The following is a 288,358-nucleotide window of genomic DNA, read 5'->3' on the forward strand; positions in this document are numbered from 1 at the left end:
GATTTTAGTGTGATAAAATCACCTAATAACCTTTTCTGTGTAAAATGATATCCGATTTTACCACTTTGTTGCCATGATGTTGTAATGTCAACAAACCCTAAAACCCTAAAATGACAAAAAATTACTATTTAAACAACTATACAGCTCAAAATATACATGAGTTTTAACAGAAGAATGAATTTTCTATCGTGAAGACACGCAGGCTTGAGTGAGGTTTAAGATGCCATTTATTTGATGAATATAAAATAGAAATGTAATGTCTCTCTCTGCCCCATAAGACAGTCCGAGGGAGTTGTACTCGGAACCGTCATATCCTGCTGGAGATAGGAGGCAGGGGCGAGGAGCCTACCCCCTTGCGGGACGGGGCTCAACTGGTGGTGGTGGGGTGGTGGAGGTTGCCATGTTAGCACATTGAAACAGCAATGTGATAGATTGTGAGCAGAATTATAAAGCAATGGCTTACATGCGATTGGCTAGGAATTACCCAGCTAGTGGTGTGATGATGTACAGCTGCTAGTCTTCCCGCTAGAACTACGCTGTGCTTACATTTCTGTAAGTGCTTTTTTAAATTATAAGCTTCACATATCTGCATTTAAACCCTCCAAAATTTGGCCCCATTCACTTCCATTGTAAGTGCCTCACTGTAACCTCGATTTTAGCTGATACTGTACATTCATCTAATGTTTAACCTACATTTCTTTTATAATATCCTCATGTCACATAACAGTATAAAAGATCAAATCTACTGTAGGTTTTTGTCAACTACCCCATTTTAGCTGGCTTCATTAACAATAGATGTCAATGGCAAGTCTCAATTTAGAAAAGCTAAGTAAACATGTGTAATAGTGTATGTGTATGTCTATGTGGTGTGTGTGTACCTTAACATTTTCAAGGTTGTATTTTATTGCATGCATGGCGTTGTTTCATGGCCTGAATTTTAAGTGGCCATTGGTGTTGAAGCCTTTGATGTAAATGATTTATGCTTTTGAATGGCTAGGCACTTCATTGCAGGGTGATTATTTAAAGCTAATCCTTGAACAGAGTGCCAGCTCCGACCTTGCAATATTTTATGGTAGGGCCTTGCAGGCAAAAAGACCTCTAACACCAAAAATATGAAAGAAAAATGGTGTTCAAGTAAATTGTGAAATGGCAAATAAACAATTGCATTAATAACAAAACAAACGTTCACTTGTCTATTAACCTTTACTTCCAACCAAATTAATCCCGGAGAGGCTTAAATTAGCAATCAAACCTCATAAATCTTCTCAACCAAACTCTTCTCTAGAATAGGTTTATGCATTTTGTTTGTTATACCAATAAATATCTGACAATTATGTGAATGTAATGAATTCGATAGCATGTTTAAACCTTTGGTGTCTTTAAAAATCTATTTTATGTAGGCTATAATAATTTCCCTTTTAAAACAAAGGCATATTCTATGGAAACCACGCTGTGTTCCTTTGTTTGTCATGCCACTATTCATCTGTCACAAAGCTTGATGTGTTATGTAAGTGCATCTCTGCACTTATATTAGCTGGAATACACCTGAGGGAGATTGCAGTGTTTATTAAAAGTTATTGTAAATAAAAATTGCTATTGTGAGCTACGTATTCACTTAAGTCTTTGACTAATTAAAATAGTGGCTTGGTTCTTATGAATAATGTATCACCCTTGTCAACCTTCTAAATTATCTAGATTATCTATACTCTCTAAATGGAGGGACAGTTGATACTATTTAAGTGTCTGCAGCCCACAACCTCTTCATTTTTGTATAAAGAATCACTTAGTAAAAAATGTAAAAGCTACTAAATGCAAACCCAACTGAGTAAGATGATTTGGCACAGGAATCAAGCTAGTCTCTAGCATCTGTTTGCGCCCTCTGGTGGACTCTCAGAGAACTGCTCGTCCAGCACACGCCAGAGGCCATTTTGAACATTCCTGCACATCGTAATAGACTGTGGTGTTGATATCACGCGTTCGGTCAGATGAGCTGTTTATATATTTATTAATTTACTGCAAATAAATGAAATGACTTGTTAAATATAGTTTTCTTTCAAGTGATGACATATTTCCTATTGAAAGTTAAGGTGGGACACTCAAAAGCTAGGCTAATATCCATTTGTTCAAGTCACAGACATGAACTATAATTTGCTACTTGCTATTGCTAGTCAGCTATTGCTAGATGGTGCCGTTTAGGGGGAGGGGCATTCCCATTCTAGCATTTGATTAGACAAATACTTGTATAGGCCCCTAAGTGCAAGATGAGTCATCAATACTTTTGGTCTGTTTTGGCCCAATACACATGGACTAAAACCCACTAAACTTTTATTTTGATTTCACAGGGTCTTAAAAGAAATTATTTTAATTAATGATAAAAAAAAAAATATTACTTCGTAATGAAAAAGGAAACATCACAATTTCTGGTATAAATTTAAAAAATCCATGGTAATCATAGTTTCTGCCAGAATAATCGCTATAGTTATTGTATCTACTGTAAAAACATAATAAATGACTATTGCATTTCCTCCAAACAGTGTAAAATCTTTCATAATCTTTATTCTATTAAATAGCACAAGTAGTATGACTGATAGACTACTGTCAAGCCAATAAACCGATATTTGGGCATTTTGACATGATCAAAATCGGCTTATACCCTGCTGGCTGATTAACAGAAGTGCATATCGTGTGTGTGTGTGTGTGTAATATTTTGTAAAAATAAATGCTCATTTAAAATTATTTTTGTACACCTCAGTTGCATTGTTAAATGTATTTATTTATTTCATTGATTTTATTTAATGTACAAGCATTAAAAAGCCAGATACCGTCATCAGCCATTGGAAAACCCAATTTTTTTCCCTTTTATTTTTTATTTTTTTGTAGCTTTCAAAGTAAATGTTCAACTTCAATTTTGTGATTTTATGAACACCATTTGACATCATTAAATATATTTATTTAATTGATTTTGACACAGCGCCCTGCACTCTAGATATCGGCATCAGCAATTTAAAACCTAATTTTCACAATTTTCTTGTACTCCTCAATTGGCATCATTAAATATATTTATTTATTTATCAAATTGATTTAATTTAAAGCCATTGAAAAAAAACCCATTATTTTTTCTTTGTCTAATTAGGCTAATATTATGTAAAAATAATTGTTCATTTAAATAAGATAATTTTTGTGCACATCAATTCACATCATTAAATGTATGTATTTATTTAACTGATTTACTGAATATATCGGAATTATAGGGCCACACTGCACTCTACATATCGGCATCGGCCAATAAATAAATCCATATCGGTTATCATGGCACGTTTTTCAAACGTTTTATTTTTTTAAAGAAAGACACGAAATAACAACGATATAAAATAAGTAAAAACAATCAGTACCCAAGGGCATTCCTAAAGTTTTTCTAAACCGTCCACGGCGCAACTCTTTTGGACTAATTACAACAGTCCCAAACTTTCCCTAATGAGCGGCTGCCCGAGCCCCGCTCAGTGTGTGTGAGTGCCTGTCGGGTCTTTGCTCGTGTTGGCATCCAATCCGGTGTCACATCTGTCCGAGATGTCGGTCAATCGTACAGATGTTAAGGTGTTCTTCGGATCCCCCACCCACTTCCATCTCCTTGTGTTTTATGTCTGCGTCACAACAAGTCGGAGGAGCGAGAGTGAGAGAGGCAAAGATGATGGCGTCTCTCCCGGGCTAATTCTCACGGCGGTTCCCTGACAAACACGCTTTTATTAACATGAACAAAGGCGACCGAAAAATGATGGGAACATGACAGACACAGAGAGACAGACGGACGGACAGACGGTTGCGCACTGACGCGCGTTTGATCCAGCGCGCACCAAATTATTCGGGACACCAGTGATTGAGACGCAGAAAGAAAAAAGAAAAAAAAAAAACACACCGGGCATCAGACATTTCATGTGCAGCTGAAATCTCTTCCTAGCCTCTGTGACCCCAACAGAGCAAAACACTTTAACACAGGTATTCAGCGCGCTCTCCTATTCATACATGCTTTACCATGCCTATTAATTGATGTGTGCATGTGCATGCCATCAAATAGGATGAGTTATGTGCGTGTATTTGGCATGTAATCAATTATTCAGTCTTGTTAGTAATAGTTGACAATCATGCATTGTTGTATCATCTGCATATATTATGGTCTGTTGCATAAGGCAGCCAGTGTTTTTGATCATGTGTGGCACTGCAATGTGCTCTGACTCTTCATCATTTATCCTATTGTACTGTGTACTGTCGCTATGCACACAGTTTAACCCTTTAGGCTACTATTTGCTTGTGTGGAGACAAACACATTGTATTTGCACACTAATTCTGACACTAATTCTGAGATTTTTCCCACACTCTTCAGGATGGGGGGAGTCAGTGAAGGAGAGGATGTTTTAGCCAGATGGAGTGACGGTCTTTTGTACCTTGGCAATGTCAAACGAGTAAGTTTGCTGTTTGGTAGAGAGAACAAGAGAGGGAAAGAGCAAGTTCTGAAAAGTTTTATACCATGAGACTTGTAACTAGTATTTGTGATATTTAATTGTTCACGGTTCAAAGTGCCTTTATCTTGCAGGTCGACAGCGTCAAGCAGTGCTGTTTGGTCCGATTCGAGGATAATTCTGAATTCTGGGTGCTCAGGAAAGATATCCACTCATGTAAGTGAACTCAAACTCTAACTTTACATTTCAAGTAAGTACATACGTTTAAACGCAGCACACAACATCTGAATTAGAATGTATCTAACTACAATGAAAGCAGAAAGTATTGATAAAAACGTATACATCTCTTCAGGTTTGTTATGACAAAGATTTTTAAATGCATTTGACCTGTTTTTTTATGCTTAAGTTGCATATTTATAAACTTAAAATGAGAGAGTGAGAATGAAAATAAAACTTAATTGATCTTAATTGAGATAAGGAACAAAATAGTCCCAATATTGCCACTTTAAGATGACTTCTAGAAATTCGTTCTTAAGGAATTGTTCACCCAAACATGAAAATTCTGTCATCAATTACTCACCCTCATGCTCTTCTAAACCCGTATGACTTTCTTCCATGTAAGGAGAAGTTAGGCAGAATGTTAGCCTCAGTCACCATTCGCTTTTAATGAGTGGAAAAGATGCTATGAAAGTGAACGCTGACTGAGACTAACCTTCCGCTTATTTACCTTTAATTAATTCTATTCTCTCTTTATTAAAATTTGTAAACAATGTACTTCTGAACATGTTTAACAAACTATCCCAAATATAATTCCTTAGGATATAAGCTGTTATTTGTGCACTTTTGTATGCTGTTTTGTCCCAGTACTCAAGAATCAATGTGCACCAATATTTTGTTAGTTAATTACAAGTCTAAAGTGTAGAAGCACATTTGATTTAAAGTTTGACTGACTGTAGTGTTGTTTGTTGTTGTCAGTCTCTTCTGGAGTAGAGGAGGTGTGCTGTATCTGTGATGCTCCACCTCTTAAAGAACCTCTCGTAAACTGCCTCAAATGTCGCCATGGTAATGAAAATGAAATACCTTGGATTTGACATATTTCTCTTGGGTTTGATTTTATTTGTGATCTTTTTATTTTTAAGATATGTCTAGAAAGTAGGGCTGCAACGAACAATTATTTTGATAATTGACTAATCTAACGATTATTCGACTATTCGGACGATCATTGCAACGATTAATCATAAGCTCTTAACCGATTATTCAGCTTGTTCCCAAAGATAAAAGGTTGTATTAAATGTGGTTACTAACAATAAAGAGGAAAAAATTATCTTCTAAATGACATTCACTGAATTAAAGCGGGAAAAATACTTTTATCAAGTTAAATTCAGTAAAAAAATCACTGCAAAAAAATCCTATTTGTCTTGCTTTTCATTTAAAATAGTCTACAAATCCTTAAAACAAGTTATATTTACCCGAGAAGCAATTTATAATATATTTAGACTTGCTCTCAGAGAATGTATTTTGAATATAAGTGTATTTTGCATGTAAGTGTATTTTTTCACTTGGTTATACTTCTGCCAATGCAGTAAAGACAAAATATACTTATATTCAAGATATATTCTCTTTTTTTCGGAGTTTGTACATGACCTGCTTCCTTATTATTTTAACTTTAATAAAAGATGCATTAAAGATACAGTATAACACCGGGTCGTTTCCTTTAAAGATGTGAGCATGCATTTTTTGCTTAAGCGGTATGGCACCATGGCTCTGCTTTACATTTACATTTACATTTAAGCATTTGGCAGATGCATTTATGCAATAATCGACTTACAGTGCACTTATTACACTGTAATTGTCCCGGAGCAACCTAGAGTTAAGTGCCTTGCTCAAGGACACAATTGCGGTGGCTGTGGGGATCGAACCAGCAACCTTCTGATTACCAGTTATGCACTTTAGCCCACTACGCCACCACCACTCCACTTTATTTCACAACGAGAGTGCTTCTGTATTTACTTATTTACGGAGTTCGTCTGGACTGTGAGCTGCGTCTTCTTCCCCTCCTCAATCTGGCACAAGCTGCGGTGCTGCTCTCGCACTCATCATTAGACTTTCATATGATCTTGTGTTATGTTAAATGAGATAAAATGATTGTTCGACAGCAAAAAATTTTGTCGACAAATTTTTTATGTTGCCGATGCCGATAATGTTGATTAATCGTTTCAGCCCAACTAGAAAGTAATATATTACTCAGATTGCATATACAAGAACAAATGTACAAACGTTTTGTTTTTTATTGTTTGTTTGTTTTGACATTACAGGTTATCATCCAGAGTGCCATACCCCATCCATTGAACCTGAGGTTGACCCCAGCAGCTGGATATGTCGCCAATGTGTCTTTGCAGTAGCAACAAAGGTTTTACTTTACCCTAATGACAAAATGTTATATTTAGAAACGTGGAGAATGTTGGCATTCACAATCTATTTCAATTACACATAACCTAACACAAGGCTTTAAAGGGACAGTTCACCCAAAAATAAAAATAGTGTAATTACTTACTTACCCCATGTTGTTCCAAACCTTCATGCTCTTATACGATTTGATAGCTTTATGTGAGAAAAAGACCAGAAAGAAGTCACTGTAATCTAGCTTTCTGCCATAGCTCTCAAATTGTATTTGCAAATTTCAGCAAGCCAGATTTAATATTATTTACGCATAATGCAAGTTGACACCAGTTTGAAAACGCTGAATGGAGAATGACATTTCAAAGCAGAAACTGAGGGGAAGAAACAAAAAATTCTGGTCTGTTCCTCTCACAAATCTATTGTATGGCCTCAAAATAATGTATGTTGAATAAGTCAGATGGTCTATGTTTAAGGTGCTTTTAATTCATGTGCTTACTATGAAATTTTGTTATATGGAAAAGTTTCTTCAAATGTCTCCTTTTGTGTTCCACTGGAAAAATAACAGCATGCAGGTTTGGAATGACATGAGAGTGAATAAATAAGGACACATTTGTCATTTTTGCGTGAACTATTCCTTCAATTTTCCTTGTACTTGGATGTAAAGGCTGTCCATGGTTTACTGCACTTGACTGCGTATTTATTACATTGCAGTACTCTGCAGGTGATGGCTGTGTGTGAGCTGTGTTAAATGGGCCTGTGCTTTAATCCGTCTGTAAGCATGCTCATTTCACTTGCCTGACATGCCGATTTGAAGATAACATTTTATCCCCCGTCCCACCCAGAAGAAATATTAATGACTTTCCCTCAGCTGCTTGTGTCCAAATGCAATCTTCAGATTAAACATTGTAATGACAAGCTTTGTTCTGCCCTAGAGAGGGGGAGCTTTAAAAAGAGGACGTTTCGCACGACTCATGCAGATCATGAAAGTGAGGCTGCCCTATCAGCTGTCATCTTTAGACTGGGATGCGCAACATTTGACCAACCAGCAACAATGTTACTGCTATTGTGCTGGACCAGGAGAGTGAGTGGCATGATTCTGACATGACTGTGGCTTTGTTTGGAATGGAATACTAGTCAAGTAAATTTGATTTGGGTCACTTAAGTCACTTTTCAAAATACAAATGGTTTCAAATCAGCTTTACAGAAAATCATTATTTAAAGGACTGCTCTGGGAAAATATCTCTCATCATTTTTACACACCTTTGTGCCATCCCAGATGTGTATGACTTTCTTTCTTCTGCAGAACACAAACAAATGATTTGAAGAATATCTCAGCTCTGTAGATCCATACAATGCAAGTGAATGGTGACCAAAACCTTGAAGCCTCAAAAAGCACATAAAGGCAGCATAAAAGTATTGTTAAGGGATCCATTCTGTTTTGGGTGAGAACAGACCAAAATGTAACTCTTTTTCACTATAAATCTTGACATCAACATTCTCCTTGTCAATCATGATTTCAAGCTTGATTATACTTACTAGCGCTATCTATTGCTCTGTGCATTCGTCAAGCACTAGGAAATGTAATCAAGCTTGAAATCATGATCGTGCCTAGAAACTGCTATGGCAAGATGTACTGTGAATAATGTTGTTATATTTTGGTCCGTTTTCACCCAAAACCAATTGGAGTCATATGGATTACTTTTATGCTGCCTTTATGTGCTTTTTGGCTCTTCAAAGTTTTGGTGTCCATCCGCTTGCATTGTACGGATCTACAGAGCTGAGATATTTTACTAAATTTCTTGGTTTGTGTTCTGCAGAAGAAAGAAAGTCATAAACAACTGAGATGGCATGAGAGTGAGTTAATTATGAATCGATTTTTGGCTAAACTATTCCTTTAAGCTCAATTGATAGTATGACATACCTCGTTTACAAAACTTACAGTGGAAGTGAATGGGATGCTCACCAGTCCATTAGCATCAGTCCGATGCTTTACTATCCCAGACTATTTTTATTTCTCTTTTCAGAATATTGTGTATCTAAACTCAAGTATGTTGTTTCGTGTTAGGTGGAATCTGAAGATGTTGCAGTGTGGGAGTTGTGGTCAGTGGTTCCATGAAGCGTGCACTCAGTGCCTGACCAAACCTCTTCTCTATGGAGACCGGTGAGGCTGGTGCCGTCGTTAAGCACATGCTGTTGCTAAGTTAATTCTGTCTAAACCTTTTTATGTGCCACTCTTCACCTCTCAGCTTTTATCAGTTCCAGTGCTCAGTGTGCACAAACGGTCCAGAGACCATCCAGAGGCTTCCAATGACCTGGTGAGATGCTTTCATTACTGTTACTTAACGATAAAAACCTACCACAAAACTGATCCCAAGTGTAATTTCTGAATCTGATGATACTCATTTGGTTGTACTGCAGGGTAGATTTGGCCCATTTGGTGCTGTATCATCTCTCCCTTTGCTGTAAGAGGAAATATTTTGATTTCGATCATGAAATCATGTCCTTTGCAAATGAGAACTGGGATTCTTTGCTTCTTGGCACGGTATGAAAATATCTTGGTTAATCGCGCCGTTATATTTAAATTTAAAGTCAGCATGAAATGGCATTTGCAACTGATTTTACTTGTTATTGTATTTTGATGAAATATCATCAAAATGAGATTTTACACTAAGTAAAAACGTTCTTTTTATTTTATAACACTATTCACCGATAAATCACACAGATAGTAAGATCAAGAAATTAGTATTAGGAAAGTAAATTGGTCACTTGTTCTGAACTCATGTTGACTTTAAAGTGATTGACCACCCAAAATGAAAACAATGTCATAATTTACTCACCCTCTTGTTATTCCAAACCCATTTTACTTTCTTTCTTCTGTGTAACACAAAAGGAGATGTTAAGTAGAATGTCCGAGCTGCTCTTTTTAATACAGTGGAAGTGGATGGGGACTAGGGGTTGTCAAGCTCCAAAAGGACATAAAACAAAAAAATATCAAATCATCCTAAAAGTAATCTATATGACTTGTGCACTATATTTCAAGACTGCTGATGCCATATGATAGCTTTGTGCGAGGAACAGGCTGAAATTTAAGTCATTATTCAGTGAAAATCATGCTAGACACCCTTGGTCACCATTCACTTTCATTGTATGGAAAAAAAGCAGCTTGGAGATTCTGCTATTAATAACTTTTGTTGCGTTCCTCAGAAGACAGAGTCATGCGACTTTTGAACAACAAATGGTGGATAACTGATGACAGAATTTTCATTTATCTGGGTGAACTATTCCTTTAATGACTGTAGTTTTGAATTGTCTCTGTTGTTGTTTGTGGTCGAACCTTTTCAAATGCATTTGTTATACACTGCATTTTAGTCGGCTCTATATTTTGGTCTCTCAGCTGTCAGACACACCGAGGCAAGACCGTTGCCAAAACCTGCTCAATGCTTTAAATTCCCACAAAGACAGGTAAGAAACCGATTATTTTGGATCTGAAAACTGCTGTTCTGCTTGATTTCCATGTGCCAGCCCATAGGGGTATATCACATATTTGCTATAACATTTCCAAAAGCATTACTTTAATAGTTTTACCTTATAAGTGGCTTCACATGTGTGAATTCACTCTCTACAAATAGTATTTTGATAGATTAATAAGGCTCTCCCTTTCAAAATAAGTCAATTTTAATTTCCATGCTGTCAAGGTTTATGGTTGATGCCACTCATACATTAGCACTTATGTAACTGAATCGGGTGTTTTAGTTGCCAAGTACAGTATGAGACATCCAGGAACCAAATACAAATGTGTTGCAGATCTCTCAGAAACAGCATTAGAATACCACTGTGTATCACAGCCTGCTCCCATAGAATCACATTACTGATATTTTTGCTTAATGATTTTTACCTGTCTATATGTACGTATCGCAGCAGTTTGCTTGGGAATTGAACACTAGAGATGCTACAACAAAGACTTGTATTAACTTTCACACAAATCACAAGTAAAACACCAGATTATTAGTTCATAAGCACTTTCGCCTTCTCCCTCACACAATGCTGTCTTATGACACTTAGGCTACGTCTACATTAATCCGGATACATTTGAAACCGGCGTTTTCATTTCAAAATGTTCTCCGTCCACACTAACATATTCAAGCATTTTCCAAAAGATGCTCTTCCACACTGAAACGCAATTGTCCTTGTGTTCCGTCGCCGGACACCAATTCCCTTTGAAGGAATGCAATGTGAAGGTTGTACAAAGTGACATTTATTTTTTTAACAGCGCTATCAAATTGATTATCAGGCACAACAGCGCCGTTATAACACAGGCTGCCATCTTGATTGTTTTGGTTGGATAGATCACATGACTAAAAATGCGTCATCGTTTTCCAATGCATCCGTTTTCACAGTCCACACTTCAACGCGAAAACGGCGTTTTCCAATTTATCCACTTTGGAGTGCGTTTTCAAAAAGCTCAATTTTCACGGACAAAAACGCCGTCTCAGTGTGGACGGAAGGCCAAAACGGAGAGTAAAAGATGCATTTTCAAACGAAAACGTATTGGTGTGGATTAGGCCTTAAACACTTTTACTTTAGTGCATTACTTGTAAGGCGATACATTTTAATGTCTGCAATAAATAACCATCTACATTTACAAGCTTGTTCCAGCATGATCAAATTGCACGGTAGCTCAACTGATCGAGTGTTGCACTTGCTATGCAAAGGACCGGGATACGAGTCCTGAAGAGCATGCAAGTCAAAACAAGAGCCAAAAGTGTCATAGAAGCACCACAAAATGAAGTGGTTGCTATGCTAATTGTGTTTTTCATCCCACATTTCCTTTTCGTGACACTATCGTTAGGTTTAGATTCAAGGTTTAGGGTAAGGAGGTAGGTTTTGTTCATTTCAAACTTGATAAAGCATTAACCTTAAAAACCTCATCTGTTTGGGAGATTGAGAGAACTTGCTTTTTGCACCACACAGTGGAAATTTCACCTTGGAACTGCGCACCTTGGAATATGTGCGATGAACCATTAGGTTGGTGTATTTGCAATCCTTGTGAGATTTTCATCTGTCATGTAGGTTTGTCTCGGGGAAGGAAATAAAGAAAAAGAAGTGTCTCTTTGGCCTTCAAGTTCGGGCTCCTCCCCCTCTGTTATCTGACACATCCCCTTTCATCGCTGAACAGCCAATCAGCATCGCCCACAGGAGAAGGTGAGAGAAAAGACCATACCAAAGACCAAAATAATATATTAAAAGTGCACTCAGTAACGTTTTGTTTGTGTTATCTTGGACTTACAGTGACACCTAGTGGTGTGGATGCAGCATCATTCAAAATCAATAGGTTTTAGTTACAGACGCCATTGTAGAAATTCACTATTCACAATCAGCCATGATTAATTTAATCCAAGAGTAAAAAGTGTCCAATAACAAAATGGTTACTGAGATTAAATGAGTTCTATTCAGCTGGTCATGTGATTCTAAAATGGCAACCCCCATGAGTGCGCCCCTGCCCCATGTAGAATAAAACAGCTTTTACCTACCTTTTTCCTGGGGGTCTTACTGAGGAAACAAATGTGGATGTGACTTCTGCCTGATGTCATTCTATAACATTCCCTAACTCTGGCTGCAGTCAATTTAGACCCTGTTTACAGTTGGTAATAAGATGCATTTCAGATGATCCGATCACAAATGGTCAGCGCTAAATATAGTTGTAATATAGTGATTGGATTCCAAAAACCACATCACATTTGAGGTTTAAAATGACGTCCTGATATTTCCCAGATGGCAGTGCAGCACCCCCACTCACCTGTCAAACCCCCAGCTAACAAAAGTTTAAACTTATGTGCAGATTTAAAAGGAAATAAATGTCCAATCGGACAATTTTAAAAAGTTATTACATACCCATGGATGAGAACTGCTCTTCATCCGTGTGTCTGTCTGGTTTGAACATGCAGGGTGACAAAGATGACTAGCACACACATTTGAAGCTGAGCTAACACAGGTACTCTGATAATTTGATAATTTGCAAATCAACAAATGTTGCATTTGCGCTTAGATTAAATGTCAACTGCATCTGGACGAAACAGTGTGTGGGTTTTGTTCGCACCTCCTTTGTCTTACTTTCTTTTTTGCAGTTTATATTCATTCAGTAACACACTGATATAGAGACCGATATATGTCCTCACTAAATCATACACGCTCTTCTCAAATTCCCAACACCGCAATGAATGAATGAATGGACGTACGCCGCAACAACAGCTTTATTTACTTAACAACCGAAGTAACTCACATATCGCTAAGCTTTACAGGATGTTGGAAAAAGGTGGATATGGTTACTGATATGACTAGAGTCCTCATCTCATGTGAGTGTTCACGATTTTATACATGTGTTTCAAAATGAAAATTCATTTCTTTAGGAGAACAACTTTTTTAATGGGGAAAGAATTACTAAAAATAAAGACATTAGTGCACATTTAGGACAAATGTCAGAGCTGCTCTTTTTCAAAGAAGGAAAGTGGATGGTGATTTATTCTGCCAAGCTCTAAAATGGACCATAAATATAAGATAAAATTAATCCATATGAATTGTCGCTATATTCCTAGTCATCTGAAGCCTTATGATAGCTTTGTTTGAGAAACAGAGCAAATCTTCCCCTCTGCCAGAGCTTTTTGTGTGTATGTTAAATTTAATAGTGGCGCATTTGGAAGCAAATTTCAATCATGTGTCACTTGACCATTTTTGATGCAACAAGAGAGTTTTTGAGATTTGAAGATCTACAGTGGAGGGGAAGATTATCAGAGAATAACAACTTCAGTTTTGGTCTGTTCCTCAAACAAAGCTACTGTATGGCTTCAGAAGAGTGCACGAGGCAAACTGACTATATTGATGGTGCTTTTTTTTTGTGTCCTTTTTGGAGCTTGACATCATAAATCTCCATCCACTTTCCTTTTATGGAAAACAGAAGCTTGGACTTTCTGCCTAAGATCTCCTTTTGTATTTCACAGAAGAAAGGATATAATATGAGGTTGAATCAACATGTAGTAAGTAAACTATGACAAAACCTTCATTTTTGGGTGAACTATCCTTTAGTTTAGAACAGGGCTGAACACACAGTTATATCATATTGTATTTGACATTGAAATTAATCATTGTCTTTGCTCCAGCCCGACATCACTGGCCTGTCAGCGGAGAGCTGTAGGTCCAGAGGCCCGTAAATCAAAGCGTCGGGTCATCGAGACACAGGTCAGTGCATCTGCCTTTAACAACAGCAATCAAAAGATGTCTGGCAGAGGCCAAGCCCCCTGCATCAGTAATGAGTCTCATACATTCATGAAAGAGTCCTGTCGTCACCTTTTTAGTTTGTTTTTCTCTTCATGTGCATTAAACTTGTGTTTTGCAGCAGTATACAACACATTTCACTAGAATGCTATTCCGAACATAGCCATAACGATTTCAAGATTGCATGCTTTCTATTAGACAAGGAATAGGAGTGGGAAGGTTTGGACTTTCTTTCATTTGGAATTTCAGTTTGGACTTTCTTTCATTTGTTTAGATGCACTTTGCAAGTGCAGATTAATTAGAGTTTTGAATTCCAAGTGGCTTTGGCACATATACAGTCCAGCATGCAAAACAGCTTTTAGATTTAAAAGGTCGCGGCACCAGAAAAGCATGTCAAGATGAATAATGCCCTTCTGGCTCACTGCATCACATACTTCTCAAAATAACAGGATGCAGAGTTGCATCAAAAAATCTTAACACTTTTTCCAAAGGCTTCATTTTGATGTTGCCCATATATCATCAGGACTGCAAGGTTTTGAGGTGCTATATCACGCTGTTATTGTCAATTGACTTTGGTAGTAATGAAATGTGCCACAGAGTAATGCTGTCATTTAGATTCAGTGTGTGTACTGGCACTCTAATGCAGCGCTTTCTCATACTGGTGTTATACACGCCACTGAGGCTTCTCTCCCACTGTGTGCTGTATTATACAGCTAACACAGCCACGAATCTAAAGATTATTTTGGGGCAGAAATCACCTAAAATCATTTGAAAGTCAAATTTTTCTGTGCACTTTTCAACACTTATGAGCAAGCAACCATCCGGCTTGAAAGACGTATTGGTTTAAAATAATTGTCAGGAGGCCACAGGCAAAGAGACAGCATGAATAAATAAAATAAAATAAAATAAATAAATAAATCTATCTATCTATCTATCTATCTATCTATCTATCTATCTATCTATCTATCTATCTATCTATCTATCTATCTATCTATCTATCTATCTATCTATCTATCTATCTTCTAAACTGTCTGTCCATCTATCCATATGTCTACCTGTCTGTCTGTCCATCTACCTATATTTCTGTATGTCCGTCCGTCCATCTGTATGTCTGTCGTTCTATTTGTCTGTCTGTCTATCTATCTATCTATCTATCTATGTCTGTCTGTCTATGTCTGTCCGTCTACCTGTCCATCTATCTATCTGCCTATCCATCTGTCTATGTGTCTGTCTATCTATCTATCTATCTATCTATCTATCTATCTATCTATCTATCTGGCTGTCTGTCTGTCGGTCTGTCCATCTATCCAGCCACCTGCCTGTCTGTCTGTCTATCTATCTATCTTTCATTATCTCTGTCTATCCGTTTATCCATCTGTCAGTCTGTCTGTCTGTCTATCTATCTATCTATCTATCTATCTATCTATCGTTTAAACTGTCTGTCCATCTATCCATATGTCTACCTGTCTGTCTGTCTGTCTATCTACCTATATTTCTGTATGTCCGTCCGTCCATCTGTATGTCCGTCCGTCCATCTGTATGTCTGTCATTCTATTTGTCTGTCTGTCTGTCTATCTATCTATCTATCTATCTATCTATCTATCTATCTGCATGACTGTCTGTCAATCTATCCATCCATCTGTCTGTCTGTTATCACATCATGCCATGTTAGGAAATGGTGGTCATTTCAATAAATCATCTGAGTGGACTGGGAAGGGAGCTTTGTGTTGTTAACATTATAGTATGTCTACATACATAGTACATCAAACATGTTTTATTTCTAAAGAACAAGGAATATCTTGTTTTCTATATCATATCCCCTTACAACTGATAATATTAATTATTTAGAATACTTGATCATATCTTTTTAGACTTGTCCACAGGGAGTTGCATCAAACTCTATTGACCTGGTGCCATGTTGCCATGGTTATGTAGATGGGACAAGCCTGTACAACCACAGAAAACCTGAGGAAGAGATGAGCTTGGGGTCAGTAGCATGTTAATATGAGAAACAGCACATGTAAATTTGTCTGAGCTTCAGCATTGAACTCTACTTAAAACTTTATTTCAGATTTCAGCATGGATGTCTTTATTATTCTATTCGCCCTACATGTGTATTCCCACTGTAAAAAAAAGAAGTGCAATGGACTAAAAGATCATTGGTAACACTTTACAATAAGGTACCATTCGTTAACATTAGTTAATGCATTAAGTATCATGAACTAACAATTTGCAATATATTTGTAACACAATTTATTATTCTTTGTTCATGCTAGTTAATAAAAATACAGTTGTTCTTTGTTAGTTCATGTTATTTCATGGTACATTTACTAATCCATCCAGCCATCTTCAACCGCTTATCCGAGGTCGGGTCGCAGGGGCAGCTGCTCCAGCAGGGGGCCCCAAACCTCCCTATCCCGAGCCACATTAACCAGCTCTGACTGGGGGACCCCTATGCGTTCCCAGGCCAGTGTGGAGATGTAATCTCTCCACCTAATCCTGGGTCTTCCCCGAGGCCTTCTCCTAGCTGGACGTGCCTGAAACACCTCCCTAGGGAGACGGCCAGGGGGCATCCTTAACAGATGCCCAAACCACCTCAACTGACTCCTTTTGACGCAAAGGAACAGCGGCTCTACTCCGAGCTCCTCACGGATGACTGAGCTGCTCACCCTATCTCTAAGGGAGAAGCCCGCCACCCTTCTGAGGAAGCCCATTTCGGCCACTTGTACTTGCGACCTAGTTCTTTCGGTTATGACCCAGCCTTCATGACCATAGGTGAAGGTAGGAACAAAAATTGACCAGTAGATTGAGAGCTTGCCTTCCGGCTCAGCTCTCTTTTCGTGACAACGGTGCGATAGAGCGAGTGCAATACCGCCCCCGCTGCCCCGATTCTCCGGCCAACCTCCCGCTCCATTGTCCCCTCACTCGTGAACAAGACCCCAAGGTACTTGAACTCCTTCACTTGGGGCAATACCTCCTTCCCTACCTGGAGTACGCACTCCATCGGTTTCCTGCTGAGAACCATGGCCTCAGATTTAGAGGTGCTAATCCTCATCCCAGCCGCTTCACACTCGACTGCCAAGCGATCCAGTGAGAGCTGAAGGTCACGGACCGATGATGACATGAAGACAACATCATCTGCAAAAAGCAGCGATGAGATCCCCAGCCCACCGAACCACACACCTTCCCCACCCCGACTACACCTCGATATCCTGTCCATGAATATCACAAACAGGATTGGTGACAAAGCGCAGCCTTGGCGGAGACCAACCCCCACATGGAATGAACTTGACTTTACTAATTTACTCGCATTTACTAATGTTAACTTTAAATTACTAAATGTAATAAAATGTATTATGTGTTGAAATTAACATAAACTAAGATTTATAAATGCTTAATAAGTATTGTTTATTGTTAGTTCATGTTATCTAATGTTGTTAACTAATGTTAACAAATGGGACCTTATTGTAAAGTGTTACCAGAATATTTATGTATTACAGTTCACCTCCCAAGAGAATGTTTGCTCTCTATCACCCTTCATACAATGGATCTCAGGACCTGTCTAGAACTCTGCACCATTACAGGTATGTGAAGACAATATGCATTGAAATCAAATTGATATATCCTTAAAGGGATAGTTCACCCAAAAATAAAAAGTATTTCATAATTTACTCACCCTCATGTTTTTCTAAACATGTATGACTTTCTGCTATAGAACACAAATGGAGATGTTAGGCAGAATATTAGCCTCAGTCACCATTCACATTCAATGCATCTTTTTTCATACAATGAAAGTGAATGGTGACAGAGGCTAACATTCTGCATAACATTTCCTTTTGAGTTCCATGGAAGAAAGAAAGTCATACAGTTATCTAGTGTATGTTATCTATTCCTTTAAGTAGTAACATGTACGGTATGTTTACTTTTTATGTGTTTTTGTGTTTGTTCGATTCAGTGCCGAGGACCCTTGTCGACTTCCAGCCCCCTGCCTTCCGTTCTCTCTCTCCTCGGCTCATCCTCCAGGGCAGCGGTTTGAAAACTGCCCCTCTCTCTTCCTGCGTGACGTACCACCCTACTCCAGCACAGTAGGCATGGGGGACCCCACAGCTCACAGGGGGGGAGGGGAAGCTGTCAGGATCCTGGCCAGACGTATAACGGCCGATGGAAAAGTCCAGTATCTAGTGGAGTGGGGAAATGTGTACTAAGAGAGAGGAGCGGAGAATATTTGTGAAAGAGGTTTACGTACAAAGAGGAAAGGGCCAGAGACATCAGGATGCATCATTAGGGTGTGCATGGTTACGAGCAGAGGTGTGAAAGCATCGCTGAGCAGGTGTGGGTGTTCTGCGGTCGTTTCAAGAGCAACAGCAGAAGGAAACGACATGACTCTGAGATTACACTGTTATAAAACTCCTTTCTTGTTACAGTGTCTCCTATATTTTGAATACTGTTAGAGAAAGCCTTTAGAATGCCTTGAACTTTATGATCATGATTTGTAATGCATAAGCTATTCATTGCAATCACATGTTGTTCATGTACTCATACACTACAAAAAAATTTATTCACTGCAAAAAAGTATAATTTTTTTGTCTCATTTTCCAGTAAAAACCTTTAAACATCATACAAAACATATTTACTTGAGAAGCAAAATCACATATTAAGCCTTGTTTGCTTCTAAAGTAAATGTATCTTGTTTTAAGGATGTTTAGATATTTTACTTGAAGACCAGACAAAATTACTGAGAGAAAAGTATTTTTGCATTGTAATTTTCTTTCTCAATATTTTGCCTTGTTTTCCAGTAAAAACCTTTTTTGAAATTAGCCTAAACACAAGTACTTTTGTGTAATATCGGAGAATATACTGTATCTTAAATCAAGTTATTTTTCTTACCTAAACTGAAAACCTCACTGATTTTTGTTAGATTTATTATTAAAACAAGGAGAGAGAGAGAGAGAGACAGACAGAGACAGACAGAGGCAGAGAGAGCGAGAGAGAGCGAGAGAGAGAAAGAGAGAGAGAAAACAACTTGCTAATGTGATAAGAAAAATCACTTTTCAAGATTCAAGATATATTCTGTCAACACTGAGGACTTATCTCATTTATTTTATGCAATTATAGATATCTAAATATATCTTGTTTTAATGAGCGTTTTTAGATATTTTTACAGGAAGACAATACAAAATGCTGATTAAGAAAATGCAACTATCCAAAATGTACGAAAATGTAAGGGAAGCTTTATCATGTGGTCATGCCAATAATTGTAATATTTTAACAACAGGGAAAGTAAGTGCCCATCTAAAAATCTTCATGAAGTCACTAATAGTCAAATTATCCTTCAAATTTCTCATGATGGATGGCAAAAAATAAATCTAAATTAAAGCATTTAATAAAACTATTTCAGATAACACAGTTTTTCAAACTTAAAGAGATCATTTTCACTGAATTACAAATGACATGAATTATAGTGTTTGATAGCATATGATATTCAGAAAGTGAATTTAAATTAATTTAGACCTAGTGATTGTGATCTCAAAACCTCCTTAACTGTGGTAAAATCACAGTAATGTACTTTTGCTTGCATCTAACGGAAATATCATCAAACGCACAAATTGTCAATAAATAGTTATATTATCATTAATAATCGGAATAAACAATTCTTTTACCAAGTTATATAGTTAATTAGCCTAACTGTAGGCTGTATATGATTGCCAAGCAACAGCAACTTTGTGCATTAATTTAGAATGTTCAGACACAGGTGTGATTTATTTATTTAAGACGGCTCATCCAATGAGAATTCGGAGATGGAACATTGATAAGGATGAATTTTAAGGAATATTCCGGGTTCAATACAAGTTAAGCTCAATCGACAGCATTTTTGGCATAATGTTGATTACCACAAAAATACATTTTGACTCATCCCTCTTTTTCCTTTAAGAAAAAAAAGCAAAAGTCGATGTAACAGTGAGGCACTTACAATGGAATTGAATGTGGCCAATTTTTGAAGGGTTTAAAAGGAGAAATGTGAAGCTTTTAATTTGATAAATCACTTACTTTAATTCTTCTTTTAAAACTTGTGCATTATTTGAACTGTAAAGTTGTTTAAATTGTTGTTTTTACAGCCACATTAGTCTTGAGTATTTTAAATTTATAAATTGGCCACATTCACTTCCATTGTAAGTGCCACACTGTAACCCAGATTTCTGCTGGGTTTAACCCAGAATTTTTTATTGATTTATTTTTGAGAAAAGTTTGGGCAGGAAATAAAATGTATTTTTGTGGTAATCAACATTATGTCACAAATGCCGTCGATTGTAATGTACTGAACCTGGAATATTGCTTTAGCACCCTAAATTGTTGCAGTTCATTCTGAAAATACACAGACCATAATCAATATACACACCTTTAAAATTGTGGATTATTAGTCAATGAAAAAGAACTGCTTTTAAAGGTGCTTAAATCTAAGAACTACTTAAACTTTATGCCCTGCATTAGTAGCTAAAGGTGTTCGGTCTTGAAATTTAAGACTTGAAGCTCCAAGTGATATTGACATATTTGGACTCAATTGTGTAAATGCCAATGAAAACAGCACGCAATCATGAACATTTATCAGTTCCAAAACAGATTAAATGAAGATCATTTTACCTGGGGCAGTTGGTCCTTATATGAAGCTCATTACATCAGTGAGTGATAATGAATGTAATGTGTGTTCTTTTCGTCCATGTTCTTGTTACAATAGGTCATAGTTGGACTAATTTGTCAGGGTGACACATAAATTAGCAGACTGTAGTCTTTTTTTATAGTCAAGTTTAATTTGATGTATTCTTTGGCATTTCTGTCAGGTTATGTTTTTACTGTTATATAGATTGATGCCTAAAATGTTAACAAAAAATAAAATAGATCATTATGTTGTATAATATTTGACCATGTCAACTTTGTTCCACTTTATGTGTAAAATAATGGCCAAATATTTGACTGATAATATACAGTGGGTACGGAAAGTATTCAGACCCCCTTAAATTTTTCACTCTTTGTTATATTGCAGCCATTTGCTTATATCACAGAATTGTTGACATTTTTGCACATTTATTAAAAAAGAAAAACTGAAATATCACATGGTCCTAAGTATTCAGACCCTTTGTTCAGTATTTAGTAGAAGCACCCTTTTGATCTAATACAGCCATGAGTCTTTTTGGGAAAGATGCAACAAGTTTTTCACATCTGGATTTGGGTATCCTCTGCCATTCCTCCTTGCAGATCCTCTCCAGTTCTGTCAGGTTGGATGGTAAACGTTGGTGGACAGCCATTTTCAGGTCTCTCCAGAGATGCTCAATTGGGTTTAAGTCAGGGCTCTGGCTGGGCCATTCAAGAACAGTCACGGAGTTGTTGTGAAGCCACTCCTTCGTTATTTTAGCGGTGTACTTAGGGTCATTGTCTTGTTGGAAGGTGAACCTTCGGCCCAGTCTGAGGTCCAGAGCACTCTGGAGAAGGTTTTAATCCAGGATATCCCTGTACTTGGCCGCATTCATCTTTCCCTCGATTGCAACCAGTCGTCCTGTCCCTGCAGCTGAAAAACACCCCCACAGCATGATGCTGCCACCACCATGCTTCACTGTTGAGACTGTATTGGACAGTTGATGAGCAGTGCCTGGTTTTCTCCACACATACCACTTAGAATTAAGGCCAAAAAGTTCTATCTTGGTCTCATCAGACCAGAGAATCTTATTTATCACCATCTTGGAGTCCTTCAGGTGTTTTTTAGCAACTCCATGTGGGCTTTCATGTGTCTTGCACTGAGGAGAGGCTTCCGTCGGGCCACTCTGCCATAAAGCCCGACTGGTGGATGGCTGCAGTGATGGTTGACTTACTACAACTTTCTCCCATCTCCCGACTGCATCTCTGGAGCTCAGCCACAGTGATCTTTGGGTTCTTCTTTACCTCTCTCACCAAGGCTCTTCTCCCCCGATAGCTCAGTTTGGCCGGACGGCCAGCTCTAGGAAGGGTTCTGGTCGTCCCAAATGTCTTCCATTTAAGGATTATGGAGGCCACTGTGCTCTTATAAACCTTAAGGGTAGCAGACATTTTTTTTGTAACCTTGGCCAGATCTGTGCCTTGCCACAATTCTGTCTCTGAGCACTTCAGGTAGTTCCTTTGACCTCATGATTCTCATTTGCTCTGACATGCACTGTGAGCTGTAAGGTCTTATATAGACAGGTGTGTGGCTTTCCTAATCAAGTCCAATCAGTATAATCAAACACAGCTGGACTCAATTGAAGGTGTAGAACCATCTCAAGGATGATCAGAAGAAATGGACAGCACCTGAGTTAAATATATGAGTCTCACAGCAAAGGGTCTGAATACTTAGGACCATGTGATATTTCAGTTTTTCTTTTTTAATAAATGAGCAAAAATGTCAACAATTCTGTGTTTTTCTGTCAATATGGGGTGCTGTGTGTACAATAATGAGGAAAATTATATTTGTTACTTTGGGTTCAAACTCTCATATGAACATACCCAATCTGAAGTTCCTTAATTCTGATGCTAGTTGAGCTTGAGGAATATTTTATAGAGCATCAGTGCTAAACTACACATTGTAAAATGTAAAGAGAGCCACCAAACTCATTTAAAGCATTGTGTAACTCATAATGTTGCATGAAAATGGGAAAACTGTCCATAGGGACAAGAGGAAAAGGGATAGTTGATGCAAAAGTATTGCTAAATACTTAATGTAGTTTACATTATTTTCTATAGATCTGATTGACTGAAAAAAATATTACGAATACTGAGGTGCATCATAAAACCATTTAAACTATTTTTTATTCAGAATTTCTGGTTCAAAAGGGACCAGCACTTTATAGCAGTTGTTATGAATAGGCCAATAGCTCTAGTCTACTTTTGTCTCACAGTCATGTGACTTTTTTTGTTTTGTTTTGTTGAGATTTCAAAAGAAGTGTGTGAGATTTTATGACGAGAGTTCTGACCACCAAGGGGCAGCAGTGTACGAGCATTCACCACAACTTCCTTTCACAGTGAGCCCAGGTCAAATAAAACTTAAGGGAATTGTAAAGCTTTTCGGAGGTCGATGCCCCCTTATTATGTGTATTACATTGTACTGATTGTAAGCTGCTTATAAGAAATAGGACTGAAAAGAGATTAGAGAAAAGAAAGGAAGAACAGTGGCCTCTCAGACAGCAATAGCCTAGACCTTATTCACACTAGCGCCATCTTTGCTTTTTTTTTTTTATGTAAATGACAACGAAGCTGTGAGGGATGGACTCTTCAATGGAACAGTATGCTGTATAAAGCTCCTAGATTACATCTGATTTTCTACAACTCATGTTGTCTGTATTGTATACTGAATGTTCTTGGACATATATTTTATCAATGTTTTGTCCACGGAACGATCCAAAAACACTTTAAACTGCAGTACAGCCCATTGAAGAGACAATAAGTCTATCCCTCACAGCCTCGTTGTCATTCCCATTACAAATCAAAGATGGCGCTAGCATGAATAGCCTATGTCAGGGGTCGGCAACTGCACTGGCACGCCAGCATCGGCGAGAGAGGAGCAGACTATTTTATTTCCATGAAATGTTTCACCTGCATTTCTAACGTCATCTTGATGTAATCCTTCCTCGTGATCATGCAGCGTGTTTTCATGAGCTGAATTAGAGGCTAAAGAAAAAGTTCAAATGTGACCAGGCTGCAAGTATACCCAACAGACATGTGCAGCACGAGCCTGCAGCGCTTCACTTTCGGTTAATCACGTGAGTAAACGCACCCGTTTGCTTCGGTCAGTCTGCGTGGATGACAGCATACATTCCATGTTTCTTTTTGCTTTCCAACACAGCATACAGGTACACTCTCCTTAAACTATTGTCACAGTCAAAATTACATTAAAAGAGAAAACATAAATCCACCTCGTGGGGTTCAAAATCTATTTCAATTCTACTCAAAATATAAATAAAACCTGGAAATAAAGTTTTAGGATTTTGCAGGTTCGTTTCCCCGAAAATGGCTGAATAGTTGATCCGGCTTGTGATGCGCAAATGGCTTGCACATGCAGTGTGAGTCTCATCACACTTTAATAGTATTTAGCCTCCCATTCAGCTCATGAGAACACACTGTATGATCATGAGGAAGGATTACATCATGATGTAGATTGGAATGAGGGTGCGAAAAAATTATAAATAAAATAGACATCTCTCGCTGTTGCTTGTGTGCTGGTGATTACGCAGCTGTGAGATTCCACACAATTTTGTGATCGGGAATCAAATAAGCAAATTTGTGACGTTAACTGTGTTAACTAATTTTGTCCAAAAGGACATGTTTTCTTTTATTAAACACTTTCACAATATGCTCTGTGAAAATTCACATGCATAATCATCGGGTTTTGCACACATTTTTCACTTAAACTGTTATGCTGATAATATCATTTGTAAATAAAATAAACTATTATATTGACCAGGAAAATCAAATATGGCGCTCTCCACGTCAAAATGCCGACCGCTGGCCGGAGTGCTTTGAGAGCCATTTTGGCTCCTGTTGTCTTGGAAGCATGTCTCAGTTTCCCACTTTCGGAAGAATATTTTGGGCAAAATAACAGACCTTTGGTTTTCCTGTGGGCCGGGGATTTTTATATATATATATATATATATATATATGAGTTTTTTTCTGTATTTATTTTCAATATTTTTTAAAGAATTTACAGGGAACAACTGGCTAGTTGTCACAGTTTTTACTCCAGTGATTCGGAAGGTTGTAAATCAGTGGTGTAGCCATAAACAAAACTTTGGGTGTGCAAAGAGAAAACTTGGTGTGCGAGAACTAAAACACAATTAAGTTAACTATAATAAAATGACCATTAACAACCATTGCATCAATTTATTTTTGGCTATAATTTTGTTTAACTCTTTAGGAGGTGGTGGCGTAGTGGCTAAAGCACAGGGCTGTTAATCAGAAGGTTGCTGGTTCTAACCCCATGGCCACCACCATTGTGTCCTTGAGCAAGGCACTTAACTCCAGGTTGTTCCGGGGGGATTGTCCCTGTAATAATTGCACTGTAAGTCGCTTTGGATAAAAGCGTCTGCCAAATGCATAAATGTAAATGTAAATGGATTAGGTAGGCCAGTTAATTTATCAAAATATATTAAGATATAAAATATCTTAATTACGGAAGCCATGAACCACAAGGTGAAAAAGCCTCCTGAGCCTAACCATGCGTTCAGACAAGAGGCGGCGAGCACGTCAAAATTCACTCTGGCTGCCCTGCCAACAACGCTATCAAAGATTCGTGGACTCTCTGACGTAGTTGAAATAGGCGGCAACATTCGTTCAGAATGCTTGGATTTGTGAATATATATTTAAAGGGGCCACAAAACATCCAGACCTGTCGACCGGTATTTTTTGCCAGCATATCACAAGTAGTGTTTATCCTCATGAAATCTTTTAGTATATTATCATATAATATTATATAAACCATAATATCCACTTCATCAACACACTTGGCACACCAACAATTTCAGACACCTTTGTCCACACATGTTTTTAAGTTTTTTTTTTAAATTTATATCCCTGTAAGCAAACAGGGGCGGATCATATATTATGGGAAAACCCACCACGGCAATAATCAGTTTCTCCTCCATTTTATCTTCGGAACTAATGTTCGGTGGGAACCAAAGTTTACGCTGTTGTGTTCTCTAGACTTAACGTGTCAAAGCTCATTACTATAATGTTGCCTGTACTTGAACTTTCCTCTGCGCCACGCCACTTCTCGCCGCTGAGAGACGCTGGCTGCCATAGAAAATGAATGACTTCCGGTCGATTTGACGCTCTCAAGGCCTCTTGTCTGAATGCACCATAAGTCTTACATTTTTTCCTCTCTTAAATTTTGTTTTTTTCTCTTCTAATTTTTTTTTTTCTCTCTTCCAATTTTTTTTTTTCTCTCTTCAAAAAAAGAATGCGGTACCAGCCTTGGCCACCAGGTGCCACTATCATTAGACATGTAATCTTATGCTTTTAATGCTTTCTCTTAATTATTTTACCTTAAACATTTAATTTTGATAAACTGGGTGGAAAATGTGTTAATGTGATACAATTATATTTAAAAACATATTTTCTTAAAAGTCTCTTTCAATCTCTGAAAGTATCTCCCGTTATATCTCCATAGCAATCGTCTGGTTGAAGGTGCGTTTAGTCTACTGACTCATGCATTAACATTAATTAACATTACCATGAACCCCTAACACCTGAGAATGAATCAAGTTGCTAAACTACTAATAATTAAAACCATTAGATGTAAAATTAGACCATAATGTTATAAAATCTATATTTTAATAAAAATCTTCCCTCCGTTAACAGGTAACAGTTAACTGTTGAGGCTGCTACTATATTAGTTCTGTCAAGTGGAAGCTTTGATAGATTTCCAAGTTTACAACATGAAATTACATGCTTTACTAAGACGTGAACACTTTTTACAAGTTGGAATCTTGTAATTACGGTAATTCCGACATGATGCACATGGCGTATAATTCTGATAACACATGAAGGCAGCATAAAAACCCAAGTAGGTATAGCTGAAGCACAGAGATCTCCAAATGGGGTTTAATCTCCAAAAGAGGCCAGAGGTAAATCCTGAAGGGGAAGGGGTTACTCCAGAAGGGGGTTGGGCAAATTCCAAAAGGGGACGAACTGCCACACACGTTTAGGGTTAAGGAAAGGGTTAGTTTAGGGCTTCTGTATACCTTTGCTAGCAGTTTGGAGCTCCCAACCCTTTTTGGAGCTCGGCCTGCAGCTATATCCTTCTGAACATAGCAAAATATGCATATAAATATTATACGTAGGGCTGGGCGATATGGCCAAAATTATTATCACGATAATCTTTTTCATATTGTTCGATATCGATATTTATCACGATATACATTTACACATTGCACTTTCTTTTGTTTTTTTTTTAAGTTGATGGAAGAAAAGAAGAGAAAATACATTCTATAAATAGTCTCTACAAAACTGCACAGGGGGTCCAGAGACAGCCAAAGCAGTGGGGTCTGCGGGATATTTTACCAATTTTACCATCTTTTACCGTTTATCAATTGAAAATGAATGTTAAAAGATCATCTGTTTGTTCTGAAACATAGTGACAGCAGTCCAGTATTTGTTGGAATATTTTTACATAAAGATTACATATTTTTTATAATTCTTTAGATTCAGATACCCAAGTATGGGGCATAGAAGCTCTTGTGACTGTGGAATGATGCTGAATGTGGGTTCAGGGGTGTCCCGAGAGAAAATTTTGAAAACGTTTGTATATTTTCATTAAAGTGAGAGACTAGTCTACCAACTAGTAATTTTAGTCTTTCCTTATCCATTCCAGACATCTAATTAATTTTCACAAAATTAGAACAGAAATTGATTTGTTTATTCATTTACATTTATGCATTTGGCAGACGCTTTTATCCAAAGCGAATTACAGTGGACTTATTACAGGGATCTCCCCCGGAGAAACCTGGAGTTAAGTGCCTTGCTCAAGGACACAATGGTGGTGGCTGTGGGGATCGAACCAGTGACCTTCTGATTAACAGTTATGTGCTTTAGCCCACTACATCAACACCACTCCAAAACAAATTATTCTATTTGTTTATTATTAAAGGCTCGTAACATGCTGATTAATAAAGATACATTTAGAAGGGAAAAACGTTATGGTCTAAAAGGTGCTTTGAAACCACATTAACTCATGTGGCGCTTCATGTCTACACACATGCAGGGAAAAGAGGCAACGCGTGCGGAGCGGGAGGAGGGCAGAAATGATGCTTGTTTGGTGCTAGAGAACAATATTCAAGATTACAGCACAGAAAGATCAGAGCTGTTGTCCACATCACTATTGTTCTGTCGCGCTCTTCACTAGAGACGATGAGAGGGCGCAACCGTTGTCATGAAGTCTTGCGGTGCAGATGGAATCAATCCGGTGTCCGACGTAACCTAATTGTTAGCAAGGAAGCTAGCATTAGCAAGTTCATCCAGTCTGACCCTACGTTACCACTGGCGCATTGTGAAATTGTCAATCCCTATGAAAGCAGAGCGTCATGCTCGCAAGGTGGATCATAGGATTGGCAGCGGTGCGGAGCAAGCTCTCTCCTAGCGCTGTGAGTGCCTTTGAGCAGATTTTGTGGAAACGCAGCCTGAGAAAGCCGAACTGCTTGTGTTTTAGCGACACGCAGTAAATATCGAAAATTTCTCAAAAGCTTATTGTGGATTTTCTTTATCGTGATATATATCGATATTGTTTTATAGCCCTACTTATACGTGATATTTAAAATTGTTTTGTTTTTTCATCGTTTTTTACATAAACAGATATGCACACAAGACATGCACACACTGGATAGGCCAGAATGCTGGGAAAGGTGTTTCATTACAAGTGAAACAAATCTAAGTGCTGATCTATTTTTGCTTAAAAAGGTTTGTTTATGTGACTTTATGCATTTTCTGGTTATTACGCATTATCTGTGTAAAATCGTTCATGTAAACGCATTCCACAGTACAACCCTAATTCCGATAAAGTTGGAACAGTATGAAAAATGCTAATAAAAGCAAAAAGTTATTTGTAAATTATATTCACCCATTGCTATATTAAAAGCATGACAACTACACATTATAGGATGTTTTACCTTGTGAATTTCATTGTTTTTTGAATTTTTTTGAAATGTACAGTAATTTCAAATCAGATGATTGCAACACGCTCCAAAAAAATTGGGACAGTCGAGTTTTACCACTGTGAAACATCACCATTTCTTCATTTAGGCATTTAAGACACAAGTTTGTTAAGATTAAAAGTTGAATTTCCCCCCATTCATACATTGTTCAGGTCTTCGGCTGCACAATTGTATGGGGTCATCATTGCCGTATTGTGCGCTTCATAATGCACCACACTTTCTCAATTGGAGATGGTCAGGACTGCAGGCAGGCCAATCTAGCACCCATATGTTCTGATTATTCGGCCAGTATGTGTCTGAAGTTGTCCTGCTGAAAATGCTGGGACGTCCCTGGAAAAATGTGTACATAAATGTCTGCATAAATAGTGCCCTCATAGATGTGCCAGTTACCCATGCCATGGGCACTGACACACCCTTGGCCCATACAGACACTGGCTTTTGGACCTGACACTTATACCTGCTTGGATAGTCCTTTTGAAGAATGCTTGGAGAACACGACAGCTGTGTTTTTCAAAAACTATTTGAAATGTGGACTCATCGGACCATAAACACAGTTCGACTGTTCTATTTTCCATCTAAAATGAGACAGCGCTTCTGGACAGTGTTGATGTATGGCTTCTGCTTTGCAGAGTAAAGACTTAACTTGCATCTGTGAATGCAGCAGCGAGTGGTGTTGACTAACAAAGGTTTACTAAAGTTATCCCAAGACCATGTTCATGAAATCCATTACAGATGCATGATGTTTTTTAAGTCAGTGATGTCTGAGGGATCAGAGATCACACACATTCAGAAGTGGTTTTCATCTTGCCCTTTACGCACCGAGATTTGACCAGATTCCTTGAATCTTTTAACTATATTGTGCACTGTAGAGACTGAAATGCCCCAAGTCCTTCCAATTTGGAGCTTGTTGCAATCATCTGATTTGAAATGACTGTACATAAATAAATAAATAATAATAATAATAAAAAACAATGAAATTCACAAGGCAAAACTTAATATCATGTTTAGTTGTAGTGTTTTCAATTTTGCAAAGATTGAATATAATTTACAAATCCCAATTTTTTTGTTTTTATTAGCCTTTTTCATACGGTCCCAACTTTTTGGGAATTGGGGTTGTACTTCAGTACCCAAGTTTGGTGGAGGTACCACTGCACAGTGATTGTGGTTATAATAGGGGTAAAAATACATGGTAAAAGAATAGTATACCATTTATATACCATGGTATTTACAATAGGCTACATGACTCAAGGTAGGCTACTTCGAAGAATATATTTGTATTGGTAAAGTACCATTGTACTTTGTAGTTATTTTTTATTTTTGTAAATACTGTGTATATAAAGGCATAGATGTGCATGTGAGAGATGCGTGTAAATTAATATGTGATTCTATGAGGTGTGTGTAACTCTGAAATGATGTGTGTGCGCGTCGGGATTATAAGAGTGCATCTCAATTACAAGTACTCACAGTGCATTTAGAATGAACTACTCTTGAAAACGCGCGCGCACACGCACTTCAACGCCCCCTCTCTCTCTCTCTCTCTCTCTCTCTCTCTCTCTCCGTTATCCACTTCTCCATTACTCTTGTTTTCCGCGCGTGTGTGATAAATGATGTGAACACAATTTCACGCGCTTAGCTCCAATCATTCCAATGGCTCTTGTCGATCACGGACGCTGATTTTTCATGATCTTCCATTCGCATAACGGGAATATCGCTCCAGCGTCGACGCAGTCCATGAGCAAACGGGATTTTTTTCCACCTCGATTGACTACTCAAGGATATTTTCGCATGCCGAGAAAGTGAAGAGACAAGAAGAGCACGTTCAATGCCGTTGGAACATGTCACATGTTCCCTATCAAGGTAAGAAGACTGCTGGATTTCTGCTGCATCCCCCGTGTTCCTCCCTCCGCATCCTCTTTCGCTTGTGATGTTCTCTCCCTCTCTGGGTGATGCAGGTGCTGTCATTTTATCATTTGAATACGCTCAGTTCAGGCAGTTTATGTGTGTTTAAAAGGGATAGACAACCCTCTGCCCTCTTATGTCATTTTACAATCTGCTTGCTAATACATCCCACAGTTTAGAAGCTCGCTGGCCAGATAAATCATCTTGAATTATGAGCAAGAATTGGCTCAGCCACTGGCTAACAAGTATTGGGGGGGCAAGAAAAAAAAACCCTAACACGAGAATACTTTTGGTTTCTTTGTTGATGTACTCTTGCTGTTTTGTAAAGAAAAAAATTGACTGGAAGATGTCACTGCATGCTTTGGGGGAGGAATGAGCTTCGAGCCATTTCTATCTTATTGCAACAACATCTGTGACCAATCCTCAATGCAGACACTTTAATGCAATAAACAGTCATTAAATAGTTTGTTTCTAAAATTGCTGTTTTATACTCGGCAATAGCAAAAGTGCTGACTATTTATACATATTTTTGTATGTGATTCACTGCAATGGTCTGTATGCTAATTTGTTTTGTAGTTTGGTTTCTTTTGATGGGAGAAAATCATCAGTTTCATCACATTTAGCTAATTTCTTCCTTCAAATGTGAAGGACTAATATCTGTAAGACACTAGGAGGAAAGGCATCACAGCGTACAAGCTCTTGTCTTTGAGCACAGTTGGTCCACACAGAAAGGCGAAGCTTATTTTATAATAGCACTTACTGTACATTAATCTTTCTGTTAAAACTTGAGTATTATTTGAGGTATAAAATTGTTTAAATCGTAATTTTAGTGTTTACATTGTAAGTTGTAAAGCTGGATATTACTTTAGACAGAAAAAATTAGTATGCGATTTTATTACCCTAAAATCATGTTAACACACATTGTTTATGTCATGTGGCTATACTTTTGAAACAGTGTGTATTTCAACATTTACGGATTAGCCCCATTCATTTCCATTGTACATAAGTGCTTTTTAAAGGCACATTTAAAAAGAAATTATTTGTTGTAATCAACATTATGCCACAAATGCTGTCGATTGAGCTTAACTTGTATTAAACTCGAAATATTCCTTTAAATTGCATGGGTTGCTCGCTACATGCAAGGTTGAAATATGGACAAGATTACTGTAAAGCTTATGCCCATTTGTGAAAAGATCCAAATAACCATGGACTCTCTAAATAACAAGCGTTTCACACAAGCTGGTTCAAGTGTAATCAAACTGCACAGTAGCTCAACTGATAGAGCATTGCACTTGTTATGCAAAGGATCGGGGTAGGAGTCATAAAGAGTACGTGAGTCTACACATGCACCACAAAATAGCATGGTTGCTTCAGCAATCACGTTTTTCAATTTTTAATTGGTTTTTGTGACACTATTGGTTAGGGTTAGGTTTAGGTCTAAGGTGTAGGGCAGAGAGGTAGGTTCAGGAGAAAATGTTTAGTGCCAAACAGTGGTCATCTCACATTCTGACTGCCACAAAGGAACCACATTAGGGCTGAACGATTAACTGAAATAAAATCGAAATCACGATATGACCCAGTGCAATTTTCAAACTGAGAGGGTTGCGATTTAATTAAATAAATAAATAGTCTCAATGCACTGCCGGCTGTGATGCGCCTATGTGCACGGCTGTTTTGTCTATAGCGTGTAGTGCTTTCTTAAGTACATGTAAGCAGGATCAGTGTATTACTCATGTGGTTTCAGAGTGGTTCTGTGCTCCATACTCACAAATTCTACCTATCTGCTTCCATGAGTGACTTGTGTGCTCTGTGTTCGGTTTGGTGCTAACAAGCGTTGAGTGCATTATTTGAAGCGCATTTGCGTAATTTTACATACTTCTATGTTTGGCTGCTACAATTTACTATATACATTTAACATACATGTTGACAACAAGGCAGATGAAAGCATTTCACTGCATAAAATGCTGTTTTCAACTCAACTACAAACAACAGAAACTTCCATCCCTTCAGTTTCGATAATAAAAGCTTCCGCTGAAATAAAGGCTTGAGGGTTTACCGGGACTGCATAGTAAATTAAAAAATTACTATTAAATATTAATTATAAATGATTATAAGTAATAATGATCATTATTATTATTATACAATAGTATATTTCAATAATAATTTCTTAACTTTACATTATTAATATTGCAATAATATAATATTTAAGTTGACTGGGTTTCAAAATTCAAAAATGGTTCTCAGCAGGAAACCGATGGAGTGCGTACTCCAGGTAGGGAAGGAGGTATTGCCCCAAGTGAAGGAGTTCAAGTACCTCGGGGTCTTGTTCACGAGTGAGGAGACAATGGAGCGGGAGGTTGGCCGGAGAATCGGGGCAGCGGGGGCGGTATTGCACTCGCTCTATCGCACTGTTGTCACGAAAAGAGAGCTGAGCCGAAAAGCAAAGCTCTCGATCTACCGGTCAATTTTTGTTCCTACCCTCACCTATGGTCATGAAGGTTGGGTCATGACCGAAAGAACTAGGTCGCGAGTACAAGCGTCCGAAATGGGCTTCCTCAGAAGGGTGGCGGGCTTCTCCCTTAGAGATAGGGTGAGGAGCTCAGTCATCCGTGAGGAGCTCGGAGTAGAGCCGCTGCTCCTTTGCGTCGAAAGGAGTCAGTTGAGGTGGTTTGGGCATCTGGTAAGGATGCCACCTGGCCGCCTCCCTAGGGAGGTGTTTCAGGCACGTCCAGCTGGGAGGAGGCCTCGGGGAAGACCCAGGATTAGGTGGAGAGATTACATCTCCAAACTGGCCTGGGAACGCCTCGGGGTCCCGCAGTCAGAGCTGGTTAATGTGGCTCGGGATAGGGAAGTTTGGGGCCCCCTGCTGGAGCAGCTGCCCCTGCGACCCGACTTCGGATAAGCGGTTGAAGATGGATGGATGGATGGATGGATGGATGGATGGATGGATGGATGGGTTTCAAAAAAATTATGTTGAAAAGTGAACTGACCCCCCCTCCAAAACAGTATTACCAGTTGGCAGTAAAGCATGGGCAAAACATGGTTTAATTTAGGTTAAAAGGAATCACACATACAGTATGTTTTGTAATATGTTTAACATATCACAGTTCAAATCGCAATTGTTTCAAAATTATTGCAATCCGATGTTTGTCCAAATCGTTCATCCCTAAACCACGTAATATAATTTTGCAAAACAAAATTAGAAAAAAAAACAGATCAGGCTGGTTTTCTCTTCAGTCCACAACATTTTCAAAGTTCAACTGCCTTATAATTGTTTATTTACATTCTCATAGCATATGCTCATAGCTTAAACATTACAGGCTTTACAAAAAGACTCAACAAAGTACATCTAATGCCCAGTAACAGCTGTTTTCCCTTCCAAGTCAAAATGACCTCTCCTCGGGGTGGGTAGAAAGATCCAGTCTCTTTAAGAATACTAAAGTAGTAAGTATAGTCACTGAGATTTATTTTTCTCTAGCTCTATTACAAAACATAGTGAGCTGCCTTGCTTTCTTCTGCCTAAATGGGCAAAAATATTTTAAAACAGCATCCTAGCTCAAATGTAACCTCATAAGTGAATCACTTGGAATGCAACTTTGTGAGCCACAGGAAAAGCGCCTCTTAAACTAAGCGAATGGGAGACCCTACTCGCAAATTGATCCCAATAGAGTATCATGTTGTTAAGCAAACAAGCTAATACGTGTAAAAATACTCAGCACACTCAAACATTGTATAAAATAGTAAATTATTAAAGGGATAATTCACCAAATCTTTTTTAATTATCTAATAATTTGCTCACCCTCATGCCATCCCAGCTGTGGTTGACTTTCTTTCTTCTGCTGAACACAAACAAAGATTTTTAGAGGAATATCTCAGCTCTGTAGGTCCATACAACGTGAAAGTGAATGGTGAATGGTGACCAAATCTTTGTAGCTCCAAACATCCCATAAAGAAAACAATGAAGTAATCCATAAGACTCCAGTGGTTAAATCCATGTCTTCAGAAGCAATATAATACGTGTGGGTGAGAAACAGATACATATTTAAGTCCTTTTTTACTCTAAATCTCCATTTTAACTTTTACATCTGAAAGTCACATGTGGTGCCTGTTTAGTTTCACTTTCACATCTGAAATTGAAAGTTAAAGTGAATATTTACAGTAAAAAAAGGCCTTCATTGTTTCCTTTATGTGATGTTTGGAGCTACAACGATTTGGTCACCATTCACTTGCATTGAATGGACCTACAGAGCTGAGATATTTCTCTAAAATTCTTTGTTTGTGTTCAGCAGAAGAAAAAAAGTCATGCACATCTGGGATGGCATGAGGGTGAGCAAATGATGAGAGAATTAAAATTTTTGGGTGAGCTATCCCTTTAATTAGATTGATCTTTTTAACTATTAAATGAACAAAATATTTAGAAACAATATTTCCCTTGACTTGTCTCTTGAACAAGGTTTTTAACTGGGATTGCTTCCTTTCAAATGATTTGTAAGATGCTGGCTTACATTTTTGTGAAAATCTATCCTAGATGGTAACATACTAATAATGCTGCCTACATTTTTGAACAGCCTTCACATTGGAAGCACACCTATAAAATCATAAAATGCTGTCTCACTAGGTTTTGAACAGAGAGTCTAGCATCGACCCCAGCAATGAAGAATAAATTAAGCTCACTCTGCTCTGGGGATTCAATGTTCACACCAGGACCACAAAAGAAGCCTGCAAGAATAAAGCAGATGTTCACTTATTATAAAGTTGACTGTATAGTAATTAAATTATGCTCAAAGAACATTTAGCCTACAGCTTGACTTAATGGTCCACTGTAGTAAAGATGATCTCACCATTTTGATTGGTTTTAACTATTCATGCTCGCCAGAAGGTAATTTAGGAGGCAAAAGAAAGTTAATGCCTGATTCACCCCTAAGCCAGAATAAGGTCTTGATAATAAAACTAATAAAATTGCATCAGTCTGTCATTTCAGTATTAAAAATTAGAAAGGTTTATATGAAACGCAAGAGCCTACATCTATAAACAGTAACTGCAGTTTGTGCTAAATTATTTTATTGTAAGTATTAAACTTTAACTTGTAACTTTTCCGGTGCCGTTTGTGCTACGATCATGAATTAAGCTATTGTGTGATTGTTGGGGAGAGGTGTGCTATTTGCCTTTAAATTTATACTCCACAGCAGGGACCTATACCATATCTATGGACCAGAATATCATGACTTAAATGTGGGCTTTCATTACTTGGGCCACATCACCCCAGCAACCATATAGCAACACACTAAAAGCCACACACAGCAATGGTGTGGCAACCACCCACAACACCCTACCATCGTTTTGTTGACTTTTTGCCCAGGCAAGCACCAAGCATTTTCTTTAGAATATGTACAAATCTAGTGTGTGGCATTGATTCAAAATACTTTGAATGAAACAATTGTATTCCATCAGTGGATTTGATATCATTGTATTATGCTGAATGTGCCATTTTGATCTGTTAGAACGCTTTTTCCTTCTTGACACAATGTAGGACTACTTTTTACATTGTTCATTAAAAAGAGTTACCAAGAGTTGTGTAACTTTTTTTAGACCATGTCCATTAGTTTTGAGGCCATCTATATACTCCATAAAGTTGAATAAAGGAAATTTTAGCAGATATATGCGTTAAATAAAACATTTCTGTTGCGGGAAAACGGTCCAAACGGCTTTCTAGAATGAGCAAGCAAATGTACTAAATGATTCATGGCTGTGATGTAATGGTGTATTTAAGTAACATGGATTTAATTTAAACTAGTTTTAGAAGCCAGTGGGTGAGAGTCTATGGACCATGTTGGAGTTCTCACTCAAGACACCGATCAAAATCTTATGGCCTGATATAAGTAATTTTATATCACGATACAGCACATACTTTCTGAAAAATAAATAAAAATGGGTTTATATATTAAATAACCATATTGTAGGCTAAAGGCACATTTTTTTTTCATCATACTTTTGAACGGCAAAATTCCGCGGGCGAAGAACGCATTGGTGGATGTTTAGGGCGTGTGAAATAAGCAACAAAATAAGTGCCAAGCAGCCTCTTTTTATGCTGCACTTTATACTCTGGGAGAGTGAAGTTAAAAAGAAACTCACTTAAATGATTTCCTTGTCCATTGTGAATATTCAGTGTAGTTGTGTACAAAGCTCCACCCACACAGAGGTCACCGCTAAACAAACAATTTCCTATTGGTCAACACTGCGATTTCACCTGTCAAAGATTACTAAACTTGAACTCCACGCAAAATCCTCAAGGGTAAATTCTTCACCATCGGAAGTCCATCGTGCTAAATTAACGATCACGCAGATTCCCATTGAGACTGTAATTCGCCGATGGAATTTCGCAGTGCAAAGGTCTTTGTGAGAGCGCCTTCATGCCTCTTTTTGAATAATCTCAAGATCTATTCAGTGGGCCATGAAAGTCATCCAGTGTCAATTGTTTAGATACACTACAAAACATGAAAAAAAATCTACTGAATTTAGCGTTTCACTTTTTTTTTTTTAGGAAACTCTAGTGGGCTTCCAAAACAATTTGGACACTTAAGCCACACTTAAACATTTATAAATGTCATTGTATTAGTCAACAACATATCAAACCTAGTGGCAAGTACAGACAAGCACACTTTCTGGTTGTCAATTGTTAGTGGAACATGTTCATAGCTTGGCCGGAAGCATACTGTACTTTACGCAAATACTGCATTCAATAGCAGATGCGAAGGTTTGGCCAATGCATCGAAAGCGAACATTCACTGCCATTAACTCAGATGTGTTGTTCTTTTGCATGCTAAATATCTCATTTGCGCAGCAAGATTCTGCTCAAACTGTTGCTCTGCCATGAAAGAGAAAACTGAACATGGAAGCGGAGATATTTACTTTGTATTATTATTAATTAATGCATAATTTAGTTGTGTAATGAATTGAGAATGCATATTTGCGTTGCTTTATGAATTTAGAAAGCATATTTACTCTGTGTTCTGAATTGTCAATGCACATTTTCTTTGCATTATGAATTGACAATGCATACTTGCACTGCGTTATGAATTCAAAATTTATATTTTCCTTGCGTTATGAATTGAGAACATATATTTGCACTGCGTTATGAATTGAGAATGCATATTTGCATTGCATTATGATTTTAGAACGGATATTTGCATTGCGTTATGAATTGAGAACACATATTTGCTTTGCATCATGAATTAAACATTCATATTTTAGTTGTTATGAATTGAGAATGCATATTTGCTTTGCATCATGAATTAAACATTCATATTTTTGTTCCATTATGAAATGAGAACGCATATTTGCATTGCATTTTGAATTGAGAATGCATATTTGCGTTGTGTTATGATTTAAGAATGCATATTTGCATTGAATTATGAATTGAGAATGCATATTTGTGTTGCATTATGAAACGGGAATGCATATTTGCATTGCATTTTGAATTGAGAATGCATATTTGAGTTATGTTATGAATTGAGAATGCATATTTGCATTGCATTATGATTTTAGAATGGATATTTGCATTGCGTTATGAATTGAGAACGCATATTTGCTTTGCGTCATGAATTGAGCTTGCGTATTTGTGTTGCACTATGAAATGAGAATGCATATTTGAATTGCCTTTTGAATTAAGAACAAATTGTTCTGTTACATAAAAAATTGGTGCACATTGACACAAATTTATGCATATTTGCATTACGTTATGAATTGAGAATTAATATTTGCTTGATGCTGCATTATCAAGTGAAAATGTGTAACGAGCGATAGCGAGACAAACAGACTCAAAAGCAGAGGAACAGTTCAAAGGAATTATTCACAAAATATAAATAGTCTCTGAGCTGAAGAATGTCAAGGATCACAGCACTGGCTTCAGCAGTGGGAGTCAATCTCCGAGAAGCATGCGTGCCATGGCCATGCAAGGGGCAATCTGTGTGTTCATAGAATGAGTGGCTCATGTTGCTTCGGACAGTGGCTCATGATGGATCCCATGTCTTTGAGTTTGCATCAATTCATCCTCTGTGAAGGCTGGCACAACTGCAGTTGGTCATCATCACTCAGTGACATGGATCTGGCAGGCTCTGGTATAATCCAGAGGTTTAGACAGGGAAAGAAATAGAATAAAATTAGCATAGATGCCATTCATTTTAAAGCAGGGATAACGATAAAGAGAAGTGTTTCTGATTCCGGCAGACCTAACTAAAGCAGCACAACTATGAATTGAGGGATAAATTAGGTGCATTCCTGGCAGAATAGATAAGTCTTTAGTCTAGAATTAAACTGAGAGACTGTGTCTGAGTTCTGAACACTGCTAGGAAGACTATTTCTTTGCTTAGGAGCCAAATATGAAAATGATATCCCTCCTTTTGTGGATTTTGATATTCTCTGTATTGTTAACCGACCAGAGTTTTGTGATCATAGTGAACGCGATGGATTATAGCTTGATATAAGGTCACTTAAGTACTTTGGATCTACACCATTCATAGCTTTGTAAGTAATTAACTGAATTGTAAAATTAATATGAAAATTAACAGGTAGCTAATGTAAAGCAATGTAACTTTTTAATGTAAAGTAATTTTAAATTGCTCATAGGGAATCATTTTATTCTTCTGGGGTGCTGTGGCAAATGGATGCGTAATTCCAATTTGTTTCTGATGATTTTGTTTTTATCAGTAAAGAAATTCTTAAAGTCATTACTACTATGCTGCGATGGAAAATCTGGTTCAATCGAAGTTTTATTCCTAACCAATTTAGCCACATTACTGAATAAAGACCTAGGATTGTTGTGGTTATTTTCTATGAGTTTGCTCAAATATGCAGACCTGGCAGTTAATACATCTAATTTTATATTCTTCCACTTATGCTCCATTTTCCGAGCTGCTCTCTTGAGAGTATGAGTGGGAACATTGTACCATGGTGATATATTATCAACATCAATTCTGTATGACAAAATTAGATCTAGCGTATGATTTGCCGATGTGTTGGACCTGTCATATTTTGTCTAAACCCAACAGAGTTGAGAATATCGATAAATGCTAATCCCAGTGTATTTTTGTTATCTATTTGGATGTTGATGTCACCAACGATTAAAGCTCTATCCACAGCAACTACTAGATCTGACAGAAAATCTGCAAATTCTAGAAGGAATTCAGAATATGTCCCTGGTGGTCTACTGTATATATTATTGCAAGTTATTGTTGCATATATTGTATATATTTATAGCTGATGATGTCACATTAAGCATTATCAGTTTAAAATAATTAAACTTATATCCAGACCTTTGAATAACACTAAAAATATCACTGTAAATTGTAGCTACACCTCCTTCTCTTCAGATGAGGCTTATGTTTATAACAATAACTAGAGTAGACTCATTTAAACTAATATATTCATCGTTTTAATTCATGTTTCAGTAAAAAAAGTGCGAATCCAAACTATGATCTGTAATAATTTCATTTACGATTAGTGATTTGGATGAAAGTGATATAATGTGTAGTAGCCCTATCTTTATATGATGTTTAGCTTCAGTTTTTTTGTTTGTTGTTATTTTCAAGTTTGACATCAATAAATATTTTCAAAATGACTTGATGAGGGTTTTGTGTTTAGTAGTTCTGGGAACAGACACAGTCTCTATATGATATATTCTGTAGGTGATTCATTCTCTATGTGTTGTAGTATATGTGACCTGTGAGAGCTAGCTGATGTTGGGATTAGCCAGTTTGTCTGCTTCCTGACCTGGGCCCCTGTTAGTCATATACAATCACAGTTAAGTCTATGAGCCATATTACCAGACAAGAGAGTGGCACCTTCCCTAGAGGGAGTCAGTCTCTATTTAGCAGGTCAGGTCTTTCCCAAAAACTCTTCCAATTGTCTATGAATCCTATGCTATTCTCTGGACACCACTCAGACATCCAGCTATTCAGTGACACTAATTTACTATAAACCTCACCACCAGGATGAGCAGGGAGGGGGCCAGAGCATATTACAGTGTCTGACACAATTTTTGCAAGTTCACACACCTCTTTAACATTATCTTTAGTGATCTCTAACTGGCAAAGCAGGACATAGTTAGTGCTGAGATAAATAACAATCTTAGAAAATCTACGTTTAGCATTAGCCAGCACTTGTAAATTTGATCTGATGTCTGATTTCTCTGGTACCTGAAATGCATTTAACAATAGTGGCTGGAGTCTCTATTTACACATTCCTTACAATAGAGCCACCAATAACAAAGGCGCTTTCAACATGATTCTCAGTGGGTGCATCACTGAGTGGGGAGAATCGATTGGAAATCCTAACAGGAATGAGAGAATGATCTCGCTTTGCCCTACGAGTATGCTGCCGAGATGTCACCCAAACGCCCTGCTGCAGGGACTCTACAGCTGGAACCAAAGTGTGTGTGTTTCTTGCTGTACTACCTGCATCCAAAACCGTATCTACCAGCTTCTCTTTCTCACTGACCTTCACAAGCGTTCAGATGCGTGTCTTTAACTCATTTATCTTCTTCGTCAGCTTGACTAATTCTTTACCTTTAGCAAATCCCTCACGGCTGACAGATGAAGCTATAGTAAACATGTGATATGTGGTTCAATTAGCAATAACGTGAGGTGATTCCATGAGTTACCGCAATTGTTTGTTGTGGTTTTTGATTAGCGGGGTTTGAGATCAATGTGAATCCCTCATGTAATTTTTGTTGTGGTGCTGGTTCCTGATCACCAACGGCTTGAGATCGATGCAATGATCCACGTAAAAATGCGTGCGGTATAGCACGCAGTTTAATCATGATAAAAGTAGAAGGCAGGTGTGGGTTTTAAAATGCACGTTGTTGTATTGCGTTAAAAAGTATAAAAGCGAGAGTAAAAAAAATTAGAGAGATTAAAGATTAAACGCTAAAAATAGAAAGAAGCAATTTTAAGCTGGCTAGCAGGCTACAAACACAGATTCGAGCTAAAGCACTAACAGCAACTGGAACAGGAACAGGAAACAGCGACACCACAATGTTTCAGTATGAAGACACTTTTCGCACTACTTATACTGCAAAATGGCATACAATAGAGCTGAAGAATGCAATGTGGGATGTAGCTTTAGTCTGAAGAAGAGGTTCTGCACTACTGGTTTGCAGACGCCATTTATGTTGATATTTTGTTATGCAATGCAATGACATTTATAAATTGTTAAGTGTGCAAGTGTCCAAATACTTTTTGGGGCCACTGAGTTTGCACCCAAATGATTTTAGAGCACCTAGTACTGTGAATATCATAAATTTTTTGCAGTCTTAGTTCCACCAGTGAAAAGTATTACCACACTCAGTGAGACAGATGCAGTAAGTAGGTGGAGTGTGGCAGACTGCCTGTTTCAGGACTGCGTGGCTCACGCTCTTGCTCACTGATGCAGTGATAAACAATGGAACTAACTGTAATTGACTGTAATCAACTCTACACATACACACACAGGCAGGGCAATGGAGACAATGGACCCTGTCTTAGAAGCACACAATATAGGAATTTAATTACAACAACACTGATGGACTGTTTTGTGTGAGTGCATTCCTTCATAATAAATGTAAAAGACCCTTTTCGAAGTTAGTAGCAACATGAAAACACTTTACTGTGTCACTGCCGGTTATTTTAATGTGCTTTGGCTTAACAAAGACTTGAGAGATTTAAGTCGAATTGATGCGGTGAATGAACTTTATACAGGTTTTGATGCAAAATAATTTCAGTCTGTTTCCAAAGGTAGCGCATGACCAATCCTATCACTGCCTTCAACCATTTATGTGCTGTTTGTGTATAATGATTTTATGGGAAGTTTAGAGGTTGCTTGTTCTAATGGAGGTTTGCCTGGAATTTATCTGCTAAATAAAAACCGAAAGTCTGATTGATTAGAAAGTGATATAAGAGGTATCATTCATGTCTGATACATTCAAGTTAGGCTTAGGAGTTTGTTTGAATCCCTCCCTATCCAACACTTGAGCTTGACTTGGAGTAATCTTGAAGACTAAAATCTTGTGTCTTCTGGAGATCACACAGATCAGAAAGCACATGAGAATTACATGGATAAATATAACAGGGTTACATTAGTGCTGAGGTAGAACACTATATTTTCTGAGGTGAATTTCTTTTATAGGCTAATATAGCCATAATTCATGTAAAACTTTCTATAGTTTCCTTAAAATACTCTGGTGCTTTGAGGAGAAAGATTAAAAACATTCATCATCCTTTGAATATTATGCAAAGGAATTAATCAAATCTGTAGCCTAAAGTGTTTTTTATTTTCCTTTTTTTTTCCACAGACAAAATGTACAAGTCAAACTTGTTGTTTTGCAGTATTATTGTGATTAGTTAATTCTATTCTTATAGTATTAAACTCATTTACATTGATTTGTTTATTTGTGTCTTAATCACAATGTAGCAAGTTTGAATTTGTTTCAATACAGCTGCATGGACGTTCAAAAAAAAAAAAGGCTAATGTGATGCCTTTATTTAGTTCAGAAATAATAAAAAGCATAAAAAATCAGTAAAACACTAGAGCTTCTTTAACAGACTGTTTTAAAGCTTGTCTGCAGCTCTGCATGCATGAGATTGAGGATCTCCACTTAGGCGCTGCGTTCATATCTGATTTTTATTCATGTTTTCAGCTTCATGATATTTCTGCGATTCACTGGAAAACTCAAACCGATTACTCTTCACATAGCACTTTGAATTTTCTTGCCCAAATACCCCTTGTAAAGGGATCGATGGAAAGGAGGAGGCGAGAACCGGCTTTTCAATATAAATAATGGTTTAATATAAAACTTAAACAAAAGACAAACACACACATGGTGGACATGTCCGTAAACTATCTCTCTCTCCTCGCACCACCGTCTGTCATCGGCCTTTATCCCTCTCGGAGGCTTAATTTGCCTGATAAGGGACCGGGTGTGTATGATCACGACCCGGCCCCGCCCTCTACCCTGCCACACCCCTCAATTTTATTTTTATTTTTTAAATAAGCGAATAGCGAATGTAGTTTTAAAGCCTGGCATTTTAAATGAATAGTTTGAAAATGTAAATTCTCTCACTATTTACACAATCGCATGTTGTTCCAAACCTGCATTTTGTTCATTCGTTTTCCGTGGAACACAAAACATGAATTTATAGATCACGTCTGCTAAGCTCCAAAAAGCCCCATAAAAGTAGTTCATTTGACTTGTATGCTATTGTAACATGTCCTGTTGTGTCCGTCTTTGGACTTTTATTTAGAAATGTAGTTTTGGTCTTTTGTCATAGTTCTGTTCTTTGTTCTTTCCCTGATTGCATCCCAGCTGTGTCTTGTTACCTTGTTAGCTCTTGTGTACTCAAGCCCTCTTGTTTGCTGTGTCCCTTTTCGAGTTTTGTGTTTGTAACATCACTTCCTGGTCTATCTGTATTCTTTAGTCGAGCCTAGTTTTAGTTATAGTCATGTCTTTTATTCTAGGTTATATTTCTGTTTTGTTTTCACTTTGGATGTCTATATAAAGCTGCACTTGGGTTCTTTATCTCATTGTTTGCTCATATCTTCAGCCTGCCTGAAACAGGGCTGGGTGATATGGATACAAAAAGAATATCTCGCAATTTTTTTAGCCTATTGACATTTACATTTACATTTATGCATTTGGCAGACGCTTTTTATCCAAAGTGACTTACAGTGCATTTATTACAGGGACAATCCCCCGGAGCAAGTGCCTTGCTCAAGGACACAATGGTGGTGGCCGTGGGGATCGAACCAGCGACCTTCTGATTAACAGTTATGTGCTTTAGCCCACTACACCACCACCATTGGAAAAGTTATTTTTGTATATTCAATATTTTACAGTCATTGAATACAAATCTATTTAAAGATAAAGAAGGCATGTATCCAAGTGCTTTTACTAAATGAACAGAAGGGAGAATATGATTTCATCTTTTCCATTATATGCACTTTTATATTTCTATTTTATTTACATAAATGTATTATTGCATAGTAGTAAAAAAAAAAATACATTATTTACCTTTATATATATATTACCATATATCTTTACTGAAACATTGTGTGTGAATGAACAAGGTGTGCAAAAACAACGTATTTTTTTGGAACCCAGTTGAATATTGCTTAAGACTAATTTATTACTGTGGGACCCAGTCAAGTTTATTAATATAATACTGAATTAGCATGATAGTTTTAAGGATCAAATTTGTTTTATTTGCATGTAATATATTTATGTCTGATTAATTTCACCTTTACCTGGAGCTTTTATTTTGACACTGAAATTGTAGTGTGTATTTAACAGTTTTCAAGTCAGTGAAACACTGTCATCTCCTCCTTCTCTGTAAAACTATGCCATGTTAGTAGATGTGCATAATAACTTGTAGTGGTAACTAAGGTTTGTAATTGCATGAATGCTTGAACCTGGAGTACTTTTCTTTCACAAGAAAGAAGTTGTAGTTTAATAATCACATATGACCAAATGACATTTTTTATGTTATTTTGATTCATTGTGCAGCCCTGAATGATCGTGAAATTGGTCTACTGATGCAATCTTTATGAAATTTTATTACCAAATAAAAAGCACATTAAAATAATCGTAATATTCACAAAATTGCTTAACTTTATATCCTCACCAAAATTATTAAAACCATATTGTGAATATTTTATATATCGCCCGGCCCTCGTGCTATCTTCCAAGACCTCAGAAGCCACTTGCTAGGTTTTTTTTTGACAGACAAACTGTTTAATCGTTATGCATGAACATCTTACCTTCCACTGTAGCTCTTAAATCTCTAGCCACCTCCACACTAGTCTGTTTTCATTTGAAAACATTAATTTCACTACATTTACACCTCTCATCAACACTAGAATGCCGTTTTCCTAGACTCGAAAAAGAGAATTTTTGAAAACACTCTTCATTACTTCAAAACAAAAAAGTTAGGAAACTGAAAACAGGGTTTTCAAAGAAAATAATTGACTGTGGATGTACTGTATGTGGTCTCTGTTCCAAAAAATAACAGTATATGGGTTTGGAACAACATGAGGGAGAGCAAATAATGACGGAACTTACATTTTTTAGGGAACTGTAATTTTAATTTTAGTTTGAGATCATTTATGAAGAAACAGCTTCTGGCAGCAGAGCTTATTACTATTTAGCAGTCTTCTGTTAGATGCTGTAGGTCTGTGATTGAAGTGAAATGCAGTGGAGGGCCTCTGTGTACTCCAGTTAGTGCAACTCAACATGGGAGTTACCCATGAGGTTGTGTTTCTGCCAATACTTTTCATGTCACATGATGACATCACTCCTTGGAGTGTTACTATAATGTGCTCACAAACACACAGACACGAGGTTATGGGTTCAAAAGCATTGCTACTTTGCCCTCTGCTGAGTACCTGCAAAGCCATTTATGAGAAAAGTGCTTTATGAAGGTGTAGACTCTCCCTTATTTTTTTCCAAACCTGTATGTTGTTTAATTTTCTGTGGAAATAGAGATTTTAGGTCAAAAAATATTGATCTGTTTCTCACTCACACCTATCATGTTGCTTCAGAAGACATTGATTAAACCCCTGATTAAACCCCTGAAGTCTTATGGATTACTTTTTGCCTTTATGTGCTTTTTCGACCTTCTGAGGTCTGGTCACCACCATTCACTTGCATTGTGACGACCTGCAGAGCTAAAATATTCTTATCATTTGAATTCTGCGGAAGAAAGAAAGTCGTACACATCTGGGATGGCATGAGGGTGAGTAAATAGTGAGAGAACTTTTTTGGGGGATTCGTATCTCTTGAACGCAGCTCTTTTCCATGAAACATCTTGGTTAATTTTGTAACCTCCATTCCCTGATGGAGGAAACGAGACGAGACGAAATGCGTCGGGGAAGGCAATCTTTTCCGTTCCTATTCTTTTCAAGGGGAAAAGACCCTGCGGAGACCACATCCTGCCCAGACTGGGGGGAGGTGACATGTGGCTAATACGTCACATGAGTTGTCAAGCCACACGTGGAAGTGGCACGGTGGCAGGTCCTACCTGGTGAGGGAGGAGCTCTACAAACAGCGACCGGGGGAAGAGGGACTGCCCAAGGGAGATGCGGGTCGGCCGACAGGGGGACCGTACCGCGGAAAATACATCACAGGGAGTTGCCTGAAGAGGGAATTAGGCCTGTGGACCCTAACTCAGTACAGAGCACTTGAGGCTTATAGTGGGTCTGGTTGCAAATTCCTCCGCTGAATTCGCAGGTCAGAAGGCTAGGGAGGAAGAACATCCAGGAAGCTAGAGAGAGCGCACTGGATCACTTGGATGAAGGGTGCTAACTGCAAGCGGAACACCCGGTCGTCTGTTCCGTATTACCAAGTTCTACCGGCTCGGACCTGACAAAACATGGGACGAGACTGACTCAAACCTGAGATTGTAGAATCTCTCAAAGGTATTGGGTGTTGCCCAGCCTGCTGCTCTGCAGATGTTTGCTTAGGGAGGTGCCGTTGGCCAGTGCCCATGACGATGCCACACTTCTCGTCGAGTCAGGTTCACGACCTGGTCCCTGAAGGGGTTCTTAGGAACCTTGGGCATGTTGCCCGGTTGCGGTCTTAGGATGACTTGAGTATCTGCCGGACCGAACTCCAGGCAAGTTTCGCTGACAGAGAACGCTTGAAGGTCCCCAACCCTCTTGATGGAAGCTAGTGCTATCAGGAGGGCCGTCTTCAAGGAGAGGGCCTTGAGCTCAACTGAGTCAAGTGGCTCAAAGCGGGGTCTCTGAAGGCCCGAGAGGACCACTGAGAGATCCCAGGAGGGGAACAGACTTGGCCGGGGAGGATTCAGCCTCCGGGCACCTCAAAGGAACCTGATAATCAAGTCGTGATTACCCAAGGACCTGCTGTCCACTGCGTTTTGGTGGGCCATAATAGCGACTACATACACCTTCAAGGTGGAGGGGGACAGCCTTCCCTCCAACCTCTCTTGCAGGAATGAAAGCACTGACCAAACTGCGCATCTCTGCAGGTCTTCAGACCAGGAAGAACTCCAATTTCATCTCGGGACTCGAGTCTGGAGCCAGTGCTGAAGCGGTCTCATATAAATCAACCCGAGGGCCACGGCCAAGGATGCCATAGGCCATATGCCATGTACGCTTGTTTGTGAGGCACGCTGTAATTGAGACCTGAGGCTAACAGGGGAGAGCTTGCTCTTTTCCCAGTTGACCTGAAGCCCTAGACGGCTGAGGTGCCTGAGCACCTGGTCCCTGTGAGCTTATATTAACTCTCAAGAATGAGCCAGTCATCAAGGTAATTGAGTATGCGGATGCCCAATTCCCGTAGCAGGCCAAGGGCTGCCTCTGCGACCTTGGTGAAGACACAAGGGGACAGGCCGAAGGGGAGGACCTTGTACTGAAACGCATACCGTAGGAAGGGTCGATGTCGAGGCAGAATGGAGACAAGGAAGTACGCGTCCTTGAGGTCTTCTGCTGCGAACCAATCTGATGCCGAACGCAGGTTAAAATCTGTTTCTGTGTGAGCATTTTGAACGGGAGGTTGTGTAAAGCCTGGTTGAGGACTCGCAGGTCCAAGATTGGCCGCAACCCACCGTCTTTTTTGGGTACAATGACGTAAGGGCTGTAGAGACCCTTCTTCATCTCGGCTGGAGGGACAGGCTCTATCGTGTCCTTGAGTAGCAGAGTTGTAATCTCTGCCCATAAGTGATGACGTTTTCACCGCGCATCGAAGTGGAGTGAATACCACTGAAACGAGGCGGGAGCCTGGATAATTGAATCGCGTAGACGAGTCAGATGGTCTGGTCAACCAGTGCGATGGGTTGGACAGCAAAAGCCATGTGTCCAAGCTCTGTGCGAGGGGCACTAAGGGGACAATCATTTTTGATGTACCGGTTGGGGCTTCGCAGCGGGGTGGAGCGGGTAATAACTCGTCGGGATGCAAAAGTGCGTACTGAGGCTTGGGTGCTGGGAAAAGACTCAAAGCACTTACCTTGCCCCAGGGGGGCGGGTTAGAGACTGGGGAGGAGGTCCTGTGAAGACATCCTCGGAACTCATCAGTGCCGGCCCACCGGGGATGGGCAGTCGCAGGTCCAGAGGTGAAGTAACTACGTCCGGGGAACCGGGACTGTGATTTTTAGTGCCGGGGTGCCGTGAGAATGGTGCGGACCAGCAAGATGACCCAGGAAGTGAGGAAATCGCTCTTTTATTAACAATGTGGGAAAACAAGGATTTTCCTGTCGGCCCTGGTCTTGGTACCAGCTCCAGAACAAACGTCTGACTCCCTGGGTCTTCCGTCTCAGGAGTGCTTAGGAGTCTTCTGGGTCCTAGAGGAAGTCCTGGAGATGGGGGGGCATGCGCCAACTGCGAGGTGCTTGACGCTGGGGCTGAGAGCTGGGCTCGGGTTGAGGCAGAGCAGCCTCTTGCTTGGATGCAGGTGGACACCCTTGGTGGGTTGACTGGGCGTGGACCGTGCTGGGGCTGCACCCTGGCATGATGTGCGAGATCGCTTCCGTCTGCCTCCTTACCGCCGAAGACTCCTGGGCAAAGTCGTTGACGGTGTCGCCGAAGAGGCCAAGCTGGGAGACGAGGGCGTTGAGAAAGCAAGCCTTGTCAACATTACGCATCTGACCATGTTTAGCCATAGGTGATGTTTCTGGACCATGAGGGTGACCATTGCCTGCCCGAGTGACCTTCGTGGCTCTGAGAGCGAGGCCGGTGGCAGAGTGAAGTTCCTGCAGCACGTTGGGGTCAGGACTACCCAAGTGTTGGGTTACGGAAGATTCCAGTCCAGCCTGGTGCTCACAGCAGCCCTGGAAAGCATAGCGGACATCTGCGAGTCAGCCTCAGACTGGACGAGCAGACCCGAAGGTGGCAGCCCAGATAAGTCATCAGCACCAGACGCCGTTGTGACACACTCTGATGCAGCGGCGCAATCAACATCCAGCTTGTGGGGTCTGACTGCGACAACGGACTGGCCGTTAGGTGAACCGGTCATGCATCGGACTCTGAGTGTGCTGGGGGGGGTGGTTCGTGGGGATTTACCCGGCGAAACAGTGCCCGTTGATCTCCCCAAATCGCCTTCATCACCGGCCGCGCCAGCCTTAATCCAGTAGGAAGAATGCGCGGCACGGGGGGCGGCTGAAGTGGCTTTCCCTCGGAAGGGAGAAAGCCGCGATCGCAAATGTTGCCATGGCTATGTTCTCGCAATGAGAAAATAAATAATTCATAAATGCTGCCTCCATGTGATCGCAGCCCAGACACACGAGGCAGCACTTATGACTGTCAGTAGCGGAGAGAAAAAAGCCACATCCTGAAACTACACAGAGGCGGAAAGACATCTTTAAAAAGACGCGTCCTGAAAAGGAAGTTCAACGCTTGCTGTGTATTGCTCTTTTGTGAATGAAAATACTCTCTTTTAGAGGTATACACTCTTTAACAGAAGCGCTGTCGAAGTGCCCAGGGGCATAGACTGCACAGCGTGCAGAGAGGGAGAAAGCAGCTGGTAACGCGCCATAGATCCAACAGCAATGCTCTGATAGGTGTGAATGGAACAGTAGTGAGACTCAGCTTGCTGCTGCACAACCGCTCTGCTCCAAAGAAAAAATCTGACTGACAGACGCACGCCCGCTTCCCTTTATACCCGTATGTCCGGGGGCGGGTCATGCAAATTCTGTCTGCCAATTTCTCATTGGCCTATTCTCAAGTTCAGAGGTATGCAAGGCTCTCAAGAAAGACCCTTTGTGTCACTACATTTGACACAACTACAAGTGGAACAACAGTTCATAGCTCCAAGCTCCAAACCTGTCAATAAGAGCACCATAAAAGTAATTGTTATGACTCGTGCACAGCATTTCAAGTCTCTTGAATTTATTGAATAGGTTTGTGTTAGGATCAGACCAAATTTAAGTTACTCAGTGATGATTTATGTAATTGACACCAAACGGCATTGGTTCTCACGTGTGTAGTAACTAGTAACCAAACAAAGAGCTGCACTTTTTGGATGCAAACATGGGCTTGATGCAAGCTTTTGCAAAGATTCCTCCTTTATAGGGAAAGAAACAGTGTACGAGTTTGGAATGTCATAAGGGTGAATAAATGATCATGTTTGGTTGAACTGTTTCTTTAAATGGTTCCCTTCTGGAGCTGTGAGGTCTTTATGGGATAAAGCTTGAAAGCTGCTCTTGAAGGTGAGCTTTAGTTTCAGAAATATCTTCCAAGTAGGAGCTTGTAGTGTGAATTTTAATATTGGCCTATGTCCGCTCCCCACTGACAGCGCATTAGAGTTGTGTTGCTGTAAGCTGTCTTCTGCACGTCTCAGGTTCATTTTCACGCTGGCTTACAGCCCTTTTGCAGGATGACCCAAGTTTAGCCAGAGAGGACATCTGTGTTACATTGCTTTTTTGCAGAAACATGCTCACCATTACAACCCCTTTTTTTTCAGAGCAAAATGGTTTTCTAAAAAGGATAGTTCACCTAAAAATGAAATCATCTTTCATAATTTACTCACCGTCATATTTTAAAACACAAAAAGGAAAGGTTTCCAATTTACTTTAATTGTAGAAAAAAAAAGATGCAATGAAAGTAAATGGTGATTTCACACGTTTCAGTATTAAACTTGATTAAAAATGTTACAGCTAATTTAAGTTTAAGAATGTATATAATCTGTGGTTGATTCTAATGTTTTAATTACACGTGGCAAAATAATATATATATATAAATAAGTATTATAATAAAGCTTTTTGGAGGCTACATAAATGTGAACATTTCTTGTGCTTGTGTCTGGTTGGTTACTGTAGCTGTTTCTATGGTTACGGACGGTGTCCGTGTGGTGCTTGGCCAGAAGTCGCAGGCTGAAGTAAACTTTCATTCCACGTGAAACGGGCTACACATGAAATTCAGAAAAAACTGAGAATTTTATCTACCAGACTCATATCTGAAAACACGACTTAAATCGGCTGTTTGGGAGCCTTTAAGTGACCGAGGGTGACTTATGACAACAGACGTAAAATATGCAGACAGAAATCATATAAAGGTACACATCCTACAGATGGGACAGGATGTTCAACTCTTATTCAATACCTCCTATTTATTTGTTGTGCTTTTATTAATTATCCTGTTGTATGGCTGCACTTAGCTCCTATACAGTATATCCCTTAGAAATGTGTTCAGTAGCATGTTCAATTGTGATATGATATTAATATTTTTTGCATCAGTAAGTGTGATTATTAAACCATAAATATATATGTCACATAATATATAGTCTTCAGGTGCTGATTGACATTTATATTATGCTTTGAAGCTCTGTATTGATTCACTTTATTGGTTAAAATAATGCAATGTTAACCATAAAACATGGAATCCATAAAAAAAATATATAAAATGGAATTTAGAAAAATAATGCAGATTTCATTGGGCCTTAAATAAAAACAAATACTGATTAGGAAATTAATTTTTGCCATTACATTCTCAGTTTAACTATGCTTCATGCTCTCAAAGCACATTTTATGGTTATTATAATCTGCCGTGCTCAATGTCCTCTGCCTGTAGATCCGTGAACATCCAGAGTTCTGCTGTAGGCCACATGCTCATCTCAAATCTGATGTCCTTTGATAATGATTTGGATTGAATTTAATGGAAAACTATGCGCTTCGTGGTGCTGCAGAATTTTGAGCAGCCTCCGGGGTCGTATCTGGGAGCTTCGACAGACGGCGAGCAACAGCAATGAGCGTACCTTCACAGAATATTATTGTTTCTAATTTTAGAAAGCACCATGTCGTCCGCCAGACACTTCTGGTGTGCGACCCTGTTAAAGTTACCCTGCCGCTCACACTTTACCAAAGTTCACCAGTATTTATATCTGAAACAAATACAAAAATGCAGATATAGATCGATAATCATTGGCAACATTTTCTGATCAATGCATGAAAAATGTCCACCTCTGAAACGACATTCGGCTCACAAATCCCTCTTACTTTTCAACTCATCGCCTCCAACCACTCCTGATAGATAAAATCAAGTCTCACCCTATTTTCTTTCCTCTTTCACTCAGAATTACGGCAGATTAGGGAAGTAAAATAGACTTGAAGACTTCAGAAAGATTTATGGATCAGCTGCTCATTTTCTTCCACAGTTATTCCTTCTGTGGCGTCTCTCAGTAAAAAGCTCTGTCTGCTAGCACGTGTGTGTGTGTGTGTGTGTGTGTGTGTGTGTGTGTGTGTGTGTGTGTGTGTGTGTGTGTGTGTGTGTGTGTGTGACGTTAGAGCAGGTATGAATGCTATCGACAGGCCTCAGGTTAATAATAAAATGACACAGTTTTCTATCTATCTCTGGATTGAGAACAGATCACTATAATTACACTTTATCTCTTAGGACCCAAAGCATGACCAGTTTTTCTCAGCGGAGCAACCCAAAGGCATGAGGACATATAAAGAAATGCACAAAGGAACTGTGCAAGCGAACACAGACATATCTTTATGCTGAGCCAACGAATATGCGGAAACAGACGTGAAATATTTTAGCATCAGATTGTAATTGATTTATTTAGCTTGTGGAATATTCTAGTGAAAGAAAAATACAGTGCAATGCAAATATGCAAACTTCATTGAGGCGCTGCTGTAATTCGTACTTGTTTTGACAGTTTTGACAGTAAATGTAAACTAGATCCAGAAGGACATGACGGCTGTATTCAGAATGGACTACATTCTGAGTTTGGCGATGGGGGTATGTGGCGAGCAGAGCGTGGCAGAGCGGCGTCTGTGCAGAGCAAGGCCGGGAAGATAAGTGGTGAATGAGTTCCACCTGTGCGCCACATCGGTCTCACGTTCAAGTGAGGCATGGTGGGAGTATTTAAGGAGAGGAGACAGCAGCTGACAGGGTACACAGAGAGAAGCACAGAGTTGTGTGAGTGGTTGTGTCCATGTGTGTAAACCTGAATGCAGTGTGTGAATATGTATTGTGTTTAAGTTGAGCATTAAAGTTCGTTGAAGTGTACACCTGGTCCCAGCTTCCTACTTTCCACATCAACAACGAACCTTGTTACATATATATACTTTGTTTCTACTGTATACTCTTTTAAAAATTCCATTATTTGGACAGTAAAATACGATTTTATCTTAAACGATCAGGCGATTATGTAATATTTACGAAAGGCCTACATTGCAGAAATAAGTTGATATCCCTTCCGGTGCTTTCGTTACACTCGAAGTAGAATGTCAGTCAAGAATTGCTTTGTGGGACACTGCATTATGTGCTTTGTTTATTTACTGCTTATTTTAGCAAATATAGTGGTAGATCATCTGTATATACATCTAATTATCTATACAGAAAATTCACATACTGTGCATAATTTACATACTGTAAACTGCAGAAACAGTAAGCGTAGTAGCCAATGACTACTGCTCACATTGTGAAGCATTATATCATTAAGACAAATGAGCTTTTTATACCAGCATGAGTTCCAGCATCTGTATTTGTCTTTCTGCTTTTGTAAGCTGTCTCACTTTAAATTTTTATGAGCTTCAAATGAAAGAAAAACAGAGAGCGTGAGAGGAGGGGCTGGGAGACAGATGGATTGAAGTTGGAGGGGGGTTGTAAGAGGAAGAGACATGAAAGGAGGATGCCAGTGAGTTTTGTGGAAAGTTGGAGCTCATTAGTTAGTGTCTTTTTTTTTTTTTTTTTTGACAGATATATCCAGGCCTGGGGTCAGAATTGTCACTTTCCCTAACGTGCCAGTGCTGTGTTGTCTGTACACCTTGTCTTAACCAGATGAGACTTGACAAAGTGTCAAGCGATAACAGATATATTTTTCATGTAAATCTGAGCTTTTATCCTAATCAGCCACTACTGCGACAAGCAACACTCTAGTGGAATAAACGTCTACTGCAGTGAATGGATGGCCATAGCAAATGTTATTCCCATTTGCTCCAACAACAAAAGAAAACCCTTACATTAATGGCAGGGTAATACAATACATAGTATTTTATAATACAAATGTCATAGTTTTTTAAAAGGGTCCATTTCTACTGTGTTGTGCTGGCCCCACCAACTCAGAAATCTTATTAGTCTAAAATTCTGCTACTCTTAAGTGTACATTGCACATAAAACATCTTCTGATTGCCTGTGATTATGTGGCGTTGCTCAGCATTTTCATATTCAATATGGACAGTCAAATTGTTTGTCACTGAAATCTTGTTGCATTGTGGTTTGCACACAGTGTTACATTCATTAATCATGTACATGTGTTTTTATGCCTTGCAAATATAACAGGAGCCAGCTGGTGCGTGATAGCTGTGTAGTGTGTGTAAACCTCACTCCCCTGGTGTCAAGAGGCCCACTAGCGACTGACGCTAGTGGCTGTAGCCTTTAGCCTCCTCGTTAGAGCGCCTGCCTTTCATTTCAGCTAACGTTTCGAATCCAACTCGGAGCGTGTCGAGCAGGACTGGTTATACAAACATGAACATATGGTTTTCTATGATGTACTGCACATTGTTGTCACAAATTTTGCTGATTTAAAAATGTCACCAAGGTAACGTTATCTAGCTGGCTAGATTACTTTTTGCCTTAATAGAGCACCGCACTATGGTTCCAAAAGTAAAAATCCCATTGATCCCATTAATTATCAACAATAACTTATGTAAGTAATAACGTATAGTCCGCCGCTTGTTATCGCACAATAAATCCAGACAGGGTGATCAGGACCCCCGACATGAAGCAAAGGGTCTGAATACTTATGTCAATGTGATATTTTAGTTTGTACTTTTTTTAAATTTGCAAAGTTAACAAAAATATTTTTTTTCTTTGTGGTTATGTGGTATGGAGTGTAGATTGATGTGAATTTTTTTTTTTATTTAAAGCATTTTAGCATAAGGGTGCAACAACAAAATGTGAAAAAAATGAAGGGGTCTGAATACTTTCTGAATGCACTGTATAAATAGTATAATATTATATTATACATAATTTTTGTGCCACATGTAAAAATACATTTGCTAATAAAAGTAATTTATTTATTTATGTTTTGTGATGAGGGACACTGAAAATGTTGGCAGGGCCAGTAAATATTCAAACAGGTTACTTCCTCAACTAGGCCAGCAGATATAATACTTATTGTTGAGCCCTGATTATTTGTGCAACTTCACTTGCTTGTAATTAACGATACAACAGCACTAATTCATCCACTGATATCCATTTAATCCCATTTACTCATCAGAGATCTGGTGTCTCATACATACTATGAGCTGCATATAGCGAAAGGAGGGAGAGAAAGAAATAGAGTATTTCATGGATGGCTAGGTTGCTATGGGAACAAGACATGGTCTCGCTTTTCCCAAAAAAAAGTGTCCTTTTTCCTTCTGTTCATACCACTCATTTCTCTCTCTCTCTCTCTCTCTCTCTCTCTCTCTCTCTCTATATCTATATCTATATATATATATTTGCCTCTATGCAAGTCTCTCTTTCACTCTCTTTGCATCTCTCTCTCGGTTCTCTCTTCTCCGTCTCTCTCATTTTCCTCTCTCTCTCTCTCTCTCTCTCTCTCTCTCTCTCTCTCTCGCAGTCCATTTCTATCCTTGTCTTCCATTACCTCTCTTGTTCCCCCTCTCGCTCTGATCATCTGTCTCTTTAACACTCACTTATATTCTATTCTTTTCCTGGTTGTCATGGCAATAAGCTGGGGGTGTGTGGGTGAGAACAACCAAGAAAGAGAGAGAGTGGGTGTTTCGGAAGTGACATCTCTTGGGCAGTAACCTTGTTTCCTGTATGTAGATTTGGGGGGGCAGGAGATGTAATGTGTTGCTACAGTGACGCCGTGTGGAGACGAGCAGGTAAATCTTCATGCTGGTTTGGGAGTTAACTAAACAGACCAGAGCTTCTGACCAGATTTTAATCAGTACTGCATAACAGAAGTGCAGTCTCTCTTTTCATAACTACACTGTTTCAATGTGTGGATTAGCAAAGAACAATCACAAATGAGACCTCTTTAATATCTCAGTTGTTTCTCCTAAAGAGCAATGACATTTCAGAGAGCTAACTGAGATATAGACATTTTAGTCCATGTCTGTTAGCTATATGCTAGTGTGCTCGATATTAAATGATATTTCCAAAATTCCTTTAATATCATACATAAAATACCTCTACCTTGACAGATGCAGTTTCACTCATCTGTCTCTGCGACATCCAAAAAGAGTTAGGGGAGCATCTCACACTACTATAGCTAATCGGAAAGCTAACCAATCAGAAACATGTTTTGCCTGATTAATAATAATTTATCGATTTTGGTTCTTTAACTGTTCCATTCAAGTTTCCGTTAGTACTTTTGAGGAAGAAATTTGGAAATAATGAATGCAACTAATAGTAGACAAACTGCCCTTACAAGCCTGTTACACAATGATGAGATAATTTCAGATTTTAACAGAACAGATTCCTGTTAAATACTAATTTGGGTATATTAGTAATTCTTCATTCATTTATTATTTATTAAATATACCACTAATTACACCCAAAAAAAAAAAAAAAAAAAAACACACATTCTAGTGTATGTATATTTAACAACACATTGTCATCTCAACAACCATCCAGTAATAACTTTGATTTAATCCTTTGAATAATAGTTCACCCCAAAATGAAAATCCAGTCATTGTTTACTCACCCCTGTGTTGTTTCAACCTAATTTAATTTTCTTTCTTTTTCTTAACACAAAGGGAGAAATTGTAAAAAAAAAAAAAAATAGCTCAGTGATGACAAATGCCAGTTTATGATGACCACCCAGCTTCAAACGCACACTTTTAAATGTTTAATTTAGAAGTCTAATAAATTATTCCATGAGATTCATGATTGTTATGAAATCACATAATGAGGTTTGGTGAGAAACAAACCAAAATCTTATGTATTATTAGTGAAACTGCTGACCGACCGTTACTCTTCTCTGCAGGTTCATGAGACTGCGCGAGAGCAAGTTCAAGCAGCCTCCACTCTCGAAATTGGGCATTCAAGTGACAACTCATTTTGTTTATCTGAAAACAGGCACACCACAGTGATAGAAACCACAGAATACAACACAGCAACACACAAATCAGAGAACAGAACTTATATAAATGTCTGATGAGTTTCTAGTCTGAGAAAAGATGCATTCCTATGTCCAGCCTTATTAATTTCAAACGGAGTTCTCAATCAGAATGATATAGATAGACAGAGGAGGCTGAAGGCAGCTACAGTCACACCGTGTCCTAACCTCATGGCAAACGGTGTGCGATACATTTTATATTTTCTGTGTTAATCAGAGTTTTTGTCCTAACCAGACGTGACGAGCGACAGTACATTCTGGTATCACTCCGCCTCCTCTATCTCTCTCTGTTTGATTGATTGTTTGATTCAAACAAATCAGGCAAGTCATAGTAGTGTATCCATTCTCTGACTACATACTTATCAGACATATTTAGTAAGTTTGGTTCTCTGGTTTGTGTGCAGCTGTGTTGTGTGTTGTTTTTATCTCTGTGGTGGACCTGTTTAAAATAAACCAAATGACAAATAAATAAGACTAACAAATCCAAATGTTTGCATTTACTCAAAGTGCTTTTGTCCACTTTACAGGTGAAACTCGAAAAATTAGAATATCGTGCAAAAGTTCATTCATTTCAGTAATTCAACTTAAAAGGTGAAACTAATATATTATATAGACTCATTACAAGCAAAGTAAGATATTTCAAGCCTTTATTTGATATAATTTTGATGATTATGGCTTACAGCTTATGAAAACCCCAAATTCAGAATCTCAGAAAATTAGAATATTGTGAAAAGGTTCAGTATTGTAGGCTCAAAGTGTCACACTCTAATCAGCTAAACACCTGCAAAGGGTTCCTGAGCCTTTAAATGGTCTCTCAGTCTGGTTCAGTTGAATTCACAATCATGGGGAAGACTGCTGACCTGATAGTTGTGCAGAAAACCATCATTGACACCCTCCACAAGGAGGGAAAGCCTCAAAAGGTAATTGCAAAAGAAGTTGGATGTTCTCAAAGTGCTGTATCAAAGCACATTAATAGAAAGTTAAGTGGAAGGGAAAAGTGTGGAAGAAAAAGGTGCACAAGCAGCAGGGATGACCATAGCCTGGAGAGGATTGTCAGGAAAAGGCCATTCAAATGTGTGGGGAGCTTCACAAGGAGTGGACTGAGGCTGGAGTTACTGCATCAAGAGCCACCACACACAGACGGGTCCTGGACATGGGCTTCAAATGTCAAACGGCTTACCTGGGCTAAAGAAACAAAGAACTGGTCTGTTGCTCAGTGGTCCAAAGTCCTCTTTTCTGATGAGAGCAAATTTTGCATCTCATTTGGAAACCAAGGTCCCAGAGTCTGGAGGAAGAATGGAGAGGCACACAATCCAAGATGCTTGAAGTCCAGTGTGAAGTTTCCACAGTCTGTGTTGGTTTGGGGAGCCATGTCATCGGCTGGTGTTGGTCCACTGTGCTTTATTAAGTCCAGAGTCAAAGCAGCCGTCTACCGGGACATTTTAGAGCACTTCATGCTTCCTTCAGCAGACAAGCTTTATGGAGATGCTGACTTCATTTTCCAGCAGGACTTGGCACCTGCCCACACTGCCAAAAGTACCAAAACCTGGTTCAATGACCATGGTATTACTGTGCTTGATTGGCCAGCAAACTCGCTTGACCTGAACCCCATAGAGAATCTATGGGGCATTGCCAAGAGAAAGATGAGAGACATGAGACCAAACAATGCAGAAGAGCTGAAGGCCGCTATTGAAGCATCTTGGTCTTCCATAACACCTCAGCAGTGCCACAGGCTGATAGCATCCATGCCACGCCGCATTGAGGCAGTAATTAATGCAAAAGGGGCCCAAACCAAGTACTGAGTACATATGCATGATTATACTTTTCAGAGGGCCGACATTTCTGTATTTAAAATCCTTTTATTTATTGTTTTCATGTAATATTCTAATTTTCTGAGATTCTGAATTTGGGGTTTTCATAAGCTGTAAGCCATAATCATCAAAATTATATCTAATAAAGGCTTGAAATATCTTACTTTGCTTGTAATGAGTCTATATAATATATTAGTTTCACCTTTTAAGTTGAATTACTGAAATTAATGAACTTTTGCACTATATTCTAATTTTTCGAGTTTCACCTGTACTTGAATTTCTTTAGTTCATAGTTCATACAGCTATGTCGTGGAACCATTTGACAATGCTTTTTTAAGTAAATCCAACATTTTCTTTTTTTAATGCAGTTTCAAAAGAGCTTGATAGAGTTATTCATTCTGGAATCGGCTACACTGGTCATGGTGTATGTTTTGCATTGTAGAGTCATTTGTTCAGGTATTGGACTAAACTATCTAGTATATTAGTACTCTGAAAACTGCACATTCGAGATCGGTGATGTATGATGTGAAAGTGTAGAAGTAAATGTCAAAATAAAAAGTATATAATAATAATTTTTAGATATTTTCTATACAAATATTTTCCCTCTGTCCCACCATTATTGCCTAAAACAAATCTGGGATATGGTCAAAAGAGGGTCTAAAAAGGTTCTTCCTCTTAGTCTTGGGTATTTCTTAATTTTTGCTTTTGACCAAGGGAGGAGACATTCTAATCTTTCTTTAAATGTATAATGATGTCACATTATGTGGCATTTGGATCATTATGTAAAACTTCCAAAAGTGTACCACTTTGCCCATATTCACCCTACTGTGTATCAACAATGAAAAGTATTTTATTCTTAAATATTTTTTTGAGTTATAAAAAGTATTTTAGTTTAGTTTCCATTTTTTTCCAATCATTTAAGTTTACAAAAATGTTTTTGCTTCGTTTTCAGAGAAAAATAAAACAAACAAGGAAAAAAAAGTCAACTTAACTAAAACATAACAGAGAACTCATCTGATCTATGAAGGAGCAACCTCTGAGCAATAACATTTAGTTCCTTCTGTTGGATGACACATTTCTTCCTTTTAAAGTGCATTATGGTGTAAGGTCACATGTCCATGATGGTGCAGAAAAGCAGAAATGCTTTTGTGCATGCATCAAAGCACATCCTTAGTAGCTTGAGTACAACATACTTTTGACATCTATTAATGCAACACAAATATGATTACGAAACATGCATTGCGCAGAATAGTTCCATGTCCTCTGTGTTTTGTGCACTAGCTGCCTGGGGCATGTGAAGATGCTGTGTGAGTATTTTTAGCACTGTTTGAAGTGTGGCGATGTGAATAAACAGTGTTACTCCTGTTGGGCTGAGTAATGACAATGTGAGGCTGACCCATGAGCGGTCTGTTCCTCGCATACACAGTTTACATCAGCACCCACAACCCACAAATGAATAGAAGCACCCTCTTAAATGTGTGCTGACCAATGACACCAGAACGTGATGAGGCGCCTTTGGGGTTTGTGTCTGTGGCCTGTGATGTCAGAGGGTGCTGATTGTTGGATTTATTTACTGATCTATTTCCTATGTGCTGAAACAGTTTCTGCTTTAAAGGTAATGGGCCTTATTAGGGGAAAACAAATTTGTATATCATCATTAGTAAAACCATCCTTACATAAATTGTCCCATTGAATTGAATGTTGTACTTTCTTGTTTTGATTATTTCGGGGTTACCTGCCCCCATACCCCTCAGAAGCTACGCCCTTGGCTGAGTGTGCAATTTGGGACATTTTAAGTGGAATTTTATGTTGCATGCTACTGGTATCACTAAAAAGGACAGAGCTGGATGTGACAGGCTATTTTCATGGCGGAAGAGATTTCAGCTGGCTTTCTGTCAAGAGGAGAGCACAGAGAGCAGTAGAAAGCGTGTTGCGTGTCCCAGCAGTGGGGATATAGTTCAGAGCTGCAGAGCAATGCTGTGTTTGCAGTGTTTTGTCTAGTAAAAGGAGTCACTTTTTTGGCGTGCTGTTATGTTAAAGTACCGTACATAGAGTTTAATGTAAAAACAAATGGTAGCTGCATTAAATTTGAGTCCTTATTCATTCATGAGCTGCTTAATTTATTTCTATCATACCAGACTGCTGTACTGTGAATTTAGGAATGAATTCTAATACAAATGCTTAATAATATTCATTAAAATACAAATGATAGACATTATTTTACTAAAGTATAATAGTTGGTATGGTTCCAAAAACAATGATGTGAATGTAATTTAACCTAGACTAAAGTTGACCAAAGAGAGAAAAATTTTAAATATATGTAGACTAAGTATATTAATATGTTAATTGTTAAAGTTGTATGCAAAGTGAAAGGGGGGAATGGGGGAAAAAATGTACATATGTACATATATCGTAAAACCAGAGGTCAAGTTCCTGTCAAGTTTTTTTTTCCACCACTTAATAACACTGAATTTGTTTTTTCTTTGCTACAGTCAACAAGGCATGATTTCCTACAAAGCTGCTTTGAACTATGTGTATTGTGAAAAGTTTAATAACTTTGAGCTAAACATTTATGGGTGCTCATATCGTATTGTATCGTGCATCGTGAGGCTATGCATCGTATCATACCGTATCGTGAAATTTGTGAATTGTTACTTGCCTAGAAGATACATATGAATAAATGGTCTTATATTAAGGTTTATGTATTACAGCAAATATATAAAAATGCAATTACTCAAAATATAAACTCAGCAAAAATGAAACGTCCTCCCAGTTTCAATTGGGGGGTCAAAATCAAAAGTAATAGTCAGGCTGTGGCTCAGTTGGTTGAGCGGGTCGGCCACTAATCGCAGGGTTGGTGGATCGAATCTTGGCCCACATGACTGCACATGCCGAAGTGTCCTTGGGCAAGCCACTGAAGCCCAAGTTGCTCCCAATGGCAGGCTAGCACCTTGCATAGCAGCTCTGCTGCCATTGGTGTATGAATGTGTGTGTGAATGGGTGAATGAGTCACAGTGTAAAGCGCTTTGAATACTGTAAAGGTTAAAAAGGCGCTATATAAGTGCAGACCATTTACCATTTATCTGGTGTGGCCACCAGCTGCATTAAGTACTGCAGTGCATCTCCTCCTCATGGACTGCACCAGATTTGCCAGTTATTGCTGTGAGATGTTACCCCACTCTTCCACCAAGGCATTTGCAAGTTCTTGGTCTTTTCTGGGGGAAATGGCCCTAGCCCTCACCCTCTGATCCAACAGGTCCCAGACGTGCTCAGTGAGATTGAGATCTGGGCTCTTCGCTGGCCATGGTAGAACACTGACATTCCTGTCTTGCAGGAAATCATGCACAGAATGAGCAGTATGGCTGGTGGCGTTGTCATGCTGGAGGGTCATGTCAGGATGAGCCTGCAGGAAGGGTACACATGAGGGAGTAGGATGTCTTCCCTATAACGCACAGCATTGAGATTGCCTTCAATGACATCAATCTCAGTCCGATGATGCTGTGACACACCACCCAGACCATGACGGACCCTGCACCTCCAAATCGTTCCCGCTCCAGAGTACAGGCCTCGGTGTAACACTCATTCCTTCGACGATAAACGCGAATCCGACCATCACCCCTGAAGAGACAAAACTGTGACTCGTCAGTAAGGAATACTTTTTACCAGTCCTGTCTGGTCCAGCGAATGTGGGTTTGTGCCCACAGGCGACGTTGTTGCCTGTAATGTCTGGTAAGGACATTATGGTCTGACACCATCAGCACTCGGATGCTTCACTGTGTGTATCACTCCACTTGTGTTCATGCCATTCTAAACTAAAGTGTAAGAGCAGTGCAGATCTGTTAAGAGCTATGGTTTGTCTTTTTTTTTTTTTACATTCATTTTCTTTACATTACATATGTTAGCCAGCAGGTGGTGGCAAAAGATAATTTTAGGTGTAATATGAGAAAGTTAGGTGACGTGAAGTGAAGCTGCTTCAGCCGTTTACATAAACAGCTCTTCGTGATCACATGTATTACTACAACTAAAGCTAGGAAATAGCTTTAAATGAACAACTACAACATTACAGCTCATCAAAGCTGAGAGACACAACAGACTGATTAATTACAGGAACTAAAAGCGCTTACTCTTGTAACTCTTACGTAAGTAATTAATTATAAATGAATAGGGAAAGAGACAAAAATGCCTCCCAAAACTGAAATGTCAAGTTGAAATATATATATACAATATAATGCGTATATTTATAAAATTTAATATGAGCTCTTATTACTTACATTGAAGATTTACTGTATGTTAATGAATCAATTAAATTGAAGGATTTGACATAAAAGCGGTAGTTTGAAAAAGCATTATATATATATTTTTGTTTTTAAATAGCAAGCTTGATTCAAACTGTGCCATTGCACAGAATGTTGGAGCATGTGTACAACACTCCAGATCCTATTTCTGATATTTATTAGCATTTTTTTTTTGTCATAGCTTTATCATAGAAGACTACTGGGATGCAAATAGTCACTCTGAAAAAGTAAAAAATTTGCCAGTTAATAAATTCTAGCAAACATACGGCTTCTTGAGTCCAGTTAACTGTTTTGTTAGTGTGTTTCTCTGTTGTTCTGGAGTGTTTGGAGGAAATCTGACGAATGCGTGTGAGTCTGGACAGAACCATCCTGTTGCTGTTCCAGCATCCCTCTGATGCTTCCGCCATCTGTCAGGGCTGTATCTGATTGGCTGGAGGGTTAGTGGTGGGGACTAAGACACCAGGGCAGAATATCACAGCAAGTCTGTTGCTTTAAGTGTAAATGTGTGGGAAACGTATCCAGTCATAAGTTTGAGAGAAGAACTGGGATGAAGTTAAAATGTCAAAGGCCACAGCATTCCCATTATTGCTCTCGCCTTGGCAGAAAGGGCCAGAGCCGAAAACATGACAGCTTTAAAGTGCAATTTAAACCTCAGGGTTGTACAGTGTCATCAATATCAAAGTCTGTGCATAAATGATATGCTTACAGTCTCAGACAAATTACACCTAGTGCCTGTAAGGTACTATGCTTTCCCATTTTTGTATATCTTGGCCAAAACTTTAGAAAAATAGGTATAATGTATCGTGTTTGTGTTTGTAAATAAAAAGCTATGCTTGCATTGTTTATTAGGGGACAGTTTCACAAAGACAGACTTTGGACTATTGGCAAAAAATCTGGTAAACTATGTAGCTTATTCTGGCCAAGAACCACCTTCTTAGACAGGAAGAGAACATCTGATTGACATGTAATGTGACAAACCCCTGTTTTGTTTTTATATGCCATTGTAGATGTGCACAGGTAATGAAGGAGTCACAGATCAACTTTGATGAACCGATTTATTGTCTTGTCTTACCACTGCCTGCTTGTTGCTTTCCTCTATCAACCCCCCACCTTTCTCCTGTTTCCACCCCCCATGTCCATTTCCTAACATCCGACCTCACACATTTATGTATATGTGACACACACACACACACACACACACACACACACACACACACTTACTTAAGGGAGGGTTTATCTGAAATGGATGATATCACAATAATAGAAATAATAGAGTTCTGCACGGGTATAATATTGAAGCCTGATTCTGTCCGGTAACCAAGACTGTGTGATCCGACATGACCCAACCAGCAATTCAAATTTTAAGCTCCAGCCAAACTCGAAATCTCTCTTTATAATTTCTTCTTCATGCAAGTTCTGATACGTAATAATGTAATCCCTAAAATCCCAAAACAACCATAAAAATACACATTTAAAACAACTTTACAAGTCCTTTTATAAAATTAAAAGCTTTATATTTCTGCCTTTAAACCATCAAAAACTTGGCCCCATTCACTTCCATTGTAAGTGCCTCATTGTAACCTCAATTTTCACTTCTTTATTTATCTTTATCTTTATTTGTTTTGAAAGGGGACAGTGTACATTAATCAACATTGAAACAATGTAAATGTACCCGAGTTAGCTCAAAAGTGCTAATTTTCATCGGTAGTCCATTTGTATTTTTTAAAAGATGGACAAGTCAAAATATTTTTACACTACAAATGCTGTTGATTAAGCTTAACTTGTATTGAACCCGAAGATATTGAATACATATGTTGGGATATACACTGAATTAAAACGACTTAAATTAAGACTAGATTTTAATTCACTGGTTCTTCAATAACTCCCTTGTTTGTCAGTGTAAAAAATAAACACATTTGATTTTATAAAATTATTTTAGAAGTCAGCACCTCAAAAATGTTATCTGTAAAAAACAAAGACAAATATTTATTCCATATACATATTTATGGAACAGAATAACATAAAGACTTGGTGTTGGGTTTTCTAAACTTGGGACAGACAGTAAGCTACACCTTAGCAATCACCAAGAACACCCTATAGCATCCCCATAGCAATATGCTAACAATTACTCAAAATACTTAAACTATGTAGCAACATCCTGGTACCCACCCAGAACACCTTATCATTGTAGAAATAAGTTTTACCTAGGCAAACACCACTCATGCTTTCTTCAGAAAATGTAGTTTACAGTTGCTGTCTCTGACACATGGTGGTTCCTCCTCTCCTCTCCTCTCTCTCCTAGATGCGAGGTATGCTGCCCCCCCCTCCTACAGACACCAGCCCTCCTTCGCAGCTGCTCCCTCCTACGAGCAACCCGACTGGAACCCTCGTCTGTGTGTGATCTCTGGAAATCAGCTATACATGTTGGACCAGGAGGAGGTATACCTATAATTACTGCACTTCCTCTAACATCAGCAGAGCATTTCCTCTCCAACACGTTCCTTTCTGAAATCTGTGTGCAACTATTTTACATGAGGATCTTAATCTGAAGTTATTTTGCTCAAAGTGATGATAACTCAAAATAACCCAAAAATGAAAATTCTGTCATCATTTACTCACCCTCACATCGTTCTAAACCCATTAGACTGTCTTCTGTGAAATTAACAAAAGTAAATGTTTAACAGAATGTCCTAGCTGCTCTTTTCCAAACTGTGCCTGTTAATGGGAACGGAGTATGTCAAACTCCTAAAAAGGAGGGTACAATGACCCTAAATGCACCCCTTAAGGACATGTAGCTTTTTTCTGGTCACAAAATACATCAAGGTCAAAATTGTTGGAACAACATTTGTGTGAAAATAAATAATAAAAAGGAAGGTTGTTTTGATTAAAATTCCCCACATGCTTGGGGTTCATTTCAAATACATTTGGCATTTTATTAAACCTCATGTATTCTGTAAACAAACTAATCTCTATTTTGATTGGATGAGTCAATGTGAGCCCACTTTGAACATTTTTCATAACAAAAATACCCCCCCACCCACTTAAAAAAAAAACAATAAGTTTAATAGGGGCCTTTAGCCCATGCAACAGGGGTCTTTTTTTTTTACCCTAAATACTATCCTTACACTTATTGGACAGTTATTGAAATGTTTTTTATTTAATGATCTTAAACAAAGCTGAAAATTATAAACAAAGTATTTTGTTTCAAAAGAAATGTGTTATTAAATAACATTTACAACACTTTAAAAAAATATTAAATATTAGATCAAATTGCCTCAAAATCAACCTTTAGACATTTCACACAATGCTCTCATGGAAAAGGGACATTTTGCAGTGTATAGTGACAAACAGGTGTTTAGGAATATGCTATGGTTGTTTTTGTTGATATTTAGTGTTTTGGGAGCCTGCAGTGTTTTACCATACCCTAAAAGTGGTCCATGTAATGTACAGTTCATATGCTATATCTGTAATCATACAATAGTTGTGTGTAACTTAAAGTTATTATTCACTAAAAATATTTCCTATAAATCTCATTAACTTCCAGGCCTTTTTTATTTGACGTGGAAAAGAGCTGCTCGGAGATTCTTCCAAACTTCTTTAGTACTCTTCACTAACATGAGGGAGAGTAAATAATGATTGAATAAATGATTTTTTGGCCTAATTTTCCCATTTTCTCCAAAAAACTAATATTTTTATGGTACTTTGTGCATGTTGTTTCAAAGAATCTTTACAAAAAATAGCCAACAAGCCACAGGTGAAAATAGCAAGAACATTTCTAATCATATAAATATGGTATATAAGTAGTAAAAAAAAACCTTCCCATAGCTGGGTTCACTAAAACGATTTTACCATCTGAGACAAATTTTCTTGTGATAGGCAGGGGTGGTTTTAGGGTCTAATAGACTATATACAGGGCTTATAGCCCTGACCTCTGTGGATGCCAATAGGCCATCCTTTGATTAAATATTGGTAAATAAAACAGTTTATAAATAATGTTTGAATGTTTAAATCTATTATTTATAAAAGTAAATCTTTAAATATTGGAGCTATTACTGGAATCTCACCCTCAGATGTGCTCAAAGATTAAAATGTGCCATGACGTGAGGAATGACATTTTCCCATAGTCGTAGTGCAAAATCGGCAGATTTTGATCTCTTAGCGTGACTTGTGCACAAATGGCATTAGTTCTGGCATTATCAAAAATTGGCCAGATTAGATAAAACACTTAGTCAACATGGTCAATTGGGACAATTGGGTCCAAAAACTTGGCTATGATGTGTATTGTCTCACATAATGTCACACAAAGTGTCATTCTTTTTTACTAAACATTTCACTTGGATCTAATCGTACAGTGAAAAGCAACAATAGTAAAATAAACAAACAAAAACAAACAGTGTGCAACCGGCTTAAAGGGATAGTTCACCCAAAATTTAAAATGTTCTCATTATTTACTCTACCCTCATGCCATTCCAGATGTGTATTAATTTCTTTCTTCTGCAGAACACAAATTACGATTTTTTAGATCTCTGTAGGTCCAAACAATGCAAGTGAATGGGAGCCAAAATGTTTACGCTCCAAAAATCACATAAAGGTAGTATATAAGTAATCCATATGACTCTGGGAGTTACATTAATATTTTGTGAAGCAATATGAAAGGTGTGGGTGAGAAACAGATCAATATTTCAAATCAAGTTTAGATAGAAATTATTCTGCCCAGTAGGGGTAGTATTCATGAAGAAAATCACCAAAAACACAAGAAGGATGTGAAGGTGAATGTTAAAGTGGAGGCTGACTGAGCAGGGAGGATCATTTATAGTAAAAATGACTTAAATTTTGATCCGTGTTTGACCCACACCTATCAAATCACTTCTGAAGACATTGATTTAACCACTGGAGTCGTATGGATTATTTTTATGCTGACTTGTGATTTTTGGAGCTTAAAAATTTTAGCACCCATTTACTTGCATTGTATGGTACAAAAGAGCAGAGAAATTCTTCCAAAAATTTTAATTACTGCTCTGCTGAAGAAAGTAATTCACACACCTCTGGGATGGCGTAAAGGTGAGGAAATGATGAGAATTTATATTTTTGGGAGCACTATTCCTTTAATTATGGACACAGTGACAAACCACTTAAGTAGCCAGCAATGTGGATAAGGTCCCAACCAGTGCGGAGAGCGATGAGAGGCTCATTAATCAGAGATGCAGTCTCGTTTAATTGCAGCCGTTTTGTTGCATGTTCCGATAAGGCCACACTTTGAATAGATGTGAATCAGTCGTGACAGGCTAATGGTTGTCACATCTGTGAAGATGAGGATTATGAAATATTCATGCTTGTCACTCATCTCCTGTAGGGTACAGTTGCTTCCCTGTTTGTTTGTGTGAGAGTCTTCATTCAGGTTATGTAGTGAATGACAACGGTCTCCTCCATGCAGACATGTGCACTGTCGGAGTCTTTTTTTTCTCTAATTGTTTTCAGGATGTGCTGAAGACTGAAGCGAGGAAATTAGTTTTTGATCAATACTTACTGCTCTCACTTAAAGGAATAGTTCACCCAAAAATGAAAATTCTTTCATTATTCACTTACCCTGATGCCATCCCAGATGTGTATGACTGTCTTTCTTCAGATGAACACAAAAAGATTTTTAGAACATAAAGCTCTGTCAGGTCCTTATAAAGAAAATACAGGGTGTAACGAGTAGTTGCTGAGATGAGACGGGAGATGCTGGATCTAATTGAAGGTGTTTAATGAAGATGATGAAAGTGAAACAAACATGAAATCAAATAGCAACAAACAAGAACTGAGGGAATGAAACTAGAGGGTATTTACACACACAAGGGCTAATGAGGGAATGGAGAACAGGTGAGAGCAATGGATGAACAGATGGCAGTGATGAGGGCAGTGCATTATTGGAAATGTAGTCCGGGGGAAACAGAAGACAGAGGGCAAAAAACACTTCACAATAAGAGTCCTTGGAAACATGATGGAAACACTTAAATCGATTGGTTTATGTAAGACACAAGTTGATAATTAAAATGATTTTAAGCTTTTTAAAAGTTAATAACATTTTAATTATTGTTTTTTATTATTATTCTGGAATCATTTACTCAACTTCATGTTGTTCCAAATCCAAATCATTTTCTTTCTGCCATGGAACACAAATTAAATAATTTAGCATAAAGTTCAAGTTTCTCTTTTCATACATTGAAAAAACAATTGTTGAACAGGACTTTAAAGCCAGATTTTCTAGGCTTAAATATTGGTCTGTTCCTCACACAGAGCTATTGTTTGGCTTCAGGAGGAGTGTAGTTCACAAGTCATATGGACAAATTTTATGATGCTTGACAACTACAATCCCCATTGACTTTTAATGCGTGGAAAAGATCAACTTGGATATTCAGCCTAACACCAGCATTTGTGTCCATGGATGAAAAAACAATTCAAGTTTGGAACAAACTGATTAAGTGATGACAGAATTGAAATTTTGGGGTGAACTATTCCTTTATCAGAATACATTTTCCAAGAGTGCCGTAAACACATTATACATGAAAAATTATTGGGTTTTACATACACAATGTATGTGTGTTTTTATCCTTTGCATAAACACGCCTATTTTTAAGATTTAGGCATTTCAATTACAAAAAATAAATAAAAAATTATCAAATTGAATTGTGTAATGTTTAAGAAAATGTAATTAATGAAATTATTATTTTTTTTATTTTTATTTTATTTTATTAAAGATTACTCAATTTTGTTATGAAATTGAAATATGTAAATCTTACAATTATTTGTAGCTGCAGAAGCCCCCAAAAGTATTTGAATACTTAAAATGTCAAAAGTTACAGTAGTAATTTTTGTATTTTTTTTCAAACCGAACGTTGGTAAAGGTGCATGGAGATTTAAAGGCATAGCTCACCCAAAAATTAAAATTCTCATCATTTTCTCACCCTTTAATGTGTTTGACTTACTTTATTTTGCTGAACACAAAGATTTTTAAAAGGATATCTCAGCTTTATTTATTTAGCAACTAAATAGCTACCAACATTTTGAAGCTCCAAAATCACTACTTAAAGGCATTACATTTAATCCATGTCTTCAGAAGCAATATGATATGTGTGAGTGAGAAACAGATCAATATTTAAGTCATTTATTTTACTTTCAATCTCCACTTTCAGTTCCACATTCTTCAGCTTTTGTTTTTGGCAATTCACATTCTGTGTGCATATCACCAACTATTGGGCAGGGAAGATAATTTATAGTAAAAAAGGACTTAAATATTGAACTGTTTCTCACCCACACTTGTCATTTAGCTAAAAAATCTTTGTTTCCTGCTGAAGAACGACATACACATTTGGGATGGCATGAGGGTGAGTAAATAATAAGATCATTTTCTTTTTTTCTGCAAACTCTACCTTTAAATCGGTAAGTGTGATAAAGCAGTTTTTGCTGACACTATCTACAATAGTTTCAATATGTTGATAAAGGAAAAATGTTTTAGGCATTGTAGCAACAGATGTAGTTCATTACAGTAACAGTTTGACCACTAGAAAGTGCCCAAACACCCTTTGTCTTCATTTTGAACATGCTTGAAAACCATGCTTGTGCTATTTTTCTTTAAAATTAATTCCACTTGATTTGATATTTTGTTATTTAATACAATTCACATTTTTTCACTAATAAAAAAACAATACAAGTCATACTCACAGGATATGTTACAGTAATCTAGATGATATATAGAGAGACTTGTTGCTATGTTCAGAAACAGCCTTTAGAGGGAGCAGAAAAGGAGTGATTTGCTGCCATGTCACAAGGTTCTGATTGATGTGAGATGACAGTGGCCCACATCTGACTTCAAACACTCTCTGCACCAGCACTCAAATAAATGGTCCTCATGTGGATCTGTGCCACTGTGACACTGCGTTATGCAAGTAGAGGCCCAGAGCAAGGTTTCTCTCACTTTGAGTGGGCGATTGCCATTCTCATAGCTGCCTCAGAAATCAGACTACGGAATCAGGCAAAATCACAAGCAAACCGTTATCATTGTGTTCAGTGTGTAAATTTACTCATTAGTATACAAGCAGGATTCGTTTGCAGCTCACAGGGTGAAAGTACATAAAGAGTGTTTGGAAGAGCCGTTAACGTTTTCCAACGCTAAACAGAGTTTGTTTCACAGAGAGAAAAGATTAAAGGAACAGTTTACCCAAAAATGAAAATTCTTTTGTCATTTGCTCACTCTCATGCCACCCTAGATGTATGACTCTTTGAGTTTTAGAAGAATATCTATGCTCTGTGGGTCTTCACAATGCAAGTGAATGTGACCAGAAATGTTAGTCTTCAAAAATAACAGGAATAAAGGCAGAATAAAAGTAATCCATACAACTCCAGTGATTAAATTCATATCATCTGAAATGCTATGATAGCTGTGGGTGAGAAACAGATAAATATTTAAGACCTGTTTTTCTTTTAATCTCCAACATTGACCAGCCACAACCAGTAGGTGGCGATATGCACATAGAATGAGAATTGCCAAACAACAGAAGAACAAGAATATAGTAAATGAAAGAGGAGATTTATGGTAAATATTGTTCTGTTTCTCATCCACACCTTTCATATCACTCCGGAAGACATGGATTTAATCACTGGAGTCTTATGGATTACTATTTTACTGACTTAGGTGATTATTGGAGATTCAAAGTTTTGGCCACCATTCGCTTGCATTGTGAGGATCTACAAAGCTGAGATATTCTTCTAAATATCTTAATTTGTGTTCAGCAGAAGAAAGAATGTCATACACATCTGGGATGGCATGAGGGTGAGGAAATAATGAGGGAATTTTCATATTTGGGTGAACTATGCCTTTAAAAATGGATCACATGAATATATGGAAGACGTGGTTTGACGAGCGCAATAGTCCTTTTTCACACTCCGGGTTTTAAAACGCGGAAGTAAACGATTGCAGGGTTAACTTTGACAGCGGTGAATGGGAGACCACAGCATACATTATTTTCACTAACACATTTGTTCTAAGAGCAAAAGAAAAAAAATCCACTATTACATTTGAATGATTATCCAGAAGAAAGAGCGGTGGATTAAGATGGGAGAAGTTACCAAATTTACTGTCACTCTCTCAGCAGCTGTAATAGAAACCCCCTCGCAGCTTTGGCAATTCATTTTTTTAAACTAATTCCAGAGTAATATAACACAAAGCATAATGTTATAAACTTACACTCAATATTTAAAAAAGTGATCATAAAAAAGTTAGCTAAATTTACACTACTAAATAAAGTGGAAACGCGTCATCACGGTCTGTGAAAAAGGTCTATTTTCTTGTGTACTAATAAAACAGTAAGTATGGATGAGCAGGTCGATCCTAAAGTAACAATAACCCAATACTGATTTTGTGTCGAGATGACACTCATAAAAATATCGATTCTAAAGGCTTTTACTAAACTAGGGATTTTATTATTTTTTATTAACATGAAAACTATTGTGTTTTTATAAGATACTAAGTGACAAAAAATAAACTATATAAGCAAATATTTGCATGCGATTGGATCTATTTTCCTTCTGATTATCTTAACGTGCAGAAATGCTAAATGACACGAGCAGTTGCAGACAGCAAATAGCCACTGTACTTGCTTTTTATGAATTTATTTAAATTACTATCTGTTAAAGAAAATGTTCTGTTGTTTGTAAATTATAAACAAAACCAGATGTCTGATAATTAGCAGTTTAGGAATATACATTTAAATATATTATGTCTTTTAAATATAACGTTGGCTAAAATAACCCATTAAATCGTCAGAAATGGCAAAAAAAGAAAAGGTGTTGAAATCAATTTTGTCGATACTGATCTTGATATCAATTTACTTTGTACATTTGAAATGGGACACCTCATTTTGCCTTTAACTATGGGAAAATCTAGTATGTAATAGGATGGGTGGCATACGTATGAAACACCCAAATGAACAGATTCACTAACACAAATTGGACTTCCCAAAACCGCCTGAGAGAGAGGACAGTTTAGAAGGGACTATTGTCTCAGTTCGCTCTCTGTGCAGTGTTGGATAAAGTAACTTGTTAAAAAAGCTACAGTGATCTGCAAAAAAAAAAAAAAAACACTATCAGGCGCCTGAAAAATGTAGCATGTAGTGTTGCTACAAGAGTTAATTTCCATGCCTTTATGAGAAAGCTGTATATCCATCTATCCGTATATTACAGCTGCCAGATTTGACTGATTGCAAATCCAAAATGTAGTAATTGCTCAGTACAAATGAAACAGAACATAATATATCTAATATATTCATAAGGTCAGGATCTCACCACAAAGTACTGAACATACAATGAAAAAATATATATATATATTTTCTTACTTGCCGTTTTTGTCTTGTTTTCCAATGAATGTGTTCCAGTACATTTCTAAACCTGCTTGAAGCAAGATCTATTTACTTAAGAAGCAAAATGACAAGATATTATGTCAATTCATTTCTTATCCCAATAGATATAATTGTTTTCTTGATTTAAGCATCAACAACTCAACATTTTCTTACATTTATCTTTAAAAAAAATAAAGGTACATATTGTCAATTACTTATTAATTAACGGTATCTTGTTTAAAGGATGTTTTCGATACTTTTACTGGAAAGCGAGTAAAAAATACTCAGTAAGAAAACAATTTTTGCGGTGTAGGTCAAATCTCTAGTGCAAAGCATCATACCGTGTCATTTATTACCAGAGCAGCTGTAACCTGACATTGATGGGATGTTGATATAAGCAGACAGATATCATCCTTCTTCTATTTAGCTCTGGCATTCAGCTGTGATATTGTGGTGCCGTGGGTTTCACAGGGCAGATCTGGGATGGAACGGGATGCCAGCAGAATCAGTCTAGCTTCGGGGTCGGTCAAGCTGCCTGCAGGGTTCTGTCAGGCTGGGTTGTGATCTATTAGGACAGAACAGAGTCCACACCTGCTGCTCTCTTCCCCATTCCATCCCTCACCTGCCCCATCACACAGCTGGGCTGGTTTGGGCTGTACAGACATATGGAGTAGCCTCCTAAAGTGCGGCATGGATATGTTTTCCAAGCATGAGTCCAGCCCTCTCCTCCCCATACCTGATTTAGGCCGCATACACAGACACACAAAGTGTTCTCACGTTTAAAACAGCTACAGTACTCTGAGCACAATAAAATGGAAAGCAGGGGTCAGTAGCGTTACAATAAATAAAACAAAGTAATTTTAAAAAGAAAAGTTATTCTTGGTTTATCATTCCCCTTTCCCCCACAGCTGTTTGTCTGTAAAAAACATAAAATTATGTCACTTTATTGTTTGCAATTTTGTAGTGGGCCCATTGAGCAACTTAGCAACATTTGATTGTAGTTTCCCACCAGTTACAATTACAACAAAAAATAAATCTTGTACTTTCAGTATCTTTTTTAGTAAAATCTAGAGAAGGCATACAGATTGCTTCATTGGGCTATCCAAGTGCATTAGGTCCTGTTTGACCTGCTCCGAGTGGGATTCGAACCAGGGTCTCCGGCATGGGAGGTGAGTGTGCTAATGAGGAGGCTAAAGGCACTAGAATCAGTTGCTAGTGCGCCTCTTGAGGCCAGGAGAGTGAGGTTTATACACCCTACACAGCTATCACGTACCAGCTTGCTCCCGTTACACAAGGAGTAGAACGCGTGTGCTCAATAAGGTGGGAAAATGTTAGTTTAAAGAAGGCAACAAAAAAAAAATCTGAAAAGGTTACATTATGGGGCAATAACATACAATTTTATGGGGGAGCTGGTTTTTCATCTCTTGTATCGTACAATGGCTGTACATTATCACTTACATCTTGGAACTTCGAATGATCAATGCATTTTATTTGCTTTAAATCTTTTACCATTCACTTTGTACATATCTGCGTGGCATCACACACCCACATATCAAAGTCAGAATCAAAGATTTCCGCCAGAGTGTCAGAGCAGGGATAGAGATCCGGATCGCTGATCCATGGCAGGTCCATCTCCACATGGTCTCAGACTCATGTTTTGTTCCTTGATCTTCCTTGATCTATGCCAGAAAACATTGAGCCCAGTAATTGCTGCCAAGGCAACACAGTCACAGACCCAGCTGAATTTATTGTAAAAGGTGCCACTCACTTGTGTTCCACAGTTCCTGACACATACTGTAGATTTGTTTCTGATGAGTTCTAATGGGTTGTATGTGCCATTTTGTTATAGCACCAATGCACAATATTACTTTAACAGTAAATCTCGTTATGCATGTTACGCAAACTGACAAATATTTAATGGCATGCACTTACTCTATATTTAAAAAATAAATCTGCATTGCCTTTCAAGGCCCCAAAGTGGATAACTGTTCACATAAAAGGCCACGCGAGTTGATAAATGAACATAGATCTAGTACGCTTAAGAGATCCTACCTGTAATTTAATTGCAGCTTGCAATATATACATTTTAGGAGCCATTCATCTTAGCATTTAAATATAATATTTTGTTTTGTTTTGCCCTCATGGGTGCAGCATAATGTAGACATCCTTCATGTTTAAAACTATATAAAGACAAACCGCACCAATGCGCCATCAGGCAGAGCTCACAACATAATCTTACTGTCAGCTGTGCGTAGCACTGCCATTCCCTTTAGACATTCTGAACAATTTGCATTCTTCATTGTGTATGAAATGCTGAGCTGCACATAAAACGCGAGAACCCATATGGCAAAAATTGTCTACATCATTTTTTTTTTATACAAAAATTGACATAGACCAAATATACGAAAAAAATGCTATTGTGGCTCAGTGGTTAGCACTGTCACCTCACAGCAAGAAGGTCGCAGGGCTCAACTGGGCCATACTGTGTGGAGTTTGCATGTACTTCCTATGTCTGTGTGGGTTTCCTTCAGGTGCTCTGGTTTCCACCACAAGTCCAAACGCATGCAGGTAAGGTGAATGACTCTGAATTGCCTCAGAGTTGTGAGTGAGAGTTATATATATATATATATATATATATATATATATAAAAATACATTTAGAAATAAGTTAGGAGTGTCCTTGAGCAAGGCACTTAACTCCAGGTTGCTCTGGGGGGATTGTCCCTGTAATAAGTGCTCTGTAAGTCGCTTTGGATAAAAGCGTCTGCCAAATGCATAAATGTAAATGTAAATAAGTTGCCTTATCCCAATGTTTCAACTGCTTGTCTTGTTCATGTTGGACATATTTGTTATATATTTCGAAAATGTGAAGGCTTAAGCAAGATATTTATACTATCAAAACTTAAACTATTAACAAAACTTTTAAATTATAATTTGTCAAATATTTTTCTTTCAACCACGTTCTCTGTAACATATATTTACAATATGTAAATATATTTTGGGGGGAAAAGTATTTAAATTTTAAGTATTAATTTTTTTTATAAATATATATATAATATAAATTGTATTTATTATAAAATATATGTATATACATTTATTTTCAAATCATTTTGTTATGTATTGTTCCAAATATTTTTGTTGGCCATTTTTATTATTAATATTATTATAATTTATTTGTATTTTAAAATCATTATAAAAAATATGTGTTGTAAATAATATTTATAAAAATGTATTTTAGATATATTTTAGTTATTTAATTTTCCAGATGTATTTTTTGGGAAATTTTTGTATTTGAAAATCAAAATATATAGATATGTTTAAATACACACACACACACACACACACATTCAAAAATGTCTTGCTCTTTTAGTACATACAGTCATTTTAATATGTTTTAAGATTTTATTAAACAAATGTTTAAACAAAAAATTTACAATATGTTTCAGATATGTTTCAAATAAATGTAGGATATAAGAAAGCATCAGGGCCTTGTTACTGCAGCCGAGTGTCTGAATTCAGACAATAAGCAGTGCTTACGCTACTCTCTGCAGGAGCTCAATGTCTGATCCTCTCCTGCCCCGCTCATTTATCACCCTAGACTGTAGGTAATCACTTCATTCACTGCCCTGCTCTTAAAACCCGGATTGTATCTTATCGATCGTGTAGTGGTGGCAACACAGGATACTCATGCTCATGTTGCTAAACGACCCCTGTGCAATCTGAAGGCAAATGTTTGCTGAGATGTTTTCTTCTGTCTGCCTGCAGATGCCAGAGGAGGCGTCGTGCTCACGGAGATGGCCTTGGAGATGAATCAGAGCTCTCCTCTTAACAGGCTTAAATAAACACATTACACACCTACGTTTGTAATTATTTTTCCCTCCTCGCCCCAAACGCACACCTATACTTTATTATTTCAAGGAATCCAGCCCCAATGGGACCTGATGTTTTAACTGTGGAGGTTTCCGATTAGGGAAATTGTCTTTGTGTTCTGTCAATGCAATTTTTTAGTAATTGTTCTGTGTACACATGAGCAAGACAAACATTTTTGGCCACTCTGGCTTGCATTTAATTTTTTTCACCATTGTTGTTATGTTTTTAAAGACCGCCCTTTTGGTCCAGTTACATTTTTTAAATGAACTTATAGCTGATATAAACTTTTCTTTTTTTCTTTTTTTGCAGATTGTATTAAACTGTATGTATGGACTTAAGTTAAGTGTCATTCTAGAAAGCATTTGATTGGACAAAAATCTGTGTAGTGCAAGATGAGTCATCAATATTTTTGGTCCGTTTTTGGTCCGAAATACTTTAGATTTTAAATGTGCATATCTGTGAAAGTTGATTTTGTCAACTTTTAGGAGTACAATTAGCATAAAGAAGTCTTTAAAACTAACAGACGTTAAATTGATTTAATGGGGCTTAAAATCCAAGATATTTTCCTGTTTGAACAGCCCCTCAGACTGCTCTGCTCTGCCTAAGGACGGCCATCGCAAAGCCCTGCGTGTGTGACTCACCTCTGCGTATTGACCTCGAGTTCTTTGTGCTGACCTTTTTCTCTGCTCCCCGCAGGTTCACCCTTTGTTGATGCGCGAGCAGCGCTCCGAGTTGCACAGGAACAAGCTGCTGCGACGGGCGGTCAGCGTGCCTGTGGAGGGGAGGCACCATCCTGAGATGGGTGAGTGAAGTTTGACACGCGGTGCCCTGCTTCCTCTGAGCCGGATGCGTTTAAACCTGTAAGGCTCTGTTCAAACTCGGTACGTTTACATGCGCAGCTATAATCGAGCTAGAGTGTGTTTTTGCGTAATCTAGCTCTAGTTTTCATCTCTTTGTCCAAAGACACATAAAAAAATGTGTAAAAGTATTTGAATGAAAGACGTCGTCAGCTGAGGTTTAAAAGCACTCCACGAGTCTTCTCTGTCTTTTTGAGCATACGCTCAATGTCGGGAATACTGTTGGGAAAAACTACTTGAAATCCAATCTGACCATTCAAACTGGGCCACATTTCAGATTTCAAACCACACATGATGTAATTTGGATTGTGTGTTTTTTGCTGTTCATACTACAAACAACAAAACCAACTTGAATCGGATGCTCCAAAAAAATCTCTTTTTTTCTGCATGTCTAAACAAAGCCTAACAAACCACAAAGCATGCCTCTACTGTCTGTTGAATAGCACATACATGCAAGATCTTGAACAAGGTGGCCCTCTGCTGCTCATTCGAGACTCTTTCCGCAGTTTCCGTGACAACGATTAGGGATTCGCACAATTCTGTGAAGGGCCACCCACAGCTATGCACTCTGATGTGCAGTAGTCAGCATTGCTGAATGTCATGTCTGCACTTTAAGTGACGTAGGAGCGATATTGCACCATATGGTCTCCAGAACTCAAGCCCTTAAGGCAGGTGGAATATTGAATGGAATTGATCTCATGAGAATGGCATTAATTAGCTCATGTAAGATGACGAGGCGGGCATCAGGGTGGGTAACGTTCAGTGAAGTATGGATTCATTGTTCAGTACAATGACATGGTGACCTATTTTGCAGTGGCTTTTTCCCATTGCTTTTCAGCTTACAGTAGTTTGCACAATGGGTTGACTTTCAAGTTGAGACTATGCTCTGTTCCAAGTCAAATGGAACCTTACAAGTGACTGAACCGAAACGCTCTACATAGGCAGCAACTCTGCGTACTAAACAAATGGTGCTCCTCATTTAGCTGCATGAGAGGCTGGTATTAGCACATGTTTGCTAAGCTAACAATGTGATTCTCTGATAAGATAAAAACAAGGGGGTTGTTGCTGTTTAGTGTTTAAGGAGAAAATAAAGTCAAAAGTGCCTTTTACATATCGTCCCGCCCTATACTTATGCCATCGGTTGAGCCAGAAATTCAGGAGTTTTTCGCACAAACAAACAGAGCAAGGTTTTGATAGTGTCACATTCAGAAAATCAATCTACTGTATGTATGGTTGCTAATAGTTGTCTCTGCACATTAAGCAGGGATAGGAGAAAATATTTAAACATCTGAAAAATTACACACTTCACCTCTTAAAGTAATGTGGCTGCAAGCTGTTAGCTTCCCCTTAAAACCCTTTCAACACTTTGACACCGGCTCACTTCCACTTGGTTGAATTTTGTCTTCGGATGTAACACTCTCACAGATGCAGTCTATTTGTTTTTTGTACCGCCTTAGGCATCAGAATTAATTGAAGACTAAGCAATAAACAAGCACTTAAAAGCTTGAGTTTGATTTCGGTAGTTAATTGCACTTGCATTTGTAAGCAAATCACCACTGCAGTGCCTTTTATAACTGTGACATGGTTTTCATTGTACAGTATGAACTTCTGAAAAGTGTCTGGAGATCCATGCCATTAAATCTTCCTTGAGTGTTTGTTAAGAGTAGAAAATATAATCAACTGTGTGACATGATAATCTGTTTGGATGCACATTTTAGGTGTGAATCTAATAGGGAATCTTTTATTTAAAGGGATAGTACCCACCAAAAATGAAAATTTGGTCAACATTTACTCACCCTCATACTGTTCTAGTCCTTGTATTATAGTCCTTCCTCAGTGAAACTGATATGTTAAGGCAAATTTGTACAAGCTGCTCTTTTTCAAACAAAGGAAGTGGGTGATGATTTATACTCATCCATATAACAGTATGATAGCTTTAGGTGAGGAACAAATTGAAATTTAAGTCTTTATTCACCAAAAATCTTCTTTTCAGCTGGTGCTCTCAAATCTCATCCATGCTTGTTTTCAATTAAAAGATGGCAATTTTACTAGTGTCATGCTCTTTTGTTTCATGTGACCGATCATGACGTGGCAATTTCAAGTGACTGCAAATAAGAGTTGCGAGCTACGAAGGGGGGGAAGATTATAAAAAACAACATGCATTGTGGGTTGTTCCTCACACAGAGCTGTTGTATTGCTCTAGAATACTTTAAATAGTTTGTATAAATCAAGTTTGTATAAATCACCTTCCACTTTCAAATGAGTAACTCAGACAATCTGCCTTACATCATCGTTTGTGTTCCACGGAAGAAATATATATCGAGGCTGGAACGATATGAGGGTGAGTAAATTATGACAACATTTTAATATGTGGCCAAGCAATTTCTTTTAATAGAGAATACAGTTAACAGTTAAACTTGTAAATGGTGTAGCACGTACCATATGAAATTAAATCTGGACAGACATCTATCTTGACAATACTCAGCACTGGCTATTCTAATAAAAATAGACCTAGGCTAAATAAATTAGTATGATATGGAAGAAGTATATTCATATGAGAAAATGAGTCACATTAATGACAAAAAAATTGGGATGGCAGAGCATATTGCTCTCAGCTAACTAACAGTGTGTGACTGGGCAAAGATTTTGAAATGAGGCATTAGTTCTTGTATTAATGCAGATGTCTTCATCGGAGTGCATCAGAGGAATAAGCTTAGTTCAACCAAAAAGGAAAATTCTCTCATCATTTACTTACCCAGATCTCAGATGTGTATGACTTTCTTTCATCTGCAGAAAACAAAGATTGTTAGAAGAACATCTCACCTCTGTAGGTCCTCACAATGCATGGGAATGGTCATAAAACTTTGAAGCTCTAAAAAGCACATAAATGCAGCATAAAAGTAATCCATGGTTAAAATCATGTCTTCTGAAGCGATCCAAACGATATTTAAAATCTTCAAAGAGATCAAAATATCAAAACTCCTTTTTCACCACAAATCCTTGGCAATAATGATTTCAAGCTTACACTTTCAAGCACCATCTAGTGCTCTGTGCATTTGCATGCACTTGTGAAATATTCCTTTAAGTTGAGTAAATTATGACAAAAAATTATAATGTTTAGTTTAACTATCCCTTTTGGCAGTTTTTATCTTTTATTACACACCAAGTATTGAGATGTTTAGCATTTAATAATAAATAGCCATAGCTTGGACTGTGTTTGGAAGGACAATGTCGTAACAAGTACAGTCTGTGCCTGTTTTGTTATCTAATTGCCTCAGTTTCTTTATGTTATAATTACAGCCAAAATCTTACAAGTGCTGACGTGAGTTTTATTCACACTGAGTTCTGGCTTTAGATTAAAAAGTACTGCTACATTTGCAATTTCATCAGAAACTTCTTCACTTACATATGTACAAATTCTCCCACTGATTATATCACTCTTTCTCTTAGTCTTTCTAGGTAGGTATTTCATTTCTCAATGTTTCTTTTAATGGAAACATTTCTTGTCCCTGCGGGATACCAAAGGCGAGAAGATAGTTTTATCAGACCTGTTCTTTTTTCTCTCCATTCTCTCTTGCCCTCTTATTTTAGCTCATGTAACAATATGAATTATTGATTCAGAACATGCACTGCTATTCCTTCCATCAGGGCTGGACTGGGAAGAGAAATCGGCCTGGGATTTTACATGGCAACTGGCCAAAAAGTTTCTGCATATCGCAGCGGCTCATTTTATCTTATTGCGGCCCATTAGGCACGTTTCGCGGCCGACCAACCGGCCCGTTCGGTTCTGGCCAGCCCGCCCCTGATCAACCACAAAGTGCGTTGGCCCGCCGGGCAAATGCCCGGTATGCTAGATTACCAGTCCAGCCCTGCCTTCCATCATAAAAATCAACACGCATTGTCCACAAATTCACAATGGCGTGTGGGACATTTGTGCAGTCACTGGGTTGTTATGCTTTATAAACACTGAGCTCTCGTATATTCATTGTGGCAGAGGTGCACCTCACATGTGCATCCAAGTCGTGTCTGAATGGTCGTATTTACATGATGAGCACACATGAAAATCACCACAAAATTGCATGAGATTTTTAGCCAGGAATTTCCAAAATTGGGGAGCATCAATAAAAATACAAAAAATAATTGTAGAAGTGAACTGGTATTGGTCATTATTAGTTGTAATAGTTGATATGACCCTTAAATCACTTTTGAATTTGATCTAATATGCGACATTGTCATGGCAGTTTTTTTGACAATTGTGGCACTAACAGTGTCAAATTTTGAGGTTTTAAAATGAGGTTTTAAAGTTAATGCTTTACTGAGATTTAAATCAACAAAACGTACCTCCCTACCCTAAACTTTAAACCTAAACCTAACTGATAATGTCATAAAAGTAAATATGAAGCCAAGTGTAGAAATAAATGACATGAACACATTTAATTACAAAAACCTTTTGTTTTTATATATACAGTCAGGGTTGGGATGGTTATATTTTAAATGTATTCCACTACAGATTACAGAATACAAGTTGTAATATGTTATTTGTAACGTATGCCGTTAGATTACTCAAGGTCAGTAACGTAGTCTAAATACTTTGAATTACTTCTAAAGCACTGGTAGATTTTTTTCAATTGTTTTGACTATAAAAGCTCTGCCAGTACAGTAACTCTAATCAAATTCATCAATCAAATTGATCTTGTTTTAGGGATTTTTAACAATAAAACAATTATCAAAAATATTGTTTAGAATAAAGTTAGGACAAGAACCATCAATGTTTCTCACTTCTTGCTCATTGTTTTGAATGAATACATTATATTCAGTCAGGCGGTCACATACGGTCTAGTCGCACAAATATTTCAACGTATCCGAAGCTCAAATCAGATCCAGAATTCCACCTCCAGATGGTTGGATCTGACCTCTGGTCTGTCATCTGTCATTTATCGGATCCAGTGAAAAGGCGGGTTCAGTCCAGTAAGACAAAAGTAAATGATCTGCAATAATGTAGTGCGTACTTTTTAAGTTTAAATACAATTGGTAAAAAGTAAGTATTTGGAAATGTAATTAAGTAAAATTACAAGTATTTTTTTAAATTGCACTCAAGTAAAGTACAAATCGCAAAAAAATAATACTTAAGAATAATAAATTTTTTACTCAATTGCTTTACACCCCTGTGTAACATCATCAAGTCTGCAGGTCAGACAGGCCGATAGAGAACACATATGTCGTGGTCCATCCTCTATAGTATTTCACTAATCACTACTAAACCTCACAGCACTGGAATGATGGCAGACAAAATGGGAGTTCACCGCAAAGATGTAGTTATTGATCAAAAGAATGTAAGACGCAAATGGCACATATTTATATTACTCTATTGCATTACATTCAGCCCATATACACAACTCAACGTCTTATGAATAGACTGTCTTCATTTAAATAGACGTTGCTTGACAGGGAATGGAATATATAAAAGGATCAAATGGTGCAATATGCAGAGAAAAACCTCAGAACACTTGACAGAGCCCATTAGCCATTTGCACGCGCAATTTCACCAACCCACTTGCGCGTAGACTTAGCGCATGCACGAAAATATCAAAACTTCATGGCCATGCCCACTGACTTTGTGTGAATGACATATTGCACAGTGCTGCATATAAAGGGATTGTTCACCCAGAAATCAAAATACTCTTCTAATTTACTCACCTTCATGCCATTCCAGATGTGTGCGACTTTCTTTCTTCTGCCGAACACAAATGAAGATTTTTAAGAACAATATTTCAGCTCTGTAGGTCCATACATTGGAAGTGAATGGTGGCGAGGACTCTGAAGGTCAAAATATCACATAAAGACATTATAAAATAATCCATAGGACTCAGTGGTTTAATCAATGTCTTCTGAAGTGATCCAATTTGTTTTAGGTGAGAACAGACCAAAATGTAATTCCTTTTTCACTATAAATCTTAACAGCAGTCTCCTTGGCGATCACGGTTTCAAGCTCGATTACACTTCCTATAGTACCATATATCGCTCTGTGCATGCATCAAGTACTAGAAAGTGTAATTATGCTTGATATCATTATACCTAGAAACTGCAATGGCAAAATATGGATTGGATCACTTCAAAAGACATTGATGTAACATCTGGGGTCACATGGATTACTTTTATGATGCCTTTATGTAATATTTGGACCTACAGATTTCTAGCCACCATTCATTTGCATTGTGTGGACCTACTGAGCTGACATGTTCTTCTAAAAATCTTTGTTTTTGTTCAGCAAAAGATAGAAAGTCATACACATCTTGGGTGATATGAGGTTGAGTAAATGATAAGAGAATCCCTGAACTATCATTTTAAGGCATAGCACTCCTAAAACAGGGCTCACCAACTAGTCACATGTTACTGAATTAAACCTGCACATAGTGAGGTCATGTGACAACAATGTGCCACACTACCATTTGATATGCTTATCAATACATACTGCATGCTGTTTCATATAAACTTTTTAGTGTACACTGTATACACTACATACAGTGCAGTATGCTAGTATGCCATTCCAAACTTAATTCTCTAACTATTTATTATTATTATTATTATTATTATTATTATTATTATTATTTGTTGCAGTATATAGTACATTTTAGAGTAAATTGAAATTTTCTTTATGTATAAAATACCTACTATATTTAGCAAAATGTATAATAATGAAAAAAAAAACAGTGCATAGAATACTGTATGTGACAAAGGAACATTTTTATTTATTTAGGTATTTATTTATATATTTATTTATGCTTTTACTTTTGTTTGTTTGGATTGCCAAAACTAAAGAAAAAGATTTATTTTTTATTTTTGCATGAAATAATAATAAAATAACTTATTTCTTGGGATGGAAATGTAGTTATATTACCATTACCAGAGAAACTTGCTGCTTTAATTTGTGCATTAGCATTTTGCCATATCTCTCCACACACTGTAAATTTCCATCAGCATTTGGCAAGAATTCAACTGAAGACAAATGACAGATTAAATGTAATGCATGCAGTGATTTGTTTTTGCAGTTTAGTATATATTAATTGCTTAGATTTCATTCATTCAGTCCAATAACATTCATTCACTGACTTTTCTTCCAGTGTTATTTTTCTGGTAAATCTGTCATTTTTTATTGCCATCCTTCAGGCTGATGTTGTTGTTGGGCTGTCAGAAATAGTTTCTGCCTTTCAATTAGAAAACAGTATATCAAGGCTCAAGCTGAGGAATATATTCTCTCTAACCTTGAGGCCAGAAGCCTTTGTGTCCAAAGGGAAACAGAGATGATGGAAAAACCTTATACATTACACATCAATCTCATCAATCAATCAATCTTTTACTATCAATCTTCACATTCACTTAGGCCTAATATTCACATTCTTCTTCTTTTGTTTTTGCTGATTTGCATTCTTCATTAATATCGTCACCTACTGGGCAAGGAGGAGAATTGATAGTAATAAAGGACTTAAAGGGGGTCATAACATGAAGAATCCAATTTGCCTTGATCTTTTGACATATAAGAGGTCATTGTAAAATAAAACATACTGTAGGATTCAGAACTCAAAAATTCCTTCTCACTGCAAAAAGAGCATTTGTTGAAACCAAGCTGCCAAAATGACTCTTTCCCTACTTCTTCCACATTGTGATGTCACTCTGTGGTAGATATTTGCATATGACCACCTCCACAACAGCACATCAACAAATAGTAGCGGTGAGCTGTGAGATGGCAATGAGAGAGCAGGTCAGTCAAGAGCAGAGAGCCAATCATAACAGAGGGTGTTAACTGTCAAGTCTTAAAGGAGAAGCAGCACCAAAACCAAGCATTTCTGACAGAGAGTTAAAATGAGGGTTGAAAATGGTCATGTTTTACAAATATAGGACTGAACCTCAATTAATATTTACTAATATTTATAAACTTTTTGGAGCTTCAAATTTTGGTACCCCTTCACTTCCATTGTGAGGTCCTACAGAGCTGAAATTTTTATTTATGTATTTATGTCATACACATCTGAGATGGCATTAGGGTGCGTAAATGATGAGAGCATTTTCCTTTTAGGGTGAACTATCCCTTTAAGAGCCTTCTTCCTTGAAAAATAGTCTGCGAGGAAAAGTGCTTGCACCACTACATTTAATAAAGATACGGTTGGGAAAATTGCAAAAGTTTGGTTTGCGTTTAACACATTACTACATGCATCATTATGCAAAAACATCAGCAGAGCTCTCTGCTCTGAAGACCTGTGTTGGGCAGATCTTCAACGTTGCACCACTGCTTCTTGTCTCACCAATTCGGTAGGGTAGCATAAATTACATGAAATTAAACTAAATTAATAATAGTTAATTAAGGGGAGTGAAAATGAGCTGAGGAATGAGAAATCTGTAGCTTATTTTAGGTTGCTAACTGGACACAATTTTATGATGATGCAGAAGTACAGAATGTTCCAATACTTGGATTCTCATTTGCAACACATTCTGGGGTGGAAAGTATGTACTTTCCCAACACAATAATGATCTGTTTCGATACCTAGTGCTGTACATTTTACAGCAGCATTGGTGAGCTTCTCGAAATACCTACATTTTCAAAATATTCAGGCTGTTCACACCAAACAATTTTTACATCCATCCACGCTGTTTTTTAATTGGTTTCCTACGTAAACATGTGCCAGATGGATGTCTTAGACCAATGTGCTGTGTCTTGCAGTTTCTTTTTTATACTTTAGTCTTGCACTGGTAAGCTATGTTTTTTTAGATGCAGTTTCAAGTAAAAATCAAGTAAAAATGCTGCTTTTTTTTTCATCCTAACCCTAACTTTTCTGTTGGTTATGCTGCTGTGTATTGCTTTTTAAAGCCAAAGAATGTGTTCGGTCTTAATGACCCCTAAGGCATGTATTGCATGTTTCCTTCACAGTAAAGTCTGTTCCAGTATGCATTGCACCAAGCTTAGTAAAAGGTGGATGGGAGAAATTGATTATAAATACACAGTACTTATATTACATCCAAAACTTAAAAGTATTGATAAAAATAGTTAATTCAAAACGACTATTTAACCCAATATTTGTGTGTGCTATGTATTTTTATGTGTTTTAGATTATCATGTCATTCGCTTAGCAACAAGCTAACTTAAATATTTTCACTGTGTGAATAGGTTGCTGCCAATTCAGAACATTTCAAATCAGTTACTTAAAAGCTGCCCATGTAGGCAATAGACAGCAAGACAGCTCACTAGATTTCTGAACTGCCTTGTTGCCTACTTTGGTATTTTGGCAAATCTTAGCACTGTTGAAGACATTGTTGAGATCTAGGGGTGCCACTTTTGAAATGGTAAAATAAGGGACACTCTCTGTAAAGTTATTTAATGTTTTGTTGTTTTTTATTAATTTGTGGACATTTCAGACGGTCCCTTGCCATACCATCCACAGTATTAGCAAGTTTTAGCACAATGTGTGACATTTTCACTCAGTCCCTTATCCACCATAGGCCACCAAAAGTTTTTGTATTTAATATAAAATTATAAATTAATGATCTGAAATGATTTTGCTGTGACGCCAGCTGACCAGCTTAAATACGGGACGATACCGTGTTTCACAACACGGGTGGCAACCCTATTGAGATCTCTTTTGAAAACTTGTGAGGTTTAATCTTGGTTAGGATGTTGCCTTCAAAGGCCGCTGCCTCTGTAGGCAGTAGACAGTGTGGCAGCTCAGTTGGTTTTGAAACTAAGAGCTAAGAGCTTAAAGAACATACTTTTAGTGCACAGTATACAGTAAGTAGGTGAATTGCATGGCAGTGTGCAGTCTCTCCAACTGCCTTCATCCATCATGAAGACTGGAGCCATTAGTGCTCTAAATGATGATTTGCTCGCAGCACTGTGGCCTCTGAGAAGGAAAGGAACAGCTTGCCTCTTATCTTATCTCCTTTCTTCACAATCACTGGGAAAAAATAATCTTCTTGATCAGTATTTTTGTCTTGTTTTACAGTAAAAAAAAAATCTAAGCATTCTTAAAGTGATGGTTCACCCCAAAATAATTCTCTCATCATTTACTTTCTTCTGCAGAACACAAACAAAGATTTTTAAAAGGATGTATGAGGTGTTTTTGGCAATACAATGTAAGTCAAGGGGGTCCAAAATTTTCAAACTCTAAGAAGGACATAAAGTAAAGGCAGCATTAAAGTAATTAATATGAATTGAAGGGTTTATTCAGTGTTATCTGATGAGAAACAAAGCAAAAAGTCTGTCCTTATTCACCAAAATGCTTCACTTCCGTCCAACACTCTTATATGCAGGTTCATGAGAGAAGCTCATTCACACATCCTTGTACCTGACGCATACAGGTTTGCATGTTCTTAGGAAATCTTCCAGTTGTATTGCACATGCGTCAGTTCTCGCGAGAACATGCAAACAAGAGCGGAATGGAAGATGTTTGGTGAATAAAGACTGAATCTTTGATGAAGGTGAGTACATTTTGAGGGAATTATATTTTTGGGTAAATCTCTTTAAAAATAAGACACATTTATTAGAGAACCAAAAATGTGTAAGACATTCAAATTCTCTCATTATTTACTCACCCTCATGATATCCTATGTGTGTATGACTTTCTTCACCAGAACACATTTGAAGAAAAAAACAGAAAAATATCTTAGCTCAGTAGGTACTTAAAATGCTAGTGGATGGCGATTTCTCTTTTGAAACTCCAAAAATCGCAGACAATCAGCATATACATAATCCATATAACACCAGCTTTTAAATGAATGAAAAGATCAATATTTAAGTACTTTTAACAAAAAATCATGCTTCCGGTCGAAATCGGTATGTGTGTGACATAATAGCATTGGTATTTTAAACACAGAGCAGCGCTGTTTACAAGTGAGAAGGAGGAACGCTGTTCAGTAGCTTGTTTGGTTTTGGTTTAAATCTGTATTTATCTGTTTCTTTACTCAGTGTATATCTGTATAATATTAATATTTTTTTGCACCAAAACTGATCATATCGCTTTCAAAGACATTATTTTAACTGCTGGAGTCTTATTAATGATGTTTAAGCTGACTGTCTGTGATTTTTGGAGCTTCAAAAGAGAAATCTCCATTCACTTGCATTTTAAGGACCTACTGAGCTAAGATATGTTTCTATATTTCTTCAAATGTGTTCTGGTGAAGAAAGAAAGTCATACACACCTGGGATATCATGAGGGTGAGTAAATGATGAGAGAATTTTTTGGGTGAACTATCCCTTTAAGCCTTGTTTGCAGAGAAATTTAACAATTTAATACATTTTATGCTTACAACGTATTTTGCTTACAACAAATTTTGCCAATTGAATAAGAAATATTGACTTGTTTCGCCTTTAAATTAAAAGAAAGTCATGTGGGTTTGGAAAAACATGAGAACTATCCCTTTAATTTTTAAAGTCATTTTGCTTCTGAAGTAAATCTGTAATATCTTGTTTCAGGGATGTTAAATATTTTTACTGGAAAACAAGAGAAATATACTGATTAAGAAAATTCTTTTTTGCATTGCACAGGCTTCACAAGAATCACTCTCTCACATTCTCACTGCGGGTGTCGAGCGGCATGCCAAAACAGATTAATGTCTGTGGCCGTGTGACATTAATTGTGCATGCATGTGTGTATTAAACGATGAAGTCTCTGCTTTGTGTCATTTGCGTTTAATTGTGTGTGATCTTTAAGTGTGCATGTAGAAGTCAATGGTGAGGTAATGTTCATTTGTGTGCTCACATGTGCATATGCATGGCACTGCCAATTAACACAACAGTCTTGGCACAGGGCCTAGCCAGGTGGCAATGTGCACGCTTCAAATGTGTCCTCATTTCACCATCATTCCTCTTTCTCACACCGATGCTGATTTCTGCTTGTCTTTTCATCCTGCCTTATCTGGTCTGTCAACGAAAACCTGCTGCTTGCTTGTCATCTTCATTCTTAAAGGTGAAGTTTGTAATGTTTTCCGTGGTAAAATACTTTCTTCCATCCCAGCTTAAAGGAATAGCTCATCCAAAAATGTACACTGTGTCATAAATGTACTCACCCTCATATTTTTGTATACAGGTATGACTTTCTCCTGTGGAAAACAAAAAGAGGTGCTAGGCAGAATGTTAGCCTGAATCACCATTTACTTTCATTGCATGGAAAAAGATGGTGCAGGGGTATCACTGACTTTCCTCTTTAATATACCTGTCACATCCTGTAGCCTCAAATTTGTTTTCAATTGTCTTATTTATGTCATCTTCTTCATTATCATTTCATCTGTCATGAACTGATTTGAAACGACGGTCATAGTCTCAGGCTTAAAAGCCACCAAGAAATGTGTGCAAATGTCACAAGTAATAATGTCCTCTCCTTGGTGCTCACTTAAGGTCAGAATCTGGACCCTGATTGGTCAGACTTAAAGGAATTCATTTTGGTCACTGCAAGCACGCCATTCCTTCTCCCTTGGAGTAATGGATGAGACTGAGAATGTACGAGGGTTGAAAAGACAACGAAAAAGTTATAAAACCATGTGGTCATGTTATTTAGCTGCATGACTGTCCCTTTGGCATTCTGCATAGCTTGTTTGCTAGAGTTCAAAATGAGTACTGAACACAGCGAAGGCAGATTAGAAGAAAAAAAGCGCTTGTTATGTAATCCAGCAGTGCACCTTTTCATGGAGAAAGAGATTACATATAGTGTTGCAACCATGACAGGGTGACAGAAGAAAAGACAGGGGATAAGAGCATCATTTTTGATTTATGAACACTGAATGTAATCAGTGAATGTAATAAATGTGTGTGGTGTTTAAATGTTGTTTAGATATTCGCTTTAATAGTTAAAGGAACTGGTGAAGATAACACTTTTATATCAGTTTGTTTCCACCCATATACAAAAAACAAATGAGATTTCTTTAATATCTTGATTGTGTCTCCTATACAGCAATGAGATCAAATGAGAACATAATACTTGATCTCATGCTTCTCAATTGTTTCTCCTAAAAAGACCTAGTAATGTTAAGTCTCCTCTAGAGTTTCAGAACAGATCTTAAATAGCTAGTTCACCCAAAAATATAAATTCTCTCATTATTTACTTGTTCTCATACCATGCCAGATTTGTATTACTTTCTTAGAACACATTTGAAGATAGACTGAGGACAGCTCAGTCCTTAAAATCCAAGTGGATGGTGATCAGACCTTTGAAGTTCCAAAAATCACATACAGTCAGCATAAACATCATCCATACTACTCCAGCGGTTAAATTAATGTCTTCAAAAGCAATATGATCACTTTTGGTGTGACAAATATCAATATTTAAGTGCTTTTTAACTATAAACCATGACATTTATGCTGACAGTTTTTGATTTTTGGAGCTTCAAAGATCTTATCACCATTTATTTGCATTTTAAGGACCTACTGAGCTGAGATATTTTTCTGTTTTACTGCAAATGTGTTCTGTTGAAGATAGAAAGTCATACAGTTGGCATGAGATTGAGTAAATGATTAGAGAATTACCATTTTCGGTTGAACTATGTGAACTACTAAGTGCAACCTTTAAGCCAAAATTGTCCTCTGTCTGTGATTTTACACTCTTAAGGAGTGAGATGCACATTGCTGGTGTACAAAAGAAAAAGAAAAAACACAAAGCTGCCAGTGTGTGGCTGATGTGTTTCAATGTGTGTTCATCTTGCCCGGCTGCTGTTCGGTGTTGATCCCAGTAGGTGGTGAAATTGGGGGAGGTGGGCGGAATTGTTATCCATGAACTGTGGTGATGTTGAATGCTGTGTTAAATTCTCTGTGCTGATTACACTGGTTATGAGGATTCCTCTGATGGAAGAGATTATCTCAGATCAAACCTGGAAAAACACTGGTGTCTATAAACATCACACAATTGCATTACATGCACCATGTCTGATGCAAAAGTCTTGTACAGCAAGAAATAGAAAGTACTCCTTTGGATACTCAAGAGGTTGCTCTTTCAAAGCTTTGGAGACATAATTGAGTAATCAGTTATGTTATTTTAAATGTGAAGTGTGTTAGTTTGTGATTAAATTAAATACTTATACTATCCAAGTATAATGTGCATCAATAATGTGCATCAATCAATTCTAAGTAAGCCATCTTACTTAAGTAAGCAAAAATCTTTATTTGTTCTCTATTTAATCTCATTGCTGACTCAGAAAAACAACTGAGATACTCAAGAGATCTCTTCTTTGATTTCCCTGTTCTTTGGGCTGTTTCTTTGAAGAAGGGACCTTCTCAGATGGGTTTAATTGTATGCTAATGAACACCGTCAGGCAAATTGAGGAGCTGAAAGAAAATGCCAGAGAGGAAAGAGACTTTTTTACACTGAGCTTGAGCTTAGGCTAAGATCGCTGATGGTAACCATGGAAATAATTATAGAGCAAACAAACTGCAAGAGAGAAAGACAAAATGAAGGGGGGTGTTAAAAGAGCAAGAGAAAGAATGATGAGTGGAAGGGACTCCTGGTGAATCTTGGAAGTTTTAATAAAACTCAGCACTAGGCATATGGATTTAACTTTCTGATCCATGAATTATCATGTCACAAATGGGAATAATTATATCTTAATTTTTATTTTTACTTAAAACATGAACATAATCATTCCCAATGTTTGATTTTCAAAATGATGTATTTTGAGAGAGCAGTTGACACCATGCATTAAGGGTTGAAATGTAATGTATTCCAATGACAATTTGTAGGTAAGCAAATAATACCAACACTTGTAGAATTACAACACTTGTGGACAGGTTCTTTGACTCTTTTAAAGGAGAAAGTGGGAGACGGTGAAATCCAGTAATAAAAAAAAGTATTTTTATACTTTTGTTTTATACTTAAAACAAAACACTCGCTTCTCAGCTCAAACTCAATGAATTATACAGTCTCTGGGTGTTCATGGTAGCTCTCCCACTCTCTTCACTGGTGTCTGGCTCGCTCTTAAATCGGTCTCCAACTCTCACTGCGATGACAAACAGCTGTTAGAGACAATCATTGACCACACCTCCACCACCACATACCCCCATCGCATGACTTGGGCTGGGGATCCATCCGAACAGCTCAGTACATAACCAAACCAAACAATATCCTGCAGTTTTCTTGCAGGATATTGGCATTAATGGGATCTGCCAATAACCATTTGTCAAATTCAAGGTTGAGGAAAAGCAAGCCACTCTCAACCAATCGAGCAGTTGTACAATATTATTTGTATGCGTTGGATACACATAAAATTTTGACATTGCATTGACATTCCGATACTCTACACAGAACCGGATCAAGCCATTCGCTCTTAGGCACTAGAACGACCGGGCTGGCCCAATCACTGTGGAATTCTTCTGTTACTCCCATATTGAGAATTGCCTTTTATTCCTCCTTTAACACCTGTTTTTGTGTTTGGGTATACGACTGCGTACCACTACCCCTGGGATTGTCTTGATATGGTGTTCAATGAGATTAGTGCAACCGGGGAGAGGCGAGAACACGTCCGAGAATACTTTTTTCAATCTGGCGAATCTCCACGAGTTGGGACGGCGAGAGGTGGTATCCTCAAGTGACTGGGGTGATTTGATTGGCTTTTAATTGAACCTCCAGTCCGAGCTCCTCCTTCTCGGGAACTACCGTCGCTAAAGTAACTGGGACCATCTCTCTCCATGGTTTTAGGAGGTTTAGGTGGCATATCTGACGTACCCCGCCCCTATCCAACCACATAATCTCATTGTCAAGTACAAGCACTTTCTTTCCCAGTGCAAATTCTCATAGTCAAGTGCCCCTATTATTCAGTTGGATTTGCCGTTCTTGAGCCTGGTGCAAATTCTCATGTTTTAGTTGCCCCAAAGTTTGGCGTTTTGCTCTCAGGTCAAGAATGTATTTGATTTAATTCTTACTAGTCAAAGGTCCCTCCTTAAAATTTCTCATAGGATATCTAGCAAGCCGTGCGGCCGACGGCCATACTGTAGTTCAAATCTGGAAAATCCCATGGAGGCTTGTGGGACTTCTCGAACTGCGAATAGCAGGGGTTCGAGCCACTTATCCCAATTCTTAGCATCGTCATGAACAAACTTACGAATCATATTCTTCAGGGTTTGATTAGTGCTCGACCACGCCTCCACCACCACAACTTGTTATGAAAATATAAAATAGCATACTACCATAAATGATCATCACTCAAGACAGTCAAGAAAAAGGGTGGTTTGGATGTTTTAAATTGAATTTGATCATATACTCTTACAATAGTGCTCTTAAAATATAATGTATATGAGATCAAGCTCTTGAATGAGAGAAATGCATTAGCCATGTCCATATCCTGATGTCTGGATCAATCACGGCATACTTGGAGGTGGATTTCCAATCATCTGGAGGTATGAAGTATGCACTGGCTCTCTTTGCGAGAATTATGATGCCTCTCCACTGAAGATATGTCCAGCACAGTCTCTCGTCCATGGTTCAACTACAGTGCTCCCTGTTTCAGGCTTGCGGGCCAGGCTTGGGCTTGCAGTCGTCATGGAAACGCATGTCTCTAACATGCTGATCATTTACTCAAAACACTTCTGAAAATGAACGTTCTTAATTAAATCCTTCAATAAGCCTTTTTTTATGCAATGTGGGCGTGAGTGTTGATGTGTTATAGACCAAATATGTTGGTGTTTTGTGGCTTTTAGTCCATGTCTAGAAGCTTGAAGGTCCTCTGTTCTAGTGTACTCCTACAAGTTGTTTAAAAAAAACTTTTAGCAGATAAACATATATTGCTATTGCAAGCTTTAACAGTACTGCTGTTTATAGTTTGTTACCCCAAACCCTAAGTATTAAACTTTGGTGTGTAGTTTGTTCTACACGGTTTGTCACACTAATGCATTTATAGTAGAATTAATTTATCTTTGTTTAGCCCTCGCATCCACACTTGAATGGCATTTTCCTCCATTGCATACTTAACAAAAAAATTATGTTAAGAAACATAAAGATGGAAATCAGACACTTGCAAAAAGTCTCTCCTGTACGGCATACTTTGGAAATATATGATGTTAAGTAACAAAATGGATAACAGACTTTCAAAAACGCTCTCCAGTACGGCAAACTTTGGAAAACTATAACTTTAAGGAACAGAAAACGTCTCGGTTACATATGTAACCTCGGTTCCCTGAGATGAAAGGAATGAGATATTGCGTCAACAAAGCTGATGCTATGGGGAGTGTCCTTCAACACAACCTAGTTGAAACCTTTCTGTAATAATGCCAGAATTGGCTATGGTGTTTAAGCCCAACCCTTTAAGGTGCAAAGCTGTCTGGTCACGCAAAAAACATTCCTCTTTTTTACTGAGGGACAAAGAGCGCATTGCTCCCATCTAATAATACCCTGAGTCAGTAGTGCAGCCAACTTACGCAATGTCTCGTTCCCTTCATCAATGGGAACTGAGGTTGCATATGTAACCGAGACATTCTCTTACGATTCATTACACTTGACATTGCGTCACTAAGTGGACGCTATGGGGAACAGATTCCCATCATGCCACAATACATGACATAACCTTTCTAAAGAGGAAACTTGATGCCACTCACTCATAGTGAGCCAAGAGGGAAACACTCAGAATATATATGAACTATGGTCATATAGAATGAATATGCTGCAAGTGAATGACCCTCATGGTGAGCCAAGAGGGAAACACTCAGAATATATATATATATATATATATATATATATATGAACTATGGTCATATAGAATGAATTAACCCATTCACAAACTCAGTCAGGAAGGAAGTTTAATTTATAATGAAAGTGCTTGTTACTTCGGAAGATGCAACGACCTGAATGCAGGCAGATGTGTAAAATATCAGGGAGCCTGTAGTTGAAAAGAGGGGCATAAATGTATGTTTGGCCAACGAAATAGCAAGCGCTCTAGATAGAGATAAGAAAGAAGTTACATCTAAGTGGTAAAACCTAGCAAATCTGTTTTGAGAAGACCATCCTGCTGCAAAACATGTCTTATAAGGACACACCGTTCGTCCATGCCAATCAAGAGGCCATGCCTCTAGTTGAGTGTGTTTTAACACCAGTTGGGCAATTTGCACCCTGCAACTCCTAAGCCTGGGCAATTGCATCAACAATCCAGTGAGACAGTCTTTGTTTGGAGATGGACATTCCTTTCTTGCATCCTTCATAGCACACAAAGAGCTGGTCAGACAGTCTGAACTGGCAAGTGCACTCAGCGTATATGTGTAGCGCTCGCACAGGGCATAACAAATTCAAATGCACTTTTCCTCATTTTAATTAAATGTAGGAGGGAAAAAGGCTTGAAGGTGAACCACCTGCGCTCTGAAGGGCTCACTGACCCGTTTTACTGAGGCTAGACCCAGCAGTAATGTGGTTTTATAAGAAAGCACACGCAATTCAACAGAGTCCCCCATGAGCACTTTTAGGACCAAAGCTAGTTCACAAGTTGGAACTGTAGACAGGTGAGGGGGATTCAGCAGGCTCCCTCACCTAAGGAAGTTTATGATTAAATCATGTTTGCCTATAGAGGTGCTGGCTTTGTGTCGGTGACAGTATAAGGACGGGTAAGGAGGAGGTAGGAACCAGCTGAACAGTCAACGTAAAGTTTATTGATATAAATGAACTTAAAACCAACATAAACAAACGCAATGCGGGCGTGCGTCTCTCTCTTTTGAACCGGGGCTTCCGTCTGCCCCTTTATCTCGCCCTCCCGCTGATCAGTTGATTCAGCGGCAGCTATACTCCATCACGGCTTGGCCACACCCTCCTCCTCGTCACACTCATGTATGGGGCAGTTCACTGAGTCTTTGTCGTATGAAAAGCACCAATTAGTGAACGCATTCCATTTCAGTATGTAGAGGCATCTTGTAGACAGCGCACTAGTCTGTAAAATGGTGTTCCTAACCGACTGAGTAAGTTCTTTTACATTTAGCGTGCCCCATTCCGGGGCCACACATGCAGGTTCCACAGCTGGGGCTGAGGATGCCAGATTGTGCCCTGCACTTGAGAGAGGAGATCCCTGCTCTGTGGTATTTCCCATGGAATTCTGGAAACCTTGACTGATTGGGCCGCTTTAATATAATCGTTTGCATATGACAGAGTGAAGGAGCTAGGGACAATGCAAAGAGCAGGACTTTGAATTGATACACAGTTCCCTCGAACGTGAATCTCAAAAATATCCTGTGATGTTGTACAATTTGAACATGAATGTACGCATCTTTCAGATCTATTGACACAAACCAGTCGTGTGGGTGGACGTGTGATAAGATCTTTTTCTGAGTAATAATTTGTAATGGCCGATTCGTAAGGGCACAATGCGAATATCTCAGATCTAAAATTAGCCCACCATCTTTCTTCGGGACAAGAAAATAGCGGCTGTAAAACCCTTTGTGGGTTATACTTATATTGCTTTCTTTGTGAGAAGACTGTGAATTTTGGCTCGTAACTCCGCCGTGTCTTCGGACGAGACCGTGGAAGATAGAACACCATTGAAACGGGGCAGTCGACATGCAAATTGTGGGGCTTTTCCACTGCAGGGTTCAACTCGACTCTGCTCGCTTTTTGGGGGTTTTCCACTGTGGATAGTACCTGGTACTTTTTTTAGTACCACCTCGGTCGAGGTTCCAAGCGAGCCGAGCCGATACTAAATGTGACACCAAATCCTGCTGATCACTTATTGGTCAGGGAGAAGGATGGTACGTTTTGTTATGTTAACGCTATACTCTGCTTGAAAGCTTCACTTTTAGTTGTCCAGCTACTGGAAGCTTGCTTCTAAAACAACCAGGCCAATTTAAATGTTACACTTGTGTAAAATCACCATGCAACAACTGCATTATGCAGCACAATGAGCTAGTATCTAACAGCTAGCGGTCGTGTTATTGTTTTGGTCAGTTTGTGTCATGTTTAAGATAATGTCACGGCAGTAGAGGCGGCGCAACTATGACGATCAGCCTATAATCCCACCCACGTTGAGGTGGCACTAAACGGAAATGGAAATACAAGCTCAGAAATGTAAAGCGAGTTGAGGCGATTAAAACCGTAATGTGCAGTGGAAAAGTGCCATTGGATCGTTTAACCATGGACGCTGGCCCGAGACCGAGCGGGAGCAAGCCAGTTGTGATGAAGTATTGCCCCGTTTTGGCATAAAATGTCTCATAGCCTGTGATTGTTGCTGAGTCGTGATGTAGTGCTCAGCAAATCTATCCACAGAGTCGTTGAAAAGGCAGGCTGGAGACACAGGAGTATCAAATAAAGCGGCTTTTTCTGCATCACATATTTCCATGAGGTTCAGTCTGATGTGATGATTCCAAACTACGAGGTTGCCCAATGACTTGCCAATGGTATGTGCAGTGATTTTCGTTGCTCACAGTGCTAAGTCCATAGCGTTGCGGAGCTCTTTGAATGTCTCTGGATCGTAGCCTTGCTCGTCCATTTGCTTGAGGAGCTTAGCTTGGAAAACTTGGAGCACTGCCATCACATGGATTACTGAACCTGCTTTGCCAGCTGCTGAGTGTGCTTTTCCAGCCAGTGTGGACGTTTGTCGACACGGCTTGTAAAGATGAACGGGGTGTGATTTCCACACCCTTATAACTGCAAAGCAAAGATATGCCGCTACCACCTCTTCCACATGGGGTAGTTGGGCATAACATTTGTCTTTCTAGTGGTCCACTTTATTGTGGAGAGTGGAATTACTGTGCGAGCGAGCTGAAAAGTGTGTTCTTCAGAATTTTGTTAGTTCGTTTTGAACTTCAGGGACGAACAGGGCAGATCTGCAGAATGTGATTTCTTGACAGTGTCCGGACTGCAAGAACCATTCATCAAGGTGAGATTTTCAGGTTCCACTGTAGGAGACCACTCGAACCCGAGATCTTCGATTGCCCTTGAAAGGAAGTGAAGCATCTCCTTGTCAATGGCACATGCATGCTAGTCGCCCTTGCTGGAGGAAGGGGTGTCAACGTCCTCCATTGACCATTTGCCAGATGCAGCGAGAGACATAACATCATCATCCCCAGCATCAGCACCACCAAACGTGACGAGGTTGTGTGCTCTTGCAGAGGGGCTTTGGGGTATGTGCCGGCATGAGGTCCACCTCAAATTCATCCTGCTCGACCTCACAGCCCCGCCATGCCTCCTTGTGTGATCCCAAGTCACAGAGGAGGCGGGTTGGAGGGCACAGGAGGCTGAATTGTTCCTCAGTTTGAGGGTGATTCACGAGCAAAGTGTCTTGAGGCTCATGCCCATTCATGTATGTCAACGTCAAAGTACTTGAAGGCTTCTAGATGAGAGATGAATCACTATCTTGAAAGAAGAAAATTCTGAGGAATGGCTTTGGCATTCCGACTTTGTGTAATTCCTGGATGCGGTCGTTACCTTTCCGCTTCTGACGGCCATGGGCGCTGCCTCACGTGTCTGGGCAGAGATCACACTGAGGCGTCTTTTGTGGATGGTTCATGTTCTCACACGGACTCGGCTGGGCTAGCCCCTTTGGGTGTGTCTGCTATGCATGCCCAGGCCACCGCTAGTGTGGGGCTGGACTGGAACCCTCCATCCTCTCCTCAGCCCTCGCAGGTAGATGATTGGTTCCTGGGTTTGGAGCGCCGCTCACAGCCACGCCATGGCCCTCCTGCAAGTCCACCGTGCCAAGGCGTTAAAAGTTCTGCACCTTGGTAGTCCTGATCCTGATGTGCTGCAGGAACTTTGCTCGGTGACCAAGCTAGCCCACTGAGCCACAAAGGTCACACCGCACGCACTCGGACAGGCGATGGCCACCCTCGTAGTCCAGGAACGCCACCTGTGACTGAATTTAGTCGATATGTGGGGCTTTGACAAGGCTCCCTTCCTCGATGCCCCCATCTCCCATATAGGCCTATTCAGCAACGCCGTTGAGAACTTCGCCCAGCAGTTCTCGGCTGTGAAGAAACAGATTCAACACATCTTGGCGAGGGCATCCGCCTGCGGCGGTGAAACCCCAGGCAGCTCCACCCCAACCCGGCATAGCTTTCAGCCCCTGCATAGAGCTCCCTGTAGGAGACGGACGCCCGTCTCACGAACCACCTTCCGGACCCGGAAGACTCCCAAGCGCTACTGAGACTGGTCACCCAGGGAGAGAGAGATGTCTGCCATGGAGCTGGTTTTCAGACAACACCATCTCCCGGTGGAGGGTGGAGAATCTTTTGTTTGCCACACACCCAACAGGCTGCGGTACCCACATTGACATAAAAGTGCAATTTCCTCACTCCCTGGGTCACTTAGCTGGTACCTGCAAGCGTTCTCTCTCTCAGCGACACTTGCCTGGAGTTCGGTCTGGCAAACTCTCACGTCATCCTGAGAACCGACCGGGTTATGTGCCCAAGGTTCCTACGACCCCTTTTAGGGATCAGGTAGTGAACCTGCAAGCTCTGCCCCGGGAGGATGCAAACCCAGCCTTAGCGTTGCTGTGTCCGGTTCGTGCTTTGCACAAATATTTGGATCGCACGCAGATCTTTAGACACTCTGAGCAGCTCTTTATCTGCTTTGGTGGACAGCGGAAAGGGAAAGTTGTCTCCAAACAGAGGCTTGCCCACTGGATCGTTGATACCATTGCATTGGCCTACCAGACCCAGGTTGTGCCCGCCACCTTGTGGGTTTGAGCACACTCAATGAGGAGTGTGGCATCACCGTGGTTACTGGCCAATGGCACCTCTCTAGCAGACATCTGCAGAGTGGCGGGCAACACCCAATACCTTCGCGAGATTTTACAATCTCCGGGTTGAGCCGGTCTAGTCCAAGTTCGCAGCCAGACCCACCACAGACACCTACTTGCCTGTACTGGAACAGGTGCTCAACAGGTTCTGATTATTCCAATAATCTCCTGCGAAGTATTTTCCATGGTACAGTCACCCTGCGGCGGACCTGTGTCTCCTTTGGGCGGAATCCCCTCTGCCCCCCTGTCACTGTGTAACCGAGGCGCTCAAGAGGGACCCCTAATGTCACTACATCGACACAACGTCTTGTTCCCTCCATCAGGGAACGGAGGTTACGACAGTAACCGAGATGTTCAGTAGATGCTTAAAATGTAATTGAATGGTGATTTCTCTTATGAAGATCCAAAATCACAGACAGTCAGCATAAACTTCATCCATATGACACCAGCTGTTAAATCAATATTTAAGTTAACTCTAAATCATGCTTCCAGTCAGTAGCAGTATGCATATGTGAAGTAATCGCATTGGCATTTGAAGCCAGAAGAGCAGCGCTGTTTACAAATGAGGAACGCTGTACAGTAGTTTGTTTGGTTTTGGTTCAGATCTGTTATTATCTGTTTCTTTACTCACAATGGTGCATTTGTTTGCTTATCCTGGATGTCTCAACAGACTGGAGAACGTGAATGCAAACACGTCACATTAGAGACGTCTTGGAATCCACCCTCTCCTGAAGCGTTGGATTATAGTGAAAAAGTACTTAAATATTTATCTTTTTCGCACCAAAAGCGATCGTATCACTTTAGATGACATTAATTTAACAGCTGGAATGGTTTCGATGGTGTTTATGCTGACTGTCTGTAATTTTGGACCTTCAAAAGAGAAATCTCCATTCAATTGCATTTTAAGGACCTACTGAGCTAAGACATTTTTCTATTTTTCTTCAAATGTGTTCTGGTGAAGAAAGAAAGTCATATACACCTGGTATACCATGAGAGTGAGTAAGTAATGAGACATTTTAAATTTTAGGGTGAACTATCCCTTTAAGAAACAGAACGTATTAGTGTAGACATTAGATTAAAGGATGGACCATAAGGACTAGAATATTATAAAGACTTGGTGCTGGGGCTCTTTTAACTACACCAGTAAGCAACCACCAGTACACCTAGTAACTGCAAAGCAACGTGCTAAAAACCACTTCGAACACTTTAGTAATCACATAGCAATGCCCTGGCAACCACTCACAACACCCTAGCATCATGGTGATCAGTTTGAGATGGGCAAGCACCAATCACATTTTCTTTAGAAAATTTACAAATTTAGTTATATAATGCAATTAATTGCAAAGATAAAAGCCAGCGTACAGTAGCAGTATCTTTCTAATGTATGTGCTCTCTCAGAGTTTTATCTACATTGTCATTTGTCTTCAGCTTGTGTAGTTGTGTAATTACACACATTCCTCCCACATAACCTGCCTCTAGAAGCCTCTCCACTCACCGGCTGCCTGCAAGCATCACATCCACACACCCGGACTTGTGTGCTGCTGACTGTTTGTGTGAGAGAGTGTTGAGAGAGAGCGAAAAAGTGAGTGAAAGAGAGAATGAGAGAGTTTGCCCCCAGGCTTTTACATGAAGTTCTCTCCATCAAATCGCATCTATACCCCACCCCCTCTGTCCATCTCAGCCCCTCTCCTCTCGTCTTCTTTCTTCTCTTCTGCTTGCGAGTGAGAGTGAGAACACAGTAAAGACAAGGACAGTCGCATGAGAGGATGCATTGCTTTGCAGCTGATATTCTTGTACGTATGACTGGAAACTAGCAACAAATATTGACGGAATGCATCGAGACGAAGTTCCGAAGGATTTGCGAGGACATGAAGGATTCGCTTTTAAGCAAAGTCCTCATGCAATGACCTCAACATAATTTTTTGAAGGGGAATATTTACGTCCAGAGCTTTGATTCATCACTATCATTGCATCAGTTTTGTGCACAAATCATTTAGAGGGAATTTTAAACCCTGTGCTGCATCTTTCAATGTCTGAACTCCATGCACTCTGAGGATTTTATGCATCAGTGTCACCGGCACAGAGCTGCGGAGCAGTCTCAAACACCGGCACACATTTTACACTCACACACACATCGGATGCATGTGTTTTACTGTTTATGGAAGTGTACGTTTAGAAGAAATGAATTTGTTGTGTGGGCATGCTTGGTTTCTCCGGATTTCATCAGGAAAGTTTTAGCATACGGTCTTTAAAACATCAGCAGCTCAACTTAAATGCTAAACGGCATCTGTAAATATCACTCAAGTAAAACATGAGAGAGTTTCAATGCAGATCTAGTGTTGGTAACTGCGGTAAAGGCAGAAGGGAAGTGGTCCGTCAGTTTAGGTTCGTGCTTAAATGCACCGGTGTGCGTCGCTGGGATCTGGAGCTCTCCATCAGGCACTCTGTTGAGGAACAGCCGCTGTCAGAGGTGGAGAGAGTGACAGAGACGAGAAGGAGAAAAGAGACTCATGAACAATTCTAACAGTTAGACACTCCAGATATATCCTTTCATAAATATAATGTGCACTTTCTTGTAAATATTTCTCAGAGCAATTTAGTGTATAACAAATTCTCAGTACTCTTGTAGATAAATACATTTTAGACTGTATATTTAATCTAAATTAAATTCAGAATATATGTGAAATACATAACAATTTAATAATTAAGTTAACCCAACTTAAAGTTAAACAAATGACTATGACATTTAGCCTAGGTATGATTGCAATAACTCAATTAAATGCATATATGCATGCCTCTAGTTAATAATTATGGAATATTAGTAAAAGTAAAAGAATGTTCATAAATGAACATGCAGAGTTTTGCATTAATGCAAATAAGATCTCTTAGGTACATTCATATTTTGTGGTCAAAAATGGAATCTTCGGTCTGAGTAATTTGCAAGACATTTGAGAGTATATGTTGCACATAAACACTTGAATGCAACAAACATGCTTGACGTGCTGGTGTGGGCATCTACCTGTCTGTTTACCTATAGAAGTGGACTGGACATACTAATGGACAGGAATCATTCTCAAGTGAAACACAAGCAAGTGACTTAAAATTCTAGACTGGAACATGTTTGGAGGACAATTTGGACAATTTGTCTTTCTTGGTGGCTTGAAATTGCTTCTGGATCCTGAACGGAATAATTAATTCAGGAATTAGGGATAACAGTTGCATTTTTGCTGCAGGTAGGAATTTATCTTGATAATCTGAGTATTTGTCCTTTGATAATTCCAAGCGTGTCACAGTTAGTCGATTCAACACTCAAATCAGTATCTAATTTATTTCAATACTGTACATATATGCTCAAAATGTAAACTACTTGAAAGACAACAAAAACCAAATAGTTCACTCAAAAATAAACATTTTGTTATTATTTACTTACCCTCACGTCTTACCAAACCCGTATGCTGTTATTATAGCGCCTCTAGTGTTCGTTTCACCAGGAAACTACCATGGTGTGTGCCTACGACTAGCAGGTGTTTACATCCATATTCAAAATTCAGCCTGGTCACGTACATATCAGTTTGCAAATATGTACAGTATATTAAGTAACTGTGGCAGGGTGGAGGGCGGGGCCGGGACGTGATCCTACACAATCGGTACCGTATTAGGCTAATCAAGCCTCCGAGAGAGATAAAGGTCGACTGCAGAGGATCGTGCGGGAGAGAGATAGTGACGGACACTTCCGTAAACTACGATCCTCTGCAGTCGACCTTTACCCCCCTCTTTGTCCGCCCTGCCACATTAACGTTCATTCTATGAGACCAGGTTCTCAAAATCAGCACACAACATAAAAAAGTGACATCAGTTTTGCTCTGTTCCTCACACAAACCTATCAAATGTCTTCAGAAGACTTGGAATATAGCATACAATCATATGGAGTACTTTTAGGCCTTTTCGTGTCCTTTTTGGAGCTTGACATCCCTGGTCACTATGAACTGACATGGTAAAAGAGTTTTTTGGAGGTTCTTCACAATTCTCCTTTTGAATTCCAAAGAAAATAATTAAAAGCATACAGGTTTGGAACCCCACAAGGGTGAGTTAATAATGACAGAATTGTAATTTTCAGTGAACTATCCCTTTAAGAACCATTCTCAATAACACTTCATTTAAAATAATATTGTTTTCAATCCTTTGTTCTTTTTGGCAAGCCTTATATACCGTTACAAATCCAATTTAGGCATACAAATCGATCAGCTTGCAATCCCACATGAATCAATCAGAGGCTGAGAAGTTATTGTCATTTTTTTTCACTAGTTTCACTTTTTATCATGTTTGTCCCCTCCTCTCACTCTCTCTCTCTCTCTCTCTCTCTCTCTCTCTCTCTCTCTGTCCTCTGTTCTGTCTCTCTCAAAGGGACTGAAGCTTGAAGCTGATTCCACCCACACACTTCAGCTACGGCTTTTAGCTTGACATCAGATTTACATTGAGAATAAATGTGCACACACACACTCATGCTCTCAGCACCCACACAGACATGACCACAAAGGCACATACGTATACACACCTATGTAAAAAGGAATATTAAAAGGATAGTTCACCCAAAAAATTTAATTTTTGTCATTTACTCACCCTTAATTTGTTCTAAACCCATATGTCTTTCTTTCATCCTTTGAACGCAAAAGTTCATTTTTGAAGAATATCCTGGCTGCTGTTTTCCATTACTCATTCATTTGACGTCTATGACATGCATGTTCACATGCGTGTAGGTCTGTGTTCCATCACTTCATCATGTGTCTGTGTTAGTCAAATGTTACATACTAGAGAAATGTTGCCATGGCAACCAAATAAAGAGCCTGGATGTGGATCAAAAAGGACAGAGAGAGAAATTGAAATAAATGGAATATCGAGCTCTACTTTGGCTTTCAGTTTGAAATAATTAAAAGGATTCGAAACCCTTGGCCTGCGCCCAGGATCAATCCATTAAGCCCTGCGTTTCCTGAAGGACGTTTATAAAGGGAAACATTAAAACATTAATTTGTACTTTTTACACTCTCATTGTCCCTTATGACCATTTAAAGTGAGAATTTAAAGTGAATTATACCTTTAGTTTATTTTTTGATCATTAGGAATTCTGTAGATTGAAAACTGTAGATTGATTGAGAGCAATTAATTAAATTTAACTGGTGAATTATTAGTTGAAACTGACCTTGTCTGAGTTTAACTGATTGTTCACTACCCTTTCAAAAACGTACAGGAAGTTAATGGTAATACAGTGATACTTTGATATAGTATGGTATTGAATAATTACTATTTTTATAAACTGATAGATATACATGGTATTCCAAAACTGTAAAAAGTGGAAATGTACACATACTGAACTAAGATGATTTTACAGTCCGTTTTATTCAGTATGTAAGTTGCAAAATGATACACCTGTTTTTGCTCTTGATTTGAAAAGAGCACTGTATTGCCAGATTATATAATGCCATTTAGCATTTCAGGATGAAAGTTAATACAGTGTTCTAGCTGTGTAAAATTTCTTGTCTAAATTAATCAACTCAAAACCGATTTAAGGATCCACTTGCAATATCACTTTATTGGACAGTTATTAAAAGTGTTTTGATTTAAAGACCTTTAAAGCTGAAAATGATAAACAAGTATTTTGTCTCAAAATAAATGTGATAATTTCCAGGATATTCATTAGCTACATACATTTGCAACATTTAAAAACATATTAAAAATTAGATCAAATTGCCTCAAAATCAGCCTTTAGACATTACATGCAATGATCTCATGGATCAAGAACAAGTTTCAGTGCATATTGACAAACAGGTGTTTAGGAAAGTCCTGCGGCAGTTTTTAAAGAAAATAGAGAACATTTTGAGAAAATAAAATCAATAGAGTTTTTTACCCCGCAGAGCCTTTAGCCCTGTTGTACCCTATTCGTTATAATATCTGTTTGTTGATTGGTTGGTCCCTAAAGATGTACATTTTCATACAAGCCAGATCTATTAGTGTTTCCAAATTAAAAATTAAACATATTTCTTCCTTGTGTTTAATTAGGTAAAGCACTATGTGGAAAACACGCCTTGCCCATTTTCAAATAGAGTTTTACTGTATTTTACATTCATTTATAATGTACTTGGCAACCATGGCTGTTTGCTCTAATTGATGCTTCATGTGAATGAAAAAAAGTAACCTTTTTATAAATTTTCAGAGCAAATGCATGAACATCGAAATATGTTTATTAAATATCATCAAAAAGCTGAACATTTTTTAAATATAATTATTTTTAGCTATATCCCCCAGCTTTACCTGTTACTACTAGCTACTACTGTATATTTTAGCATGTTGGGAACCCAGTATTGACCTATTAGCATCTAGGACTGGTACAGTACTTTACAACAGGTGTTACATTTCTATATTCACATCTTTTCAAGAATTACAATACAATGGTCTCAGATTAATCAGTATGTAAAATACTGTATTTAAAATATGTAATTGTTACGGAGGGATGGATGGATGGTTGGATGGATGGATGGATGGGTGTGAGATTATGAAATTTGAGGTTTTAAGTGAAGAACAGTTGAAATTGAAAGTGAAAAGCATCTAGAGAATGAAATGGAAATGGACATGAGAGGTGAAGAGAAGGAAAATGCTTTCATAAAAAAGAGAGAGGTGGGGAGATGGTTAAATACACTATTTGATTTATGTAAAAGAGTTGCGTGGGTGCAAGGCGAGAGAATTGTATGCCTGTGCTACTGTGTGTGTGTGTGTGTGTGTGTGTGTGTGTGTGTGTGTGTGTGTGTGTGTGTGTGTGTGTGTGTGTGTGTGTGAGAGAGAGAGAGAGAGAGAGAGAGAGAGATTGCATTGACTAGAGAGACAGTCAGTATTTACACCCAGATTTATGAGAGAGTTATCGCAGCACAGAACAGGAGAGAATGATTGTGTGGTGGTGAAGGACTGATTCTTTCATTCTGTTCCCCTCCCAGCACCTCTATATTCATTACACTGGCCATTCATTTGCTTCTGTTGGTCTTATTTTAATGACACAAGACGTTCCTGAGCAAAAGTCGTGTCTACAGCTCTGCCAATAAGTGTGATTCTAGAGTCAGTCGGTATTCACTCAAGGACGGCAGTCAATAAGCACTTTGTTTGCAAGTGCCTGTCTCTCGCGTCTAGGGTTAGGCTGGTTTCTTTCTTGTTGTCTTTCGAGTTTTAATACACTGCATTATTCGTCCAAAATTCCGCTTTAGCCTCACTTGCCAGTGGAAGATGATTTGAGAAACTTTACAGGCCATACATTTTTCTTACTGGCTTGAAACATTATTTTGCATCATTTATATTATGTGTGTGTATATATATATTTATATAAACACACTACAGATCTGTGAGGAGTCTTTTTCTCAAACTAGCAACTGTCATTGCTGTACATCTGGGCTGTCCACTTCCCTCTGTCTACTGTTAAATCCACTTTGATTTCTTCTATTAAATACATTAGTAGAGACAGAAATGTTTTAACTCAGAAACATGTCTTCTCGCACATCCATCAACATGACTCGTTCCGTCAATAGACCAGAAGGATGCATACTTTCATGTATCAATTGTGCTGCATCACAGGTGGTTTTTGAGATTCGTGTTCGAGGGAACTATGTATCAATTAAAAGTCCCTGTCTCTGGGTCCCCGCAAGTTCTCAAAATGTTAACGCAGCACTCGCCCCATTAATATTGAATGTGTGCATGTGTCGAATTACCTCGACGATTGGCTGCTACTAGCCCACTTTACCCCATCCAACTCCTTTTTAAGGGTTCAACTCGACTCTGTGAGCATGTGTGCACACCTCACTAGCGAGCGCGTTCCGGCCATTCTTCAGTGTCTGTCTCAGTTCAAACTGGGAAAACACTTCCACTGAAGTCTTTTCAGAAAATACTGAGAATACCTCCTCCAATGGAGCGAGCATCATCTCCTCTCCTTATGTGCGACAAATGGCCTACGAAATGCAAATATGCGGTTCTCCAGGATGCCTCCTTCATTCTGTCATCAGCAAAGACCGAGAGGATGAGGAAACGGTTCTTTTGATTGCGCTAAAATGGCCCTATCAGTCCTGTTTTCCAGAGATGATAAAGGTATTGGACGGCTCTCTGTGGGAAATACTGTATCGCTCAGGAGGGACCTCTTCTCTCAAGCACAAGGCACGATTTGGCATCCCCAGCCAGAGCTGTGGAACCTGCACGTGTAGCCTCTGAATGGAGCACATCGATTCAGCCGGAATTGGCTCAGTTGGTTATAAACACCATTTTACAGGCTAGAGCACCGTCCACCAGAATCCTCTATGCACTAAAATGGCAGTTGTTTGCAAATTGTGAAGACGCAGTGAATTGCTCCATAACTGAGATTCTTGCATTCCTTCAAGAGCCATTAGACCCTGGTCTTACCCCATCAACGCTTAAGGTTCATTTAGTGACTATTACAGCATTTCATGCCCCGGAGGCGGGTTCCTCTATAGGCAGACATGATCTGTCCCCCATCTGTCCCCCATCTGCAAGCCATCTGTCCCCCACCATTTAGTTCAGATTAAGAGCAGTCTATGCATTTGTTATGCCCTGTGCATGCATTACATACAGAATGTTGATTGCACCAGCCAGTTTTGACTGTCGGATCTTTTTATATATCCAACAGGTATGCCAAAACCCTCTGTCATGGGTTGACTATCAGTTATAATTAATAAAGCTACCAATATGTAAGCTGTGGTTATAATACCCCCTCTGAAATCTCAAGCACTCCCTATAAAAATTAAGCCTACTTTTCCAACCAGAGTTCCGAAGGGGTTAAAATCACTATAGATCTATATAGATTCCCAGACAATATTAGAGACAATACCCCTATCTGATATTACCCATGTGGGGTTATTCATTATATATATATATATACACACTTAAGGCATACTGTATTTACAAGTTATCGGCCTGCAGGCCTGTGACTCTATATACATGTCATTATTTAAGTATTTTACCACTGGGGGTTTGACGTCAAGTAGTGCGGTGGGATGGGATTCTGTTCACCATAGCCGAAGTGTCGAAATGAACTGAATTGAAAGGGAACGTCTCTGGTTACACATGTAAAATCGGTTCCCTGAGATGAAGGGAATGGGACATTGTGAAAGCTGGCTGCACTTGCACAGCTTCAGTGATTTGAGGAAGGAGTAATGAGCTCTGTCCCTCAGTCAGAAAACTGAAGTAATGATGCTTGAGCACCTACTTATGTATGCCTGATGTGCAACTAAAGGTACGGTGCTCAATCATCATTGCCAATCAGAAGATTGGCATCATTCCCTTCATCTAAGGAACCGAGGTGACATGCGTAACCTGAGACGATTTCTAAAGACCCCAAGTCTAAGGACTCTTTTTCGTCCAAGTTGCGACCAGCCTTCCATTTTGTAAAGCTGAAAAAAAATCTAATTGGTCGGGATATATGAATTGGATCATCATTGTGCAATACTGAATTATTTAGACACAGGATCTACTTTTAATTCAAGAACGTCTGTCTATGGTCATGGCTGATCATAAAGTTATAACTATATATTTGTACTGGATATAAATACTGTACGTTATGTGTTGCCACACTAAATTAGAAATACCCTGCTTACAGTTTTTGTCACCCATAAGTCATTTACTTAAGCAAAAAACAGTCATCTTAACATGGTGGCCAACAAAATTATTCTCTACAATTTTGTGAAAAGCCAACATTTATTCCTAATTTGTAAGTCACTCTAGATAAAATCTACATGCTACATGAATAAATGTAAATGTTATAGAATTTTATATAATATAGTGTATTTTTTATTTTTTAGAAAATGCAAACAATAGCTGCTATTTTTTGCACAACGGCACTCTGTCATTCATTACCAGTGTCTCCATATCATATCTGTTAATCAGCCATAATTTTAAGCATGATCAGTTCGTCTCTGGTCACTATAGTTTAAGACTAATATTGGCTGATAATGATAACAACTTAGGAGATGTTAGGCAGAATGGCAGCCTCAGTCACCATTCACTTTTATTGTATTGAATAAGATGCAATGCAATTGAATGGCTAAAATTCTGTCCAAATCTCGCACTCATTTTCTGAGTCTTGTTGTCTGAGTATTGTCTGATAAAATATCTAAGCATCCTTAAAAAAAGAAAAAAATGATATGTGAAGTGGAATAAGATATTAAAGGGATAGTACAACCAAAAATACAAATTCTCTCATCATTTACTCACCCTCATGCCATCTCAAATTTGTATGACTTTCTTTCTTCTGCAGAACACAACGACTTTTAGAAGAATATTTCAGCTCTGTAGAACCATTTTTGAAACTTCAAAAGCACAGAAAGGCAGAAAAAATTATCCATAAAACTCCAGTTGTTAAATCCATATATTCAGAAGTGATTTGATAGGTGTGGGTGAGAAACTGCTCAATATTTAAGTCCTTTTTGTTTTTTACAATAAATTCTCCTCCCTCCCCAGCAGGTGGCGATATGCAAAAAGAATGAGAATTACCAAAAACAAAAGAAGAAGAAGAATGTTTAAGTGAAGTGCAGATTAATAGTAATTAAGGACTGAAATATTGATCTGTTTCTCACCCATACTTATTATATCACTTCAGAAGACATGGATTAAATTACTGGTGTCTTATGGATTACTTTTTTGCTGTCTTTTCAGTATGTGCTTTTGGAGCTTCAAAATTTGTGAGGACCTACAGAGCTGAAATACTCTTCTAAAAATCTTAATTTGTGTTCTGCAGAAGAAAGAAAATCATACGCATCTGGGATGGCATGAGGGTGAGTAAATGATGAGTGAATTTTCATTTTTGGGTAAACTATCACTTTAAGTCTAGTTTTCAGAGAAATCAAACACACTTTAATGGGGTTTATGCTTAAATCAAGTAAAAACTATTTTACAATTGGCAAAAGGCAAACTTGCCTTGTTTTCTTTTTCTTGATTGATTTTTTTTTTTTCTTGTTATAAGCGTAAATGTTAGAAAAATTTGCTAGATTTCTCTAGACAAAAAATCTTTGTCATTTTGCTTCTCAAGTAAATTTGTCTTGTTTTAAGAATGTTTAGATTCAGTATTTTTACTGGGAAATTATTATTATTTTATATATTTATTTTTTATTTATTTATATAATTATTTTGCTGTGCGGGGAAAAAAAGCTGTACAGTTTGTGATTCGGTTTTGGGTGTACCATCCTTTTAAGTGATTAACTTATGTCTCTCTCACTATCTCTCTTTCAGACAACTCTCGGCTTCGGCGAAAAAGCATCGCCATCGGGAAACAGCCAAGCATGGAGATCCCACCCACTGCCCCCCCTCAACCCTTCCGACAATCCGTGAGTACCCCTCCATCCTGTCCCCAATCCCTTTCCCCCTCCCTCTCCCTCTCTCTCCAGTCCTCGGGTCATCCTTTTGCATCACCGTCCGCCGGCTACAGGTCAGCGTGCACTCCTCCTTGGCCCCTGTCACCTGCTCCCTCCCCGTCTCTCTCTAGCGCCCTCTCCTGTTCACAGCCTCAACAGCGAGTGAGCACCCCTCTGCTCACTCGTTCCCTTCCTCTCTCCCCGCCTCTCGCTCTCACTCTCCCTCACTTGGCCCCGCTCTCTCATTGGGCTGCTGGTGAGTGGAAGGTTGTGGGTTCTAATCCAGAGACTGGACCCAGTGTGGCGCCACTGCCCTCTGTTGAGGTATGTTATCTAACTAAGGTGTGAATCAGCAAGGACCTGGCAATCTTATTTGTGTTTAGTTTATTGCAATTCAAAAATGTGATATTTTGCTGTGATCTTTTACCCACTTGTTTCTAATCTATCTTCATTGGACTATGGTGCTTTGGGCAAGACTGCAAAAAAAAAGAAATGAAAAAAAAAGCAGTGTTTTCCTGTAGAAATGTCCTTACAGCAAGATAAATGCGCTTGAGAAGAAACAAATGCTTAAGATATTCTAATTTGTTTCAGAGAATATATCTTGAAATAAGTACATTTTTCTTACCCCATTGGCAATTCTTTCTTCTTGTTTTAAGCATAAATCGAACAACAATTTGTGAGGTTTATGGGTTGCAAAATTATAATAATGCCATTCTTCATGTTTAGTGTTTTAGGATGTAAAAATTTGAAATATTACAATCTTTTACTCACTTTTTTCTCATTTGATTCTGCTTTGGACCGCACTGCTAAAAATAATTTTTCTAATAAGTATATATACCCCCCACCCCCACCCCCCCAAAAACAATAATACATGTAAATATCTTAACATTCTTCAAAAAAAGATACATTTACTTGAGAAGCAATTTCCAAAAGATATTAAGACTTGTTTTTAGAGAATTAACCCTGAATTAAATTTCTTGCCCCAATCGAAAATCTTTAGCATAAATCCAATAAAATATAGACTTCTATTATTTGCTTGTTCTGAGTTTGCATATATACTCGAAATACTCGGGTTTGCGGTGCCCTAATTCCACAGTATGTGTATACTTGATTTTTGCAAAAAATTATCACTAACAACTGAGTTCCCCGTCTGTTGCTCACTTCGACGTTGTGTCGAAGAAGCGACACTAGGTGTCTCTCTTGAGAGCCTCGCGCATCTCTGAACTTGAGAAAAGGCCAATGAGAAATTGGCAGACAGAATTTGCATGTCCTGCCCCCAGACATACAGGTATAAAGGGAGGGAAATGCATCTGTTCATTCAGAAGTTTTCTAAGGAGCCGACCGGTTGTGTGAGCAGCGAGCTGTGCTTCACAAAACTGTTCACCTCATGTCTAAGAGCATATGCTGTTGGATCTATGGCGCATATCAGCGGCTTTCTCCTTCTCTGCACGGTAGTGCAGCTTTGCCCCTGGGCGCTTTGACAGTGTTGTCTAAAATTGAAAGGGGTCCTTTTCAGGACGCGTCTTTATAAAGTTCTCTCCGCTCCTGACGGTCACAGGCGCTGCCTCGTGTGTCTGGGCCGTGATCACACCAAGGCAGCATTTGTGGATGGTTTGTGTTCTCGCTGCGAGAACCTTACCATGACAACGTTGCGGTCGTGGCTTTCCTTCCTAAAAAGGAACGCCACTCCAGCCGCCCCCCGCGTCGCTCCTTCTTCCCACGGGATTGAGGATGACCCGGCTGGCGATGGAGGCGATTTCGGGATGGCAGCAGGCTCTGTTTCGCTGGGTAAATCCCCACGAACCACACACCCACGGCCAATCTGCCTATCCTCTTGAGCCCCCTGAGCTGGATGATGAGCTTGCCGCTGGATCGGAGAGTGTTCCGGCATCTGACATGGAAGACTTGATTGGGCTGCCACCCTCGGGTCAGCACGCCGAGTCAGAGGCTGACGCCCAGATGGCCGACATGCTTGCCCAGGCTACCATCAGCATGGGGTTGGACTGGAACCCTCCGTCCTCCACACAGCCTTCGCGGCTGGATGATTGGTTCCTCGGGTCTGGACGCCACTCACAGCCACGCCCCCCCTCCGGTTCCTTTCTTAGCGGAAGTGCATGATGAGCTGACGAGGTCATGGAGGGCACCTTTTACTGCCCGTAATCGACCCCCTCGCTCATCCGCTCTCACTACCCTCGACGGCGGAGCGGTCCACGGGTACTCGGCGGTGGACAGAGCAGTTGCAATCCACCTGTGTCCTGAGAAAGGCGCCAACTGGCTGGATCGCCCAGGGTCTGTAGGATGACGTCGTCACTGACCTTCAAAGCCTACAGCGCTGCCGGACAGGCCGCTTCCGCCTTGCATACCATGGCCCTCCTGCAAGTCCACCAGGCCAAGGCACTTAAATATCCGCACTTGGATAGTCCTGACCCCAACGTGTTGCAGGAACTGCGCTCAGCGACTGACCTCGCCCTCAGGGCCACAAAGGTCACAGGGCGGACACTCGGGCAGGCGATGGCCACCCTCGTGGTTCAGGAACGACATCTGTGTCTGAACTTGGTCAAGATGTAGTCTCCCAGTTCGGTCTCTTTGGCGACACCATCGAGGACTTCGCCCAGCAGTTCTCAGCAGTGAAGAAGCAAACGGAGGCCATCTCTCATATCATGCCCCATCGCGCCACCAGCACAGGCTGTGCTCCGTCTGCCATCCTCCTGCGGCTTCCAGAAAACATGCAGCTCCACCTCAACCTGGGCCCAGCTCTCAGCCCCAGAGTTAAATGCCCCTCAGGATGCGTACGCCCCCCCGTCTCACAAACACCCTCCAGGACCCGGAAGGCTCACAAGCCTTCCTGAGACGGACGACCCAGAGATCGAGATGTTAGCTCCAGAGTTGGTAAGCAGACCACTCCGGCCCCGGTGGAGGGTATGTGGAGCAAAGTAATTGTTTCGAGTCTTCCCTCAGCACCAGTGCCTCGGGACGCTCTTTTTCCTCCCAACGCCTTATTACCTGCTCCGCCCCGCTGCGAAGCCCCGCCGGGTACGTTAAATATGATCGTCCCCTTAGTGCCCCTTGCACGGAGCTTAGATTCATGGCTTTCACCAAGCCAGATCTCCCTCTACCAGGCAACTTTTCATCCTGAAGTGGCGCTTGTTCACAAATTGGTGTTCTTCCCGGTCTGAAGACCCACAGAGGTGCGCAGTCGGGTCAGTGCTCTCATTTCTGCAGGAGAGGTTGGAGGGGAGGCTGTCCCACTCCACCTTGAAGGTGTATGTTGCCGCTATTGCGGCCCACCACGATGCAGTAGATGGCCAGTTTTTTGGTAAGCATGACTTGGCTATCAGGTTCCATAGAGGTGCCCAGAGGTTGAACCCTTCCCGGCCAAGCCTGTTCCCCTCCTGGGATCTCTCAGTGGTCCTCTCGGCCTTCAGAGACCCCCCTCTGAGCCGCTAGAATCAGTTGAACTCAATGCCCTCTCCTTGAAGACGGCCCACCTGATAGCGCTTGCCTCCATCAAGAGGGTCGGGGACCTGCAAGTGTTCTCATAGGTTGGAGTTTGGTCCGGCGCACACTCACGTCACCCTAAAACCGCGACTGGGCTACGTGAACCTGCAAGCGCTACCCTGGGAGGAGGCAGACCCAGCCCCTTTATTGCTGTGTCCGGTACGTGCTTTGTGTGTCTATTTGGACAGCACGCTTTAGACGTTCTGAACAGCTCTTTGTCTGCTTTGGTGTGGAACGCTGTCTCCAAACAGAGGCTTTCCCACTGGGTGGTTGATGTTATTGCATTGGCCTATCACACCCAGGCCGTGCCTGCCCCCTTGCGGGTTCGAGCACACTCGACGGGAAGTGTGGCATCCTCATGGGCACTGGCCAAAGGCACCTCCTTAGCAGACATATTTTACAATCTCAGGGTCGAGTCGGTTTCATCCCGTGTTTTCTCAGGTCCGAGCCGGTAGAACTCGGTAACGCGGTAACAACTGACCGGTTGTACCGCTTGCACCTAGCGCCCTTTCCCTCCACTGAGGTAATGATTTCACAAACTCAACTCCCTGAATGACTCCTCCCTAGCCCTCTGGTCCACGAATTCAGAGGAGGAATTTCCGACCAGACCCACTACAAGTACTCAAATGTACTGGAATAGGTGCTCCACAGGTCGGGCCCCCATGTGGACTTGTCCCCCTGTGTGTATTTTGCGTGGTACGGTCCCCTTGCGAGCGACCCTTGGGCAGTCCTCACTGCCGCCCGGTCGCCGTGTTTGTAGCAACTCCTCCCTCCCAATGAGGTAGGATCTACCACCGTGGCATTCTCCACATGCGACCTAAAATCCCATGTGATGTATTCCACCACTCTTTACCTCCCCCAGCCTGTGCAGGTGTGGTCTCCGCAGGGTCTTTCCCCCTGAAAGAATAGGAATTGGGAAAGAACGCCTTCCCCGATGTGTGTGATAGCGTTAAGATGAAACATAGAGAGAGAAATGGCACGTTTGCTCCCATGCTTGGCACGTCGCCTTGTTCCCCCCATATTGGAGTGTAGGGAACCATAAGGTTATTACGATCTTATGGGGCATTGGGGAAGGGCACGTACAGTCTGACACGGCCTGTCATTATGGTACGCAACTGCCTCTATAACCTGTGTCAGCAGCGCACGTACACGGTTCAGTGCATGCCGTGATTAAAATTGGACCCCTAATGTCGCTTCTTCGACACAAGGTCGAAGTGAGCGACATACGGGTAACGTCTAGGTTACTGTTGTAACCTCCATTCCCTGATGGAGGGAACGAGACATTGTGTCCTTCCGGCCACCTCTTTGTCATCTCCTCAGGAAAATCCTGAATGAACAGATGCATTTCCCTCCCTTTATACTCATATGTCTGGGGGCAGGACATGCAAATTATGTCTCCCAATTTCTCATTGGCCTTTTCTCAAGTACAGAGATGCGCGAGGCTCTCAAGAGAGACCCCTAGTGTTGCTTCTTCGACACAACGTCTCGTTCCCTCCATCAGGGAACGGAGGTTACAACAGTAACCTAGACATTTTCTCTGCCACAGCTTTTGCTTAAGTTTGAGCGGCCGACGTGCAGTTCAAAGGTGTTAGACAAACAGTTAGTCATGCAGGAAGCAAACATGTTCATCTGCTACACAGCCAATGTTTGACTCATTCTGTCTGCGTTCATCAAATATATTGGGTCATTGCAGTTCATTGTGATATACCAAAGTAGGTATCTTTGTCTTTTTTAATATTACGATTAATGAGAATACCATTTATACATTTGTTTTGTGTCCCAAAGGTGATGTCATTAGTTTTGTCCTATGTTAAAATACTTTCTCTTATCCCGGCTTAATATGCAGAGACAAATATAAGTAAGCCATTCGTAGGTTGAATGAACCTCAAGAATTTGAAACCGTGTTAGTACACTGTTATTGTGTTGCTAGGGTGTTCCGATTGGTTGTTAGGGCATTTCTAGGTGTTGTGGATGGTTTCTAGGTGTGTAATTTCATGTCAATAAAGCACAACCTCAAGTTTCTTTGATATTCAAGCCACTAGATTTAGCTTGGGACCCTCCTTCAGTGTCAGTTCATCAGAGTTTTCGCCCAATTTATCATCCACCAGGCAAAAATAGTTTAAAACAATCCTTTAGAAATAATAGTAATTTAATTCATACTGCATCTGAAGCACTAAAGGTGTGGGACGAGTTACCAACAGAAGAATGTTTCTGTTGGTGACACAAACATTTTAGATTTAAGAGTTAGGGGTTTGCACAATTACTGTAATTATGAGCACTAGTAATAGTGATGTTTGCCTCTGCAAACTCGGGAAAACTCTTTTATGGGACATTTTCAAATATTAATTTAATATTTCTTAAAACGTATACTGTTTTACACAAAACAGAAAGTAAAAATAGCCGCACACATAAGATTTAAATTATGTGCAAAACAAAGTTTGAACGGAGTCTGTACATTAAGTGGTTCATGTTAATTAATTGCAAAGTTTAGGCTAATATTTAGGATTAGGGTTTAAGAACAAACCCTAAACAAACTGTATGAGGATTAACAGAGGAAATAGGGTTTTCACAGTTTAATTTCCGGTGTCTACAGTGGCGGATTTAGGCATGGACGACATGGGCAGCATCTTGCGTTTGGGCACACAACCTTTTGCAGGTTTTGCCCAGGGCACCATACAAGCTAAAACCACTACTGTGTGTCTAAACATTCTTCTGTTGTTGGCTTGCAATAACTGTGTGAATTGTAAGGTTGTATTTGAGGTTGCATGTCTTGTAAAGCCTTGGGGACACAGAGTTAGTGAGACTTTTTTTTACATTTAACGTATTAAACTTCTTACTATGGGTGAAAATAAATATTAATGAAGCAATACTTCCCACTATTGGTTGACTGTGGATAGTGCAACATTGCACAAATCTTTAATCGTATGCACAGAATATAATATCAGTCAGTTACAAGAATTGTACATCAGGTAATCTAATTTGTTAGAATTTAAATTATAATATATATATATATATATATATATATATATATATATATATATATATATATATATATTACATACGTACATACATAGAGTACATACATAATATATAAATGAATATTAATTAGTTTAATATTATAATTATTTTTATTTATTTATTTATTTTACTTGACACCATGCTATCTTATGTCTAGTCTTGAATTTATGTTTTTTTAGCGATTCTGATCTGACATTTCAACAAATATTTTGCTAAAGATGAAGCTTGCATTTTTTTGGTTGTTAAAATGCTTTCTGTTATCTGAGTTTTACATGCAGAGACAACTAGAAGCAAGCGATCCTCATTATTTGCTCATTATAAGCTGCCAAAAGTTGAGATATTTTTAAAAGAACATGGATTAAATATGCAACATATTGAGGTCATGTGACAACCAGTGTTATTGTTGTTAACAAAAACTAAAATAAAAACTAACTAAAACAATTTTCATTAGCTAAACTAAAATAAAAACTGAAATTATTTGTAAAAACTAAACTAAAATACTTTTTCTTTACTCCAAAACTAACTAAAATAAAAATAATCTCGGATTCATTTTAGTTTTAGTTGTTTATTTTTGGGCAAAGTAGGACACTTTTACAATTTTACATTTCTTAGCACTTTTCATTATGATCCAAACACACACAACCTGGCATTAAACATTTGAAGAAAGCTTAGGATGTCTTCTACCTTAGACAAAAGCAAAAATGAATACATTCTTAAACATTTGAAAACCCTCTTTTGACCAAATCCCAGAGGAAAAATTATTCTCTAGAAAATGTGTTTATTATATATTTTGTAACGCTTTTACATCTTATATCATTATGTAACATTTGCAAACTTTACACGTCAAATTTCTGTTATTTTCTTTACCATTTCTTTTCCCACATGCTATCATGAAATGATCTCTGCCACACATCCCAATGTAAAAATCATCCATTTAAAACCTTTAAAAAAAATTGTTTTTAAAAGAGGCCACAAATTCATTCTTCTGGGTTACTTTCGTATCCTCCGTTCCTTGATGGAGGGAATGAGACATTGTGTCGATGTAGTGACACTAGGGGTCACACTTGGGAGCACCAAATACCTCTGATCTTTGAGAAAAGGCCAATGAGAATTGGTGAGTGGAATTTGCATGCCACACCTCTGGACATACTGGTATAAAAGGAGCTGGCTCTCAAAGCACTCATTCAGGTTTTGTGCTAGTGAGAGTATTCAGGACCAAAATCCAGGCACGTGTCACTGACAGAGAACGCCTGCAGGTCCCCTACCCTCTTGATGGATGTTAGCGCAGTCAGGAGGGCAGTCTTTTAATAGACCGTCTTTAGCTTAACTGACTCCAGGGGCTCAAACGGTGCTCCCTGTAGGCCCCATAGGATCACGGGGAGATCCATGAGGGGATGAGGTGTGGTCTAAGAGGATTCAGCCTCCTCATGCCTCTAAGGAACCTGATGATCAGGTCGTGCTTCCCGAGAGACTTAACATCCACTGCATCGTGGTGCGCCGCTATAGCGGCCACATACACCTTCAAGGTGGAGGGGGACAGGTGTGTGTGCTGCAAGTAGGCTCACTGGGGGGAATGCAAACTTGTGTAGCCCCCGGGGCCAGCTGTATGTAAGTGCATCTATGCCGAAGGGAGCCTCGTTCAGGGTTTACCAGAGCGGAGGATTGGGAGGATTCCCGAAAAGAAAACAGGTCTACTTGCGCTTGACCAAATCCACTCCAAATCAGCTGGACCACTTGGAGGTGGAGTCTCTACTCTCCCCTGAGTGTGACCTGCCTCGACATTGCATCCGCCATGCTGTTGAGGTCGCCGGGATGAGAGTGGCTCGCAGCAACTTTAGCCTCCAGAGATGGCGGGCGACATGCAACACGAGCACTTTCTGCCTTGGCAGTTGATGTATGCTACTGTTGCCATGTTGTCCGTCTGGACCAAAACTTGCTTGTCCTGGATCAATGGCCGAAGCCTCCGCAGGGCAAGCAATAGGGCAAGCAATACTGCCAGCAACTCGAGGCAGTTGATACTAGTCGCACCCGTTGCACACAGCACCCCAACCATGCTTGGAGGCGTCTGTCGTAACCATGACGCACTTGGACACCTACACTAAGGGGACCCCTGCCCGCAGAATTGGTAGACTGTTGTGATGGCCATGCGATGTGCCCGTGGTGCCATGTCATCTCGGGACTTCAGTCTGAAGCCAGTGCTGAAACGGTCTCATATGCATCAACCCAAGCGACGTGACCACCGCCGAGGATGCCATATGCCCCAGGAGCCTCTGAAATGGTTTCAGTGGGACTGCCGTTCTCCACCTGAATGACTTCAGGCAGTTCAGCACCAACTGAACTGAGTACTGAGTAACATAGAGTGTCTAACGCCATCCCAAGAAAAGAGATGCTGAACCGGGGAGAGCTTGCTCTTTTTCCAATTGACCCGAAGCCCCAGCCAGCTGAGGTGCCTGAGCATCAGGTCCCTGTGCGCACAACAGATCTCGAGAATGAGCTAGAATCATCCAGTTGAGATAGTTGATGATGCGGATGCCCACTTCCCTTAGCGGGGTAAGAGCTGCCTCTGCGACTTTCGTGAAGACCGAGGCAACAGTACCTGTACTGGTACGCCCAGCCCTCAAAGGTAAACCACAGGAAGGGCCTGTGTCGAGGTAAAACCGAGACGTGGAAGTACGCATCTGTCAGGTCTACCACCACAAACTAATCTTGATGCCGAACTCTCGCTAATCGTTAACGGGAGTCTGTGCAAGGCCATGTTCAGTCCTCGCCATCCATACCAACCGCCCGGACGTGGGTGGGTTTGTGCCACTGCTGGGTGCACAGGGGTGGGGGACCCGCCTCCGCAGTGCTGTACCTGTTGTAAAAGCACAGTGTCCAGTGGCAAAGTTAGATAGGGAGTGAAGAAAACACTCTTTTTATTTTTTTAATTGCGAGCTGCGGCAAAATAAAAAAACAGCAACAAAGGATTCTCCTCCCGGCCCTCCACCGGGGGATGGAGTGGTCTGAACACCAGCTCCAGGCCTGTAGCAGGTCTCCACGTCCCTGTGTTACCCATCTCAGGGGTGCTTCGAATCCATCCTTGGATTCTTGGCAGAAGGCTACATCGACACAACGTTGAGTGAGTGACATAGGGAACTCTTATTATTTACTCATCTTCATGCCATCCCAGTTGTGTTTGACTTTCTTCTGCTGAACACAAGCAAAGATATTATAGAAATATTCCAGATCTGTAGGTCCATACAAGTCAAAAGGGTAAAAAAAATGTCAAATATTTGACTATGCAATCAAAAAGATACATTGCTTTGGTTTGTTGTCTGTAATATTATTATGTCATGCATATGAATTGTGAGTCTGTTCATTTCCTTAGAGTTTCCTCAGTAGAAGACTGAAGGGGTCCATAAAAAGGGCCAAGAGTCAGCCCAAACTGGACCGAACTAGCAGCTTCCGCCAAATGATCCTCCCTCGCTTCGCAGCGCCGACCAGGACCGGTACAGTCTGAACCTTTCCTCCTTTAAATGCTTACTGAAACTGTGTTTGATCATTTTGAGATACTGTGAATCAGACAAGTGCTGCCATGATATTTCACTTCAAAGTCTCTGAGGTTCACTGCATTGTTTTTGTCCCAGAAAATATTTATCTGATTAAATTATAAATAATAGAATGTGATAGTTAAGTTAGTTCCCCCTTAAATAGCTTCACTGTAGTTAGCTACTTTCTGTAAGCAGCTTTAGTGTAGCTAATTACTGTTTAAAAAAAGTAGCTTAACTGTAGTTTAAATGGTAGCACTTTACACAAAGGTTCCATTTGTTAACATTAGTTAACAACATTACATAACATTAACTAACTTAAAGTTAATTTCAACATATAATTTATACATTTTTCAAGTCATTCAAATTCAAAAGGTTGTGTTTAACATCAGTTAATGCACGATGACCTTACGTGAACTAACAGTGAACAAAGATGAATAAATGCTGTAAACAATGTATTGTACACTTTTTGTTCATGATATCTAGTGCATTGACTAATATTAACGAATGGAACCTTATTGTAAAGTGTTACTGTTTAAACTGCTTTAAATTGTGAGTAGCTTGCAAGATACTATCTCAAAGTATCTTCCTCAACACTGGTTTTGAACAACAGGCAGTAATGTCATTGTTGAACCAAATTCAAACTGACATCTCCACTTTCACATAATCATTTGATTCAGCCCTTAACTTGAATTGTTGTGTGCCAAATTGTCGTGTAATGATCAAATGGAGTCTTACTGCTGGAATGACGGCATGGGGTGCAGAACTTTAGTGCAATTTACAGTGTCTCACTGAAAGGCATAACTTCTTCTGCTGAGTTTCATTTTAAAACCATTGTGATATAATTCACCAGCTAGCTTGAATAGAACTGATTACCAGGATAATTAAATCCCACAAATGTAATACTCCAGCACCGGATGTAACAAATAGTGCACTGGAAGTGTGTGTATAAAACAACCTAGTCTCATAGAATGAACGTTACTATAGATATATTTTTGTGAACTGAATGTGCTGCATTCTGCTTTGGTGGCAGTTTCCTGGTAAAATTTAAAACTCTTGGGGCGCTGGAACAACTGTGTGTTTTATAACTTTTTTTTACAAATTACTAATACATCGGCTAATTGTGACTTTCTAAACACTTACTGATGTCTCTATTACTCATAATACAAAGTTACTGCAATGGATCACTTAAAAAAAACAATAAATTTTAATGCTTGTATTACAGAACCATCTACATTTGCACACTTATTCCATCGTGATTAGCTAGCACAGAAGCTCACCTGATAGAGTGTTGGACTTTGTACTCGGCAGACCACGGTTCTAGCCTAGCCAAGCAAGCAAGCTGACATGTGAGACGAAAGGGTCATGGAATTGACGTGGTTGCATCAGAAAACGTGCTTTTCATGTCGCATTTGCTTATAGGACACTATCGGTTAGGTTTGGGTTTTGGTTTAGGGTAAAGATGTTTGTTTTGTTTCGATTGATTTTAGGACGCCTTTGGTTAAGTTTAGGTTTAAGTTTTAGGTTAGGGAAGTACATTTTACCCATTAAAACCTTCATCTAACATACACCATAAAAATCTGGTCTGGTCACGGCACTTTTTTGGTTGCTTTTGGCTCTCCTCGCTGGACATTTCACTGGTATACTGCAGCAAAACGTGTAAAGAAGCACATCAATTACATGGTCATGTAATCTTCATGAGATCAGGCTAGTATAAACTTAAGCCAAGTCTTTTTGGTTTGAAAGACTCTGTCCAAAAAGCTTGTTCGTGCAGATGTGAATTGTGGGATAATTCATCCAAAAATGAAAACTTTGCCATCATTTGCTCATTAATTCCAAATCCATGACGAAAATGCAGATCTTTGAAAAATTTACAAAGTGCTCTTGTCCATACAATGAAAGTGGATTGTGGTTTATAGTTGAAAGTGGTTCTCAGACTTCCAAATACAAAGGAGCTCCATAAAAGTACAATAAAAGTAGCCTGTATGACTCATAATAATTATAATTCCTTAAAGGTGAATAGCACTTTTCTAGGCACTCAAAGTGCTTTACATCGTAGCAAGGGAATCTCCTCAACCACCAGCAGTGTGCAGCATCCACCTGGATGATACGACGGCAGACATAGTGCGCCTGTATTCCCACCGTACACCAGCTGTTGGGGGAGAGAAGAGTGCCGTATGTTGCCAGTTCATATGTTTAGGGAATTATTAGGAAGCCATTATGGAGGCCAATGGGGGAATTTGGCCAGGACACCAGAGTTACACCCGTACACTTTTCGAGAATTGGCCTGGGATTTTTAATGACCACAGAAAGTCAGGATCTCAGGTTAACGTTGGTGCCTTTTTATAGTATAGTGTCCTGAAACTATACTGGGGCGTTTGGACACACACAAAGGACTCACCAACACCTCTTCCAGCAGCAACTATAGTTTTTCACAGAAGGACTCCCATTTTTTGTCATTATGGAGCACAACATCCCCGGTCATTGTTTGCTTTTTTGTATGGAAAAGAGCAGCTCAGTTATTCTGCAAAATGTCTAATTTTGGTTCCCACAGAAGAAAGATTTAGAACAACAAAGTTGTAGGCAAATAATGACAGAATTTTTCCGTATGGCTGCAGTATTGAATTCCACAGCTGTGCCCAAATTCCTGTATTTTCTTAAGATGAGGTACATGTCCTACACACAAAAGTCCTATTTTTGTTAAAAATCAAGAAATACATAATAATTAATATACTGAAAAGTTCAGTCTAAAGGAATTGTGAATACTCAGGGCATTTATTACTTATATTATTAAACAATTTAATTAAAAAATATATATTTTAAATGCATGCTCTATACTTGGAAGCACATGTAACTTAACCTGTCCTCAGCAAAAGAACAAACAAAGTGTTTAAAACAAATTCACAAATATAAATATCAAATGAAAGGTATGGATAAGATAACATACAATACATAAAGTATATTTTCAATTATATTTTCAATAAAATAAAAATGCCTATAAAATTTGTGTCCTCGCTTTGTGTCAACTCCATCAGGTTTTTTAATAATCCGGAATAAATCAGACAGTGTTAGGGTCAGCTATAAACCTGACTACCCCTTTCCCACTTTCTTTTAATGGTGAATGCATAAGTGGAACACGTGGTCCGGTATTTTTAATTTTTTTCATATTTTAAACAAACAATGTTTAAGGATGGATCAAACAAAAATAGCATCCTTTTAAGTGTGTCTGATGGAGTTGACACAAAATACAGAAAGATGTATGCTTTGAAGTGAATAAATGTCAATTTCCAGAAAAAGAAAAAAAGCATTTTTATAAAAACGTACATGGTTAGTCATCTGAGACCTTTGTCTACAAATATATCCATTTTAAATTAATTTAGTACAAAAAAATTAAAACTAAGATTTAATACATGTTTTGTCCCTTATCTCAAGAATCAGTGACAGAACATACTGCTAAACCATTGATGAAGTATGTTCTTTAGGTGTGCATGTGTGTATTATAAACATATTCCCAAACAAACCACACCACCATGTTGGTACTGTCCTTTGATGCATTACAATAACCCTTTTTTTTCTTTTTCTTTTCAAATCTGACGGCTCCTCTGATATTTTTATATTATCTGATGTATTGTACTGTTTCAGGCATGCTTTGTAACATGGAAGTATGCATATTTGGATGCAGGGTATCTTTTTTAAGTCATATTTTCAAGTCATGGTTATTTGTATAACACTTTTCACAACACTCATCATTTCAAACAGCTTTACAGAAAATAATGCTGTAACAATAAACGATGCTATCAAAGTCCTCATTGTGTGTTTATAATGAATAACGAGATTAAAAAGCATGCCTTAAAAATTATAGTCTTTACGGCCCCCAATGTGCAAGCCAAAAGTGACAAAACGCAAAAGTCCATCAAATGTAGATAATGGAGAGAAAAACCCACTATGCTGTCTGTCTGTCTGTCTATCTATCTGGCATCGTCTTCCTTTTTTCTCTAGTTCCCACAGTTTACATAACATTTTGATTTCCTCTGAGAAATTTCTCTCTCTCCATCATTTCTTTTATACTGACTCACTTGTTTGGGCCTATATTTATACCGCCATCTCTCCTTCTCTGTGTGTGTGTGTGTGTGTGTGTGTCTGCTCTCCCCCACACTGTATGTACATAACACTGTGAGGCTGAATGTATACATACACACTGATTCTGAGAAGACACAGGACACATACACACTAGTAGGGATGAAACCATTTATCATACTTTTTCTAATTTGTTCTTTTGATACTTATGTAGTCATACTTCTCGATGCGCTTGACAATCTTCTTTTCAGCTCTTTTAAGGATTCATGGCTCTAAACTGCAAAGTGATTTTGTGTGTGGATGCCTGTGTGTGTGTGTGTGGTTGAAGGTACAGTGCAGGTGAAGGTGTGTGATTTAATTCATCTATATTTGGGCAAGACTGATTTGAATCTTTCTCTCAAACATTCATGCAAATAAACCATTTGATTTTTCTGGCTTTAAAGATTATTTCTGTAATGAATATCAGTACAGCTGTGATTCTTCTAAAGTGGCCGAGTGCTGTGCTCGTTTGCAATGCTGCTCACCCAATTAGATTACAGAACCGGAACTACTAACGGAAACTTGACTTTGTTAATACAAAATGCAATATTGATCTTGTGATGTAGTCAAAATGCTAAATTAACACTCGCTCAGCACCAAATGTGGATGAACATTGGCTTTGGTGTGTAAATGAAATAATTTGGCTTTGGTGAGAATGTAAAACTGATCAGATGTCTGGAACAGTGAATATTCCAGGTCCAATACAAATTAAGCTTATTCAATAGCATCTGTGGCATAATGTTGATTACCACAAAAATACATTTTACTCATTTTACACACAAGTTGAAGTCAGAAGTTTACATACACCTTAGTCAAATACATTTTAGCTCAGTTTTTCACAATTCCTGACATTTAATCATAGAAAACATTCCCTGTCTTAGGTGTTAGGATCACTACTTTATTTTAAGAATGTTAAATGTCATAATAATAGTAGCTGATTTCTTTCATCTTATTCACATTGGGTCAGAAGTTTACATACACTTTGTTAGTATTTGGTAGCATTGCCTTTCAGTTGTTTAACTTGGGTCAAAGTTTTTGGGTAGCCTTCCACAAGCTTCTCACAATAAGCTGCTGGAATTGTGACCCATTCCTCCAAACAGAACTGGTGTACCAGAGTAGGATTTGGTAGGCCTCCTTGCTCGCACATGCTTTTTCAGATCTGCCCACAAATTTTCAATCGGATTGAGGTCAGGGCTTCGTGATGGCCACTCCAATACCTTGACTTTGTTGTCCTTATGCCATTTTGACACAAATTTTGGAGGTATGCTTGGCGTCATTGTACATTTGGAAGACCCATTTGTGACCAAGCTTCACGGTTGGGATGGGGTACTTCGATTTGCAAGCCTCACCCTTTTTCCTCCAAACAGTTACATTTTTGTTTCATCAGACCAGAGGACATTTCTCAAAAAGGGTTAGAGATATTTGTCCCCATGTGCACTTGCAAACTGTAGTCTGGTTTGTATAGCAGTTTTGGAGCAGTGGCTTCTTCCTTGCTGAGCAGCCTTTCAGGTTATGTCGATGTAGGAATCGTTTTATTGTGGATATAGATACTTGTCTACCTGTTTCCTCTAGCATCTTCACAAGGTCCTTTTGCTGTTGTTCTGGGATTTATTTGCACTTTTCGCACCAAACTACATTCATCTCTAGGAGACAGAATGCGTCTTCTTCCTGAGTGGTATGATGGCTGCGTGGTTTATACTTGCATACTATTGTTTGTACAGATGAGCGTGGTACCTTCAAGCATTTGGAAATTGCTCCCAAGGATGAACTAGACCTGTTGAGGTCTACAATTTATTTCTCTGAAGTCTTGGCTGATTTCTTTTGATTTTCCCATGATGTCAAGCAAAGAGGCACAGAGTTTGAAGGTAGGCCTTAAAATACATCCACAGGTACACCTCCAATTGACTCCAATTAGCCAATGAGCCTATCAGAAGCTAATTGGTGTATTGCCTAAAGGCTTGAGATAATTTTCTGGAATTTTTCAAACTGCTTAAAGGCACAGTTAACTTTATGATTGTAAACTTCTGACCTACTGGAATTGTGATGTAGTCAATTAAAAGAAATTACTCATGTCATGGACAAAGTAGATGTCCTAAATGACTTACCAAAAGTATAGTTTGCAGAAATGAAATCTGTGGAGTAGTTTTAAAAAAGTAGTTTTAATGACTTCAACCTAAGTGTATGTAAACTTCTGACTTCAACTGTACAATGTAAGTAAATGGTTCCAATCCTTAAATTTTTAAATACTCAAAAGAATAGCTACAGGTACAAGACATAAACATTAAGAGTGTTAACCTGAACTGTATACAGTTATTTCCAATTGTACAACTTCATTGCCATGATGACTTAGCAGTATAAATCCTTAAACCCTAAAACTGTCATAAAAACAACAATTTTAATGACTTTACAGCTCAAATAATACACACGTTTTAACAAAAGAATTCATGTGTGCTTTTATAAAATTGTAAGCTTCACATTTCTACCTTTAAACCTTCAGAACTGCTTTACTATAATCTCAATTTTTACTTCTTTTTTTTTCTTTAGATAAGGAGGGACAGTCCAACTATTTTGACACAGATGCTGTTGATTGAGCTTAACTTGTATTGAACCCAGAAAACAAAATTAATAACAAAATTATGACATTTTTTGTGATGGTGCAGTTTCACTGAGAAACTGGCTCATCTCATATATGATGCTGCAAGTGAACACATGGCCTTCTATTGTCACAAATATGCAAGAAAAACAGCTAGATAATTTAACTGTTATGGGGATAAAATAATTTTTTATTAATAAATAAAAAGGTGCCCTTCCCTAGTTTGTTCCCTCCCCCCTCCCCCTGTCACTGCTGGTGTCCGTTCACATCATATTATTTGCATCCAAAACGCAGTCCAATTGTGTCATCAACTTGAGGCTGTTTACCACTTTAACTAGGTAACAACTCAAGAAGACATTAGCTTCGCTGTGTTATTGAAGTATTCATCTTTTTGGATTTACCACAAAAACTTTTTGTCTTCCATGAGCCCACAGATGTGGTGCAAGAGATGTGAAGAATTTGAGCTGCCCTCTGGAGGCGATTTATTGTATTTGGAGACAAGCAGATATGAGCAATGCATTTTTAAGATAATAACTGCAGTCGTGAGCCAGCAAAGACATGTCAATAATAGTGGTTCTCTTCTGCGTTCTAGTACGATTGCGTTCATATCAGCAGTGAACCGTACTGGAGTTCACATGAACCCAGGTGCTCACCCGAGTTCAGAAAACAGTGTTCACATTTTTCAAACAAAGCAAACTTTGATGTCAAACGAATCTGAGTGAGCACCAAAAGTGCTTGTGTGGAAGCACCTTTATAGCACTTTTTGGTATTGTGAGCTAAACAGTCATGCACTATGAACTGTATGCAACAGACCTTTTTTTTCCAAAAAGATAAGTCATGCTAGTCCGCAACATGAAGGCTAGTGAATAATTTTAGAACAAAGAATTTTAACATTTTAGTGAACAATTCCTTTAAATTTGCACTCGAGATGTAATTATGTGATGTTTGCCCATGTGTGTTGGGATCTTTCAGTTATGTTGTTTTTGCTCTACTTCTCTAGGACTCGTCTGATGCAGAGCTTCAAGGAATCACACTCCCATGAGTCTTTGCTGTCTCCAAGCAGTGCGGCTGAGGCTTTGGATTTAACACTTGATGAAGATGCTATAATCAAGCCAGTTCACTCCAGTATACTGGGACAGGAGTACTGCTTTGAGGTAGTGTGAGACTTTTTCGACCTGCATGTGATCTATAGAAAACAATAGATTTAGGCTTTGTTCCAAAAGCTAGTAGGCTTTTCACCTTGAGGCATTTAATGCATGCATTTTAACTCTCAAAATTACTTCTTGTGTGGAGCCATTCTGCCCTCTGGTAATTTGTGATCGGCTCTTTCTTATTATAATGCTGATGGTTTAAATCTCAAAACTCATTATTTCTTTCTATAGGTGACAACTGCTTTGGGAACAAAGTGTTTTGCTTGTCGGTCGGCTGCGGAGCGAGACAAATGGATAGAGAATCTACAGAGAGCTGTCAAACCAAACAAAGTGAGTGTAAAGAAGAAGTAGAAGCATTTTATTTCTTTATTTTCTATAGGGCTGCAACTAACGATTTTTTGATAATCTATTAATATTAGATTATTTCTTGCTGATAAGAAGGCCTCTTGTGGATAATGGCATAGTTTTGAATTGTAATATGTGCTCACATTTGGAGGAGAAACTAAATCTAAATCTAAAACACTTTAAAATCCAGCACACTTTGACCTCTGAGACATCAGTGTGATATCCATGAAAGCTGCACAACTGATTATTGAAATGAAGTCGAGGTTTGATGGCACTCCCTTTCTACATTGCGAATGGTTTGATTGAAGCGGATGCACATGCTCCCTTGCTCAATGCCTAGTGAATTTAACAGAGACTCGCATGACTGATTTTGAATTCATAACATCTATACATTATAAAACTGCTGGTGAAATTGGGCATTCACAGCCACTGTGTGTCACAGTCTGCCTTCCTCATGTTTTTCCTAGGACTCTTATTTTGAAGTTTTCTCCCGGACTACATCTCACATATTGCACAGGAGTGTATAAATACACTCCTGTTTTGTTCATTCATGGTCAGTTCTAGTTCTGTAACACCGATGTTAGTGTGTAGTCTATTTGAATCTTTGTTTTCTCCGCGTTGTTTGATATCCTCATCTTCATTAAAGCCTGCAAATTGTTCCATGTGGAAGAATCATGGAATTCATAAACAACACCGTTGCCTCTTTAGTCAAACTCATGATAAATCTAAAATTGGCTAAATTAAATGTACTTGTGTTAACAACTTCACATGTTTTTTTAAAAGAAAGCAGATAATCTATTATTATTCCTAAGTATTTAAATTAATTTACTACCTCAAGCTTCTGTCCCCGGACAAACACTTCTGCACGTCATGATATGCCCTTTTGGTAAAAAACATACAAACTCTTTTCTTGACATTAAGACGTAAGCCTGGTTTAGTAAGCCATTGTGAAACCTGATCCATCGCAGAAGTCAATTTCTGTGCAGCCTGTTGCTGACTGTTTGCCTGCACATAAAAAAACAACATCAGCATACATTTGACAAACAACATCTTAGGGACAGACATTTGGTAAATAATTTATATACATACTGAACAACAATGGACCTAATATAGTTCCTTGTGGAACTCCAGTATTAGAATCGAAATATTCTGATGTTGTATTTATAAATCTTACACATTGTTTCCTATTTTCCAAATAAGATTTTAACCACATGATGGCATCAGCTGAGAAATTAAAATTAGCAAGATCTCATGATTTACAGTATCAAAGGCTTTATTAAAATCCAAAAATACAGCACCAACTACACCTCTCGTTTATCCATCTTTGATTTGATATTTTCCAGCATAAAACAATTTGCAAAGTATTTTTTATGAAACTGAATTGCATTGGATTTAGAGGAAATGCACCATTATTAATATGTGTAATTAATTGCTTTTACCCCAATGTTAGCTCAGGGGCGAAAATTTCATCAAAATGTTGGGGGGGGGGACAATAAACATAACAATTCTCAAGAGCAATTTTTGAAGGGGACACCAAGGATTTTTTTTGTTGTTGCCCCGTTTGCATTTGTATAATTTTATTTCTTAAACAATTATTTTAAGAATATATCATTATATTTTTTACAATACACATATTTTAATGATATTTTAGGGGGGACTTGACCCCCCTGATTTCCGCCTATGTGTTAGCTATGAAAACAGCATCTTTCTATTTTTCTTCTCCAATTTTCCTTTGCTCCACCGCTGAACTACCAGCGTCACTAAAGAAATTATATTGTACCCAATTTATGAGATTGCAGTCTAAGTTGAATGAAATAACACCAAACAGCACGCCTTTCTATTGCGTTGTGTTTACTGGTTGTGCTCAACAATAAGCACAATGACTGGTTTAGTCCAATTCATGACTAAATTACTTTTATGAGCTGGCTTTTTTAAAACAGTGATTCACCAGCTCACAAGTTCTCACATTGAATCAATGTTGATAAAATATGATAATATATGATAAAACTTGGCTAAAAATAATTAACAATAAAACGTACTTAAACAGTTAAAGAATATATATATGTATGTACAGCGTTTGGGAGTAACGAAATACATGTAACTGGATTACTTATTTAAAATACAAAATATAAGTAACTGTATTCCACTTGTAACCGTTTACACAATTTACTGCAAACACAAACGGTCTGAATATGGACCAGATCTATCAGAAGATTAGATTCGCCTACTGAAAATAAGGAGCACACAACAATAATGACTCACCCAGACATTGTATTAAGTTCAGCTGAATATATATATTTTAACCTTATTTATACCACATTACTGGAATGCATAACATGGAAGTAGGAAATAAATGAACAAAAAAAAAAAAACACAAGTTTGTGTAGAAAAAATTAAATAAACATATAGAATAATTTTTCTTATGCCAATTGTATTACCCTTTGAATTTGATTTCTTCTAGGTATTATTCTCTTATTAGTTTCAGTTTAATATATAGATAGATACCTGTGAACCCACTCCAATGATACTCTTGAGTTTAACTTTTGAATAACAATTTTACGGAAAAAAAAAAAAATAATTATCTTAGTAGGTAAATTCACTTGTTTGGTATTTCTTTCAATTTATCCAATACATTTCCCCATTTCAATTTGTGGAAATAAAAATAAAATAAAATGACAAGAACAACAATAAAAATAAAAGAAACACAAATTAAATCTGAATAATTTCACATATGATTTCTTTTTTTTTTTTTACATAAACTTAGATCCCAGTTTCAAAATGGGTTCTGTGAATCAGTCTTTTAATTCTTAATTCACAACTTTGTGAATATGGCTGAAACCACTCAGTCTTTCTTCTGGAATCCTCCAAAAGAACCAGAGAAATACAGGTGTATGTGTTGTTGGTTCAATTTCCTACCGTCCAACTCGGCAACATCAATGTCACTCAATTAAAGCTTGATTTTAGATCCTAGTGGCTCGCCAGTCCCAACTCCCTCCACGACACGGGAATTTGGACAATTCTGGAAGTCCAAGAACTTCACTTCGGTGAACGTCACTTCAATGCAACCTTGGCTCATCAGCACACAGTATTCATCAGGCAGGAGATGATGAAACCAAAAAAACAATAAACAGAAAGAAACAAACACACACACAAAAAAAACCTGACCTTGAATACAAGGTCACGGAGCTATGGTTAGTAATGTGTTTTTTTTAATAATATACAAACATCTATTACCGCAGTTCACAGTGATATCAAAAATGGCCGTTGTATTTTACATACGAACATTGAAGCATGCGTTCATCACCTGTGGCCTCATATCGTATATTCACCATTAATTAAATGCAACTCTTTCATTTTACATTTCAGTTATATGAACATTTATACAACAGATTAGTACATGAAATAACAGTTTTTAACTCACCAAGACCACTGATGAACTTGAATATTTTAACTCCAAAAGAACTCAGATTTCCATTGATCTTTTGCTCAAACATCTCCTCAAAGTTACACTCTCATTACAAACTCTTTCGCTCTTCATAAAACAACTGTTTAATGCGTTTAGTAACACGCTATGCGTTAACGAGGCTTCTTCTCAGCAGTCGCGTCAGTCTCAGCTAAATAAAATCCTTTTTTCTTTTTTTTTTACACGAAATCTTCCATTTCACATGTTAAATCTTGTCTAAATCACTTCAATATTAAATCAAATATTGCTATTTGACTAATAACATTTCTAATATCTTCAGAGTGCAATGAAACACATCTACTCTCTTCTGTTCCACCGAGTGAAAAAAAAAAGAAGGAAAAACTCAATCGCGTACTACTTAAGGAAATGAAAAATGCGCTAACCACCATTCTCAAATATCATTGGTCAGTTCTCCAAAGTACAACATATTTTCATTTGCTGTCTTACTGCTCATAAAAAATTATTACCTTCTGCTCATTTACATTTTTCAATCACATCTTAATACTGTTTGTAACCAGGGTTACACACTACATTAAAGTATTTTGATTACTGAAGAGTTTACTTTGCATTTTATTGTCATTTGTTTCATTTAATATTTAGTCCTTTTAGATGAAAACATCTATACATATAAATTGTAATGACGTTGTCAACATGCAGACGAAGAGACGATGGTGAATGGATGAACCCAAGTGCAGTTTATTTCCAAACGTGAAATCCAAAACCCTGACTGAAAATGTGAATCAAAACAAAACATAACCATGAAAGACTAGACTAGACTTGACATAAACAAAACTTGACTTGACTAAAACTTGACTTAAATAAAAAAGTTACATTCACAATACCGGACAAAAGACAATGGCAAACACGAGGGCTTAAATATAAGGACAAGTTTAACAAGTAAACAAGACAATCAATTACAAGACTAAATTATAAACAAGATAACAAAACTAAATTAAATTATACCAATGAAAAGACAAAACTAATGACAAAGTAATCAACCTATGAAAACAAGAAACATGAACAGGAAATCACATGACAGGAACAGGAACTAAACTTGAAAATAAAAGACAAGAAAAAACATGAACCAACAGAATAAACATGACATAAATGATGCTTCCAAAGTGCATTTGAACAGCAGTGAAAAACATTCTTATGATGTGTTACATTCATACGAGCAGACAGAAGTAAGTTTGAAGTAAGTTTGGAGCAGAAGAAATAGAAATAAACTTGTGTAAATTGTTAGCTTTACGCTAAGCTAAAATGCTATTTCTAGCCATTTTACATGCACGTTACGGGCACAAATCATATTTTTTTATCAAACAAATTCACGATGATCACAATTTCTTTTTTTCTAGTAAGACCTTGATATTAGGGCAAAAATCGTATTCTTGATAATAATTGTTATATTGTTTTCCTGTAAAAATATCTAAAAATCTTTAGAAACAACACTGCATAAGATATTTAGGTTTTTCAGGGAATGTATTTTTATTATGAATATTCTGTCAAATAGTTTTATAGTCACAACACAGTGTATATATATATATATATATATATATATATATATATATATATATATATATATATATATATATATGACACACACACACAATAATTTATAAATTAAACCTCGGCCCCCAAGCAATGCCACCTGGTCCAATCAGGCCTGCAACCCAAAATGAGGTGGCTCAGCTGTTAAGACTCTGGGTTACTGACCAGAAGGTTGGGGACTCAAGCCCAAGCACAACCAAGATGCAACTGTTGGGCCCTTGAGCAAGGCCCTTGACCCTATCTGCTCCAGGGGCGCCATATCATGGCTAACCCTGCACTCTTACCCCAGCTTAGCTGGGATATGCAAAAAAAAAAAAAAAAAAAGAATTTCACTGTATATGTTCAAAATGTCATTTCAAAATGTATAATGTGTGACAAAAAATAAAGGCTTCTTCTAAAAATAAAGGCTTCTTCAGACTGTGGCTTGCCGCTTTGCTACAGCAATTCATGGTTGCGCATCAGGGCGTCAATGCCACCGTCATCCGTTGCATCGTACTCCACACTGGCCGGACACATTGGAAAGGTTTTGCCCTCCTCCAACCAGTGTTTAGAACTCACAGGGAGCAGAATAAAATGTAATAAACATTTTAAATTAATCACATGCATTAACACGTTAACTTTGACAGCTCTAATATTAACTGAAACCACATGACATGTAGCCTTCAAGTATTTCTTAATTAAGTAAACAGGTTTTCAAGTAATTGATCTAGGGAATAGTCAGTATTAAAGAACAAAGAAACAAATGAATTCTTTACAGTAATACAGTAAATCAAAAGGAGTACTTGGGTACTACATTTTAATCAGTCCTCTGCACTGCGGATTCTGTAAGACTGCTTGTAGTAAATGTTTTTTTAGTATTGACTTAATTTTGACATCCCGAGTAAATAGGAAACGCCTTCCATAGGCTGCCCTGTCAAATAATGACACAAACTTCTTCGAAAAACTCGGCATGCTCCAAGGGATCCCAAATGCCATGCAGACTAGCAGATTCTCTTGTCTATTATCTGTGTCTTTCGTGAGAGTTTTGAGCATTAAACAGTGGCTTGGTGAAATGAGCATTGTGGATTGACTCATCCAGATGTTCAGGCAGCAGGAGTTCAGGCTGAATCGTGATGTGTGGAAAACGTGACAAAGGCTTCCAAAAATCAGTCCTGCAGCAGAAGCTTTGCCAATGTTTCAAATTAGGAGGACAAACCAAGGGTGCTCATTAGTTCTGTTTATTAGCTGATTACTTGAAGTTTTCACCGTGATGGAAGAAGCCACAGATGTGCATCACTGATTAATTAATGGCAAGCCAGTTAAGTGCACTTAATTTTTTAAGTTTTGACTACAGAAACCTTCATTGGACATATAGCACAGAGGCAATACATATAGACAATACGATGGTATAGTTTGAAGAGGTCTCAGCCGCATACTGTACACCCACAGACCATGTCTGATGCATATTGCATACAAAACTGGACAGCACATGTAAAATTGCAAGCTCCAATCCGATTGCCCGTTTTGAAGATTTACTTCACCCTAATGTGTTGTTCCAAACCTGTATGACTTCTTTTCTTCTTCTGTGGAACCCAAAATGATTAATTTTACATTTTGTATAGTGTACTTGTTGATCTTTTCTAATGACAAAGATCCTTTCACTCCTTTTTTTGAAGGAGTTTTTCCATGCCAGGATATTATCTAATTTCAGATAAACTCACCCCTAAATGGCATGTAAAAACATAAACTGTGATTGGCTGCTTTAAATGTCTGTCAGTCATTTTTTCCTGTTTAAGTGGGCGGTTCTTTGGGATAAGCTGTAAAGTGAACTGGACTTTATGTCATAGTCTAAGGTCTGGTTACATAATAAACAAGTCCCTTGGAGTAATATGTAAATACATAGCAGTTATTTAAGTGCCATGGTATTAACATCTTATACCATCACTTTTCCATGGGACTGTCAAAGTAGTATTTTTAAAGGGCTGAAGCTTTTAAAATCTATTTTTAAGCTATATTTAGCAGATATATAATTGTCAGTAGAAAATTAGTGTTCCAATTGCATTTTGATGAGTGCAAATGTCTCATTTTTCTCTAAAATGTTTTCTATGACCACTGCAGCACTTTAGCCTCACATTATGATTTCATATATTAGTTTCTCTTCTAACGCATTGTCTCCATTAAACCTGCGTTCTCTTCTGCCTTTTCAGAAGTTTTCTTATTGTACCTTTAAATTTCTCTTTAGTTAACAGTGGCTACACAAGTTTTGGACACTACAGCCACTTTTAAAAATGTCTTGTTATGGCATTAGATAACAAAATATCAAACCAAGGGGATTGAATTTTAAAGAAAAACAGCAAAAGCACACTTTTCATGCAAAACATTTCACAAAAAGATGTTTGATAGATAATGAATGACAAAAACACTGTTCAAAATTAAGACAAAATGCATTTAGACACTTTCTGGTAATCAAACGTCATATTCATTACATTTACATTAATTAATTTGGCAGACACTTTTATCCAAAGCTACTTACAAAAGAGGGATAATACATCATGTGATTCATCTAAAGGAGACAGTAGTACAAAAAGTGTTGCATTACAAACTTTCAATTGCATCACAAAGATACCATCCATGATTAGAAGATTAGAGTGCAAAAAGATTAATAATTGTTATGTTTTTATTTTTTTATTTTAGTGTTTTTACTAGTGTATGGTCAAATGCTCATGGTCTTTAGCCATTTTTTTAAGGACAGAGAATTTGCTGGAATCTGCTTCAAGGATGGAGTTGGGAAGGTCATTCCACCACCGAGGTACAGTGAAGCCGAAAATCTGCAAAAATGATTTTGTTGCCTCTTTGTGTTGGTACAACAAGATGCCACTCATCAGCCGACAGCAGGCTTCTGGTGGGAACTTAGCTCTGCAGGAATGATTTTAGGTAAGCTGGAGCATATCCAGTGTCTGTTCTATATGCCAGCTTCAGAGCCTTGAACGTGATACGTGCAGCAACCGACAGCCAGTGTAGAGCGACAAGGAGTGGTGTAACATTCGCTCTATTTTGTTCGTTGAAGACCAGATTGTACTGCTGCATTCTGGATCATTAGCAAAGGCCTAACTCTGCATGTAGGAAGGCAGACAATGAGAGAGTTAATATAATCCAGTCTAGACATGACAAGAGGAAGGGTCTTATTTTCCTTTTGTAGAGAGGGAATCTACATGGTCTTTGAGATGTGGTCGGTGAAATTCAGTAGGTTGTCAATGGTTACCCCTAGATTTCTGACCATTTTGGAAGGTGTTATTGTAGACTAAACAAGCTGAATGGTGATGTTGTTCTCAACGGCAGGACGAGGAGCTCAGTTTTTGCCTGGTTGAGTTGCAGGTTGTGCTCCTACATCCAGGCCAAGATATCTGCCAAACAGGCAGAGATTTGAGATGACACTGTAGGGTCATCGGCTGGAAAGACAAGAAGAGCTTTGTGTCATTGGCATAGCAGTGGTAAGAGAACCCAAGTGCTTGAATGATGGGTCCCAGTGATGTTGTGGTTATAGAGAAGATAAGTGGTCCACGCACTAAGGGACCCCAGTAAGTAGCTGATGTGACGTGGGCACCTCAATTCTCCAGGCTACCTTGAAAGACTTAACTGAGAGATAGAACTTGACCCAGCCAAGCACAGTTCCCAAAAACTGTACCCAAATACTTTGATGTCCACTGCATGTATAATGATGCTAATATGTTTTTGTTAGCATTAGTGGTACTTTATCTGTTTTTCTCTTAATCAGGACAACAGTCGTCGCGTTGACAATGTTCTGAAGCTGTGGATCATCGAGGCTCGAGAACTCCCACCCAAAAAGCGATATTATTGTGAACTGTGCTTGGATGACATGCTGTACGCCCGCACCACCAGCAAACCCCGAACTGATACAGTGTTCTGGGGTGAACACTTTGAGTTCAACAACCTTCCAGCAGTCCGCAACCTTCGTCTTCATCTTTACAAAGAGACCGATAAAAAAAGACGCAAGGTAAAGACCACCTCATTCTGCTTTGCATGATATTAACCTCAAAATTGATGTCATTTATGATACCTCATAAAAAATGTCCTCATAAAATCAAACCTGAAGTGTTGGACTGTAGCTTTTAGTCCATATCTGTAGGCTTTGAGGCTAATCTGCAGTGAGGTTCAAAAGTCCACATTGAAAAGCTGGGATTCAAAGTCTAATTTAAACCTGAAAAAAGACTGAAAGAAATACAAGCTAATTTGTTGTATGCTGTGACCATGTTGACTCCTTTGTACAAAAGGTCAAATTTCTTTGTTGTTATTGAAGCACACAAGATGCTCTTTGGAACATTCTCAAATCATGAACCATCAGGTTTTACACAGACTTGTAGAGTCCATACCAGCTTGAGTGCATGCTGTCATTAAAGTGAAAGGGGGACATACCAAATACTAAAAAAATTCTGAAATCCATGTAAATAAAAATGTAATTAATTTAAATAAAATTACCAAATGAAAATAATACTTGCATAACATTAGTTCCCCGTTTGCTAAGAAGTGTCTTTGTGTGCATCCTTTTTTCCATCATCATAACAGGAGAAGAGCACATACCTTGGCTTGGTCAGTATCCCCATTTCTAGCATCACTGGTCGCCAGTTTGTGGAGCAGTGGCACCCCGTCATTCAGCCCAGTGTCCTGGCCAAGGGTGGGGGTGTGGGAGGGGGCAAAATCATCAACGTCTCCTTACGACTCAAGTCACGCTTTCAGACCATGAGCATTCTACCCATGGAGCTTTATAAAGAGTTTGCAGAGTATGTAACCAACAACTATCGAACGCTGTGTGCAGTTCTGGAACCGTTACTTAGTGTCAAGAGTAAAGAGGAAGTGGCCTGTGCCCTGGTACACATCCTGCAGAGCACAGGGAAGGCCAAGGTAGGACCTCATTTGAATTATCACTCTTTGTTTTATAAGTATGTGCTCTCTTCCGAAATCTAGTGAGCTGCCTACCTAGACAACTTTTTAAGACTTCATAGGTGAGCTGCGGATGCAATTGCTGTTCTAAAAAGTTGATTATGCTGAATTGTTATAACTTAATTATGCTGCCTCCTAAGATTTCTTAGGCAGCATCCCTGTATCATTTGCAGTGAAGGCAATTCCAGTGAATGCATTGTGTTGAGCTAATTTAAATATATACAGTATATATATATATATATATATATATATATATATATATATATATATATATATATATATATATAAATAGAGGTTATATTTTAACACCTGTGCATCTATTTATTCATGCAATTATCTAATCAGCCAATCGTGTGGCAGCAGTGTTATGTATAAAATCATGTAGATATTGGTCAAGCGCTTCAGCTAATGTTCACATCAACCATCAGAATTGCGAAAAATGTGATCTCAGTGATTTAGACCGTGGCATGATTGTTGGTGCCAGACAGGCTGTTTTGAGTATTTCTTTAACTGCTGATCTCCTGGGATTTTCACACACAACAGTCTCTAGAGTGTAAAGAGAATGGTGCAGAAAAACAAAAAACATCCAGCAAGCAGCAGTTCTGTGGGCGAAAACAAACTTTATTAATGAGAATGGCCAGACTGGTCCAAGCTGACAGGAAGGTGACAGTAACTGAAAACATAGGCTGGTCTGACAAATATGGATTTCTGCTGTGGTACACAAATGGTAGGCCCACTGCAGCCTCAGTTTTCTGTTCTTGGCTGACAGAAGTGGAACCCATCGTGGTCTATCTGTCAGCTAAAACCAGTCTGGCCATTCTCCGTTGACCTCTGTCATCAACATTGTGTTTTCATCCACAGAACTGCCGCTCATTGGTTGTTTTTTGTTTTTCACATGATTCTCTCTACACTGTACTGTAGGGGCTGTTGCATGTGAAAATCCCATGAGTTCAGCAGTTACAGAAATACTCAAACCAGCCCGTCTGTTATTTAATCCAAAATAGAGGACATCCCAGCTAATACAGAATAGATGGCAAATTAAGTTTGGAGCATTAACAGTAGTAGCACATGTGAGATGGGACTGTTTTTTTATCATTTATTTTAGTAAATTAATATGTTAAATTGACAGTGCTAATTACATAGTTGAGTATTTTACACAATATATGTATCTGGATGGGCTTTGTACTTATATGTTTATTACAGGTTTATGTTATTTTGCAACATGCTAACATGCTAGTCTTGGCTCCCATGTGAAATGCAATTTATGAAGTATGAAATTGTTGCTGCCTATGTAGATCAATGTTAAGCAGCCTTAGAAGACAGCTGCCAATGAAGACAGTAGGCATCTCACCTTATTTTGGAACAGCCATTTAATTTGATTATAAGCATGTCATTTGTGGAGTGATTACAGATGTCTCTCCTTTTGCTCTACACTAGGATTTTCTTTCCGATATGGCAATGTGTGAGGTGGACCGATTCATTGACCGAGAGCACCTTATCTTTAGAGAGAACACACTGGCCACCAAAGCCATAGAAGAGTACCTCAAACTCATTGGACACAAGTACCTCAAAGACGTTTTAGGTAACAATTGTATACAGCATTCTACTGTATACAACATTAGTCAAGAAAGTGCCTCACAGATTTTGAGATTGTTTTGAGAGTTTTGAACTCTGCAATTTTACAGAATGATCAGACATTGATGGTTATTTATATGTGTTCAGGTGATTTTATCCGAGCCCTGTATGAATCAGAGGAGAACTGTGAAGTTGACCCAATGAGAACTCCACCTTCTGTACTGCCTGAACATCAAGCCAACCTCCGGATGTGCTGTGAACTTGCACTTTGCAAAATCGTCAATTCTCATTGGTTAGTTATTTAAACAACAAATGGTGAACCTGAGAAACTAGTCTTAGGGGTTGTTCACACAGGACTCTTCTTGTATAACAGAATGGAACAAAACACTGGCTGTTCCTTAATATGCGTTCTTTTGTGTTCTTACGTTCTCTCGGACTTGATCTTCGTCGTCATCCACTCCTGAAGTTGTATTCCAATCCTCAAGAATTCTGAGAATGCAGGAAATTACCTGGATGTGTCCTTGAAATTGAGGATGCATTGAATGGTGACTTGTGGGCAAGAACCCTGTACTATGTTGACAGGCAGAAGACATTTATCTTTTTTTTTTCCTCAAGAGTTTCCCACTGTAATTCACTACACTTGACATTGCTATAGGAGTGTCCTTCTACACAACCTAGTTTAAACCTTTCAACAATAGCGCCAGTATTGGCTATGGTGTTTAAGCCCAGCCCTTTTAGGGGCAAAGCTTTCTGGTATAAAAGCGGGCGTGCAAGCACTATTCCTCAGAATTTTATTCCATCAAGACTGCGATTCATCTCTCGTCTAGAAGCCTTCTACTACTTTGCGTTGACATACACGAGTCAACAGGTGGGATCTTCATGGCAACGAGAGGCTACTCCACCTTGCCGCTTGCCGCTTCATTGGTCAATGGACTGCTTCAGAATCCTGATTCCCCACAGTGCTTTGGCATGAGATTTGTATTCTTGACTGTCCTGAGGATTTGTGAAATATTCAGCAAAGCGGAGATTAGGGCACACAAAACGTAACAGAACTGACTCAGTCGGTTATGAAACCATTTTACAAGCAAGAGTGCTGTCTACAAGATGCCTCTATGAACTTAAATGGAACGTGTTCACTAATTGGTGCTTTTTGGTGCTCGTTTTTAGGTGCGATCGATGCACTCTTTGTCCCTTAGTCAGAAAATTTGCCTAAAAGGGCTGGGCTTAAATACCATAGCCAATACTGGCATTATCGTAGAAAAGTTTCAACTAGGATGTGTAGAAGGACACTCCCATAGCAATGTCTCATTCCCTTTATCTCAGGGAACCGAGGTTACATATGTAACCAAGACGGGTTTTTATGGGCATCATTTTAATACAATAATAAACATTGAGAAAACAGACTTTATTCTTTTAACTTGTAACTAGTCAGACAATCAAACCTCAGTGGTGTGATGATATTACTGCTGTTACTGGTGTGATAATGCCAGTGGTTCGCTCACTGGATTCATGCGTTCTGACAGTTAATTGGGCAACAGGAAGATTGCAGGACATCTCAAAGATCACAGTAGGTGCGTTCTATGTCCTCCTGTCCTTCCGAGTTCATTCTTCCAAGGTATCTTGGCAAGACTGTTCTTCATAAAAACTCAAGTCCATTTTCTGCGTTCTTAAAATTGAGAAACAGCCACTGTTTTTAATTTGACGCTACATTTTAAAAATGCTGAACTCATGGCACGAAACACTAAATAAACAATGAAGTGCATTGCAATGGTCAAAGACATCCATCTAGGGCATGTTTACATAAAAAAATTTAAATAATTAAAACCGTGCAGACGATTGTAATAGTGTGTCCTCTGCAAACAGCCCCTCATTGTTTATTTCTTAAAGGGATAGTTCACCCAAAAATGAAAATATCATTTACTGGGAAAAATCATTTACTCACCCTCATCTTGTTCCAAAACTGTATGACTTTCTTCATTCTTTATTTTGTAACACAAAAGCAGATGTTAAGCAGAATGTTAGCCTTTGTCACCATTCACTTTCATTACAAGTCCCTAACATTTTGCCATGTTGACGCCCTGTTTTTTTCCCCCCATACTATGAAAGTGAATAGTGATTGGGCCTATCATTTTGCCTTACACCTCCATTTGTGTTCCACAGATGAAAGCAAGTCGTACAAGTTTAGAACATCATGAGGGACAGATCAAATTATGATTAAATGAATACAGAATACAATTTTTGAGTGAACTATCCCTTAAAAGTATGTTAAATTCATCTTATGCATAGTGACTAAATTCAGTAGATGTTAAGGGTAATAAGACATTTCCTGTGTTCTTCCCAGTGCGTTTCCAAGAGAACTGAAAGAGGTTTTTGCATCCTGGCGTGTTCGAAGTGCAGAGAGGGGACGAGAGGACATCGCAGATCGACTCATCAGCGGTTCCCTCTTCCTGCGTTTCTTGTGTCCAGCCGTCATGTCTCCATCCTTATTTAACCTGACGCAGGAGTATCCCGACGAACAGACTTCACGCACACTCACCCTCATAGCCAAAGTTGTGCAGAACCTGGCAAACTTCTCAAAGTCAGTTCACACAGTTTTTTTTTTTTACTTTATTACTGTCATAATGTTTGTTGTGTGAATACTGAGAAGACTACTAATATTTTGCATGGTAAAAAAATACACATAACAGCAGCAGACACTCTGAACTGTACCACAACAAAAACAAAAAGAAAAGGAAGATAAATGTCACAGCTTTCTGAATTCACACAATAGTCCTATTAAAACTAAACGTGTTTAAAAATCAAGATTTTCCCATAGACTTCCAATGTATTCTGACATCACACAAAATTTACCCCAAAACTAAATATGCTTAAAAGTCAAGATTTTTATGAAAAGTGGCTTCCTTTAAATACATTCACGAGGAAAGATGCATCATCAATCTCTATACTTGGTTATCTTAGGGTTAAGCATTCATGTACAGAATAATAAATAAAGGATTCGAAAAGCTTGTGACTTGGTTATAGTGGTATTTTAGTTGTGGCAATTCTAAATAATGTAGGATACTTAGTTATTCACCAATTGTATTGTTGCTTCAGTGTAAAGTACAGGTTAGTAAACATTTTGAGATGACCTGTAGCTTCAATGCTGCCAGTACTGACAACCTCAAGTTGACATGTTGCAACGCTGGTCGCTATTTTCATCCAAACCAACATATGGTACATTTAAATCAGGGACAGTCCCTATGGAGCAACTTGGGGTGAAGTGTCCTGCTCAAGGATACAATGATCATATGGGATCTGCAGTATTTAAAGGGATAGCTCACACAAACATTTTAATTCTCTCATCATTTACTCACCTTCATGCCATCCCAGATGTGTATGACTTTAATTCTTCTGTTGAAGAAAAAAAAATATTTTTAGAAGAATTTTTTAGCTCTTCAGGTCCATAAAATGCAAGTTAATTGGGTACCAAAACTTTGAAGCTCCAAAAGCACTAAAGGCTACATAAAAGAAATCCATAAGTCTCCAATGGTTAAATCTATATCTTCAGATGTGAAATTATTAGTGTGGATGAGAAACAGATTAATATTGAAGTCCTTTTTCACTATCAGTCTACACTTTGACATTCTTCCTCTTTTGTTTTTGCCGATTCACTTTCTTCGTGCATATTGCCACCTATTGGGCAGAGAGGAGAATTTATAGTAAAAATGGACTCAAAGATACTCACCCACACCTATCATACTGCATCGCAAGATATGGACTAAAACAGTCATATGGATTACTATTATGCTGCCTTTATGTGCATTTTGAGCTTAACAGTTTTGGGACCCAACTTAAGAGTTGCATTGTGAGGACCAACTGAGCTGAAATATTCTTCTAAAAAAAAATTTTTTTTCAGTAGTAGAAAGAAAGTCATACACATCTGGGATGGCATGAGGGTGAGTAAATGATAAGAGAATTTTAATTTTTGAGTGAACTATCTCTTTAATGCTCCAGTTTGTGACTTTTGGGATTTCAGCCCAGATCCTTTGCCATTAAGCTGTAACAAACCACAGAAAATGGCTGCTGCTGTTGATGATCACCTTAATCATTGTTCTTATTATCACCATGATTATTATTTTTACACTCTTCATCATCCTTGTATCATTCAGCCATATTCTACTCTCTGCTCTCATCGATTTCTTATTGTACTTCAGGTTTGGCAATAAGGAGGAGTACATGTGCTTCATGAATGAGTTTTTAGAGATGGAGTGGGGCTCCATGCAGCAATTCCTGTACGAAATCTCCAATCTGGATAGCGTTAGCAATGCAGTAGCTTTCGAAGGTTACATTGACTTGGGAAGGGAGCTCTCGATCCTGCACAGTCTTCTATGGGAAGTTATGGCACAACTAAGTAAGGTAGATGCTATTTGATAACCTAGAATAAGATGATTATGATTATCAACACATTTGTGATTGGTCATCAGTTTGGTCTCTTGTTCTCTGTCTGTATTTTAGGATGCAGTCATTAAACTCGGACCATTGCCCCGCCTTCTCAATGATATCAGCATGGCCCTTCGTAACCCTCATCTCCAAAGACAGCCTAGTCATCAGACAGACAGACTGCCTCCAGAGAGACAGACAGACAGGTTGCTCTCCAGACCAAGCTTCAACAGGGGTGTCTCGTCGGAGTTCCAGAACCTCATGATGAGAGACCTGAACAGGTAATGCCTTGTGTCTTTATATGTTTATATCCTTTGGGTTACCTTTGCAGCACATTTGAGTGAGCTGTCTACTTAGTCAGCATTTTTAGGCATCATATACAGTACACACTCCCTACACAATGTCTTTTGCAAAATGACTGTTATGCTGTTGTACAGTAAAAGAGACTTTTTTTGTTGGCATCAAGTTGGCATCATGTGTGTCCTTCATGGATAAAGCAGCAAGAGAGCAATAACTTTATAAATGCATATCGCATTATGTAATTAACAGGATAATTTAAGCAGAGTCATATTTTTCTGGCACAAAAACAATGAACATTTTTGAACAAATTAACAATGAACAAAATAGCATGAGTGAAACAAGTAAAAACAAAACCCCCAGCAGCATTTAGCGAATTTTCTGTAAAAAAGAAGACCTTCCATGCCTTGCATTTCTGTGCAGCGGCTTGGATTGGTGAATAGTTTATTAAATCAGTTCATTCCGTAGGCTTCATTTACGGGAGGTATGGGCAGGACATGTCCCTGAACATTTTAAAATGTACATATTTAAATAATGAAGATAAATGATGACTAACCAATTTCTTGCAAGTTCTTTGAGACAAAGTATAAAGTGCATATATTTATGATGATTTTTTAATGATTTCTGTAATGTATCATGTACCGTAATTTAATTGTGATTAATCATAATCATGAAACGATGTGATTAATTAGATACATTTTTTAATCGCTTCACAGCCCTAATATATAAATATACAATGTTTATATATAAGTATATACATGCAGTATACAGTGTACATATAGAGAGAGAGAGAGAGAGAGAGAGAGAGAGAGAGAGAGCGAGAGAGAGAGAGAGAGAACTGGATGTTTCTTTTGCAGTAGATACGTACCTGACTAAAGTTATTTCAAAAAGGGGTGAGGACAAAATTCTTAAAGGCAAAAAGTGGTAGAGACATGTCCCACACGTAAATGTTGCCTGTGTTTGTAATGTTATAATGAGTGCTCGTTGCGGCTGTTGTCAGTGGCTTTGAGTGACAGTGGGCAGCGATGGTGCATCAAGACACTCTATTCACTCTGCTGCTCTGCAGCTTGTGCTGCTTTCCAGATAAATGCAAATAGGTGTGTCTCCGCTCATGATATGCATCCACTAACGTTCAGATGCAATATAAATTTATTAAATGAATATGTCCCCACCACTTTTTAAAACAAAATGACGCCCATGGTTCATTCACATGAACTGTCTAAACAAACCACTCCCAAAAAATAATAACATTTTCCATGACCACATTTGAGACAGGCAGGACATTTTAGGCACATTTGATTTATAGCGTGTGTGGCTCTAAAGCTGCATGTGTAAACAATGTGACATTAAAACAGTGATGCAGTGTTTTGTCATGCTTACATGCTACTCATTGGAAAAAGTTTCTGGAAATGCTACACTGTTTTGTATGTACTGTTTTTACACTACTGATAACAATTTTGTTAAATAAGAAGTTCTGCTATGTATGGATAATGTACATTCTGACAGTTATTATCGCAAAATAAACCTGACAAAGTCCGGTTCCCCGACACATAGCGACTGTGTTAAAAAAATAAAATAATTAATGGGCATGTAATAATGATTTGTTGAAATTACGTTATATTGTGAGAAAAAAGAGACAGCTGTATTCCACCGGCAATTTGGGTCGCCATTCTGTTGGTGTGTCAAAAATTGCAAAAACAACCCTCCGACTGCTCATTATCCTGCTTAATACATGACTACTTCCCAAATAAATCAATAAATGGCCAGGAAATATTGAATTGGATTTTTTTTTAATTAGATTACATTTATACATTTATATAGATTAGAGAATTAGGAAAGATGATCACTTCATCACTTATACCTGTCACTGTATTACTGGACCATTGTTCAGAAATATGAGACTGTTGGATGGTGCAGTTGACTTATCAGAATCGAGGTTGAGAGCCATTTCATATTTTTAGTTAGTCACTCCCCACCACTTACACTCACCTAAAGGATTATTAGGAACACCATACTAATACTGTGTTTGACCCCCCTTTCGCATTCAGAACTGCCTTAATTCTACGTGGCATTAATTCAACAAGGTGCTGAAAGCATTCTTTAGAAATGTTGGCCCATATTGATAGGATAGCATCTTGCAGTTGATGGAGATTTGTGGGATGCACATCCAGGGCACGAAGCTCCCGTTCCACCACATCCCAAAGATGCTCTATTGGGTTGAGATCTGGTGACTGTGGGGGCCATTTTAGTACAGTGAACTCATTGCCATGTTCAAGAAGCCAATTTGAAATGATTCGAGCTTTGTGACATGGTGCATTATCCTGCTGGAAGTAGCCATCAGAGGATGGGTACATGGTGGCCATAAAGGGATGGACATGGTCAGAAACAATGCTCAGGTAGGCCGTGGCATTTAAACGATGCCCAATTGGCACTAAGGGGCCTAAAGTGTGCCAAGAAAACATCCCCCACACCATTACACCACCACCACCAGCCTGCACAGTGGTAACAAGGCATGATGGATCCATGTTCTCATTCTGTTTACGCCAAATTCTGACTCTACCATCTGAATGTCTCAACAGAAATCGAGACTCATCAGACCAGGCAACATTTTTACAGTCTTCAACTGTCCAATTTTGGTGAGCTCTTGCAAATTGTAGCCTCTTTTTCCTATTTGTAGTGGAGATGAGTGGTACCCGGTGGGGTCTTCTGCTGTTGTAGCCCATCCGCCTCAAGGTTGTGCGTGTTGTGGCTTCACAAATGCTTTGCTGCAAACCTCGGTTGTAACGAGTGGTCATTTCAGGCAAAGTTGCTCTTCTGTCAGCTTGAATCAGTCTGCCCATTCTCCTCTGACCTCTAGCATCAACAAGGCATTTTCGCCCACAGGACTGCCGCATACTGGATGTTTTTCCCTTTTCGCACCATTCTTTGTAAACCCTAGAAATGGTTGTGCGTGAAAATCCCAGTAACTGAGCAGATTGTGAAATACTCAGACCGGCCCGTCTGGTACCAACAACCATGCCACGCTCAAAATTGCTTAAATCAACTTTCTTTCCCATTCTGACATTCAGTTTGGAGTTCAGGAGATTGTCTTGACCAGGACCACACCCCTAAATGCATTGAAGCAACTGCCATGTGATTGGTTGATTAGATAATTGCATTAATGAGAAATTGAACAGGTGTTCCTAATAATCCTTTAGGTGAGTGTATATAGACAGTAGGCAGCAATGCAGCTAGGTATTGGAGCTGAGCCTGTGTGAGCATCTTATGGTATTTTGATTTTGGGGTAAATCTTTGTGGATCCATTTCCTCTATCTTTTAACTAACTTTTTCACCTCATATTTAGTTCAATTGAGATCACTCGCCTGCCCTCTCCAACCACTGCGATGTCCAGCGGTGGAGCTCCTCCATCTCGGGCTGGAATTGGGGGATTTGCAGACCGGGATCATCCTCACCGAGCCTCATCTAAAGATGTTTTCTATGTTGCCCGCCCCCCGCTGGCTCGGTCCAGTCCCGCGTACTGTACTAGCAGTTCTGATATTACTGATCCAGATCCAAAGGTAAGTCCCAAAGAGAATGGTTCTACTTGGTTGTGGGGTTCCACTTAAATCATTTAGAATAATTTCATGACTATGGTCAGTGCTGTTTGGTCCAAACTCTCGTTTGAATAACAGCTCACTCCCTAGCACGCGTTTCAGCAGCTTTTCTGAGGGTCTGTGGGTTCGCTTTGATCCTGTGGGAGAAGAATGCACCACTGACCTGCTAACTGCATGGTCAAAAACCACCCAAGCATGGCGAAAGAGGGCTACAAGATGATGTGGGTGCTGTCAATACATACGAAAGAGATTTTTTTTACATTAATCTATCATTACCATTTGGGATTCAGTAATTTAAGTATAGTTCACCCAAAAAGGAAAATTCTGTGATTATTTATTCACCCTCATGTCGCTCCAAACCTGTATGCTGTTATTTTTCCTTGAATTCTTGAAAAATCTTCACGCAGCTCTTTTCCATACAACTACAGTTCACAATCAGTATGTTTACATGATTGTTATAATGGAGCTACAGCGGGGTTTTGCATCTAAGTTTATATGACACAATGCACAATCGAATATTTGAAGGAATGACGTCAAATACGCTGGGTTAAATACACGTTACCACAATAAAAAAGAACATTTTTGTTCATTAAGCATTTTCTTCCCTATTATTAAGCATGTTCGGTTTTTTTAAAAAAGCGTTTCCATGGGCACTATTTTAAGAGCGCTAACCTCTATGTACATTGCTATGTGACAAGTCAGTGGGCATGGCCATTAAGTTTTGTTATTTTCGTTCAAGTGTAACAGGAGCCAGCTGGTAGATAGCTGTGCAGTGTGTAAACCTCACTCTCCTGACCTCAAGAGGTGCACTAGCGACTGACGCTAGGGGCTGTAGCCTTTAGCCTCCTTGTTAGCGCACCCGCATCCCACGCCGGAGACGCCGGTTAGAGTCCCGTTCGGAATAGGGTGCGCAGAACCGGTTACATTGGTGCCGTGACCCGGATGGGAGTGAGGTTTAGGGACACAACTGAGTGTAACGGGAGCCAACAAGCATGCAATAAGTCTAGGTGCAAGTGGGTTTGACAAAGTTACGTGTGCAAAGCGCTAATGGGCTAGGTCAAGTGCAATATCATTTTCTGAGGTTCTTCTCCGTTTATTGTACTGTCTGCGTCCTATTTTATAGTCCATTCCCTATAAAGCACCAGCGATATAAAAAAGACAGCACATTCATAAGGTGGTAGTGTAAATGCGCTATGTGCAATGAATTAGAAGAATAGAAATATGGACTTTCGTTCTTTTGTGCATTAAATGTGTCCTTGTTGAATGTCTGGCATGTATCTAGTCCCTTTAAATGCATTCAAAATGTGGTTCTTGTCAGGACTTGAATTTAGGCTCCATTAAATTATAGAGAACGTAAGTATTATTAATCCAACTGATCTACTGATACACAAGTCATGGCTAGTAATAGCAGTGATTGTATCAGCCTTCCAGGTAAGGCTGTGGATTGAGGTAATTTCTTTTTTATTTTTTGTATTTTAATTTGCACTTCTACCTTGATTTTGCTTTAAAATTGTAATTAATTTATTGAAACATTAAAAAACGTAAACAAACATATTTCTAAATTTAATTTTCAACTAAATTTCAAATAAAAATGTATATAACCATCTCGTACACTTTTGTTTTGACTTAGATTTGAACAAAACTAACACAAAAATAATAATAATAAAAAAAATTATAAGAATTAACACAAATGTAATAGATTTTTGTTTCATAAAACGGCTACAACAGTGATTGTCAGGTAAATAATTTGATGTTCCACTATATTTTCAGAGTTTGGACATGAACTTTATTACCATCTGTTGGTGGAATCCCCAAACTGCAAATGCAGGTACTGAGTTAGACTTTGCAATAAAAACAGACATACTTCTCAGACGTCTTATCGCAATGACCTATTTATCAGGAAAATAGATCATTTCTCTTTGCACTGCTTTATTAATCTAAAAAACACCCACAGTTTGCGCACATACACACACAGATAGCGCAAACACTGCCATCCAAGCCCACTTGCGCTTTGCGCTGGCACGTAAATTCCCCTTAGAATTAGCGCCCTCACAAAAATTAGATAAGGCATTGTGCATTGCCTAGCCTAGTCACGAAAACAGCCAATAATGTGGTTTAAAAAAAAGACACAAATAAATAAATGCATTTCTAGAGAGAAAACGCTTATACAGTATATAATAGTTTCTCTTTGGAAGACCGTATTGTTGTATTGTAGTGATGCAATTTTTCTCAAATGATTTGGCCGAGTTTCTCTCTTCCAGAAAGAACACTAACTCCTACAATGTAATGAAATGTTTTAATGCGACGTGAATTTAGCCTACATGAATCGCAGTGGTGGGAAGCAATTATCATGCACTCAAATGTTCCCATTGCATATGCAGGTATTTTCTTTAGTTATAAATATTTTGTTTTAATGCAGTTATAATTCTCCTGTTTTTGATGAAAAACACGATAAAAAATATGCTTTGATCGTCATTTGTCTTCTTGAACTTTCCCTTGCCAATATCAATTGTAGTAGTAGTTGTAGCGTTTGTGTTTGAAGGTCCATTTCTCTTGATTTGTTTTCCATTCTAACCTGTAGTTTTTAACATTGAATGTGAAAATGTGAGTGTCAAGTTGATCAAAATGCAAACAAGAATTGAGATGTTCTCAGTTGTTTGGGGGTGAGCTAAATACTAAAGGTTGGGCAGCCCTATACACACGTCACTTGTTTTTTAGAGCATGTGCACAATGCTGAGTACAGTTTGATACAATGAAGGCCTGCCTATACATGCTGGATGAAGCTGAGCTACAATTGCATTGTCGAGGTCTGTTAGTACAACTTTGTATAAATTGGACTTGTATGATTTCACTTAAACAAAATTGCTCACATGAAGAAAAAATAAATAAATAAAAAGGATTGTTTTAGCCAGACAGAAATCAAACTTTAAAGTGTGTGTATATGTATTTAGCAACCACAACTGCAAAAAGGGCAAAACAATCAGCATAAAAGTAGTTCATATGACATGTGTGCTATATTCCAAGCCTTCTGAAGCTGTATAATAGGTTTATGTGTGGAACAGGCTGAAATATTAATAGTTTTTATATAACAATCTTGCCCTCCGCTATTGCTCTTAAATCATATATGGTGACTTTAGACATGTCATGTTAAGTTTGACATCAAGTATGTTTGGCTAGAAGACATGCAATAACTAATGCCGCATGTCAAAAAAAAGAAACTGACACAATTCGCCATTTTTGTAGTCCACATGACTTTTGTAGTACTATACAGAATTTTGTTGGAGAGGTAGATTATCAACAAATAATGATGTAAAATTCTGTTCCTCACAAAAAGCTGTGGTTTGGCTTCAGAAGACTCAATATACAGAATTGTGCATGAGTTGTTTAGACTACACTATGGTGATTTTATTGTGCCTTTTTTGCCTTCTTTGTGTCTTGATAGACATCACTATCAACTGTTGTTGTATACAAAATATCTCCTTTTGTGTTCCATTGAAAAACCATACTGGTCTGGAACGACATGTGGGTGAGTTAAGAGACAGAATTAAAAAAACAAACAAAAAATGTTTTGGGGGTGAACTATTCCATTAAACCCTCAAATTAAAGGGATTGTTCACCCAAAATTTGTACTTATGTTATCATTTACTCACCTTCATGTTGTTCCAAACCGATATGGCTTTCTTCCTCCATGAAACACATTAGGAGGTGGGGTTTTTTCATAATTGTTCCCACTTTCCAGTGAAAGTGAATGGTGACTGAATCTTTTAATCCTTAATATTCTGGTTTGGATCAACTTGAGGGTGAGTAAATAATGGCAGAATTTTCTTTTTGGGTGAACTATTCCTTTAATACACACATCACCATGTACTCACACGTATGTCAGCAAACCCACGTTGGCTGCAAACTGCAGGTTGGCAGGTAGCTGCAGCGTTCTGCCCTCGTAGGTTCTAGGTGTTAATGAAAGCATTTCTACTGTATGATGGACCTCCAGGACTCCAGAATGAACAGCGTCTCTAACCTGCAGTCTATGGGGGACATGCTCAACTCTTCCCAGGCCTCGATTGCTGGCCTCGGCAGCTATGGTGGGCTCGCGGGCTTGGGAGGAGGCCTCGGAGGTCAGCTGCGTGCCGGAGGGCGAATGTCGGCCGGATCCGGGGGTTCCAGCATGTCCGGCGGTCTAAGACTGAGCCAGATCAGCCAGATGGGGACCACAATGGACTCGCTGTCCCAGCAGCAACAGCAGCAGGCCGCTGCCCTGCACTACCCCCTCTCCTTCCAGAACCCTCTGTTCCACCTCGCTGCGGATGGACCACAACTTCACCACCAGCACAGTCGGGCCCAGCCGCCACCTCCGCTCCTGCTTGCCCCGGAGCCCGACTCCTCTCACCCTACATACATGCCCCAGTTCGGCCATGGTGGGTTCTCTCGAAGTGAGGACCTCTCTACCCTCAGACCTGGGCCTCATTTGGGTCAGCCGAGCATCATTCATTCCCACAGCTATAGTGATGACTACAGCCGACATAACCAGAGTGACTACGGGCGGCGGCAAATCCCATTGCATATGCAGGTATTTTCTTTAGTTTTTTATTGGCTTAGAGATTCTGCATCCTTTTGATTGTAATGTAATAATACATAACTAGTTTGTGCTAATGTCAGTGTTAACTGATGTTGATGTTTTAAATACTTTTAACACCATTGAATAGTTCACCCAAAAAAGAAAATTCTGTCATAATTTGCCCTTACGTCTTGAACTGTCGAGCGAGAATGCCCTATATGTGAGGGAACACAATACTATTGCGAGGAAATGCAAAACAATTTCAGAAAAAAAAATTCCCTCCCTGTTCTCTAAGGGCCTCTGTATCCTAGAACTTTTAAACTACATCTACCAAACTTGGCACAGACCTTCAGATTGCTCTGACTCGAGATGCTATATCTAACTGACCGAACATGAGGTTTTCACATAGTAGATGATCAAAACTCCCAAAAATTCCATAAGCTTAGATTGATTGTATGTTCATACAGACCAAGATTAACTAACTATGTGTCTATGTATCTATCTGTTTATCTGTCTATCTGTCTGTCTGTCTATATCTATCTATCTATCTATCTATCTATCCTTCCATCTGTACATCTATTTATCCATCCATCCATCCATCTATTGTCTGTCTGTCACTCTATCTATCTATCTATCTATTCATCTGTACATCTATCTATCTATCTATCTATCTATCTATCTATCTATCTATCTATCTATCTATCTATCTATCTATCTATCTATCTATTCATCTGTACATCAATCTATCTATCTATCTATCTATCTATCTATCTATCTGTCTATTCATCTGTACATCTATCTATCTATCTATTCTATCTTTACATCTATCTATCTATCTATCTATCTATTCATCTGTATATCTATCTATCTATTCATCTGTATATCTATCTATCTATTCATCTGTACATCTATCTATCTATCTATTCATCTGTACATCTATCTATCTATCTGTACATCTATCTATCTATCTATCTATTCATCTGTACATCTATCTATCTATCTATCTGTACATCTATCTATCTATCTATCTATCTATCTATCTATCTATCTGTATATCTATCTATCTATCTATCTATCTGTATATCTATCTATTCATCTGTACATCTATCTATCTATTCATCTGTACATCTATCTATCTATTCATCTGTACATATATCTATCTATCTATCTATCTATCTATCTATCTATCTATCTATCTATCTATCTATCTATCTATCTATCTATCTATCTGTATATCTATCTATCTATCTGTATATCTATCTATCTATCTATTCATCTGTATATCTATCTATTCATCTGTACATCTATCTATCTATTCATCTGTACATCTATCTATCTATCTATCTATCTATCTATCTATCTATCTATCTATCTATCTATCTATCTATCTATCTGTACATCCATCTATCTATCTATTCATCTGTACATCTATCTATCTATCTATCTATCTATCTATCTATCTATCTATCTGTACATCTATCTATCTATCTATCTATCTATCTATCTATCTATCTATCTATCTATCTATCTATCTGTACATCCATCTATCCATCTATCTATCTATTCATCTGTACATCTATCTATCTATCTATCTATCTATCTATCTATCTATCTATCTATCTATCTATCTATCTTTTGTCTGTCTGTTGTGTTCACACACTTTACCTTTGTATTTGTTTTTTATTGTTTTTGTACTTTTTAATTGCATTTTATGAAATACGCTGCAGAAATGGTCATTATAATCTGTCATGTGTCTGGTGACCAGGAGCAGCAACAGATGACAGGCATGACATCACAGACTGGCACATCTCATTCTTCCCTTGCCACGCCTCCTTCCACCGTTCAGCCTGTGCGTCAAAGCTCCATGGCTCCTCCCACACAACGAATGAAATCCCAACCATCTCATCAGCTGTCGGTGAGTTCTGCCACTGGTGCCCCCACAGGCAAGACCAGACCGCAGAGCGGAAACCTGCTCCAGTCCCCCGAGTCTGGCTTTGTGGGCCGGCAGCAGGGCCCACGACAACAGCTGTCCGTCAAAGACAGCACTCCCCCAGGTCTTCCCCATCAGCAGAGCTCCACCAGGGAGAGCCAGGGGTCCCAGGGCTCTCAGGGCGGAACTCCGCAGTCCACACAGCAATCAAAATCGCATCAGGAACGCCAGCAGGTCCAGCAACAGCATCTACTCAAGCCTACCATGAGCAAACAGGTGATTGGATCCAAATGATTCATTTTAGACTTACATAGAAACCAATACAGGTGGCATTAGGCTAATGCACATAATAATGCAATATAAACCCTGAGTCTACCTAAAGGCTATCACATTTTTATAATTTTGTTGTTATTATTACGAAAAACAAGTGGTGAAAGATGACTTTTTATAAAATGTGCTCTGTCTGTGTTCAGAGGTTTAACGCACATACAAACTACTAGTCTGCTAAGCTTCTGAGTTTCTTGTACTGCTTTGCATTTTCCATAAAAGCAGATCCTCATCCGTTGGTTTGCATGACTCCAACAAGAACCAAACATCAAAAGATCAGAATTCAATAAGAATCACAGGGTGCTTCTCATTTCTGAAATTGTGCATCCTTGGTTCTTTTCCTAGCTTCCTTTCCTTGCATTTATGCATTACATTTACATTTATGCATTTGGCAGACGCTTTTATCCAAAGCGACTTACAGTGCACTTATTACAGGGACAATCCCCCCGGAGCAACCTGGAGTTAAGTGCCTTGCTCAAGGACACAATGGTGGTGGCCGTGGGGATCGAACCAGCAACCTTCTGATTAACAGTTATGTGCTTTAGCCCACTACGCCACTACCATTCCATTCTTCCTAGCTCCACCCTAATAGGGAGTGAGGAAAGGATGCTAGGAAAGGAAACAAGGGCAGAGAAATCAAACAAGACATATTCGTAAAAAGGAATGGCCTTGCTCACTCATACGTCATTTTAGATTGTCGTCTTTGCGCAGCTGCATTACCTCGGATCGCTTGCCATTATGTTGATAAAACTTTATTTGTTTATAGTTTCATTCTATAACCTAATAATTAAAGATGCACTTTTAAAGAATGTGACAATAATGGTTTATTAAAACCGTAAAGGTGAAGCATGAATTAAAACTCTTGTGCCAGATGTGAAGGGGGGGGGATTTATGAGTGCGTTAAGTGCTTCCACCAAAAGGTCTTTCGCATAGGATGCACCTGTGCTTCCTCGCTCAAGTCTCCTCGGGAAGCTTCCTCTGTCCTCCATCCTCCATCCTTGAGGTGCATTTGGAGAATTCATATGTCCTTATTGATGACAGACTTTGACTGGTTTCTAGATCACCGGCTCAAAGAACGGAGGAGCGAGGAAATGAGGATGCACAATTGAAGAAATGAGAAGCACACAAAATATTAGAAGTATTGCCAGACAACACAATTTTTTCTTCACTCTCATCCAACATTTTGAAGACAAAGATCCACTCTCATCATTTACTCACTCTCATGCCATCCCAGATGTGAATGACTTTCTTTCTTTTGCTGAACACAAACAAAGACTTTTAGAAGATTATCTCATAGCTCTTTAGGTCCATTCAGTGCAAAGAGAATAAAGCATACACTAATCCATTCAAAGTGAATGGTTACGGACTCTGAAGCATCAAAAATCACATAAAGGCAGCTTTAAAGTAATCATACGACTCCAGTGGTTTAATCCATGTCTGAAGTCATGATTTAATCGGTGTGGTTGGGAAACAGTACAACTTATAATTCCTTTTTAACAATACATTTTTCTCCCTGCTCAGTAGGTGGCAATAAGCACAAAGAAACTAATTGTCCAAACAAAAGAAGAGGAACTCTTTGGAGAGTTGAGAGTACATAGGAGGGCTAGTAAAAGTGGACATTTATAGTAAAAAAGGACTTAAATATACAACTGTTTATCACACGCACCTATCACATCGCTTCAGAAGTCATGGATTTAAACAATGGAGTCAGATGGATAATTTTATGCTGTCTTCATGTGCTTTTTGGAGCTTCAAAGTTCTGGTCACCATATTTTTCAAAAAATCTTTGTGTTCACCAGAAAAAAATTCACACACATCTCGGATGGCATGAGGGTAGTAAATGATGAGAGCATTTTAATTTTTGAGTGAACTGTTCCTTTAAGTGTTGTGGAAGCTAAATTTAAGTGTATTCCTCAAATTTTACAAAATAAACATTTAGCAGATACTGCATATGCATTTATAATGTGCTGTCTTTTTCATACGAAATAATAGACCAAAAATGACGCATCTCTCACTCGGCATATCCAAATTCTTGTCCAAGCAAATTCTCTCTAGAATAAGAATGTCCCTACTTTCTATACCACCTCCCTACTAGCAGTACTAGGTGGCAAATCATGCTTCATTGCTGTGACCTAAATGAAATAATATTAACTATTTTCAAAACTTGGACAAGTCTTAAATATCTCACCCTACTACCTGTTTCTGTACCAAAAATAAGTACAAAAACTGCACTCGTCAAGCCATTTCAAGGGGTTTCTAAACTTGTCAAAGCTGCAATATGTCATTTTTACGCCACTAGTGGCAGCAAATGGAATTGCTAAAGTAATCAATAACTTCTAAGGCCTTAGTGCTCTAGTGAGTGTTAGGAGATACAGTATGTGTTAGAACTAGGGATGTCAATCAATTAAAATATTTGATCTAATTAATTGCATGGTGTCCCAATTAATACATCTTAATTAATCACTTTTAATGCATATACAAATATTTGCTTCGAAAGACCCTCTTATAACAATAATTCAATATATGTATAAATATTAAAAATTATATATATATATATATATATATATATATATCAAATAAAAAATATTCAGATAACTAAAATGCATTACATTCTTGTAGCAGAAGAGATGATCATTGATAAGAATTGTATTTTCGAATACAATGTATTGTTTGCTACCATATTATTGAACATAAGCCAATCATTGGCACACAGTTCACAGCAATCCATTACACAAGTGAATTTGTCAATCAGTTTGAGATTTATTATGGACCCGTCAATGTACATCTGCATCAGAAACATGCTTGCGTCTCGGGTACATTGTGTCTAAAACATAAAATGTTTAGGTCTCTGTGTTGTTAAATACAGTTTAATACTTAGAACACATCTTGAGATCCCTTAGTACGAATTTGCGCTCCATCAAGTGTTTCGAATGCAAGAACGTGACGCGTGTTTGTGTTGTGCTGTTTGCTGGATGGTTGTTTTGCTCACTGTATGAACTGCGCGTTGCCCACACAGCTAAAGTTTCACTTACTGCCCTCTGGAGTAAACAGGGGGTACTACAAGCTTGTATTTCTCTGGAATCTTCCTTATTACAGTCCGGGGGCATTGCGATTAATTGCGTTACATTTTTTTAACGCGTTATTTTTAATAAAATTAATCGCACTGAATTAACACGTTAAATCAACAGCCCTAGTTAGAACAAAACTTTCCCCTTTTATTGGCATTTATCGTAGTCCGTAATGTGTACCTTCTGTCTGTTTTCTTTTTACACTTACAAAAAGTTTTATTATTTTTCTTCAGGGCTCTTCTCAATCTCCATCCACCCTCAACCCCCTGACCCCTGCCTCTGAGCGAACGGTTGCCTGGGTGTCCAACATGCCCCATCTGTCTGCTGACATCGAGAGTTCCCGCATAGACAGAGAAGATTTCAAACTGAAGGAGTATTCAAAGAGCATGGATGAGTCACGCCTGGACAGGGTGTGTTTCTCTGTCACTAAACTAGCTATACTAGCTAGTGTATATGCTTTAAAATATCCTTCATGCTTATTCCATATTACATAGGGTTCATTTTAGATAGAGAAATAGATGTTGCAGTTTTAGAAAGCTCTTGTTCTCTTCTGGACTCGTACCCTGTCATTTTGTTACCGTGCAACTTGAATAGAGCTCAAAGTGTTTTTGACTGATAAACTGCCCTTTTATTTGTGATTTGTGTGAAAGTGAATAAAACTCATTGTTGTAACATCTCTAGTGTTAATTCCACCAGGAAATTGCAGCTATACATAGGAGCCACGTAAAAATAATTTTGGAAAAATGTAGGTATAGTAACTTGACTCTACAAGACCAGGTTGGGTTGTTGCGTGTAAAAGTAGCACAACGGTTTAGTGAATTCCCACCTCAGTTGACACAAGCACCACAGCTCATAATTCAAGTGTCATGGAAATGCATATCATGACTTTTACATCAACTGCATATTATAATGCATACCATGTCTTGCAACAGATGGTGCTGGCAGCCTAATTTATGTATCATTTGAATATTAAATGAGAATAAATAGCATTTTAAAGTAAACAGACTTGAGGAGAAAGCAGCTTGAGTTTTCAATCAGTATGACCCAGATGATCTTGACCCCCTGTTCCCCTTTCAGTATCCCCCTCAAAAGTTAATAGTATTTGGCTGGCATTAAAACATTAAAGGGATAGTTCACCCCAAAATCAATTACTCGTCAATTACTCACCCTCATACCATCCCAGATGTATGTGGCTTTCTTTGTCTGCTGAACACAAATTAAGATTTTTAGAAGAATATCTCTGCTCTTTCGGTGCATACAATGCAAGTGAATGGTGACCGAAACTTTGAAGCTTCAAAAACGTGTAAAGACAGCATAAAAGAGATCCATAATAGTGGTTTAATTTGTGTCTTCTGAAGTGATATGATAGATGTGGGTTGAGAAACAAATCAAAATGTATCTCCTCCCTGCCCAGTAGGTGGCGATATGCATGACGAATTCGGCAAAAACAAAAGAAGAAGAATGTGAAAGTGGAAGTGGAGATTGATAGTAAAAAAAATACTTAAATATTGATTGGTTTCTCACCCACACCTATCATAATGTTTCTGAAGATATAGATTTAACCACTGGAGTCTTATGCATTACTTTTATGCTGATTTTATGGGCATTTTGGAGCTTCAGAATTTTGGTATCCATTCAATTGTATTGTATGGACCAAAAGAGCTGAGATGTTCTTCTAAAAATCTCCATTTGCGTTCTGCAGAAAAAAGAAAGTCATAGATGTCTGGGATGGCACGAGGGTGAGTAAATGATACATGAGAATAAACATTTTTGGGTGAAGTATACCTTTAAGGATCTCAGTTAGGGAGACAGCATTAAACAGCATTTGAACAGATATATTTTCATACAATGCATACAACCATTAAAATCAGAAATCATTAATATAACTGAGTAAAATGTATGATGAACAGCAGCATTTAATTAAATATTTCACCACAAAAAATTACTTCTGCACAGAGACTTCACTAAAAGGCATGCTTATGTAGGAAAACTAATAATGTATTCCGTGTGAACTGCCCCTAAAAACTGCTCCGATAACATGCTGTCTTCTCCTCTGTGGCTGCAGGTGCGTGAATATGAGGAGGAGATTCACTCCCTGAAGGAGCGTCTGATGATGTCACACCGTAAGATGGAAGAGTACGAGAGGAGGCTGTTAACTCAGGAGCAGCAGACCAATAAAATCCTGCTACAGTATCAGAGCCGACTGGACAACAGTGAAAGGAAGCTCAGACAGCAACAGATGGAGAAAGACAACCAGATTAAAGGAATTATTGACAGGTAATGAGACAGAGAAGTGTGAGAAACATTGAGCAGCAGTCATGTGACACACAGTGTTAAAAAGGTTCCTTGTAAGTTCATTTTAAAATGACTACTTATGTACAGGTGAAACTCGAAAAATTAGAATATCATGCAGAAGTTCATTAATTTCAGTAATTCAACTTAAAAGGTGAAACTAATATATTATATAGACTCATTACAAGCAAAGTAAGATATTTCAAGCCTTTATTTGATATAATTTTGATGATTATGGCTTACAGCTTATGAAAACCCCAAATTCAGAATCTCAGAAAATTAGAATATTGTGAAAAGGTTCAGTATTGTAGGCTCAAAGTGTCACACTCTAATCAGCTAAACACCTGCAAAGGGTTCCTGAGCCTTTAAATGGTCTCTCAGTCTGGTTCAGTTGAATTCACAATCATGGGGAAGACTGCTGACCTGACAGTTGTGCAGAAAACCATCATTGACACCCTCCACAAGGAGGGAAAGCCTCAAAAGGTAATTGCAAAAGAAGTTGGATGTTCTCAAAGTGCTGTATCAAAGCACATTAATAGAAAGTTAAGTGGAAGGGAAAAGTGTGGAAGAAAAAGGTGCACAAGCAGCAGGGATGACCGTAACCTGGAGAGGATTATCAGGAAAAGGCCATTCAAATGTGTGGGGGAGCTTCACAAGGAGTGGACTGAGGCTGGAGTTACTGCATCAAGAGCCACCACACACAGACGGGTCCTGGACATGGGCTTCAAATGTCAAACGGCTTACCTGGGCTAAAGAAAATAAGAACTGGTCTGTTGCTCAGTGGTCCAAAGTCCTCTTTTCTGATGAGAGCAAATTTTGCATCTCATTTGGAAACCAAGGTCCCAGAGTCTGGAGGAAGAATGGAGAGGCACACAATCCAAGATGCTTGAAGTCCAGTGTGAAGTTTCCACAGTCTGTGTTGGTTTGGGGAGCCATGTCATCGGCTGGTGTTGGTCCACTGTGCTTTATTAAGTCCAGAGTCAACGCAGCCGTCTACCGGGACATTTTAGAGCACTTCATGCTTCCTTCAGCAGACAAGCTTTATGGAGATGCTGACTTCATTTTCCAGCAGGACTTGGCACCTGCCCACACTGCCAAAAGTACCAAAACCTGGTTCAATGACCATGGTATTACTGTGCTTGATTGGCCAGCAAACTCGCCTGACCTGAACCCCATAGAGAATCTATGGGGCATTGCCAAGAGAAAGATGAGAGACATGAGACCAAACAATGCAGAAGAGCTGAAGGCCGCTATTGAAGCATCTTGGTCTTCCATAACACCTCAGCAGTGCCACAGGCTGATAGCATCCATGCCACGCCGCATTGAGGCAGTAATTAATGCAAAAGGGGCCCAAACCAAGTACTGAGTACATATGCATGATTATACTTTTCAGAGGGCTGACATTTCTGTATTTAAAATCCTTTTTTTTTATTGATTTCATGTAATATTCTAATTTTCTGAGATTCTGAATTTGGGGTTTTCATAAGCTGTAAGCCATAATCATCAAAATTATATCAAATAAAGGCTTGAAATAGCTTACTTTGCATATATTAGTTTCACCTTTTAAGTTGAATTACTGAAATTAATGAACTTTTGCACGATATTCTAATTTTTCGTGTTTCACCTGTAAGTGTGAATATAAAACATATTTAAATATGTTGGCCCCAAGAAGTATTTGGACACACTGAAAATGTATAAATGTCCTGAATGGTACCCTGGTAAAAAAAACTAAAAAATTAACCTAGCCTAAATTAATTGACACCAGTTGGTTACAAGCAATTACAAAAATGAGCATAATTTGTTTGCAGATGCCACTTGGTTTAATATTTTAGATTAATGACATGGCATTTATACTTTTTTAAGTGTGTCTTTACTCTTTACTTACCTCTTTACTAATGAACTTCTTAGTCTTGTAATGGCCTCATCATTCATTGTCATAAAGCTACTTTGTAATGGCTAAACTGGGAACCATTTCCATCTTGTTTTGCTGCTGTCATTTGTTAGTTTTTTTTCTGTTTCATCATTTTGCTTTTTAAATTTTGTTTCCTTGTGTGGCAAAGAGTTTGCCTTAAGTATATAATGCATTTAAAGCCATGTGTAAAAGAAACCCATTTTCCAATTTTGCTATTTACTCTGTTGTAAATGACATCACCCCACCCATTGTTCCTGTAATGCATCACTTGCAGAATAATTTGTGTCACAGAGTATATTGAAATTTCAATCCAATTCTAGGAATGAAGAAATGGAGTGAAGGGACACCTGGGTTCTTACTCTCAAAAAGCCATAAATATACCACATAAATATATAAATCGTCAATGTTCTTCCTTCCTTGACCAGGGGCTGTGCCGGGATTTTATGAATCGCTAATGTTTTTCTTTGTGCACTTTGCATGGCAAACTTGTATTTGAAAAGAAGAAAATGGCATTTTCAAAAGCTCGCAGAGCAAATATCAGCGTAGCTGCAATAATAACGTTGACTCATTAGGCCTTTTCTCAGCTTCGACCTGTTTGTCTTGAAATAAAAAAAGGTGCCATTTCTCTTCCAAATAACGCTTCATAATTGTAACAGACCACCTTGAAAATACTCTTTAAAATCTTGTGGGAAAATATTTTTTTTTGGGACATTTTTAAAGCATACATTTTAACCAAATGTAGTTTTATGTTTAAAAAGAAACTTAATTCAAGATATATATTCTAAAAACAAGTCTCATCATAACACAGTAAATTCAAATATTTAAATAAAGTTGAAACGTTTTTACTATTATACACAATTATTGATTAAGAAAAAAACTCTTGCAGTATGGATGGACAATATCTTGAAGTTTTGCACTAGTTGTTTTCTGCTACACATCTCTCTTCACTGTGTTCTTGAACATACTTAGTGATTGAAGTGTCTGACACATCAGAATAGATCATTTTTAAGGTGTTCACGTTCTCTGTATCTCTGTCTGTCACAAGAACTCACGTGTCACCCTCCCCTCACTGACATCTGGAGTTCAGTGCGGGAATATCAGTTAAATTAACGAGTAATCATTGATAATATGCAATAAAACAGGGTTTATAGAAGGTTAAAAACAGAGATGCTTCCTTATTTCAGGGTGAATCTCACAAAACCTGTCAAGAATATGTCTATGTTATTATTGACCACAGAATCAAAAGAAAAAAGTAGAAGTTATATTTTTCATAAAGAATATAAAGCCTATCTACTGTATGTGCCCCTTTGATTTTGTGACAATATGCACATCCCCAAAAATGTTTTAATAATAATACAATAAATAAATATTGTACAGTATTTATACAGCATTGTAGTATTTGTTTTGCTGTTTTTAATTTATGCTGATTTTGTTTAGTAAAAAAGATGTGTTCTTGAGAATTATGAGAATTGCAAACAAACTATTTACAGTAATAAGAATTAGTAGGGAAAGTGTATTTAAATAAAATTAATGTCACAATCTTATATATATATGTGTATCAATTGTTCAAAAATAGGCTTTATTTTCTTTATACAAACATAATCTGTCATTATTATTTGTTTGATTTTAGGGTAAAATACGGCCCACAAAAATACAAATGAACACATCAAATCAGCGTAACATTTATGTTTTGTTTCATGTTCAAGTACATGCAGTATAAGACCATAAATATGAGGTAAGTGAAGGCATTTTTCTGAGCAGTGAGACAGGCATGCTGTGATATACTTGTGAATATCTTATTTTGTGTGGTGCTGTTTGTGAAATAAACATAGAGATATAAATTATAGATCAAGAACCATAAATACTGACTTGATTTAATATTGAATTAAAAAAAAAAAATCTCTTTTGTATTGTGACGTTAAAATATATAATGATTTTGAAGAATATGTAATATGTTTATAATATGTACAATAGTAAGACTTTTTATTTTGTTTTAGTTAATGATTGTGAATTGAGGTATGAAATTGAGTGTATAAAATATTTTCCTCTATATTGTTAGAAAAGAAGATGAAACATTGCTTTCCTATAAATTCTTTAACGGTATTTATCCAGAAACATAGAGCATAGATATTTATCTATTCTGTATAAATAAGATTATATACTGTATATTTAACTTTTGTAGCAAAACTGTGTGCAGTAAGCATGCCGATTACTGTAGCGATGAAAAATAGCACAATGAAAGTTTACTGTTCTGGTATATTCAATATTCTTTCCCATGACCCCTCTGATCTTGTGAACTTTTATCTGACTATTGTTAATAAACTATCTACTATTGTTGTGACTGCATACAAAACAGGCCTGAGCGTACCTGGAATAAAAATGTATTGCGTCTGTCTTTTGTAGAAGTCACAGCAATTGACTGCTAAATTTGTCTTTGTTATTCTGTTCATTTTGGATTGCTATAAAATGTTGTACAAGCAACATGTACATTATGAATGGAATAAAATATCCAATCACATTGCTTTAAACCTGAACTGTGGAATTCATTATTTACTTGTACTGAATATTAGAACAAGATATTCTGGAATAAATAACTAATGAACTGATGATCCCATAATAATTAGCAAATGTTCCATTAATATCAATCCACATATTTACAGTCACAGCAATGGCAAATGTTTTCCAGTCTTAAACATTTAAAGTTGAGTTCCTATCTGGAATTCTAGAATTTAAAATGAAGCACTTTGTACTAAAAACCAGACACATTCATTTAATGTCACATGATTTCCCATTCATTGTTGTCTATTTTGTGTACCATGTCCCCTGTCATGTCTAATGTGGTGTCGTCATGTCAGCACGAACATAAATCTAACCAAACACAGCAAACAACAGAAGTCTTTACAAAGCCAGTGTTTCCATGGCAATCAAATCGTTTAATGGTCTCTTTTACATTACAGTTAAAACACTATGTAATCTCATATCCAAAGGGATTTACATGGAAAGATATTAAGCCATTCCTGTTTTTGAGCTGAGCCGTCACTTTGATCCGTGCTGGCAGCCAATTCAATGGCGTGTAATTGCAGAAATAAGCTGTCTGGACAAGCAGCAGCCAGCTAACTCTTTTATAAGCCGCACAATGTGACCCATTTTCATTTATAAATTAACTTATTCCCATGGGATGATGGAAATATGTCATTAATATAACATGTCTGGCATACACATTTCTGCTGTACACTTTCCAGATTTGTTAAAAGAATGGGAAAGCCATGGAAAATTAGTATTGTATAATACAGTCAAAACATTGAGAACACTTCATTTTAATTGTATAATCTCAATAAATACTAATAGTGTCTTTCTCTCTTTCACTCGTTCTCTCTCCCCCCCTTGCTTTCTTGTGTTTCCATGAAGACTCATGGCTGTGGAGGATGAGTTGAGGGTTGGGGTGGTGCCCGAGAACAAACCAAGGATATTCGCAGACCAGGTCTGTTTTCACATTTCTTTACACTCTCTCTTTCATGTTCTCTCTCTCTCTCTCTCTCTCTATCTCTCTCTCTCTCTTTTTTGCTTTGCTTGTCTGAACGCTTTATAAAACTGATTTCCATCGCTGCCATGTTATTGTGTGTCGAATACCACACAGATTATTTTGGAGATGATGCCGAATGATTTTATCCACTTGAGGAAGAGTAGCACTGGGGGGTTGCACTATGACCATCCTAGAAAAAAATTTTATTGCTCTTTTGGAGCTTGTTAAACTTCTCAGTTATGCTTCATTTAAGGATCAACTTTAGCATCAACATATTCTTGTCAAGCGTTGAGATAGAAAGAGTGTTGTACTATTAAATTAATATGACTATTATGTGTCTCAAGCAAAGGTCCACTGTCTCTGAAGCATATTTTATTGGATTATGCTGGTTTTATTCCCTTTAGATTTTTAACAAAGTCAAGCCTGAATTAGTTTTAGAGTTTTTATCAAAAATACATTTTAAAAACCTTATAGGTATTCTAGGTTTTAATCACCGTACCCTTTAATGTAATTAAACTTGTTTTTCACCATGAACATAACCATGAAAGCTGGCATGATGTTAAATCACTTAAAAACAAATCCATGTTAATAGCATAGTTCAGATCATTTAAAAAAAATGTAAAGAGTAAAGTTCATATTTAAATGTGACTTTTAATTGCAGAATTTATTAAAGGAAGATCTGAGCACAAATTGAGACATGAGATCTCTTCTGAAACTCTGGAGGAGACAGTATCACGGCTCCTTATACGAATATTACGCAGTCTGCGTAAGGCACCGCCGACTCTCTAGGGGACCACCATCTTACCTTAGGGAGGCACCAGAAACTCCACCGGCTGACCTTACTCGCACGTTATACGTTATTCAAGGGCCCGATAGCAGTTCTGGAACACAGATGAACACCTTACCCCCCCATGTTTTTGCACACAGTTTTTCTAAGTAAATCTTACTGGTATAAAATTAAGTAAAATCTAGGTAACTTCTTGACATAATGTGCATTAAAGTTACTGAGTACATTTAACTTCAACATTTTAGTAAATAAAGTAACATTTACTTACAAATATGATATACATGGTACTTACATAAACTTTCAAATGTAAGTGTTCGTATCATTAGCAGGGCTGGACTGGTAATCTGGCATACCGGGCATTTTCCCGGTGCGCTGATGCCTTTCAGGGCCGTTCATGGGTGGATTGGCTGTTGGGAGAACCGACCGGGCCGGTGGTGCAAATGATTTATGCGGAACGGACCACAAAACGGCTCACCCCGCTCAACAAGTTTTGGGCCAGTTGCCATGTAAAATCCCAGGCCGATTTCTCTTCCCAGTCCAGCCCTGATCATTAGAACATGTCACAATTAAATTTTTCTTTACAAACATTATACAATATACATGACATATGGAAGCATCCATAGAGAAACTACATGAGTGTTATGTAGTCTATGAGACAACATCACCTTGCATTATTAGCAAAAGATATAGAGCTGCGCACTCAGAACTCAACACCTGGAGCACAAAACACCCTGACGGTGACAATAAACATATTAAAAATGTTGTCATGAACCGGTATTTTTGAGCAGAATAATTTGTAAGACTGCACAAAACAAGTTAGTAAACGCAACAACTCTTTCATTATTCAAGCCCAGTGCATGCTGGGAACACTAGCTTAGAAAAGTTAAGTAAAATGAACTAACCAGTGAAATTTACTAAAATTAGCAAATAAATATGAAAAAAAAAAAAATATTAGGATTTATAGATGATGAAGCATTGTAAAGATAACAAACAAGCATAAATAAATATACTAGCTAGCTAGAACATACATGTTTAACTAATCAATGTAGAATGTACTTAATTTGTACTGCTATATATACTTATATATATTTTTCAGTGTATGCTTAATTTTGCAAAGGATAAAATGAGTTAAATAAATGGCAATTCAAACGTAGCTGCTTATACCACATTGTATTGTTTAAAACATATGCATTTTTAAAGGTTTTAAAATTCACACACTTTATACACTTCATTATTTTTTTATAAAAAAATGTCACATTTATTCTGAATTCTTAATATGTACATTACAGATTACTCAATTCAGTCAGACAGAAATTTGTCTTACGCTTGAAATGTGTAAATCTTTATTGCATTTATTTGCATTATGGACTCTTTTTTTACTCACTAGTGTCACTTTTCCTCCAGTGAAGAAATATTTGGGTATACGTATAAGCATACTGTATAAAACTGTAGTATCTCCAAGAGGGATGCCAAATGCCTCCATGTTTCATTCCCATGTGTCATCTCTAGCTTTTTGTTTTTTGTTTGTTTTTCATGAACATAAAGCTAAATGGTGCATCGCTGTATGTTACAACAAACACCAAATTCTCATTGTCACAAAGACAAATATCGTGTTTAAGTCTATGCACCCAAAAGTTCTAGTCAAATGATCCAGCCATGTCTACATCAAAGTTTATAATGACTTCGTAAGCAGGAAAATCATTTTTTATTTAAAGGATAAGTTGAGTGCAGGCTGTTACCTCAGACATGTAAAACCTAAGACTCAGTGATATTTCTGAGTGAGCAGATTCTCATACATACAATGTTAAGCATTCAGCATATGTGTTCCCGCAGAAAAGAATTAGCTGTATAGATGTCTAGACATTTTAAAAGTATCATTTTCATGGATAAAGCTCAGGTGGGAATCAACAGAGGTGGAATTTGGAATTGCTTAAACCTCAAAATATACTTTTCATTATGTCGGAAGAAACAATAGCCTATACAGTATAATACAATATAAACTTTCAAATGATAAGCTGTTTTTAAATACTTTTCTTTTGGCATAAGTGGGGGGAAAATTTGTTATCCGGTCAATGTCACAAAATAATAAATGGGTCCTTAGGGGTTTTATTTGGTATGCTACTTTATCTAATTAGAGGACTGGAACTGAAAGATGTATACCGGTAATAAGATTTATTTGTAAGGTCTGATTTTCTGTAAGAGAGAAGTTTGTGTTTGAAATGTTCCATAGTTTTTAATGGTGTGTCTCTGTCAGTTCATTGTATGCTCTTGTGCTTGGCAGACTTTCACATGCTGTGTATTTGTTTGTGTTCCGCAGTTTTTTCCACGCAGCTTTATTATGTCAGGTGTTAGATTGTGCATTGAGCCAATAGCATGTCCCTGTCTCAAATGATTTGGATTTTCAGGGCTGATGAATTCTGTTGAATCTTTAAAGCTGGGAAAGAAATGTTTGTCCTTTTACTGTAGGTCATTCCTTTATTTTGTTTAATTTGTAGTTTTGTTATTTTGCATGTTGGCTGCAAAATCATAATAATATAATTCTTAAGAACAGTTTTATTCTCAAATTATAATTTTGTCTTTTTCTTTTACTGTATGGATGAGGTTTGTGACTTCTATATACAGTATATTGACACTGTACACACTGCAATGTTCTGAAAATGACAACTGCATTTCAATGTGAAGTGATTCCCCTAATCTAAATTTGGAACAAATCCCGTAAATTATCATTCCATGTGTGAACTAGGGCTGGGCGATAAAACGATATCGATATATATCACGGTAAAGAAAATCCACGATAAGCTTTTTACGAATTTTCGATATTTACTGCATGTCGCTAAAACACAAGCAGTTTGGCTTTCTCAGGCTGTGTTTCCACAGGGGTGGACGAAATCTGCTCAAAGGCGCTCACAGCGCTAGGAGAGAGCTTGCTCCGCACCGCTGCTAATCCTACGATCCACCTTGTGAGCATGACACTCGGCTTTCATAGGAATGATTTGAAAACACTCTCAGCTTCCCTCGCAATGTGCCAGTGTTAATGTAGGGTCAGATTGGATGAACTTGCTAATGCTAGCTGCCTTGCTAACAATTAGGTTACGTCAGACAACAGATTGATTCCATCCGCACCGCAAGACTTCATGACAAAGGTTGTGCCCTCTCATTGTCTCTAGTGAAGAGCGCGACAGAACAACAGTGATGTGGACAACAGCTCTGATCTTTCTGTGCTGTAATCTTGAATTATGTTCTCTAGCACCAAACATGCATTATTTCTGCCCTGTCCCACTCCGCACGTGTTGGCTCTTTTCCCTGCATGTGTGTAGACATGAAGCGCCACATGAGTTAACGTGGTTTCAAAGCACCATTTAGACCATAATGTTTTTCCTTCTAAATGTATCTTTATTAATCAGCATGTTACGAGCTTTTAATAATAAACAAATCGAATAAAAAAAATTGATTTCTGTTCTAATTTTGTGAAAATTATTTAGATGTCAGGAATGATGTCTTTAGATAAGGAAAGACTAAAATTACTAGTTGGTAGACTAGTCTCTCACTTTAATGAAAATATACAAATGTTTAAAAAAAATAAAAAATTCTAAATTTTCTCTCGGGACACCCCTGAACCCACATTCAGCATCATTCCACAGTCACAAGGGCTTCTATGCACCATACTTGGGTATCTGAATCTAAAGAATTTTTCATTTTAATGTTCAAATATTCCAACAAATACTGGACTGCTGTCACTATGTTTCAGAACAAACAGATGATCTTTTAACATTCATTTTCAATTGATAAACGGTAAAAGATGGTAAAATTGGTAAAAGATCCCGCAGACCCCACTGCTTTGGCCGTCTCTGGAGCCCCTGTGCAGTTTTGTAGAGACTATTTTGACTGTATAGAATTTATTTTTTCTTCTTTTCTTCCGTCAACTTTGAAATAAAAAAAGAAAGTGCAATGTGTAAATGTATATCTTGATAAATATCGATATCGAACAATATGAAAAAGATTATCGTGATAACAATTTTGGCCATATCGCTCAGCCTTAGTGTGAACAGAAAACAAGAGTTACCTCAGAAATTGCAATGGATGACATAGTGATAACCGTAGCAATGTTTAGATGTTGTGACTGGAAATAAGAAACAGGGATTACAACAGTTGAATCATTTTTCGTTTTAGGTATTTTTGACTAAAGAAATATTAGGTTGATACTATTGAAACATCTGCTTTTAAACAGCATGACCGCGCTATTAGTCTTAGCTATGTTTTTGCAAAAAGATTTTTATGTGTCTTGTTGTACGTATCAAAGCAGTTTCATGGGAAAATGAACACTAGAGGCGCTACAACAACATCTTTTATTACATCTTTTCCACACAAATCACGAGTAAAACGGCAGATGATCAGTTCATAAACACTTACTTTTCCCCCGTTCCTTACACAATGCAATCTTATGACTTCTAAACACTTACTATAGCACATGACTTGTCAGTCAATACATGTATTGTTTGTATTACATAATCAACTACATTTACAAGCTTGTTCAATTGCAGCCAAATTGCATGGCAGCTTAACTGACTTACCATTGCTAAATCCATTATTCTGTTTTTCATCTTAAATTTGCTTATTTAAACACTAATCGATTAGGTTTAGTTATAATGTTTAGGGTAGGGAGGTACATTTTGTTGATTTAAAAGTTGACAGAGCATTAGCCTTAAAAACCTCCTGTGTGGGAGAAAATGTAACTCGCTTTTAGCGCCACCTGTGAACTGCCGCGATACATTTAAGGATACGTAATATAATTTTGCAAAAATGTCTCCATAGATGAAATTTCATGAAATTAGGATCATTATTTTAATATAATTATTTCCTTGACCACAAAAGTGGTGAGAACAACTACGGTGAAGTCAGATATCATCAAAATGTGTGAATAAGATGCATAGACATAACTTTGCTTCTATTATTTTCTAGCACCACAAATGAGCGGTCAGTATCCTAAAGAGAGTAGTGTCAGTGCATTAGCAACTAGTTGTTTAGATCAGTTCTATACACACTATGCAGATGTAATGTAAGCGTAGTTGTCACAACCTGAATTTTTCAGGTTTGAATTTGGTGAACAGGATTGAGCACTCGTTAGAGGAGTGACCAATCGTATTTTGCTCCAGTGTGTACGTGGCCATTTTGGAGCACATTTAAATGTTTTTAAGTCTGTCACGGAATTTGTGTGTGTATATGTTTATGTGTGTATGTCCGTATGCATGTCGACCCCGTCTCACAGACACAAACATTACCACCCCATTGGCTGTTGGGATAGGACCACACCCCCCATAGGCACACACTTGCACATATACACAAACCTGTCTCTCCTCTCCTTCTTTCTCCTCTCCTCTTGTGTGTTGATGAGATACGGTGATTTCTCTTAGGGGAGGCGGCAGTCCATCCTAGTGCAGCCGCGTCTTGCACCCGTTCCACTGCGAATGAACAGGTAATGACTCACCTGACAGTGACCTGCCCACTTCACTCTCCTGTGTCCTCCCACATCCAGTGTATGTGCATTAGATTTGTTCACAAAGACACTGCACCTTGCCTGCACCAAGTCATATGCACCTCTGTTTTCAGGTCAGCAAAAAGGCTTTTGAATTTTGGCTTGACAAAGCCTTGCAGGTTGACAAACAAACAGACCAGAAAAATGTTGGTCTCAGAGTAGGAATTTGAAAAAATAACTATAGCAGAATGTTGGCTTTGTCAAGTCAACGTAATAAATGATGATGAATTGGAACTGAATTCTGTTGATGTACAGTCTGACTGATAATCTACCACAATTCTTAAAAAGTCTTAATCCATAACGTTTGCCCTTCATCTTAAGTAATTATCTTAAGTTAATATGGCTTGTTACACACACTTAAGGTAATTCTGAAACATGGACCCAATGACTCGACACATTTAAAAAATAATCTGTTTAGTCGGCAGCATCTAAAACTATATTTGTATAGTTATAAATTGTAGTGTTGGGAGATGTTACTTTTAGAAGTAGCATATTGCATAACCACATTATTCCTGATTAAACTAACTACTTTATTTATATAGTTACTTTTTTCATAGAAATAAATGCATTAGCTACTAGCATTAGTTAACTACAATAGTTGAACTGAGCTAATCTCAATTAGATTAATGAACATTTCAACATACTAATACATTTTCATTAAAAGTTATATATGTTAACATCAATTAATGTATCATGAACTAACATATATATATAAAAAAAATAATTGAATAATTAACATTAACCAAGATTAGTAAATGCTGTAATTATACTTAATGCATTAACCAATGAACACACACACACACACATAAGAATATTCTCAGACACTTATTAGAAACTTTTTAAAACTTTTTGAAGGTATTATGGCGTAAAAGTAACACAAACTTTAGTTGTTGCTTTCAAAAAGTAACCTGATTATGCAATGCATGCTACTTGTAACCTGTTACCTACAACACTGGTAATGTACCATTAACTGGGGACCATTTGCTGATATATGTAATGCAGCAAAAATCCCCTTAGAAACGTTGGGTTGATAAATGACAGCGTTTTGAAATAAGCGCATAATGAAATGCAAGTGTCCTAAAATAATTTTGCTGCCATGTCCTGTTTCAAAGAGATGCGACAAACTCTTGTGAGTTTGTTTTATTTGTTCATGTAAATAAATATTCATGCATACTTTCATATTTTCAGCTTACTTTGGCAAAAAAAAAAAAACCCCGCACAGATACGCAGGGCATATGGCTCAGTGCAATGTGAAGGACTGCTCATCACCATGTTCATTATATCTGCATCATCTACCTCGCCATCACTCTCTGAAACAGATGATGACAATTCTGTGAAATCTCTGTATCTTTCTCAGTGCCGCCCTGACAGGGGTCGGGGTCACAATTGTGCATGAGATCCTGAAAGTGTGAGTGTTTGTGACTATGCTTTTGTTGCATTGTTTAAAGTGCTTCTGGTGATTTTAATGTATTTTTGTTGACGTTTGTGCATTTAGTGCCGTGTAGCCTTTTTGCTCTGTTTTGCAAGGAATTTAATCTTCATGGTTGCATTAATAATATTTTTTTTCACTGTTTCTTTTGGGTAAATGAAGACATGCAAAGTACATGTATGTGTTTATGTAAAGTGGGCAGACTGAAAATTAATAATTTGTGTGGTGCTGCTCAGTGTATTTGTGATTGTCATTTTATTTATTATGCCATTCTTTGAAGGAATATTTGTCCACCAAGGTTTAATGTATCACTCCAGATTATGTTTTATAAGGTTTCTGGTGTATGATTGGCCCTGAAAAACTGTTTAAAAGCCCCATGAAATTGCTGGACGATCACAGATTAATGTCCTGTTTTGACATATTTACTATTTAAACAGGAAGTTTGGGCAGAAAGCAAGACTTGTCTTTTTCTTTTCTTTTTTAATAGCTAATTGGCTTTAGTTATCCCACAGCCTTTATGTGCTACTTTCTAGTCGGTTGAATGGGGTAGGAAACACTTATTCTAGAGAGTATTTTATTTGACTAAATTCTGTATAGTGCATTATGAGTCATTCAAATGTAGGGTTAGGGTATATTAAATGTGTAAAAAATATGCTAAAAGTAAAATTTTCAACGTTTAGGAGTACATCAGCATATACAGTAGATGGCTACTAAGCTAACAGAGATGGACTAAAAAGCCACAAAAGTCCCAAATTTGAATTCATGGGGTCTTTAAATATTTGAATGCCTCAGCTAATCACTCTAGTACCAAAATTACCCGACAGACCAATTTAACTTGGACTTCGATTTAATCCCCCAAAGAAAAGCCTCTTTTAATGAGGTTTAAACAATGGTTCCAGACGAAATGTATCATTCATACGAGTTGCGTTATTCAACTTAAATGCAGTTCTGACAGAGATGCACCTTTTTCTCCTTTGTCCTCATCACGTGTCTTTTTGTTTAGTGTTGCAGCTAGTTCCAAACCTCAGTTCCCAAACCCTAACTCCATATTCATTCTCAAATACTAGGTTTTGATTGAGAAGAGAAACAAACTGCACCAAAACTGTGTCAGACTGACTTATGTTAGCAAAGCTAGCCACTTCGCTAATGTAACAGTCTGGAACCAAAGCAAATTCCTTTGCATTTTTTAAATGTAGTACTGTAAAGTTTAGCCCTTCAGTTGCAATTTTTGTCCAAATTAAGTCATGAATTTCAAAAAATGAATAACAGGTGAGTATGTTCATCATGGTAAAACAATTAGCAGCTTAAGTTAGCTAACTCATATTTTGGTCATGTTGTTTTACTAAGCTACTGCATTAGCTTTAGTATTTACATTTGATTAACAATGCTTCCTCCCTTACTGCCCCAGTACAGACTTCACTGCCCCAGTACAGACTTCACTGAAAATGAGTTTGATGCAAAACACTCTGAGCATGATTTAGATATAAAATGAGCTGAGGCTACTTTTGGCACTGCACTGCTCCTCTGTAGGTAAGATTAGAGAATAAGACCAATAGAAATGTTGTCTCCACTATTTGAGTATATCTGCCACACACAACAAATATTCTAAAAGTCAAACTAAGCCATTTTTGTGGCAGAGATGGTCTTAATAGCATTTTCACACAATAATTTCTGGTGTGGACCTGAGACTGTTTAACCAAACTGTAACAAATGCCTTTCTAATTGTGTTATGTTTTTGGGGGTATACCAAAGGAACAAAAACAAAAAAAACTGACTAAAAAAGTGAAGCAAATAGCAGCCTCCATATTTGCTCCTTTCTCCTCCGTGCAGTTATCAAGCTATAGTTGTAAACAGTTGCTGCTTATGCTAATGCTAATGGCCTGCAGGAGGTGGGAGGTGGAGCCTCCAAACAGTAAAAACTGAAATTCTAAATAGTGTTGACACTGTTTTGGTTTGGCAATACATTTTGATAAGAAATATCTCTATTTTATATAAACATAAATATAAATACAAATATATAACAAAAATGATTTCATTAGGCATGAGTGAAAATGAAAATGGATTTGTATTGATGGGACAATCAAGTTTCCTATTTTAAATAAATAAATACTAGCCAACTCAGCTAAAGATAGAATAGCTGACTGGTAAATATATTCATTAGATTCATGAGTTATTCTTATAGTACCTATTTTTACAGAATGTAAACAAAGCATTCTTTTTTTTTCCATATAGTTAAGCCCTGAATTAAAATCGCAATCACTGGGATGGCATAACATTGTCATGCACACGTAATGCACAAATTCAGATTGCACCAAATAAATTGGATGTCATTCTTACTTCCTGTGTTCTTTTACAGTTGATCACGGTGTTGCGTTAATTGCATGCTTGCATGCTAACTAGAAATCCTCTTTTACTGCACATAGTTTCTGCTGTACCAGCTACTATTTTAAAGGGGTTATATAATGAGGAATCAAATTTTCCTTTGTTTTGTTTTGAGATAAAAGTGTTCTTTGAGCTATGCAAACACATCAATCAGTGATTAGAAACTCACGGTGAGGTAATACAGAGAATTTAAGATAAATGCTATAATTTGATCATTAAATAATTAATGATAAGAGTAAAATGTGGGAAAAACAAGCCAAATGTTGAGCGATTCCTGGCTGGGTGTAGCACATGCCACACCGCATATCCCTGAAGTGTGGACCTATCAGGAAAAAAATTTAATATGATATGATCTCCTGCTACTGTAAATCTGTCTCATTAAAAAAAGTTCCTCTTCTTCTTTAAAACCACATTTTAAGGATATTTAAAAAACAAGGACTTGAATCACTCTGTATAACGATTATTCACAACAACATTGGCCCTCTGCAGTGCAACCTCATGAGAGTATCACACCTCTGTGGACTGACTGTGTATCAATAGCAAATTTGTAATCTCCTACACATCCCTTTCACTTTCTTTTTCTTTGTGTCTATCCCTCTTTGCCTGTGTGCTTCTATTGACATTTCTCATTCCTCTGATATGCAACTCATACTCCTTTTTTTATTCCTTCTTTATCGTTCCTTCTATGCCTCATTACCTCTGCGTTCTCTTTCTTTCTCTCTCACTTGCTCTTCTGCTGACCCCATGACCTCCATTTCCTTTGATCTCCCTGTTCATAATGTCTATATCATTCAAATCGCCACGGGAACACCTACTCTCCATCACTGACGTTTGATTTTTCCCAAAACTTTCATCATTCCATCTGTCCATTTCTGTTCCCACTCTCCTCTCCTCCCCTTTCCTCTCTTTCTGTCTCGCTAGGAAAGGCAGCTTCCCTCCTTGGATTCAGCAAACACCGGTGTGAATTTTGAAGGAGAAATGACCTGCGCTCCTGGCTTTGGAGTCTCCAAGTCCTCTACCCAACCTTCCCCCCCAGAATGGAATTTTGCCCTTTTCATTAGCCTCCCCTTCCCTGTTCTCCTCCTCTTGCACAGCTCTGCCAGATTGAAGAGCTCTGTGGCAACCAAAACTCAGCACCAGTAACAGCTGCTATGGCAACTGGGAACACGGCAACAACATCAAGGTGAATGGGCAAGACAGGAGGGGGGGAGCAGGTCAATACCACCGCTGACCAAACCCAAGAATGATTCCTTCATTTTAGGATTTTCCGAAGAAAGTCACGTCCAGCGTTTCCCTCAACAATATATATATATATATATATATATATATATATATATATATATATATATATATATATATATATATATATATACACAGTAGACTAAGGACAAGTGGAAGGCAGCACACATCATTTCTTGCAACATCCAAATCGAAAGGGCTCTCCGTTGGATCTGATAATATTCCAATATCACATTTTCTTTGGATAAAAAGTTAAAAGCCCCTCGAACATACATCTGCCACCACAGGTCATCCAAACCATGTTGAAAAATCCTAACATGGTCTAATTTCCAGGTTTTTGGAATCTCTCTGAAATTTTGTAAAAAGTCCTGGAAGCTGAAAACGACCCTTGGAATGGTGTGAGCAACAAACAATGTTTTGAAGTTCACAAAGACATAACTTTGACCTTCAAAAAGGCCAGCTTTGTCTTGGAGATTTTGTCATGTCGTCCAGCTTTCCTAGTGCCTTTCTGTATCTCATGACAGGGATTTCAAACGAACACAAGAATAATGAGAACAGAATTACAGAAACGGTTGTGCCGCTCTCTTCTTGAGATTGATCATGTTAGAAGTGTTTGATGTGGTCTTCTGCTTCAGTGTAACGCTGAAAAAGTTTGGAATCCAATCATGGACAATGTGTCACGTTTGAAAAGTGCTTGTGGTTTTCGAATTGCCTCACTAGACTGAACTTGTGCAATGTTTTCTCTTCTCAATCTCAGAACCTTTGTGTATTTAACTGGTGCTATGGAACCTAAAAGCATTGCTGTGTCTCATCATCCATGTCTTATGTCCATATTTGCCTTTGTCATCCCTTTCATCTTCTAACAGGTCCATTTTGAATCTTTTTTAGTGTGCGTGCTTGTAATTTTGATAGATGTGAGGTGAGAGCAAGGTCATCTCTGTCAGGCGAAAACCCTTTTGTCTTTTTATCAAAAGAAGATGCAAGAATGCGGTTACATTTTTACAGACAATTTTTCCTCAAATGAGGACCGAAATCTCATGCGAAAAGAGATGGTATTTGAAGCAATTAAGCAGCACCTTTTACATGTGCAGTTATGATTTTGTGCTTTTTATTTTGGTCTTAAAAGACAGTTTACTTCCCATTTTACTTCTGTAATGTGAAAAAGGATATTTAACAGGGAAAAAAATTAGGACGGGCTTGATTTTATCCATCAGGAATTGATTGGATTGTGAAAAGTGGGCATTGCATACCTAAATGGAGGGGATTGGTTAAAAAATAGGAGGGATTCATAATTAATTTGTTAGTCAAAAAGTTGTTTCAGAGGTGAAGCACGTTATTACATTTTGCTGAAAGTTTACGCTGAATTTTTTTTTATTGGAAATAAAGTGACCAGGAACATGCATTACAAAAGTAAACCTTGGTCAGTTAATTTCATGATGACATTAAAGGATATCAGAGTAGCTCAAGCGTCTCCAAAGTAGCTTGTGGTGGCATTAAATTGATTGGAAACATCTTGGTGCGTAAAATATTTAGATCTTATGTACTGTACAGAAATATGCTAGCTATAATTCATTTTAGTATCACTACCATCTGGTACTGATTGTATTCCTCATTGCTCACAACTGTTTTTGTTGTATTTTTTTATTTTGCTTATGATCAATAAGCTCACTGTCATGTTTCTCTAGTCGCATGGCTTTGATACAGCACATTTCAAATCATTCATATTAAATGTAATTCATTGCACTGATTTTGCTGATGTAAATATTTGCCTTTTTGCTGAGTAGTAAACTAACAACGCTACACCAATACAACAGGCCTAGATGAGAACGTCCACATATTGTGGAGATTTACCTGTACAATAAAAGTTCTACTGAGCTGTACTGTAATATTTTAAAGTTTGAGAAGGCACAAGAGAGGAGAATGGATTGATTGCCATTTCAGCTTTTAAGAGCTTCGAGGGCTACCTTTAAGTGACTTCTACTGCATTTAGTAATAAAACAGGCAATTTATGTCCCAAAAAGTGGTTGAAAAAGTGGGCTAACAGGGTTATCAGCTGATAAAATGTGCCATGACATGAATATACCTCAGATGTAGAATCGAATGACTCAGGTAAACTATTAATTGCCTCACAGTTTAAACGAAACAACATTTTAAGTTGAACTGCTTGTTGGTAGTTAGTCCATTTCTTCTCCAAGATCAGTAGCAGCGATTTGTTAGCGGCTCATCAAGCACCTCTTTTTTTCTATGTTTGTTTTGTATCCCTTTCCTTTATCCCCAGCCAATCACAAATCTTCGTGAAGGACAATCTGGAACCTAACTGGAGGCCTCACCTAGGACATTCTTCAGGTTGGCCAGGCTTTAATTCAAGGGCACATTCACGTGATTCATTTGGTTGACAGAGGGGAAATTAAGGCTTTGACTCTGTTTTTGTTGCTAACAGTGCCAAAGCCGATCCAAAGAAAAAAAAAATAGGTTCCCTTCCTCTGATGTGGCCTATCTCTCTCTGTCTGATAGACAGTAATTTGATATGATGACAGTGTTTGGATGCAGAACGTTCCTCTGTGCCTAATAAGGGCAAGTTGGCCATATGTGCACATAGGAGATGGTTCATTGAGAGAGCTGGAAAAGTTCTATGGATCAGATCAATCTCAAAGGTGCTGATTTTTAGTTTCTTTACTTACTGTAGGATATTGAACAATGCTCTACTTCTCATTACGATCTTCATAAGCCACATTAGCTCTGTCATCATGCCTGCCTATCATGTCTCGATCATGTCTTTTATTTGGGGGAAACTGAACATGCACAGCCTTTTTATTGTCCCAAGAGACGCTTCAATTTTAAATTCAGCGGATTTGATAGAGGCTGGAACAATCCAAACTTTGTTTCTCATGTCTAAAGTGGCAGTTTTCTACTTTGTGACTGGACATCACCTAAATGAGATCACATATTTACGTATTGGTAATGTGAGAACTGCAGAGTCTGGAAATAATCCTTTTTGATTCATTTACGTGACAATCTCTTGAAACAATCCTTTGCAAAGAATTTTCATTGAATTACGAGGGGGAAAAACACTACCTTTTATTTTACCTGCTCCCCCTCCCCAACTATCCGCACTTTGGTACGACCTGGATATTCAACGGCTTGTTTATCTGCAAAAGAAAGATGGATTCTTTTGTTTTCTTTCTTTCTTTTCAACTGTTGCTGTGGAGTTCTTGATTTATGGACAATCAAACAATGTTTGGGTGTAGACACGTTTATTCCTCTTGTTTAGATACTTGGCACTCGCACGTTTGTAGGATTTACCGAAGCAAAGCCAAGTTGCTGTTTTACATTTAACTTTATGTACTTATTTGAATGCCATTTCCAGGCAACGCAAACATTTCTCTGCTTCCTTTTTTCACAACTAGACAAAACTATAAACGTTGAGAGATAATACAGGTTGAATAATGTTGTGGGTGACTGTGTGTATACTGTATAAAGTGTGTGTGCAGTATTTGTGTATATACTGGATGTATGGTTATATAATATAAATATACAGTATATGTATTTGTACATACAAAATGTTTGTATATGCAGTGTACAGAATATGTTATTTTACACCAATATCTCTTTTTCTAAATATGTGTGAAAAAGACAAGGCGTAACTTTCTGGAACTGAAAAAAAAAAACTGCATTGGCAACTTGTTGGCAGCAATCTTTGGAAGCACTTTTTTGCTCAGGCTGATTGTACACAGTCTGAAACCTTTGATGCATTGCCATGCGTCTGCCACAGATTTTGCCATTCTAAAGCTTGCACTCATTTTCTCATTTATTGAAACGTTTTGTAATAGGTTCTGGGTGACCAACCAATGGTTGTTCATAAATATATAGGCTAAATGCCTACTGTATGTATGCATATATTAACTTTTCCAGACTTGAATGACATGCCAATCTTTGCAGCTTGCCTCCCCTCTTGCTATTAATTTCAACAGTGCTGTGTGTCAGAGGTTTGTGGATCAGTGTAGAAGGTTGATCTTGTAAGAAACGTTTCTCCAAAAGTTTCTAATTTTACTATACTGACATTTTGTATGCTTTATTCCCTCATTACATGCCAAGCAACTCTTCCATGCAAGCAATTGCTTATTCATCCCCTGTAAATGAATGGAGTTCCCATGATGTGCCTCTTTCTAATAAACTTCAGTTGATCTTTGTTAGCCATAATCCAATCACATTCATCTTTCTTGACAAGCCATAAGCCCAGCCCCATAAATTGTTGTTTTTGTAAAGGGATTTATTTATTTTTTGTGTATATGCAGTATATATATATATATATATATATATATATATATATATATATATATATATATATATATATATATATATATATATATATATATATATATATACTGTATATATTAATAGAAAGAGTGATATGTCAGAGTGTATTGCCAGTGTTTTTGGATTTGTTATGGATGTTATTCTGGTTATTGAATTATGATTATTGTAATAATGATATAATGACTACTGTTATCATTTCATCCTTTAGTTTACTCAATGCTATTGAAGACTTTCATTTCTTTTTGAATAAATCTGAATTTATATTTTTCGGGTGGGCTAATTATAGAAATGAAATCAATTAAACTGATGAATAAAGAAATTATTAAATTATTATTGAATTATTTTGTTATTGGGAATTACATTTTACATATATTTATGTCTGTCTGTCTGTCTGTCTATCTATCTGTTATTGATGTCCCTCTCACTTTCAGCTTCTTATGATCTTCATCAGCCCAAATTAGGAAATCCTTCCTTATCAGAATGGAAGACAAAAGCAGAAAGTAACAAGGTAGAAGCTTTTGATTTCAGTATTGCTGTGCAATCTCAGGCAGGTTAATTTGTTATACACACACCTCTCTTTTCAAATTCTGTTGATGATTTGCAAATCCAGCTGTCTATATACTCTATCTTGTCCAGAGATGAGGGTGTGAAGAGAACAGGTCTGATAAAATGACTATTTTAATATCTGGGTAACATTAACCTCAAAATCAAAAGAATAAAATAAGATTTTTTGCATTGAGTTATTGTGTCATTTCTGTATGTTTACATTTGCCTTAAATTAATTTTCCAGGGTCAATAAGTTAAGCTCAGTCGACAGCATTTGTGGCATAATATTGATTGCCACAAAATTTTTTATTAATAAATATTGTCTCTCATTTTCTTTTAAAAAGCAAAAATCTGGGATGCAGTGAGGTACTTACAATGGAAGTGAATGTGGCATGTCTGTAAACATTAAAATACTCAGGGTTTCAGAAGAATAGCCACAAGACATAAACAATATGTGTGTTTTGTATTCTACTCATGAACATTCTGATCGACAGTATGTGTAAATAAACATATTTCAAAACGATCGAAACATAACACTTGTTAGCACATTAAAAATCACCTGGTAAGAGTTGGTTATTTTGCCTGCATTGTAAAGTTTTTAAAGTGACACCCATGTTGTGATATTTAGACGAGTAGTTATTAATTAATTTGCTGATTACTTTTTCAGCACGGAACGTCAAATGTAGGTTATGCCAGAATATTTATTTATTATTATTTAAACGACTCGAGTCCAAGCGTACAGTAATTTCCTCACAAGTTCACATACTTTGAACTAATATATGATGCTACAATAATTTAATAAATACTTTTGAATCTAGAAATGACATTGCTTGCATTGATTTTCTTTATTTATTAAACATATTGTCAGCATTGTTGATGTGTACTCACAGAACTATAAATGCAAACCAATGCGTTGGACACTACGTGGGGCAGACGCAGAAGTATAAATCAAAATTTTCATGGCATTTTTGGAGGTAACTTGCCCTCAAAAGATGATCACGCGAGAGGCCGATCAGCTCGCCTGCAGCAATGCGCTGCTTGATAAAGTGAAGTGATATCGAGATACTTGCGTCTGCCACCAGACAATTCTCGCGATACTTGAAGCTGTCTCTGAACTGCGGTGGGAGGGGAAAAATGGCCGCTCGCGGAGCGACTCTCGGAATGACGCGCGACAACAACACAAATACAACCCCCTCAGAATGTGACAGCTGACCCGAACCGACACCAGCACACACACACACCGGCTTCCGAACGAATGGGTGTCGAGGCCGGTGGCGGGGAAGTACAGGAACTACAGCGTTTGTGTTTAAGTTGTAATTTTGAGGGAAATAGGTGAGTTAGCCTGCCTGCTAACGTTAGCCGCGCGCGAAAGAACCAGATCAAGAAACACGAAACCAGACCACTGCAGACTGCTTATTTTTGCTAGAATGAGCGAGCCGGGTCAGGACAGCGAGCCAGAGGCCAAAGTGCTTCATATTAAACGGCTGTACAGGTAAGCGCTGGCCGGCAGCGCCAGGAAACTTCTCTAAATGGTATACATTTCATGTTTCTGTGGGTCATAAATGTTTATTATATACACATTTATAAAGGTAAAATGGAAGAATTGATAGTTGAAACTTCAGTACAAGAGCAGTGTTGACTTAATTTGTGGCCACAAATTAATCAGGGTTTCACATTAATTATCATCTGGAATTAGCCTATTGTATTATGTGGCATGAAATTAAAGCTATTAAATCAATATAAATTTACCGGATGATTGATGTCCAGAGTTACTCTTTTGGGGTATTTGATTGGGAAAGATATGGCAACAGATGAATGTAAGGCTAGAATTGTTGTAGAATTGAAGGGAGAACATCAAGATCAATCATCTACACATGGCTGTGTTTACAAAGAAATTACAACAATTTATCAGGTTTTGATATGTACAAATAGTTAAATATACAGTACTGTGCAAAAGTTTTAGGCATTTAAGTCTTAAGATGGTAATTTATATCTTCAACTTTAGTGTGTCAATAGGAAAAATACATGTTAGACTTCCAAATGTTACTTTTGCAAATAGAAATAATAAAAATAGAAGATCAGGGCACACTGCAACAGATGCCATGACCCCCTTAAAGCCCCCCACTGAACTTGTCAGCCTGAGATTGCATAAAGAGACATAAGCAATTGAGACAGCCTAAATAGATATTAGAACTGTGGTGAATTCTCCAAGAAGCTTGGAACATCCTATCGGCCAACCACCAAGAAAAACTGTGTCCAGGTGTAACTAGTTGAATTGGGGATGTTTTAAAAGCAAAGGTGCCACACCAAATGTTGATTTAGCTTTTTTATGATTACTGGACTTTTGTATGATGTTAATTGATCAAGGAAAACTATTTATGTCATTATTTTAGAAGACATCCTCACTATGCAACATTTTCCACAAGTGCCTAAAACATTTGCACAGTACTATAACTCCATGACAATTACACTGGCGGCCAAACGTTTGTAATAATGTAAAGATGTTGCTGTTTTGAAAAGAAATTGGTACTTTAATTCACCAAAGTGGCATTCAGCTGATCACAAAAGTATAGTCAGGACATTACTGATGTAAAAAAAACAGCACCATCACTATTTGAATAAAAATAATTTTTGATGAAATCTAGACAGACCCCATTTCGAGCAGCCAGCACTCCCAACACCTTATCCTTGAGTAATCATGCTAAACTGCTAATTTGGTACTAGCAAATCACTTGCCATTATATCAAACACAGATGAAAGCTATTTGGTTAATTTAATGAAGCTTAACATTGTCTTTGTGTTTGTTTTTTAGTTGCCACAGTATGCAATAGACAGGCATGTCTTAAGGTCAATATTAGGTCAAAAATGGCAAAAAAGAAACCGCTTTCTCATGAAACTCATCAGTCAATCATTGTTTTGAGGAATGAAGGCTGTACAATGCTTGAAAGATTTCATACAAAGGTGTACACTACAGTTTTCAAAGACAAAGGACAACTGGCTCTAACAAGGACAGAAAGAGATGTGGAAGGCCAGATGTACAACTAAACAAGAGGATAAGTACATCAGAGTCTCTAGTTTGAGAAATAGACGCCTCACATGTCCTCCGCTGACAGCTTCATTGAATTCTACCCGTTCAACACCAGTTTCATGTACAACAGTAAAGAGAAGACTCAGGGGTGCAGGACTTATGGAAAGAATTGCAAATAAAAACTTTTGAAACAGAAAAACAAAAAGAAAAGGTTGAGTGGGCAAAGAAACACAGACATTGGACAACAGATAATTGGAAAAGAGTGTTATGGATCTTAACCCCATTGAACTTTTGTGGGATCAGTTAGACTATAAGTTGTGTGAGAAGTGCCAGACAAGATAACCACATCTTTGGCAAGTGCTACAGGAAGTGTGGGGTGAAATGTCACCTGAGTATCTGGACAAACTGACAGCTAGAATGCCAAGGATCTGCAGAGCTATCATTGCTGCATGTGGATTTTTTGATGAGAACTCTGAAGTAGTTTAAGAAGTACTGAAAAACGATTATAATTCAAATTGTATTTGTAATAGTATTTTTTTCACATTAGTATTGTCCTGACTATACTGTACATTGTGATCAGTTGAATGCCACTATGGTGAATAAAAGTACCAATTTATCTCCATAAGAGCTAAATCTGTACATTGCTCTCTTTCTTGCAATTCTTATGATGCCTTGTCTTTGTTAGCCAGCTAAGCAAGCTAAATCAGCTATTTAAATTCCTACTCTTTATTGCATTTTGAGCATCATTTTCTGTCTGTTTGTGAAGGGCTGTGGTGGAAACCGTACACAAGTTGGATATTATTATCAGCGGCAAGTCATCTTACAGGGAGGTCTTTAAACCTGAAAATATCAGCTTGAGGAATAAGTAAGTAACAGTTTCACTCTATCTGATCAACTTCATATTCTGATTTAGGTGTCTTTTTTTGACAAATGTACTTTAAACAGGTTGCGAGAACTTTGTGTTAAGCTGATGTTCCTGCATCCTGTGGACTATGGACGCAAGGCAGAAGAACTGCTGTGGAGGAAGGTCTACTATGAGGTCATACAGGTCATCAAGACCAACAAGAAGGTATTGTCTCCTCACACTGCACATATCTCATAATTTAAATTTCCCGTCATGATAAAATGCACCATCTCTATTCAGCATATTCACAGCCGCAGTGCTCTGGAGTGTGCATACAGGACCCATCTGATCGCCGGTGTGGGCTTCTTTCAACACCTGCTGCTCTACATCCAGTCACACTATCAGCTGGAGCTGCAGGACTGCATCGACTGGACACATGTTACAGACCCGCTCATCGGTGAGACACACATTTCTATATTCACATTATAGGTAACGTTCCGCTAAAGGTAGACTGATAAATAGGTTTCACAGATTAATCTGTGCCGATAGTTGCTTTTTTGGAATTTTCGGTTATCAGCCAATATCTATGCCGACAGTTGCTGATATTATTATAATATTTTTTTAAATTAAACATCATGTGGATATTTGCTGTATATAAATCTTTCTTCATTCACAATATTCATCCATATGTTTAACCTCTTTTCAATGCATATTTTGTTATTTTAATTGCATAATAAAGTGTTATAAATTGAAGCGAGGGCATGCAAAGAAAGATTTGACCATATGGAAAGGTGCCGCATCAGCATGTACATTTTGTCTCCAACTTCATATTTAGTGAATAATAATAAACCTTATTCCTTATGAAAGCCTCATTTGGTGAAATATCTTGTTCTTGATTTGGTGAATACTAGGGCTGTCAACGAATATTCTAAATTCGAATATATATTCGAATAGTTTTAAAAAACAGAAATTCGAAGGTGAAAATTAATATTCGAATGTGGAAAAAAAAACGCGCCCGCGGTAGCAGATGTGCGGCTGTCTGCTTTGCGAGTGGGCGTGCTGCCTGAGGGGTCTTTGTTGTCACATTTCTCGGAATTGTGTGCCTCATTTTATTTAACGTTAAACAGAAACATGACTAAAATGTAAGGCTACTGTACTGACTGAATAGATGTTGCATGAATAAGGTAGGTTAGATACAGCAGTTTCATGCACTGCAGGCTTCCACTGGTTTGATTATTTACCGTTTCATGTCAAGGAAAAGTTCCATGTTTACCACAGCACAGCTCGCTCGGAGCGTTCAATGTCGGTTCTATATACTGTAAAACTTCAATTAATGTTAATAATTTGTTTTAATCACTGAATGAAGCCTGCTATATTTGGGACAAGAGTCGCGACCTTATATTGCTTGCACAAAACTCTTGATCAGCACTCAACATTTGTTTATTGTTGTTGTTCTTTTAAACCGTTATCGCAGAGAGCGTGAGGGCGAGAGAGAGAGAAAGAGTGCCTGCGCGTGCGAGCGAGAGTGAGGTCTTGGCCATTAGTTGATTTACTTGTTTTTGTGTAGGTAATACGTTGTCAAATATGTTTAAACTTAAATAAACTACCTATACAAATAGTTATGTCTCTTTGTATTAATTTGTCCTGTTATTGACGTAATGCGCGTCATTGACCAAATGCGCAACCAGATATTCGAATAGTTCGAATATATGTGTTTTTTTTAGAGGGAATATTCGAATGTCATTTTTGAGCAATTTTGACAGCCCTAGTGAATACTTAGAAATGGAGCATTGTAATGGAGCTAAGTCTCCAAAGTATAAGAGCCCCTTGTGTGTTTTGTTCTTGTTTACAGATAAAACTCCCATGTTACGCACCAAAATCTTATGTTGTCTGGTTGTTATTGGGATTTTGGTTGAACAATAAACTGCAACGGATTTTTTTCATGTTGGACTCTTGTAGCATATGTGTCTGTGCCCGTCATACAGGGCCGGAGTGGGACTCATTTTCAGCCCTGGAATTTTATGCCTTAGACTGGCCCACTTTAGTTTACGACTGACTATTAAAATAATGTAATTAAAACCTCAGTATATAAGTCTGCAATAGTGCACTGTTCTCTACAGCCTTGTGATACATTGTATTTTTGTAGGCATTTTGTATATTTACTAGGACTATCTTTTGATTAAAAACATAATGGGTCACTAGTAACACTCGGGCATAGAAAGTTGTTATAGGCCTAGTGAAACTAATGTGATCATGTTTGCTTATTCACACAGCTTACCTGTGTCTTCCACAGTGAGAGCATCAATCTCTTGCATAGGCCTACAACTGGGTCCTGGCTCTGCTTCTGACACAAAATCAAATTTTACAAATTGTCTTATTTCTCACCACAAATCTCCCCTTTTTACGAAGCTTTCTGATCAAGTCAAGTCAGTTTCATTAATGTAGTGCTGAATGATCTGGTATCATTAATTATCTCAGGGCATTTTTTATTGAGCAGGTGTACACCATAGTATGGCTGCAACTAATGATTATTTTGATAATCGATTAATGTTAACGATTATTAGAACGACTATTCTGCGATTATTGCAATGATTAATCATTAGCTCTTAACCGATTATTCAGCTTGTGTCCTGACTTAGAAGGTTGTATTAAACAAGCTTACTAACAATAAAGAGGACAAAATCATCTTTTAAAATACCTCTAAATGACATTCACTGAATTAAAGGGAAAAATACTTTTTATTAAGTTTAATTCAGTAAAGAACTATTTCTATTAAGTGTTTTTGTCATGTTTTCTTGTAAATATACAGTAAGTGGATTTTGTAAATAAGTGGATTTTTTTTATTCTTCTGCAAGTGCGGTAAAGACAAAATATACTTATATTCAAGGTCTAATGTCTAAAAGCAAGTCTAAATATCTCTCATGCTGCTTCTCAGGTGAATGCATCTTTTTTTTAAAGGATTTTTATATATTTTTAAATATTTGTATTTGTAATATTATATTCAACATTCTCAGATAACAATTTCTTTCTTCTGCAGTATAGTTCCTAAAGTAAATGTACATTTGTTTTAAATTAGTTTTAGATATTTTTATTGGAAAAAAGCCAAAACAAAACAAATCATATTTTGTTGCAGTGTATAATGTGGCGAAGACTCTCTCTCTCACCTTTCTGTTCACTTCAATCCATCTTTAACTCACAAAAAAAACAAACTCCCTTAATAATAAAGCTGTGTATTGCCAATTTTCTTCACGATAAGAAATGCACAGTGACATATTATGATTCAATAAGTCGTGAGCCAGCATGTTATAATCTAGCTTTATTAAGTGTGGGCTCGAGGGACGAGCGTCCCCTTGACAGTGTGTCTCTCAGCTGGGTGCAGTTTCAATCTCTCCCCCTTAGATCGGGACATTCGCGCAACTCATAGAAGAGGTGCTGACCACACAGAAATTTGCCAGTTTCGGAGTTTGTAGTTAACTACAAGACCTGCTTCCGTATTATTTCAACTTTAATAAAGCTATAATGCATTTAATATATCTGCATTTAAGATGTAATGCCAGGGTGTTCACTTTAAAGACCTCCGGCTCCACTTATTACACAACAAGAGTGCTTCTGTATTTACTTATTGGATATTATGGATATTGCATCTGGACGGTGATCTGTGTAATTCTTCCTCAATCAGTCTCAGGTGCAAACTGCAGTGCTGCTCTCACGCATCATCATTACAGTTTATTGTGATCTCATTTTACGAGTTGGAAAAAAATTTTTTAAAGAAAACTTTAACTGGAATTACTTCTTATTTTGCTGCTAAATTATCCAGTAGACTAGTTTCTTAATAAGCTTTACATTTATATTGAAATAATATGTAGTTAAGAGGTTTGTGTTTCTTTACATATAAAATAATCCACACAATGAGGTAAAGATATTCTAAACTGATTATGCAAAAAAACAACACTGGTTTTGGATTGGTATTGGCTGATACTGAGATACTGAAAAAGTGGCATCGGTGCATCCCTATTAAAATGTGTTTAAGGAATTGTTCTTCCTGAAGTGCAAATTCTGTCATTATTTACTCGCCCTCGTGTTGTTCTAATCCTGTACAATGTTTTTTATCAATTGTGAGGACAACAAGTTAGGAGATGTGGGTGATGTTTTATTACAAATTATTTTTTTGTCTCTTGCTTCCCAATACTTTGCTCTCCTCTTGCACTTTCTCTCTATTTCATTGGCTGTGGCTCATTGTCGGTCTCTCGCTTGTCAGGACAGTGCACACACCTGATGACAAGACATCTAGATATCACACTGATTTGTCGGGGCATGTAGCAGGAGTGTTCACTCTACACGGCCATCGGTCATGGGATCTGAGACTTTTCGTAGCATACCAGTCACCGACTCAAAACATCAAAGGAGACAAGCTTAAGTCGTTTAGTGTGCACTTACCTTTTGGCAGAATGTTAGCCTCATTCACCATTCACTTTGCATCCTTTTACTATAAAAAGAAAGTGAATGGTGACTTAAGCTAACAATCTGTTTAACGTTTCCTTTTGTGATCCAGATAAAAAAGTTATATGTTTGGAACAACTTGAGAATGAGTAAATGATGACAGAATTAAGTTTTTGGGTGAGATAGCCCTTTAAATAAAAGTTTATTTTAAGCTGTGAAAGTATACATTTGGAGATAGAAAGACAGGTCAAAGTAATTGAGATCCACGACACGTTGTGGCTAAGAGCAAACCCTTAACTGTAGTAAAATCACTCTAATGCACTGCTTTTAAGAGGCTTGTTGCTTAATTAGTCTCTGAATTCTCTGTGAATGATAACTGCAGGTCGTAAGAAACCAGTCTCAGCCACCTTTAAAGAAATGGAGTGGGCCCAGATGGCATGTCACAGATGCCTCGTGTACTTGGGAGATCTCGGTAAGTGTGTTCTCGGTTGACATTTAAGAAAATCTACAGAAACAAGAATTTGAAATAAACTGTTCATGTATGTTTGACATATATAGCACGATACCAAAATGAACTGGCAGGAGTGGAGGCAGAGCAGCTGGCTGAACGCTTTTATCATCAGGCCCTGTCTGTCGCACCTCACATCGGTGAGCAATGCATGGCTTCTCACATCCTTCCATCAACACCTTTTTCCTGGCATTGAAGAACTGGCTTTTTTATTTTATTTGTTGCACAGTTTTTTCATCTTATCTGAATTTCATGACTAAGGAAATGTTTTGCTGTCTTTTACAGGAATGCCATTTAATCAGTTGGGTACGCTTGCTGGAAGTAAATTTTATAACGTGGAGGCTACTTACAATTACCTGCGTTGGTAAGAGATCTGGGAACTGTATACACATACTTCCTCTAATTTTCCTCCATTGTATTTTTACCTCCATTTTGACTGCATGCCTGAGAGTGTCAGTGTAAAAACACCATGTATTAAGTAACAGAGATAGCATTTGGCTACAGTATAAAACAATGCAGCATTACAAAAACAATAAAGAGAGACGTAGAGGTCTAGTGAATAAAAATGCTCTTTGTTTCCCTTGAAATGTGGCGGTGCATTGAAGCTGTTTTTTCTTGTTAAGCAGCATTCAGTCAGAGACTCCCTTTGACGGGGCTTATGGGAATTTAAAGCGTCTGTTTGACAAGGCAGCCAAGATGTACCACCAAGTGAAGAAACAAGAGATGAAGAAACTTTCACCATCACGCCAGAGGTGACAATGACCAAAAAATATCACTTGCAATTGTGGCAGTGACTTTTGCACAAGCATCACTCACAATCTCTATTGAAAATTTAAAGTCCAGGTTTAATATGATTTTTGCATTAAATTGTTATTAACAAAACAAATCTACGTTCAGGTCAAAAGACATCAAAAGACTACTAGTGAGCTTCATGTATTTGCAGAGCCTGTTGCAGCCAAAGAACAGGTGAGAGAATCGCTTTTAGTTGAACCTGTTTAATATTTTATAACATCCTCCTTTGCAAGCAGAACATCCCTACCCTAAAGTTATAAAATAAGATTTGAGAGGGTGGCCTGGGTAGCTCAGCGAGTATTGACACTGTCTACCACGGAGTAGTGGTGGCGTAGTGGGCTAAAACACATAACTGTTAATCAGAAATTTGCTGGTTCAATCCCCACAGCTCATTGCCGTCCTTGAGCAAGGCACTTAACTCCAGGTTGCTCCGGTGGGACTGTCCCTGTAATAAGTGCTCTGTAAGTCGCTTTGGATGTGCACAGTAAACCAGGATTAATTTAATCCAAGAATGAAACTGTCCAATTACAGGGCAGTTACTGAGATTAAGCTGGTAGTATTCAGATGGTCATGTGATGTCAAAATGGCTGCCTCATGAGGTGCCTCTTCCCCATGTAGAAAAAAAAAGTGTACTTACTGATATGACTGAACTCTTCATCTCACATGAGTAGTCAGGATTTTTTACATGTTTTAAAATGAGTATTAATTTCTTTTAGAAATAAAACATTTTAAATAAGGAAAAAAATTACTGAGTGAACCTTTTAAATGAACCCTTTCACCTCATCAGTTTAATGGAGACGGAGTTGACATCATTGTGCCAGTCCGTGCTGGAGGACTTTAACCTGGTGCTGTTCTACCTGCCTCTTCCTGCTCATGGCAGCCATTCGGCCAGTGAGGATGAGGAGGAACATGAATCTGTCTGCTCTGTGCTGCCTGACAGCCTCATATTCAAGATTGTGGTTACTTGCCTTATGGTGGTGCACAGCCTGAAGAGAGGGGGTAAATGTGTACTGAATGGATCTGTCTGTCTGTCTGTCTGTCTGTCTGTCTTATCTATCTATCCATCTATCTATCTATCGTTGAAGTCAGAAGTTTACATAAACTCAGGTTGAAGTCATTAAAACTCATTTAAATATTTTTTTTTTTAAATGAAAACTTTTTAAACACTCCACAGATTTAATATTAGCAAACAATTTTTTTGGCAAGTCGTTTACACATGGTCTGCCACTGCGAGGACAATCAGCTGTCCTTCCTGTCTCCCTGTAGCACTGTCTTCTCACAGTATGGCATCTCACAGTATGGACCTTGCAATTTATTGCCCTGGCCACATCTGCAGTCCTCATGCCTCCATGCAGCGTGCCTAATGCACGTTCACGCAGATGAGCAAGGACCCTGCGCATCTTTCTTTTGGTGTTTTTCAGAGTCAGTAGAGAGGTTTCTTAACTGTCCTTAGTTTTTATAACTGTGACCTTAATTGCCTACCTCTGGAAAACATTGTTTAAACCCTTGACAATAAAGATCTGTAAAGTTATTTGGATTTTTACAAAATTCTTTAAAATACAGTGTCCTGAAAAAGGGACCAACAAAATTTATTTTTTGCTGAGTTTATATATACAGTGCATCCAGAAAATATTCACAGCGCTTCACTTTTTCCACATTGTTATTTTACAGCCTTATTCCAAAATTGATTACATTTAATTATTTTGCTCAATTTTACAAACAATAACCTAATGTGAAATAAGTTTGTTTGAAATCTTTGCAAATTAATTAAAAATAAAAAAATGAAGGAAAAAAAAAATCACATGTACATCAATATTCACAGCCTTTGCCATGACACTCAAAATTGAGCTCAGGTGCATCCTATTTCCACTGATCATCCTTGAGATGTTTCTACAACTTGATTGGAGTCCACCGGTGGTAAATTTAGTTGATTGGACATGATTTGGAAAGGCACCCACCTGTCTATATAAGGTCCCGCAGTTAACAGTGCATGTCAGAGCACAAACCAAGCCATGAAGTCCAAGGAATTGTCTGTAGACCTCCGAGACTGGACTGGACTGGACTGACTGGACTGGATTGTTTTGAGGCACAGACCTGGGGAAGGGTACTTAAAAATTTAGCATTGTAGGTCCCAATAAGCACAGTGGCCTCCATCATCCGTAAATGGAAGAAGTTTGGAACCACCAGGACTCTTCCTAGAGCTGGCTGCTCGGCCACACTGAGCGATTGGGGGTGAAGGGCCTTAGTCAGGGAGGTGACCAAAAACCTGATGGTCACTCTGACAGAGCTCCAGCATTTCTCTGTGGAGAGGGTAGAACCTTCCAGAAGATCAACCATCTCTGCAGCACTCCACCAATCAGGCTTTAGCGGTAGGAACTAGGAGACTAGTCAGGATCGAGGGAAAGAAGAATGCAGCAATGTACAGAGACATCCTTGATGAAAACCTGCTCCAGAGCTCTCTGGACCTTTGACTGGGGCGAAGGTTCATCTTCCAGCAGGATAACGACCCCAAGCACACAGCCAAGATAACAAAGGTGTGGCTACGGGACAACTCTGCGAATGTCCTTGAGTGGCCCAGCCAGAGCCCAGACTTGAACCCGATTGAACATCTCTGGAGAGATCTAAAAATGGCCCCTAAAAATCCCCATCCAACCTGATGGAGCTTGAGAAGGTCCTGCAAAGAAGAATGTGAGAAACTGCCCAAAAATAGGTGTGCCAGGCTTGTAGCATCATATTCAATAAGACTTGAGGCTGTAATTGGTGCCAAAAGTTCCTTCAACAAAGTATTGAACAAAGGCTGTGAATAATTATGTACATGTTTTTTATTTTTAATAAATTTGCAAAAATTTCAAACAAACTTATTTCATGTTGTCATTATGGAGTATTGTTTGTACAACTTTGAGGAAAATAATGAATTTAATCAATTTTGGAGTAAGGCTGTAACGTAAACAAATGTGGAAAAAGTGAAGCGCTGTGAATACTTTCCGGATGCGCTATATATATATATATATATATTGGTCAAACACTAATTACAACATTTAAGACCTCCAAGTCACAGTTCTTGTAAGTACAAACCCATCTTTGCAACTAAATTCTCTTCTAGCTTCAAAGCAGTACAGCGCATCCATCGCCTTCACATTGGCTCTGTTCTCCCATCTGGTCAATCATGTGAACATTCGACTGCAAGCTGAGCTGGAAGAGGGGGAGAGTGATGTCCCACCCTTACGCACTGATAACACCGGTATGAATAAGGACGATGCGTTTCTGTTGTTTTTCTTATTGTTTTTGCCAATACTGATGGAAGATTATTATTTTTACAGTATAGTTGCTAACCGAGATGATATCTGATATTATAAACCTGTACTGTTTTTTTTTATATTATTTTACACTGCATAAAACAGAAACATTTTAAATAACTTAAGTAATTTATTTTTACCTGAAAAATACTGAGAACTACATTCTGAGATGCTATTGTGCTCACTATAATTGTAAGTCTATTTATCATCACACACATACACAAGGCATTGACAGTTAAATTCTTTTCCTGCAAAACTACTTCAGTCCAAGATGATATTTAAGTAATAGAGTTGAAGTCTGAAGTTTACGTGCACCTAATCCAAATACATTTAAATACGTTTTTTCTCAATTATTGACGTTTAATCGTAGAAAACATTTCCTGTCTTAGGTCAGTTTGGATCACTATTTTAAGAATGTGAAATGTCAGAATAATAGTAATAATATAGATAATAATAGAGTGATTCATTTGAGCTTTTATTTGTTCCATCACATTCCCAGTGGGTCAGAAGTTTACATAAACTCTGTTAGTATTTGGTTTTTCCACTGGCTGCCTTTAAAATGTTTAACTTGGTTCAAATGTTTTGGGTAGCCTTCCACAAGCTTCTCACAACAAGTTGCTGTAATTTTGACCCATTCCTCCAGACAAAACTGGTGTAACTAAGTCAGGTTTGTTGGCCTCCTTGCTCGCACATGCTTTTTTACTTCTGCCCAAAAATGTTGAGGGCTTTGTAATGGCCACTCCAATACCTTGACTTTGTTATTCTTATGCCATTTTGCCACAACTATGGAGGTATGCTTGGGGTCATTGTCCATTTGGAAGACCCATTTGCAACCAAGCTTTAACTTCATGGCTGATGTCTTGAGATGTTGCTTCAATATATCAACATAATTTTTCCTCATGATACCATCTATTTTGTGAAGTACACCAGTCCCTCCTGCAGCAAAGCACCCCCAGAACATGATGCTGCCAACCCCATGCTTCACGTTTGGGATGGTGTTCTTAGGCTTGCAGGCCTCACCCTTTTTTCCTCCAAATGTAACAATTATGGTCAAAATGTTCCATTTTTGTTTCATCAGACCAGAGGAAATTTCTTTGTCCCCATGTGCTCTTGCAAACTGTAATCTGGCTTTTTTATGGCGGTTTTGGAGAATTGGTTCTTCCTTGCTCAGCAGCCTTTCAGGTTATGTCAGTATAGGATTTGTTTTACTGTGGATGTATATACATGTCTACCCATTTCCTCCAGCATCTTCACAAGGTCCTTTGCTGTTGTTCTAGGATTGATTTGCAATTTTGGCACCAAACTACGTTTTTTTAGGTGCATATTATTCCTGAGCGGTATGATGACTGCATGGTCCCATGGTGTTTATACTTGCGTACTATTGTTTGTACAGATAAACCTGGTACCTTCAGCCATTTGGAAGTTGTTCCCAAGGATGAACCAGACTTGTGGAGGTCCACAATTTTTGTTTCTGAGGTCTTTACTGATTTAATTAGATTTTCCTATGATGTCAAGCAAAGAGGCATTGGTTGCTGGAGGGGTCGAGATTTCCTCCCTAGACAGTTGTGTCTGCTCCTCTTCCACTGGCTGCTGCTGTTGTGGAGCATTCTCTGCATCCTCCATATCTTCTAGGTCCGAACGAGACTTTCAAAGTGTTTGAAGGTAGGCCTTAAAATGTATCCACAGGTACACCTCCAATTGGCTCCAATTAGCCTATCAGAAGCTAAATGTCTAAAGCCACGTGAACATCCAAACGCAAGACATTTATTCACACTTTTCAGTTTACAAACATGGTCTGTTTTCAGCCTGATAATTAAACATCCATACACACCAGCATTGCTTTGCAGTCGCTGATACACAAACACCGCATTGCTTTACAGCCTGCTGATCCTGAGATAAGTATATCAGAGTTGGAGTCGCAAGTGGCCACGCAATCATAAGTGTACAAGGAGTTCAGTATGGGGCTTTAGACACAACCCCTATGGTGGTCCAATGTTCAAAATGATGGTTCAGGAAATGCTTTTGCCTAAACACCTGAGGTGTCTCTGTCAGGAAGTTAAGAACCCATTGACACACAGGGGAGTTAATTCCCAAATTCTTGAGCTTTTTGATAAGCCTCAAGGGAATGATGTTATTAAATGCAGAACTGTATTCGACCAACAGAATCTGCACATAATTCCCATGTGACAGTACTTAATGTAGTACATACGTGATGGCATCCATTGATCTGTTGGTGCGGTATGCAAACTGAAGCAAATCTATCAGATGGGTTTTCTGAGTTAACGTAGCCTTTCTGTCAGCTCAAACCAGTCTGGCCATTATACGTTGACCTATCACATCAACAAGGTGTTTCCATCCGCAGAACTGCTACTCACTGGATTTTTTTTTTTTTGGTGTTTTTTTTGGCACCATGCTGAGTAAACTCTTGAAAATGTTGTGCGTAAAATCCCAGGAGATCAGCAGTTACAGAAATACTGAAACAGCCCATCTGGCACCAAAAATCATGCCACTGTCGAAATTACTGCGATCACATTTTTTCCCCATTCTGATGATTGATGTGAACAATAACTTAAGCTCCTGACCTGTATCTGCATGATTTTATACGTTACAATGCTGCACACAATTGGCTGATTAGATAATCTCATGAATAAGTAGGTGTTCAGGTGTACCTAATAAAGTGCTCAGTCTGTGTATATAAAAAATCAACTGATAGAATAAAAAAAAAAAAAAAAGGTAAGCCCTGATATTATCTACGTTTAACTAACAATTAAAATAATGCTAATGTTGCTCGATATTTTCATTAGTGTGTAATGTACCCCTACTTATTAGCTGCCTTGCTGTCTACTGGCTGCGTAAGCAGCATCCTTCTAAGACAGCATCCTAACATAAATGAAACCTCATAAGGTACCTGTTAGAAATACTATATATGGGCATATTTATGTATAAACAATACATTGCCCAGGAAATTATTGGGTAAAATAACAAATTTTTTGTTAGATTGAACGGTTTTATTATTGATCATTAATTTTGGGATTCCCTTCCACTTGATACATGCAATGCTGCATTAGATTTGAGCTAACACAAGGGGTTTTAAATTGCTGCATAATCATGAGCATTTGTATGTCTTTTAATGATGTCTATGTAGGTAATTCTCTAGGGTTTGCAGTAGAGCTCTTCTTTCTGAAGTTTTACTGTCATTTGATATTTTGCTTCAAACTAACCTTAATTTTTTATTTTGTTCTTAGACGACCCTGATGCCAGAGATCACAGCAGTGCTGCTCCTTCGGAGGAGAGAACAATTCAGAATGGCACACTGGAAGAAGAGGATGAGGAGAAAGAGAATGAGGAGGGTGAGCCCAAGGGCAATGGCAGGATGGTGGGGATGAAGAAAGGGTTGGAGAAAAAGAGGTCCGCTGAGGAGAAGCAAAAGCAGAAGAGGAAGTTCTCACGGCTGTCCATGCTCCGCCGCAGACGCTGCATACACAAGCAGGACGAGAGTGACCTAAGCGAAGGATTTGAGAGTGACGAAGAAGAGGATGAGGAAGATGTCAAGCCAGTCGACGGTCTAGGAGCCTCCAGGGTCCAGATGAATGCTTTAGGGAGGGAGGTGAGGAGGGAACCGCTGGTTGAAGATGGCAGCTGGGAAAGCAGGTCAGAGGAGGATGAGGCCGGCACAGCCTTTGATGTGGAGACAGATTCCGACATGAACAGTCAGGAGTCTCGTTCGGACCTAGAAGACATGGAAGATGCAGAGAATGCTCCACAACTGCAACAGCCAGTGGAAGAGGAGCAGCCACAACTGTCTAGGGAGGAAAACTCGACCCCTCCAGCAACCAATGGCCCTCTAGTCTCCAATGATGCCAGTATCAGCAGTAACTTGCAGGCCATGTCCTCTCAGCTTTTCCAGACCAAACGCTGCTTCAGGCTTGCACCCACCTTTAGTAATGTACTGCTTCGCCCCCCGTCTACCACTAAACCCACCCCAGACTCAAACCCTGCCCCTACGCAAGAAGTCCCACCCTCTCCTGGTGAAACGCCAAGCAACATGAGTCCGGAGATTGCTAATGGAACCAATGACAATGGTATATTGCTTGAGTGATATATTAATGTACTATTGATAAAAACAATAAGCCATGAGAGGATGTGTATTATAGTGATTTTTACCATGGGTAAGGGTTGTTCCTAAAGAATAGAAGTAGTATGTGCACATCCAAACATTAAGGCAGGTGCACAATCTGCCTGACGAAGACCCAAGGGGTTGAAACTTTTTTTTTTTTCTATTAAATTATATGGGAGCATCTATAGCAGTGTGCCGTTCTCCTTGTTTTTGATAAGGGTTGTTCCTAGACATTACCCTTTTACTGCAAAATAATATACACAGCTTTTTGTTGCTTATTGCTTTAAAAAAAATTGCAGAATTAGCAATATGATTAAAGTTCGATATTAATGTTCAATCAATTGTTTTATTTATTATTATTATACAAAAATAGAATGTGACAGTATTTACATGTAACAAATAAAAAACCAAGGCAAACAGACTTGTTTACATGCATACCAACGGCCAACATGCCAAGTCTATCTCCTGTGGGTGTGGTGGGTGTGAGAGTTGGGGTGGAAGCACATAAACAAAAGAACATCTATAAAATGTATAACTGATCCCTCCGTGGCCACGTCATAAGTTAGTCCCACGCCCATGTCATACCACAACAGGCCGTCAGGGACAATTTTTAAAAACATGTTTGCAAGGCAACACTGTGTATTTCCAGTCCTCCTCATTTTATTTTAACACAGACTGTAATGAATTACAATTTATTAAGATATCTGTACATTTGCAAGCTTTATATTAAGTTAAAATCTCCCATTGGCTTGTATTGATAAAATGTCCCGCTATCAAAATATAACCAACAACAATGACGTCATCACAAGATTTTTCTGTCTGAAAATGCTAATCTAGTCCATACTGTAAGATTAATTCTTTTTTCATGCACAGATCCTGACTCTGATTCTGAAAGTAGTGAACACAGCAACCAATCATTTCACTGTGAGAAAACCCTTTCTGAGCGTCTGGAGATTCTGACGAATCAGGGACTAATTCAGATAGTTAAAGTATTTTTGGATTGGCTGAGGACAAACACTGATATCATCCTCATGTGTGCCCAGGTAAGTTGTTCTGCCTTTCTGGATATTTCAGAAAAAACAGCAGTAGCATTATGTAAGTTCCTTAGCCATACTTTTGTACGCATGCTGAACTTTGTTCTTTCCCAAACAGAGTTCTCAGAGCTTGTGGAACAGACTATCAGTGCTTCTGAACTTACTACCTGAGGGCAGCAAGATGTTGGAAGCAGGTGAGAGAAATCAGTCCATTTTACTTTAGCGTTCTATTAAAGGTACACTTGGTATTTTTGTTTAATGGGAGTGGTGGTTTCGTAGTGGTCGCTTTGGATAAAAGCGTCTGCCAAATGCATAAATGTTTAAAGTGCCCTGTTCAGTTTGGCATGGACTCTTGGACTTGCATAACCTAGTGGCGTGGATGCATCATCACACAAAATAAATATTTTTTTGTTTACTCATGCCATTGTAGAAATGTGCTATTTACTGTTATCCATTATTTATTTATTCTGTTAGCAAAGGGTCTAATATAATAGGGAGGTTCCTGAGATAATAGAGAAGTATTTAACTGGTTATGTGATCTCACTATGGTGGCCACCATGAGGCTGCTCCATTTAAGATAAATCCACTTTAATAAAGCTATTGATATGACTGGATTCTTCATCTCATGTGAGTGCACGTGATTTTAAACAATTTTGTAAGTACTATTTATTTAGGGGTTAAACTTTTATTAATGAGGAAAAATGTCCCTGGTAACAAGCTCTTTCTCTGATTGTGTTACAGATTTGTGTCTGAATAAGGAAGTAAAAGACCTTCTAAATGAGTGTGAGCAGCCTGGTTTGGTCCAGACACTGCTGTTGCCCGAGGATTTGGCCCTCCGTCACCTTCCTGCTCTTAGTGTGGCCCATCGACGCCTGGACTTCACTAGCCAGAGACCCCCTCTTACTCCTCTTGTGGAGGTAACCATGACTGTTTATGCGCCTCATTATGCACATGACCACTGCGTTCACAGGAACACCACACACATCAAGAGGTCTTAACTTTTGCAGCAACATTGCAGTGGTACTGTTTCATTTCCATCAGTCTAAAATGGCTCACTCACTCACTGTTTAGTCAGAGCAGTTACCGAATTAACATCTGACTCACTCAGTGTTTGTAGGAGTGGAATAATTACCTGGATGTTTAAAAGACAATGTGTAGTTAAAGATGCACATTTAGAGTTCTGTTACAATATTAATTTAAAAAAAAAACTATTATTAATGATACTTCAAATGCAATTAGAATATAAATTGTAATAAACAGTACTTCAATCAGGGTTTGCACAAGGTCCTTGAAATTGTTTTAGAAAAGTGCAAAATTATAGGTTTTATAAATGCAAATACTAAAATACCTAAAAAATCTGTATTTTGTTAAATTTCTTAAAATAAACTGTTATGTGAATGTGCTTTGCTTGTCCGAGGACCAAAGATCAGTTTTCCAGAAAATTGGTTTTGATAAACCTGTTTGCAAACAAGACTGAACTATTTGTTAATGAATCAGTCTTGCAGACATGTCAGACTCAAAATGGGTCAAGAATGTTGTTTATGGAGGGCCTGGGTAGCTCAGCGAGTAAAGATGCTGACTACCAACCCTGGAGTCGTGAGTTTGAATCCAGGGTGTGGTGAGTGACTCCAGCCAGGTCTCCTAAGCAACCAAATTGGCCCGGTTGCTTGGAAGTGTAGAGTCACATGGAGTAACCTCCTTGTCGGCGCTATAATGTGGTTCGCACTCAGTGGGGCATGGATGCAGCAGAGAATAGCGTGAAGCTTCCACATGCGCTTTTTCTCAGCGGTAATGCGCTCAGCAAGCCACGTGATAAGATGCGTGGTTGACTGTCTCAGACGCGGAGGCAACTGAGATTTGTCCTCCGCCACCTGGATTGAGCCGAGTCACTATGCCACCATGAGGACTTCTAGCACATTGGGAATTGGGCATTCCATATTGGGAGAAAAGGAGAAAATCAAAACGAATAAATAAGAATGTTGTTTATGAGTTAAATCGTTATTTTTTTATTTCTAAACTTATGACATAAGTATTTTATTTTTCAAGGGAAAAGTATTAGTGTAGTTTTGGAAAAAGTAGTATTGTTTGTTTAGTGTTTTGGTTTTATAATGTAATCTATATTTACAGAAACAAAATATAGTATATTGTATTATATAGTTTGGATCAATTATTTTTTCCTAAAAAGTGCTAAATAAGCATTAAGGAGTCAGAATCTTTCATCAATACTAGAATCATTAAATTACTTTGCATTATGACACCACTTTAGTGTCATAATGCGGAGTATTTTAAAGTTAAGGGACAAACAAGTGCTTCCAGCTAATCAGAATGCAGAGAATTGCATTGCATAATTCTGATTAACATTGTTACTGTTTCTTTTCATTCTCTCATGTTTCTCCTCTGTCTCTTTTTCTCTGTGCTGGCCAGTCTGTGGTGCGCGTGTGCTGTATTCGCAGCTTTGGCCACTTCCTCACAAATCTCCAAGGCAACGTGTTGCACTTCAACCCTGAGGCAGGCATCTTCACCAGCATCAGCCAATCAGAGCAGGAGAACCTGGTTCAGCAGGCCAAGGCCCAGTTCCGCATGGTAAATTACATGGGAATGATGTATAATTTAAAATAAATAAATACATACAATTTATAACAAAATAATCCAATGGGGCAATGCATTATTTTACATTAGAAACGTTTTTATCTTGACAGTGCTATATCTTCTATGTATTCAAATGTGTATTCAATTCAAATTATTTAGCAGCACTAGATATGTTCAGAAATAGCTGAAGAAAGTACTTCTAAATGATAGGGTCGACCCAAACAAGTCTGCAGTAAAGAGAACAAGGTTTTTTCATAAAAGCTCACCACATTTGTGAGATTTTGCTTGAGAGCCTAAAGTTGCCAAGCAACCGTGCAGCCCTTACAAGTAGAACAAATGATGGTTGAAGTGCCACCTTGCTGTGCCGGTGAAGAGGCAGCTCTTTCTGGTACAATTTCATTAAAACCTTCAGGGCCTGAAAATCAAAAGAATGTCTTGCAGTTCATGACAAGCTGATTGAAAAAGGCTGTAGTCAAGCACACAAGGACAAACGTTACAGTTCTCTCCTGGAACTCCACTATAGGGGTCAACCGATATGGCTTTTTCAGGTCGACCCCTTCTCCACTGTACCATCGACCACTGCAGTCAACATGAACTCTCTGACACTGCTGTTAACCCAGCCCAAAGTCTACGAGATCTACATGAATTTAGAAGGGAACAGGATCTGTTCTGTCATAAATCAGTTTTGACAGTAGTACACATGTGAGGGGTTTCCCCTACTTTTATTGACAAAAATATATATATATATCTGCTATTCACACTTTGTGTTCACAGAGGGTAAAATGTGTGTATTGATATGAGGTTATATTGACCTTCCCTCATTTAATCTACAGGCAGAAAAGGAAGCTCGCAGGAACCGACTCATGAGAGACATGGCCCAGCTGCGCCTACAGGTCACACCTGCTGTTCTGTATATTTTTATCTTTTTCTAAAGCAAGGCATGTTCGCAACATTTTCTCAAAATGTACTCCCATTATTGAAGCTGTAATTAATCATTTCCTTCATCTCGCTGTGTTTCCCTGCAGTTGGAGGTGTCGCAGCTGGAGGGCAGTCTGCAGCAGCCCAAAGCCCAGTCCTCCATGTCTCCTTACCTGGTGCCAGATACTGCCGTTCTCTGCCAGCACTTGGGGCTGATCAGACAGCTGGCTGCCAGTGGCTGCTTTATCATCATCATCCCTCGCACAGGTTTGCCTTCATTTATCCTAATGATCTATATATATCCTGTGTTGCCAAAGTCATAGAAAACCTGGAAATATCATGGAACTTTAAGTGTTTTTTTCTTGGACTAGTAAAGTCATGGAAGTGAATAAAATCTTATGTTAGAGTTAATGATGATGTGATTACTAGCACTCAAGGTGCTTTACAAAGACAAAAAAGAAATATGAAAACAAAACAAACCGATACAATTAATGAATAACAACTCAGAAAAGCACCAAAAGGAAAACAAGGACATTTCAAATAATCAGAGATAGTTAAAGGGTTAGTTCACCCAAAATTAAAAATGCTCTCATCATTTACTCACCCTCATGCCATCCCAGCATGTCTATGTCTATGACTTTCTTCTACAGAACACAAAGATCTTTAGAAGAATATTTCAGCTCTATATGTTCTCACAATGCAAGTAAATGGGTAACAACATTTTTAAGCTCCAAAAGCACATAGGAAGCATAAAAGAAATGCTGTTGTTTAATCCATGTTTTCAGAAGTGTGGGTGAGATACAGATCAATATTTAAGTCCTATTTTACTATCAATCTACACTTTCACATTATTCTTATAATGTTTTTGGTGATTCACATTCTTTGTGCAAATCGTCACCTACTAGCCAGGGAGGAGAATGTATTATAAAAAGGACTGTTGATATTTTTCACACCCACCTCTTGTATATCGCTTTAGAAGATATTATGGATAAATTTTATGCTGATGTATTTTTGGAGCTTAAAAAATTGGCACCCATTCACTTTCTTTGTATGGACCTACAGAGCTGAAATCTTGTAAAAATCTGTGTGTGTTCAGCAGAAGAAAGCAAGTCATACACATCTGGGAATGCATTAGGGTGAGTAAATGATAAGAGGATTTTCATTTTTGGGTGCACTATGCCTTTAACTTTGCAAGATGGAGATGTTACTTCTGTTCTATTCCATACACTGAAAGTGAATGGTGACCTAGGGCTGTCAAACTCCATAAATGTCATAAAATAGCTTTGTGAAAGAAACAGACCACTTTATTTTCCACTGAAAATCCCATCAGACGTAGCGCCTTTAATATCTCATCTGTGCAGTTTTAAGAAGCCATATTGAAATTTGCTATACGATGATCAGCTCCACAACACATAATAGCCGTTTGTCATTTTTTGGCAAACTATTCCTTTAAATCTGTTTGCAAGCCATTGTGATGTCTGATTTACTTCAGGAATCTTTGGGTCTTTTCAATTAGTTCACAAATTATTCTGAATGATTTACTTGTGAGTTAGTCAGTAATTATTTACAAAAATATAATAAAATGATGACTGGTTATTGAAATTCATTGGTCAAAAATTGTGAGACCCCTATCAATCATTTCAGCTTAGATGCTTGATACCTGAATGTCAGCCTTGTGATTTTATTTACCAATGTGTTCACTGACTTAATACAGATTTTTCACTACTTGGTTATTTTTCATCAGCAAGTTTCAGTTGCACTTTGAATGACTCTTTAGAACTTAAACAAGTAAGATCAAAACTTCTTTCAGTTTGGCAGCTCTGATGTAAACCAACACACATAATTTCAAAACATCTTTATAGAAGATCAGACATCCTATCTTCCTGTTCATTGTCAGAAATTTGTTGTACTGTCCCGTACTTTTTGCACATGTTTGCACGTGCACTTTATATAGGTATATATAGGTATTTCATATAGGTATTTTATTTAGTTGAGTAGTCTGTGTTGGTCCTTTGTTGTTTTTTATGTAGCACCATGGTTCTGGAGGAACGTTGTCTCGTTTTGCTGTGTACTGTACTAACTGTATATGGTTGAAACGACAATAAAAACCACTTGACTTGACATTAACAGAAGACAAAACTGTAATATTAATGATGTCTTGGTCATGAAATACAATTGTGAATTGTGTTTAAAATAATTAAATAATAATTGTATTAATAACCCCAGTGAGCAAGCTAAAGGTGACTGGCAAGAAACACAAAACTCCATAAGATGTTGGTTAATGTAGAAAAATAACCTTGGTAGAAACCAGACTCACTGTGTGAGTAGGCCAGTTCCCCTCTGGCTAACATCATGAATATAATGCTAAGGAATATTTATCACAAATGGGCCTTGTGTACAGAAGGTGCCAACCACAAGGAACAAGCAATCATTGTTGTTTGTAATATCAGTCAGCTGTGTTTATACTAAGTTCTTGACTGAGATGAATTTCTGCTCTCTTGCAGTGATTGATGGTCTGGATATGCTGAAAAAAGAGAACAGTGGAGCGAGAGATGGCATCCGTTTCCTTGAGACAGAGTTTCGGAAGGGGAACCGGTATGTCTTGGGCTCTGCGGTTGTTCTTACAGCAATACTGGAATATTAGCTCTGTTCTAAACCCTAGTGAGCTGCCGTGCAGCCTACTGTCTACATAGCAACCTCATACATTTTGCAATGCTTTAAATAGGCATCAACTCTGTACACCACACAAACAGTGCTCTTCACATGAAACGCACAACAGACTCTATTTTACCATTTACTTCCTATTGAGTTTGACAAGTCAGGTCACTCAGCGGCAATATGCGTTATGCCTTCGGTCAGCTATTTTTAGTATTAATGCAAGTACAGTTACTGTTGACTTGAATGGAAAAAGGCTGAAATCTCCAGAACTGTTGGTCAAGATTACTTTCAAATCAGTGTTTCTCACAGGATTCTGTGTTAGCAGCGGGGATGGGTTCTCAGCCGCTAAATGGGTTTACATATACAGTATGGGAATTGAAGAAATCGTTACGCTGATTATGGCAGTTTTAGTCCTGCGTTTCAGGTAAAAGTGGGCCATCTCATCCCTTTGTGATGTCTCTGTTTTTGTGTTGGCATGTTGCTAAGCTTATGTAATGCTTGAATATGCATAGAAGTACATAGTTCACACAAATATTAGGTACAATATCCCCAAAAAGATTGATACTTTTAAATATGAAATTAAATATTAGTCAAGAGTCGACATTTCTTTCACTATGTCTGCCATCTTGAATTAATTTATACCTATGGTGCCTTATAATGCTGTCTAGTTAGGCAGCTCACTAAGTTTTGGAACAGATCTTGTATATTTACCATTGAAATGACATTGTGAAATGAACAATTGTTAAAGTGAAAGTTCACACAAATATTCTGTTATCACTTACTCACCCTCAGTTGTTCTAAACCCATAATATTTGTGGACCCCAAAAGGAGACTGACAACCTCAGTCACCATTCACTTTCATTGCATCTCTTTTCCATGCAATGAAAGTGAACCGTGTTTGAGAACATTCTGCGTAACCTCTTTTGTGTTTCACAGAAGAAAGAGTCATACGGGTTTGGATCAACTTAAGTTTTGGTGATGAATTTTAACTTTTGTGTGAACTATCCCTTCAGTAAAATATATTGCAAACAGTCTGATTCTAACATGCATTTGTTTTGTTTTTTCCACCCTCATTATGCAACAGATACATCCGCTGTCAGAAAGAGTCGGGGAGATGTTTTGAGAGGGATAAATTAAAACGACAGGACATAGAAGCCTGGTAAGCTGCATATTTACTGCAGGTCAGAGTGATTTTAAATTTGCCAGACATGAAGCCCTGTAGGGTTATCTGCAGGCAATTCATAGACCTCAAAGTCTCAGTGCTGTAAATGGACAGGACCAGAAATTGTTTGATACACTGCATTTGATTGATTGACTGATTGTTGGCAGGCACCTGTATAAAATGGTGGACAGTTGTCGTCAGCTGACAGGATCTCAGAACAGTGGAGATGAAGACACAGCTGGCATGGTGACCATTCTAACGGGACACTCATTGGTGGAGTTGACTGAAAGATCAGCTTCCATGAAGGCAAGTCGCATGATAGCAGACTCCGCTTCCAAGCACGCATTTACTGTCACAATGCTTATGTATGACAATAGTCAAACATAACATAATGACATGGGTGTACATGTAGCCACAATTTTGTTTAAACCATTTTAATCTAGAACATGATTTTATTATTTTTTTTATTTTTTTATAAATATCCATCTTTACTTATTACTTACTGAAAATAGGGATGTCAATTTTCAGACATTTTCATAATCTATCTATTGTCGTTAAATAATTGATAACGTGAACACCGCAAAAGGCACGTTGGAAATTAATCTGTGTATGTAGCCTACTTTTTAAATATAATTTATGTAAATAAACTTAAGAAATGCAAGTATTGGCATATATATATTTATATTTATTATTATTATTTTTTATTATTTTTTTTAATAAAAAATGAAATGTAAATTTTATATACTTATTTTACTATTACATTCTGTAATATATTTCTTTCATTATTTTAATGACATAGAATACAAATCATGTGTATTAACACTCCATGCATGAACACGCTATGACCAGAAACACAACCGTTTAAAGTGAAGCCGGAATGCTTAACATTCACTATCAAAGTTATATTTATTACGAGAGTTTGGTGCGAACCTCAGTTGATGCCATACACAATGAGCGCTTGAGGATTGCTTCATGCGCTCTTCCGAACAGGAGCTGCTCTTGTTGACATGCACTTAAAATGTAATTATTTGGGCATTGAAATGTGATTGGAATTTGAAGTGCACTCAAATAACCGGATCAGATGATTATTTAGTAATCACGGCTGGCCTAGTTTATTTACTGTTAATAATAACTTGTTTAGAAGATATACCTTTGAGTTCATTAAAACTTCACATTGTGGATTGTGGGATACTTTGGACCTTTTTGGTCTTTTTTTATTTATTTGAAATTAAGTAAAATCATAATACCAGGGTTCGTACACAGTGCATGAATTACTTGAATTTGGCTTTTTCAAATTTAAGTCATGGAAAACCCTTGAAAATAGCAATTTTTACCAAGAGGTGCTTAAGTTCTTGAATTATAGAAAATCTTAAAATACGTTGCTTAAATCATTTAATAAATTAAATGCATTTAATTGTTTTCGGAAAAACACGACAACAGACAAATATACCACTGCTGAAGCAGGCAGAGCATAGACGGCGCTGACACGTGGCTCCTGTTACTTTTGGAAGAGCTGTTCAGAATGGGCCAATCACAATCAAGTGTACTGGAGGATTTAAAAATATATATAGATTTTATAGATACTGCTGTTGCGGAAGTATGAATACTTGCAACTATCAGTTTTAATTACAATTTGCTCTCCAGAGTGAAAAGATTATATGAGATGTAAAACGCTTTGAACGATTTGAATGCAGATCACTGAAGGATTCAGTTTTGTGAGCTGTCAAGTGCCCCCTTCTATGAAGAAAGCTTTGTGACTCACAAAAGTTATTTCTGACAACATTTGGGTCAATATCAAAATGTTGACACATGTCCCTTGACTTGTTTAGTCATGAAAATTCTTTCAAATAGCGGAAAAAATATTTACAATATTTTTTTATACATTTTATAACCTAACCTTTTAATGATATGAAATGGCTTGACTCTGTTTTGCTAATTGTTTAGAAAATATATTTGAAATTGTTAATTGCCTGAAAAAATTATTGTTTCCTTCAGCTGGTACACCACTTCCACACTCACCTAAAGGATTATAAGGAACACCATACTAATACTGTGTTTGACCCCCTTTCGTCTTCAGAACTGCCTTAATTCTACGTGGCATTGATTCAACAAGGTGCTGAAAGCATTCTTTAGAAATGTTGGTCCATATTGATAGGATAGCATCTTGCAGTTGATGGAGATTTGTGGGATGCACATCCAGGGCACGAGCTCCGTTCCACCACATCCCAAAGATGCTCTATTGGGTTGAGATCTGGTGACTGTGGGGGCCATTTTAGTACAGTGAACTCATTGTCATGTTCAAGAAACCAATTTTAAATGATTTGAGCTATGTGACATGGTGCATTATCCTGCTGGAAGTAGCCATCAGAGGATGGGTACATGGTGGCCATAAAGGGATGGACATGGTCAGAAACAATGCTCAGGTAGGCCGTGGCATTTAAACGATGCCCAATTGGCAATAAGGGGCCTAAAGTGTTCCAAGAAAATATCCCCCACACCATTACACCACCACCACCAGCCTGCACAGTGGTAACAAGGCATGATGGATCCATGTTCTCATTCTGTTTACGCCAAATTCTGACTCTACCATCTGAATGTCTCAACAGAAATCGAGACTCATCAGACCAGGCAACATTTTTCCAGTCTTCAACTGTCCAATTTTGGTGAGCTCTTGCAAATTGTAGCCTCTTTTTCCTATTTGTAGTGGAGATGAGTGGTACCCGGTGATGTCTTCTGCTGTTGTAGCCCATCCGCCTCAAGGTTGTGCGTGTTATGGCTTCACAAATGCTTTGCTGCATACCTCGGTTGTAACGAGTGGTTATTTCAGGCAAAGTTGCTCTTCTATCAGCTTGAATCAGTCGGCCCATTCTCCTCTGACCTCTAGCATCAACAAGGCATTTTCGCCCACAGGACTGCCGCATACTGGATGTTTTTCCCTTTTCACACCATTCTTTGTAAACCCTAGAAATGGTTGTGCGTGAAAATCCCAGTAACTGAGCAGATTGTGAAATACTCAGACCGGCCCGTCTGGCACCAACAACCATGCCACGCTCAAAATTGCTTAAATCACCTTTCTTTCCCATTCTGACATTCAGTTTGGAGTTCAGGAGATTGTCTTGACCAGGACCACACCCCTAAATGCATTGAAGCAACTGCCATGTGATTGGTTGATTAGATAATTGCATTAATGAGAAATTGAACAGGTGTTCCTAATAATCCTTTAGGTGAGTGTATATGCCCTCTAGCAGCGGTTGACTGTGTATAGAGACAGCCTTATCGTTTGCTGGCATGATTTACCGAATGTTTTTTTTTTTTTTTTTTCTGAAATTAGTTTTGACAATTAATCACTTAATCATTAACATCCCTACCTGACATTGACGCAATATATCTCATCTGCTCGCGCACTCTCCGCACATGTGTGTGTGTGAGTCAGAGAGAGCGAGTAAAAGGTCTTGTTCCTAAGCGCTTGTCAGTCATTCATGATTTTTTTTAACTGTTCATTCCAAATGTATTCTGTTTTTTTTGTATTGTGATTGATTGCGATTTCATTTCTTGTGATTGATTCTACAAAGAGACCTTGGGTTTTAGAAAGGCACTATATACAGCTGAAGTCAGAAGTTTACATACAGTACACTTAGGTTGAAGTCATTAAAACACATTTTTTTAACCACAACACAGATTTAATATTAGCTTTTTGTTTTGGTAGGTTGTTTAGGACATCTACTTTGTGCATGACATCAGAAGGTTATATACACTAAGTTAACTGTGCCTTTTAAGCAGCTTGGAAAATTCCAGAAATTTATGTCAAGCCTTTAGACAGTTAGCCAATTACCTTCTGATAGGAGGTGTACTGAATTGGAGGTGTACCTGTGGATGTATTTTAATGCCTACCTTCAAACTCAGTGCATCTTTGCTTGACCTCATGGGGAAAATCAAAGAAATCAGCCAAGACCTCAGAAAAGAAATTGTGGACATCCACAAGTTTGGTTAATCCTAGGCAGCAATTTCCAATTTCAAATGCCTGAATGTACAACATTCATCTGTACAAACAATAGTGCGCAAGTATAAACACCATGGAAGCACGCAGCCATCATACAGCTCAGGAAAGAGATGCATTCTGTCTCCTAGAGATGAATGCAATTTGTTGCAAAAAGTGCAAATCAATCCCAGAACAACAGCAAAGGACCTTGTGAAGATGCTGGAGAAAACAGGTAGACAAGTTTCAATATCCACAGAAAAACAAGTCCTATATCAACATCACCTGAAAGGCTGCTCGGCAAGGAAGAAACCAGTGCTCCAAAACCACCATAAAAAAAGCCAGACTACAGTTTGCAAGTGCACATGGGGACAAAGATTTTACATTTTGGAGAAATGTCCTCTGGTCTGATTAATCAAAAATTTAACTTTTCGGTCATAATGTCCATTGTTCTGTTTGGAGAAAAAAGGGTGAGGCTTGCAAGCTGAAGAACACCATCCCAACCGTGAAGCATGTGGGGTGGCAGCATCATGTTGTGGATGTACTTTGCTGCTGGAGGGACTGGTGTACTTCACAAAATACATGGCATCATGAGGCAGGAAACTCAAGATATTAGCCTTGAAGTTAAAGCTTGGTTTATGGGTTGATGGGTCTTCCAAATGGACCCCCCAAGCGTACCTCAAGTTGTGGTAAAATGGCTTAAGGACAACAAAGTCAAGGTATTGGAGTGCCCATCACAAAGCCCTGACCACAATCTGATTTGTGGGCAGAACTGAAAAAGCGCGTGCGAGCAAGCAGTCCTACAAACATGACTCCGTTACACGAGTTCTGTTTGGAGGAATGGGCCAAGTTTCCAGCAACTTATTGTGAGAAGCTTGAGGAAGGCTCTCCAAAATGTTTGTCCCAAGTTAAACAATTTAAAGGCAATGCTACCAAATACTAACAAAGTGTATGTAAATTTTGACCCACTGGAATCTGATGAAAGAAATAAAAGCTCAAATAAATATTTCTCTCTACTATTATTATGCCTTTGTGCAGTGTTCTAAAGCTAAGTCACTTATTGGGTCCCATTTCAGTTAGGATGCTGCCTTAGAAGCCAGGTGCCTATGTTGGGTGCTTGGCAGCTTACGATGTTGCAATAGAGCCACAGCTATTTAGATTCTCTTTGTGATAACTTCAGGGGGGTTCTGTTGTAGTTTCCATTTGGAAGGTTTTCCATGGTGCAGAAACTCTGTTTGTCCATTTGTCTTGCTGCAGGTGGCTGTCCAGGCTGTGGCAGCAGCAGGCATGGAGCTGAAGAATATTACGGAGTTCTACCGGCAATGGAAAGAGATTGGATGAGACAAAGCAGGGGACGCAAAGGGGTCGGCTCGGCGTTTGGCTGATTACACACTCACTTCCTCTCTCTCTCACTCCCACTTTACTGCTCTGTCTGTATCTGTGTCTCCAAGACAAAAAAATACTCCAAGATGGAGGGATGAAAGAAAGAAGGGTGCTGGAAGTGTTTGCAAAAAAATAAATAAAAAAAGAGTAGTCAGAGGTACAAGGGGAGTTGACCCCATCACAGGAAGTTTGAAAGAAGCTAGGGGGTAAAATAACTTAAAGTTTAAGTACCCCTGGTGCGCCATAACCAGGCATATATACAGATGAAATGACTGTATATGTTTTTGAGAGAGAAATTGACTTTCATGTGCATATACACAGAAAAGAATCCATAAATATATAGCGCAATGTTTTAAATTTTTAATTTAATTTTAGTCATTTCGCTATGGTCATGGGCATTGTGCACTGCCACGTGGATGTTTGTGTAATTGGCATAAGGGTGCAATGGTGATCACAGAGCAAAAATCATCCCTAGATCTTGCTGCAACGAGGCTCTTATAGTCACAAAGGATTCAGGGTATTTGGGTGTACACTTTTTGATGATTTGTTATTTTTTTACGTGGCTTTTTTTCTTTTCTTTTGCTGTGTACCTCTGAGTTGATGTATTGTTATCTGTGTATGAACAGGATGAAATAAGTCAGGCAAATTGTTGCTTTTATTTGAGTTTGTCATATTATTGCTTCTGTATGCTTTGCTGAACATACAGGAATGAAGGTTGGACATAGATATTCCATATGTCTTAATGATCTTTCTTTCTGTTACAGCATGAGCTGGTTAAGTAGTGGAGCAGAGTCGCTGACATCATCTGACTCTGCTCACACTCTGTTGTGGAAGTGTTTCTGTTCAACACATTACATGCAATTACTTCTCTGCAGATTCGGTCCCTGCCATTTTCCATCACATTCTCATAGTAATTGTCCCATATTGCACAAGGCATAGGAATCCATTGTATGTGTGAGGCATTGCATTTAACAATAAACCGATTTCATCAAAGTCTCCTTGAAAACTTAATTGATGGTAGTTAATTGAATGAATTGAATTGAGGTGCTTGACCTTAAGAAAATGTTAGCTTATACGAACCATTTAAATTTGCATTCATTGTAGTGATTACAAGGTTTGCAATTTTTGTATACCTCTTAATACAGTTTAAAAACCAAATTTGTAGGGAGTTTTTTTTTTTTTTTTTTCTAGAAATAAATATCCAAATTAAATAGAAATTACAAAATAAATAGCTTAATTTAGTCCAGTTTTTAATTATCAATTGGTAGGGACTAGCTTTTTGTCCAAATAGTTGATGACAAATGCAGTCAACACTAACATTTTTTTTTTAAATAAAAATGTAAAAAATAAACATTAATTTACTTTGTCTTTCTGCCAAGCTGTAGAATGGGTCCAAGTGATAGTGTGTAAGGAATGAACAGTATTTTTTGCAATAGGAAATAGTAAAATTATGCTGTAGGGTTTGTGCATCAAATGTGGGACACAGCTAAAATTAAAAATATTTTTACTACAATGAATTGAATATACTTTCTACAGATTTATATCTAATAGTATTTACTACTAAAGCATGGCATTTGTGCTGTAAAAAAATGTATAGGACACCAAAGCTTACACTTGGTGCCAAATAACTTCTCACCAGGTCCAACTCTTTCTGCTGGATCTATCCATCATCGTCTAGTTGGTTTTAGTAGGTCTCTGTATCCCCACTCAACTATTCTCTGTCTCGTGCCCTCAGCCACACTGAGCCCTCTGCTGAGATCTAATTGTGGCATTATGGCCAGTTCTCTGGCAGAGACACCAGTGTGACCCTGACAGAGAATGGCTTTACATTAGGGAAGAATTGCAGTCCTATCCCATGCCCAAGTGAATCCAGTGGTTTCACTGAAATTTAGGAGGAAATATGGTGTTTACATCAATGGATTGATCATAGTTTGTGTTTTCTGCATGTTTGATATACTCTCTCTGACCACTTTATTACCTTTACCTACGTATTCATGTGATTATCTAATCAGCCAATTGTGTGGCAGCAGTGCAATGCATAAAATCATGCAGATATGGGTCAGGAACTACAGTTAATATTCACATTAATCGTCCGAATGGGGAAAATAAATTGATCTTGGTGAGTTGGACCATGGCATGATTGTTGGTGCCAGATGGACTGGTTTGAGTATTTCTGTAACTGCTGAACTCCTTGTATTTTAACACCCAACAATCTGTAGAGCAGGGGTTGGGAACCTTTTTTCACTGAAGAGACCATTTTAAAATTTTTGTTTGATGCTTTTTTCAAAAGAGACATAGCATAAACTACTCATTTACTATTTTCAAAAAAATAAATAGTTTTTGCCCATAGTCTACTCAACAACACAAAAAGAATTACATAATAAAATCAATAAAATTACTTAATTTTACGATTGTTCATGAAAAAGTTCACTTCCAATTTGTGCTGGTCGATATGTAAAAAAGACATTTGAAAGATAATCACTATTATGATCATCAATATTGTGATATCTGATTATATCGTCAATCCCCCTGTAGAGGGTCAGCAAATATTTTTGCTTTATTGATTTAGCTTCAAAAGTGTAATTTATGGGAACACGAAAAACTTAAAATACATTTCTAAATTCAAATTGCACTTAAAATTAATTGGAAAACAATTAAAATAACGAAGTGATCCCACAAATCATCACATCAACATCTCCAACTAACACGAGCCAATTATCTTTTAGACCAGATCAAGCTCAAAGGTTTGGACTTTTCTCATGCACATTGAACTTAATGTTGTTAATTTAATAAATAGGAATGTTGTAAAGTGTCAAATTCTGACTTTATATTTGTTGTCATGCATGGAAACATGCATTTATCCATGCATATATAGTTTAACTTATGGATAGAACTTTTGAAGTCGTTCTTCACAAGTTGTATGAAGGAATGTGGTGAAAATATGCTTTCCATGAACATGTTATGGCTTTATATTATTAATATCAAAAGAAATTAACTTCACAATGACCTGTCACACTCCACAAGTGTGTCACATTGGCAATATGGTGAAGAAAAATTGGAAGTGTGCTGTAACTCAACAATAAACTGGAAGGTTGGGTGTTATTGTGCAAATTTTTTGTTTCAAAAAATCTTATAACAAACATTTACCATCTCCAATGGCCACAATCACGCATGTATCAGTCAGTGACAACAGGTGTAAAATAACTAGTAGCCTACAAATTAAGAACTAAAGACATGTAAAGATAATAACAACAATAATCATGATAAATAAGCCTAATAAATTCCCATGTGTTCCCAAAAACATTATGCTAAATGTGTTCTTATCAAATGTGTTTGCTTTGCGTCTTGGTAATACAATTAATGCTGCCCAAAGAATATATATATATATATATATATATATATATATATACACCCACCTAAAGGATTATAAGGAACACCATACTAATACTGTGTTTGACCCCCTTTCGCCTTCAGAACTGCCTTAATTCTACGTGGCATTGATTCAACAAGGTGCTGAAAGCATTCTTTAGAAATGTTGGCCCATATTGATAGGATAGCATCTTGCAGTTGATGGAGATTTGTGGGATGCACATCTAGGGCACGAAGCTCCCGTTCCACCACATCCCAAAGATGCTCTATTGGGTTGAGATCTGGTGACTGTGGGGGCCATTTTAGTACAGTGAACTCATTGTCATGTTCAAGAAACCAATTTGAAATGATTCAAGCTTTGTGACATGGTACATTATCCTGCTGGAAGTAGTCATCAGAGGATGGGTACATGGTGGCCATAAAGGGATGGACATGGTCAGAAACAATGCTCAGGTAGGCCGTGGCATTTAAACGATGCCCACTTGGCACTAAGGGGCCTAAAGTGTGCCAAGAAAACATCCCCCACACCATTACACCACCACCACCAGCCTGCACAGTGGTAACAAGGCATGATGGATCCATGTTCTCATTCTGTTTACGCCAAATTCTGACTCTACCATCTGAATGTCTCAACAGAAATCGAGACTCATCAGACCAGGCAACATTTTTCCAGTCTTCAACTGTCCAATTTTGGTGAGCTCTTGCAAATTGTAGCCTCTTTTTCCTATTTGTAGTGGAGATGAGTGGTACCCGGTGGGGTCTTCTGCTGTTGTAGCCCATCCGCCTCAAGGTTGTGCGTGTTGTGGCTTCACAAATGCTTTGCTGCATACCTCGGTTGTAACAAGTGGTTATTTCAGGCAAAGTTGCTCTTCTATCAGCTTGAATCAGTCGGCCCATTCTCCTCTGACCTCTAGCATCAACAAGGCATTTTCAGCCCACAGGACTGCCGCATACTGGATGTTTTTCCCTTTTCACACCATTCTTTGTAAACCCTAGAAATGGTTGTGCGTGAAAATCCCAGTAACTGAGCAGATTGTGAAATACTCAGACCGGCCCGTCTGGCACCAACAACCATGCCACGCTCAAAATTGCTTAAATCACCTTTCTTTCCCATTCTGACATTCAGTTTGGAATTCAGGAAATTGTCTTGACCAGGACCACACCCCTAAATGCATTGAAGCAACTGCCATGTGATTGGTTGATTAGATAATTGCATTAATGAGAAATTGAACAGGTGTTCCTAATAATCCTTTAGGTGAGTGTGTGTGTATATGTATGTATATATATATATATATACAGTGAGGAAAATAAGTATTTGAACACCCTGCTATTTTGCAAGTTCTCCCACTTAGAAATCATGGAGAGGTCTGAAATTGTCATCGTAGGTGCATGTCCACTGTGAGAGACATAATCTAAAAAAAAAATCCAGAAATCACAATGTATGATTTTTTAACTATTTATTTGTATGATACAGCTGCAAATAAGTATTTGAACACCTGAGAAAATCAATGTTAATATTTGGTACAGTAGCCTTTGTTTGCAATTACAGAGGTCAAACGTTTCCTGTAGTTTTTCACCAGGTTTGCACACACTGCAGGAGGGATTTTGGCCCACTCCTCCACACAGGTCTTCTCTAGATCAGTCAGGTTTCTGGGCTGTCGCTGAGAAACACGGAGTTTGAGCTCCCTCCAAAGATTCTCTATTGGGTTTAGGTCTGGAGACTGGCTAGGCCACGCCAGAACCTTGATATGCTTCTTACAGAGCCACTCCTTGGTTATTCTGGCTGTGTGCTTCGGGTCATTGTCATGTTGGAAGACCCAGCCTCGACCCATCTTCAATGCTCTAACTGAGGGAAGGAGGTTGTTCCCCAAAATCTCGCAATACATGGCCCCGGTCATCCTCTCCTTAATACAGTGCAGTCAGCCCTGTCCCATGTGCAGAAAAACACCCCCAAAGCATGATGCTACCACCCCCATGCTTCACAGTAGGGATGGTGTTCTTGGGATGGTACTCATCATTCTTCTTCCTCCAAACACGGTTAGTGGAATTATGACCAAAAAGTTCTATTTTGGTCTCATCTGACCACATGACTTTCTCCCATGACTCCTCTGGATCATCCAAATGGTCATTGGCAAACTTAAGACGGGCCTTGACATGTGCTGGTTTAAGCAGGGGAACCTTCTGTGCCATGCATGATTTCAAACCATGACGTCTTAGTGTATTACCAACAGTAACCTTGGAAACGGTGGTCCCAGCTCTTTTCAGGTCATTGACCAGCTCCTCCCCTGTAGTTCTGGGCTGATTTCTCACCTTTCTTAGGATCATTGAGACCCCACGAGGTGAGATCTTGCATGGAGCCCCAGTCCGAGGGAGATTGACAGTCATGTTTAGCTTCTTCCATTTTCTAATGATTGCTCCAACAGTGGACCTTTTTTCACCAAGCTGCTTGGCAATTTCCCGTAGCCCTTTCCAGCCTTGTGGAGGTGTACAATTTTGTCTCTAGTGTCTTTGGACAGCTCTTTGGTCTTGGCCATGTTAGTAGTTGGATTCTTACTGATTGTATGGGGTGGACAGGTGTCTTTATGCACCTAATGACCTCAAATAGGTGCATCTAATTTAGGATAATAAATGGAGTGGAGGTGGACATTTTAAAGGCAGACTAACAGGTCTTTGAGGGTCAGAATTCTAGCTGATAGACAGGTGTTCAAATACTTATTTGCAGCTGTATCATACAAATAAATAGTTAAAAAATCATACATTGTGATTTCTGGATTTGTTTTTTAGATTATGTCTCTCACAGTGGACATGCACCTACGATGACAATTTTAGACCCCTCCATGTTTTCTAAGTGGGAGAACTTGCAAAAGAGCAGGGTGTTCAAATACTTATTTTCCTCACTGTATATATATATATATATATATATATATATATATATATATATAAAACAGAGTTGTGTTGTATGTTCAAAAAGGATATTCTGTATAGAACCGTTGCAACGTGTGATTTTTGTTTTAATGTCACCTTCCTGTCAGCTTGGACCAGTCTGGCCATTCTCTGACCTGTCAACAAGCAGTTGATCCAAGCACCTCCTGTCACACACTTCTTTACGACAATGCAAAGCAGAAAGGATGGCAGACTTTCTCACAAATGAAAAGATTAAACATTGAGATAATGTGCATGGAAATCAACTAGAACTGTTGCAACACCTCCCCTTTCCTCACTGAAATTAAAGACCCCTGTACAGTTCTGAGCTAGGTGTGGAAAGAAACCTCATAGTCTTTAAGAAACCCAGGCGCATCTGCACCCATGCAAGGTAGCGAGGAACCTGCAGTGAATTTGGCCCCAGCTCAATTTCCTGGTTTAATATCCCCCCACCCTTTGACATGGGCTCTGTGATTGGTTCAATGACAGGCTGGGGTGGCATACTGTCCTGAGGTATGGCAGAATCAGTGTCCTGCCATGATTCTGCAGAGGATGGCACCTTTCAGAGACAACTAGCATGCCAACGTAAACCATAGGTGTACTGGAATGACCATGGTCCCAACTGCGGAGTGACCCGATGGGAGGGAACCAAAAGATGCTGAGTTTGTTACCTTGATTTGGACATGAGTCCAGATCTCATCTGATTTTCCTCAACTCATGTTGTCTGGAGTTATTTATCATTTAGTAAATGTCCTTGAAAATATATTTTATCAATGTTTTGTACGTGGAACGTTCCAAAAACACTTTAAACTGCAGTACAGCCCACCGACGAGACGGTGCGTCTATCCCTCAGAGCCCTGTTGTCGTTTCCATTAAAAATCAAAGATGGCGCTAGTTGTTGGATCGTTATTTTGGTTACCCCAGGGATCGCATCTTCTAGCTGAAGAATGGCAGTTAATGAGTAGACAATTTATTTTATTTATGAGTTTTTTTTTTTTATCCTATTGAATTTAAAAAATAGATATATTTTAACCACTTAAAATAAAACATTAAGACAATTTATGCCATGCTAGTGTGTAAATAGTGTGGACATAAGAGCCTTAATATTTACTAAATTGGTATTATTATTAATGTTAATATAATTATTTTTGTTAATATTAGCTAGTATTATTATTGTTATTATTTGGGATTCAGAACAAAGAACAATACAACAGTTAATAATTTTATATTCACATGATTCAATTAATATTCACTTTGAAGAAAACAAATGTTAAGGCAAAATTACTGTTGACAAAATATAGGTAGCCTATTAACTAAGTAGCACATAATTTTTTTTATAATTGTAGAAAATATTGTAACGACGAACTTACTTTTTAAAACCCCATACGTCCTTTTATTCTATTTTATTTTATTCAATTTGTAGAATAACCTTCGTTTTTCTCTCTTGGAAACCGAAAGGAGAGCGCTAAAAGTAGTTGAACGGGTTTCGTGGCTTTGTTCTCGGGTCTCCTGATCTGAACACAGGGCTACTTTCATGTCACCATCCAATGAGAAAGTGCTCGTGTGTGGAGGGTGGGATTTCCAATGCTGTTTGCGTTCCTTTCACGAAGGATTGAGATAGACACACAGAGCCCGAATGATTCTTGGAGATGTCCACTAACTTTAGCTCGTAGTTCGGCCATGGATCTGTAGTTGTTCGCGTTTATTTTTCCTTTAACTGAGCACTCCGGATACCAAACTGGCGTCCTCACATCTCCAACTAACACGAGCCAATTATCTTTTAGACCAGATCAAGCTCAAAGGTTTGGACTTTTCTCATGCACATTGAACTTAATGTTGTTAATTTAATAAATAGGAATGTTGTAAAGTGTCAAATTCTGACTTTATATTTGTTGTCATGCATGGAAACATGCATTTATCCATGCATATATAGTTTAACTTATGGATAGAACTTTTGAAGTCGTTCTTCACAAGTTGTATGAAGGAATGTGGTGAAAATATGCTTTCCATGACCATGTTATATGGCTTTATATTATTAATATCAAAAGAAATTAACTTCACAATGACCTGTCACACTCCACAAGTGTGTCACATTGGCAATATGGTGAAGAAAAATTGGAAGTGTGCTGTAACTCACCAATAAACTGGAGGGTTGGGTGTTATTGTGCAAAGTTTGGCTTTTTATCTATCTTGAGAATTTCTGAAAAGTGGATCATGCTGTTATAAGTTGAGGAGCAGTTTTGCATTTTGGTGTGAATTGTGGAACATTGTTGAGTTGACATGGAGCATCTCCCCATGGGTGGGTGTTAAATATACATTATCAGAGAAAGGGGGTGCATTTCAGGAATTGCCTTTCTTTCCCTTGAACACAAATGGAACATGCTCTACTGCATTAGTTAAAGTGGGTAGCCTCAATCCTGGAGGCTCCTCTAGTTCTTTAAAGGGATTCACCCAAAAATGAAAATTCTCTCATCATCTACTCAACCTCATGCCATCCCAGATGTGTTTGACTTTCTTTCTTTTGCAGAACACAAACAAAGATTTTTAGAAGATTTTTCAGCTCTTTAGGTACACACAATGCAAGTGAATGGTGGCCAAAAATTCTTAGCTCAAAAAAGCAATACAGGCAGCATAAAAGTAATCCAAATGACTCCAGTGGTTTAATCCATGTCTTCAGGAATTATCCAATTGATTTGGGGGTGAGAACAGATTAAAATGTAACTCCTTTTTCACTATGAATCTTGACATCGACATTCTCCTTGGCAATCATGTTTTCATGCTCGATTACACTTCCTAGCGGCATCTAGCGCATGCGTCAAGCACTAGGAATCGTTTTGAACACTTCAGAAGACATGAATTAAACCACTAGAGTTTTATGGATAACTTTTATACTGCCTTTATGTGCTTTTTGGAGCTTCAAGCTTTTAGTCACCATTCAGTTGCATTGTATGGACCTACAGAGCTGAGATATTCTAAAAACATTTGTTTGTGTTCTGCAATAGAAGGAAAGTCATACACATCTGAAATGGCATGAGGGTGAGTGAATGATAAGAGAATTTTAATTTGTGGATAAACTATTTATTGAAGTATTCTAAAACAGGGCCTGTTTCAAATCCTCTTTATAAATACTGCCTGTATTTCAAGATATGAAGAAATTTCCACGACATAGTATGTACCTCTTTTGTACCTTAGGTTTGAATTCCAAATAAATGAAATAGTTGAGTTTGCCTAGCTGTCAACTTAACTAGTGGCAGCATTTTTTACTTTAGAATGTGGACATGAATGTTACTCTTGGAAAAAAGGGTCAACAGTGTTTAATCAGTGGTTATATGCATAAACTGCTTAAAAATAAATGTTGATGTATACATAGCCACAAGACATGCTGCATAGTTAGCATAGAATCACTTAACAAGTGAGTCACTTAGCAACCAACCAGAACACCCTAGTAACAGCATAGCAGTGTGCTAAAAAAACACACACTAAAAACCACTCAGAACCAGTGGTGGATCTAGAAGGGGCCAATTGTAATGTATATCAGGTTTTGTTTGTGTCGAAAGCACTGCGTGGTATGGTTGAAATCCCTTATTTCCAAGAAAAAGCCTCAGGCAAAATGAAAGAATTACACAGAACTTCTAAAACAGGTTTTCCACTTCACTTGTTCTACAAGGGCGAATGCATATCTTTCTTGGAACATTTAATGACCATTTTAAAGTTGCAATGTCATTTAAAACTTAAACCGACATGTTTTTATTTTCTAACTGAAAAGCTGTTGGAAACTTCCAGTTTTCCCAGTATAGACATTTGCATAATTACTAGTCTTTTTTTTGTGTGGGTGATTGCCAGACTACTTCATCCCATGTATTAACATGACAATGGAATAGCCTGGAATAGTGTCCGTACTGTCTCTGCAGTTATATGTGTGCAAAACAAAGCCAACAGGCCTCATGCATAGGCACCTTATTGTCAACACGCAGTGATAAAGACGTCCATTGAGGCAGATCTTGTGACACAATCACGAGCCAGAGAAAGAATGTCAGAATTACAGAGGAGGGTGAGACAGAGTTTACATGGAGAGAGCAAAAATGTAGCATAATTACTTTCTTAATGCAGATTTGTGGTCTTGTTGTGCACGATTTATTAGTGCAAGTTATTAAAACAAAAATCATAATCTTTATATCCCCCTGAGACCCGAGCGTGACTGCTGTGTGCATTTTCCATTTCCCTTTCATGATTTGTAAATTGAGCACTTTGTAGAGCAAAATATTTTCCTAAAATTTGATGTCCACATATGTGGACAGCAGGGCTAAATATTTTTTTTTTTTAAATAATACAAAGTAGAAAGTCAGATTTTTTTCCATCAAGTTGTTTATTGTGTTTCCAGCAGTGTTGGCTATTCATGTTTTTGAGACATTACAGACATTACAGCTGATTTGCTATAAAGCTTTATAAATCATTCTTATTCAAAGTAATGACCAGCATCCTCCAATCACTGCCATCCATGTTAAAATAAAATGTAGTATTATAAAATCTGAATCTATGCACTGATTACCATTGTCCCGTGTCTGCCAAACAGGTTGAGTGGCATGATTTTAAAAGGAAGTTATAGGATGCTCTCTTGCTCCCTTGCTCTCTATTTAGTAAATGAATTAACCTCCAGTGCACTGTCTGTCTGAACTGGTCTCAGAACAGTTCTTAATGCACCTTATTTTCAGCCTAACTCCATATAAAGTCTCTTTTCAGCTTTTTGATGAACCCATTGATTGTTAATGTGAAAACGTACAGTTAATATAGGAATGCACGTTAATGTTAATAATGTTAATGAATAGAACCGTATTGTACAGTGCTAACAAAATAAAATATAACAAAATGTATATCAAAATGAAGTGAAATGGCATACAGATGTGTTAATAAAGTTATTCAAAATAACACAATTTTTTTTTTTTTTTTTCAACTTTTGAGGTAGTGATGTCCCAAAATCCACATAGTAGACATCATGTTTATCAGGACGCTGACGCACGAAATATGTATGAATCTTTTAAGGCGGCATATCAAACACAACTAAAGAACTATTCTTTACACCCAAACAGGTTTCAATAAAAAAACATAGAGGTTTCATACCAGAGGCAGTTTAATTGGCGCTGCACCCAGAAGCGCTTCAAACAAATCAGGTGTGCCATAATTTTACCCTTAAATGAGAGTGTAGAGTGTTGTGAACTGTATTCAGTCATTATAAATTAAATTATGTGTTGGGTATAGTGACGCCAAAATACAACGTCCACTTATGTGGATGCAGCGTCGCACGAGGATACTCTCCTATAATCTTTTAACAAAATGTAATAACTTGCACAACCTGTGAATGAACTCCTTTTGAAGAAGTCAATGGATTAAGTTATAATCATCAAAACCAACCTGCAAATTACAAAGGCGGTTGCATATTGGCTGTAATCGTAGGAAAAATAGAAAACCGGGCTCATTTTTTGTCAATTGACAATAACAGTTCTCTCGTTGTTCACTGTTGGTGCATACAACACATCACAAACTTGAGATGAGCTCATCTGGTCCTCTCGTTTTGACTCAAAACTGTGTGTCATGGGACTTAGTCAGTCAGAATGCAAACCAAACATCCCCACCTATCAGCAAGACATACTTTACTCAGAAAAACAGTCAGCATCAGCAACTGGGTGGAGAAATGTTTCAGAGCTGTTTGTTTTTGAATAACCAGATGCGTTTCCAAGGGAGCATTTCAGGGAGGCTATATCCAGTGTCATATGAATTATGTTTGACATCTATAGAAACAGCTGATGGAAGAGACCTTCCATAAACCAGTGATCCGTAAGACCAACAATTGGCCCATAGATCAATGTTAGCTTATTTCCTAAATGCTGGTCCAGTCCTGGGGATTTATCAGTTGTCGTATTGGTTTATGCAAATCTGTTGCTTGCGGTTGGATGCCTGGCAGTATCTTTGCTTTTCAAGGAATAGTTTACCCATAAATTTAAATTCTGTTTTCAGTTACCAGCCTTCAAGTAATTATAAACCATGTGACTTCCTTCCAGCATTGGAACATAAAAGGTGTAATGTTCACACTGATCTTTCCCATACAGCAAAAGTAGATGGTGACTATGTCCTGTCGTGCTCCAAAGAGGATAAAAAAAGCACCAGTAAAGCAGTCCTCGTGTGCACTATTCCATTCTGAAGCTAAATGATAGCTTTGTGAGAGAATTTAAGTCATTATTTGCTTAAAATATTCCACTCTGCTACAGGTCACAACATTAAAAGTGGATGTGTCTCTATCGGTCATAAGACACGCCATAACCAATGGCTTTTTATGGTACTGAAGTCAAATTTGAGGTGCCAAGTTTGAACATTGTTTATTTGGATAACATGATGATAGAGTTTTTATTTATGGATGAACTGTTCCTTTAAATGCCTGTGCTATGATTTGTATGGGATGTCATCTCATTGGCACAAGGTGTTGCTGTTATCAGTTTCTCCCTAAATAGCTATGTGTTGAGTAAGGATGTGGTAAAATGTTGCAAATATGAGAGTGTTAGACAAAACACTATCTGAGCTTAAATAACAAAAATTGCATTAGAGTTTGATTGTGGTAAGTTTGATTTGTTTCAATTAATCGATTAAAAATGATTTTTGTCAGAAACAAATGATAGAAAATGAATAAATATTAATCTTCCTTATGTTCTTGACATCTTATGTCTGGTTCATCCTTGGGAGCAATTTCCAAATGCCTGAATGTACAACGTTCATCTGTACAAACAATAGTATGCAAGTATAAACACCATGGGACCACGCAGCCATCATACCGCTCAGGAAGAAGATGCATTCTGTTTCTTAGAGTTGAACGTGGTTTGGTATGTAAAATACAAATCAATCCCAGAACAACAGCAAAGGACCTTGTGAAGATGCTAGAGGAAACAGGTAGACAAGTATCTATATCCACAGTAAAATGAGTTCTATGTCAGCATCACCTGAAAGGCTGGTCAAGGAAGAAGCCACTGCTCCAAAACTGCCATAAAAAGCCAGACTACAGTTTGCAAGTGCACGTGGGGACAAATATCTTTTTGGAGAACTTTCCTTTGGTCTGATTAAACAAAAATTTAACTTTGGCCATTATAACCGTTGTTATGTTTGGAGGAAAAAGGGTGAGGCTTGCAAGCCGAAGAACACCATCCCAACCTTGAACCATGGGGGTGGCAGCATCATGTTGTGGGGGTGCTTTGCTGCAGGATGGACTGGTGTACTTCACAAAATAGATGACATCATTAGGAAGGGAAATTAAGTGGATATATTGAAGCAACATCTCAGACATCAGCCATGAAGTTAAAGCTTGGTCGCAAACGGGTCTTCCAAATGGACAATGACCCCAAGCATACCTCAAAAGTGGTTGCAAAATGGCAACCAAGGACAACAAAGTCAAGGTATGGTGAAGTTTCTTTAACTTTGGGGACCTTTATGACCCATGGGGATTTTTATTAAACCGAACGGATTTAAACTTTATTTTGATATATGGTCACATTCAAATCTATAAAAAAAAAATATTATTGCATGTTTAAAACTGTGACAATATAAACAAAGAGTGAAATAAACAAACCATTTCAATATTTCTTGTGAAAATTATTTCAATAATTTTTTTTTAATTACTTCTGTCCCACAGTTGCAGCATTTGTTCCAACACAAAATGTTTTGTCCATAATGAAAACAAATTCTCTGAAGTCAGCGTACTTGTTTAGCAAGTCGACCAAATGTGTCAGTGAAACGCATGCTTGAGATTATACAGTATACAGTTTGACAAGCGTGATGTTTGAGGAAATCAAAGAAAAAAATATGGGAAATATAATTGGTGAGCAAAATATTTAATTGGGCTTCATTTCCAATCAAGCTGTAATTTTTGCAGAAGTTACACAAAATGTGTGTAAAGGTTATTTAATTGTATTCTTACGATACATAAAATGTTATCTATGAAACTGGCCTCATCAAGACAAAGGAGTCATTTGCTACCACTCCTTGTGTTCCCTGGTCAAAATTACCGACCTACTATAGATTTTTTATAAATCTCTCATATTGCAAATATTATCACAAGATATTTCAATATAACTGTCGGCATGAACAAAGAGAGAAATGTTAGTGAACCCAATTGTGTTTTTAATTATGAAGACAAACTACAAACAGAAATAGCAGAAGGCTTGATAAACAAAAGAACAACTAAGCTCAATGCCACTATGGACGAGACTAGACCATGAGTGATGAAACACGAGGGAATATATACAGACATGGGAAGTCACAACTCAAGGAACAGCTGGGAACACTGATGAGAAACAGTTGAATGTAATGATGACAGTGCTTGCTGGGAAATGTAGTGTAGGGGGAAAAATACAACATAAAAGGCAATTAGAGATAAACCAAGAGTCCGTGAACATGAAGGGATGTGACAGAACCCTCCTTTGGATGGGCGGCTCCAGAAGTAAAGTAAACTTGCCCACTTTGCGACAAACATTAAAAGTTCTATAGTTATTTTTTATATATATATTATTATTAAAACTGAATAATAAATTAACAGGGAAGTAGAGATGGCAAAATAAATGTATAATCTCCGCGTTTATTCAGTTTTTTAATGCCTGATAGAAAAGTTTCTATCTTTGTAGAGCAATACAATACTTTAGGCAATTGCAGAATAGTCCCATTAGTCACAGATACACTTCAGAAAATTGAGTACACAACTATTTCTGGGCTTAAAAGATACAGAAACCAAATCAATACAGAACATTGCATCTCAAAAGTAATACTATGTGTACCCCCATGCACTACTTAAAGCCCGATGTGACCCCTTTAACAAAATAGTTACAAATATGAATAATTACACACATCACTTTTACAAATTTGTTTCAGGATTTTACATAAGTAAAAGAAAGTGTTATATTTTGACAAAATGTTTCAGTTTCATTTGAAATAATCTAAAGGTAGAATCTATTAGACCTCATTTTATATCAACAGTGGCACTTTTAATTAAAGTTTCAAGATGTGTTTCAGCTGGAATTTATTTTTCATAAATACATTAATTTATTATTATTATTACTATTATTTAAGACTAGCACACAGACCATTGTAATGAGGAGCCTTTCCTTCTGTGTAATATGTGTATAAATATGTAATATTAGGTAACAAACGGGATAATAATGGGCTCATATAAGTAAATATGCTCTTCAGTTTTTAAAAGGGGGAGAGAAACTTCCTGTAGATTTTGTTGTTGACATCATCAACAAAAATAATGTCACTTGATGCACGTCCTTGTACTGGAAAACCATGAACAAAACTATGCAACATAAAAGGAAATGCGACCCAGGATACATTTAATACAGGTTATTTTTGATCTATGGCCGGTCGACACTTGATTTCCTTTGTAAAATCTGTCCTGAAGCAAAACCAGTTGTGAAGCAGTTCAGAGGTACAGACAGGAGCAGTCTGGGTGCGCTGTCACGCACCTACAGTATATGTTAACTGTTAATAATCATAGGACATTACTTTAAAAGCTCAAACAGCTGATATTATTTTTCATTTAGTAGTTAACTAAACATGCCATGCTAACATGCTTTAGTTATATAACATGTTATAGTTACATTATATTTTTTATCATGTTTATAATTCTGTTAGCTTTCTTATTTGTCTATTTATTTTTCAAAAGGGAGACTTTTTTTAAATGGTTTCAATTATAATAAAATGTTTGCTCAAAAATAAAGAAATACATAAAATAACCCTTCTGTTTTCACTGATAATAGTAATTGTGTAATACAGTATACCGTGAAACCGTGATATTTTCTGAGACGGTTATCATACCGTGAAAATCTCATACCGTTGCAACTCTAATCACAATGTAAGGAACAGCTGGGAACACTGGTGGGAAACAGGTGAATGTAATGATGACAGTGCTTGTTGGGAAATGTAATATGGGGAAAAACTACAACATAAAAATCCATGAAAGAGGTAAACTAAGAGTCCGTGAACATGATGGGATGGTGACAACTTCTAAAACTTCTTTTTATGTAATTTTAAGTAATTATGACATTCCTCAAAGAGTGAACATAAAAAGACGATGCACAAGAGTGCAAAGTCAAGGAATTTTTTTTTATAAGTAAAAAAAAGTCTTCCAGGTCAAAAGGACCTGAACACATCATAAGGGTTAAAATTTCCATCAACCTAATTTCCACCAAAGAATTAAACACAGTACAGATGTTGTGGTTGGTGGAGGTGGAGGGCATGGCCGGGCCGGGCCGTGTACCCTGGCCGGCACTGAATCAACTGATCAGAGGGGGTGCGAGATAAAGGGGAGCCGGAGACGCCAGTTCGATAGAGAGACGCATGCTGCCTCGTTGAGTGTGTCTGTGTTCATGTTTGTTTTATGTTGTTTTAAGTTGAGTTATATCATTAAACTTTATTTACTGTTCAGCCGGTTCCCGCCTCACCCTTGCCCATCCTTTTAACTGTTTGTACACAGATCAATGGAAAGGAGGAGGCAAGAACTGGCTTGACAACATAAATAATAGTTTAATAATAAACAACAACAAAAAAAGACAAACTCACACGCAGGTGTCAGGCAGCTACCCGTATCTCTCTCTCTGTCGCACTGCCTTCTACGGTCGCCCTTATCCCTCTTAGGCTTAATCAGCCAAATTAGGGGCCGGGTGTGCCGGAATTGCGGACCGGCCCGCCCCGCCCTCTGCCCAACCACACTGTTACAGTGGTGATAACAAAATTTTTATAAAATCCTCAAAAAAAAAGTCTGCAGTGCTAAAAGTGCCAAAAGTTAAAGAAACACTCATAAACTTTTAACTACTGTATATCATCAAGTGCTAATATCTGTGTGTAAACTGCAAGGATGGGCTCTTGTGTGAAAGCATTGCTCAACCGTTTCCATCTGCTTTGTTTATGTGCTGCCATTTGTCTTTGTGCAGAAAGCATGCCATTTGCATATAGCTCTGTGTGTAACAGTCAACTCTATGAACCTCACAGAGCACATTCTGTTCTAGTTCAGGAGTACGGAACCCTTTAAATAAGCACAGGTACCTCTAACAGCTAAACTGTACTTAAGCTTTCCTCAGAGGAAGACTGTATTGCTCAGAGGTTGAACTTTCGTAGCTCAGGGGGACTCATTAAAGCATCAACTTGTTCTCAGATGTTTCGCTTAAAATTCCTTTAGAGAAATAAAAATAGAGACAAATAAGACAATTGGTGACATACAGTAAGAGTATACAGCTATTTTAATGTGGATAGTATAGCTCATTTATAGATCATTTGGGCTCATTTGGAAAATGTTTTTTGAGATCATGTTAAAATCTCTGACTTTTTAATGCAGACTTTGTTCTTTTCAAATCTGAGCATTGTTTGAGACATTGTTGAGCTCTGCAGAGGAGACACGTATCAGATTACTGGGGTCTTTTGGGCTATACATTGACATCACAAGCCTAAGCTTCCAATTATGATTTTCTGATCAAATCTGATTTATTGTTATGCGGTTGTTCAAATGTGGCGTGGCTTATATCAGACTCTGGTCTAAACAGGTGATGCTCCTAAACTAATCCGCATTAATTGATTCATGGAAATAACTTACCACTCAATGACCTGCCATTTCTCTCTCATTCACTATGCAATGCAGCTTCTCTTTTCATTTGCATTAGTCTCTTACCATCTGAACCCTTCATATTGTTGTTTTTATATGTTTTTAAGTAATACATTACTTTTGCCCCTCTAGTTAGATGCTATTGTATTTCATTGTACTCTGCATAATGACTATAAAGTTGAATAATCTAATATCTAGCATCATATGTAAAAATGAAAGGTTTCACTCATGGACAATATTTCATACTTGTTCATATAAACACTTTTGTGGTACTTTTGCTTTCTGTCAGGGCTGTGGTGGTCCCTAAGCCAAAAATGTTAGGAAATGCAGCTCTAAAGCTGATTATTTCAGTTTTAATCCCGTTTTCTTTTCATTGTATATGGGTCAAAGAACCAGTCTCCCTCTCTCATTCTCTTTGCAGTGTTTCCTGCATGGCGGGGGGCTGGAGGAGGTCATGGTTGGGGCTGGGCTCATTGTGTGAGGTGGGAGGCCGGGGAAGGGGGCCTGTCCCGAGGCCTTGAGTGTCCGCTGTGGTGCGTCCTGTGTCGGGGAGGAAGGGAGAGACTCAGACAGGCCTGTCAGAGAGGGAAGAGTGCATTCCGCCTGCCTACAGACATGCTGAGTATCAGACTTCCACAGCTCTTTGACTTCCACCAGGTGCCAAAGGTGAGACCAACTGATAGATGCCTAAAAGCAGGATCTTATGGTAGATCCTGCCCACAAACCTGCATGTAATGCACAACTTCCAGTATTTATAGGGGAGTTCACCCAAAGTGAAAATTCTGTAATTATTTACTCACCCTAATGTCATTCCAGACCTGTTTTTATCTCTCGATTAAACACTAAAGGAGACATTTTTCAGCACCGCGCAGCTCTTTCCCATACACAACAGTTTATAGTGGCCATATCTTTCAAGCATGAAAATGGACAAGCACCACAAAAGTTGTCCATACAACTTGTGCAAAATATTCCAAGTCTTTTTAAGCCATTTGATTGAATTATGCGAGGAACAAACCTACATTTTTGTTGGTATTCACTGAAAATCTTCCCCTCCGCTGCAGCTCTCAAATCTCACGCTCCATTCCGCAAATTCAAACTGGTGTACTGTTCTTAGTTACGAGTCGACATGCAAAAAAAAAGCAAATCTGGCATGACACATCAACTTGCAATTTTGTAATGTGAACGCGGACACAAACAAGATGTGGCAGAGAGAACAGTAAATAATTGAGTTAGGGGAAAAAAAAGCATATTTCAAAATCTTGCAATATTTTTCCCCAAAATATTGCAATATACGGAAGAGTTTTCGACAGCATGGACGCATCAGAGATTATTCTTTCAAATCCAGAGTTTGACAGCATTTTGGTTTGTGTTTGTGTTTGTGTTTTCCTGCATTAAAAAGTTAATGATATTTAGTTCGTGTTTGGTGATTTACATGCACTAAATATGCAGCGCAAGCCAACGCAGACCCTCTAGCATAAAGGATCCGCTCTGCTGGAATAATTAGCCATGTGCCAAAATAAAGTGTCATATATGTTCTGTTAGAATGGTGTTAGATATTAAGAAATGAACTGGCCTTATGTGCCCTCAGATATTCCTATATCTGTTATGGAGTAGGAAACAAACAACTTCAAGGTGTTAATTGAATTAAATAAGATGTTAATTAAGTTTAGTTTGATTTCACATAGCACCTTAAAGTTAAATTATGTGTCAAATTCAAAAGGTTCCATTTACTTGATGAAAAATATATTTTATGCAATGTAAAATTGAAATGCAACTATGTAATAAACCAACTTCGATCATGCTGATGACCTTATTCATCAGCCACCTCCGGAGACCATTTTTGACCCATTACAAACCCTGTTGTCATTTTAATGTCCAAGCATTGTTATGTCCAAATAGATCTCAAAGATCCAGAAACCAAAAAAACAAAAAAGCATTTTACAATTTACAGTTTTATTTGTTTTTTAGTGTTTTAGTTTATTGAAGTTGATTTTAAGTTGCAAGGACTTGATATTAGCTACTATATACTATATATATATATATATATATATATATATATATATATATATATATATATATATATACACACACATTACAGGTTTTTGAGATGTAAATCATGTCAGATCTTTTTCTACCTTTAATGTGACAAATGCCATCAACCAAATTCAAGTGAACATCAAACAGACACTTTTTAGGAGAGATAACAATAAAAGACTTGCAATAACCTGGTTGCATATGTGTGCACACCCCTTAACTAATACTATAGTTAAGCACTGTTTGCTTTTAATACAGCAGCCAGTCTTTTTGAATAAGAGTTTATCAACTTAGCACATATGATATGTCAATTTCTTCAAACTTTTTCCTGCAAAACAGCTCCAGATTTTACAAGGTATCTTGTGCACAGCCCTGTTCATGTCATTGCACACATTTTCAATTGGATTTAAGTCTGGGCCCTGACTGTGCCATTCCTAAACGTTGATCAACTTCTGAAGCTATTCCTTTGTTGACTTAGATTTGTGTTTAAAGGGTAACTAAACACCTGCTCAGAGTCTGACTCCACCCACTAGAAATATTTGAAAATGCTGGAAAAGTGGGCAGACCCTGGCGGGGATTGAGGGAACGAACCGAGTGCGGTGCTGGGGGGCACCTGAGACTCGTAGTGACGGATTAATTGACAGCTGCTGTCAGACTCTATGTTATTATTATTCCTCACACGGTCGCAAGACGACATGTACATGAATCTGGCATGGTGAGCTGGAACCTGCTTACGTCAGCTGTCACCGCTTACGTCACGAAGTACCGCAAACAGCCAATAGGAAAATGCAACTGCAGTAGCCACCGTTCAACCTGAAGAGGGCAGCACTCAGACGTTTTTACACCATATATTGTAGAATTAAAACACTTTATACACAAATGTCAAAAAAATTACTTGAATCAATGACCAGTACTAATAAAGCCCCATGCTTACAGATCATTAACTAAAAAAAGTTGGTTTAGGGTTTAGTTACCCTTTAAGGTCATTATCATGTTGAAGGTTGAAATTCCTCTTCATCTTCAGCTTTCTAATGGAGGCCTGCAGGTTTTATGCCAAAATGGACTGATATTTGGCACTATCCTTGATAACTTCTTCTATCTTCAGTAGTGCCCCACTAGCAGCTGAAGAGAAGCAGCCTCATAGCACAATGCTTCCACCACCATTATTCACTGTGTTATTGGTTATTGCTATTGTTTTGGTGATGAGCAGTCTTGTTTTTGTGCCAAACATTCCTTTTAAAATGATGGCCAAAAGTTCTACATTGGTTTCATCAGACCATAAAACATTTTGCCACATAGTTTTGTGTGATTGGATCTATGTTTTGACAAAATTGTGAGTAATGGCTTCCATTATGCCACCCTACCCCCAAAGCCCAGAAATATGAATATGGGATATATCTGGCACATGCAGTGAGGGGCCAGTCCTTGCCAGATATCCTTGCAGCTCCTTTAATGTTGCTGTAGGTCCCTTGGGCAGCCTCCCTGATAAGTTTTCTTATTGTTTTTTTTTCCATCAAGTTTTGATGGACGCCCTGTTCTTTGGAATGTCACGGTGGTTCCCCATTTTCTTCACTTGTTGATGATGGCCTTCACGATGTTCCATGGCACATTTAATGTTTTGGAAATTCTTTTGTACCTCTCTCCGATTGTTATCAGTTCACAATGATCCCGCACATCCTTTGTAAGCTCTTGCAGACCATGGCTTCAAGCAGTAAGATGCAACCAAGAAGATGCCAAGAACATTCTACTGAAACAGCAGATTTTTATTCAGGCTTACTCAGCTTCACTTAATTGATGACTGGAGGATTATAATTCCTTTTTGAAGTTTGAATGTGATTGGTCAATTCCAAACAGAGTCACATGCCCCATTATATAAGAGTGTGTACACTTATGCAGCCAGGTAAGTCTTTTATCTTTTATTTAAGTTGATCGCATTTATCACATTAAAGTTGGAAAAAGTTCTGACATGATTTTACTTAACCTGCAGTTTTAACAGAGGTTAGTAGACTATTTATAGCCACTGCACTGTATGTTTAGTGAACTTCAAAAAACATTGTTCACCCCTCATTAGGCTGCATTTTGTTTAAACTACCCCTTTAAATTGCAAGGACTGCATGACTAATATTTTATATGTTCTCAGATGGCAATTGTTTTTGGCATTTTATATTAATTTAATAATGTATTTGGTGATTTGGGAACAGTGCTCGGAAGACCTTTGATGAATAATGAGAAACAGTGAGAAAAATATCGCAATATATCGACATTTTGAATCTCAATACACCAAGAATAAAGAATCGCAATAATATCATACAGTGACCTAGATATCGCTATAATATTATGCTGCCAGTTACCTTCCCACTCCTATAAATAACTTCATTTTATCTTCAATTTGCGTGTGTTCTTATAAAAGACTAGCAATTGCAATTCTGTTTGGTACAACTAGTGGCATAGAAATCATTTCCCCTTTAAGAGAAATCCCTGGGATATCTATTATGTCAGAGGACAAATAAGTGGCACCAGGCAGTGCATGACACCGTTTTCAATTATGATGTAATCTTCTTTTCTTTTCTTTTTAAGAATTTTGTGCTGTAATGACAAACTCTTTTTAAGATTAAAATTTAGATACATTTTTTGTTTGAGATGAGTATATTAAAGGAAAAGAAAGTTCTGTCATCATTTACTCAGCCACATCATTCCAAATACATGATATTCTCATAAACATTTTCAGAAAACAAGTTGTTTAGCAGAATGTTCAAGCTTCTTTTTGGATGGTGATAGTGGCTGCCAAGTCATAAAAGTAACCCATGTAACTCTTTCGGTTTTTCAGCGAATAATGGCTTCTTTTAACTTTTATTGTGCTTTTTTTGTTCATTTGAAAGCATGAAGTTATAAATCTACATCTACTTTAAATGTATGGGAAAAAGCAGCCTGAACATTCTGCAAAACGAATCCTTTTGTGGTCCATAAATGATGAGTATTTTGGGGGAAAATTTTCACTTTTGGCTGAACTCTTCCTTTAAACTGTGGTGTCTTTTATTATTTTCATATATTGTTATGATTCTGCAGATGGCTGCATGTGTTTTGGATCTCCAATTGCTGTCTTGCAGGTGTTTCGGGAGGACAGCATCATGTCTGGGTACCGCCATCCCAGAAGCTCAGCCCTGGACTGCCTTCTCAGCAGTTTTCAGATGACCAATGAGACGGTTAATATCTGGACCCACTTTCTGCCAACCTGGTAAAGTGTCCAGTTAAATTATTTAATGCCCAAAACTAACAGATTGTCAGCTTTGAAGCTTTTGGTTAAGGTGGTTAATTATGCATTTATTATCTGGGTTATAAGCAGACACTTTTATACAAGATCAGATTTGCAAAGGTTTTAAACACATTATTATTCATACTATGTCCAAGTAGGGGTCAGTGGCATGACCTAAATCTTATATCATGGCATAAATAATTTTATATCACCATAAAGCCATGGTTATATTAGGCTTTGAGCATGCAAAATTATTGTGGAGACTGAAATGAACAGGATATGATGTTACTCTGGAGGGCTTCTGGTTTTAGTAATTAATAAACTACAAATAACAATATCTTCAAAAAGTTCTATTTTTCTCACTTTCCTGCAACTATAAATAATGTGCAGCTTTGAAATATGTATTATTTGTATTGAGCCAAGAGGACAGTGTGTGAAGATCTTCTATTGGCCACGTGTCTTCTTGTCACTGAATTCGCAGTTCAGAGTTCGCCAAACTTGAACTTTGGTATGCATTAGAACGCAACATATCTTTGCATGAACTTGCTTTTCCGGTCTCATGCATTCAGATGCGTTTGAATGTACTACGCTGTGTAGTGTGACCACGTTTTAACAGTATATAACACAATAAGGGCTGTCAATTTAACGTGTTGAATTATAATATCTATAAAAAAAAAATATCAATACAAAATAACATGCTCAAAAAAAAAATAAGCAATTATTCATCCTCCAGACCTGTACGTAAAAAAGTACATATTTTTCAGCCATCAGAGCAATTCAAGCTTGACGTAGGCCTACATGTAACTTTGTGATTTTATGAGCCGCATCAATAGGGGGCAGTCAGTGTGCCTCAGTGAACCTCACAGGCAGCATGACTACAGAATGAGGTCTGGTCAACGGGATGCGTTCTTACCAGCTGGATGAAGTGCAACAGAATGCAGGGATCTCGGGATGTGATTTTCAATGTTTGAACTGCTTTTAACTTAGCACAGGGTTCTAAAAACGTGCGTTTATCATACCGAAAACCAGTGAGACGCTTCAAAAGCATCTGTCTGATGCATAAGAACATTGACTGACAATTAAAAATAGCGCATACAGAATGTAGGAATGCATTTAAATTGCAAAATGAATTGCTGTCAATGTATATATATTTCTATCAGGAAGACTTGCAGACTTGAGTGAAATTTTAGATGACATTTATTTGATGAATATAAAACAGAAAAGTAATGTCTCTCTTTGGCGTAGGCCCCGTCTGGCGGGTCCGAAGTTGTAGTACTCGGAACCGTCATATCCTGCCGGAGATAGGAGGCAGGGGCGAGGTGCCTACCCCGTGCAGGACGGGACTCAACTGGTGGTGGTGGGGTGGTGGAGGTTGCTATGTTAGCACATTGAAACAGCAATGTAATAGATCGTGAGCAGACTTATAAAGCAACAGCTTACATGTGATTGGCTGGGAATTACCCAGCTAATGGTGTGATGATGTGCAGCTGCTAGACAGCCCTAAACATAATCTTATTATTTTTGCTGGAAAACAAATAAAATGTTTATACACTCACTTAAAGGATTATTAGGAACACCTGTTCAATTTCTCATTAATGCAATTATCTAAACAACCAATCACATGGCAGTTGCTTCAATGCATTTAGGGGTGTGGTCCTGGACAAGACAATCTCCTGAACTCCAAACTGAATGTCAGAATGGGAAAGAAAGGTGATTTAAGCAATTTTGAGTGTGGCATGGTTGTTGGTGCCAGACGGGCCGGTCTGAGTATTTCACAATCTGCTCAGTTACTGGGATTTTCACGCACAACCATTTCTAGGGTTTACAAAGAATGGTGTGAAAAGGGAAAAACATCCATGGGCCGACTGATTCAAGCTGATAGAAGAGCAACTTTGCCTGCAATAAACACTCGTTACAACCGAGGTATGCAGCAAAGCATTTGTGAAGCCACAACACGCACAACCCTGAGGCGGATGGGCTACAACAGCAGAAGACCCCACCGGGTACCACTCATCTCCACTACAAATAGGAAAAAGAGGCTACAATTTGCAAGAGCTCACCAAAATTGGACAGTTGAAGACTGGAAAAATGTTGCCTGGTCTGATGAGTCTCGATTTCTGTTGAGACATTCAGATGGTAGAGTCAGAATTTGGCGTAAACAGAACGAGAACATGGATCCATCCTCTGATGGCTACTTCCAGCAGGATAATGCACCATGTCACAAAGCTCGAATCATTTCAAATTGGTTTCTTGAACATGACAATGAGTTCACTGTACTAAAATGGCCCCCACAGTCACCAGATCTCAACCCAATAGAGCATCTTTGGGATGTGGTGGAATGGGAGCTTTGTGCCCTGGATGTGCATCCCACAAATCTCCATCAACTGCAAGATGCTATCCTATCAATATGGGCCAACATTTCTAAAGAATGCTTTCAGCACCTTGTTGAATCAATGCCACGTAGAATTAAGGCAGTTCTGAATGCGAAAGGGGGTCAAACACAGTATTAGTATGGTGTTCCTTATAATCCTTTAGGTGAGTGTATGTTGTAGCAATGGCTTTTCTTTTTTTTTTATCCAGTGAATTAAATACTTCACAAATGAAATTTCATCTCATTTGATAATTTTCTCTTTTGTTTGTAACTTGATGGACGCAAACCCAAAAATATGATTATTTATAACAAAACATTAAGGCTGGCTGCATCAGGGCAAAAATGGCACAAATGTAACATTAGAGTTAAAAACAAAAGACAAAACATATTTTTGTATAATATCCTAAACCATTTTTGTTGACATTTGATTAAATAAGCCCCATTTAGAGTCATTATAAAATCGCTTATATGTGACTTCAGCTTGGCCCTGCATTAAAGACATAATAAGAAAATACATTTAAACACCAGCTCACTTGCTCAACATAAATGCCTTGTGTATTACCTGACCTACAGGTACTTCCTCTGGCGATTTAGTGTGCTGTGCTTCACCCTTGACTTCCTGTCTGAGAGCTACACCTGGCCGCTGCTGGTCTATATGCTTCTCATCTGCCTGTACCCCTTCACCTCCAGCTGTGCCCACATCTTCAGCACCATGTCACCTGAGACTCGCCACATCTGCTACTTCTTCGACTACGGAGCTCTCAGCCTGTACAGTCTCGGTACGGTTCAGTTTTCCTTAATGCAAACTAAAATTGTTCTGTGCTTTTCTTTGGGAGGACTTTGGGGTAAAATAAAACCCAGAGCTGTTCTGGACAAACTTTGTGAGATTCACCCTTAAACCTGATGTAATGTCGGAGAAATTCCTGAAGGAGGGCAGAGGAAATGAAGTCGTCTTGGACGGTTGATGTGAGGTTATGGAAACCATGAGCTTTAGAGGAAATGAGTGTTTAACATGCAGTTAACGTTTTTGTGTGACTTCAACAAAAGAAAGCAAACACTGCAGGGAAAACCTTTAAAGTCTGCACTGATACAGAGTGAAAGTTAAAGAGCTACATATATTGTTCAGGCAACTCAAGAGCTAGTGGGAAATATAAATGTATATAATCTGAGCCGAACTCTTGACCTTGCAGTGAGTGAGTGATTTCTGAATGTACATTTTAAACATTAAGAATAAAGTTCTCTTTAGAGAATTGATAATTCTTTCAATTGGAAAAAATTGTATAAAGAAAACTTTCATTTAAAAAAGTAAACATGTTTCTGCAGTATTTCTGTTCATATGATTATGGACACGGCTATCATCTATATACTGAAATGAATGGAATGTCCAGCTGTTCAATATCCTGCATTTTGAGTAAATTTTCTTACAGGCTACCATAAATATCTTATATATATATATATATATATATATATATATATATATATATATATATATACACACATCGATCTGCCACAACATTAAAACCACCTTCCTAATATTGTGAGGTCCCCCTTGAGCCAACCTGCATCTCAGAATGATATTCTTCTCACCACAGTTGTACAGAGTGGTTATCTGAGTTACCTTTGATTTTGTCAGTTAAAACCAGTCTGGCCATTCTCTATTGAACACTCTCATCAACATGGCATTTCCATCTGCAGAACTGCCCCTCACTGGATGTTTTTTGTTTTTGGCACTATTCTGAACAAATTCTAGAGACTGTTGTGTGTGAAAATCCCAGGAGATCAGCAGTTACAGAAATACTCAAACCAGCCCATCTGGCACTAACAATCATGCCATGATCCAAATCTGATATCCAATTTTTTTCCCCATTCTGATGGTTGATGTGAATATTAACTGAAGCTCCTGACCCATATCTACATGATTCTATGCACTGCTGCCACACAATTGGCTTATTAGATAATCGCATGGATTTTTTTAGATGCACATTTCAATTTCATAACAAATTTCCATCAAATTGAATTGAGTAATCTTTAACAAATTTAAATAAATGTTTCTTTTGAAATGTTAAGTTTTATATTATTTATTTTTGTTTAAAATTACACAATTCAATTTGATGGAAATTTCTTATGACATTGAAATGCATAAATGTTAAAAACAATTGTCTTAAATATTTTTTTAATAATATAAATATGGTTATTTTACGTTTTTAATCCAAAAGCTTGATTTTTGGCATTTTTTATTTTTTATTGTATTTATTAATTTTTTTGGTCTAATGTTGTCATACACAATGTCTTTCTTGTGCACAATATACATACTATATACTGCAAAAATTGTAATAGATGTATGTTAATATGCTGTTCCAGACATACCCATACACCCATTAAATATTACAGTTTAAAAGTCATTACAAAAATATTTTTTGTGGAAAAATCTAGTAGCATTTTTCCATTTGTTATTTTGTTTACTGATACCAAGGCGTTCAGACATGTAAGTGTGGATTGCTTGAAGATTATCCACAAATTGTAATGTTATAGTTTTGCTGGAAGTCTTGTTTAGATCTGCCTTGATCTACTTAACAAGCTGCTTTCTTTTACAAAAGGTCCATAGTTAACTAACCAAGAATGCAGCTTTTAGCAAATCTTAAAGAAAACATGTGCTCTTGAAACTCAGTATGATATCCCAATGAAGATTTGCATTATTTAACTTCAGTAATGCTTTTTCACTTTTCATAGAAATGTTAACTTATGTTGTACTCTTTTATGGGCCTCAGGCTGTGCCATCGCTTACGGATCTTATGTGATGCCCGACTGCTGGGTAAATAGTTGGCTTCACCAGTATTTTGTGCCGATCGCCGTCTTCAACACGCTCTTTTGTACTAGCATGTCCTGTTACTCCAGGTGAGTGTCGCTTCAAGGTGTAATTAAGACTATTGACTAATTTACTAAGCCTGCAATTACAGGAGGCTTATGCAGGATGTCATTTCAATCCCCATTCAAAACCCCACTCAGAATTAAACCTGACACTTTAGAGTATTTATAGGTTAATGTGTTAATTATGTAACTTAAATTCTCACACAGACGGTTATTTGTTCTGATCTGTCAGACATTATGATCGCTGCACAAAAGGTTTCACTCATTTTAATCAATTAATTAATTTGAATAAGAGCTTAATTGGTTGTTGAGTTCAGGGGATTAGTAGCTGAACTTGCTAATGCAAGCATTCTTATTACTTTGCTTAGGCTTACGGTTTGGGATTTAAAGCCTTAAAAGATTTTTAAAGGAATATTCCGTGTTCAATACATGTTAAGCTCTGTAAACAGTATTTGTTGCATAATCAGAATCAGAATGAGCTTTATTGCCAAGTATGCTTACACATACAAGGAATTTGTCTTGGTGACAGAAGCTTCCATTGCTCAAATAATACAACAACAAGACAGAGATAATAATAAAGCGAGTAGATGCTATTCGTAATGTTGATAAACCACAAAAATTTAATTTCATCCCCCCTTTTTTAAAAACAAAAACAAACAAGCAAAAACCTTGGTTACAGTGAGGCACTTACAATGGAAGTGAATGGAGCCTATCCGTAAATGGTCAAATACTCACTATTTTAAAAGTATAGCCACACGATTTTAGTGTGATAAAAATTGCTTCCCAACCTTTTTTGTGTACAGTTGTGTCCAATTTTACAAGTTTGTTGCCATGACGGCATAAACCCTAAAACACTTGTAAAAAAAGATAACTTAAACAACTTTAAAGCTCAATTAATGCACAGGTTTTAAGAGATACTGTAACTAATGTAAGTGCATTTATACATTTGTAAGCTTTGCATTCTGCCTTTAAACCCTTTCAAATATTGTCTCCATTCACTTCCATTGTAAGTGCCTCACTATTATTCCATCTTTATGTTTTGTGGTATTCAACATTATGCCACAAATGCTGTCGATTGAGCTTAACTTGTACTGAATCCGGAATATTCCTTTAAAGTGTTCAGACATTAAAGACACCACAAACTGTGCACGGCCATGCGCCACTCACATGTTCTTCAGAAAATGTACAAATCTAGTTAAAAATGATTGTTTAAATATTAATAATTGGTTCAGATTTTTTTCATTATGATTTATTGATTCACTAATAAAGTGACTTAATGTGTTTTGTTGTCTAATGTTAATGTCAGTTCATTAAATTGTGGCTATTCACAGCTAAAATGAATATAGCTATGAATGTTAAACAGGATCTATTTATTGTAAAAAAAAAAAGAATTTTCAAGGTGAATTTGTTACAGGTTTATTGAGCTGCAGTTCCCACACAGAAGTAAAATCATGCGGACGGCTGCATTTGTTGTTCCCTTCCTGTTTGATAGCGTCCCTCTGTTCTACCGAGTAAGTACAATCACACTTCTTTGTACATGTAAAAATCCAAGTGCTTATGTAAACTATGATTGTGTTTACACTGTAGTCATGAATGAGTATATTCGTAAACATGTTCCTCTTTCTCTGTGTGTATAGATGCTGTTGTACTGTTGGGGGAGCTGTAGCCACAGTGAAGCGCTGGCCAGCCACTCGGATCATCTGCTCTTTGCGTTTCTCACATGTTTTCTGTTTGCTTCTCATTTCCCTGAGAGACTGGCTCCTGGTCGCTTTGACTACATCGGTATGTTTCTGTGCCTCATCTGATTGGCTGTGAAGCTCATTTGAATGATTGTATAGTTGTTTTCTTTTCTTATTCAAAAACCTACTGAGCTGCCTTGTTGTCTACAGCCTACATAGGAAGTATGGGTAGGAATCAAGAAGGTCCTGATGATACAAATTTATATCGATATCTGGGCTCCGATATATGGCGAGTGGTGGTGGTGTAGTGGTCTAAAGCCCATAACTGTTCATCAGAAGGTCGCTGGTTTGATCCCCACAGCCACCACCATTGTGTCCTTGAGCAAGGCACTTAACTCCAGGTTGCTCCGGGGGGATTGTCCCTGTAATAAGTGCACTGTAAGTCGCTTTGGATAAAAGCGTCTGCCAAATGCATAAATGTAAATGTAAATGGGTTGCGATACAATAATATTTTATTCTTAATGTTGCGACTGAGAACTTTAATATATACTGCAATCTTGGTAACACTTTACTATAAGGTTCCATTTGTTAACATTAGTTAATGCATTAGTTATCATGAACAAACTATTAACAATATTTTGATTACAGCATTTATTCATCTTAGTTAATGTTAGTTAATAGAAAGACAATTGTTCACTGTTAGTTCATGTAAGGTCATTAAATGTGTTAACTAATGTTAACAAACGCAACGTTTTCTTGTTCAATGAACCATAAACAATTAATGAACATGCACATGTGGAACGGTCATTAAGACACTAACAGCTTACAGACGGTAGGCAATTAAAGTCACAATTATAAAAACATAGACACTAAAGAGACCTTTCTTCTTAAAAACACCAAAATAAATATGCCCAGTGTCCCTGCTCATCTGCGTGAACGTAGGCATGCTGCATTAGGAGGCATGAGGACTGCAGATGTGGCCAGGGCAATAAATTGCAATGTCCATACTGTGAGACGCCTAAGACAGCTCTACAGAGAGTCAGGGACAGCTGATCGTCCTCGCAGTGGCAGACCACGTGTAACAAAATCTGCACAGGATCGTACATCCGAATATCACACCTGTGGGACAGGTACAGGATGGCAACAACAAGTGCCCGAGTTACACAGGAATGCACAATCCTGCACATTACACCAGGAATGCACATGTTTTGTATCGCCGTATTAAGCATTGAAACTCTGTTTTCTAAATGCCATATGGTTAAAATATGAACAGAACACGTAAAAAATTAACTGAACAGAACTCAATCGACAACTGAAACCTTATTCCTGGTCCGCATCGAGTTAAACTCACCTGTGCTCACCTGTGTGTAATCATGCATCAAGGGAGACTGATGCTGAGGTCATTGTCATTAGATTTTGCGTATTTGCCTCGGACAGACGACTTCTCGTAGCAGTTTTAATTTGGTTCTGGAGGCTGAACACAGCATCAAGTGCCACATCGCCCTCCACATAACAAGAGTTGCAGAAAGCGTCACAGAGGGGCGATTTTAAGAGTTTGACGTAAAAAAGCAAAAGGCGTGCACAATAAACATTGAAAACATGTATTTGGAAGAGTGAAAAAAAGCTTGCAGTTGCTTTGATAGCAGAAAGTAATAAAAGGACTCGTTTATGTTTAGGTCTATGCATTTTCTTGGTGAATTTAAATGAGTTCAATAACTGGGGTCTCTGATATTCGTAAACGACAAGGTAATATTTAATTAAAAGAAATTATGAGACATTCAATGTCTCTTCATTGTTGAAGCAAAAACGTGTGTGTGAAAAACACTTTGGTGTGACGTCACTTCATAGACTTCAAAGTATTTTGCTGCGCTGACACGAGTCATGTGAAAGACCCTTAACACATATAAATATCAGTTACATTTGCACATTAATCATTGCTCTTCACAATCACAAAAGTGACCAATTATGGTTTCAAAACGGCGAATTTCTCAGAAAGGTATCCCTGAAATTATTATTTTTTCGTGCATTTATTTATTTTGTGGAATATGATAATTTTCCACGCCACACCTGACAGTGGTTGGGAAACACTGTTCTAGCTGATCCCACAAAAGCTCAATGGGGTTAAGATCCATAACACTCTTTTCCAATTATCTGTTGTCCAATGTCTGTGCTGCTTTGCCCACTCTAACCTTTTCTTTTTGTTTTTCTGTTTCAAAAGTGGCTTTTTCTTTGCAATTCTTCCCATAAGTCTTGGTCCCTTGAGTCCTCTCTTTACTGTTGTACATGAAACTGGTGTTGAGCGGGTAGAATTCAATGAAGCTGTCAGCGGAGGACATGTGAGGCGTCTATTTCTCAAACTAGAGACTCTGATGTACTTATCCTCTTGTTTAGTTGTACATCTGGCCTTCCACATCTCTTTCTGTCCTTTATCTTTGAAGACTGTAGTGTACACCTTTGTTTTGTTCCTCAAAACAATGTTTTTCTTCTTTTCTTTTGCTATTTTTGACCTAATATTGACCTATAGACATGCCAGTCTATTGCATACTGTGGCAACTGGAGTGGTGGTGGTGTAGTGGCTAAAGCACAGGGCTGTTAATCAGAAGGTCACAGGTTCTAACCCCATGGCCACCACCATTGTGTCCTTGAGCAAGGCACTTAACTCCAGATTGCTCCGGGGGAATTGTCCCTGTAATAAGTGCACTGTAAGTCGCTTTGGATAAAAGCGTCTGCCAAATGCATAAATGTAAATGTAAATGTAACTCAAAAACAAACACAAAGAAAATGTTAAGCTTCATTTAATGAACCAAATAACTTTCATCTGTGTTTGATATAATGGCAAGTGGTTTTCTAATACCAAATGATCAATTTAGCATGATTACTCAAGGATAAGGTGTTGGAGTAATGGCTGCTGGAAATAGGGTCTGTCTAGATTTGATCAAAAATGACTTTTTTCAAATAGTGATGGTGATGTTTTTTACATCAGTAATGTCCTGACTATACTTTGTGATCAGTTGAATGCCACTTAAAGTACTATAAAGTGAATTAAAGTACCAATTTCCTTCCGAAACAGCAAAATCTGTACATTATTCCAAACTTTTGTCCACCAGTGTAAATTACATTTACATTGCCACTAGTGATAACCAAATTCCAGATACTAAAAATTTGGATTTTTTTTTTACCAGTTATTATTCAATTGTATAATTAAGTGTATTTACTGAAGTACAGAATACGTATTTTCAATAGTAATTCCATTTTTGAAATCAAGAATTTTGCATTGTAACTAGTGAAAATTTGTTATACATATTATACATATATACTATAGTTCATATCCTGCTCAAGTTTTAATGCCAAAAGAGCAAAACAAGTGCTGAACTCCCTGATTTATTAAGTCATAGAACCAGAGAAAAAAAAACATGAGGGAATAGCATATCTTGGTTCCTGTATTTTTGTCATTAAACAAATCTGTACAGATATCCTTACAAATGGACTTTTGGGGTATACTTCATTTTTCCACGTGCTGTCACGTGCTGTCTGTGTAGGCAGCTCACTAGGTTTTGGATTGAAGCCTTGGTTTTGACAGTATAAAGGTTTGCACAGGTGGCTTTGAATTGCACTTCACACACGGTTCTTTTGACTGTAGTTTTTCACTCATTCTCCTTCAAGGTCACAGTCACCAGCTCTTTCACATATGTGCAGTGGTGGGCACCCACTACCAGATGGAGGGAGTTTTAGCGGACATGACATCTCGCAAAGGGTGGCTGATATCCCACTCGACTTTACCTTCCTTTTTGGGTACCTTGGGAGCACTCACTCTGGGTGTCCTGCTCAACGTGGCCATCATCGGGATTTTTAGTGCCAGTTTACTGCTTACAACCCACCAAAGTACTTTGGCCCCTAGTGCCACCCACTCACAACAAGCACTCCATGAGAGCAAAGAGGAGTAACATTTAACTCAGAAACCACTGAGAACTCAACACCTCTGCTAATTGTATACCAGCACCTTTAGCCAAGGACACACTACAAGACTAAAGGGCACACACTGCTATGTGAACTTCTTATCGCAGGCAACTAAAAAAACTGATGCGATGTGCTTTGGTCTTAGTGTGTGCTTGGCTATTCCAGATTATTTTTTTCTACATTTTAATAGCAAACGTATACAGTCACTTTCACTGATATATAAGCAATATATTTGTGTTGCTTATATTTGTACTAAAGCATTGAACTAAAAAATTTTATTATTTGTATTTTTATTATTTTATTATTTATTATTTGTTTTTATTATTTCTGCTGATAACCCTGAAAATAATCAAGACCTTTCTGGTGTTCTTTAACCATTGAGCCTTTTTTTATTTACTGACATGAAAGGTCGAGGGGTGAATGACGCGAATATTAAATGTTATGTCTTATATTTTAACAGCAGTGTTTTTATTTTAGGAAAATTATTGAATAGCATTAGTCAGGGATTTTACATTTACATTAATATCATCATTAATGACCTCATTAATATAATTCATTATATTGCATTGGTCTTTAAGGTTTTACAATGTGTTTCATATCAAAGTACTGTGGGGTCCAAAAGTCTGAGACCACACTGAACATTTAAACCAGGAAAGTTTAATATATAAATAATAATAAATAAAAAGTTATGTTGTAAAATAAGCCAGCTTGAGTGCATGCTATCATCATTATCTAAAGCAATAGAGGGGACATACTAAATACAATACAATTATTTAATTCATTTAAACATATCTTTCCTCAAATTGTTATGCTGATAATATATTTTGTAATGGGGAAAATGATACAAAATATGAAAAATGATAAATAGAAGGATTTTCACTAGTGATCTCATTCTTTTGTATATGGTGATCTCAAAACTAATGATGGTGAAAATCTTATAAGCTAAAACTACTGACAGGTGGGTAGTCAGTCTCCATTTGATGATTTACAGTCATTCCTGTTTTATCTTTCAATTCTGGACCACTTTTCTTTTAATTGTATAAATAATTCCTAAGATACAGTACATAACTTTAATTAGTTGAGGGGAAAAAGGACTATTTCTCTGAAAAATGTTTCAGCTTCGTGAAGGATAAATAGTTCTTTAAGTTTTTGTCTAATAATTGCTCATTTAAGCATCATTCTACTCTCTGCATCTCATGGGGGCTGCGCTGGAGTTTTCTTCACAGTCATTTATATGTTCGTCATATAGCGAAATGGTATGTTATGAATAACTTGAGTTGTGTCCATTTCTGCATCAGGTTGATTTACTGTGATATTGTTTTGTTCATTACAGGCCTATGACATTCAATATACTCCGTTGACCTAAAAGCAAGGTTTTATATTGAAATACTTATTGTCAGTTCAAATGCCTTCTTTATACCCTGGTGGAGTGCAGAACTCAAAACAAGTTCTTCTTTATGTTGCATTTTGCTCATTGGCCTTATGCTTGTTACTTGCTGCTCTTAAAGAGATAGTTCATGCAAAAATGAAAATTCTGACATCATTTGCTTACCCTCATGTTGTTACAAACCGTTATGACTTTCTTTCTTAAGTGGAAGAAGTCAGTTAGTAAGGTGAACTTGAGAACCGAATCAGTTTTGTGAACCAGATCAACCAATTTATTGGAATGATCTCAAAACAATTATTCTCTTCTCTTGTGAATGTGGTAAGGAGAGATTTATGTCAAGATTTTAAGTGAATAACGACCTTTTTGGTCAGCATTTTGGTCACACAATGCTATTGTATGACTTCAGAACAGGGTCAGAAATTTAGGGGGGCTCGGGGCAAAAATGCAACCAAAAGTGGCAAAAAATGCCCCTGAAATTGAAAATGTAGGGGCAGAAAATGCCCCTGTGATGTTTTTTTATAAATATAAATAGCTACAGTAGATATACCTTATATAATAACATCTTAAATGTAGTTCTTAATATACTATATGTAATTCAGTTATACATGTTATCAAATAAGATATGATTTGATTTCATTTTATGGATAATAGAACTTATGTCAAATTGATTAAATGAATGTATTTGAATATGAAGATTAAGATGTTTCTGTAGGGGAAAATGCAAATCCAAATTCCTTTACGGAAAGGTTCATTTCTGACACTACTTTAGAATATTTGCAATATGGGACAAAAGTCACATGGACAACTTTTTTGCACCTTTTTGAAGCTTCAAAGCTCCAGTCTCCATTTAAACGTAGTTGCATGGAAAAGAGCGGCCATTACATTCTTAATAACTTCTCAGTTCCACAGAATTTTTTTTATTGGAGTTTGGAATGACATGAATAAAATCATGATGAAATCATTTTAATTTTTGTGTGAACTGTTCTCAAAAAACAATCTAACCACTGTTTATGGCTATAAGCTGTTAATCTCTGACCTGTCACTTTGCCCTTAGAGTACTTTATTTTCTTTAATCTGACCTTATGGTGCAGGACAGGTATGTAGGTTTATAATTCTGTCCAATTAATTTTCAGTCAGCTTAGCAGAACCTTTTCTAACAATCTCTGATGGGCGATCACGTGGTGGTAATGACATTTTAGTTAGTGTTAATGAAAGGGATCTTGGATTAAATAGCAATTGTAGGTGTTTAAATGATCCGTGATGGATCATTTCTGCATTTTTCCACATGTCTGTTTGTAGTTTGACAGCAGAACACCTTATTAAATATGAGTATTTGTGTTTATCAGCTCCATTCCTAATGTAGCCTGATCTTCTGCTCAAAGAGGTTTAGATTTGAATGTGTCAGGTGACAATAGTTTTTTCTATGCTTGAAAAGTAATGAAATGTTAAAGGTATTTGTGTCCCAATCCCTGTGTTTTTGTTGGCCCAGATGAATGTATTGCAGTATTGGAAACTGTGTTTTTGAAAACCCTTTAATGTTACAATGTAGGACTTAAAATCACCAATGACACTTAATAATAATAATTTTAGTTTTTAAAAGGTCCTAGAATTTTGTGATGGATGTAGAATTGAGTCCTTTGACATTCACTTTGTAATTTAAATTTGTACTTTAATAAATGTATTTCCCTTTGAATGGAAGTATAATATGTGATCTGAATTGATCAAAATGGCACCTTTTTTCGATTGTCAGTTTGGAATTATTTTTGTACCATGAGTGAAAAATGTGAAAAATATGATTGTTTGAATAAATGGTAAACGGTCTGCACCTTAGAGGTTACCAAAGTGCGTTACACTGTGTCCCAATCACCCACTCACACACACAGTCACACACCAATGACGGCAGAGCTGCCATGCAAGGAGCTAGCCTGCCATTGGGAGCAACTTTGGGTTCAGTGTCTTGCCCAAGGACACTTCAGCATGTGGAGTCGTGTGGGCCGAGAATTGAACCCTGTGCCAACCCTGTGATTAGTGGACAACCCGCTCTACAATCTGAGCCACAGCCGCCCCTATGAATAAAACTCATTACTTTACTACATTATTTACTACAGTGCTTTCCCGACTGATATACAGGTGAAACTTGAAAAATTAGAATATCGTGCAAAAGTTCATTAATTTCAGTAATTCAACTTAAAAGGTGAAACTAATATATTATATAGACTCATTACAAGCAAAGTAAGATATTTCAAGCCTTTATTTGATATAATTTTGATGATTATGGCTTACAGCTTATGAAAACCCCAAATTCAGAATCTCAGAAAATTAGAATATTACATGAAATCAATAAAAAAAGGATTTTAAATACAGAAATGTCGGCCCTCTGAAAAGTATAATCATGCATATGTACTCAGTACTTGGTTTGGGCCCCTTTTGCATTAATTACTGCCTCAATGCGGCGTGGCATGGATGCTATCAGCCTGTGGCACTGCTGAGGTGTTATGGAAGACCAAGATGCTTCAATAGCGGCCTTCAGCTCTTCTGCATTGTTTGGTCTCATGTCTCTCATCTTTCTCTTAGCAATGCCCCATAGATTCTCTATGGGGTTCAGGTCAGGCGAGTTTGCTGGCCAATCAAGCACAGTAATACCATGGTCATTGAACCAGGTTTTGGTACTTTTGGCAGTGTGGGCAGGTGCCAAGTCCTGCTGGAAAATGAAGTCAGCATCTCCATAAAGCTTGTCTGCTGAAGGAAGCATGAAGTGCTCTAAAATGTCCCGGTAGACGGCTGCGTTGACTCTGGACTTAATAAAGCACAGTGGACCAACACCAGCCGATGACATGGCTCCCCAAACCAACACAGACTGTGGAAACTTCACACTGGACTTCAAGCATCTTGGATTGTGTGCCTCTCCATTCTTCCTCCAGACTCTGGGACCTTGGTTTCCAAATGAGATGCAAAATTTGCTCTCATCAGAAAAGAGGACTTTGGACCACTGAGCAACAGACCAGTTCTTTTTTTCTTTAGCCCAGGTAAGACGTTTGACATTTGAAGCCCATGTCCAGGACCCGTCTGTGTGTGGTGGCTCTTGATGCAGTAACTCCAGCCTCAGTCCACTCCTTGTGAAGCTCCCCACACATTTGAATGGCCTTTTCCTGACAATCCTCTCCAGGCTACGGTCATCCCTGCTGCTTGTGCACCTTTTTCTTCCACACTTTTCCCTTCCACTTAACTTTCTATTAATGTGCTTTGATACAGCACTTTGAGAACATCCAACTTCTTTTGCAATTACCTTTTGAGGCTTTCCCTCCTTGTGGAGGGTGTCAATGATGGTTTTCTGCACAACTGTCAGGTCAGCAGTCTTCCCCATGATTGTGAATTCAACTGAACCAGACTGAGAGACCATTTAAAGGCTCAGGAACCCTTTGCAGGTGTTTAGCTGATTAGAGTGTGACACTTTGGGCCTACAATACTGAACCTTTTCACAATATTCTAATTTTCTGAGATTCTGAATTTGGGGTTTTCATAAGCTGTAAGCCATAATCATCAAAATTATATCAAATAAAGGCTTGAAATATCTTACTTTGCTTGTAATGAGTCTATATAATATATTAGTTTCACCTTTTAAGTTGAATTACTGAAATCAATGAACTTTTGCACGACATTCTAATTTTTCGATGTTTCACCTGTATAAATAGCATAATTCACTTTTCTTTGTGTAACAATTATTTTAGAATTATAATAGAACAATAATAGTTAAAAAAATGTATTTCTAGGATGCTAAGGATTTGTGAAACTAGGAGCTCTCGATACTCAGAAATCGTCCATGAAACACAAAAGGAGATGTTAGGAAGAATATTAGCCATCTCAGTCACCATCCACTTCCATTGCATCTTTTTTCTGTACAATAAAAGTGAATGGTGACTGAGGCTAACATTCTGCCTAAAATAATTTCAAGAGAAAGAAAATAAATATTACTAATATTATTGACCTTCAAGAATGACACTAAACTCACATTATTAAAAGTATATTTTTAGTTTAATAAATTTGCCAAATTATTCTTACTTAAATATTCTTATAAAGGCAATAAACCTCACTCTCAGATTACCCAATGTAGTCAATGTGTTTCCTAAAATGATACCTCACATGCTCTTGCATATTATCATCAGCAATAAGATTCTGTGTTCAGTACAAGGTTAATTATGTGGTTATTAGCACGTGGCTGGTTTAAATTAGGCAAACTAGTGCCATTTTAGTGTAAACTACTCTACTACTTTAAAGGGGAAACTGCAAAAGTTTGCCATCGCAGACATACAATACAGTGCAACACATCCAAATCACCAAAACACATCACAATTTTAATGAAAACATATTATTTTGGTTGTTTAGTTAGCTCATAGCAGTCTGTGTCTGCTTCAATTAAAAACAACGTTTCCACATGCATGTGGAAATTATAAAACACCTTTAAATGATTGAAATCCCTTTGAATATGTTGTCGTTGTTTTTACATGGTGTTCACAAAGTTTGAAAATGAATATTAATTCATTTCCACTCACCTGTTCACATTTTGAACTTCAGGCCGTCATGCCAGGTGTTGTATTGAAGTCTGTTCCCCCTATGTTTCCCCTTAGATTAGTGTTCCCTTAGGGCAGTTAAACATTAAACAGGGGAAACAGACTTCAACTCTAACCTAAGGGGACACAAAGGGGGAACAGACTTTGACACTAACTTAAGGGGAAACATAAGGGAACAGACTTTGACACTAACCTTAAAATAACATAGGGGAACAGACTTCGACAATAACCTAAGGGGAAACATAGGGGGAACAGACTTTGACAAAGGGGAAGCATAGGGGGAACAGACTTTGACAAAGGGGAAGCATAGGGGGATCAGACTTCAACACTAACCTAAGGGGAAACATAGGGGGAACAGACTTTGACATTAACTTTGAGGGGAAACATAGGGGGATCAGACTTCGACACTAAACTAAGGGGAAACATGGGGTAACATAGGGGTTTCAGACTTTGACAAAATGGAAACATAGGGGGAACAAACTTAGAAACTAACCTAAGGGGAAACATAGGGGGATCAGACTTCGACAAAGGGGAAACATAGGGGAACAAACTTCGACCCTAACCTAAGGGGAAACATAGGGGGAACAGACATTGACATTAACTTTAAGGGGATACATAGGGGGAACAAACTTTGACAATCGAAAGTTCTAATAATTATTGATATTGGGACTCTTTCTACACTGTTTGGTTCCGATCAGTCAAACGGCCTAGGACTAGTTCGCAAAAGTTGATTTTGCGAAAAATCTGAAAATTTCATTAAAGATATGAAATCGGAGATAGCCATTTTGCACATCCAGCGATATAAGTCACTTGAGTGCAAGGCATAAGATTTAAGAGTTATGGCCAAAAAATATTCTTTTTGCAATTAGAGATGGAGCAGGAGAGCATCTTAAAGTGATAGGTAAGTAGTGAATGAATTAAACATGCCACCTACACTGAACATATAATGGTAACATAGAGTTACTAACAATAGTGTTATTATCACACGACAAACTGACACCTTTCAAACTGACGCTGCAAGCTACCTGCAGATACCCACATTTGCATTTATGGGCTACCGTCTGAACGCACAGAATGATTGACAGGCAGAAAGCACCTCCATGTCTTCTGATTGGTTAAACAAAGAATCTGCACTGTATTTCATTGCATCCATTTCAGGGATATTTTTGTATGCAATTTTATACACAAATTGCTTACGGCACCTTTAAATTTGGACTTGTGCGTTATTGTATGTAATCTCAGAAAATAATAATTGTACATCACACTCGTCAATTTAGAATGTATATATATATATATATATATATATATAACATAATATGAACATGGCGACTACCACTGCCTGGAAAAAGAGTGAAATTGAATTGTGGTCCAGACACAATGACCGGAGAGAATTGAGTTTAGACACCACAGAGGCAGCAATAGCATTAAAGAACGCATTACAGTTCTTTAGAGTCTCTATGCTGACATTTCAGGCAAAATAAATGTGTAGTCTGTTGGTCCTGTGCATATCATTTTGATTTGTTTTACAATAATCTCCCCCTCAATTCATGTATGATAAACATTAGTTTCCTTATCAGAGAAATATTAAATTAAAATAACCAAATGTTTGTTCTGTACTATTCCTATTAAAGTTTTAAAGGGATAGTTCACCCAAAAATGAAAATTCTGTCATCATTTTCTCACCCTCATGTTGTTCCAAACTTGTGTGACTTTATTTTCTCTGTGAAACACAAAAGGAGACTTTTTTATAATGCGAATGAGGTGGTCGAGATCATAAAATTACAAAAAACATTATATAAATATCAGAACAATTCTACCCATTACTTATGCACTTCCAAGTCTTTAAAGCATTCATGAGATTTATGTGTGATATACCCCCCCGATATAATCTGCTTTTACATGTCCTTTTATCTTTTTTGGACAGGCCCATTCCCCATTTCTTTTCAGTATTTGGAGCACCCTGGACAGTGACATGAGGTTGAGTAAATGATGACAGAATTTTCATTATTGGGTGTCATGATTGGAGACTAAAACAGCTGTTTTGTTGTAATATATGACAGACTTCATAAAACAATGGACATTTTTTTCTCACTATGAACAGTATGTTGCTGTAATGGGAAGAATGATGTTGTGCTTTCATCTTCACCTCCGTCTGTCACTTTCCCCACCATCTCTTGTGTCCATCTGTTGGTTTCTGTACAGATCCTCGAATAGCGCAAGTAATATATCAGTTTTTCTATTTTTATTTTACATTTAAAACACTTCATTGTAGTTTGATTAAGGCTATGGAATCCCTTCCAACCTTTCCTGTTATTTTAATTCATTTAATTTGTGATTATATTGTGTAAGTTATACTATATAGCCATACTTCTCAGCAGACATCTCAGCCTGGATGAAGGAACACCACCTGCAACTCAACCCAGCCAAGACCGAACTCCTTGTCTTTCCAGCCAACCCTGCTGTTGAACACAACATCACCGTGCAGCTGGGTGCAACTACAGTATCACCTTCCAAAACGGTCAGAAATCTAGGGGTAACCATTGATGATGAGCTAAATTTCACAGACCACACCTCAAAGACTGCAAGATCATGTAGATTTACACTGTACAATATCAGGAAGATAAGGCCCTTCCTCTCTGTACATGCCACACAACTGCTCATTCAGTCCCTTGTCATAACTAGACTGGACTACTGTAACGCTCTCATTGCAGGCCTTCCTGCATGTGCAATTAGACCTCTGCAAATGATCCAGAATGCAGCAGCACGTCTGGTCTTTAATGAACCTAAGAGAGCACATGTTACAGCACTCTTTGTCTCTCTCCACTGGCTGCCGGTTCATGCACGTACTAAATTCAAGGCCCTGATTCTGGCATACAAAACAGTCACTGGGTCTGCTCCAGCATACCTAAAAACATTTATGCAGAGCTACGTTCCCACCAGAAGCCTGCGGTCGGCTAAGGAACGTCGCCTTGTCGTACCAAAACAAAGAGGCACCAAAACACTTTCCCGGACTTTCAGTTTCATCATAAAACGTTGGTGGAATGACCTTCCCAACTCAATCCGTGAAGCTGACTCACTCTCTATCTTCAAAAAATGGCTAAAACACATCTTTTTTCAAAAGCACTTAACCGGTCACAAAAAAAAAAAAAAATCTTGCACTTAAATCTGTTTTGTATACTATTCTGATGATAGTGAAACTTTGCAGTATGGCACTTTTCGTACCACTGTCTCCCTAAGATGATTCGCTGATGTTTTCCTCTTTTGTAAGTCGCTTTGGATAAAAGTGTCTGCCAAATGAATAAATGTAAATGTAAATGTACTTAGTGGACATAATTGTCCTGAAATGTAAATTTGCAACATCTAAAATTCAACTTCCTTTGGGGAGGTCTTCGAAGTAAAAATGATTCATAAATAAAGAAAATTATGTTGTTGTATTTAAAAAATAAAATCTGAAACATTTTCTATCAAGGAATTTTTCATCCAAAAATAAAGATTTCCCACTGAAGAAAGAAAGTCAGATGGTTTGGAACGACATGTGGGTGAGTTAATAAATGATGACAGAATTGTAACTTCTGGGTAGACTACTCTTTTATGGGGTAGGGTTAGTTTGTATTTATTATACAGTAATTAGCTCACTATGAAAACACAAGTGTATGGTATGTTGTAGATGCTGTTTACATCCAGTATTGACTTCAGATTCTCACTTCTGCATTTTGCTGTGTTTTGTGAGTGCTTTCTTTGAATACAATAGTGCATAATCAATAGGCATAATCTGGGATGAACAGTAGTCTAAAAGCTGCAAATCAAAAGATTGAATAAAATCAGGTTTAATACAGATTTTGTACATTGTTCATCAACAACAACAACAAAACAATATGTTACATTTATTTGTACAATGATGCAAATTATACTGTAGCTTTCAGGAACTGTTGGTTTGTGGCAGTTATTGATGTACGATTCCCAGATGTTAACCATTGGCTTAATGACATTGGGAGGCATACAAGATTTATAAAAAATAAATATCTAGTCTTTAAACCACTAGATAAAGTTAGAGTTGAAAAACATTTAAACACAAAATGAATGAGAGAACATGATACAATTCAGTTGCTAGCTTATGTACAGGAGGCACAACCAGTATGTAAAAATTACGCACCCATTAACGAAAGACTGAAATCATAAATGCCGACATTTGCAGCTTAACATGCTTTATGAGATATACGTAACTGACTGATTGACACCACCTCTGTTCTTCCACAAGTATCATGCTAAAATTCTGGCCATTTTTGGAATAGCAGACTAGCATACTGCTCGTAGGTTTTCTGTATGCATGGAATACATTACAACATGAAGACCTATGTAGCATTTAACGTTTAGAAACATTTACAGTACATTACATAAAACATAATTCTATTTAAAAAAAATACTTGCCAGTACAGTGTATACTGTGCAGTATACAGTATTCCATTCCAATCCAAACACTGCCCATGTGTCTCCAATGTTGTTTTGTTGCTGACCTTGTCAAAGTTTTTAATATGGCAAATAAAACAAGTAATAGGAATAGAAAGTTGCTGTTAAGCATTGAAAGATGCACAATACATGCGTGTTTAGATCAAGAGGTTGATGTACTATATTCATAATTACAAGATACTGTGAAAAGAAATGCAGTCAACTTGGCACAGCGTTAAAATCAAAGAAACTTCAAAGTCTTTGCTCAAAGATAAATTATTTAGAAACTGCACATAATAGTTAAAGGTGAGGGGGCCTGGGTAGCTCAGCAAGTAAAGATGCTGAATACCACACCTGGAGTCGCACGTTTGAATCCAGGGCATGCTGAGTGAATCCAGTCAGGCTTCCTAAGCAACCAATTGGCCCGGTTGCTAGGGCGGGTAAAGCCACGTTGGGTTAACCTCCTTGTGTTCGCTATAATGTGGTTCTCGCTCTCAGTGGGGTGCGTGGTGAGAGGATAGCGTGAGCCTCCATACATGCAAGGTGTCCGCTGTAACACGTTTGTGGCATTTTTGGGGTGGCCGGTGGGTTCACCAACTGACATTCCTGGCACTTGCGAACGTCCCCGTGAATGCCCGGCCAAAAGAAACGGGCCATTATACGGTTCAAAGACTTTTCGTGACCTAAGTGGCCGGCCATTGGATTATAGTGAGCTGCCTGGAAGAGTGTTTCCCGACGGCTCTTCGGTACTAACAGCTGAGTTGTAACCTCTTTGGTTTGAGTGTCCTGCGTCACTCGATGCAACCCTGAATCGTATCTCAACAGTAACCACTGGATACTTGTGAATGTCACCATGCACGCACCTCACCCTCACCAGTTTATTTCTATCCAATGCTGCGAATTGATGAGTTACTCGATCGGTTGGGCGTGGCTCAATTTTAGTCGACGCTGGACTTAACAAAGGGGTATTGGCAGAACTCTTTAACTCCAATGTCCGAGAAAAAACTGCTTTTTCCACACCGTTCGGATTACACCAATTTGTGACATTTCTGTTCGGGTTGTTTGGAGCCCCGAACACGTTTCAGCGCCTAATGAGTCACTACGCCACCACGAGGACTTAGAGCACATTGGGAATTGGGCATTTCAAATTGGGGAGAAAAGGGAAGAAAAAACTAAACAAAAGAGGTGACGTGTGCAATTTCTGTGTCATTAGCGTCACCAAATAGAGTTGCAAAAATAACTGTTTTTAAATAGGTTGTCTGACATTGGTCAGACAAAATCTATAGTCCCACCCAAAACTGACAGCACTGGCTGAACCAATGTTGCTGTATCAGGATGCTCAAATAAACAGAGCAATGTTTTGAAAGCGACAAGGCTACAATGTTTACGCTTTTTGGAGGAATCAACCTACAATGGCTTACTTATAGTTAGATGTCTCTGCGTACTGCAGTGGGATGCAAGAAAGTAGGCTATTTTAACATCTGAAAAATTACGCACATCACCTTTAATGATCTTTAATTATAATACAGGAAGGCCCCGACATCAATATCCTCATATAGAAATAGTGTCTCTTTAGTGGGGAGTAATGGCCAATGTCCACTAATGCAAGTTACCACTCAAGTTTGTTTCTCTTATATCCTATTTTTTTAATTTGTACACTTGGATTTTGTGGATTTTACATACACATCAACAAACTCGGGAAACGTTCATACAGCACATCTGATTATGAGACAAAGGTCCTTGAATTCCATCCATTCAAACCCATCATTGATTTCCTCCTTAGCCCAAACCTGCTGGCAGAAGCGAGTCTTTCCTTGCTCGTTCCTGCAAGTCTCTACTCTAGAATGTCCAGATAGATGGGCGGGTTCTTTACAAGAGCTACGAGCCTGTTGTAGATGTCCTTGATGACAAGCCTCTGCTGCGGTTCTCTCTGCCAGCAGCCCTGCATGAGCATGTGCACTTCTTTCGGGCAGGTACGCGGCCATTCGAGCTCTCGCCCCTGTGTGATGCATTCGATTGCCTGGAAAGAGTGTAAATACTGTATTTAGTATTTCCAGTGAAACAAGTGAAAAGTATGAATAGGAATACAAGTTTGGGAATTTCTTTGAATGTCAATTTACAATTTTTCTGCAACTTAGTACATGTATTTTTCTTACGTTCTTAGATTCAAATCAAGCTCAAATACAACCTGTTGAGTCCATAACTATATATAATTAATTTAATATAATTAAATAAATAAATAAAAACCAAAGTAAGAGAATATTGCAGTATGTGCAATTTCTTTGGACCTTGATTTTAATTAATGTCATTCTTAAAAAGAAAAAACAACTTAATGCTACACTACATCTAATTTTCTATATTTAGTATTCATTTTATACAAGTTTTATGAAGAAATTGTCAGTGGTGCTTGCACGTGCAAATCTTGCTGCACTGATGCGAAGGTGTGTATTAGTGCATTCTGGTTGGTTGCAAGGGTGTTGCTGGTGTGTTTTGTGTGGTTGCTAGTGTGTTCAGGTTGGTTGCTAAGGTTTTGCTTGTGTGATCTGTGTGGTTGCCAGGGTGTTACTAGTATGTTCTGAGTGTTGCTAGTGTGCTCTGGTTGGTTGCCGAGGTGTTGCTAGTGTGTTCTGGGTTGTTGCTGCTATAGAGTTTCTAGTGTGATCTGTATTGTTGCTGGGTTTGTTGCTAGTGTGCTCTGGTTCGTTGCTGGGGTGTTGCTAGTGTGTTCAGAGTGGTTGCTGCTAGAGTGTTTATAGTGTGTTCTGGGTGTTGCTCGTGTGTTCTGGGTGGTTGCCAGAATGTTGCTTGCATGTTCTGTGTGTTGTTAGTGTGTTCTGTGTGGTTGCTAGGGTGTTGCTATTGTGTTTTATGTCTTACTAGTGTGTTCTGGGTAATTGCTCGGGTGTTGCTTATATGTTCTGTGTTGTTGCTAGGGTGCTGTTAGTGTGTTCTGGGTGGTTACTAGGTTGTTGCTAGTGTGTTCTGTGTGGTTCACAGGGTGTTGCTATTGTGTTTTGGGTGTGTTGTGGGTGTTGCTAGTGTGTTCTGGATGGTTGCTAGGGTGTTGCTATTGTGTATTTTTAGGTTTTACTAGTGTGTTCTGGTTGTTGATAGTGTGTGTCTGGTGTGTTCTGGTTAGTTACTAGGGTGCTGCTACTGTGTTCTGGGTGGTTGCTAGTGTGTTGCTTGTGTGTTCTGGGTGGTTTCTAGGTTGTTGCTGGTGTGTTCCAGATGGTTGCTAGTGTGCTGCAGGTTGCTGCTAGAGTGTTTGTAGTGTGTTCTGGGTGGTTACTATTGTGCTCTGGGAGTTGTTAGTGTGTTCTGTGTGGTTGCTAGGGTGTTCTGGTTGGTTGCTTACTGGGAGCCCACCCCCAAATCTCTGTGATATTCTGGTCTCTGTGATGATATGGCTTGTGTACCTCCTTTAATGTAAGTTTATGGAAACTTTTCACCCATTTTACTATTTGCCAGATTATAATAATACATCCGATCACATAGAAATGTGATAGCACACCTCTCCTCAACAAGCCACATCATTTGAGATGTCTGTCATATCTGTAGTGCAAACAGTGCAGGACAAGTTACAGTGTTCTTTCAAATCTCAAACCCTAAAAATAAAAGTTAGCCTATTAAAAGTATTAACATTATTAATTGTGTTATTTGCTTTAGAAAAAAAAACCTAGGGTCTAAGAAACATTTTGCTGAGCAAATTTATTATTTGTGATATGACCCCCTTCAACTTGTATTAAGGACAGTGGTTCACTCTCAACATGGCTCTTCCTGGTCGCTATTTAAAATGGCAGTGACATCAAGCCTTTATAGCATTGCCTCAAAATCAAATGAGGAAAAAAAATTAAAATATCAACACCTCACAACATCATACTGAACAGGCTTTCAATCACTGAAATTAATAAACAAAAATTCACATTGACCCCTCCGAAAGTCTCCCCTTGCAGATGGAAAAGTCAAGAACGATCCATCTCTGCCCCCTACAATAAGGCTCTCGATAATTAGCTGTGTCCATCATTGGCTCGGGAAGGATTAGGTTAACAACATTAAACAACATCGACCGAGGCGAAGATGAGGTTTAATCGGTTTAAAATCGAGTTGGCGGAAAAGTGATCCACCTCTCTCTTGAAAGAAGAGAGGCCTCTCCAGCATAATAGTGCAGTTGTGGTCACACCAGCATCCACTTTTTGGTGCCTGATCTGTGAGGCCTGGATCACTCTGGTACCTAAAAATCTATTGATCTTCTCGTTCATAAGTGCTTAAAAGCACAGTCTCATCCAGCCCAAAATTGATATTTACATCACAATGAGAGTTGCAGTAGTTTTGTCTGTTTGCCTCTAGCTCACTGGCCAGCATAGTACACAATTACTGTGAATCATTTAGATGCCACCAGAAAGCCTAAATGAAAATTCTTCATTTAATTTATGCAATTCTTGTGTTTATCCAAAGCTATGAATTGAAGGCATACACTTTCAGTATGTGTGATTCCTGCAGAACTCATTTTGTGTACCACAGAAGAAAGAAAGTCATAAATGTTTGGAGCAACGTTAGGTGAACTATTCCTTTATAGGCTGTTCTTTTGGTTGCATTGTTTTAAACACTCCAAATGAATGAGTTTGAAATTTGAAGAAACACTGGACATTTGATTACAAAACCAAATTTAGTACTGTACCTCACTGTTGGATAGCTGATACCATGGTTGTTTTCCATAGGTGAAGATCTCCCAGAGGACTACTCCAAAGCTCCAGATGTCACTCTCTGTGGTGAACTTCCTGTACATGATACTTTCTGGTGGCATCCAGCGAATTGGTAGCATAGTCCTTCCACCAACCTATAGGTATCAAAGACAACAAATGACATCCATTTGGAAGTTGCACTGGATAAAAGTGGCTGCTAAATGAATAAATGTAAACGTCCATATATCTCTGCTGGAGTGCCAATAGACTGTCTGTAGGATAAAATCACAAATGTCATCTATTTAATATCTCAGTTGTTTCTCCTAAGCTAACATTCTCTCTAAAGTCTCTTTTTGTATTCTACAGAAGAAAAAAGTCACATGGGCTTTGAACAATATAATGGGTGAGTAAATGATGACATCATTTTCATTTTTGGGTGAACTTTCTTTAAATTAAATGTGACACAGATGTGCTCTTTTACCCTGTAGTAGTCAGTGCTGTAAATGTCTCTTGACATGCCAAAGTCTCCAATCTTCACCACCAGTCCTACTCCAACTAAACAGTTCCTGGTAGCCAGGTCTCTGTGCACAAAGTGCAGAGAAGCGAGATACACCATGCCAGAGGCTATCTGAGCTGCGATTTGGAGCATCTGAGGAAGAGTCAGCTGACCTACTGGAGGAACTTTCACTTCATCCAAGATACAGGCATCTGGACCATGAGCCCTGAACACAAGAGATGCACATCATCCAACAGCTGTTTAAAGCCATTGACCAGATTTAATAGATTTTGGGTATGTTCCGAACAGCATTCTACCAACCATACTACTACCACTACTATGTTCAAACTGGTCTCATAGAATCACCTTACTATACCTACGTATTTGCTATATTATTTTTACGTGGCTTGTTGTACGTATCACTGCACTTTCCTGGTGAAATTAACAATAGGGATGCAACAGCGACTTCTATTAACTTTCACAAAAATCAGGATTAAAACGGCAGATACTTTTCACCCTGTTCATCAAACAATGCTATCTTATGACATCAAAAGTCTTTTAATATACTGCATGACTTGTATGACGATTCATTTTAATATTTGCATTACATCATCTACATTTACAAGCTTGTTCAGGCATGATCAAATCAGAGCATTGCACTTGCGATGTAAAAAACCAGTGTTACGAGTCCTGTGCACTGTTTTATGGGGCATTGGGGAAGTGTACGTGCATCCTGACACAACTGGTCGCCTTTGCACGTGAAATACTTGCCTGCTCTTGTGTCAGCAGTACACGTACATGGCTCAGCGCATGGCGTGATTTAAATTGGACACCTAGTGTCCAAAAACCAAAAGTGCAGGAAACCGAACGATGGAGTGCGTACTCCAGGTAGGGAATGAGGTATTGCCTCAAGTGAAGGAGTTCAAGTGCCTCGGGGTCTTGTTCACGAGTGAGGGGACAATGGAACGGGAGGTTGGCCGGAGAATCGGGGCAGCAGGGGCGGTATTGCACTCGCTCTATCGCACCGTTGTCACGAAAAGAGAGCTGAGCCGAAAGGCAAAGCTCTCGATCTACCGGTCAATTTTTGTTCCTACCCTCACCTATGGTCATGAAGGCTGGGTCATGACCGAAAGAACTAGGTCACGAGTACAAGCGGCCAAAATGGGCTTCCTCAGAAGGCTGGCGGGCTTCTCCCTTAGAGATAGGGTGAGGAGCTCAGTCATCCGTGAGGAGCTCGGAGTAGAGCCGCTGCTCCTTTGCGTCGAAAGGAGTCAGTTGAGGTGGTTTGGGCATCTGGTAAGGATGCCCCTGGCCGCCTCCCTAGGGAGGTGTTTCAGGCACGTCCAGCTGGGAGGAGGCCTCGGGGAAGACCCAGGATTAGGTGGAGAGATTACATCTCCACACTGGCCTGGGAACGCCTCGGGGTCCCCCAGTCAGAGCTGGTTAATGTGGCTCGGGATAGGGAAGTTTGGGGCCCCCTGCTGGAGCAGCTGCCCCCGCGACCCGACTTCGGATAAGCGGTTGAAGATGGATGGATGGATGGACCTAGTGTCGCTTCATGCCCCATACACAGTGCACATGAGTCAACAGGTGAGACGAAAGTGTCATAGAAGCACCACAAAATGATGTGGTTTCTTTAGCAATTGCATTTTTCATGTCACACTTACTTTTACACTATCGTTTAGTTAAAATTTAGGATTGGTTTTGCTGATTTAAAACTTGATAGAGCATTAATCTTATAAACCTCATCTGTCACATTTGCTTTTTATGACACTGTCGGTTAGGTTAGATTTGACTAAACCTAAAAACCCTGTTAAACTTAAAAATATCACCTGTTTAGGAGAACATTTAACTCGCTTTTAGTGCCACTCAGTGGACATTTGATCTTGGAACTGTCGCTCTGTATGTGTAATAAATGACATAATGACATTTTGAGATCGGCCTGACTTTTTTTTATTTAATGTATATGCACAAATGCCTAGTGTGCTGCCTAAATATGCAGCATCCTGCCCAAATGGCACATCATATGTGACCAATTTGGAAAGCTCTACATTGGCAGCCAGAATATGCATCGTTCAAGTAAAATCCTGCACATAGCGCACAGGAAATACGACTCGAATTTGACACGTTTTCGGTATTGAATAAATCTAGGCTTCATGTTGGGAGCACAGAGTGATGCCTTAAAATGCTCCCTACATACACAGGAAAAGAGCCTATGTGAATTTTCTGTATGCCTGGAATACCCAGATGATCTACTACAAAAAAGTATCCAACCACATCACACTTTATTGAATACTGTAACTTACAATGCAATGCAATTATCTTCACCTTCCATTTCGAGAATGATGAATGAACTGAAGGAATATCATTTGTGATTTACAACATTGATTGGAATGCCAAAAGTAAGGAAATTACTTTGTTTTTACACATGCCTTCTGTTAAACCAGTCATCTGCAATGGTCTATTATGTTTTACAAGTGAAGATTTGTCTCTGAGTCTGGGCAACCTTCGCCTGGCCTTGCATGTCTATGAGCAAAGCACTGTCTCCATTCATCCTACTATATGTGTCCAAACTCTCTGCCACTCCATTCTGCTCTGAGTTTTTGTATGTGAGCCCCATTAGTTCAGCAGGCAGGTGGCAGGATAGGGACAGCTGCTGTAGAGACTGGAGTCACATCCATACACTCGTCTCATGAAAATGTGATTTCCATCTCCCCCTCAAACATTTACATGTTCCCACTCTCAATCTGGCCCCAGCAACCACCTGGCAAATAGACTGGATCTTTATGCACCGAAACTCAGCTGTGCTGGACATATGGTCAGTCAGTCCCTCATCAGTTAACTCATACTTCAGTGAACTTCATATCTTAATTAAAACTTGAGCATCACAAAGCTGGATTCACGTTCGAGCTATTCTCCACAGATTGGGCTTTGAGTCTCAGCAGCTATAAATGTGATTGTGCATAGAAATATGGGAAATGAAATGCCTTAAAAGTGATGTGTACAATTTTACAATGTTAAAATATTTTTTTTTATCCCAGCTTAATAAAAAAACAGCCTAAGGAGCCAAGTTTTTGCATCCCTCTGTGCTTTCCCCCAATTGTTTTTATGTTTTGGTTAGACAAACAAGTTAGACCCTTGCACTGCATCTCACTGTTTTGTCAGTGTCTTGCACAGGGGCCCCACACCAGAAGAACATGTTTGGTGTGAACAGTTTCCTGGTATATTGGACATATTGCAGCTGTGGTGCTCCTGTGGGTGATGCAGATTCGATTCCAGTTTGTGTCAATCACTGTCTCCCCAGTATGAGCCAGTTCTCATATATCAATCAATATGTGCGACCAGCCAGTGTATTCTGATTCCCAAACAAATGACTGACATGAGCCGGTTATTTTTCATTTTCAGTGCAAAACACCAAGAACAACCAGTGTACTCTGAATCTCAAATTAATTACTTTTATGAGCCATTTCTTTTAAATCTACAGTGCTAAATACACAGCGTGACCAATGAAGTATTATTAGTTTCACAAAATGAAAATAATAATAATAATAATTATATAAAAACAATTAAATTACAAAAATAATTAAACAATTCTTGTTGGTAATTCTATAGTTATACTAAAACATCATGTATGGATTAATGCTCTTTCTGCAAGGTCTGTTTTGTCTGGTTAGTTTCTGACCGCTACACCACATTGCTGTATGTAATTCTCTGAGAGCGGCTGGTGGTTATTAGACTGACCTTAGAAAGCGGTTGAGGTCTCCATGTCGCATGTATTCAAACACCATAGCCAGAGGCTCTCCGTCTGTACACACACCATAGAAACGTACAATGTGCTCGTGTTGTAGCACTGTGAGTAGCTCGGCCTCACGCTGGAAGTCCTGGCGGGTGGACTCGTTGGCGACTTTCAAGGTCTATCCATAAAAAAAAGACAATCAGATACAAATATACAGAACAAACCAAAAAAGAACTCAAATGTAATGAGCATGTGAGGCCAAACTGGTAGTGTTTTCAAAGAAAGCAGATAATATAGACACATAGAGACCAGAGTGAACGTAAAACATTGATCATACCTTGATAGCGACCAGCATATTGTTAATATCAGGACAAAGGTTGGTGCATTCAGCAAGGTAGACTTTGCCAAACGCCCCCTCACCCAGTTCCCACTTCAAAACAATGTCTTTTCTTTTAATGTGCTGGACACCTGCAATATACAGATAATATAATAATCACATTTATGTATACACATCACTAGGATGTATATACAAAAACATGTCCACATGGTATTAGTCCCTACTCACACATGTCTTTATCTTTGATGATGCCACAGAAGTATTGGGGATTCTCCACAAAACTGGACAAGCCGGAATCAAGCATGCTATCATCTGAATGAGGAGGACTCGCCCCGAAGTTCATAAAGCGGAGAGACATGGCCAGATCATCCTCAGTCCCAAGAACAGAAGAACCTGTAGACAAACAGACAAGAGATGGTAAGTCTAGAAAATCATATTAAAACAAGAGAAAAAAATCTGCCATTGCAGTAATACAAAAAAACAAAACAAAAAAAAAAGATTTTCAAGATATCCATTAATATCTTAATATCGATCCTGTTGTAAATTTTTTTTTTTTTAAGATATTTTTCTGTAAAACAAGACAGAAAATACTCAATAAGAAAAGGATTTTTTGCAATGTTGACTGTGACTTTGGCCATTGTCAAAATATTACCGGTACTCTATTGTTGCGATCATGTTCTCCTGGGAAGTTCGTACTAGTGATTTTAGTTAGAACGAATGGACCCGTTTTTCTCTCTTAAAGGACAAATGCAAGATGTATTTTTGGCAACAAAATGCAGAGCAAAGCCATGTGTTAGGTGTGTGTGTGAGGTATTGTTTTAACCATCCATCTTATCATTCTTGTGCTGCCACAGAAAATGATTGGAAATGTAGTTTGTTTAGCGTGAAACCAACTAAATAAATCAAGCTTCATCAATATTCCACATTAACAGTACAAAAAATGCATACAAATTCATCTGTACGGTCAAAATCCACGAGTAAAACAAAAATATTTCTAGGGATGCACCGATTTGAAATGTTTTTGCCGATACCGATTTTAACAAAAAAATTTCAAAAGAATTTTGTACTTCTAAAATATTTTTGCAATTTTGTGTCACCGAATGTGTCAGGAATGAGGACCCAATAACAAGAACGAGAGAAAAATGTAATATATTTTATTAAACAACAGAACACAAAACAGGTAATACAAAGCTCTTATGGGGGTGAGAAAACAAAACAAAACAAAACATAAACTAGAATAAGGAATAAAAACTAGGACTGACCAGAAACAGGAACAGAAGCAAGAAGGAGCAATATATAGCCAACACACATGAGGAACAGGTGAAGGCAATTAACATAACAAGGACTAAACAAGGGAGATTGACAAGGGTAACCAGGAGGCGGGGACAGGGAAGCACACGGCTAACAGAAACAGAGACACAACCATACAATGCACATACAAACGACAAACACACACAAACAGAAAACAGCAGAGACCAGAAGGCCGACAGAAGAGGATCATGACATTATGTTTTTGCAGTTTAAAACTACAGAACTCACGTTTTGCATGTATGTACTCCATGCTGACAGAGCGCTGAATGTAAACTATATTTTAAAAAGATAGCCTTGTAAAATTTATCTCGTAAGGTCATGTTGTGATTTCAATCTTAATTTAGTCAAACATGCAGCATTAATGGATATTATACAGATGTCTCAAAAGTCAAAGTCTGCGGGCTTCACAGTGTTTTGGATGGTTTTCCTCATCATGTTGCCTATAGGTAAGTCCAGTTTCACAACTGTCATGTCTGTTTATGGTGGGTTTTCCACATTAACTTGAGACAACCCTTCTACATATTGTGGCTATAATTATTTCTGGATTGTCCATTTGAATTCACAGATTTTTTAGAAAGTGTGTTAATAATTATTTATAAATAAAACATTGTTAGTGGTGGCGTTTGTGTGCTCAACTCATAAATACGATCATTCTGACATGACTTGAACACACCATTTTTGTTTGAGCATTACTACACAGCATTATCGGCTCAGCCAGTCATGTCCTAACTACCTGTTTTTTTCTAACAATGGCAGACTGGTGAGTGTTCGGTAAACGGCATGTTCATTTGGTGCTGCCAGTGATGCTGAAATGACACACTTCATCTAAGGTTTGAACTAGAATCACCCCTGGTTTGATTCAAATAGCCAATCATAAAATAAGGAGAAATAACCTATGTTTAACGTTGAACTCAAAAACTAATTGTTTTAATTAATTCAGAATCCTTTGAGGGAATCATGCAGAGTACAGCAAAAAGCTCTAAAAGCCGTAGCCCTGTTCTCAAGTACTTGATTGTACAGCCTGAGACAGTCTTCTTGGAAGCCAGATTGAACAAACACTAATCACATAATACAGTGTAGTGCAGTTCCTCATGGGGGAAGTTATTACACTTTTTTTCCTAATAGTATTTTTCAACTAGATTTGAAAATGTTCTGAAGAACGTGTGTGGTGCTTGTCTGTACAAAAGTCGCTGCCAAAATGCTAGGGTTTTGTGGGTGGCATAAGATTGCTTGTGGTTTGTAGCATGCTGTTGTGTGGATGCTAGGGTGATCCAGGTGGCTGCTAATATATATTCTGGTCCGTAAATGTGGCTTGGAACCTGATTTTTTTGTGCCCATTTTGTTGTCCAACAGTCAAAAAAACTTAAGCCTATCACTTGAAAAAGTAACAGCATGTGTCTCCTCAACAAGCCACAGGATTTAAGATATAATTTCTTTCTTTTTCTTTTCTTTTTTTTTACCTTGGAACCAACCAGTTACAGTATCTGCCAAAGCTCAGTATTGAGGGTTAGGGGTTTGTTCCCTAACCCTAACCCTGAGCAATAGTACTGCTTATGCCTGCCTTAGCAAGCACTACTAATATGTTGTTTAAAATTGACTGCAAATTGCTGTCAGTTGTGACTGCATATACAAATTGATATCAAACAGAATGTTTATCTTATTTAAACCAAATCTCCTCCATTTTAGGAACAGTATTAGAGGCAAAAGCTTCTCCTTCAAATCACAAATCTCACTCAAGCTGTAACCACAAAGAGGAATGCAGGGAATAGAGGGTGACAGGGGAGGGAGGCAATCAGGTCCACTAGACACTTTGTGAGTGGAGCGAGTGGACCTGAAAAGCCTGGCTCCATCACTCTTCTTTAATGGCTGGCTCGCGGCTGGGGCTCCCGATGCTATTTACTTTGCATGCTGTAATTAAGACCTGGCAGCACTTTTCCAAGCTGTTAGGCTGACACTGTGCAAAGTTACAGCTTAGAAGAAGCTGAATTTTGATGCCATTTTGTGCATTACTTAAAAGCAACACAATGCATCCTGTGGAACTTATTCAGAATACAAAATAATAATGGAGAAAGTCATTTTGGCATGGCCTGTTATTGCACTGTCTACTATTTGTTTTGTTAGTTTTTTGTTTAATGCTAACATTCTTGTGCTATTGCATATCACACATGGTTTGTTTCTGCAATGTGTCTTTATGCAGTAGTTCCCTTTTCTTCAAAAGTAGTGAGACCCCGAATTGTCTTCATTTGAGACAGAGTGACACTAATTTAGCATTTAGTCTTCTGAACTAGTGAACTGCTGTGCTCTTGCTATAAATAATTGATGTTGGTCATTAATTGGATTTTGGGAGAAATACTGTATCTTCTCCTTCTCCAAAAGTTCCATGTTAGTGGTGCATGAAGTCATTATTTTTCTTTTCTTTTTTGTGGCGAATACGTCTGTAAATAGGGTATTTCTAAAATGTTATTAGTAGCGGATAACATTTGATTTTGTGCCATGCTGCCTCCATGCAGATGGGGTTGGTATAAAGTCTAAGACCATTGTATTGACTAATGCTGTTTGGCACCCAATTTAATATAAAATTAAACCCCATTTGAAACCCCTTTCAACCCATTTTCTTCTGTAATGTGACATATTTTCGAGTGAAACAGGATATCCCACAAGAAAAATGTAGAGCTGAATTTGATTTTATCCATCAGGAATTGTTTGGATTGTGAAAAGTCTACGTTAAATATCAGAATCAAGCCCAATATTTGGAGGGTAGGGGAGGATTTGAGAAGAGGGATTTGTGAAATAAGCCAAAAAGGAATGTGGTTTAAGTGGTGGAGCAATTTATTTGGATGAAAGATTATAAAGTGCACATTAGTGTACACAATAAGACCAGGCATATGCATTAAGAAAGTAAATAGGGTCATTTTCATTTCACGTTGACTTGTATGCAGATGTATAACTTACGATGAATACCAAATTTGGTGTGCTGCCCCCATTTGTTAATGACAACAACCACGATGAGCAGAAATGTGCACGCAAACACAGCAAGACCCACAGCTACTGACACCTGTCAACATAAATGTCCATTTTTAGTGTGAGATTATTCTGAGCTATTCTGTAAACATACAGTATGTGACTCATCTCTTACCCCAAATACTCTGCTCTCCAATTTTTCAGTAACATCGTCTGTTGAGTGGTTTGTGGGAGCTGCTCAAATTAAAACATTGGATTTTTAATTCAATAAATGAGTATTTTTATTACTGTAATAAGCACTCATTGATTGCAGTATGGACCCTTTTCACAATTCCGAGATTTAAATGGCGACTCTGGCGTAGAGGTAAATGAGAGACCTTAGCGAATGTTAATGCAGAGTTCCCATTTGCTTCAATGGCTAAAGAAAAAACTACTACATTTCCACGACTTTCCAGAAAAAAAAAAATGGATTACAGCAGACAAGAGATGCCAAATTTTCTGTCATTCAGTTAGTGGCTGAAATTGAAACTCCATTGCAGCTGTGTTGACTAGTTTGCTGAATTTTTCTTTTAATCTCAGGGTAATATTATACAAAATATAGTAATATATATTTAAAAGTTTTGCATTTATAATGCTAGATTTACCCCAGGAAAATAAGTGTCATCAAAGTCTATGAAAAGGGTCCAGTATCAAAAGTTCAAAGGAAGTTGATCAAAGGAAATTCAAATGAACTTACGTGGGTCATCACTGAGGACTGGCATATGGAAAGAGATTATAACAATAAATAAGTATTTTAAATCCAAGTAAAACACTGCTGATGCAGTGGATTGCATGCTGTTCACACTCCAAAAAATTATTTTACGATTTAAAGAATTTCAGCTTCAATTTAAAACAAAATTCCATAAAATTTAATTGAGTAATATTTAACAAAATATAATCATAAAAAAGTTGTATTCATCTGATTTAGTTAAAACTGACACAATGCTATTTGATGGAATTGAAATCTGTTAATCTTTAAAAAAAAAAAAAAAAAGGCTCTAATATATGATCCAAACTTTTGAAACACTTGACTGAAATGTTTCTCATGATCTTATAAATAGTTTGATCTGAAGGCGTATGCTGAAATGTTTGAAATTAGTTTTGTAGACAAAAATATAGTTGTGCCACCATATTAATTTATTTCATTATAAAACAAAAATTATGTAAAAAAAAAAAATGTATGACTTGGACCAAATAAAGAAAAGCAGCCAATAAGTGCCCAACATAGATGAATGAATCCTTCAATATTGTTTAAAAAGCATCCCAGGGTGATACGTCAAGAAGTTGCTTGAGAAAATGTCAAGAGTACATGTCTGAAAATTCTAGGCAAAGGGTGACTACTTTGAAGATGCTAAAATATAACAGTTTTGAATTATTTTGGATTTTGTTTTTTAGACACAATATAATTTCCATAGTTCCATTTATGTTATTCCATAGTTTTGATAACTTTACTATTATTCTAAAATGTGAAAAGGAAAAAAAGAATATATATATATATATATATATATATATATATATATATATATATATATATATATATATATATATATATATATAAAATAAAGAATGAGAATTAGTAAGTGTTTCAAAACTTTTGACTTAAGTTGTGTAATGATGTGCGCTCACCCGGAATGATGCCTTCTGGATCAAAGGGGTCAAAGGGATTGTCCATGAACTTTGCATTTACAGTGGCCTTATCCCTCCCCAGCTTATTTTCTACGATGAGGGTGTAGTAGCCGTTATTCAGGTGGGTGGGTTTGTTTAGGAAGAGGCAGCCATGCTGAACAGAACCGTCGGTTGCATCTCGGATCAGTTCTGTGTAGGTGTAGCGGGTCTCGATGAGTGCGGTTTTGTTGTACAGCCATTTGATAGTGGCGGGGGGATTGCTGTCCACAGCAAACGGGAAACACCAGTGATGTTGTTGTTCTGGATCTCTTAGAAACAAGATCCGCACTGGAACTGAACCCAGAAAGTTAATTGTAATGGGTTTGAAAAGATTAAATATAGACTGAAACTTTTCTACATAATTGTTTTTTTGGTTCTAATGAGTCTCTCTCTTTATGTGTTCAATGAAAGAATGGAAGTTAAATGGGTTTGGAACAACATGGGGGTGAGTGTATTAGGTAATAAAAAGTCTTTTAATACTGGGTTGGTCTCTAAATAATAGCACCAAACAACCTAACATTTTAATGTGTAAATGGGCTTTAACATTTTTGTATAAATGATTACTATAAATTGGTTTGTAACAGCCATTTTTGCTTAAGTTAGATTGTCATGTAGCATATTAAACTAAACTATTATTATTGCTATTGTGGAAATATTTATTATGCATATGTTTTTTGTTGTAGTGTAATTGGTTTTGTAATTATTGCCGTAAAATGCAGAAAGAAACTACAGAAAATGTGTTCTCCGGTTTTCAGACATTAAATGTTTTTTGTAAAAATAAATATTAGTTCATATTAGTTCTCACAATGTTAGAAGGTAATGTTTTTAGTGCAACCTTTTTCATACGTCTTTTAAACTAGATTTCGTGCAATTTTTTTCTAAAAGTGAAAACTGATAAATACCTTTGTATGTTAAGCTGAGAGAGTGTTTTCAGGAACATTTTACTCATATTAAAATAATTTTAAAATATTTTCACTAATCTGGTTAACTTAAGGTCTTGAATGAGGGAATGAACTACAATCCCATGAAGCATTGTGAATGAATGACGTAATAGAAAATATAATAATATAATAAATAATATAATAATAATATAAAAATATAAAACTACTGATTTAAGGTTGTTTATTATTAATAAATAATCAATATATAAAAATTTTATTGCAAAATATTCAGATATGTGCAAAAATCTAAGTAGTTTAAAGGTGTGATTTTCTGTTTCGTGGATCATTTCCCTTCAGGATCATGTATAGTGTAGTTCTTCACCAGAGATTCTGCTATTAAATTATTATTATATATTTTTTTTTACAAATGAAGATGCAATAACACTGATGGCTTTAGCAAATGCTTATACCGGTGATTAATAACCTCAAAGCTTATGGCAACTCTGTCTTTAAAGGTTTATAAGTTATTGTTAAAAATCTATTCCTCTATGGAGGGGATTAATGGTATTTTTACTTTTGGGCTCAAACTTTTGCACTATGTTACTAAAAAGATAGTAGCAATGAAATAATAGAAGAAAGTTGTCTTCCTAGAAGGATAATCCTTTTCTATGTCCAGTACCTGTTCTTTAGCATAGCTCAAATGACTGGTGCGTTCGTCCTTATTTTTCCATGAATCAATGTGCTCCATCTTTACAGTAAACCTGTTGACCTGTTATAAATAATAAATCCCTATCTGTTTAGGGGACCTAACCACAAGAGGCACTTGAGAGCTCGGTGGAGGTGGGATACAGGAAATGGTTCTTTCAGCAAGGAGAACATGCTGATGCGTGCAGCCCTGTTGCTTCTCCAAAACCATTTCACTGCTCTTAACCCGTGACCCTTCCTCCAGAAAGTGCTTCGCATTAAGAATCGCAGTCATTTGTGTCATAACCTCGAGTTTACGTTTGAAAAACCGTCCTTGTTACTTGGCCCTGATGTTAACAGTCGAGCACGTTTTTGAACAGTCTCTGAACTCTTCTAATTGTCATAGTTGAAAGGAATTAAATTGTTTAATTCAATAATCGAGTTGCGGTTAAGGTAGGTGGCCGAAGGTGAATTACATACTTTTTAATCCGCAGAGCTACAGTTAGCAGTAAGTATGCTAAGACCATAACTATCGCTTGGGAATTATATTATCGATTACTGTCTGGATGTAATAAAAGAGGCTTACAACAGATCTGAATTATGCTACGGCAGCACCTGCGCACAGAGATTTCGTTAGCTCACTGCTATAAGGGTCCTGCTAATTAAGCAGTGGTCGCTAACGCACCATTGTCCACCAGTAAGATAACTCTGATTGACTGGCAACTAACACACTTGCCAATCAATCCTCACAATTATATTTCCAGACTATGGGGGAGAGAAATCCATTAGCAGAGAACAAACAACATGTGAAGACGGTTATCATCCCATTTTCCTGACTGTCATTATCGCTCCCTTGATGGCTATACATTTGTCTGAAGTCAAGCACTGTTTTTCCTCTTTCTAAAGAGGAGGTGATAAACAACGATAATTGCTGTGGTATGGAGTGTGGTCATACAGGAGAATTTTAGATGGAAAAACTTGGCTGTTGCAATGCTGTTCATTTTAGCAATTGTCCAATATTGGATGTTGGATTTGGTTTGAAGTACCTCAAACCTGGATTTCAAACTTTAAGTATCGCTTAAGAGCTGTTCACACAGGATCCAAACTTGTGTCCGTTTTTTTATTATGTTTTTCTATGTAAACATGCACTAAATAGATGTATTTGACTATTGCAACATTTCTTTTAAGTGTCTCACACAGATTACATGTCAAGATAGACACAGTTCAGCTTTTAAAATAGTGTCTCGTATGTTTTGTTCCATTCTATTGTGCTCCACCTACAGTAGCTTTTGAATCGCAAAAATGAGGTCCTGTGTGAACAGCCCCTGAATTGGTTAGCCTTAATTAGTAAGTTTGGGGTATAACTTTGGTGATGGAGATGTCACTGAGAACATATACAAGCACACCAATATGCTGACAACTACCAAAAATCAGCTTCAGAAAAAAAACATCAGATTTGAAATCATCTGATTATTCTCTCTGTGGCATGGGGACGTGGTCATGTGTCGGTCTGCGGGAGAGAGCGCGATCGCTGACCGTCTTGTGTGTGTTTGTGTCTTTTGTTTATGTTTTTCATTAAAATATTATTTATATTGTCAAGCCGGTTCATGCCTTCTCCTTGCCCGTCTAAATCCCTTTACACTGGTGCCGAAACCGGGGAGGAGGAGGGATACGCCGTAGTAGAGTTCTCACCACTACCATCCACCCCAACTGAGCAGCTGCCGACCGCAAGGGGAGAAGGGGCTCCTAACCGACCACCTGGAGCAGTCAGGGCCGCTGCCAGGGGCGGAGGAGTCCAGTACCAGCAGCTGAAATGTGGTAGGGTCAGAGACCACTGACCGCGTGCGGGGAGGGGCTCGCTGCTGACAGCCTGGAGTGGGAGAACCGCTGCCTGGGGTGGGGGAGACCCCTTCTGTTCCCCGAGAACGCGGCAGGGCGTTCCGTCCGCCAGGGGCTGGAGGACTGCCTCCAATCCACCCAGGGAGGCACGGCTGTGAAGTGGGTGGAGGAGTGGCCGAGGACCAAGCTATGGCGTATCGGAGAACTGGCGAGAACCGGCTTGACACTATAAATAACAGTTTAATGAAAACTCAAACAAAAGACACAAACACACACATGACGGTCAGTTGCCCGTAAACAATCTCTCTCTCTCTCTCTTCCGCAGACCAACACATGACCACGTCCACATGCCACACGCTCAACACTTGCGCACATTGGAAAAGCCAGTAAGAAAGAGCGTAAAGGTGTTTACATGCAACGCGAAATTGAGGTAATGGGCAAAATCGTGCTGATCGGTTATGACCTTACTCCTTTAAAGAAAATGTGTTAATTGACGCCAAACGCCATTGCATCTCATGTGTGTCATAGCAATACATGATGTGCAACACAAATGGCCAAGTGATCTTGAATTTTGTCCTGCTAACAAGTAAAAATGTACCTGCTAACAAGTAACAATATACATGTAAATGTAAATGTCAAAAACAAGTATACTAAAAGAACCATAGCATGAAGTTTATGGGCTCACATTCAATGTCCAGTTGCACAATGGCCTCTCCCAGACCAGCTCGATTTGCCGCCTTACAGGTGAGGTTGTGCAGATTGTCTGCAGAAGACACATTCCACATATGGAGCACCAACTCCAGGGTTGAACCCCAGATTCCTCGCTGTGGACAAGGATTGACAAGATTAAACTGACTCAGTTAAAAACTCTTTGACATTCAATTTTAGAGATGGGGTTAGGCTTTTGCTTTGGGTTAGGGGCTTGAACAATATTTTTTTCAACCAATCATTGGACTTTGATTTGAGTGGTGGGCTAGAGTTAGGGATTGTTTAATAGGAATGCTGTTCCAATACCAACAATGCCCCACTTCATACATTCAATGTCCTTCTTACAACGTGGCTACACCAGATGCGTCATGCCAACAGTAAACGGGTGTTCCATTCCATTTTGCGCTGCACATGCTGGTCTCACCAGTACTACTCGACACGCCCAAAGCGGGATTCGAACCGGAGATCCCCGGCATGGGAGTCGGACATGCTAGCAAAGATGCTAGAAAAGACATGGCTCTAGCCCTGGTTTACAAACTGCATATCCATCATGTACCAGCAGGCTACCATTATACTCACCACCTAAACCTCACTCCCATCCAGGTCACGGCACCAGTGTCACCAGTCCTACCCGCCCCAAGCAGGATTGGCAATCCCTGGCATGGGAGTCGGACATGCTAGCAAGGAGACTAGAAAAGCCATGGCCTCAAGCCTCAGTCACTCGTACATCTCTTAAGGCCAAGAGTTTGAGGTTCATACACTGCACAGTTATCGCGTACCAACTGGCTACCGCTACACTGGCACTACTACTGCCAACAACACAAATAAACGGTTTATAACATTCGTGTTGACCCTTCCAGTGTAGACAGCCTCAAGCTGTTGTGTCGCGTCAACGGACTTGTCCGGTGTAGACAGGGTGCTAGGAATATCACATCCTGCGATATATTACATCACAAAATATTCTCCCTATTTATAAAAGTGTCATGTACCTGAATAGTCCAGTTGGACTGTAACTGTTCTGTTCTCCAGCTGACACTAGGTGTGGGTACTCCAGTCACCTGGCATGTAAATGTCATTTTTCCACCTTCCTGAGTGGTCAGTGTGGATGAGTGGATTGTGACCTCAGGAACGCCTGTGAGACAGATACAATGTACAAGTTTTGGTCATTTTTCCACTTATAGTTACAAGAAAAGTGCGATAGGATGGGAAATGATGGGAAACAGGTCAGAAATGTCATGAGCAGGAATAAAACATGTATTGCTTGTATAAGCACCAGTGCTTAGTATATAAGAGCATGTTTGCTAATTACTTGGCCATAGCTCCAAATGCCAACAAAAATTGTGGTTAAAGTAAGGCACTGTAGAATGGAAGATAATGGGACAAGTGCATAAACATTAAAATTTATAAACTATTTCATCACATTAAAATAATGTAGAACAGAGATTTTGTTACTCTAATATCATGTTAATATGTAGTGTTTATATCTTGTGTCTACACTTTTGAAGTGTATTTTAGAGTTTATGGACTGGCCCCATTCACTTCCATTCTAAGTGCCTTACGTAACCACGATTATTGCTTCCTTTTTTTGTTTTTATAAATGAGGGACAAGTCAAAATTATTTTCTGTGCTAATCAACGTTATGCTACAGATGCTGTCAGTTGACATTAACTTGTACTAAACCCGGAACAATCCTGTAGTGTGCTGTGTGTTATTTCTGCACATCTAGTGGCACCAAAGAGGTGCAATCTGTTTAGTTTTATAATTGTTTTCACACTGCAATTCTCCTCGGTGCTGCAAATGGCACAGAAATTAAACTCTTCGGGCCTCATTCATGAAATGCGACCTGAATATGTTTCTGTTTAACTGTTCGTAAAATCATTCTTTAAATTGTCATGCACATACACAAACAATATATGCAAACAAACAAACAAAGCACAGCAAACATTCAAATACAAAATGGGTTTACGGTAAAAGTATTTTGCCCTCTAGTTTGAAAAATTATTTTCATAGATGCGTTCAGATTATTTTGTGTCCATCTTTTACATAAAGGTGAACAAACAAATGGACACAAAATCATCACACAAGCAAGTACTGTAGATATGCAACAATTTGCAACAATTTACATCAGAATGGTTGCACAAACTATTTTCACAGATTCGGTCTGCTCACATCCATGAATGAGGCCTTCACCTTGAAATAAGTTGCATTCCAAATAGGTCCACTTACTGCAGTTGTCCATTTCAAATGAATCAAGCTGAATGCTGTTTTCATTGTAAATGCAGTTCTGTTGAGAGTCGAAATCGCCTTGTCTTTTTCTGTTCCATTGCTGAAGCCAGTAAATATCACATGAGCAGGTGAGCGGATTATCCCTCAAAATTCTATGCAAAAAAGAGAGCGATTATATTTCTTATTCTTCTTGCTTGCTTTCAACAATGCAAGCAGTTAAAGTACATCCATAGAGTGCTCAAATCTATTTTTGAAATTTCTCATTTCTTGTAAAAATATCAGCCCTGCGGTACATGAGTGTAGTTTGCTACTCACAGACTCAATAAAGGAACAGATTGGAACACTCTCCAACTGATGTGCATCAGCAAATTAGAAGCCAGGTTTCTGTAAAAGAACAGAGTGTGTGTCATCCAATAGAGGTGAGAGAGAGACACATTTTCTTATTTCTTCAATTCTATCGACTCTTTTGTTCAATATTTATTTAAGCCTTGTAGGTAGTTACTGACAGACCGTGCCTTTCCTTTAAAAATATTTATTAAATTAATAGTTACGATTATTATTTTGGCTGGGTGAGTTTGAGTTCGAAGTTTAAGTTATGCACACCTGTGACTACACATTCTATATTAACCCAGCAAACACAGAACATTCCCCTAATGATGGGGATGGTGCCCATTTGGTTATTTTTTGGGGAACCAATTGCTAATGTTTTAGGAATGTTCTATGTAAAGAATATTTTTTAGAACCATAAACTATTACGTTCCCAGAACAATGCAGAAAGGTTTTTGTGTGACAACCTATGAAGAACCTACAGTATATAGAAAGTTTACAAATGGTTATTATTAGGTTTTATTTTTAAAACCATAAAATAACATTCCCAGAATGTTACAGAGAGGTGTTTGTGTGGCAACCTAATAAGAACTAGAGGTGGGAAAAAATATATCTATGTTAAAATATCATTATCTTTTTCCTTGTGATATTGTATCGATATTTTCACGCCAAATATTGATATTAGTTACATTTTTCCTCATTAATATTATGGTAATGGCAAAAAATTGTCATTGCCAAATCGATCTAGGAATTCAACAACAGTCCCTTAGAAGGTGCAGTTATCGAGCTTTACACATAATCACCCTCCCTTTCTAAAAACTATTTTAAAGTAGGATTGTTAACTGAAGTATTTTGATAAAAATGTTTGTATCAAATAAAATAGGCTAACATTTTATGCAAAATCTATTATACTTGTGTGTGTTTAAACTGTGTTGTAATAAATAATGTTTTTAAAGTGTTAAGGCTACAATTGTATTCATCAATACATTTTATTTTTAGAAAGAATAGCTGCATTGACATGACCACAGAAATAGGGAGCCATTATGGTCTTACATGCTTATGGATTGGCATTGTACATAGATATTAGGTGTAAACCAATGCCAATGTAAACTGGCACATTTATATTAATTTAACAATGCATTTGGGTAGGGGGCCTGGGTAACTCAACGAGTAAAGACGCTGACTACCAACCCTGGAGTCGTGAGTTCGAATCCAGGGCGTGCTGAGTGACTACAGCTAGGTCTCCTAAGCAACCAAATTGTCCCAGTTGCTAGGGTGGGTAGAGTCACATGGGGTAACCTCCTCGTGGTCACTATAATGTGGTTCGCTCTCGGTGGGGCGCGTGGTGAGTTGTGCGTGGATGCCGCGGAGGATAACGTGAAGCTTCCACACGCGCTATGTCTCCCCGGTAACACGCTCAACAAGCCACATGATGAGATGTTCGGATTGACTATCTCAGACACGGAGGCAATTGAGATTCGTCCTCCGCCACCCGGCGCATTGGGAATCGGGCATTCCAAATTGGGGAGAAAAAGGGGAGAAAATAATAATAATTTTCACATTTGGTGATTTGGAAACAGTTGTCTTAAAGGGACAGTTCACCCAAAACACAAATTAAGATTTTTAGAAGAATATTTAAGCTCTCTATGTCCTCACAATGCAAGTGAATGGGTGCCAAAATTTTGAAGCTCCAAAATCCACATAAAGGGAGCATTTAAGCAATCCAGTGATCCATATCTTCAGACACAATATGATAGCTGTGGGTGAGGAAAAAGATAATTTTTTTGTCATAAATTCTCCTCTCTGCCCAGTAGGTGTGATATGCAAGAATAATGTGAATCACCAAAATCATAAGGAGAAGGTAAAAGTGAAAGTAAAAAGGCTGTTTCTCACCCACACCTATCCAATTTCTTCCTTAGACATGGATTTAACCATCAGAGTCAACTGGAGTACTTTTAATGTTACCCTTATGTGGATTTTAGAGCTTAAACATTTCTGCATCCATTCACTTGCATTGCATGGATCTATAGATCTGAGAAATTCTACAAATCTTTGTATGAGTTCAGCAGAAGAAACAAAGTCATACATATCTTAGATGGCATGAGGGTGAGTAAATGATGAGAGAATTTTCATTTTTGGGTGAACTAATCCTTTAAATCTGATGAAGAAGAATGAGAAACATTGAGTGAAATAACGCAATATATTGTAGTTTTGAACAGCAATCGTATCGTGACCTAAATATCTATATTATAATCATATCACCAGTTACCTTGTGATTCCCACCACTAATAATAAATTATTATAATAGGTTTTATTTTTTAACCATAAAATAATCTACTTAGAAACGATGCAGTGAGGATTCTGTGTGGAAACTTAATAAGAACCTATACAGAATGTTCACTAATTGTTATTTTTATGTTTTATTTTTATAACCATAAACTAACATTCCCAAAACATTGCAGAGAGGTTTTTGTGTGACCTATAAAAACCTATAAAATAAATTCTATAATGGTTATTTTTAGATTCTATTTTTATTCATAACTTTTCATATTCATATTTATTCATAACTTTTCATATTCATATTTACATTTACATTTATGTATCTCCAGAATACTTACATTTATTTACATTTATGCATTTGGCAGACGCTTTTATCCAAAGCGACTTACAGTGACTTATTACAGGGACAATCCCCCCGGAGCAACCTGGAGTTAAGTGCCTTGCTCAAGGACACAATGGTGGTGGCCGTGGGGTTCGAACCAGCGACCTTCTGATTAACAGCCCTGTGCTTTAGCCATTACACAACCACCACTCATATATTTGATAATTTTTCATTGTTAATTAACAACAATATCTTTTAGCACAGTACAGCAGTGTTGATGTGTTGCTTGGCAACAATACACAACTAATGAACTATATTACTTAGCAGAATACATTTATATTTAGATTATTATTATAATTAATACATTTAAAAAAAAAATGAAACACTGTTTTATACAGTAGATTGTATATATTTATCTGGAGGATCGTTATCGTTTAATCAGATTTGTTACAAGAAAATATGAGTGGTGATTTCCAGATCAAAACTTCCCACATCTGTGCTAAGATATTTTGGGTGGTTGCCAGGGCTAGGGTGGTTTCTAATGTATTTTAGCAGGGTGCTAGGTGATTGCTCACTGGCCCAATATCATGATGACTTTGGCTGACATTATACATAACATTACCTGTGTCACACAGAAAAAAAATCATACTGGATTAGAACAACATGAAGGTATGTAATACGCATTCATTTGGGTGAACTAGATATGAATAGTAGGGTTAAAGGTTTGTTCAAATCCCTACCCCTAACCTAAGTATGAACATTAATAATTGTGATGCTTGCCTAAGCATCAGAAAGTTTCTAAATATCACTGGTCCTCTCTGTATTGGCTGACAAAAGGGCTCAAGCTCAATCAGCAGACTTAAATTGTTATGTTTTATATAGACATGGAGCTAAAACCGGTTTGACAAAGTGCAACTTGGACGAGTAAACTAACTGAAGTGATTTCTGAAGGCTTGTGTGTTGATTTATTGTTGTCTATGTGACCAAAGGTACAGTTATAAGGGGTTCATGCCTTGTTTTGAATACAGCCTTAAAGGCAAAGTTCACCCAAAAAATTATTTACTCACCCTCATGTTGTTCCACTCCTGTATTTTCTGTTTTCAGTGGAACACAAAAGGAGATCTCATGCAGAATCTTATGTTATCCTCAGTCACCATTCACACTCATTGCTTCTTTTTCCATAGAATGAACATAAATTGTGACTGAGGCTGGTATGGTACAAAGTTAGGTGGGTAAATGATGACCATTTTCATTTAGTTTCTGATTCAGAGATTGTTACAGTACAAAAAATTATTGTCTTCTCTGATGTTTGTGAGACTTCTTCAGGAAGTGTGAAGCTGGACACAAAATCTAAATAAATATGGAGATGACAGCCGAAATGGACAATGACAGCTTCCCTGATAAAGATAATCTGTGGCAAGGGCTAATGGGGGTCTGCAAAGGTTCAAATATTTGTTTTCACTTCTCCCAAAAGTTCATGTCAGATGGGACAGCCATCGGGACCTATCTATTACAGCTCGATTCCACCGTAGGGAGAGCACGTCTGAGAAGAGCAGCTGATGTATCATACTGGCGTCGAGGGGAGGGGACAGGCCATGGATTAATGAACCAAATTGGGCAAAAAAGTGATGGGCCACCAGATGAATAAAATATAGACTCGTTTATAATTGTGATTTTTCATACTGTATATCACCCCTCACCATGTAATGCTTGGATCTGGGAGAAACATCTGTTTGTGCACAGCCCTCTTTGAAATATTGATTGCGTGATAATGGACCCTTAGTGGAGTGTATTTATTATGCATCAGTTGTCAATAATACGCCAAAGTGGGTGAGTAAAAGGTGACTGCTGGATATGCTCTCATGTTTCCCCAGAAACCCCCCTCAATCCCCCCTCCTCCAGTGCGACCACTTTCCCCCACATCAACAACAGTGGGCATGTCACACACTCTGGGAGATAACAGTTACAAGATAGTGGAGATAAGGGTCAACAACCTTTGAAAGTGGACAGCTAATGTCATTACACTTTTGTTGACACGAGGTACTTTGAAATCTTCCCTTCAAGAGGGAAACGTTGGCTTGTTTAATCCAAAAATCCTTGAAAGAAAGATAATGATGTGCTAGTATTTAATTATTATGTAACTGTTTGTTTTTATGTTACGTTCGAGATAATCTACAGTTGGTCATTGTTGCAAAATAAACCCCGAATGGTCAGGACCTTGACACGAAGCGGACTCTGAAGGGCTTTATTTTGCTATAATGACCAGCTGACTGTAGATTACCATGCTTATTACATGACTACATACCAAATAAGTAATTAAATGGACATGAAATAATGATTTGAGCTGAAATTACATCATAATGTAAGAAGAAATAGACAGACTGAATTCCACCAGCAGGTTACATTAGAGTTCTTTAAGTTGTTTGTATTGCAAAAATTACCAACTGGATGCTCATTATCCTGCTTATTATATGACTACTTGCCAAATAAATAAATAAATGGACATAAAATATTGATTTGAATTCAAATTATTCTAGTAGATTACCTGTAGAGATCGCAGAGTGATACAGAAATTAGAAAAACTGGCACAATAATTGGATGACTAGTAAAATATCACTTTATCCCCGGATGTGGGGTCATTGTTCAGAAGTATCAGGCCACTGGGAGGCACAATTGACCAACCAGAATCAAGTAGCGGTGGTGGCATAGTGGGCTAAAGCACTGAACTGGTAAGCAGAAGGTTGCTGGTTCGATCCCCACAGCCACCACCATTGTGTCCTTGAGCAAGGCACTTAACTCCAGGTTGCTCTGGGGGGGATTGTCCCTGTAATAAGTCACTGTAAGTCGCTTTGGATAAAAGCGTCTGCCAAATGCATAAATGTAAATAAATGTAAGTATTCTGGAGATCCATGTGAAAAAAATATATATTCGTATAATACAAAGTTTTGTTCTATAAAGACTTCTTTATATTCAAAATATTTAAGGTTCAATACAAGTTAAGCTCAATTGACAGCATTCGTGGCATAATGTTATTACCGCAAAAAATATTTAAACTCATCCCTTTTAAAAAAAAAAAAAAAATAAAAAATAAAAAAAAGCAAACACTGAGGTTACAGTGAGGCACTTACAATGGGAGTGAATGGGGCAAATGTTTGGAGAGTTTAAAGTCACAAATTAGGAGTTTTTAATTTTATAAAGCACTTGCATTATTATTTTTGTTAAAACTTGTGTATTATTTAAGCTGTAAAGTTGTTTAAATCTTTGTTTTTATGGTTGTTTTAGAGTTTACGTCATCATGGCAATGAAGTTGTAAAATTGGATATAACTTTACACAGAAAAGATTAGTAAGGAATTTCAGCACACTAAAATTATGTTAAAACACGTTTATGTCTTGTGGCTATACTTTTGAAACAGTGCTCACTCAATCTTTTATCATTTACAGATTGGCCCTATTTACTTCCATTGTAAGTGCTGCACTGTAACCCAGATTCCTGCTTTTTTTTTATAAGGAGTGAAATGTCAAAATACATCTTTGTGCATTATGCCATAAAAGCTGTCAATTAAGTTTAACTTGTATTGAACTCAGATTTTATTTCTTACTCTGAGTTTTACTGCCTGTGAACAATAAAGCAGCTTCACTCATCACAAGAGTAGAGGA

The 288,358-nt window shown here is 38.1% G+C and overlaps 5 protein-coding genes across 8 annotated transcripts in view; 4 read left to right on the plus strand and 1 right to left on the minus strand.

The window, feature by feature from the left end:
- The first annotated feature begins 3,812 nt into the window (after window positions 1–3,812).
- Window positions 3,813–18,731, plus strand: LOC127657478 (PHD finger protein 1-like). Its single transcript, XM_052146288.1, has 15 exons — window positions 3,813–3,993; window positions 4,379–4,457; window positions 4,589–4,670; window positions 5,430–5,516; window positions 6,770–6,864; window positions 7,787–7,935; window positions 8,920–9,015; window positions 9,101–9,169; window positions 9,273–9,396; window positions 10,249–10,316; window positions 11,925–12,056; window positions 14,009–14,087; window positions 15,995–16,110; window positions 17,624–17,707; window positions 18,079–18,731. The coding sequence occupies exons 2-15, from the start codon at window positions 4,380–4,382 to the stop codon at window positions 18,326–18,328; spliced, it is 1,509 nt and encodes a 502-aa protein (XP_052002248.1). The 5' UTR covers window positions 3,813–3,993; window position 4,379; the 3' UTR covers window positions 18,329–18,731.
- An 11,759-nt stretch (window positions 18,732–30,490) lies between these two features.
- On the plus strand, window positions 30,491–184,401 carry LOC127657499 (ras/Rap GTPase-activating protein SynGAP-like). The gene is given in 23 exon segments (XM_052146311.1): window positions 30,491–30,682; window positions 66,191–66,327; window positions 78,830–78,935; window positions 112,933–113,027; window positions 122,938–123,037; window positions 123,040–123,058; window positions 130,807–130,960; window positions 131,189–131,287; window positions 140,068–140,307; window positions 140,877–141,212; window positions 142,689–142,833; window positions 142,974–143,118; window positions 145,168–145,404; window positions 147,020–147,221; window positions 147,321–147,526; window positions 150,886–151,099; window positions 155,127–155,702; window positions 157,456–157,896; window positions 161,249–161,425; window positions 163,081–163,292; window positions 168,628–168,700; window positions 174,941–175,002; window positions 182,391–184,401. Coding segments are annotated over 23 exon segments (4,116 nt in total). The 5' UTR covers window positions 30,491–30,660; the 3' UTR covers window positions 182,509–184,401.
- A 1,701-nt stretch (window positions 184,402–186,102) lies between these two features.
- LOC127657471 (nonsense-mediated mRNA decay factor SMG5) lies at window positions 186,103–216,737 on the plus strand. 3 transcript variants are annotated; one of them, XM_052146271.1, is made up of 22 exons: window positions 186,103–186,467; window positions 188,770–188,868; window positions 188,949–189,072; window positions 189,148–189,304; window positions 193,670–193,759; window positions 193,846–193,935; window positions 194,081–194,159; window positions 194,419–194,547; window positions 194,693–194,761; window positions 195,375–195,586; window positions 197,691–197,828; window positions 201,129–201,965; window positions 202,874–203,043; window positions 203,153–203,228; window positions 203,776–203,951; window positions 205,459–205,617; window positions 206,457–206,516; window positions 206,649–206,808; window positions 209,046–209,136; window positions 210,284–210,358; window positions 210,529–210,667; window positions 215,595–216,737. In XM_052146271.1, the coding sequence occupies exons 1-22, from the start codon at window positions 186,403–186,405 to the stop codon at window positions 215,676–215,678; spliced, it is 3,279 nt and encodes a 1,092-aa protein (XP_052002231.1). In that variant the 5' UTR covers window positions 186,103–186,402; the 3' UTR covers window positions 215,679–216,737. The 3 variants fall into 3 exon arrangements, with proteins under 3 accessions (XP_052002231.1, XP_052002232.1, XP_052002233.1); XM_052146272.1 differs by having other exon boundaries at window positions 194,422–194,547; XM_052146273.1 differs by lacking the exon at window positions 186,103–186,467 and having other exon boundaries at window positions 188,772–188,868; window positions 189,159–189,304.
- Window positions 216,738–218,427: 1,690 nt separating this feature from the next.
- Window positions 218,428–253,013, plus strand: LOC127657489 (membrane progestin receptor delta-like). Of its 2 annotated transcripts, none has more exons than XM_052146301.1 (8): window positions 218,428–218,464; window positions 234,062–234,306; window positions 238,782–238,909; window positions 241,872–242,077; window positions 244,067–244,193; window positions 245,581–245,677; window positions 245,804–245,948; window positions 249,509–253,013. In XM_052146301.1, the coding sequence occupies exons 2-8, from the start codon at window positions 234,256–234,258 to the stop codon at window positions 249,787–249,789; spliced, it is 1,035 nt and encodes a 344-aa protein (XP_052002261.1). In that variant the 5' UTR covers window positions 218,428–218,464; window positions 234,062–234,255; the 3' UTR covers window positions 249,790–253,013. The 2 variants fall into 2 exon arrangements, with proteins under 2 accessions (XP_052002261.1, XP_052002260.1); XM_052146300.1 differs by lacking the exon at window positions 218,428–218,464 and adding an exon at window positions 223,566–223,813.
- Window positions 253,014–261,983: 8,970 nt separating this feature from the next.
- Window positions 261,984–288,358, minus strand: part of LOC127657476 (high affinity nerve growth factor receptor-like) — a 37,742-nt gene continuing 11,367 nt past the window's right edge. Inside the window, exons 4-17 of the mRNA XM_052146285.1 lie at window positions 282,087–282,155; window positions 281,772–281,923; window positions 280,535–280,677; window positions 279,523–279,661; window positions 275,395–275,727; window positions 274,466–274,483; window positions 273,905–273,966; window positions 273,721–273,823; window positions 269,686–269,850; window positions 269,458–269,588; window positions 269,126–269,298; window positions 265,370–265,610; window positions 264,885–265,043; window positions 261,984–262,223 (exon numbers count right to left, since the gene is read on the minus strand). Of these exons, the coding sequence (XP_052002245.1) occupies window positions 262,038–262,223; window positions 264,885–265,043; window positions 265,370–265,610; window positions 269,126–269,298; window positions 269,458–269,588; window positions 269,686–269,850; window positions 273,721–273,823; window positions 273,905–273,966; window positions 274,466–274,483; window positions 275,395–275,727; window positions 279,523–279,661; window positions 280,535–280,677; window positions 281,772–281,923; window positions 282,087–282,155 (2,074 nt within the window). The 3' untranslated portion in view covers window positions 261,984–262,037. The remainder of the gene's footprint in view (window positions 262,224–264,884; window positions 265,044–265,369; window positions 265,611–269,125; window positions 269,299–269,457; window positions 269,589–269,685; window positions 269,851–273,720; window positions 273,824–273,904; window positions 273,967–274,465; window positions 274,484–275,394; window positions 275,728–279,522; window positions 279,662–280,534; window positions 280,678–281,771; window positions 281,924–282,086; window positions 282,156–288,358) is intronic.

Source organism: Xyrauchen texanus, chromosome 17 (assembly GCF_025860055.1).
Source record: "Xyrauchen texanus isolate HMW12.3.18 chromosome 17, RBS_HiC_50CHRs, whole genome shotgun sequence".
NCBI lineage: Eukaryota > Metazoa > Chordata > Actinopteri > Cypriniformes > Catostomidae > Xyrauchen > Xyrauchen texanus.

Bases quoted from the DNA above. Each gene is read 5' to 3' on its own strand.
- LOC127657489 (XM_052146301.1), top strand. From the start codon at position 234,256: ATGCTGAGTATCAGACTTCCACAGCTCTTTGACTTCCACCAGGTGCCA. The intron at 245,678-245,803 runs GTAAGTACAATC...CTGTGTGTATAG, and splicing joins GCGTCCCTCTGTTCTACCGA to ATGCTGTTGTACTGTTGGGG. The intron at 245,949-249,508 runs GTATGTTTCTGT...TTCTCCTTCAAG, and splicing joins TGGTCGCTTTGACTACATCG to GTCACAGTCACCAGCTCTTT.
- LOC127657471 (XM_052146271.1), top strand. From the start codon at position 186,403: ATGAGCGAGCCGGGTCAGGACAGCGAGCCAGAGGCCAAAGTGCTTCAT. The intron at 188,869-188,948 runs GTAAGTAACAGT...TACTTTAAACAG, and splicing joins AATATCAGCTTGAGGAATAA to GTTGCGAGAACTTTGTGTTA. The intron at 206,809-209,045 runs GTTTGCCTTCAT...GCTCTCTTGCAG, and splicing joins CATCATCATCCCTCGCACAG to TGATTGATGGTCTGGATATG.
- LOC127657478 (XM_052146288.1), top strand. From the start codon at position 4,380: ATGGGGGGAGTCAGTGAAGGAGAGGATGTTTTAGCCAGATGGAGTGAC. The intron at 9,016-9,100 runs GTGAGGCTGGTG...TTCACCTCTCAG, and splicing joins CCTCTTCTCTATGGAGACCG to CTTTTATCAGTTCCAGTGCT. The intron at 10,317-11,924 runs GTAAGAAACCGA...TCTGTCATGTAG, and splicing joins TTAAATTCCCACAAAGACAG to GTTTGTCTCGGGGAAGGAAA.